The 231,194-nt window shown below is 43.5% G+C and overlaps 2 protein-coding genes across 2 annotated transcripts; both read left to right on the top strand.

Annotated features, from left to right (window-relative positions):
• Positions 1-54,879: 54,879 nt before the first annotated feature.
• Positions 54,880-176,158, top strand: LOC115131478 (collagen alpha-1(VII) chain-like). The gene is made up of 121 exons (XM_065021800.1): positions 54,880-55,083; positions 76,734-76,806; positions 78,697-78,877; positions 79,066-79,222; positions 79,312-79,405; positions 80,179-80,337; positions 80,478-80,635; positions 82,859-82,988; positions 89,530-89,649; positions 98,303-98,458; positions 102,333-102,452; positions 102,730-102,879; positions 108,545-108,661; positions 110,123-110,269; positions 110,378-110,503; positions 110,601-110,747; positions 111,146-111,268; positions 111,470-111,748; positions 111,953-112,096; positions 112,314-112,445; positions 113,154-113,300; positions 113,668-113,799; positions 114,007-114,153; positions 114,341-114,460; positions 114,614-114,763; positions 114,926-115,062; positions 115,259-115,385; positions 117,622-117,765; positions 117,963-118,138; positions 118,316-118,354; positions 118,506-118,532; positions 118,640-118,684; positions 118,784-118,897; positions 118,973-119,044; positions 122,182-122,217; positions 122,318-122,371; positions 123,087-123,161; positions 123,259-123,372; positions 124,448-124,474; positions 124,616-124,669; positions 126,909-126,980; positions 127,087-127,146; positions 127,230-127,265; positions 127,377-127,421; positions 127,517-127,552; positions 127,826-127,870; positions 128,066-128,101; positions 128,255-128,290; positions 128,475-128,507; positions 128,623-128,694; positions 128,896-128,955; positions 129,165-129,200; positions 129,376-129,456; positions 130,113-130,148; positions 130,561-130,605; positions 130,923-130,994; positions 131,277-131,321; positions 131,412-131,447; positions 131,676-131,717; positions 132,690-132,770; positions 132,940-132,975; positions 133,072-133,107; positions 133,552-133,632; positions 133,740-133,775; positions 136,098-136,169; positions 136,303-136,347; positions 136,874-136,909; positions 137,171-137,206; positions 137,791-137,895; positions 138,003-138,068; positions 138,196-138,231; positions 138,355-138,390; positions 138,541-138,588; positions 138,843-138,878; positions 139,146-139,271; positions 139,388-139,597; positions 139,730-139,765; positions 139,849-139,893; positions 140,021-140,137; positions 140,239-140,310; positions 140,463-140,507; positions 140,907-140,942; positions 144,902-144,937; positions 145,026-145,070; positions 145,302-145,334; positions 145,500-145,562; positions 145,766-145,801; positions 145,948-146,028; positions 146,176-146,244; positions 149,202-149,237; positions 149,601-149,660; positions 149,811-149,855; positions 149,971-150,006; positions 150,100-150,135; positions 150,222-150,281; positions 150,547-150,672; positions 150,771-150,842; positions 151,596-151,631; positions 151,720-151,779; positions 151,890-151,934; positions 153,206-153,241; positions 153,375-153,410; positions 153,584-153,640; positions 153,805-153,876; positions 153,981-154,052; positions 154,332-154,367; positions 154,595-154,675; positions 162,209-162,262; positions 162,617-162,670; positions 162,809-162,871; positions 162,999-163,061; positions 169,711-169,827; positions 169,910-169,987; positions 170,356-170,409; positions 170,575-170,623; positions 170,877-170,885; positions 171,288-171,455; positions 171,843-171,974; positions 172,680-172,742; positions 173,225-173,407; positions 175,436-176,158. The coding sequence occupies exons 2-121, from the start codon at positions 76,743-76,745 to the stop codon at positions 175,462-175,464; spliced, it is 9,519 nt and encodes a 3,172-aa protein (XP_064877872.1). The 5' UTR covers positions 54,880-55,083; positions 76,734-76,742; the 3' UTR covers positions 175,465-176,158.
• Positions 176,159-226,065: 49,907 nt separating this feature from the next.
• Positions 226,066-229,775, top strand: LOC115140079 (G-protein coupled receptor 22-like). The gene has a single exon (XM_065001707.1). It carries the CDS (start codon positions 226,186-226,188, stop codon positions 227,911-227,913), a length of 1,728 nt encoding a protein of 575 aa, XP_064857779.1. The 5' UTR covers positions 226,066-226,185; the 3' UTR covers positions 227,914-229,775.
• The last annotated feature ends 1,419 nt before the right edge of the window (positions 229,776-231,194 follow it).

The raw sequence follows: 231,194 nt of genomic DNA, 5'->3' as shown, positions 1-231,194 counted from the left end.
TGTCCTGGAGGGCAGGTAGTTTGCCCCCGGTGATGCGTTGTGCAGACCTCACTACATAACCAAATGTAGTAATGAATAAATTGGCTACATTTCTTTAAATGGACAATTCTGTGAACTGTCTTGTGCAAGTTCTAGACGAGGCTGCCGAATCGAAGCAAATGTAAGAATCTCTCATTCATGACTGAACGGCCAGACACGACTCCAACACCATCATTAAGTTTGCTGATGACAGTGGTAGGCCTGATCACCGACAATGATGAGACAGTCTATAGGGAGGAGGTCCGAGACCTGACCGTGTGGTGCCAGGACAACAACTTCTCCCTCAACGTGATCAAGACAATGGAGATGATTGTGGACTAGAGGAAAAGGAGGACCGAGCATGCCTTGGCGTCCACATCACCAACAAACAAACATGGTCCAAGCACACCAAGACAATCGTGAAGAGGGAACGACAAAACCTATTCCCTCTCAGGAGACTGAAAAGTTTTACAGCTGCACCATCGATGCATCCTTGATTTGTAGTTTTGTGTGATGTCTACTTTGATGCTAATTAGCATTTTCGAATCAGAGAGAAAATAGAGGCAAATATTTTCAGAAATATCCCCTTGTCCGAGACAGATTTACATGGTAATCAAAACGTCACACCAGGGTAAGCCTACACGAAACACAGCCATTTTATTTTAAGTGTTTCTAAAATCCTCTATGGGAAAAATGAATGGTGGAAAAACGATTGAAACCATTTCCCTGTTTGACAGCTAGGTTTAATGGGTATTATGACACTTCCACTTTGGGACTCTATAATCCATCCACCTGACAGGTGTGACATATCAAGAAGCTAATTAAACAGCATGATCTTTCCACAGGTCCACCTTGTGCTGGGGACAATGAAAGGACACTAAAATGTGCAGTTTTTTCTGTCTGTAATAAAGCCCTAATTCCGATTGGCTGGGCCTGGCTCCCCAATTGACTGATTTCCTTCTATGAACTGTAACTCAGTAAAATCGTTGAAATTGGTGCATGTTGCATTTCTATTTTTGTTCAGTAATAATAACCATTGAAGACGTAAACTTGGAGTCATGCATGATATGTTGTGTGGTCCTCCCACCACAACTCGGGAAACCATGCAGTTTATTAGGCTACAAATTAAATAAATTATGATGAACTTCACCTGGTGGTGAAAGTGGAAGGTGATCTTGATGCTCCTTTCCAATAAATTATTCTGGTGACATGATGATCGATGCTGCACTGCCGTTTGACTGACTTTAATTTACAGTTAGTCAGTTAGTTAATTTACAGTTAATTTACAATTAGTCTAAAAAATGTATAATTGATATGTTTGATTCACGTCTCAAACTAAAATCTAAGTTAAAGTATAGATGACTAAATCAAATCAAACTTTATTTAAAGTTTGATTAGAGACTATTCTTTAACTTAGATTTTGGTTGATTTGGAGACGTGAATCCAATTTATCAATTATTAAGTTGTATTTAAACTTGAATTAAAGCCAGATTAAGTCAGTGGCACGGATGGAACTATGCAAGCAGAAGTTACAGCTCCTTCAAATGTTGATACTTGGTTGCGTTGACAACCAAAACACAATTCACTATCACTTTTGTACAGTTAAGGCCATCTTACAAACTAATGTAACATTCAACCTTAAAATTAGTAACATCCATTGCCACATTGAGGTTAATGTAACTATACATTTACATGTAATCATGTAAAGCGTGTATTTGTCAACTAAGATATTTTTGAATCCCGAAACCACAAACACAGGCAGAAGGCAGTCAGTCACTTTACAGTTCTTTAATATCTTTCTCTTTCAATTGATTTTTTAAATTGATTTTTTACAATAATAAAATGATACAGAACAAAAACACAAGCACACACAGGCCCTGGCACACTCACACCCCATATACGCTAGAGTCCAGTCGTTTCGCATGGAGTGTTCGTCGCCTAGGAGTTGGCATCATGTTGTTCCTATGCGGTAGTTGTGGCATCTGCAGTCTTGTCATAGTAGGCCACATCTGGAGATGGTGGAGAAAGCTTCACCAGTAACGTCATCATACTGGAAACTATTGTTACACACTCACGTCATCCGGCTCTTCTTCCTGAGCAGGCTCGTTCTGTTCGGGTGTTCCCGAGCAGGGTCACACTCATCCGGTTTACCTCTCCCAGACACAGCGGTAGTGGTAGTGGTGTGGCTGAGCACGGCCTATGGTACCTGTCCTCTCCCTTTTTATATTTATTTATATATTTTTTCACCTTTACTTAACCAGGTAGGCTAGTTGAGAACAGGTTCTCGTTTACAAATGCGACCTGGCCAAGATAAAGCAAAGCAGTGCGACAAAAACAACAACACAGAGTTACACATGGGATAAACAAACGTACAGTCAATAACACAAAATAAAAATATATGTACAGTGTGTGCAAATGTAGTAAGATTAAGGAAGTAAGGCAATAATATGCTATAGTGGCGAAATAATTACAATTTGGCATTAACACTGGAGTGATAGATGTGCAGATGATGATGTGCAAGTAGAGATACTGGGGTGCAAAAGAGCAAAAAAATAAATAACAATATGGGGATGAGGTAGTTGGGTGTGCTATTTACAGATGGGCTGTGTACAGGTACAGTGATCGGTAAGCTGCTCTGACAGCTGATGCTTAAAGTTAGAGTGGGCAATATAAGTCTCCAGCTTCAGTGATTTTTGCAATTCGTTCCAGTCATTGGCAGCAGAGAACTGGAAGAAAAGGCGGCCAAATGAGATGTTGGCTTTGGGGATGACCAGTGAAATATACCGGCTGGAACGCGTGCGATCGGTGGTTGTTGCTATGGTGACCAGTGAGCTGAGATAAGGTGGGGCTTTACCTATCAAAGACTTATACATCACCTGGAGCCAGTGGGTTTGGCGGCGAATATGTAGCGAGGGCCAGCCAACGAGAGCATACAGGTCGCAGTGGTGGGTAGTATATGGGGCTTTGGTGACAAAACAGATGTCACTGTGATAGACTACATCCAATTTGCTGAGTAGAGTGTTGGAGGCTATTTTGTAAATGACATCACTGAAGTCAAGGATCGGTAGGATAGTCCGTTTTACGAGGGTATGTTTGGCAGCATGAGTGAATGAGGCTTTGTTGTCAAATAGGAAGCCGATTCTAGATTTAATTTTGGATTGGAGATGCTTAATGTGAGTCTAGAAGGAGAGTTTACAGTCTAACCAGACACCTAGGTATTTGTAGTTTTCCACACATTCTAAGTCAGAACCGTCCAGAATAGTGATGCTAGTCGAGCGGGCGGGTGTGGGCAGCAATCAATTGAATAGCATGCATTTAGTTTTACTTGCGTTTAAGAGCAGTTGGAGGCACGGGAGGAGAGTTGTATGGCATTGAATCTCGTTTGGAGGTTAGTTAACACAGTGTCCAAAGAAGGGCCAGATGTATACAGAATGGTGTCGTCTGCGTAGAGGCGTAGAGTCTTTGCTGGCTTGAATCTCCAGAACATTGTTTGGGAACTGCCTTTGAGCTGCCCAATGCTCCTCAGGTGTGGGGAGTGTGGATCAGGTTCCTAATTAATACTCATTCCCTCAATGAGGGGATTTGATTAACCTGGCCCGGGCACCCGGATAGGCATTTTGCATCGGATTAAAGTTGATTGCATTTGTTTTGGATTTGGAATGCCTCCCAGGCGTGAGCCAGGTGCCCTACTCAAAGCCCAAGGAGAAGTTGGCCCAAAACAAAAGTGATGTTATTAAGCACCTGGAGTAATAAGTAGGAAGTTGGCCCAAAACAAAAGTGATGTTATTAAGCACCTGGAGTAATAAGTAGGAGTCAGTGTTTTCACATGCAAAAGTTATTGCTTTTGATAAAAATGCTTCATCTGCCTTCATGGAAAATAGATGTATGTTTCTGGACGATGCACCATGCAGCCTTGTTCCATTTGAGAAGGGCACTCCTTCCTCATCACCAGGGGCAGATTGGCCATCTGGCAATTCTGGCAAATGCCAGATATTTTTTACGACTTTTGCGCAATTTCTCTATTATATGCTGTTCTCTCATCAACTGATCATATTTTCACCCATCAGACTATTCTAAATTTAATCTTGTCTTTACTTATATGTCAAATGAGTTTTGATTTAGAATGGCCCATTATCAAATGGGCAGGAACAGGGGCAGGGGAAAATGGACATGTCATATGTATGCACTCGAATAGTGAATGGAGGCCGCTTTCCTACAGTTTTGAAGAGCATGCAGCATCTCGCTTCATGGCAGGTGATATTCTGTCCAAGCTCTGTATGCCATGGGCTCTGCAATCCTGTTCTTGCAGCTACCCAGTGCTTTGGGAAACAAAGTGAAATCTGTTCGGGAACATCAGTAGTAACATGTTTTCACAACAAAACATACTGTATTTCATTAAATTGTTGACAACCTCTCTATGCACACTCCAGAAAGGAATGAAGGAGAGAGAGGAGGAGATTGAAACACGGTGGTGAGATATTCTGTAGTTAAAGGTAAAGTGTCAGCCTATTAATTCTGAAAATATAAGAAGTGCTATTCAAAATCAAATACAAATTCACTATAATTGTAGGCTAACTCTGTAAGCTGCCTTGCACAATCAATGAACCAACAGCATCTCATATGCCTATACTTTCTCTCCCATACTCATGTATAGAACGCTTGGAGTGTAGAATATGATAACAGTCCATCTAGTATGCATAATAATATAGGCCACACTCAAAGGTGATTACTAGAATGTATTTCCTTTGAGGGATAGTCTATAATTATATAACAAAGACATCTTAAATCCATGTTTTTTTCTGCCATGCGTAATATGCGGTAGGCTATGTATTGTAAACAGTACAATCATTTTAGTTGTTTTTTTTGGGGGGGGGGCTTGTTACACTTCATATATGGAAATCAGTCCATTTAAATAAATACATTAGGCCCAAATCTATGGATTCCACATGATTGGGAGTACATATATATCTCTTGGTCACAGATACCGTAAAAAAATGGTAGCGGTGTGGATCAGAAACCCAGTCAGTATCTGGTGTGACCACCATTTCCCTCAGGCAGCGCGACACATCTCCTTCACATAGAGTTGAACAGGCTGTTGATTGTGGCCTATGGAATGTTGTCCCACTCCTTTTCAATGTCTGTGCAAAATTGCTGGATATTGGTGGGACTGAAACATGCTGTCATACATGTCAGTTAAGAATAGGGCTGTACGGTGACCATATTACAGCCAAACCGGAGGTCGCGAGTCATGATGGCAGTCAAATTCCACATGACCGTTTAGTCATGGTAGTTAGGCTTCTCCAAGCTATGAAAATGGCGCCGATAGCCTATGAAAATGGTGCCGATAGAGAGGGAAGCCGTGCTTCTAGCCCCTAGGCAACTTTGCAGTATTTCGGTTTTTTAATGTATTATTTCTTACATTATTAGGCCAGATATTTTTGCTGTGTTATTACAATATCAGAGCGGCAGCAACTCACCAGCACTACCAGCATTACGACCAGGAATACGACATTCCCGAATCGAATCGTGTGTTCGTACTAGAGGTCGACCAATTAATCGGAATGGCCGATTAATTAGGGCCGATTTCAAGTTTTCATAACAATCGGAAATCGGTATTTTTGGACGCCGATTTGCCGATTTAAATATATATATATATATATATATAAAAATATATATATATTTTTATACCTTTATACCTACCTTTTATACCTTTAACTAGGCAATTCAGTTATTTTCAATGATGGCCTAGGAATGGAGGATTAACTGCTTTGTTCAGGGGCAGAACGACAGATTTTCACTTTGTCAGCTCGGGGGATCAATCTTGCAACCCAGTTAACTAGTCCAACGCAATAACGACCTGACTCTCTCTCGTTGCACTCCACAAGAAGACTGCCTGTTACGCGAATGCAGTAAGCCAAGGTAAGTTGCTAGCTACCATTAAACTTATCTTATAAAAAACAATCAATCATAATCACTAGTTAACTACACATGGTTGATGATATTACTAGAAATTGTCCTGCGTTGCATATAATCTGACTGAGCATACAAGCATACAAGTATCTAAGTATCTGACTGAGCGGTGGTAGGCAGAAGCAGGCGTGTAAACATTCATTCAAACAGCACTTTCGTGCATTTTGCCAGCAGCTCTTCATTGTGCATCAAGCATTGCGCTGTTTATGACTTCAAGCCTGTCAACTCCCGAGATGAGGCTGGTGTAACCGAAGTGAAATGGCTAGCTAGTTAGCGCTCACTAATAGCGTTTCAAACTTCACTCGCTCTGAGCCTTCTAGTAGTTGTTCCCCTTGCTCTGCATGGGCTGGTGCACTTCACAAAATAGATGGCATCATGAGGAAAAACAATTATGTTGATATATTGGAGCAACATCTCAAGACATCAGTCAGAAAGTTCAAGCTTGGTCGCAAATGGTTCTTCCAAAATGGACAATGACCCCAAGCATACTTCAAAAGTTGTGGCAAAATGGCTTAAGGACAACAAAGTCAAGGTATTGGAGTGGCCATCACAAAGCCCTGACCTCATTCCCATAGAAAATCTGTGGGCAGAACTGAAAAAGCGTGTTTGAGCAAGGAGGCCTACAAACTTGACTCTACAAAATTCAACCAACTTATTGTGGGAAACTTGTTGGAGGCTACCCGAAACGTTTGACCCAAAGTTGAGGACAATGAGCACGCAGATGAGCTTTTGTGCAGACATTCTTCGGTTGTGCAAACCCACAGTTTCATCAGCTGTCTGGGTGGCTGGTCTCAGACCATCTCGCTGGTGAAGAAGCTGGATGTTGTCACGTTCTGACCTTTATTTCCTTTGTTTTGTCATTATTTAGTATGGTCAGGGCGTGAATTGGGTGGGCAGTCTATGTTTGTTTTTCTATGTTTTGGGGTATTTCTATGTTTCGGCCTAGTATGGTTCTCAATCAGAGGCAGGTGTCATTAGTTGTCTCTGATTGAGAATCATACTTAGGTAGCCTGGGTTTCACTGTGTGTTTGTGGGTGATTGTTCCTGTCTCTGTCTTTGCACCAGATAGGACTGTTTAGGTTTTCCATGTTTATTGTTTTGTAGTGTTCATGTGTACATTTACATATTAAAAGAACCATGGACACTTACCACGCCGCATATTGGTCCTCTGATCCTTTTCGCCTCTCCTCTTCGGAAGAAGAGATGTAGAGATCCTGGGCTGGCGTGGTTTCACGTGGTTTGCATTTGAGGCCGATTGTACATACTGCCAAATTCTCTAAAATGATGTTGGAGGCGGAAGAGAAATTAACATTCAATTCTCTGGCAACAGCTCTGGTGGACATTCCTGCAGTCAGCATGCCAATTGCACACTCTTAAGACTTGAACCATCTGTGGCATTGTGTTGTGTGACAAAACTGCACATTTTACAGAGGCCTTTTATTGTCCCCAGCACAAGGTGCACCTGTATAATGATCATGCTGTTTAATCAGCTTCTTGATATGCCACACCTTTCAGGTGGATAGATTATATTGGCAAAGGAGAAATGCTCACTAACAGGGATGTATACAAATTTGTGCACCCAATTTCAGAGATTGTGCTTATGGAACATTTCTGGGATATTGTATATCAGCTCATGAAACATGGGACCAACACTTTACATGCTGCAGTCTTATGCCTATTTTGGAATAACAACTCTGAGAGGACAAAATGTGCTCCTGTATCAGTCACCTGATATTCCTTCAGACTTTACCTCACATATGGTCTCCGCAGTGCAGATGGACAGATCAAATACAGGAGTACACAGTGTCTATGACTCAAGCATACATCAGAGTGTATACCCATACCCATTTACATTCATATGTCACTTCTCCATCTGGAGCCTACTCTCTGAGCACATGTCAGGTACACACAAAGAAAGCCAGGGTAAGTAACTAAATACAGGCCCAGATTGGACTAACCTGACATCTACCTGACTCACACCAGGTCAGAGTAATGGGAAACGACACACAGCCCATCTATATGCATGACCTGGTCGCAGGATAGAGGGCTCAAAGAGCTGAATGTTACATTCTGGCCTTAGTTTACTTATAGATAATTATGACTATGAAGAAGTCATCAAATGTATTTATTTTAACCTATGTGGCACTTAGTACAAGTTAGCTACTGTGGACAAACTAACTAACAGCGCACACAGTTAAAACCAACCCTTCCTCCCCTCTGTGTATAAATAAGCGTGGGAGCCTCTGACTCTGTCTGCTTTATGATTGATCTGTAATGAGAACCAGGTGAGTGTTAGCCAGCATCCCTAGCCCCCTAGTGCGGGGTCATGTCAGGGGTCACAGAGACGGGTCAGTCTCCCCCAGGGGGTTAATAGAGGCCAGAGTGGGGCTGAAACACTAGGGGTCACATTTCAATTGGATCACAGCTCTACGTGTCACAGAACTCACTGACATCCCATGTGACCAGAAGTCCAATCAGTCTTTCAGTTTGGATCTTTAAGGCATCAAAGAGTCTCATATCTTTATCAGCCTCTGATATACCCGTAACCCTCTCTATCTCCCCCATCTATCACACTCTCTATCCCAGACACATGTTCACTCTTTATTTTTCCTTCCATCTTTTATCACAGCACTCAGTTTTTCACCAGTGTGATCAATGTGCACTCACGCCTTCTCTCATATGGTTCATGAAAGCTCCACGGATCTTTCAACTTTCATACTTGTCCCTTAAATCCCCAGTCTCTCATCTCTCACATCCTCACTTCTCAAGACTTAAATAATAAACGATGTTAGTGATGTACTGATTCTACTAAACTGAGGTAAACCTCTCAATCTCTCTGCTGTGTGCACCCGTGTGTGTGTGTGATGGTGCTGACTAGGAGCTGGAGCCCAGAAGCCCTCTAGACTGATGGATGAGCCCTGGGCCAGGTAACATGTGGGAACCAGATGCTGCATGGGGGCATCTTGTCCCATGAAGAGGACAGAGATGATGATGACATAATGAACATGGTGCCAAAGTGTTCCCCTTCATCACGATGCTGGTCATGGTGTCATCAAACTTCGGTCTGGCTTCATCCAGTCTTTCATTCCATTTCCAGTCTTTCATTCCACTTGGGATCCACGTGTGTAAATTTAGAATACGTCAGATGATTGTACTCGAATATCTAAAACACGGACACTAAACAGAGCTCTGTGTATTCTCACTGTCACAGTGCTTTACTGCTTCCTGTCCTGGCAAGTTTTTCATGGGAGTTTGAGCGCAATGCTATAATCAAGAAGAGGAAGCATTTAAGATAACAGTAGTTCAATCCTCACAGGTATGTGTTCACTGGGGCAATGCTCATTGTAGGCCCAGAGTGCTACAGCACAATTATATGAACCCACTATTAATAATATAGTCAAAGTTCTCACAACATGGATTCTGTTTCATGGAGAGTGAATACATGGGACTAAAATGTCATTTTCAGCACAAGGGTAAAAGTAATATCCCCTAGTGTCAGAGTCAGCTAAAAAACAGCACTGCTGCATAATGACAGTGATTAATCCAACAAACAGGCAAAGCCTTCATTATCTCGTCTCTGGGAGCTTAATCAGGGCTCTGGGATGAGCTGCATGAGAGAGAGCAAGAGAGAGAGAGCGAGAGACTAATGGGTGGGCCTCATATAGGGTACATGTTTTAAAGAGTGTGTACTATTGAGTGTATGCTATTTTTTTATGTGGCACAGTTTTCTGTAACTAAAGTATGCATGGTGCAAGCATGGTTGGTGCTGTGGAGAGTTTCCTGCTCAAGTCTGGGAATACTAAGCAGGGATTCTCAATATTTTTTCCCAAGGGCCCTCTTTCCACATTTGAAAAAAGTCCTTTAGTTATGTTCGTTATAGTCTCTTTTTACTCACCGGATTGCTATCCTGAAGGGCCACCGTATTTTGGCTAAACATTGTTGTTATGCTAGGTGGGGAACGTGAGCATTTTAGAGTGACAGCTAATAAACCGGAGCTGTTTATAAGGAACAAAATGTTGTTCTTCCAACACAACATTGGTGACGAGGATGGCTGATCCTGCACCCATCATCCCCACCATCTCTTTGCCTCCTCCAGACCCGTTTCAGCCTCACCCAGGCAATCCTGTCATTGTCTGACAGCAATGGAAAGTATTGTTATAAATTTACCTTTTAACTTTGAAAGTTTCTTCAAGCGCAGTCGCAAAAACCATCAAGCGCTATGATGACACTGGCTGAATGAATGATTACACAAAATTACACTAATAGGCGCAGTGGGGGAAATAGTTGAGTAAAAGTGAAAGTCACCCAGTAAAATACCCTTTGAGGAAAACTCTAAAAGCACTTGGTTTCAAATATATTTAAGTAAGCATGTAAATGTATTTGCTAAAATACGCTTAAGTATCAAAAACTAAAAGAAAAAGTATAAATAATTTTAATTCCTGATATTAAACAAACCAGACGGCATGATTGTATTTATTTAAAAAAAATATACGGATAGCCAGGGGCACACTCCAACGTTCAGACATAATTTGTAAACAAAGCATTTGCGTTTTGGTGAGACCGCCAGATCAGAGGCAGTAAGGGTGACCAGGGATGTATTTGGTATTTTATTAGGATCCCCATTAGTTGTTGCGAAAGCCGCAGCTACTCTTCCTGGGATCCACACAGAACATGAAACATGAAATAATACAGGACATTAATAGACAAGAACAGAACTGCAGAAATTTCAAAACGGAACGCATAACCTAAGTACATATCAATATATACATACTAAATATCTAGGTCAAATTGGGGAGAGGTGTTGTGCTGTGAGACGTTACTTTATCTGTTTTTTAAAACCAGGTTTGCAGTTCATTTGAGCAACATGAGATGGAAGGGAGTTCCATGCAATAATGGCTCTATAAAATGCTGTACGCTTTCTTGAATTTGTTCTGGTTTTGGGGACTATAAAAAGGACCCCTGGTGGCATGTCTGGTGGGGTAAGTGTGTCTGTCAGAGCTGTGCATAAGTTGACTATGCAAACTATTTCACATTTTCAACACATTGATTCTTATAAAAAGAAGAAGAGATGAAGTCAGTCTCTCCTCAACTCTTAGCCAAGAGAGACTGGCATGCATGGTATTCATATCAGCCCTCTGATTACAATGAAGATGTCACGCCCTGACCTGAGAGAGCCTTTTTAGGTCTCTATTTTGGTTTGGTCAGGGTTTGATTTGGGTGGGCATTCTATGTCCTTTATTTCTATGATTTGTGTATCTACACTGCTCAAAAAATAAAGGGAACACTTAAACAACACAATGTAACTCCAAGTCAATCACACTTCTGTGAAATCAAACTGTCCACTTACGAAGCAACACTGATTGACAATAAATTTCACATGCTGTTGTGCAAATAGAATAGACAACAGGTGGAAATTATAGGCAATTAGTAAGACACCCCCCAAAAAAGGAGTGGTTCTGCAGGTGGTAACCACAGACCACTTCTCAGTTCCTATGCTTCCTGGCTGATGTTTAGGTCACTTTTGAATGCTGGCGGTGCTTTCACTCTAGTGGTAGCATGAGACGTAGTCTACAACCCACACAAGTGGCTCAGGTAGTGCAGCTCAGGATGGCACATCAATGCGAGCTATGGCAAGAAGGTTTGCTGTGTCTGTCAGCGTAGTGTCCAGAGCATGGAGGCGCTACCAGGAGACAGGCCAGTACATCAGGAGATGTGGAGGAGGCCGTAGGAGGGCAACAACCCAGCAGCAGGACCGCTACCTCCGCCTTTGTGCAAGGAGGAGCAGGAGGAGCACTGCCAGAGCCCTGCAAAATGACCTCCAGCAGGCCACAAATGTGCATGTGTCTGCTCAAACGGTCAGAAACAGACTCCATGAGGGTGGTATGAGGGCCCGACGTCCACAGGTGGGGGTTGTGCTTACAGCCCAACACCGTGCAGGACGTTTGGCATTTGCCAGAGAACACCAAGATTGGCAAATTCGCCACTGGCGCCCTGTGCTCTTCACAGATGAAAGCAGGTTCACACTGAGCACGTGACAGACGTGACAGAGTCTGGAGACGCCGTGAAGAACGTTCTGCTGCCTGCAACATCCTCCAGCATGACCGGTTTGGCGGTGGGTCAGTCATGGTGTGGGGTGGCATTTCTTTGGGGGACCGTACAGCCCTCCATGTGCTCCCCAGAGGTAACCTGACTGCCATTAGGTACCGAGATGAGATCCTCAGACCCCTTGTGAGACCATATGCTGGTGCGGTTGGCCCTGGGTTCCTCCTAACGCCAGACAATTCTAGACCTCATGTGGCTGGAGTGTGTCAGCAGTTCCTGCAAGAGGAAGGCATTGATGCTAAGGACTGGCTTGCCCGTTCCCCAGACCTGAATCCAATTGAGCACATCTGGGACATCATGTCTCGCTCCATCCACCAACGCCACGTTGCACCACATACTGTCCAGGAGTTGGCGGATGCTTTAGTCCAGGTGTGGGAGGAGATCCCTCAGGAGACCATCTGCCACCTCATCAGGAGCATGCCCAGGAATTGTAGGGACGTCATACAGGCATGTGGAGGCCACACACACTACTGAGCCTCATTTTGACTTGTTTTAAGGACATTACATCAAAGTTGGATCAGCCTGTAGTGTGGTTTTCCACTTTAATTTTGAGTGTCACTCCAAATCCAGACCTCCATGGGTTGATAAATTTGATTTCCATTGATCATTTTTGTGTGATTTTGTTGTCAGCACATTCAACTATGTAAAGAAAAAAGTATTTAATAAGAATATTTCATTCATTCAGATCTAGGATGTGTTATTGTAGTGTTCCCTTTATTTTTTTGAGCAGTGTATGTTTTGGCCGGGTATGGTTCTCCATAGGGACAGCTGTCTATCATTGTCTCTGATTGGGAATCATACTTAGGTAGCCCTTTTTCCCTCCTTTCAGTGTGGTTAGTAACTTTGTTAGAGCACCTCCTCCCAGCTGCCCACTGCACTGAGGCTAGGTAACACGGTCTCCACCGATAAATCCACGATTATCGAAAGCTTCAATAAGCACTTCTCAACGGCTGGCCATGCCTTCCGCCTGGCTACTCCAACCTCGGCCAACAGCTCCGCCCCCCCCGCAGCTCCTCGCCCAAGCCTCTCCAGGTTCTCCTTTACCCAAATCCAGATAGCAGATGTTCTGAAAGAGCTGCAAAACCTAGACCCGTACAAATCAGCTGGGCTTGACAATCTGGACCCTCTATTTCTGAAACTATCTGCCGCCATTGTCGCAACCCCTATTACCAGCCTGTTCAACCTCTCTTTCATATCGTCTGAGATCCCCAAGGATTGAAAGCTGCCGCAGTCATCCCCCTTCAAAGGGGGAGACACCCTGGACCCAAACTGCTATAGACCTATATCCATCCTGCCCTGCCTATCTAAGGTCTTCGAAAGCCAAGTCAACAAACAGGTCACTGACCATCTCGAATCCCACCGTACCTTCTCCGCTGTGCAATCTGGTTTCCGAGCCGGTCACGGGTGCACCTCAGCCACGCTCAAGGTACTAAACGATATCATAACCGCCATCGATAAAAGACAGTACTGTGCAGCCGTCTTCATCGACCTCGCCAAGGCTTTCGACTCTGTCAATCACCATATTCTTATCGGCAGACTCAATAGCCTCGGTTTCTCGGATGACTGCCTTGCCTGGTTCACCAATTACTTTGCAGACAGAGTTCAGTGTGTCAAATCGGAGGGCATGCTGTCCGGTCCTCTGGCAGTCTCTATGGGGGTGCCACAGGGTTCAATTCTCGGGCCGACTCTTTTCTCTGTGTATATCAATGATGTTGCTCTTGCTGCGGGCGATTCCTGATCCACCTCTACGCAGACGACACCATTCTATATACTTTCGGCCCGTCATTGGACACTGTGCTATCTAACCTCCAAACGAGCTTCAATGCCATACAGCACTCCTTCCGTGGCCTCCAACTGCTCTTAAACGCGAGTAAAACCAAATGCATGCTTTTCAACCGATCGCTGCCTGCACCCGCATGCCCGACTAGCATCACCACCCTGGATGGTTCCGACCTTGAATATGTGGACATCTATAAGTACCTAGGTGTCTGGCTAGACTGCAAACTCTCCTTCCAGACTCACATCAAACATCTCCAATCGAAAATCAAATCAAGAGTCGGCTTTCTATTCCGCAACAAAGCCTCCTTCACTCACGCCGCCAAGCTTACCCTAGTAAAACTGACTATCCTACCGATCCTCGACTTCGGCGATGTCATCTACAAAATGGCTTCCAACACTCTACTCAGCAAACTGGATGCAGTCTATCACAGTGCCATCCGTTTTGTCACCAAAGCACCTTATACCACCCACCACTGCGACTTGTATGCTCTAGTCGGCTGGCCCTCGCTACATATTCGTCGCCAGACCCACTGGCTCCAGGTCATCTACAAGTCCATGCTAGGTAAAGCTCCGCCTTATCTCAGTTCACTGGTCACGATGGCAACACCCATCCGTAGCACGCGCTCCAGCAGGTGTATCTCACTGATCATCCCTAAAGCCAACACCTCATTTGGCCGCCTTTCGTTCCAGTACTCTGCTGCCTGTGACTGGAACGAACTGCAAAAATCGCTGAAGTTGGAGACTTTTATCTCCCTCACCAACTTCAAACATCAGCTATCCGAGCAGCTAACCGATCGCTGCAGCTGTACATAGTCTATTGGTAAATAGCCCACCCATTTTCACCTACCTCATTCCCATACTGTTTTTATACTGTTTTTTTTTATTTATTTACTTTTCTGCTCTTTTGCACACCAATATCTCTACCTGTACATGACCATCTGATCATTTATCACTCCAGTGTTAATCTGCAAAATTGTATTATTCGCCTACCTCCTCATGCCTTTTGCACACATTGTATATAGACTGCCCATTTTTTTTTCTACTGTGTTATTAACTCTGTGTTGTCTGTTCACACTGCTATGCTTTATCTTGGCCAGGTCGCAGTTGCAAATGAGAACTTGTTCTCAACTAGCCTACCTGGTTAAATAAAGGTGAAATAATAAAAAATAAAAAAATCATAGCCCTGTTTAGCGTCACAGTCGTTTTTGTATTGTTTATTGTTTTGTTGGCGACATTCTAATAAAAAGGAATATGTACGCTCACCATGCTGCACCTTGGTCTCATTCCGACGACGGCCGTGACAGAAGAGCAAGATGTGCTGCTTTGCTCTGCACCAGCTGCAGCTTAACAAGGTCTTTCTTCGCAGCACTTAACCACATGGATAGACAATAATCAAGATAAGACAAAACTAGAGCCTGCAGGACTTGCTTTGTGGAGTTTGGTGTCAAAAAAGCAGAACATCTCTTCATTACAGACTTTTCCCCATCTTTACAACAATTGAATCTACATTTTGACCATGACAGGTAACAATCTAAGGTAACATCAAGTAATTTAGTTTCTTCAACTTGTTCAACAGCCACAACATTCATTACAAGATTCATCTGAGGTCTAGAGCTTAGGGAATGATTTGTACCATATTCAATGCTCTTAGTTTTAAAGATGTTCAGGAACAGTTTATTACTGGCCACCCATTCCAAAACTGACTGCAACTTCTTGTTACGGGTTTCAGCGACTTCATTAGCTGTGGTTGCTGACATGTATATGGTTGAATCATCAGCATACATGGACACACAGTCTCTGTTTAATGCCAGTGGCATGTCATTGGTAAAAATATTTTAAAAAGAGGGCCTAGTTTTATCTTCTTTTTGTTAAGTTTAGTCACATCATTTCTCAATTTGCAGTAAGTCAGCCAGTCAGATGTGCAGCCAGACTTATTAGCCAGTCCATTTGCCCCATCTCTTTCAACCATACAGTTTTTGAATTCCTCATCAATCCATGGAGCTTTAACAGTTCTAAAAGTCTGTTTCTGTTCTCTTTATAAGTGTGGGAATTTGACAATTTTCCTGTCCCTCTAAGCATTCAAAATGTAACGAGTACTTTTGGGTGTCAGGGAAAATGTATGGAGTAGTACTTAAGGGTACTTTACACCACTGTTCGTGGGGGACGACATGTTTACTGTTGAAATGTTTTTTTATTTTATTGAGAGAGCCTAAATTAAATACACCACCAAAAGCTTGATTTTGTTTAATTTGAAGGACCTAGGACATTTCTGGGGGTTTGAAACTCATATCCTGCTATTCTACATAGTTTGACAAGACTGATGACATATTTTAGGCAGGCTATCTAATAAGAATATGAATAATAAATAAATAATAATGGATAAGGAAAATAAAGTCTAGACCCGATTTCCACAAATGTTATTCAGCTACCAAATATGGTTTATTATTATAATTTTTATAAACCCTCAATTGAATAATACATATTCTCTTTTACAGAAAGTGAATAGAACAATTGATAGCGACAGAGTCACACACTGTATAAGATTACTTCCCAAGCAAAGCCAAGTTTTTGGACTCCTCGACTTTAGAAGGTCGCAGCTTAGCTTCTGAATGTCACAGAGACAAACCAAAGATATCCCATGTGCATTGGCATTGCATCTTCCTCTGGAATTTTACCGGTTGTTTTGTTCATTAATGTATTTTTTACTAGAATCGTTTCTAGCCTAAAGCATTGCAGAGTTATGCGTTGTTATAAATCAGTTCATACAATCTGCCACAGCCAGAGTTGGCTCCCAGCCTCCCGAGTGTCTGGGTGTCTGTGGGAGGATGGGTGGGATCTTGCCTGAGAGAGCGTGCGGCTCTGCAGAGAGGTTAGATGGGCTGTCAGCTGTGTCAGCTTGGCCCTGGCTGTCTGGAGGAGGAGAGAAGTGGAGGATGGGGGAGTGAGGCGAGCGGGCAGTCGGTTCAGCCTCAGTTTCCTATGTGTGTTTCCTGTGTGTTTTAATGTGCAGCTCATCTCTAGGGCCCAGTGCCTGTTTCCTGTGTGTGATGGGTGCCAGGCCCAGGGCTCAGACACACAGTTGGCCCCCAGCACTGAAGCCCACCACCATACACACTGACTCAGCCAGCGCGAACACACACACACACACACACACACACACACACACACACACACACACACACACACACACACACACACACACACACACACACACACAGGTTTAAAGGTTTACAGCACTGGAGAGCCAGGAGTGCAGAGTCAGTGAGAGGGAAGTTATGATATTTCTCTCTTGATTTCTCCCTCACTAGCACTCACTCCCCTGACCCCACAGCTAACACTGGGCAGAGATCCAAGACTTACACAACCTTCAAACATCTGGCTGCAGGGCTCACCACCAGGTGCTCAGCCAGACATTACATAAAGACACTGAGCAAAATATATATGCTGCTATTATACACTGAGTGTACAACACATTAGAAACACCTTCCTAATATTAAGTTGCAACCCCCCTTTTTGCCCTCAGAACAGCCTCAATTTGTTGGGGCATCGACTCTACAAGGTGTCGAAAGCGTTCCACAGGGATGCTGGCCCAGGTTGCCTCCAATGCTACCCACAGTTATGTCAAGTTGGCTGGATGTCCTTTCGGAGGTGGACCATTCCTGATACACACAGGAAATTGTTAAGCATGAAAACTCCAGCTGCGTTGCAGTTCTTGACACAAACCGGTGCGCCTGGCACCTACTACCATACCCCGTTCAAAGGCACTTAAATATTTTGTCTTGCCCATTCACCCTCCATACATACACAATCCATGTCTCAATTGCTTAAAAATCCTTATTTTACCTGTGTCCTCCCTTTCATCTACAGGGATTAAAGTGGATTTAACAAGTGACATCCATAAGGGATCATAGCTTTCACCTGGATTCACCTGGTCAGTCTGTCATGGAAAAAGTAGGTGTCCTTAATGTTTTGTACATTCAGTGTGCAAAATATTATTTTAGTGATGGGACACTTTCTTTGCATCCAGATACAAATAATTTGTTTTGGTGGGATGTGAGGTGAAAAGATGAGCATTGCTTAAAACAGTGACTGGTTCAGTTGTTCTAAGATTGTGTTTGAGACTCCTGTGCAGCCATTGCCAACATGCCGTCTGACAAACAGTATGTTTGACTGTGATTTTTGGATGGGTGGGTGGGAGTGTTTGATTGTGTGTTTTGGGTGTGTGGGTGGGAGTGTTGGACTGTGTTTTGGGTTTGTGGGTGGGAGTGTTTCACTGTGTATATCAGGGTCAGGCCTGGGGTTCTGGTGAAAATACAAGCAAACAGAAGGAGTAGGAGTCTCAGAAGACATTTACATTACATTTAAGTCATTTAGCAGACGCTCTTATCCAGAGCGACTTACAAATTGGGACAAAATACGTGCAAAAAGTGGGTGGGAAGTGAGGCCATGCAGGTGACACACACATACACACTCACTTTCACACTCTTCACATACACTGCTGCTACTCTGTTGATTATCTATCCTGATTGCCTAGTCACATTTACCCCTACCTGCATGTACATACAGTGGGGCAAAAACGTATTAGTCAGCCACCAATTGTGCAAGTTCTCCCACTTAAAAAGATGAGAGAGGCCTGTAATTTTCATCATAGGTACACTTCAACTATGACAGACAATTTGAGAAAAAAAATCCAGAAAAACACATTGTAGGATTTTTAATGAATTTATTTGCAAATTATGGTGGAAAATAAGTATTTGGTCACCTACAAACAAGCAAGATTTCTGGCTCTCACAGACCTGTAATTTCTTCTTTAAGAGGCTCCTCTGTCCTCCACTCGTTACCTGTATTAATGGCACCTGTTTGAACTTGTTATCAGTATAAAAGACACCTGTCCACAACCTCAAACAGTCACACTCCAAACTCCACTATGGCAAAGACCAAAGAGCTGTCAAAGGACACCAGAAACAAAATTGTAGACCTGCACCAGGCTGGGAAGACTGAATCTGCAATAGGTAAGCAGCTTGGTTTGAAGAAATCAACTGTGGGAGCAATTATTAGGAAATGGAAGGCATAAAAGACCACTGATAATCTCCCTCGATCTGGGGCTCCACGCAAGATCTCACCCCGTGGGGTCAAAATGACCACAAGAACGGTGAGCAAAAATCCCAGAACCACACGGGGGAACTAGTGAATGACCTGCAGAGAGTTGGGACCAAAGTAACAAAGCCTACCATCAGTAACAAACTACGCCGCCAGGGACTCAAATCCTGCAGTGCCAGACGTGTTCCTCTGCTTAAGCCAGTACATGTCCACGCTCGTCTGAAGTTTGCTAGAGAGCATTTGGATGATCCAGAAGAAGATTGGGAGAATGTCATATGGTCAGATGAAACCAAAATATAACTTTTTTGGTAAAAACTCAACTCGTCGTGTTTGGAGGACAAAGAATGCTGAGTTGCATCCAAAGAACACCATACCTACTGTGAAGCATTGGGTGGAAACATCATGCTTTGGGGCTGTTTTTCTGCAAAGGGACCAGGACGACTGATCCGTGTAAAGGAAAGAATGAATGGGGCCATGTATTGTGAGATTTTGAGTGAAAACCTCCTTCCATCAGCAAAGGCGTTGAAGATGAAACGTGGCTGGGTCTTTCAGCATGACAATGATCCCAAACACACCGCCCGGGCAACGAAGGAGTGGCTTCATAAGAAGCATTTCAAGGTCCTGGAGTGGCCTAGCCAGAATACCAGCAACAGTGTGTGAAAACCTTGTGAAGACTTACAGAAAACGTTTGACCTCTGTCATTGCCAACAAAGGGTATATAACAAAGTATTGAGATAAACTTTTGTTATTGACCAAATGCTTATTTTCCACCATAATTTGCAAATTCATTCATTAAAAATCCTACAATGTGATTTTCTGGATTTTTTTTCTTCTAATTTTGTCTGTCATAGTTGAAGTGTAGCTATGATGAAAATTACAGGCCTCTCTCATATTTTTAAGTGGGAGAACTTGCACAATTGGTGGCTGACTAAATACTTTTTTGCCCCACTGTATTACCTAAATTACCTCAACTATCTCGTACCCCTGCACATTGACTCAGTACCAGTACTCCTTGTATATAGTCTCGTTATTGTTATTTTATTGTGTTATTATTTCCTTTTTATTATTTTGGCAATTTTTCCCACACAAATATATGCAAATACTGTATTGTATTGCAAACACACACCAGAGGAGGGCAGCCAGAGATAAGAGCCAAGGATGTCAGTAAGTCAGACACAGACAGGCAGACAGACAAGGCAGACAGAGGAGGAGGAGAGAAGGGAGATTTCCACAGAAAGAGCACCAGTACTATGTCATTACCTGCCAGTGGATTAGTATGTGAATAAAACACACAGTGAGGTAGGATAAGCCTGTTATACACTGGAAACCCAGAGGTGAGGGCTATGAAATTTGATCTCCTAGATTCCCTCCTTCCCAAATATATGTTGGATAGGACTCCACAGTCATATGGAAAGGTCTCCCAAAATGTTCAAATACGTTGGAGGATTTATACTCTAAGCAAAAGTAATGTATGACATTTGCAAAACTATGGACCATATTACATTCAGTGGGTTCGTGACAAACAGACTGATCTCTATTGTTGTTGTAAGGAGCTGGAAGTATGAGGTCACACTCCAGCCATGAGCAGTAACAAAGGACTGAAGCAGTAACAACTACTACCACACAACCAGAGAGTTGCTTCGCTGTCCCTGACACACAGGTAATACGACCCCTCTCCCTCTCTCCACATCCCAATCCATCACTCAGATGCGCCCAATATTTCAGTTTTTGATTTGTTAAAGTTTGAAATATCCAATAAATGTCGTTCCACTTCATGATTGTGTCCCACTTGTTGTTGATTCTTCACAAAAAAATACAGTTTTATATCTTTATGTTTGAAGCCTGAAATGTGGCAAAAGGTCGCAAAGTTCAAGGGGGCCGGATACTTTCGCAAGGCACTGTACCTGTGAGGGGAGTCTACATGGTATTTTCCACAGGAACAAAAAACTATTCTGTGATTTAATTTGACTACAGGAAAAAGGGTACGTTTGTCTACACTATAATGCAGGTTTGATTGAATTGAGCACTGTGGTCATTTTGATAAGCCCAGGATCATCATGGATGACAAACAAGGCCAATGTCAAACAGGGCTGAGGTTAGACAATGAGAGAAAAACACATTGACCTTTCAGTATGAAGGCAGATTAGAGGGGTTAGTAGGTAGAGTGTAGAGGACTTTAGCCCGGCCAGAGCTGCGCTGGAGGACAAAAACTTCTTACCGTATGACTCAGTAAGTCATTTTAAGTACTTTACTGTGAACTTTTACAACACATCATAACCCCAACCCTCACAAGCTACAACTTTGACCTTTCAAACAACAGATAGACATCGAGTCTGCTCTGAACTGAGTATCAGTAAAATACTGTAATGTGAGGCTCACCGTTTTATAGACTCTTCTTGTTTACATTTGTTTTCTCAGATTTATTAGGCATTTAGCCCAAAAATATTTATACAACCTGCTGAAAAAACTCCAAAACCAATCCCTGGTTAAAACTAAAGTAAGATACAGGATGTGGACAACTGACCACCTCCTTGCTACTGACCTCTCAGATAAGGTTTGACTAGAGGAGGAGAGATTTATATTTAAAAAAAAATACATCTACACTCCTTGCGGAGGGATAGGGTTCTACCAAGAACCATTTTGATTAGAAGAACCATTTTTGGAAGAAAGGGTTCTTTGTAAGGCAAAGGGTTCTACCTAGAACCTTTAACATCCTAAGAACCGTTTTTTTTTAAGAAAGGGTTATTTGATGATTATTTGGTAGACAAGAAGGATTCGTTGGAAGGCAAGAAAGGTTCTATATAAAACCATTCATAATATTTCCCAGCATGCTCTATTGCAGGACGATTTTCAGAATTGTTTGTTTTACTGTAATATCTGTGTTTTTGCAAGTACATTGATTGGTTGATTAATTGTATGCTACACAAAGATAAATAACATCTAAACTAATCCAATCTCTTAGTTTTTGGATTTATTACACATGTTACTGAGATGGTTGTTCCAGTTTAGATGATTGAGGTAGTCTCAGTATTCAATCTTCCCTACCCTGCAGTCATTCTGAATGCAGGTTGTGGGTGATTAACAATTCTACTTGTTGGATATCCTAACTCTGGCTGGATTCCAATAGGAATTACACATCACTTTGCAAGCCAAGCACAATTTGACTTGCATGCCTGACGTGGCCTGTAAACCAGGAGATTCCTAACACCAATGTGCTATGGTATAACTAGGCCTCAGAGAAAGGCCTTATGATACACGCAATGTATTGTCAAAAATAATTACATTTTTAAGGCTAATAAGGCAGTTTTAAAGATAAAAGGGTTCTGAGTAGAACCCTTCATAGACGGTTCTAGAAAGAACTTTTAGATTATAAAATGGTTCTTGGTCGAACCCTTCATAGAGTTACGCAGACCCACAAGCTACTGCGGCCCCCCATGATGAGTTAAACATTTTTGTGGCCCCCACCCCATCAAAGTTGCCCACCCCTGATCTACACCATCGGCTACACTTACATTGTACCAAAATCTTTCTTTGCCACTGGCAAAGTTAGTATAGTTTTCAATCAAGAAATGTTTCTGTTATTTTATCTACACTTTCAGGATAGTATGGAAAGATGCTTGTCTGAAAGTGACAAAGTAAGTTTATACTGCCACCTGGAGGCTATACTGCACATTTCAGGCAGAAAGTCACTTTAGTCGGGCTCATTGAAAAATAAAATGGAATGTTGTTGGAACCCAATCCCCACAAGGGGTGGATATACAGAGCCTTCAGAAAGTATTCACACACCTTGACTTTTTCCTCATTTTGTTGTGTTGCAGCCTGAATTTAAAACGGATTCAATTGAGATTTTGTGTCACTGGCTTACTAGTATTATACTCCATAATGTCAAAGCGGAATGATGTTTTTGAAATGTTTTACAAATAATAAAAAATGAAAAGTTGAAATGTCAATAAGTATTCAACCCCTTTGTTATGGTAAGTCTAAATAAGTTCAGGAGCAAAAATGTGCTTAATAAGTCACATAATAAGTTGAAAGTACTCACTCTGTGAGCAACAATAGTGATCAACATGATTTTTAAATGACTATCACATCTTTGTACCCAACGCATACAATTATCTGTAAGGTCGCTCAGTCAAGCAGTGAATTTAAAGCAAAGATTCAACCACAATGACCCGGGAGGTTTTCCAATGGTTCGCAAAGAAGGGCAACTATTGGTAGATAGGTTAAAAAAATGAATGTCCCTTTGAGCATGGTGCAGTTATTAATTACACTTTGAATGATGTATCAGTATCGAATCAAATGTATTTATATAGCCCTTCTTACATCAGCTGATATCTCAAAGTGCTGTACAGAAACCCAGCCTAAAACCCCAAACAGCAAGCAATGCAGGTGTAGAAGCACGGTGGCTAGGAAAAACTCCATAGAAAGGCCAAAACCTAGGAAGAAACCTAGAGAGGAACCAGGCTATGAGGGGCGGCCAGTCCTCTTCTGGCTGTGCCGGGTGGAGATTATAACAGAACATTGCCAAGATGTTCAAATGTTCATAAATGACCAGCATGGTCAAATAACAATAATCACAGTAGTTGTCAAGGGTGCAACAGGTCAGCACCTCAGGAGTAAATGTCAGTTGGCTTTTCGTAGCCGATCATTGAGAGTATTTCTACCGCTCCTGCTGTCTCTAGAGATTTGAAAACAGGTCAGGGTTCCATAGCCGCAGGCAGAACAGTTGAAACTGGAGCAGCAGCATGGCCAGGTGGACTGGAGACAGCAGTGAGTCATCATGCCAGGTAGTCCTGGGGCATGGTCCTAGGGCTCAGGTACTCCGAGAGAGAGAAAGAGAGAATTAGAGAGAGCATACTTCAATTCAAACAGGACACTGGATAAGACAGGAGAAATACTCCAGATATAACAGACTGACCCTAGCCCCATGATACATAAACTACTGCAGCATAAATACTGGAGGATGAGACAGGAGGGGTCAGGAGACACTGTGGCCCCATCCGATGATACCTCCGGACAGGGCCAAACAGGCAGGATATAACCCCACCCACTTTGACAAAGCATAGCCCCCACACCACTAGAGGGATATCTTCAACCACCAACTAACCATCCTGAGACAAGGCCTAGTATAGCCCACAAAGATATCTGCCACGGCACAACCCAAGGGGGGGTTCCAACCCAGACAGGAAGACTATGCCAGTGACTCAACACACTCAAGTGACGCACACCTCCTAGGGACGGCATGGAAGAGCACCAGTAAGCCAGTGACTCAGCCCCTGTAATAGGGTTAGAGGCAGAGAATCCCAGTGGAGAGAGGTGAACCGGCCAGGCAGAGACAGCAAGAGTGGTCCATTGCTCCAGTGCCTTTCCATTCACCTTCACACTCCTGGGCCAGACTAAACTCAATCATAGGACCTACTGAAGAGATTATTCTTCAATAAAGACTTAAAGGTTGAGAACGAGTCTGAGTCTCTCACATGGGTAGGCAGACCCTTCCATACAAATGGAGCTCTATAGGAGAAAGCCCTGCCTAAAATTGTTTGCTTAGAAATTCTAGGGACAATTAGAAGGCCTGCATCTTGTGACCGTAGCGTACGTGTAGGTATGTACGGCAGGACCAAATCGGAAAGATAGGTAGGAGCAAGCCCATGTAATGCTTTGTAGGTTAGCAGTAAAACATTGGAATCAGCCCTTGCTTTAACAGGAAGCCAGTGTAGGGAGGCTAGCACTGGAGTAATATGATCAAATGTTTTGGTTCTAGTCAGGATTCTAGCAGCCGTATTTAGCACTAACTGAAATGTATTTTGTGCTTTATCTGGGTAGCCGGAAAGTAGAGCATTGCAGTAGTCTAACCTAGAAGTGACAAAAGCATGGATACATTTTTCTGCATCATTTTTGGGCAGAACATTTCTGATTTTTGCAATGTTACTTAGATGGAAAAAAGTATTGATATGTTCATCAAAAGAGAGATCAGGGTCCAGAGTAACGCCGAGGTCCTTCACAGTTTTATTTGAGACGACTGTACAACCATCAAGATTAATTATCAGATTCAACAGAAGATCTCTTTGTTTCTTGGGACCTAGAACAAGCAGCTTTGTTTTGTCCGAGTTTAAAAGTAGAACATTTGCAGCCATCCACTTCCTTATGTCTGACACACAGGCTTCCAGCAAGGGCAATTTTGGGGTTTCAAAATGTTTCATCGAAATGTACAGCTGTGTGTCATCCGTATAGCAGTGAAAGGTAACATTGTGTTTTCGAATGACATCCCCCCCAAGAGGTAAAATATATAGTGAAAACAATAGTGGTCCTAACGCGGAACCTTGATGAACACCAAAATGTACAGTTGATTTGTCAGAGGACAAACAGAGACAAACTGATATCTTTCCGACAGATAAGATCTAAACCAGGCCAGAACTTGTCCGTGTAGATCAATTTGGGTTTCCAATCTCTCCAAAGGAATGTGGTGATCGATGGTATCAAAAGCAGCACTAAGGTCTAGGAGCACGAGGACAGATGCAGAGCCTCGGTCTGACACCATTAAAAGGTAATTTACCACCTTCCCAAGTGCAGTCTCAGTGCTATGATGGGGTCTAAAAAAAGACTTAAGCATTTCGTATACATTGTTTGTCTTCAGGAAGGCAGTGAGTAGCTGCGCAACAGTTTTTTCTAACATTTTTGAGAGGAATGTGAGATTCTATAGACGGATAGTTTTTAAAATAATTTCTGGGTCAAGGTTTGTCTTTTTCAAATGAGAGGCTTTATTACTGCCAATTTTTGTGAGTTTGGTACTCATCCGGTGGATAGAGAGACATTTATTATGTTCAACATAGGAGGGCCAAGCACAGGAAGCAGCTCTTTCAGTAGTTTAGTTGGAATAGGGTCCAGTTTAGGTTTAGAGGCCATGATTATTTTCATCATTGTGTCAAGAGACATAGTACTAAAACACTTGAGTGTCTCCCTTGATCCTAGGTCATGGCAGAGTTGTGCAGACTCAGGACAACTGAGCTTTGGAGGAATACGCAAATTTAAAGAGGAGTCCGTAATTCACTTTCTAATGATCATGATCTTTACCTCAAATAAGTTCATGAATTTATTACTGCTGAAGTGAAAGCCATCCTCTCTTGGGGAATGCTGCTTTTTAGTTAGCATTGCGACAGTATCAAAAATACATTTCGGATTGTTCTTATTTTGCTCAATTAAGTTGGAAAAATAGGATGATCGAGCAGCAGTGAGGGCTCTTTGATACTGTATGGTACTGTCTTTCCAAGATAGTCGGAAGACTTCCTGTTTGGTGTGGCGCCATTTCCGTTCCAATTTTCTGGAAGCTTGCTTCCGAGCTCGGGTATTTTCTGTATACCAGGGAGCTAGTTTCTTATGACAAATGTTTTTACTTTTTAGGGGTGCAACTGCATCTAGGGTATTGCGCAAGGTTAAATTGAGTTCCTCAGTTAGGTGGTTAAAGATTTTTGTCCTCTGACGTCCTTGGGTAGGCAGAGGGAGTCTGGAAGGGCATCAAGGAATCTTTGGGTTGTCTGAGAATTTATAGCATGACTTTTGATGCTCCTTGGTTGGGGTCTGAGCAGATCATTTGTTGCGATTGCAAACGTAATAAAATGGTGGTCCGATAGTCCAGGATTATGAGGAAAATCATTAAGATCCACAACATTTATTCCATGGTACAAAACTAGGTCCAGAGTATGACTGTGGCAGTGAGTAGGTCCAGAGACATGTTTGGACAAAACCCACTGAGTCGATGATGGCTCCGAAAGCCTTTTGGAGTGGGTCTGTGGACTTTTCCATGTGAATATTAAAATCACCAAAAATGTGAATATTATCTGCTATGACTACAAGGTCCGATAGGAATTCAAGGAACTCAGTGAGGAACACTGTATGTGGCCCAGGAGGTCTGTAAACAGTAGCTATAAAAGTGATTGAGTAGGCTGCATAGATTTCATGACTAGAAGCTCAAAAGACAAAAACGTTTATTTGTTTTTTTGTAAATTGAAATTTGCTATCGTAAATGTTAGCAACACCTCCGCCTTTGCGGCATGCGCGGGGGATATGGTCACTAGTGTAACCATGAGGTGAGGCCTCATTTAACACAGTAAATTCATCAGGCTTAAGCCATGTTTCAGTCAGGTCAATCACATCAAGATTATGATCAGTGATTAGTTCATTGACTATAACTGCCTTGGAAGTGAGGGATTTAACATTAAGTCGCCCTATTTTGAGATGTGAGGCATCACGATCTCTTTCAATATTGGCAGGAATGGAGGAAGTCTTTATTCTATTGAGATTGCTAAGGCAAACACTGCCATGTTTAGTTTTGCCCAACCTAGGTCGAGGCACAGACACGGTCTCAATGGGGATAGCTGAGCTGACTACACTGACTGTGCTAGTGGCAGACTCCACTAAACTGGCAGGCTGGCTAACAGCCTGCTGCCTGGCCTGCACCCTATTTCATTGTGCAGCTAGGGGAGTTAGAGCCGTGTCTATGTTCGTAGATAAGATTAGAGCACCCCTCCAGCTAGGATGGAGTCCGTCACTCCTAAACAGGCCAGGCATGGTCCTGTTTGTGGGTGAGTCCCAGAAAGAGGGCAAATTATCTACAAATTCTATTTTTTGGGAGGGGCAGAAAACAGTTTTCAACCAGCGATTGAGTTGTGAGACTCTGCTGTAGAGTTCATCACTCCCCCTAACTGGGAGGGGGACAGAGACAATTACTCGATGCCGATACATCTTTCTAGCTGTTTTACATGCTGAAGCTATGTTGCGCTTGGTGACCTCTGACTGTTTCATCCTAACATTGTTGGTGCCGACGTGGATAACAATATCCCTATACTCTCTACACTCGCCAGTTTTAGCTTTAGCCAGAAACATCTTCAGATTAGCCTTAACGTCGTAGCCCTGCCCCCTGGTAAACAGTGTATGATCGCTGGATGATTTGTTGTAAGTCTAATACTGCAGGTAATGGAGTCGTCAATGACTAGGGTTTTCAATTTGTCAGAGCTTCGGCGTCTCATACCCCGTAACGGGAGGAGTAGAGACCAGAGAAGGCTTGGCCTCTGACTCTGACTCGCTGCTTAATGGGGAGAACCGGTTGAAAGTTTCTGTCTGCTGAATGAGCCACACCGTTTGAGCATTCTTACAGCATTTCCCTCCAGAAGCCATGAGAAAGTTGTCCGGCTGCGGGGACCGTGCGAGGGGATTTATACTACTATCTGTACTATCTGTTGGCACAGATGCTGTTTCATCCTTTCCTACACTTAAATTACCCTTGCCTAACGATTGCGTCTGAAACTGGGCTTGCAGCACAGCTATCCTCGCCGTAAGGCGATCGTTCTCCTGTATATTATGACTACAGCGACTGCAATTAGAAGGCATCATGTTAATGTTACTACTTAGCTTCGAACCACGTCCAGATAAAGCGTCCAGAGTGAAAAGGTTGAAAAAAAAAGTTGAGTGAGGGAAAAACTAAAAATATAAACGTAATTAAAATTTGCAATAAGGAACTAAATGAATAATGCAAAAAATGTGGTAAAGAAATACATTTTTCCCCCCTGAAATCAAAATGTTATGTTTGGGATGAATCCAACACAACACATCACTGAGTACCATTCTTCATACTTTCAAGCATGGTGGTGGCTGCATCATGTTATGGGTATGCTTGTCATCGGCAAGGACTAGGAAGTTTTTTTAGGATAAGAAGAAACGGAATAGAGCTAAGCACAGGTTCAGTCTGCTTTCCAACAGACACTGGGAGGCAAATTCACCTTTCAGCAGGACAATTACCTAAAACACAAGGCCAAATATAGACTGGAGTTGCTTAATAAGATGACATTGAATGTTCCTGAGTGGCCAAGTTACAGTTTTGACTTAAACATTGGCTTGAAAATCTATGGCTGTCTAGCAATGATCAACAACCAACAAATTGGTGAATATTGTACAATCCAGGTGTGCAAAGCTCTTAGAGAATTACCCAGAAAGGCTCACAGCTGTAATCGTTGCCAAAGGGGATTCTAACATGCATTGAATACTTCTCTAATCAAGATACTGTATATTAGTGTTTTATATTCCATACATCTAAAAAAGATTTTATAATTTGTTTTCCACTTTGACATAGTATTTTGTGTAGACCTTGGACAAACAATGACAAGTAATCAATTTGATCCCACTTTGTAACACAACAAAATGTGGAAAAGTCAAGGGGTGTGAATACTTTCTGAAGGCACTGTAGGAGAGCAGAACATTTGTAATTGATGGTATAGAGGGACATGGGTCCACTTGCATCTTTAGTAATGGTCCAGTTGCATCATGGGTTTCCCTGCCCCTGTACTTGGAAATCTGCTGTGAGGACTCTGGTACTAGCGGAGTGAGGGGATGGCCCTTGTTGTACTTTTACCCAATATGATGGTGTGTCTGCATGTCAGAGGGCCAATAAAAACAATCAGGGGCCAGAGATCAAACCAGGGCCCCACATTTTAGGGAAAGATGGTGTCAGGGAATGTCTCTGAGAGGGCTGTAGGGTGAGAAGGAATACAGGTGGAATGCTATAATGATTATATGAGGTGTTTTTAGGCTGTAAGGGTCACATATATTGTTGTGATGTGGGGCCAAGTTTCTGTTGTTCATATCTTGTTGTCTCTGTCCCTGATCAAATTCTGTATTTGGCCCTGCCCTGTACAAAATAGGGAAGAAAAACAAATATGAGATATAGGATCTCCCAACCTCTTGATGTTTTCTATCACACCCCAAGTGACAGCTCAAATATGGTACACTAATCTGTGGCAGACACAGGTAAGGACAAGGTTGTGAAAAATAGGGCACAAATGTCACGTGTGATGTGGGTGGGTATTCTATGTTGTAGGTCTAGGTTTTCTTTTTCTATGTGTTTGGCCTAGTATGGTTCTCAATCAGAGGCAGCTGTCTATCGTTGTCTCTGATTGAGAGCCATACTTAGGTAGCCTGTTTTCCCATTTTGAGTTGTGCGTGATTCATTTCTGGTTAGTGTTTGTTGCACCTGTCAGAACTGTTCATTTATTGTTTTGTTGTTTTTGTTTGTGTATTCATTTTGATTAAAAGTATTATGGATACGTACCACGCTGCACTTTGGTCCTCTTCACCTTCTTCCACCAACGACAACCGTTACAACAAAGGCAGCTCATCCGCAATGAGGTTGTATTGTGCATACCTCCTTGATAAAGATGACTAGAAAAGGCTGAAGTGGAAGATTAGGCGATACAAAAAGGACCAGGGGATAGAATAATCGCTGTTAAGCCTTCTGAATGTATTAACCAGGGCTTCTATAGGAAATCTTAGATGACTCACCACCTCATCAGAAACACATTTTCCTTTGTCTGTTTGTGATCCCGCATGTACAGTAGAGGGGCCTCACAGACCACTAAATGAGGCTTACCTGCTGTGTTCATAGCACAGCCTATAATGGACTTGACATCAGACAGAAACCTTCTTAACTGTTATTTGGGGGATTGGGGAGGTAGATAGACCCACTCTATCAATGTAATTGTCTGCATTATTTCCTTTTATTTTCCCCTAACTAACTCTACCACCCCTCCCCTACTTGGAGTAAACCAATGGACCACAATATTCAGTCTTCTACTTCCTGCTTATACAAACTATGTACATTTGACAGACACAGAATACTAGAGGCGGCAGGGTAGCCTAGTGGTTAGAGCATTGGACTAGTAACCGACAACGATAGACAGCTGCCTCTGATTGAGAACCATACTAGGCCAAACACATAGAAAAAGAAAACCTAGACCTACAACATAGAATACCCACCCACATCACATGTTCAAATCCCCAAGCTGACAAGGGCGTTCTGCTCCTGAACAGGCAGTTAACCCACTGTTCCTAGGACGTCATTGAAAATAAGAATTTGTTCTTAACGGACTTGCCTAGTAAAATAAAAATAAAGCATTTTATCTTTATTTTCCTTCTTGTTTTTAGTCCCACCCTTCATCTACCCTAAACCCCTCCCATCTACAGTATCTCTGTAAACCATTCCGTTTTGATTTCTAATTGCCATATATTTTTCAACTGTGCTGTAATACTTCACAAAAGTTCTGAAGTATTCTAAGCTATTCTACATTTCTACAGATTGTAAATTAAAGATTAAAATTTTTACTAAGAGTATTATTATATTATTGATCGATAGACTATGGCTTTTCAAGTCAGCTAGTAGTGCTATTAAGCTCCAAGAAAATGTTGCAATTTTTCAGCCATTTCTGAACCTGCGACCAAAAACAAGCTACTTATGGGCAGTACCAAAACAAGTGATCTAATGATTCTGTCTCTTCACAGCAAAATCTACAGAGCTGGGATTGTTGTATTCCCCATATACATAACAGTCTACTGGTTGCAATAATTATTTTGAATAATTTCAAATTGAAAAGCTTTTTGAATCCGGTGTTTTGTTTATCACTTCATAAACCACATGCCATGGAATTGGCACATTGAAAATCTCTTCCCAACTATTTTGCCATCTGTATGGCGCAGGTGTCCATGTTTTGGTCCTTAAATGAAACTACATAATTCACCAGGAAATGTGGCGACAACTGCACATTGTAAGGATATTTTTAGCAAACTGACAATGTTGTATTGTTTGACTGTTCACATTTTTACATGTTTCAGGTCACAGTTGCCTTCAATCTCTGACTCAGTTGTCTCACTTCTGAGTTGACAGTCAATCAGTGATTGATTAAAAGTAGTTGAACTATATACACACCACTGCATTAGTGGTTGTTCTATTATACCTGATGATAGATAGATATATATATATACTTGTGTTTGTGAATATGTAAGTGACCCTTCTCTAAAATGTACTATGAGTTCAATGAAAGACAAAACACATAGAAATGAATTACTAAAGGTTTACTGAAGATAAAATGAGTGGGGCCTGAGTGAGGGGAGGGATTGTTATCTGAAAGACTGGGGTATGTCCACAGGCCTCAGAGCATAAACTGCTCCAGAATCACCCTGTCATTGGTAAACTATTCTATGAGTGTGATTTTTTTGTTAAACATGAGAGATTTTTTAAACCCACATTATGCACAATATTTACCACTTGCAAGTAATGATTATGTGTAACGTCAATAGATATAGGCTGTGTAAGCATCATCACACAATTGCCTCTTGAGTGTGACATAGGATAAGCACACACAGATTCTATGCTCTCTGCTGGCTCAAATCAGAACATTTCATTCTCAACACAACAATGCCATACCAAGGGACAAGCTAATACTTTTAGAAGAATGGGAACAGTGTCCAAATATTTTATTCTATAGTCTCTGTTTTACATCATTAAAGCCAAGCATGTATTGACATGAGTTGCCCCAACTCAGGTAGCCTAGTGGATAAAGTGTTGGACTAGTAACCGGAAGGTTGCAAGACTGAATCGCCGAGCTGACAGGGTAAAAATCTGTTGTTCTGCCCCTGAAAAAGGCAGTTAACCCACTGTTCCTAGGCTGTCATTGAAAATAAGAATTTGTTCTTAATTGACTTGCCTAGTTAAATAAAGGGGGAAAAAAATTAGTTGAGAGTCCAGTCAAGTAGTATTGCCATCTCATAACCACAAGAGGGACTCAGAGTTATCTTCTTACAACCCCTTTTAAGTGAGGTTGGCAAGACAAGCACTTTGTTTACTCCAGCAGCCAGGTACTTTGAGTGGCCTGGCAAGAGCGGGGTATTTCAGCAGAGATGTCCAGTTGTGATTAAGCACCAATACTCCTCTCCCACAGAGAAGGACATCACTGCCTGAGTGTTGCTGGGTCTTGGCTATGCTGGGTCACCATGGAAGCAGACAGGGAGGAGATGGATGGCAGATGAAGAGCGTGCCAAGCTCCTCAATATGCTCCTAAAGTGATACTCATACATTACCAGAGAACAACCCTTACACGGACACATACATACTTTGCTCTTTCCTCCTGAAAAGTGAACATACAGTTGAAGTTGGAAGTTTACATACAGTTAGGTTGGAGCATTTAAAATTCGTTTTTTTACCACTCCGCAAATTTCTTGTTAACGAACTATAGTTTTGGCAAGTCGGTTAGGACATCTCCTACTCTTTGCTTGACCTCATGGGAAAATCAAAAGAAATCAGCCAAGACCTCAGAAAATAAATTGTAGACCTCCACACGTCTGGTTCATCATTGGGAGCAATTTCCAAACGCCTGAAGGTACCACGTTCATCTGTACAAACAATAGTACGCAACTATAAACACCATGTGACCACGCAGTCGTCATACCTTTCAGGAAGGAGACGCGTTCTGTCTCCTAGAGATGAACGTACTTTGGTGCCAGAACAACAGCAAAGGACCTTGTGAAGTACTGGAGGAAACGGGTACAAAAGTATCTATATCCACAGAAAAATGAGTCCTATAGTGACGTAACCTGAAAGGTCACTGCTCCAAACCCGCCATAAAAAAGCCAGACTACGGTTTGCAACTGCACATGGGGACAAAGATCGTACTTTTGGAGAAATGTCCTCTGGTCTGATGAAACAAAAATGGAACTGTTTGGCCATAATGACCTGGAGGAAAAGGGGGATGCTTGCAAGCCGAAGAACACCATTCCAACCGTGAAGCACGGGGGTGGCAGCATCATGTTGTGGGGTGCTTTGCTGCAGGAGAGAGTGGTGCACATCACAAAATAGATGGCATCATGAGGTTGGAAAATTATGTTGATATATTGAAGCAACATCTCAAGACATCAGTCAGGAAGTTAAAGCTTGGTCGCAAATGGGTCTTCCAAATGGACAACGACCCCAAGCATACTTCAAAAGTTGTGGCAAAATGGCTTAAGGACAACAAAGTCAATGTATTGGAGTGGCCATCACAAAGCCCTGACCTCAATCCTATTGAAAATGTGTGGGCAGAACTGAAAAAACGTGTGCGAGCAAGGAGGCCTACAAACCTGACTCAGTTACACCAGCTCTGTCAGGAGAAATGGGCCAAAATTCACCCAACTTATTGTGGGAAGCTTGTGGAAAGCTACCCAAAACGTTTGACCCAAGTTAAACAATTTAAAGGCAATGCTACCAAATACTAATTGAGTGTATGTAAACTTCTGACCCACTGGGAATGTGATGAATGAAATAAAATCTTTATTCTCTCTACTATTATTCTGACATTTCACTTTCTTAAAATAACTGACCCAAGACGGAATTTTTTACAAGGATTAAATGTCAGGAATTGTGAAAAACTGAGTTTAAATGTATTTGGCTAAGGTGTATGTAAACTTCTGATTCAACTGTCTGTGCTGGTCCTACCCTTAGATTTTCTCAATGTACCCTCAAAGACTGATTTCACACCCTATCAATGGCTTCTGATGTTTAGCTCAGCATACAAAATACCACGGAGTCAAACATGTCCACAGGAGCTCACCAACATACTCACCCTTATTCAGAGTTGATGGACAGTTGAATTATATGTAAATAAACACAGTGTCTATGTCTAAGACTGATGAGTGTGGATCTGTCTGTTTTTTTTTGTTGCCTTTTTTGCAACTCTAATGCAAGGAGTCTATAGAAGGCTGTTTGGATTAAACATCTGCGCACACACACGTACACCTACATATATTTACACTGAACAAAAATATAAATGCAACATGGAACAATTTCAAAGATTATACTGAGTTACAGTTCATATAAAGGAAATCAGCCAATTGAAATAAATTCATTAGGCCCTAATCTATGGATTTCACATGACTGGGAATACAGATATGCATCTGTTGGGCACAGATACTATAAAAAAAGGTAGGGGAGGGGATCAGAAAACCAGTCAGTATCTGGTGTGACCACCATTTGCCTCATGCAGCGCAACACATTTCCTTCGCATAGAGTTGATCAGGCTGTTGATTGTGGAATGTTTTCCCACTCCTCTTCAATGGCTGTGCAAAGTTGCTGGATATTAGTGGGAACTGGAACATGCTGGAACACGCTGTCGTACATGTTGTACAGTGTACATGCATTCACTGCATGCACATAAGGTACAGTACACAGAGGCTTTGTAAGCAGTGTTTACAATAAAATATCAAATCAAAATCAAATGTTATTGGTTGCATACACACATTTAGCAGATGTTATTGCTGTTGTAGCGAAATGCTTGTGATCCTAGCTCCAACAGTGCAGTAATATCTAACAATACACACATATCGAAAAGAATGTATAAATAATTCTAATGCAAACAGATAGAGACGTGGCTACCCACTGATACATACCGAACATTACACACACAGACGCACACGCACACCCCAATTACCAACACTCATTTGGGATGTCGCCATGCTTTGCCCAGGAGTTGGTGTATGTCCACAACCCCCTTTGCCGCCACCGTCTTCCCTAACTCAGCAAATTGAGAGGTTCTACTGATTACTAGTGAAAGTTGATTGTCAGCTAGGTTAGCTCAGTGATCGACAGCTAGATCAGAACAGTTGTTTAGCGTTAAAAGCTACTCCCTACATGTGTATGTCTGTCTCTTGCTCCATTGTTGCATTTTACGGATATAGACATCTTACAACGTATGATATCTGGATCACCAAATGTAACTATGCCTTGAATATGCATGTTTAAAAAATCAGAATGAACCTTTGTTTCTTGTTTAATCCGTTCTCCTTATCCAGTGCACGTCTGCCTGTCTAGTGGTTTAAACACCGTTATCATAGCTGGCATCATTCTCTCATCAGAACATTTTAAATGGACTTTGAAACCCTTAAGTGGATCACACACACACACACACAAAATCCAATCAAATTTATTTATATAGCCCTTTGTACATCAGCTGATATCTCAAAGTGCTGTACAGAAACCCAGCCTAAAACCCCAAACAGCAAGCAATGCAGGTGTAGAAGCACACACACACACACACACACACAATTTGCCCAAACATTTATGCAGATACTCATGTTAAATACTGGTACATGACATAATGTATATCCATTCAGGCATTATTTGTAAAGTAGTTCAAGGTCAAGAATTTGAATGCTCTCTGCAATATAAATTCAGCTATCTCAATTTCAGCAAATTCCAGTTTGTTAGACTCACTCAACATGCCAAGATACTGTACAATTATAGGGACGACATTTATAAGACAGCAATGGTATCTGATCCATTTGGTTTGGACAAAGTTATGTATCAGAGTCAATATGCAAATCCGGGGATATGCAACAAGGAAACTGACAGGATTGGAAAGACAGTGATACTTACCCACAGCATGTATCAGTGTGTGTGTGCGTGCGTGTTTCCTAAACACTTCAGATCTCAGTTGGATCTGGACAGGTCTATAATAGGGATTTTAATCTAAATGGGAACACATGTTTAAATAAAGGATAAATAACTAAATACATATTTGAGCTGAGATTGTGTAGTTAGGAGTGGGAGTTGGAAACAACAGAGCATGAGTAGCTTTGAAGAAAGTTTAGCTGGGCTAAGAATCATGCTGTCCACCACAGCTACAATATTACTGGGAAAATGAAAAGCACGAAAGTCAAGCAAAAAATTGTACCCATTGTCTGGGTCAGTATCTGCAGACATATGACCAAATCCAACTAATTCAACATCAGCTGGTACTGGATACTTTGTTTATAAATCAGTTGGTAACGGAATCAGATAGTCACTGTTTCCAGATCAGCTGGTAATGGATACTCACTGGGTGTTTCTCAATATGCATACTACCGTGCTCCACACTCTTATGCTCCAAGTGCATTCTCCGAGGACGCTATCTTGAGTACATTCTTGTGAGGACAAGAGTGTGGAGAGCGCATAAAACATTTAATTTGTATTACTTCACGCTGCAAGTTTTTCCTAGCCACCGTGCTTCTACACCTGCATTGCTTGCTGTTTGGGGTTTTAGGCTGGGTTTCTGTACAGCACTTTGAGATATCAGCTGATGTATGAAGGGATATATAAATACATTTGATTTGATTTGCATCTTCCCATTAACTGAACCTTCTTCCAGCCACGACAATGGCAACAATTGTGATGAAACAAGATATACACAAAGCAGAACATTTACTTCATAACTATCAGCTAGCTATATTTGAATCTTAATAATGTAGTTAACCAGATAGTGTAACAGGCAAAAATGACCTAAAACTAATGTTATCCAAGGTAGATGTAAATTCTACGTGACCATCTGGCTAGCTAAGAGTAGAAGCTAGCGAGTTAGCTCTATTTACATACTATGGGCTTACGACCTACAGTGGGTATTGTAGGCAAGTAACCATGCCAAAATGAACACAGCATGTATTTATTAACGCATCAAGATAAAATATTGTAGTCAGACAACATATGAATGTGAATAGGCAACATTTAAATCTGAAGTCGGTGTATTTTCTCTCGCTTCAGCTGAAATAATGGACGCCATTGATTTCAAGAAAATTTGCTGAATTTTTACAAGGTTGCGTCATATTTCTTTGTATACTTTCCATTGAAGCTTCCATCAATGTATGCTTCAAAATATTTGTGAAAGTATTCACCCCCCATTTTCCTATTTTGTTGCCTTACAACCTGTAATTAAAATAGATTTTTTTTGGAGGTTTGTATCATTTGATTTACACAACATGCTTACTACTTTGAAGATGCAAAATATTTTTTATCGTGAAACAAACAAGAAATAAGACAAAAAAATGAAAACTTGAGTGTGCATAACTATTCACCCCCCAAAGTCAATACTTTGCAGAGACACCTTTAGCAGCAATTACAGCTTACAGCTTGGGGTATGTCTCTATAAGCTTGGCACATCTAGCCACGGGGCTTTTTGCCCATTCTTCAAGGCATAACTGCTCCAGCTCCTTCAAGTTGGATGGGTTCCGCTGCTGTACAGCAATCTTGTAACGGCTCTCTTCTATCTCCTCCTCTGACGAAGAGGTAGAACAAGGATCGGACCAAAATGCAGCGTGATGATGATTCATGATATTTTAATGAAGGAAAAACTATACATACAGAAACTACAAAAATAACAAAATGAAATAACGAAAACCGAAACAGCCCTATCTGGTGCAAACACAAAGACAGGAACAATCACCCACGAAACACTCACAGAATATGGCTGCCTAAATATGGTTCCCAATCAGAGACAACGATAATCACCTGACTCTGATTGAGAACCGCCTCAGGCAGCCATAGACTACGTAGACACCCCATAAAACCCCAAGACAAAAACACACCACAATAACCCATGTCACACCCTGGCCTGACCAAATAAATAAAGAAAACACAAAATACTAAGACCAAGGCGTGACAAATCTTTAAGTCATACCACGGATTCTCAATTGTATTGAGGTCTGGGCTTTGACTAGGCCATTCCAAGACATTTAAATGTTTCCCCTTAAACCAGTATGCTTAGGGTAATTGTCCTGCTGGAAGGTGAACCTCCATCCCAGTCTCAAATCTCTGGAAGACAAACAGGTTTCCCTCAAGAAGAAAGACACTTCTATGGTGCGTCTCCACCACAGTAATAATTTATTTTCAGTTCATGCAATTTTTACATACCAAAAGACCAGTAAGCCTATGCTAGTAATTGTTGCATGGTGCCCCATTGCTGGTGAGCTTGCAAAGTAAACCGTTAATAATCACCAACCAATTTTTGGAGCAGCATATTTATTTATTATGGCAATTATTTATCCTTACAGTTTGACATTTGCCCTGCCCACAATCCTAAAGCTGTACAGAATATCAGCAATCTGTTCGCTAGCTCACTCGACCTCTGTTGATTGACAGTTTGCTGGTCCAATCAGAGGGCAGAGTGTGTGTATCAATAGCCAATCTGTTGCATGTTTTTTCTTTGCAAGGGCAATGTTTCTGTCTCTGTCTCTGGCTGTCTGTAGAGTAATCCACAGACTCTGTGCCACAAAATGAGAGACAAAAGATGGACAGTCTCAAGTCAAAGTCCAGAGTCTTGAGGCTCCAAATCAACTCTTAACTTATTTTATAAGTTGAGTCTCCAGTCTTCAAATTCTGCCGTATGCAGTGCACACACTTCAATAAAGGTGCTAAACCATGCCTGAAGTTACACATCTAAATATTTCCCAATTAGCCTATCCTACCCTGGAGAATCAAACACTTTTGGCATGAACCACAATATGGTTTAAATGTGGAGCCTCGAACTCACCTCTGTTGCCTCTCACAATCTTTGACCAGGAAACACGTCCAACCCGTCTGCAATTATGAAGACAAATAAAGTAAGTCTATGCATTTACATTTCTTTAGCTGAACTTTAGCATTAGGCTAATTCTTAAACATGATCACTTTGTACTTTTATCAAACAAAAGCATGATTGAAACTGGAAGAGTAGTTACCCTAGTGTAGAGCTGCAAACAGCATTTTGGCGCCACAAATGACTCTGCGTGTGCCATCCCAAACTGACTGTAAGTCGCTTTGGATAAAAGCATCTGCTAAATGGCATATATTTTCACAGGTGATTAACAGTTACAATAATCACAATAAGGCGGAGAACCAACATCTTTTCAATCCAAACATTTAATCAGAGAATTGTTTTCCTTTGTTAGAATTATAAAGCATGATCAGCTCAATGACACATGTTGTTGTAGGCCTAGCATCTGTATGGTTGTAGCCTACCATATGCATCTTATATGTAGGCCTACAATATGTGAGGTAAAGAGTAGAGATCACAGGCAGAAAGATAAAAGCTTAGTTAATTGCTTCATTTATACAATCCATGCTAGCACCTGAACACCACATCAACACTTTCACCTTGTGCCCCTCCTTTGACAGAGCCTAGGCTGTATGCCCTGACTACACTCTCATTGATGCAATGGGAAGAGGAACACCGCAGAGAGAAGAAAGTGCCTTAGAGAAACCTAAGAGCTAATACTGGTTGATACAGTACAGTAGGTTTTGTCAGTATGGTTTTCCACGTATACTCTCCCATGTTGATACAGCTATCTTCAGGAATTCCTATAAATTCTGCCTGTGATGTCCACTATGTCAGCAATGCTGTATGTAAAGAACATGGATCAAACCCACAGCTTTTCTCTTTTAAAACCAGAGAGACATCTGGGTACAGGGATCCATTGCAACATGTGACTGTGCCCACGCATTCCCTTTCCTTCCCATCTTCTGTTTTCCCCATCTCTCTCGCTATCTCTCAAATTTAAATTACATTTATTGGCATGGGAAGTGTTAAACACAGGGGCAAGATCTCAATTCGCTTCCTCTCTCCTCTCCTGATCTCCTTCTCAAAACCCGTTGGATGAGAAAGCCAAAGGTCCCTCTCCTGTGACCTTCTCCAGTTTTGAGAAGAAGTTGAGGAGACAGGAGAGAGGACGCTAGGAGTATGCAATTGAGATCTTCCCAATCCCATATATTGACAAAGCAAACATATAGAAACACAAACAATGAATGATGATGCAGATATTAATAAGAAAAACAATACTCAATGACATATCGATTGACAGGACAATACAGTAATAATGAATGAGGACAATAATCAAATAATGATAAAGACACAGGTAGCAATGTTATTGCTCTGGTTAGTTGTTCTACTGGTTGTCCCTATGGTTGTGGCAGGAAGCTGCCAATAGGTTTCCATCCAATTGGCAACAGATTTTCATGCAAATATTCTACAATCCGCATAAAGAAAATACACACATTTCCCACCAGTGGTGTGTTTCCACCAAACTGACTTGTTGTGGATAAAAATCGGGGCAAAAATATACTTTTTCAATCAATGTGTTTCCATTACATGTTCAACTTTACTGATAGTTTTTTCCAAAAAACTGTTGTGTTAAAGAGCAAATGTGCCTACTTTGGTCTTGGCAGATGCATCCTAGCCAACAGCTCACAGATATAGTGGGGGTAGGCCAGGGCCGGCTCTAGCCTTTTGGGGACCTAAAGCCAATTTTGGTTGGGGGCCCCACCTCGCGGCAAAAACATTTAGTTGCCCCCCTCCTGACAGTGGAGAGTTAATTTCCTGCAAGTCTACATATTTTGCCATTGGGAATAGAGAACATTTTGCAGTTTTAAGGGCCCAGTGCAGTCAAAAAACTTGATTCTTCTGTGTTTTATATATACACTGAGTTTACCAAACATTAGAATCACCTTCCTAATATTTTCTGGCCAAAAATGATGCAGAAAAATGTATCCATGCTTTTGTCACTTCTAGGTTATACTACTGCAATGCTCTACTTTCCGGCTACCCAGATAAAGCACGAAATACAATTTAGTTAGTGCTAAACAAGGCTGCTAGAATCTAGACTTGAACCAAAAAAAAATGATCATACACCAGTGCTAGCCTCTCTACACTGGCTTCCTTTTAAGGCTAGGGCTGATTTCAAGGTTTTACTACTAACCTACAAAGAATTACATGGGCTTGCTCCTACCTATCTTTCCGATTTCCGATTTTGTCTTTATTGAAGACTCATCTCTTCAGTAGGTCCTATGATTGGGTGTAGTCTGGCCAAGGTGTGTGAAGGTGAATGGAAAGGCACTGGAGCGACAAACTGCCCTTGCTGTCTCTGCCTGGCCAGTTCCCCTCTCTCCACTGGGATTCTCTGGCTCTAACCCTATTACAGGGGCTGAGTCACTGGCTTACTGGTGCTCTTCCATGCCGTCCCTAGGAGGGGTGCATCACTTGAGTGGGTTGAGTCATTGGACCTGTTCGGGTTTTCACCCTCTCGGGTTCGTGCTGTGGGGGAGATATCCGTGGGCTATACTCAGCCTTGTCTCAGGGTAGTAAGTTGGTAGTTTGAAGATATCTCTCTAGTGGTGTTGGGGCTGTGCTTTGGCAAAGTGGGTGGGGTTATATCCTGCCTGGTTGGCCCTGTCCAGGGGTATCTTCAGACAGGGCCACAGTGTCTCCAGACCCTTCCTGTCTCAACCTCCAGTATTTATGCTGCAATAGTTTGTGTCGGGGGTCTAGGATCAGTCTGTTATATCTGGAGTATTTTTCCTGTCTTATCCAGTGTCCTGAGAATTGAAGTATGCTTCCTCTTAACTCTCTCTCTCTCTCTCTTTTCTGCCTTAGGACCTGAGCCCTAAGAGATAATATTACTAAGGTAATATTATTCATATCTCAATCTAGAGCGCCAGAGAGCGTTGTCAGATTGTCTGGGGTTGTCAATCTGGCAACGCTCTGGATTTACAAATGCCCAGAGTGCACTCTGGCAATACAGATTGAATTTACGAACACACCCGAAATCTTTAAATATCTAGCTGGTCATTTGTTACGCTAACAAGCTAGCAAGAGGTTGCATAGCAACAGCATCAACTTCTGTTAGACAGGCGAAGCGCTAGTACGCTCAACTGAAATGATACCGTTCGTTTACAGTATACTAAATTTAACTATGTAGTATATACTCATTAAGTATGTAGTATACAGTATGTTAGTATGGGTATTTGAACTAGAGGTCGACCGATTATGGCTTTTCAACGCCGATTATTGGACGACCAAAAAAACCTGATACCGATTAATCGGACAATTTAAAAAAATGTATTTGTAATAATGACAATTACAACAATACTGAATGAACACTTATTTTAACTTAATATAATACATCAATAAAATCAATTTAGCCTCAAATAAATCCTCAAATAAATTATTGCTTTAAATAATGCAAAGTGTTGTAAAAGTAAAAGTGCAATATGTGCCATATAAAAAAGCGAACGTTTAAGTTCCTTGCTCAGAACATGAGAACATATGAAAGCTGTTGGTTCCTTTTAACATGAGTCTTCAATATTCCCAGGTAAGAAGTTTTAGGTTGTAGTTATTATAGGAATTATAGGGCTATTTCTCTCTATACCATTTGTATTACATATACCTTTGACTATTGGATGTTCTTATAGGCACTTTAGTATTGCCAATGTAACAGTATAGCTTCCGTCCCTCTCCTCGCCCCTACCTGGGCTCGAACCAGGAACACATCGACAACAGCCACCCTCGAGGGCAGCATTACCCATGCAGAGCAAGGGGAACAACTACTCCAAGTCTCAGAGCGAGTGACGTTTGAAACGCTATTAGCGCGCACCCCGCTAACTAACTAGCCATTTCACATCGGTTACACCAGCCTAATCTCGAGAGTTGATAGGCTTGAAGTCATAAACAGCTCAATGCTTGAAGCATTGCGAAGAGCTGCTGGCAAACGCACGAAAGTGCTGTTTGAATGAATGCTTACGAGCCTGCTGGTGCCTACCATCACTCAGTCAGACTGCTCTATCAAATCATAGACTTAATTATAACATAATAACACAGATAAATACGAGCCTTTGGTCATTAAAATGGTTGAATACGGAAACTATCATTTCGAAAACAAAACGTTTATTCTTTCAGTGAAATACGGAATCGTTCCGTATTTTATCTAACGGATGGCATCCTTAAGTCTAAATATTGCTGTTACATTTTACAACCTTCAAAGTTATGTCATAATTATGTACAATTCTGGCAAATTCATTACAGCCTTTGTTAGGAATAAATGGACTTCACACAGTTCGCAATGAGCCAGTCGGCTCAAACTGCTGCATATACCCTGACTGTTTGCACGGAATGCAAGAGAAATGACACAATTTCCATAGTTATAAGAAATTAATGTTACAGGCAATATTAACTAAATATGCAGGTTTAAAAATATATACTTGTGTATTGATTTTAAAGAAAGGCATTGATGTTTATGGTTAGGTACATTGGTGCAATGACAGTGCTTTTTCCACAAATGAGCTTGTTAAATCATCACCCGTTTGTCGAAGTAGGCTGTGATTCAATGAGAAATTAACAGGCACTGCATCGATTATATGCAACGCAGGACACGCTAGATAAACTAGTAATATCATCAAACATGTGTAGTTAACTAGTGATTATGTTAAGATTGATAGTTTTTTTATAAGATAAGTTTAATGCTAGCTAGAAACTTACCTTGGCTTCTTGCTGCCCTTGCGTAACAGGTAGTCAGCCTGCCACGCAGGCTTCTCGTGGAGTGCAATGTAAGGCAGGTGGTTAGAGCGATGGCCTAGTAAGGTAAAAATCTGTCGTTCTACCCCTGAACAAGGCAGTTAACCCACCGTTCCTAGGCCATCATTGAAAATAAGAATGTGTTCTTAACTGACTTGCCTAGTTAAATAAAGGTGTTAAAAAAATAATAATAATAAAAAATAAAAAATAAATTGGCAAATCGGTGTCCAAAACTACAGATTACCAATTGTTAGGAAAACTTGAAATCGGCCCTAATTAATCGGCCATTCCGATTAATCGGTCGACCTCTAGTTTGAACACAGCTTGTGTCAGTAGTATTTTCTCCCTGTCAACAGTATGCACTCTGACATGTTGACATTGACACACAACACACACGATCGCGAACAGAGGAAAGTCAAAATGGTCTGTAATAAAGTTTTCATAGGAAAAAGGTCTACCTGTTTTGTCAATCTTTCTTCACTCTCCCCCCATGCGTACATACACATTCTTACATCTAATATCCACCTTAGGTGGGTATGTAGCATAACACATGTGTAACCTGTAAAAGAGAACGAGGGAGAAGAGAGGTTCTGACTAGAGGGAGTACAGCTACGACCAGAAGGGACTTTTTTGTAGCAGGTTAGGAAAATTTACGCAGCAGGTTAGGATTATTAACGTGGCAGGTTAGGAGACTTAGGTTAAGATTAGGAAAAGGGTTAAGGTTAGCTCAAATGCTCTCCTAACCTGCTACGAAAGCAACTTCCTTTCGCGGCTGTACTCACAACCGAGAAGAGAGACATCCATCAAGGAGAGGGAGGACATGAAAGGTGAAAGTACAAAGACAGCACAAATTAAAGAGACATCATCTCTGCATTCCTCTCTCCATCTGGAATAGCACAGTGGGATCATCCAGAATGTCCTTGTTCTACTTGTTTGTGACATGGAGAGAGAGAAAGGTTGCTATTTTATTAAGCAGTAAAATGTACCAATACTAGCTGTTTATGGTTTTTGTAGGTACCTGATTCAAATGCTGCCTCTACAGTATAGAGAATGAAAATCATTAATTGCAGGTAGGCATGTAGACTATATGTGACAAAACCACTAGAATACTTTTTCTGGGAACATCAAACTCTTCTTCAAACTCCACATCACATCATTTCTTCCTTTCTTGGGCCTTTGATCAAGGTGTAAAGGCCAATGACTGTTTCCCATTGTACTCTGTTCTGGGAAGTGCTTCAGATCCATATTACCTGGGAGTTGGCATCCTCCTCTATGTGATCCTTTTTTGTATGTTAATGCTAAAGGCACATTTCCATTCTGGATGGACAATACATTTGTATTCTATATATTATATTCTCTCTAAGCACCCTCTCCCAGCCCTGTCCTAAGCACCCTCTTCCAGCCCTGCCCTACTCCCTCCCCAATGCCCTCCGGATGGAGAACAGGTATCAGGCCCTTAAACCTCCTGGATCCATAAGTAATAACAGAGGAGGATGACATCATGCCTCCAGATTATGGCTTTGGTGAAGGATGATTTACAGCAAGACACACCTTGCTCAGAACATCTGCAATGCAACTGGGATCACCACACGCCCTCTCTTCCCCCTATCCACCATGGAGTAAGGAGTCTTTCTAAAATTATCTGCCGAAATTGTTGCAACCCGTATTACTAGCCTGTTCAACCTCTCTTTCGTATCGTCTGAGTTTCCCAAAGATTGGAAATCTGCCGCGGTCATCCCCCTCTTCAAAGGGGGTGACACTCTAGACCCAAACTGTTACAGACCTATATCTATCCAACCCTGTCTTTCTAAGGTCTTCGAAAGCCAAGTTAACAAACAGATCACTGACCATTTCGAATCCCACCATACCTTCTCCGCTATGCAATCTGGTTTCAGAGCTGGTCATAGGTGTACCTCAGCCACGCTCAAGGTTCTAAACAACATCATAACCGCCATTGATAAGAGACATTACTGTGCAGCCGTATTCATCGACCTGGCCAAGGCTTTCGACTCTGTCAATCACAACATTCTCGACAGCCTTAGTTTCTCAAATGATTGCCTCGCCTGGTTTACCAACTACTTCTCTGATAGAGTTCAGTGTGTCAAATCGGAGGGCCTGTTGTCCGGACCTCTGACAGTCTCTATGGGTGTGCCACAGGGTTCAATTCTCGGGCCGACTCTCTTTTCTGTATACATCAATGATGTTGCTCTTGCTGCTTGTGATTCTCTGATCCACCTCTACGCAGACGACACCATTCTGTATACTTCTGGCCCCTCCTTGGACACTGTGTTAACTAACCTCCAGACGAGCTTCAATGCCATACAACTCTCCTTCCGTGGCCTCCAACTGCTCTTAAATGCAAGTAATACTAAATGCATGCTATTCAATCGATCACTGCCCGCACCTGCTCGCCCGTCCAGCATCACTACTCTGGACGGCACTGACTTAGAATACGTGGACAACTACAAATACCTGAGTGTCTGGTTAGACTGTAAACTCTCCTTCCAGACTCACATTAAGCATCTCCAATCCAAAATTAAATCTAGAATCGGCTTCTTATATCGCAACAAAGCATCCTTCACTCACACTGCCAAACATACCCTCGTAAAACTGACCATCCTACCGATCCTCGACTTCGGTGATGTCATCTACAAAATAGCCTCCAACACTCTACTCAACAAACTGGATGCAGTCTATCACAGTGCCCTCCGTTTTGTCACCAAAGCCCCATACACTACCCACCATTGCGACCTGTATGATCTCATTGGTTGGCCCTCGCTTCATACTCGTCGCCAAACCCACTGGCTAAAGGTTATCTACAAGTCTCTGCTAGGTAAAGCCCCGCCTTATCTCAGCTCACTGGTCACCATAGCAGCACCCACTCGTAGCACGCGCTCCAGCAGGTATATCTCACTGGTCACCCCCAAAGCCAATTCCTCCTTTGGTCATCTTTCCTTCCAGTTCTCTGCTGCCCATGACTGGAACGAATTGCAACAATCTCTGAAGCTGGAGACTCACATCTCCCTCACTAGCTTTAAGCACCAGCTGTCAGAGCAGCTCACAGATCACTGCACCTGTACATAGCCCTCTGTAAACAGCCCATCTATCTACCTACCTCATCCCCATACTGGTATTTATGTATTTATTTATTTTGCTCATATGCACCCCAGTATCTCACCCTGCACATTCATCTTCTGCCGATCTACCATTCCAGTGTTTAATTGCTATATTGTAATTACTTCGCCACCATGGCCTATTTATTTCCTTAACTTACCTAATTTTCACTCACTGTATATAGACTTTTTGTTTTCTTTTGTTCTACTGTATTATTGACTGTATGTTTTGTTTATTCCATGTGTAACTCTATGTTGTTGTATGTGTCGAATTGCTACGCTTTATCTTGACCAGGTCGCAGTTGCAAATGAGAACTTGTTCTCAACTAGCCTACCTGGTTAAATAAAGGTGAAATAAAAAATAAAATAAAAAGTTGGCCGCAGGTTGTAAAACGAATCAAAATGCACAAATACACACGCACACACACACACACAAATAACTAGCTTTTGGCATGGCACCGACTGGTAAGCCGCTTCAGGAGGGCGGTCTTGTGTGCTAGCAACGCAGAGATCCCGAGTTTGCGTCAGATATTGGCCAAATCGGGAGGAAATGGTACTCATTAAGCAAGCAGCGTGATGTGGCCTTTATACACAGTTTCTGTATTCTGTTGCCTCTCTTTCATTCCTTCTAACATTCTCTTTCTTGTCCTGCCTGATCTATCCTCCTGTCTTCATACATCCTAGGTGAGAGGATGTTGGTAAAAATATGTCCCCTTGCATTGCTCTATTCTTGTCCTAGTAGTACACAATGTACCGGCACATCAAGTTGACCATCGGATAAGAACATTTAATTGACTAAATGGTCAGGAATGCTAAACCACTAAGCCAGGCCATGTATTATACACAGGTCTATGACACATTTTCCCCATCTTCCATAACATTTTTTACACTCGGGTTCTCTCTTCAATCCCCCCCAGTCTGGCCCTTTTCCTGTGGCATTTAAGAAGAAAGAGGAAGAGGAACATGCAGACAATAACAACAACAGTTATGCTAATCAGGCAGTGGGAGACAGCCTGGCTCTTGGGTAATTACTTAATAATTGTCTGATCAAAGTAAAAGAATAGAATGTTTATGCATCCCATCCTGTCCTGGTTGTGTAAATGCAGCATGGTTGAAATGGTTCCTCTTTGTTTATCACACGTGTAATAATAATACAGTGTAGTGTGTGTGTGTTGGTCATTCTTTGTAATCCTAGCTTTTTACTATGGATTCATCTTTTTTATTGATTGTAAGTCACTGGAGGGAGTAACTATGCAATTAAAAGCCTGACTTGGGTCATGAGAAAGTGACTGTATGACTGGTATAGGGAGTAGTAGCATTTGGGAAGGCAGAGGGGCATAACAACCACAGCATACCCAGTCAGTCCCCTTGTTTCTGTCTCCTCCAACCAGACTAACTTCCTGCAATTTTACACATTTTGCCAAGGGGCAAAGAGAACACTGTGCAGTTTTATAGATAATCTCATGCTATTCTACACATTTTTCCATGAGGCTAAGAGATTATGTTGCTGTTTTATAGCTAATTTCCTGCAATTCTACCAGTGGAGGCTCCTCAGAGGAGGAAGGGGAGGACCATCCTCCTCAGCGAATTTCTTATACATTTAAATAGTCAAACATTAAAAAAGACATCCTTGTTAGATAAAACTAAACTAAATATATTCACGTCACCAAATTATTGATTAAAACACACTGTTTTGCAATGAAGATCTACAGTAACCTCAGCAGCACTCTGTAGGGTAGCACAATAGTGTAGCTGGAGGACAGCTAGCATCCTGTCCTCATCTGAGTCAACAGAAAACCTAGGAGGCTCATGGCTCCCACCCCCTTCCATAGACTTACACAGTAATTATGACAACTTTGGGAGGTTGTCCTCCAACCTATCGTTGCTCTTGTGGCATGAATTGACATGTTGTCCACCCAATCAAAGGATCATAGAATGAATCTAGAACTGAAAACATTAGCTACAGCTAGCACTGCAGTGCATAAAAAGTGGTGAGTAGTTGACATAGAGAGAGAAAAACAATAGTTGAAACCATTTTGAACAAATCAATTTAATCCAAAATTAAAGATAAGCAAGAGAGAGAGAGAGAGAGAGAGATTTGTTTACGTTCATTTAGGTAGCGAATGCAGCTAGCTAGTATAGCTTACAGGCTCAAACAGAGAGGGATGTTATGAGCCTAACGAGTGGCACAGCGGTCTAAGGCACTGCATCGTGCTAGCTGCGTCACTACAGATCCTGGTTCGATCCCAAGCTGTGTTGCAGCCGGCCGCGACCTGGAGACCAATGAGGCGACGCACAATTGGCCCAGGGTCGTCTGGGTTAGGGGATGGTTTGTCTGGCCGGGTTATACTTGTCACATTGCGCTCTAGCAACTCCTGTGGCGGTTGCCAGGTGTACGGTGTTTCCTCTGACACATTGGTGCAACTGGCTACCGGGTTAAGTGAGCATTGTGTCAAGAAGCAGTGCAGAGAGGGATGTTACGTTAGCTAGCTAGCTATGGCTATCCAATACTGGAACTCTTCCAAGTTAAGCTTTTGGTTTTATTAATTTATTGCCATCAGGGCAAGCCGGTGTATCTGCTAAACTGCTTTCTGACTGCACACTTTACAGCATGATTGTAGCGGGTTTACTAACGTGTTAGTTCTAGTAGCTATGCTGACTATGATGTGACAAAGATGTAGGCTGTGTGTGGCGGTTAGCAGCCATGATTTGAAGCTAAAGCTTGGAAAGGTTTATTCGCTTGGTCACACACAGCTGACGTGTTGTCCACAAGAGTGAGAGAAGGAGATTGCGTAGATATTTGCGAGAAGGAATTATATATACAATGAGCAAAGTGATCATGCTGTTTTTATGTGGCTGCTATGAAAGTGAACTGTGTTTGCGTATGATTCATTCCGCTGATTCTGTTGAAAAACGTTTCTAAAACGGAAGCAAACTGAACAAACGGGGATAATTATACCTGCATTTTACCAATAGAAACTCTAATTTGCAACTGTTGAACTAATGATTACATCCTAGATAAGCAAGATGCAGGCAAGAATGTGTATTGAATGTGTCACTGTCTGTCACCTTGATTACTCAAAATTCTCTCGACCTGTGCGCCAACGTTATAAACTTTCATAGCAACCTCAAGATGGGTACAGGGAAAATGTGACTATCATGTAGTAGCCTAAACCTATTGATGTTACATTGAGTTATATGAACTGAATATGAATGACAGTCATCCAATATGCTGTAATAGAAATAAGGCCATGCTCATAAAAAAATTAAATAATCCTCACTCATCTTAAATGGCACCGACCACCACTGTATTCTACACATTTTGCCATGGAGCAGAGAGAAACATGTGCAGTGTCATAGCTCATCTCATACTTTTCTACACATTTTGTCATGAGGCTGAGAGAAAAGTTAGCATTTTTAAGGTTAATTAAAGCTCAAATATACACTGAGTATACAAAACATTAAGAACACCTGTTTTTCCATGACATTGAATCCAGGTGCATGCTATGATCCCTTATTGATGACACTTAAATCCACTTCAATCAGTGTAGAACAGATGAAGGGGAGGAGACAGGCTAATGAAGGATTTTTAAGCCTTGAGACTATTGAGACATGGATTGTGTATGTGTGCCATTCAGAGGGTGAATAGGCAAGACAAAAGATTTAACCTCTTAAGGATTTGCGGCATTTTTTCAAATTTTCGCGTAAAATGTCATAACCAACTCTAACTGCCTGTAATTCAGGCCCTGAAGCAAGGATATTCATATTCTTGGTACCATTTGAAAGGAAACACTTTGAAGTTTGTGGAAATGTGGAAGGAATGTAGGAGAATATAACACAATAGATCTGGTAAAAGATAATACAAAAAAAATGCAACTCAAATTCAGAATGTGTTCCTAATGTTTGGTATACTCAGTGTATAAAGATTAGCTGGCTACTCACTAGCATGTAGGCTTGTGCTTGAGAGAGTGTTCATTTTCTACAATGCCCACTACCAGAAGTTGAACAATATTAGTGGATGTGCATATCACGTTCTGACCTTTATTTCCTTTGTTTTGTCATTCTTTAGTATGGTCAGGGCGTGAGTTGGGGTGGGCAGTCTATGTTTGTTTTTCTATGATTTGGGTATTTCTATGTTTCGGCCTAGTATGATTCTCAATCAGAGGCAGGTGTCATTAGTTGTCTCTGATTGAGAATCATACTTAGGTAACCTGGGTTTCACTGTGTGTTTGTGGGTGATTGTTCCTGTCTCTGTGTTTGCACCAGATAGGGCTGTTTTGGTTTTTCACATTTCTTGTTTTGTTAGTTTATTCATGTATAGTGTCTTTATTAAAGAACCATGAATAACCGCCACGCTGCGTTTTGGTCCGCCTCTCCTTCACCGCAAGAAAACCGTTACAGAATCACCCACCACAACAGGACCAAGCGGAGTGGTAACGAGCAACAGCAACAGCGGCGCAAAGAGGAATGGACATGGGACGATGTATTGGACGGCAAGGGTTGCTACACATGGGAGGAGATCCTTCCATGGGAACAGGTGGAGGCAGCTAGGAGAGCAGAGGCAGCCGGAGAGAGGAGCCGGCGATATGAGGGAACACGGCTGGCAAGGAAGCCCGAGAGGCAGCACCAAAAATGTATTGGGGGGGACACACAGGAAGTATGGCGAAGCCAGGTAGGAGACCTGAGCCAACTTCCTGTGCTTACCGGGGGGCGAGAGAGACCGGGCAGGCACCGTGTTATGCTGTGGAGCGCACGGTGTCCCCAGTGCGGGTGCATAGCCCGGTGCGGTACATACCAGCTCCGCGTATCGGCCGGGCTAGAGTGGGCATCGAGCCAAGTGCCATGAAGCCGGCTCTACGCATCTGGTCTCCAGTGCGTCTCCTTGGGCCAGCTTACATGGCACCAGCCTTGCGCATGGTGTCCCCGGTTCACCTGCATAGCCCAGTGCGGGCTAGTCCACCTCGCCGCACTGGCAGGGCGACCGGGAGCATTCAACCAGGTAAGGTTGGGCAGGCTCGGTGCTCAAGAGCTCCAGTGCGCCTGCACGGTCCGGTCTATCCGGTACCACCTCCACGCACCAGCCCTCCGGTGGCAGCCCCCCGCACCAGGCTGTCTCTCCGTCTCATTCTTACAGGTGCACCCGCCTGTCCAGCGCTGCTAGAGCCTTCCTCCTCTCCAGCGCAGCCGGAGTCTCCCACCCGTTCAGCGCTGCCGGAGTCTCCCGCCTGTCCAGCGCTGCTAGAGCCTTCCTCCTCTCCAGCGCTGCCGGAGTCTCCAGCCTGGTCGGCGCTGCCAGAGCTCCCGCCCCTCAGTCCAGAGGCACTAGAGGCCCTCATTCCAGAGGCGCCATAGCTCCTCAGTCCAGCGCTGCCAGAGCCTTCCTCTCCAGGGTTGCCGGAGCTTCCCGTCTGCCCAGCGCCATCTGAGCCACCCGTCTGCCCAGCGCCGCCTGAGCCACCCGTCTGCCCAGCGCCGCCAGTGCCGCCAGTCTGCAAGGAGCCGCCAGTGCCGCAGTCTGCCAGGAGCCGCCAGTGCCGCCAGTCAGCCAGGAGCCGCCAGTGCCGCCAGTCAGCCAGGAGCCGCCAGTCAGCCAGGATCTGCCAGAGCCCCTCAGCCCAGAGGTGCCAGAGCCCCTCAGCCCAGGTCCCGAGCTGCCCCTCTGTCCCGAGCTTCCGCCCCTCTGTCCAGAGCTTCCGCCCCTCTGTCCAGAGCTTCCGCCCCTCTGTCCAGAGCTTCTGCCCCTCTGTCCCGAGCTGCCCCTCTGTCCAGTGGGGTCATTTAGAAGGGTCGCCATGGTTAGGAAGCCACGGGGGCGGACAATAAGGCGGACTAAGACGATGGTGAAGTGGGGTCCACGTCCCGCGCCAGAGCCGCCACCGCGGACAGACGCCCACCCAGACCCTCCCCTATAGGTTAAGGTTTTGCGGCCGGAGTACGCACCTTGGGGGGGGGGGGGGGGGGTACTGTCACGTTCTGACCTTTATTTCCTTTGTTTTGTCATTATTTAGTATGGTCAGGGCGTGAGTTGGGGTGGGCAGTCTGTTTGTTTTTCTATGATCTGGGTATTTCTATGTTTCGGCCTAGTATGGTTCTCAATCAGAGGCAGGTGTCATTAGTTGTCTCTGATTGAGAATCATACTTAGGTAGCCTGGGTTTAACTGTGTGTTTGTGGGTGATTGTTCCTGTCTCTGTGTTTGCACCAGATAGGGCTGTTTTGGTTTTTCACATTTCTTGTTTTGATAGTTTATTCATGTATAGTGTCTTTATTAAAGAACCATGAATAACCACCACGTTGCGTTTTGGTCCGCCTCTCCTTCACCGCAAGAAAACCGTTACAGTGCATGGTTCTGATCATTTTTTTTTTTTTTACAAAAAGGGAATTTCATAGACAGAATTGAAAGCCAGATCAATGATTATTGCAACAACAAAAAAACAGGTTAAACTATTTTGATAAAATAACTAAAATATGAATGCGTTTTATGGTTGTGGAAAGCTTATATTTTGCCAGGATAAAATTTCACAAGCCCTGAATTAATTATATTTATTCCTGACTGTTTTAAATGCAGTGTATTGAACTTTAATTGTGCACCAAAGCTTATTTAGAGAAAACTTATAGATATATATCGTGAATTGCCCATAAATTTGAAACAAATCTATATATGATTTTTAGTACATATCGCCCAGCCCTAGTTGACTGTGATAAAGGCACTGGATTATGAGCTGTCTTGTTTGCTAAATGATCAAAGGAAGTAGGCAGTGGCATGGTGCATATACCCATAGAAGCACAGTGACATATGCCTCAATTCAATCATATTCGTGGCTTAATGCAGGTGTGGCTTTCAGTTATTTTTGGCAACCCATCCCATGAGAGAAAATGTCATTCTATTTCATCTGTTCTGTTATATTTAATCAAATCTGACTAACCCAGTGCCCTGCTCGCTATGCATTCTATCTGATAGTGTTTGCATATTTATATAAAAAGACAAATAATGTCTAGTTTGGAACACTGCCTGGCTCCCCAGTGGGTGCGGTGGGGCCACCCACCCGCACCACCCACCTGTGCCTATGCTCCTGCCTCCAACCACAACCTAAAGCAGCAGCCTTAGTAGAACATGCAGAGTCCAGTCCTGAATTGGAATGTGTTTTTATGACTGTGGTATGGTTATGGTTTTAATTCGTTTGACTGCTTCAAGAAAGTCAGACATGTACATCTGCACAGCACAGTTTCCCCCTTCTTGCTGGCACACATGCACCCACACACATGCATGCCCACAAACACCCCTCCCCTGACTGATGTGCATAAATATGCACATGTCTGTCAAGCACTACTCTGACCCATGTCAACCCATCTCAAACATACTTAGCACTTGTAAGAGTACACCTTCCACATCCTTACTGCATGGTCATAAAAACAATCCAAATCAAAACAATTAGCTGTGTGTCTGACAGATAAGACAGGCAGGCAGTGATCTCATGTTGTATCATCTTCTTCCTCCCATCCTCCAATCTATATGAACTTTTTTCTTCCCTTCCAAACAAACTATGCTGTGCCTTATCTCTTCTTTTCTGGTTTAAATGTATCTTCACTTCCTTCAGCATAGTGTCATCCCATATGCCTAGTGCAAAACTCTGACTCTGAGACATAAATATCAATAGGAAAACTATCTCTGGGTTAACCTATACCGTTGAGCTATAATAAGAGTCTTATACTTCGGGTTCTTACCTGATAAAGGTATAGCTGCAAATATTTCATGAACGCACGAGGTCTTCGCGCCATTGGCTGCTGCTGACATGGGCGGGTAGAGCTTGCAATCCCAGGTCGGAACTGGGAGGGAGAGAGAGAAAATGAGACTGAAAAAAATAAAAGGAAAACGAGGGAACTCTCCTTCAGGCACCCGAACAAGTCTGGACTTACAGTACTGCAGCTTCTGCCCAACCTGAGCCAACGAGTCTGCCTGTGTTACAGTTAAATTAAACACAACTTTGATTATCGCTTCGCGGGACCTGGGATGCGCCACGATACTCTTCATAAACGTTATGCAGCAGAGGCGGCTATCTGACAAGGGACTGGAGTGACAAGAGTAAATATACAGTTTGCTTATTAATTGAATAACTCTCAGTAGTTTGGAGACAGAACAGGGAGCCACGGGTGGATTATTATGCTACAAGTGGAAAGGTGAGTTAGGACTTGAACCGTTGTCAGGTGAGGTCGTTGCGGTCCGTTGTGAGCTGGGATGCTCTGCAGAGTGCAGGCGGTTAGGTCTACGCGTCCAACTTCACAGGGGATTTGCTCCATGTCACTGATAAAGGAAACGATGATTTATTGATCCAATTAAGGAGGAATTGCCGAAATGTTAGTGTAGTTGCCAAAAGGTGCCTCTCAGGCGCAAAGTTGTGGAAAGTCTTGACCATCCATTTTTGTTTTAAAAGTTGCTCAAATAGTTTGTATTAATCAATTTGATTATAAAGTGTGATTTCTGACGATTTAATTTAATCGTAACTGGGCTAAATGGGTTGTCAGTGTGGAGTCCAGACAGCTAGCGGCCTAGGACCACATTAAAGCTGGTCACACATGACCATCAGCGCATCCTTAATAGCCTCTAAAATGTTGTCGTCACTAGTTTACCCATAGATATTACAACTAATAGATAGTGATAGCGTTGATGTCATCCACATATTCCTATAGAAAACTTCCAATCAATGACCGTACAGTATGAAGATAGGCAGAAACTGATTATCCAATAGAAATCCCATGCTTGTAGGCGATGTGATGGCGATGTTGGCTAACTAAGCTCATGCGCAGAAACACCTCTAATAGTCTTCTCGCACCGAACTGCGCATGTTTAGGCCGTCAAATCAAATGCAAATCTTCAATATAACGTTGATTTTGACTAAAATTATAACTTGTCAGTTTGTCAGTAGTAATAACATATTCAACTACTATCTAGGTCGTGCCTTTTAGATTTTGAGAAAATTAACATCCAAGGAAGAATGTTTCACTTCTCTAACCCCAAACCATGGCCAGGTCTGCTTGGTCTGTTTCTCAATCGATTGTACATCAAGCGAGCCATATTGCTGAATGTGTCTGAAATCAAGGGGCCAAGGTTCCGATCTAGAAACACGGTTCTGACTGCTCCTACAGTTTTGTTTCGGTACTGCAGTTTAACTGATGCCCGGCCCAGAAAGACAATTTCCATAAATGGCCACATAGATAAAAATTTGAAAATTGCTAATAAGACACTTTAGTCATCACCTTTATGCACAAAACATCCATTAAATTGTTCAAATATTTGTCGCTGAGGCCGATTTTGTTTTGCAGCACTCACAGCCGAATATATTAACATTTTACAGTCATCCAATGTATGTCATTATTTTTGGATGACATGCTGACGACGTCACTGCTCGCACTGTACCCTGTGTGCACAGAGTGCTAGCGCAAATACTCAAGAGGCTTTTCTAATTATTTCAGGGGATTTTAATGAAACACCTGATGCATCTGCTGATCGTTTTCCTCCTAGAACGAATCAAAGCCCTCAAAATAGCAATATTATCACTACATTATGCAAGGATCTCTGTGTTGAGGATGCCTGGCTTATTTCAATCCAGATGCAAAGGGTTATACCTGGACCAACAAAACTTTGTCACGTAAATCTAGAATAGATTTATTCCCAATTTCCCCTTTTTTGTTACAATTTGTTATAGATGTAGAACATCAGTTGGCTCCCTTTTCTGATGAACACTTGATTTCCCTGAATGTACAAGCTACTAAAAAATCAAAAGGTTCTCGAGGATATTGGAAATTAAACAACACACTTCTTAAAGATACTACTCTCATTGAAAACATCAAATTGTTAGCTAAAGATATTTTTGCAAGAAAAGACTTGGATCATGGAAGTAGATGGGAATTTTTCAAATATAAAGTCAGAGTGGTAGCCATTAAACGCGCCAAAGAGCTGATGCGATTAAAGAGCCTTAGAGAAAAAGGGATGATGAGCAAGCTTGACAGTTTTCTAAAGAATGATAATCTGTCTGAAGAAGAGGAGTCTGTATTCAAGTCTTTACAACTAGAATTGGAACAGCTTTACACAGATCTGGCAAGGGTGCCTTTGTAAGGTCAAGAGCTAAATGGATTTAAGAGGGGGAAAGAAACACTAGTTACTTTTTTGCACTTGAAAAGAGAAACTATAAAAGAAAATCTATAACTGACTCAAATTTAATGATGTTTTATGCAAAGATCCCATTACAATATCATAATTTGTCAATTCCTTTTATGAAAACCTTTACAGCTCAATTTCAGGAAGATGGTTGTGAAAGCTACATTTGCCACATTCAGAATTATGTCCCTGTAATTGAGGATGATTTCCACTCATTTTGCGATTCACCTGTGTCAATTGAAGAAATTAGAGAGGCTCTGAATTCAATGAAAAAATATAAATATCCTGGCCCTGATGGCCTCTCAGTTGAATTCTATAGACAGTTTTGGGAGTTAATAGAAGACCCGATTTGTTTCAAGATTGCATTAAAAGTGGGGAAATGGTCTCTACTATGAAACAGGGCCTTATTTAATTGATTCCGAAGCTCGATAAAGACCCTTGTCTCATTGACAATTGCAGACCAATTACTTTATTAAATATTGATTACAGATTGATTGCTCTGGTTTACACCAAAAGATTAAAGAAAGGGATAGATACCATAATAAATGAGAATCAAACAGGATTTATGAAGGGCCGTCACATAAGCTCTAACATTCGTTTAGTCTTGGACCTTATAGATTATTCAGATGCAATTGACTCAGATGCGGTTGTATTATTTTTGGACTACTGTAAAGCCTTTGACACAATTGAACATTAATTTCTCTTTAGGTCTCTTAAACTTTTTGGATTTGGTTGAAAATTTTGTCAAAGTAATTCGGATGTTTTACAAAGATATAAATAGTTCTGTGTTACTAAACCTTAATACTTCCAAAAGATTCAGTATCAACAGAAGTGTACGACAGGGATGCCCAATTTTGCCATTTTTATTCATTTTGGTTGTGGAACTTCTATCTTTAGATATTCTGAATAATGCAAATTTGTATGGCTTAACTATTTTTAACAAATAAATCAAAATTTCCCAACTGGCTGATGATACTACTCTTTTCTTAAGAGACAAAGACCAGGTCGCCCATGCCCTTAATGCTATAACTTTATTTTCTATTGCATCAGGATTAAAACGGAATGTTTCTAAATGTGAAATCTTATGTTTATTTGACTCTGATGATAAATAAATAGAAAATATTCATGTGAAGTACTGTGTTAAATATTTAAACATACATCTGTCAAAATAATTCAATAATGTGTTTAATAAGTCGGGAGGTCTTCAAATTTGACTGAAAAGTAATTATATTCCTGAAAGATTACCTGCTAAATTGGCTAGGTTTCACCAACAAGCTTTAATGGCCTGGAAAATATGTTTCATGCACAATTTTTCTCCACATAAAGCTATTTTGTGGAATAATTAAGACATAACTGTAAGGAATAAGTCATTGTTCTACCCCAGCTGGCATGAGAGGAATATGGACTTTGTTTTTGATGTTTTCAACAACAAGGGTAATATTCTCACATATGAACCATTTATAACATTGAAATAGTTTCCAATACCTTTCAGAGAGTTTATTTCTGTGATCAAAGCCGTTGCCAGTGGTCTAACTACACTAATGAAAACTCATCTTAGCTTTGATAATGATCACAAAGTTTATCCAGAACTCAGATTGGAAGGTGTGGGCTTACTTGAGAAATCTTGTCGTAATAAATATATAAGACAAATTCTTCATTCACAAAACCAACTTACACCGAGAGGAAAGTTTTTCTGGAACACGCTTATTCCTGACATTGTCAGGAAAAATGCATGGTTAAGGCCTGACAAATATTGTATACCAAACAAAGTTAAGGAAGTGCACTTCAAAATTTTATACAAGATATATCCATGTAATTCTATGATATCCAAATGTGTGGCTATTGATGATATCTGTGTTTTCTGTGAAAAAGAAGGTGGGAATCTGTCTCACTTGTTCTTTGAATGTAAATTTGTGTCAGAATTATACTATTATACTTATAATACCTCAGTGGGCTGAATGGCACAAAAAAAGAAGCTGTTTAGAAGCCTCTTGGACCTAAATGTGGCGCACCGGTACCGCTTGCCGTGCGGTAACAGAGAGAACAGTCTATGACTAGGATGGCTGGAGTCTTTGACAATGTTTAGGGCCTATCTCTGACACCGCCTGGTATAGAGGTCCTGGATGGCAGGAAGCTTGAAGCTCTCAACCTGCTCCACTGTAGTCCACAATCATCTCCTTAGTCTCGATCACATTGAGGGAAAGGTTGTTGTCCTTGCACCACACTGTCAGGTCTCTGACCTCCCCCCTATAGGCTCATTGTTGTCGGTGATCAGGACTACCACTGTTGTGTCATCAGCAAATTTAATGATGATGTTGGAGTCATGAGTGAACAGGGAGTACAGGAGGGGACTGAGCACACACCCCTGTGGGGCCCCCGTGTTGAGGATCAGCATAGCGTATGTGTTGTTATCTACCCTTACCACCTGGGTGCGGCCCATCAGGAAGTCCAGGATCCAGTTGCAGAGGGAGGTGTTTAGTCCCATGGTCCTTAGCTTAGTGATGAGCTTTGAGGGAACTAATGGAGTTGAACGCTGAGCCTGTAGTCAATGAAGAGCATTCTCACATAGGTGTTCCTTTTTTCCAGGTGGGAAAGGGCAGTGTGGAGTGCAATAGAGATTGCATCATCTGTGGATCTGTATTCAAATTGGAGTGGGTCTAGGGTTCCTGGGATAATGGTGTTGATGTGAGCCATGACCAGCCTTTCAAAGTATTTCATGGCTACAGACGTGAGTGCTACGGGTCGGTAGTCATTTAAGCAGGTTACCTTAGTGTTCTTGGGTACAGGGTCTATGGTGGTCTGCTTGCAACATTACATATTTCACACTCTGTAAAAGTCTTCAAAATAAGAGATTTCACACTGATTGACGGCCTTCACGTTGGGAACTGGTGTCAATGGCGTTTATTTCAAGACGTTTATTTACAAAGGTAAATCAATTGTAGCCGATATATATCAGGCTGGGGGTAATGGAGCTAGGCAGCAGGCTCAATCCACCCTGTCTAGGTAATAGTAGGGGGAACTACAGCCAGACCTAGGGCTATATGTTGGCAGAGTTTTGTTCTCAGGTGGGCCAGTGTGACTCAGCCCAGCCAGCTAGGCAGGTGTGGGATGGATGGGATGTGGGTGGCTGAAGCTTCCTCTGACATAATAAAACTCTTGCTAAGGGCAGGGTGGTGCTTTCTGACTCATACCATTTATACTGTGCTAGTCTCTTTGTTGTGCTGGACTATTATTTGTTAAGCTGCTGAATGGACTTTCCAATTCCAGCACATCAAAGAGACTAGCACTACATCCTGTAGTTATATGTCTGCCAGATCCAATGAGAACTTTAATTGGCAGTGCAAAGCCCTTCCTCTCCCTCTGTTTGTTCCCTCATCTTTCAATTTTTTCTCCCACTCTCTCCATCTCACTTTCTATATATTCCTCTCTCCCATGGGCTTTCTTTCTTTCTCTCGCTCTCTCTTTCCCTCATTCCATCCCTCTGTGAGCTGTTGTGAATTTACTCTGGATTTTGCTTTTTGCAGTTTTTTCTACCTCCCCCATCGCCACAGTGATTGACACCCAGTTCTCCTCCTTCTCTGAAGTGTCTGGTTTTCCTCCTTACCTTCTCTCAATAGTTGCTTTCCTCTCTCTCTCATCCTCTCAGCCTTCACCTTCACCCCTCTTTCCTCTATCCTTCTTTTTTTGTTCTCCTCCTCATTCATGGTTTATTTGCTGCTTCTGGCATGGTGCTCTTCTGGGCTGCATTGTGTTGAGATCTGGACTGTTACCAAGTGTTCCATCTGTGGAAGGGATGGCTGCTGTTGGTTACTGTCTTTCATGTGTGAGTCCATCTTGGTTTTGTCAGGGAGCTGAATCTCTATTGTCTTCAGGGAGCTTCAGAAGAAAAATGAGGTAAAGCAGAGGTTATTAAAAGGTCTGTATGGAGGTTGGGGAGGTCTAGACAGTGGTATGGAACTGATGTGACTCATGTTTTTATGTGGGTTTAGGGTTTGATATTGAAAGGCTGGATCTTAAGTGGTTGTTAATGTCTCATGGAATATGAACAAGACAAAGGCCATAATCTGTAGAGGAAAGAATCTCTTTGTATGTTTGTCTCGGTCCTTTCTCTGTGTCTATGTGGGGAAAGTGACTCATTAGAGCAGATGTTCTTGCAGTGAGACAGGTAAATATGCACTAGAGACAGGGAAACTTAAAAGAGTTTAAAGAAATGCAGAAACTTAAAAATGTCTTACAAGTACAAAGTCTTCAAGCTTGAGGTTCATAAAGTCACTGACACTATTCATTTGCTACATCTTCCTCCCCAGGGGCATGTTGGGAGCTTGTGCAAGCAGGGTTATGAACTTCTCTAAGACAATTGATCAAAATGGAGTCTCTTTGTTTTGCTTGGCTAATAAGAGAGTGTGGACATGATCAAGCTTGAGGCTAGTGCCTTCCAGACCAAGGTGATAGGTGCAACACTTGCCCTGGGGGTTAGAGGTTAAAGATCATTGACTGGGTCGTCCTGACAGATAGGCCGACAGTAGAGCTGCTCTTTATAACATTGCTCCCGTCACAGATGGGGGCAAATGCTGTGTCACCCACTGTACACTGTACAGAACACTTAGGCCTACACAAAAACTCACCAGTGAGAGAAATAGTTGTATAATTGACTATGACATCCCCCCCTCCTCTCTGTCCTCCTCTGTCCCTGTGCTTATGTCACGCCAAGGGAACCTTGCAGTTACACAACAGTCCTCTCTGTCACTATGAGACGGCTTGCGGCCCCCCCAGGAGAATGGCATCTCTCACTGTCTGTACTACCTCCATGCCTCAGCTGCTCTCTTATGAGAAAGTACAGTGTGTGTTCACTGCCTCCTTACTCTGTCTCACTCTCTTCTTTTCTCCACGATCTCTTTCCCTTTCTCGTTCATTTCTTTCCATCTTTTACTCAGACACTCTCACTTTATTCTAGGACCGGGACGATAACGGTATCACAATATTTTTTTCGAAGGGCATAAATGAAAATACGAAACAGACCGAACTTTTGTCCTTTAAAAACCTGCTTTATGTAAAATATGTGCGCTATAGCTTGGAAAATAAATAAATGTGACTCTGGATGACAACATAATGATGTTTGTTTCCAACATTAGGGCTGTTTTCTTAAGAAGTTAAATCTTCTTTTTTGTTTTATTTCCTTGCCACTCTACTAACGAGTATCGTGATATTGGTATAGTCCCAGCACTACTCTAATACCCCCCTGCCTCTGTCTCTCTCTGTTGCTCTCATTCTCTCTCACCCAGCCTCGGTCTCTCTCACCCCCTGCCTCGGGCTCTCTCACCCCCTGCCTCGGGCTCTCTCACCCCCTGCCTCGGACTCTCTCACCCCTGCCTTGGCCTCTCTCATCCCCTGCCTCCAAGCAGCACAGTTCAGTCAGTCAGTGGTCTATTAAGTCAGCCCATAGCAGACTACAGTATGTGAGCGGAGTTGAGCGGTCAGAAATCCTGCTCCATGAGCGGTGCTCCGAAGCTCCACATACTTTCCAACCGCTCCGCTAAAAAACGCTCTTCCTCGCTCACAGGAATAAGACTTCCACTCTGAATTTGTTCCATTCATTAAAATCACAATTGATCTATTTTTGTGACTACCTGGACCTACCATTTTGTTTTGAAGTATAGAAACCAAACTATATGATTTAAATACAAGTATTTTAATAAACATGAAAAGGTGAATTTAAGAACCGCACATTTCAAATAGGCTACATTTCATATCAAATCAAATCAAATTGTATTGGTCACATACATATGGTTAGCAGACGTTAATGCGAGTGTAGCAGAATGCTTGTGCTTCTAGTTCCGACCGTGCAGTAATATCTAACAGGTAATTTAACAATTTCACAACAACTACAAGTGTGAAGGAATGAATAACAATATGTACATATTAATATATGGATGAGCGATGGCCGTGCGGCATAGGCAAGATGCAGTAGATGGTAAAGAGTAGAATATATACATATGAGATGAGTAATGTAAGGTATGTTAACATTCAATAAAGTGGCATTGTTTAAAGTGACTAGTGATACATTTATTTCATCCAATTTTTTATTATTAAAGTAGCTAGAGATTGTGACCGTATGTTGGCAGCAGCCACTCAATGTTAGTGGTGGCTGTTTAACAGTCTGATGGCCTTGAGATAGAAGCTGTTTTTCAGTCTCTCGATCCCAGCTTTGATGCACCTGTACTGACCTCGCCTTCTGGATGATAACGGGGTGAACAGGCAGTGGCTTGGGTGGTTGTTGTCCTTGAGGATCTTTTTGGCCTTCCTGTGACATCGGGTGGTGTAGGTGTCCTGGAGGGCAGGTAGTTTTCCCCCGATGATGCGTTGTGCAGACCTCACTACCCTCTGGAGAGCCTTGCGGTTGTGGGCGGAGCAGTTGCCGTACCAGGCGGTGATACAGCCCGACAGGATGCACTCGACTGTGCATCTGTAGAAGTTTGAGTGTTTTCGGTGACAAGCCAAATTTCTTCAGCCTCTTGAGGTTAAAACTTTCCACCTTGTCCACTACTGTCCCGTCGATGTGGATAGGGGTCTGCTCCCTCTGCTGTTTCCTGAAGTCCACGATCATCTCCTTTGTTTTGATAACGTTGAGTGTGCGGTTATTTTCCTGACACCACACTCCGAGGGCCCTCACCTCCTCCCTGTAGGCTGTCTCGTTGTTGTTGGTAATCAAGCCTACCACTGCAAACTTGATGATTGAGTTGGAGGCGTGCATGGCCACGCAGCCAAGGGTGAACAGGGAGTACAGTAGAGGGCTGAGAACGTACCCTTGTAGGGGCCCTGTGTTGAGGATCAGCGGGGTGGAGATGTTGTTTCCTACCCTCACCACCTGGGGGCGGCCCGTCAGAATGTCCAGGACCCCAGTTGCACAGGGCGGGGTCGAGACCGAGGGTCTCAAGCTTAATAACTAGTTTGGAGGGTACTATGGTGTTAAAATGCTGAGCTGTAATCGATGAACAGCATTCTTATGCCTCTTGTCCTAATGGGTTAGGGCAGTGTGATTGGGATTGCATCGTCTGTGGACCTATTGGGGTGGTAAGCAAATTGGAGTGGGTATAGGGTGTCAGGTAGGGTGGAGGTGGAATGATCCTTGACTAGTCTCTCAAAGCACTTCATGATGACGGAAGTGAGTGCTACGGGGCGATAGTCGTTTAGCTCAGTTACCTTCACTTTCTTAGGTACAGGAACAATGGTGTCCCTCTTGAAGCATGTGGGAACAGCAGACTGGGATAGGGATTGATTGAATATGTCCATAAACACTCCAGACAAATGGTCTGCGCATGTTCTGAGGACACGGCTAGGGATGCCGTCTGGGCCGGCAGCCTTGCGAGGGTTAACATGTTTAAACGTTTTACTCACGTTGGCCGCGGTGAAGGAGAGGGCCGTGTCAGTGGCACTATTGTCCTCAAAGCAAGCAAAGAAGTTGTTTAATTTGTCTAGAAGTTGTTTCATTTGTCTATTAAACAGCATACAGTGCAATCGTAATGTATTCGAAATGTATTCAAACCACTTGACTTTTTCCACATTTTACAGCCTTATTCTGAAATTGATTAAATAAATAAAACATCCTCATCAATCTAGAAACAATACCCCATAATGACAAAGTGAAAACAGGTTTTTAGTCATTTTGCAAATGTTTACATAAGTATCCAGACCCTTTGCTATGAGACTAGAAAAGACTAGAAATTTGAGCTCAGGTTCTTTTTCCATTGATCAATCTTGAAATTCAATTGATTGGACATGATTTGAAATGGCACACACCTGTCTATATAAGATCCCACACTTGACAGTGCATGGCAGAGCAAAAACCAAGCCATGAGGTCGAAGGAATTGTTCTTAGAGCGACGAGACAGGATTGTGTCGAGGCACAGATCTGGGGAAGAGTACCAAAAAATGTCTACAGCATTGAAGGTCCCCAAACCACAGTGGCCTCCATCATTCTTAAATGGAACAAGTTTGTAACCACCAATATTCTTCCTAGAGCTGGCCGCACTGCAAAACTGAGCAATCGGGGGAGAAGGGCCTTGGTCAGGGAGGTGACCAAGCACGCGATGGTCACTCCGACAGAGCTCCAGAGTTAATCTTTGGAGATGGGAGAACCTTCCAGAAGGAAAACCATCTCTGCAGCACTCCACCAATCAGGCTTGTATCGTACAGTGGCTAGACAGAAGCCACTCCTCAGTAAAAGGCACATGACAGCCCGCTTGGAGTTAGCCAAAAGTGGCATAAAGGACGCTCAGACCATGAGAAACAAGATTCTCTGGTCTGATGAAGCTAAGATTGAACTCTTTGGCCTGAATGCCAAGCGTCACGTCTGGAGGAAACTAGGCACCATCCCTACGGTGAAGAGTGGTGGTGGCTGCATCATAGTGTGGGGATGTTTTTCAGCAGCATGGACTGGGAGACTACTTAGGATCGAGGGAAAGATGAACTGCGCAAAGTACCGAGAGATCCTTGCTAAACCTGCTCCAGAGGGCTCAGGACTTCAGATTGGGGCAAAGGTTTACCTTCCAACAGGACATTGACCCTAAGCACACAGCCAAGAGAACACAAGAGTGGCTTCGGGACAAGTCTTTGAATGTCCTTGTGGCCCAGTCCGCGCTCGGTTTGTACCCGATCGAACACCTCTGGAGAGACCTGAAAATAGCTGTGCAGCGATGTTACCTATCCAACCTGATAGAGCTTGAGAAGATTTGTGGAGAAGAATTGGAGAAACTCCCCAAATACAGGGTGTGCCAAGCTTGTAACATCATACCCAAGAAGACTCAAGAATGTAATCGCTGCCAAAGTGCTTCAACAAAGTACTGAGTAAAGGGTCTGAATACTTATGTAACTGTGATATTTCATTTTTTTCCGCTATATTTGCTAAAATTTCTAAACCTGTTTTCGCTTTGTCATTATGGGGTATTGTGTGTAGATTGATGAGGTGAAAAAAAGTATTTAATTTTAGAATAAGGCTGTAACGTAACAAAATGTGGAAAAAATACTGAATACTTTCCAAATGCACTGTATGTCCCAAATTAGAGGTTTGACTCATTTTGGTTGTAGGTAATGATAATAATGTGATGTACATTAGAAGGACAGATGCTATCACAGAAGGACAGGTGCTGTCACAGAAGATGAAACCATGAGAGAATGAGAGGCAGACAGAGAGAGAGAGAAAGGGTGGCGAGCCATATAAGGAGAGAAGCTGGAATATCAACTGAGAGGGGAGAGAAAGCACGAGACAGACCACTTAAAGGCACTTTATAGGATATTTACCACACTGCAACATTTGAATGTGGAAATGTGGATTATACAGTACCAGTCAAAAGTTTGGACACACTTACTCATTCCAGGGTTTTTCTTTATTTGTACTATTTTCTACATTGTAGAATAATAGTGAAGACATCAAAACTACGAACTAACATATATGTATTCATGCAGTAACCAAAAACAAATCAAAATATATTTTATATTTGACATTCTTCAAAGTAGCCACCCTTTGCCTTGATGAGAGCTTTGCACACTCCTGGCATTCTCTCAACCAGCTTCATGAGGTAGTCACCTGGAATGCATTTCAATTAACAGGTGTGCCTTGTTCAAAGTTAATTTGTGGAATTTATTTCCTTAATGTGTTTGAGCCAATCAGTTGTGTTGTGACAAGGTAGGGGTGGTATTCAGTAGATAGCCTTATTTGGTAAAAGACCCAAGTCCATATTATGTCAAGAACAGCTCAAATATTCTTTGCCACACTTTTTGTAGTTTTACTTTAGTGGCTTATCCTAAACAGGATGCATGTTTTGGAATGTTTGCTATTGTGTACAGGCTTTCTTCTTTTCACTCTGCCATTTAGGTTAGTATTGTGGAGTAATTACAATGTTGTTGATCCATCCTCAGTTTTCTCTTATCACAGCCATTAAACTCTATACCTGTTTTAAAAGTTGCCATTGGCCTCATGGTGAAATCTCTGAGCAGTTTCCTTCCTCTCCGGTAACTGAGTTAAGAATCTCTGTATTTTTGTAGTGACTGGGTGTATTGATACACCATCCAAAGTGTAATTAACAACTTCACCATGCTGAAAGTGAAAGGGATATTCAATGTCGACTTTTTTCCCAAGTTTTACACATCTACTAATATGTGCCCTTCTTTGCGAGGCATTAGAAAGCCTCCCTGGTCTTTGTGGTTGAATCTGTGTTTGAAATTCACTGCTCGACCGAAGGACCTTACAGATAATTGTATGTGTGAGGTAATAGATGAGGTAGTCATTAAAAAATAATTTTAAACACTTATTGCAAACAGAGTGAGTCCATGCCACTTATTTTGTGACTTCCTAAGCACATTTTTACTCCTGAACTTATTTAGGCATGCCATAATCAATCAAATTCAATCAAATATATTTATGAAGCCCTTTTTACATCAGCCGAAGTCACAAAGTGCTACATAGAAACCCAGCCTAAAACCCCAAACAGCAAGCAATGCAGATGTTGAAGCATGGTGGCTAGGAAAAACTCGCTAGAAAGGCAGGAACCTAGGAAGAAACCTAGGAAGGAACCAGGCTCTGAGGGGTGGCCAGTCCTCTTCTGGCTGTGCCGGGTGGAGATTATAACAGTACATGGCCAAGATATTCAAACGTTCATAGATGACCAGCAGGGTCAAATAATAATCACAGTGGTTATAGAGGGTGCAACAGGTCAGCACCTCAGGAGTAATTTAGTTATTAACTGATCTCTCAATAATCATTCTCATGGTAACACAATGGTAGTAGTCAGTGACAAATATCAAAGCAAAGCCGGGCTTGGTTAAAACCCACATTGGGAGACCAAATTAGTAGCTGTAGATCAATCAACTCCAGTAGGAGGTGCTGCCCATCCTATAGAGTTTTTCTGATAGTGGATATAACATTGAAGATCTGACATTGTTTCAAAGGTACAAATTCAACTATTTTATACAAGGTTTATCTAAGCTGAAAATTTGTTACAAGGATGACATAATCCTGTGGTTGAAATTTCACCCTCAAAAAATAGTTGATGACATTTTAATATGAAACAACATTGATTCAACCAGTTTGTGCACAACTGTGTACTTTCCAGCTGGTGTTTTATTTTACTTAACTGCCATTGACGTATAGTGTTTCAGTTGTAAATTAAGATCTAAAAGACATGTCTTATCTTTATCGTTAATGGTAATGGTCTTATCATAACGGTTTCTGTAAATAGGCTGTGGTCAGACAGTTCCATTACTTTGAACATAAAAGGAATAGCATGAATAGTATGAGGGTGGATTTGGTTTGTATTTGAGCAATTGTGAGCAATTAAATTTTATGGGTGAGGAACCTATATAGATGAACTCAATCTGTCTGGGGTTTCAGATGGAAAATGGGCCCTGCATTTGGAATTCATTAAATATGTTGGATGCTGTTTTTTTAGGCAAAAAGTTAAAGGAATGTTGTTTCTGTCATCTTTAAATCATACAAGGGGAACTAACATTTAAGACGCATTATGCGTTTCTGCCCTCAGACAATTCTCTAAAGTGGTTGTTTTTTCGCTGCTCCCCTATCTGAAAAATAAAAACACAATCAGACTAATTGATGTATTCACATTTTAGTATTATTCCATATGCTATGGACTTTTTAATGAACTGAACAGTGATAAGTAGCAATTTGGGTTTAGCTCTAAAGCTATAGTGCATTCGGAAAGTATTCAGGCCCCTTGACTTTTTCAACATTTTGTTACGTTACAGCCTTATTCCACAATTGATTCAATTTATACTTCCTCATCAATATACACACAATAGCCCATAATGACAAAGCAAAAACAGGTTTTCCACATTTTGTTATGTTACAGCCTTATTCTACAGTGAATTGAATAGTTTTTCCCCCTCATCAATATACACACAATAGCCCATAATGACAAAGCAAAAAGAGGTATAAATAAACAAATTAAAACGGATATCACATTTACATAAGTATTTAGACCATTTATACTCAGTACTTTGTTCAAGAACCTTTGGCAGCTATTACAGCCTTGAGTCTTCTTGGTTATGACGCTACAAGCTTTACACCCCTGTATTTGGGGAGTTTCTCCCATTCTTTTCTGCAGATCCTGTCATGCTCTGTCAGGTTGGATGGGGAGCGTCGCTGCACAGCTATTTTCAGGTCTCCAGAGATGTTTGATCGGGTTCAAGTCCGGGCTCTGGCTGGGCCACTTAAGGACATTCAGAGACTTGCCCCGAAGCCACTCCTGTGTTGTCTTGGCTGTGTGCTTAGTGTCGTTGTCCTATTGGAAGGTGAACCTTTGCCCCAGTCTGAGGTCCTGAGCCCTCGGAAGCAAGTTTTCATCAAGGATCTCTCTGTACTTTGCTCCGTTCATCGTCCTCTCAATCCTGACTAGTCTCCCAGTCCCTGCCACTGAAAAACATCCCCACAGCATGATGCTGCTACACACATGCTTCACCGTGGGGATGGTGCCAGATTTCCTCCAGACGCTTGGCATTCAGGCCAAAGAGTTCAGTCTTGGTTTAATTGACCAGAGAGTCCTGTAGGTGACTTTTGGCAAACTCCAAGCGGGCTGTCATGTGCCTTTTACTGAGGAGTGGCTTCTGTCTGACCACTCTACCATAAAGGCCTGATTGGTGGATTGCTGCAGAGATGGTTTTCCTTCTGGAATGTTTTCCCTAACAGGAACTCTGGAGCTCCCTGCCCAAGGCCCTTCTCCCCCCATTGCTCAGTTTGGCCGGGCGTTGCCTTCTGTGCCTCGACACAATCCTGTGTCTGAGCTCTACGGACAATTCCTTCGACCTCATGGCTTGGTTTTTGCTCTGACACGCACTGTCAAGTGTGGGACCTTATAGACAGGTGTGTGGCTTTCCAAATCATGTCCAATCAATTGAATATACCACAGGTGGATTCCAATGAAGTTTTAGAAGCATCTCAATGATGATCAATGGGAACAGGATGCACCTGAGCTCAGTTTCGAGTCTCCTAGCAAAGTTTCTGAATGCTTATGTAAATAAGGTATTTATGTTTTTTTATTTTTAATACATTTGTAAAAACTTGTTTTTGATGATGAAAACAATTTAATTAATACATTTTAGAATAAGGCTGTAACGTTACAAAATGTGGAAAAAGTCAAGTGGTCTGAATGCGCTGTAATATCTTGTATGTTTAGAAATTTGTCCAGCTGTCGATTGTTGAGATACAAGAAGAGCAGCCCGAGTTCTTCAGTGTATATACATACCAGAACAAACATTTTCACTTTCACAAACAGAAACAGGGTGACTTTGTGTTAGATACTGAGAGATTCCTTCTCCTCTTTCCTAGTTTTCTATGTAGAAAACTGAACTTACTCTAAACTTATTCAAATATGTAAATTCCACCCTTGCCGGGGGCAGGTGTGCTTGTCTATTTTTAGTGAACGATAGGATGAGTAAGACATTGACTCATTCTTCCCGACCACAAGCCACAGGCTGTATATCTTGATACTGTGTGTGTGTATGTGTGTGTGCGCGCAGGGTTGGATAGGTTACTTTCTATTGTAAATGTAATCCGTTACTAGTTACAGTCCAAAATTGTAATCAGTAACGCAACTTTTGCATTACCCATTATCAGTAACATAATCAGATTATTTTCTGTTACTTTTGAATTACTCTCCCATTAAGGGTCATTAGAAGAAGACAAAAATTATCCATCAAATGCATTTGGTGTGTCATCATAGTGGTCTCTGACTTATGGTCAGACTCACTCAGGTAGAACAAATGTAAAGGTATTGCCTATTCAACGCCTATTCAACTGGTCTGACCAATCGGAATCAATGCTTCAAGATTGTTTAGATCATTCGGACTGGGATATGCTCCGGGTAGCCTCTGAGAATAACATTGACATATACACAGACATGGTGACTGAGTTCATCAGGAAGTGTATAGTGGATGTTGTTTCCACTGTGACTATTAAAACCTACCCAAACCAAAAAGTGATGGCAGCTTTCACGCAAAACTGAAAGCACCAACCACCACATTTAACCATGGAAAGGTGACTTTGAATATGGTTTAATACAAAACAGTGTAGTTATTCAGAGTGGAGTCGCAATTCAACAGCTCAGACACGAGACATATGTTGCAGGGCCTACAGACAATCTTGGATTACAAAGGGAAAACCAGCCACGCCGTAGACACCGACATCTTGCTCCCAGACAAAGTAAACACCTTCTTAGCCCGCTTTGAGGATAACATTGCCACCGACTTGCTGCCCGCTCCCAAGGACTGTGGGCTCTCGCTCTCTGTGGCCAACGTGAGTAAGACATTTAAGCGCGTTAACCCTCGCAAGGCTGCCGGCCCAAACCGCATTCCTAGCCGCGTCCTCAGAGCATGCGCAGACCAGTTGGCTGGAGTGTTTACTGACATTTAATCTCCCTCTATCACAGTCTGCTGTCCCCACTTGATTCAAAATGTCCCCCATTGTTCCTGTACCCAGGAAAGCAAATGTAACTGAACTAAATTACAATTGCCCCGTAGCACTCACTTCTGTCATCATGAAGTGCTTTGAGAGGCTAGTTAAGGATCATATCACCTCTACCTTACCTGACTTCCTAGACCCACTTCAATTTGCATAACTTCCCAATAAATCTACAGACGATGCAATCGCCAACGCACTGCACACTGCCCTATCCCAACTGGACAAGAGGAATACCTATGTAAGAAGGCTGTTCATTGACTATAGCTCAGCATTCAACACCATAGTACACTCCAAGGTCATCATTAAGCTCAGGGCCCTGGGTCTGAACCCCACCCTGTGCAACTGGGTCCTGGACTTCCTGACAGGCCGCTCTCAGGTAGTGAAGGTAGGAAACAACACCTCCACTTCGCTGATACTCAACACAGGGGCACCACAAGTGTGCGTGCTTAGCCCCCTCCTGTACTCCCTGTTCACCCGTGACTGCGTGGACACGTAAGCCTCTAACTCAATCATCAAGTTTGCAGACGGCACGACAGTAGTAGGCCTGATTAACAACAATGACGAGACAGCCTACATGGAGGAGGTGAGGGCCCTGGTGAAGTGGTGCCAGGTAAATAACCTCTCCCTCAACGTAAACAAAAAGAAAGGGGCTGGTCGTGGGCTTCAAGGAAACAGTAGAGGGAGTGTGCCCCTATCCACATCGACGGGACCACAGTGGAGAAGGTGAAAAGCTTCAAGTTTCACAGTACACATCACTGACAATCTGAAATGGTCCACCCACACAGACAGTGTGGTGAAGAAGGCTGAAGAAATTTGGCCTGGCCCCTACGGCCCTCACAAACTGTTACAGATGCACAATAGTGAGCATCATGTCGGGCTGTATCACCGCCTTGTACGGCAACTGCACGGCCCACAACCGCAGAGCTCTCAAGGGGGTGGTGCGGTGTGCCCAATGCATCACCAGGGGCACACTGCCTGCTCTTCAGGACATCTACAGCACCCGATGTCACAGGAAGGCCAAAAAGACATCAACCACCCGAGCCACGGCCTGTTCACCCCGCTATCATCCAGAAGGCGAGGTCAGTACAGGCCTCAAGGCCATCAGACTGTCCATAAGTCTAAATATTCCTGTTACATTGCACAACCTTCAATGTTATGTCAGAATTACGTAAAATTCTGGCAAATTAGGCGGCCCAAACTGTTGCATATACACTGACTCTGCGTGCAATGAACGCAAGAGAAGTGACACAATTTCACCTGGTTAATATTGCCTGCTAACCTGGATTTCTTTTAGCTAAATATGCAGGTTTAAAAATATATACTTCTCTGTATTGATTTTAAGAAAGGCATTGATGTTTATGGTTAGGTACACATTGGAGCAACGACAGTCTTTTTTCACGAATACGCACCACATCGATTGTATGCAGCGCAGGACACGCTAGATAAACTAGTAATATCATCAACCATGTTTAGTTAACTAGTAATTATGATTGATTGATTTTTATATGATAAGTTTAATGCTAGCTAGCAACTTACCTTGGCTTACTGCATTCGCGTAACAGGCAAGCTCCTCGTGGAGTGCAATGTAATCAGGTGCTTAGAGTTTTGGACTAGTTAACTGTAAGGTTGCAAGATTGAATCCCCGAGCTGACAAGGTAAAAATCTGTCGTTCTGCCCCTGAACAAGGCAGTTAACCCACCGATCCTAGGCCGTCATTGAAAATAAGAATGTGTTCTTAACTGACTTGTCGGCCAAATCGGTGTCCAAAAATACCGATATCCGATTGTTATGAAAACTTGAAATCGCCCCTAATTAATCGGCCATTCCGATTTAATCGGTCGACCTTTAGTACAGAGGCCCATTATCAGCAACCATCACTCCTGTGTTCCAATGGAACGTTGTGTTAGCTAATTCAAGTTCATCATTTTAAGTCTTATTGATCATTAGAAAACCATTTTGGAATTGTGTTAGAACAGCTGAAAACTGTTGTGGTAATTAAAGTAGCAATAAAACTGACCTTCTTTAGACTAGTGGAGTATCTGGAGCATCAGCATTTGTGGGTTCGATTACAGGCTCAAAATGGCCAGAAACAAAGACCTTTCTTCTGAAACTCAGTCTATTCTTGTTCTGAGAAATGAAGGCTATTCCATGCAAGAAATTGCCAAGTACAAACTGTCTCTAACCAGAATAGAAAAAGGAGTGGGAGGCCCCGGTGTACAACTGAGCAAGAGGACAAGTACATTAGTGTCTAGTTTGGGAAACAGACGCCTCACAAGTCCTCAACTGGCAGCTTCATTAAAAAGTACCCGCAAAACACCAGTCTCAATGTCTCAACCACCAGTGAAGAGGCGACTCCGGGATGGTGACCTTCTAGGCAGAGTTCTTCTGTCCAGTGTCTGTGTTTTTTTGCATTTTAAGTTAATTACATAAACATGTTTTTTTAATGTTTACATTACTTATTTTATTTATTTTATTGATTCCCACCATTTTATAAGTCAGAAGACAGCCACCCAGACCTTCCTAGGACCATGCCAAAATCCTCTGGTGGTTGGCTACATCATTACATCCATTTATTTCACTTACATTTACATTTACATTTAAGTCATTTAGCAGACGCTCTTATCCAGAGCGACTTACAAATTGGTGCATTCACCTTATGACATCCAGTGGAACAGCTACTTTACAATAGTGCATCTAAATCTTTTAAGGGGGTGAGAAGGATTACTTTATCCTATCCTAGGTATTCCTTAAAGAGGTGGGGTTTCAGGTGTCTCCGGAAGGTGGTGATTGACTCCGCTGTCCTGGCGTCGTGAGGGAGTTTGTTCCACCATTGGGGGGCCAGAGCAGCGAACATTTTTGACTGGGCTGAGCGGGAACTGTACTTCCTCAGTGGTAGGGAGGCGAGCAGGCCAGAGGAGGATGAACGCAGTGCCCTTGTTTGGGTGTAGGGCCTGATCAGAGCCTGGAGGTACTGAGGTGCCGTTCCCCTCACAGCTCCGTAGGCAAGCACCATGGTCTTGTAGCGGATGCGAGCTTCAACTGGAAGCCAGTGGAGAGAGCGGAGGAGCGGGGTGACGTGAGAGAACTTGGGAAGGTTGAACACCAGACGGGCTGCGGCGTTCTGGATGAGTTGTAGGGGTTTAATGGCACAGGCAGGGAGCCCAGCCAACAGCGAGTTGCAGTAATCCAGACGGGAGATGACAAGTGCCTGGATTAGGACCTGCGCCGCTTCCTGTGTGAGGCAGGGTCGTACTCTGCGGATGTTGTAGAGCATGAACCTACAGGAACGGGCCACCGCCTTGATGTTAGTTGAATTAATTGACTAAACTTCCCTGCAACATTAGCTCAAAGGGGCGGCCCTTAAAAAAAATCCATCTCGATTGCTTCACAGCACAGACATTGCAAAGCAATCGCTGAATTTGTCTCAAGCAGGCAGGTCTAAATACATAACTTCCATAGCTCTACGATAAAGAATGCGACCTACACACATCCTTAAACCTAAAATAAGTAAAGAGGTGTGGAAGTCAAACATTTGTTATACGTCAGAGGCAGACACATTGCATATGCTCAGAACGACAAACTCGAGCCCTTTACATAGCCCATCTCTTCTTGTTTATAGGAGGGATGCACGCTGTTTAAATGCCCCAAATGTTGATTTAAACATTTAACAGATGATCATTAGTGACTATCACTAATGTCATGATTTATTTGGTAAAGATGCTGAAATATTGTGGGAAGATGTTCCTAAAACAGATTGTAACTATATATGGACATATTATAAAGTATGAATCATATTTGTATATGTCTTATTATACTTTTATTGTGTACTTTTTCACAGACATAAATTAACAATTCCAGGTGAAAGCTAAAGGTCATAGCTTTCTAGGGGGGATGCCACTACCTTAATAAAATATTGCCCTCTTGCTAGATTGTTGAATAAAACCATAGCGAAACAGTGCAAAACGGCTGTCAGCTCAACTGTTTTAAATGTCAACGCGAAAACAGAAAAGAGTCATAAATGTATTTTTTCGCAACATCGTTTCTGAATTTCAAAATAATCCAATAAGTAATCATCTAGTTTTTCACAAGTATCTGTAATCTGTAATATTTTTGCTTGTAACATAACTGATTACAGCTACAGTGTTTTTGCAATCAGATTACATGTGACTGATTACATGTAACAGTTACTCCTGACCCCGTGTGTGTGTGTTTGTAAGGACTTAGTTATTTGTTATACTACACAAAGTAATTAAGTGTGAGCTTCAAGTGGTTTCCAGTTTAATGTATTTAGGAGTGTGTTAAGTGGGATTCCCATCATGACCTATTTTGTGTAGCAGGACTCAGAAGAGCTTGATGTTCAGTCTGCTCTATGGGTTGAGCTAGTTCAGTAGTGTGACACACTATGCTACTGTACACACCTACAGATGCTGGATGGTGATTCACTATACAGACCAATACATATACTCTGCCCTCTCTTCCTCTGTTACTCTGTACTGCCTATATATAAATGTAAACACATGTCATTTAATGGTTTGGAATTTTGGTAGCCTACAGTAGTTATGAAAGAATGTCTATGTTTGTTAGCAAGTTTGAGTTGTTCCCTAGTGGTCAGCATCAGTTAGGTTTTTCGAAGTAGCTCTTCTGTTGTGCAGCACCTTCCCTCTTTTTGAGCAACCTTGTGGTGGAAAGAAGCAGCCCCTATATGAGATAGTCATGGTGGTCATGAAGGAGAGGAGAGAAGGAAAGAAGGCCATAAAGAACATTGGGCCATCTTGCTTTAGAGCAATGATGTTAACAAGAGTAGTTGAAAACGGCCTTTCTTCACTGAGCATGTTATTTAGTTAGCCCCATTGATCAGTGACATGATGAGGTCCTTGTAGTGAAGTGAGGGGAAATAAGGCAGGCAGTAGACTAATGTGTCCCTCCACACTCTGTGACCCTCAGCGGTCTCACTGACTAAAGGACCGACACACTGTGCGCCAGCTCAGTGTCTGACCACACTCAGTGTGTGTATATGTGTGTATTTCGCAACTCAGTGTGTGTGTATCTACAGTGTACATTTGTATGTGGATATGTATATAGTGTAACAGTTGTGTGTGTCTGTGTGCAGGTTGTGAAGATGTGGAGCTGGGTTTTCCCTGTGGCTGTCCTGCTGTCCTCGGTGCACCAGGCTGAAGCCCAAGGTAAACAATTAACCCTCTGCCTACAGTAGAACAACTACAGCGCCTTCAGAAAGTTTTCACACCCTTTGACCTTTTTCCACATTTTGTTGTTACAGCCTGAATTTAAAATGGATTCCATTTTGATTTTGTGTCACTGGCCTCTATACAATACCCCATGATGTCAAAGTGGAATTATATTTTTTAGAAATATTTGTAAATTAATACAATTGGAAAGATTAAATTAGTAAAATATTCAACCACTTGGTTAGGGCAAGCCTAAATACATTCAGGAGTAAAAATGTTCTTAACAAGTCACATAATAAGTTGCATGGACTCACTCTGTGCAATAATAGTGTTTAGAATGATTTTTGAATGGCTATCTAATTTCTGTAACCCACACATACAATTATCTATAAGTTCCCTCAGTCGAGCAGTGAATTTTAAACACAGATTCAACCACAAAGAGCAGGGAGGTTTTCCAATGTCTCACAAATGTAGATGGGTAAAAAAACAGACATTGAATATCCCTTTGAACATGGTGAATTTATTAATTATGCTTTGGATGGTGTATCAATACACCCAGTCACTACAAAGTGGCAGGTGTCATTCCTAACTCAGTTGCCAAAAAGAAGGAAGCCTGTGCAAATATTCCAAAACATACATCCTGTTTGCAATAATAAAGTAAATAATGTGCAAATATTGTACAATCCAGTTGTGCAAAGCTCTTAGAGACGTACTCAGAAAGATTCACATCTGTAATTGCTGCCAAAGGTGATTCTAACATGTATTACCTCAGGGGTGTGAATAACATTGCAAACATTTCTAACATGTTTCACTTTGTCATTATGGGGTGTTGTGTGATGTTTTTTATTGATTTAATCCATTTTGAATTCAGTCTGTAACACAACAAAATGTGAATAAGTCAAGGGGTATTAATTCTTTCTGAAGACACTTTATCTATTCTAAGCCACACTATACATTCAGTGGCCAGTTTATTAAGTACACCACCCCATTTACAAAAATCGTTCGCTCCTACAGACAGTGAGCCATGTGGCCGTGGCATTCTATATAAATCAGGCAGACATGCATCAAGGCATTACTTTTCAATTTAACATTAGAATGGGCAAGACAAGTGAACTAAGCGACTTTGAGCCTGGTATGATCGTCGGTACCGGTTCCAGTATCACAGAAACGTCTAGCCTCCTCGGCTTTTCATGCACGACAATGTCTAGAGTTTACCGACAATGGTGTGACAAACAAAAAACATCCAGATAGTGTCAGTCCGAAAACAGCTCATTGATGAGAGGTCGAAGGAGAATGTCAAGAATCGTGCAAGCTAACAGGCGAGCCACAAACAGGCAAATAACGGTACAATACAACAGTGGTGTGCAGAATGGCATCGCAGAACGCACAACTCGTTCGTCCTTATCACGGATGGGCTATTGCAGCAGACAACCACACCGGGTTCCACTTCTGTCAGCTAAAAACAAGAAGCGGCTCCAGTGGACACGTGCTCACCAAGACTGGACAATTGAGGAGTGGAAAAACATTGCCTTGTCTGACGAATCCCGGTTCCTGTTGCGCCATACTGATGGCAGTGTCAGGATTTGGTGTAAGCAGCATGAGTCCATGCCCTCATGTAATGGTGTAATGGTGTGGGGAATGTTTTCCTGGCACAGGTTAGGTCCCTTGGTACCAATTGAGCAATGTTTCCATGCCCTGAAGAATTCAGGCTGTTCTGAAGGCAAAGGAGGGTCTGACCCGGTACTAAATGGGTGTACCAAATAAATTGGCATGTATGTCTGCACTAACTCTCTACTTGCTTCATCATGGTAGCTTGCCCTAAATGTAGCCCACATTTTAAACTCTCAGAGCTAAGATACAGAGACTCACTAATGCACCTCTCTTTAGGCAGGTGTAATAATGTTGGAGCAGCAGACATAGTCTTCCTGATAGATGGCTCATCAAGTATCGGCAGGGCCAACTTCCTGCAGGTCAAGGGCTTCATGGCTGGCATCGTCAAGCCCTTTACCAGCTCTGTGGGCCAATCAGGGATCCGCTTCGGGGCCGTGCAGTACAGCGACACCTCTAGGTCAGACACTGAGAGTCTTGTCTGTAATGTTTGTTTCTTCTAAAAATGATGTTTGTACAATACTTTCGCATTAACACTTGACTCTTCTTTCTTGTCTGTTACCAATAGTTTTTTACCCCCTTAAAAATGGTGAATGTTTTTCCCCAGGCGATGCAGTAGTTTATTGTTGTGTGTTTTGTCCCATTCAGGGTGGAGTTCACCTTCACAACCTACCTGAATGGCACTGAGCTGGTCAGCGCTGTGGAGAACCTCAACTACAAGGGTGGCAACACTCGCACAGGTGCCGGCCTCAAATTTGTCGCTGACAACTTTTTCAACCCCACCTCCATCCGGAACGTCTCAAAGGTCTGACAGAGGGATAAAATGGAGTGAAAGACTGACTATATTTTGTCCTGTGACAGACCATGACATATTCCTCTCTCTCTCTGATGTAGGTCTGTATACTGATCACAGATGGAAAGTCTCAAGACAATGTAAGGGACCCAGCTCAGAAGCTGCGGAGTCTGGGAGTGGAGATGTTTGCAGTGGGTAGGTTTGGGAGGACAAATCAAATGAAAGTAAAAACATTAATTGAACCTTTATTTAACTAGGCAAGTCAGTTAATAACAAATTCTTATTTACAATGACGGCCTACCGGGGAACAGTGGGTTAACTGCTTTGTTCAGCGGCAGAACAACATATTTTTATCTTGTCAGCTCAGGGATTCAATCCAGCAGCCTTTCGGTTACTGGCCCAACGCTCTAGCCACTAGGCTACCTGCATCCCCACATGCACAGAATAAATGCTTACTTGCAAGCACTCCTCAACAGTGAGGTACAAATATCAATATTACAATAATCAAAGTCGAATATCAGTCAGATAACAAAATCTAAATATTAACAAGTAAGTCACAAAGTTGTACAAATATGGAATGTGCTATGTAAATTATGACAGTTATTTACAAGTAGTAAAGTGAATAGTGACTTGATTGAGCAGCTTAAATAAATATTAACAGCAATGATGACCATAAGTGTGCATGTGTGTTTGTGTGTGTGTGAGTGTATGGGTTGGGTGTGTTGAGAGTCAGTGCAAGTAGTCTCGTAAGGTGCAGGTGAATAGCAAGCAGGTCTGTGCAGGTAGCCAGCTAGGGTTAGCTATTCAGCAGTTTTATGGCTTGGAGGTAGAAGCTGTCTCAGAACCTGTTGGTTGAGACCGATACCGTCTGACTTGCCACATTGACTCATTAATCCCGACCACAAGCCTCAGGCGGTATATCTTGATAGTGTGTGTACAGTATTTGACTGGTTGTTTATGTCTGTCAGGTATAAAGAGTGCAGACCAGACGGAGTTGGCTCTGATAGCCACTCCTCCTCAGAGGGACTACACATTCTTTGTGGGGGACTTTAAGCTGCTCAACACACTGCTGTCCCTGGTGGGCCCACGTGTGTGTTCCAGCTCAGGGGGAGTCTATGCTAGCGATGGTAAAGACACACTGCCATACATTACACTGGAACATATTCAGCTTAGTACATTACTGTCTATTACACAATTAAAATCACCTCTCTATATTTATTTCCCTCATTGTCTTCACTCTCCATCTCTTTCTCTCTTTTTCTGGCAGAGGCTTTCTCCGGTCCCTCTAACCTCCAGTTCTCAAGCCAGACCTCTGATTCGCTCAGGTTCCGGTGGACTCCCGCAGGGGGGCCTGTGAGTGGCTATGTGGTGCAGTACACACCCCTTTCTGGCCTGGGCCAGCCAATTACAGCGGAGCTGCGTCAGGTGAGCACTGCTGGTTGGGTAGGGGGGTGTGGTGCTCATTCATGACTCAGGGGATGGGCAGCAGGCAGCAGCTCATACTATAAATGTGACCCAGATTCTAATAGCTCATTGTAGTTTTGGGAGCCTGCTACATGGCAGACAGACAGAGAGACAGAGAGGGATTAGGTTGAGTAGGAACATGTTTTAATGGGTGGATCTAGAGTTTGATTGTGTTTCTGTGTCTGTGCAGATTAAACGTTGGCTGGAAAACAGTGAAATTCCCCTTCTGTGACTGTGTGTGTGTGTGTGCGCGCTTGTGTGTAATCATGATTCATGACCATAATAATGAATGGCATACAGTGGGGCAAAAAAGTATTTAGTCAGCCACCAATTGTGCAAGTTTTCCCACATAAAAAGATGAGAGAGTCCTGTAATTTTCATCATAGGTACACTTCAACTATGACAGACAATGAGAAAAAAATCCAGAAAATCACATTGTAGGATTTTTTATGAATTTATTTGCAAATGATGGTGGAAAATAAGTATTTGGTCAATAACAAAAGTTAATCTCAATTCTTTGTTATATACTCTTTGTTGGCAATGACAGAGGTCAAATGTTTTCTGTAAGTCTTCACGAGGTTTTCACACACTGTTGCTGGTATTTTGGCCCATTCCTCCATGCAGATCTCCTCTAGAGCAGTGATGTTTTGGGGCTGTTGCTTGGCAACACGGACTTTCAACTCTCTCCAAAGATTTTCTATGGGGTTGAGATCTGGAGACTGGCTAGGCCACTCCAGGACCTTGAAATGCTTCTTACAAAGCCACTCCTTCGTTGCCCGGGCAGTGTGTTTGGGATCATTGTCATGCTGAAAGACCCAGCCACGTTTCGTCTTCAATGCCCTTGCTGATGGAAGGAGGTTTTCGCTCAAAATCTCACGATACATGGCCCCATTCATTCTTTCCTTTACACGGATCAGTCGTCCTGGTCCCTTTGCAGAAAAACAGCCCCAAAGCATGATGTTTCCACCCAATGCTTCACAGTACGTATGGTGTTCTTTGGATGCAACTCAGCATTCTTTGTCCTCCAAACACGACGAGTTGAGTTTTTACCAAAAAGTTATATTTTGGTTTCATCTGACCATATGACATTCTCCCAATCTTCTTCTGGATCATCCAAATGCTCTCTAGAAAACTTCAGACGGGCCTGGACATGTACTGGCTTAAGCAGGGGGACATGTCTGGCACTGCAGGATTTGAGTCCCTGGCGGCGTAGTGTGTTACTGATGGTAGGCTTTGTTACTTTGGTCCCAGCTCTCTGCAGGTCATTCACTAGGTCCCCCCGTGTGGTTCTGGGATTTTTGCTCACCGTTCTTGTGATCATTTTGACACCACGGGGTGAGATCTTGCGTGGAGCCCCAGATCGAGGGAGATTATCAGTGGTCTTGTATGCCTTCCATTTCCTAATAATTGCTCCCACAGTTGATTTCTTCAAACCAAGCTGCTTACCTATTGCAGATTCAGTCTTCCCAGCCTGGTGCAGCTCTACAATTTTGTTTCTGGTGTCCTTTGACAGCTCTTTGGTCTTGGCCATAGTGGAGTTTGGAGTGTGACTGTTTGAGGTTGTGGACAGGTGTCTTTTATACTGATAACAAGTTCAAACAATTGCCATTAATACAGGTAATGAGTGGAGGACAGAGGAGCCTCTTAAAGAAGAAGTTACAGGTCTGTGAGAGCCAGAAATCTTGCTTGTTTGTAGGTGACCAAATACTTATTTTCCACCATAATTTGCAAATAAATTCATAAAAAATCCTACAATGTGATTTTCTGGATTTTTTTTTCTCATTTTGTCTGTCATAGTTTAAGTGTACCTATGATGAAAACAGGCCTCTCTCGTATTTTTAAGTGTGAGAACTTGCACAATTGGTAGCTGACTAAATACTTTCACCTGAGTCAAAGGATTTGACAAAACTTGTTGCTATGTTTTGACATTGAATACCTATTTACAGCAGGAGCTTTGAATGTTGGCTTACATTTGTCAGAGGTGCACAAGTGCAATACTAGTCATGCTAGTTTTTATGTCTTTGTGATACGGTTTGTCTAGAGAGTGCACACACACCTAGTTTCTCAGGTATAAACCAGTATCTGGTCAAAAACCAGCTGACACTGCAGCCCTCTTGTGAACCAGAACTATGCACCCCTGTCTTCTGTACTTACCCCTCTCTCCCACCCTGTCTACCCCTGCAGGAGACAGTGTCTGCAGGTCAGAGGAGCTTTGTGGCCAGAGAGCTGAAGTCAGGGACAGACTACCTGGTGACGATCATCGCCCAATACCCCAACAGTGTGGGAGAGCCTGTCTCTGCCAAGGCACGAACCAGTGAGTACACAGAGAGGGTGGGACAGAGGGAAAAGGGGAGGGAGGGATAGGAGAGATGAGATGAGATAATTAGAAACCAAAGCACGAATAAGTGAGTACACAGAGAGAGATGGAGGAAGAGGGGTGATGAAAGTGGGGAAGAGAGGAGAGAGTGACAATAGCTGTTGCAAAAGCAGCAGCTACTCTTCTTGGGGTCCACACAAACCATGAAACATGATATAATACAGAACATTAATAGACAAGAACAGCTCAAGGACAGAACTACAAATGTTTTATTAAGTCACACGTATTCTACATATCAATACATACACACAAACTATCTACAGTTGAAGTCAGAAGTTTACATACACTTAGGTTTTTCAACCTATGTTTTTCAATCAGTCCACACATTTCTTGTTAACAAACTATAGTTTTGACAAGTAGATTAGGACATCTACTTTGTTCACATACACTAAAGTTGACTGTGCCTTTAAACAGCTTGGAAAATTCCAGAAAATGATGTCATGGCTTTAGAAGCTTCTGATTGACTCAAATGATGTCAATTAGCCTATTGGAGGTATGCCTGTGAATGTATTTCAAGACCTACCTTCAAATTCAGTGCCTCTTTGCTTGACATCATGGGAAAATCCAAATAAATCAGCCAAGACCTCAGACAAAATTGTAGACCTCCACAAGTCTGGTTCATCCTTGGGGCAATTTCCAAATGCCTGAAGGTACCAAGTTCATCTGTACTAACAATAGTACGCAAGTATAAACACCATGGGACCACGCAGCCGACAGACGCATTCTGTCTCCTAGAGATGAACGTATTTTGGTGTTCGAAAAATGCAAATCAATCCCAGAACAACAGCAAAGGACCATGTGAAGTACTGGAGGAAACGGGTACAAAAGCATCTATATCCACAGTAAAAACGAGTCCTATATTGACATAAGCTGGAAGGCCGCTCAGCAAGGAAGAAGCCACTGCTCCAAAACCGCCATAAAAAAGCCAGACTATGGTTTGCAACTGCACATGGGGACAAAGATCGTACTTTTTGGAGAAATGTCCTCTGGTCTGATGCAACAAAAATAGAACTGTTTGGCCATAATGACCATTGTTATGTTTGGAGGAAAAAGGGGGAGGCTTGCAACCCGAAGAACACCATCCCAACCGTGAAGCACAGGGGTGGCAGCATCGTGTTGTGTGGGTACTTTGCTGCAGGAGAGACTGGTGCACTTCACAAAATAAATGGCATCACAAGGAAAGAAAATGATGTGGATATATTAAAGTAACATCTCAAGAGGTCAGTCAGGAAGTTAAAGCTTGGTCACAAATGGGTCTTCCAAATGGACAATGACCGCAAGCATACTTCCGAAGAGGTTGCAAAATGGCTTAAGGACAACAAAGTCAAGGTATTGGAGTGGCCATCACAAAGCCCTGACCTCAATCCAATAGAACATTTGTGGGCAGAACTGAAAAAAGCGTGTGCGAGCAAGGAGGCCTACAAACCTGACTCAGTTACACCAGCTCTGTCAGGAGGAATGGGCCAAAATTCACCCAACTTATTGTGGGAAGCTTGTGGAAGGCCACCCGAAACGTTTGACCCAAGTTAAACAATTTTTAAAGTCAATGCTAACAAATACTAATTGAGTGTATGTAAACTTCTGACCCACTGGGAATGTGATGAAAGAAATTAAATCTGAAGTAAAACATTCTCTCTACTATTATTCTGACATTTCACATTCTTAAAATAAAGTGGTGATCCTAACTGAACTAAGACAGGGAATTTTTACTAGCATTAAATGTCAGGAATTGTGAAAAACTGATTAAATGTATTTGACTAAGGTGCATGTAAACTTCCAACTTCAACTGTATGTCAAGTAGGGGAGAGGCATTGCCATGACCTCTTCACAACTGTCTTGGTGTGTTTGAACCATCATAGTTTGTTAGGGATGTGGACGCCAAGGAATTTGAAGCTCTCAACCCGCTATGTGAATGGAGGCTTGCTCAGGCCCTCCTTTTCCTGTAGTCCACAATCAGCTTTTTTGTCTTGCTCATGTTGAGGGATAGGTTGATGTCCTGGCAGCACACTGTCAGGTCTCTGACCTCCTCCCTATAGGCTCTCTTCGCTGTCTGTAATCAGGCCTACCACCGTTGTGTCATCGGCAAACTTAATGATGGTGGAGTCGTGTGGGGCCACACAGTCGTGGGTGAAAAGGGAGTACAGGAGGGGACTAAGTGCGCACCCCTGAGGGGCCCCCGTGTTGAGGATCAGCGTTGCAGATGTGCTGTTGCCTACCCTTACCACCTGGGGGCATCCCATCAGAAAGTACAGGATCCAGTTGCAGAGGTAGGTGTTTAGTCCCATGGTCCTTAGCTTATTGATGAGCTTTGAGGGCACTATGGTGTTGAACACTGAGCTGTAGTCAACGAACAGCATTCTCACATAGGTGTCACTTTTGTCCAGATGGGAAAGGCCAGTATGGAGTGCAATAGAGATTGTGTCCTCTGTGGATCTGTTGGGGTGGTAAGCAAATTGTAGTGGGTCTAGAGTTTCCAGGATGATGGTGTTGATGTGAGCCATGACCAGCCTTTTAAAGCACTTCCTGGCTACAGACATGAGTGCTATGGGGCGGTAGTCATTTAGGCAGGTTACCTTGGCGTTCTTGGGCACAAGGACTAGGTTGGTCTGCTTGAAACATGTAGGTATTACAGACTCCTTCAAGGAGAGGTTGAAAATGTCAGTGAAGACACTTGGCAGTTGGTCAGCGCATGCTCTGAGTATGTGTCCTGGTAATCCGTTTGGCCGTGCGTCCTTGTGAATGTTCAGCGTGATCACACAATTTGGCATGGGTCCTCAGATCATCAAAAAGTTATACAGCTGCACCATCGAGAGCCTCCTGACTGGTTGCATCACCACTTGGTATGGCAACTGCTCAGCATCCAACCGCAAGGCGCTAGACTTGGGGTGTCAAACTCATTTCGCATCGTGGGCCACATACGGCCTAGGGAGATGTCAAGTGGGCCGGACCATTAAAATTATACCATACTCTGCTACACTGCTCCACGAAATTGAAAATGTATGGAGTTGTATGAACAGTAGAATTCCATCACACAACTTTTGTTTTGAAGCTGCTGACTAACATTAAAGTGCACATTTTTTAAATCACCACAGTAAGGATTCATCTTCACAGAGCTGTATTCTTTCAATGCAAACAGTATCTAAGGCAGCATTTTAAAGGTGTTAGTCTAGTCTGGACTTGTATTTGTTCCTGAAACTTGGCATCTTTTGGCCTGTACAAGTGCATCAACACCAGGTGTCATGTCCTGACTAGCTGTCACTTTTAGAATGTCATTTAAGTGCTTGTTTGTGAGCCTTGAACGCATTTTTGTTTTATTGATATTCATCACTGAGAAAATTTGTTCACAAAGGTAGGTTGTCCCAAACATGCACAAAATTTTAGCAGCCAGGGCTGTTAATTTGGGGTACCCTGGTAGTAGATACTGATAATATCTGTCCAGACCTACAGAGGCAAATTTGCCCTTCAAATCTGCATCACACTGCAAATCAATTATCTCTAGCTGAATTTCGACCGGCAGATCAGAAGCTTTAACTGTGAAAGGTGAGCGAAAAACTGAAAATTCTGTCTCAAGTTCACCAAATACCTGAAAACGTTTCTCAAACTCCCGCAGTAGTCCTGCAATTTTGTCTTTGTACCGTTTCATGTCCGCATCAGGTCTGGTCACACACATCTCTCAGACAGGGAAATGAGCAGGGTTGCCATTTGCCAGTTGCATCTCCCACAAAGTCAGCTTCAACTTAAATGCATGTATGTTGTCAGAAAACTGTGTGACAACTTTTTGCGGCCTTGCAACATTTTGTTCAGATTGTTCAAGTGTTCAGTAATATCAACCAAGAATGCAAGGTCCCGTAGCCATTCCTGAGATTGTAATTCCAACACCGGTTTTCCTTTTTCTCCATGAACTGTCCGATTTCCTCTCGTAGATCAAAGAAATGCCTCAGCACAGCGCCTCGGCTTAACCATCTCACTTCAGTGTGGTATGGCAGGCTGTGGGTAATGTTGCTGTCGCTGAGAAGTTTGTCAAACTGACGATGGTTCAGACCTCTGGACCGGATGAAATTTACAGTGCGAACAACCACCTCCATGACGTGGTCCATTTTCAGCGACTTGCAACACAATGCCTCCTGGTGCAAAATACAGTGAAATGTCCAGAAACGATCTCCTCCATTAAGGGCTTGTACTTTGTCTTTGAACTTTGTCGCGACACCTGCTTTCTTTCCGACCATGGATGGTGCGCCGTCTGTAGCCAGGCTGACAGCGCGGGACCAGTCCACTCCAACTCTGTCCAATGCAGCAACGACAGAGCCGAAAATGTCCTCGGCTGTTGTGGTGTCCATCATTGGCACCAACTCAAGAAACTCTTCAGTAACAGTCAATGTCTCATCAACTCCTCGAATAAATATGGCCAGTTGGGCCACGTCTGTGATGTCAGTGCTCTCGTCAATTGCCACGGAAAATGCAATAAATGACTTGACTCTCTGTTTCAATTGACTGTCTAAATCTGCCGATAGTTCGAAATCCTCTCTGCTATAGTATTCCTCGTCAGGCTAATATTGGCAAAAGCTTGTCGCTTCTCGGGACATACAAGTTCAGCCGCCTTCATCATGCATCGTTTAACAAAGTCACCGTCGGAATACGGCTTCGATGCTAATGCTATTTCGCTAGCAATTAGGTAGCTGGCTTTTACCGCTGCTTCACTGACTTCTCGGCTCTGGATGAAAGTTGACTGCTGTTTCCTCAGACCCGCCAGCAATTCGTTAATCTTATCTCTTCTCAGTTGTCCTTGCAAGCCGTCATATTTTTCGCTGTGATGAGTCTCGTAGTGGCGTCGAATATTATATTCCTTCAATACCGAAACTTGTTGCAAACACACCAAGCACAAAGGTTTTCCGTGCATCTCTGTAAATAAATAGGACGTGGTCCATTTTTCTTTGAAAATTCTACACTCCTTATCTACTTTTCTCCGTTTGGATAACGACATTTTGGCTAATGAGGGTGTAGCGGAGAGGTAGAGACCAAGGTATTAACAACGTCGTAACAAGCAGCAGATGGCGCATTGATACCGTCTGCTGTTTTCAGTCTGTCTCAGTGATGCGGCTTGTCTTCTACTCTGATGGAAAGAGTGCGCCCCTTAGCGGATAATCCATGAATTGCAGCGAATTAAAAATATTAATTCCATGTCTTTTATGCATTTTTTCCACTTTCAAATTATCCTGCGGGCCTGATCGAACCTCCTTGGGGGCCGGTTCCGGCCCGCGGGCCGTATGTTTGACACCCCTGCCGGCTAGAGGGTAGTGAGTACCATCCAGTACATCACTGGGGCCAAGCTTCCTGCCATCCAGGACCTCTATACTAGGCGGTGTCACCCTAGTCATGGACTGTTTTCTCTGCTACCACACGGCAAGCGGTACCAGAGCATCAAGTTCAAAAGGCTCCTTAACAGCTTCTACCCCCGAGCCATAAGACTGCCGAACAGTTAATCAAATGGCTAACCGGATGATTTGCATTGACCCAGCCTTTTTTAACGCTGCTGCTACTCACTGTTTATTATCTACGCATAGTCACTTTACCCCTATCTACATGTACATATACCTCAACTAACCTGTACCCCCGCACATTGACTTGGTACTGGTACCCCCTGTATATAGCCTCGTTATTGTTATTTTATTGTAACTTATTTTCTTGCTTTAGCTTATTTAAAACACTTTTTAAAATTTTATATTCAGCATGGTTGGTTAAGGGCTTGTAAGTAAGCATTTCACGGTAAGGTCTACACCTGTTGTATTGGATTTGATTTTGATATACACAATTTACAAAATACAAATATGCAAAATTACAAACAAACTTAAGAAAAACAATCACATTTCTCAGCAAAGAGGTCCTCCATCTGCCAATCAGCATGTGGAACTGCCTGAGAGGCACCAGTACATCCAGTTGTATGGAACTCTGTTCCATGGTGCAAAGAAACTAAAAGCAGATTTACCAAACTCTGAAGAGACGAAAGAGATTTCCAGAGTTAGCCAACCCTGAGACCGGGTATGGTTAGTTGTACATCAGAAGGTTGTTAATTATGTTAGGAATGGTTGGAGTTTTTGTAAGATAGCTTTATAGATAAAATAGAGCAATGAATTGACCTACAAGACTTCAGAGGGCCAGCATACTTTCTGGTAAAGAATGCACTGATGTTTACTGAACCTGTCGCCTGTAATAAAACGAGGTGCGCTATGGTAAACTACATCTAGCGGATGAATCTAATGAAGTGAAGAACCATATCAACAGTCTTTCTTTTCCATATCATCCTCTCTCTCCACATGTCTTTCCTAAGTCACTCACTTCAAATACTCCCCCGTTTATTCCCAATGTGTGATTCTTCCATGTGAAGCCATACCATCATCCTCATAGGATACGCCTCTCATCATCCTTATCCTCCATCTTCCCTTTATCTCTCTCCCTCCGTTCTCCATCCCTTGTTTCGCAGAGTCTCTACCAGGGGTGTCTGGTCTTCGTCTAGTCCAGGCTGGTTTCTTCTCCCTCTCTCTGGGCTGGGATGCCCCCACATCACAGATCCAGGGCTATAGACTCACCTACGGACCCCGAGGTCAGACACACGCACACACGCACGTACACACAAACGCATGCACACATACACAAACACTTTCTCACACACACACACACACACACACACACACACACACACACACACACACACACACACACACACACACACACACACACACACACACACAAGCTCATGAACATCCACAATATGACTACTGCTTACTCTGATCATACTCAAATTCTTTACGCATGAAGGACAAATACCACACAACATTCTGTGGGCCATGCCAAGCCATCTTGTTAACTGTCATTATAAAATACTTAACTCCTCACACATTCTTTTTGGCTGGTAAGAGTGTAACAGAGAGCGAGAGGGAGAGAAGGGATAAGGATAATAGATAATAGAGAACCTGCAGTTGGCAAATTGAGACAAGTAAATCTGTGTGAAGATTTATGGTCAGGGTAGTATGCAGTACTATGGTAGAGATGAGATGTTGTCTCACATTATACCGCCCCCCTGGCTCTCCCTGTCTATCAGAAGAGTTTTATTACCCAGTCATTACCACAAATAAATACCACATACACTTTTACAGAAAGCTTTACAGAGACTTTAAAAACTGGGCAGTAGAGACTAAGGGAGACTTCAGGTGTGTGAATTAATGATTGAATGTAGAGGCTCAATCTGAAGAGGAGATAATGTGGCTGCAATTTTTTTATTTTTTTATTTCACCTTTATTTAACCAGATAAGCTAGTTGAGAACAGGTTTATCTTGGCGACCTGGCCAAGACAAAGCAAAGCAGTGTGACACAGACAACAACACAGAGTTACACATGGAGTAAACAATAAACAAGCCAATAACACAATAAACAAGTCAATGAATGACACAGTAGAAAAAAGAAAGTCTATAAGTGTGTGCAAAAGGCATGAGGAGGTAGGCAATAAGTAGGCCATAGGAGCAAATAATTACAATTTTAGCAGATTAACACTGGAGTGATAAATGAGCAGATGATGATGATGTGCAAGTAGAGATGGTGTGCAAAAGAGCAGAAAAGTCAATAAAAGAAAAACAGTATGGGTGGGCTATTTACAGATGTTGATGTTTGAAGTTGGTGAGGGAAATAAAAGTCTCCAATTTGAGCGATTTTTGCAATTCGTTCCAGTCACTGGCAGCAGAGAACTGGAAGCAAAGGCGGCCAAATGAGGTGTTGGCTTTAGGGTTGATCAGTGAGATATACCTGCTGGAACGTGTGCTACAGGTGGGTGTTGTTATCGTGAACTGAGATAAGGCGGAGCTTTACCTAGCATAGACTTATAGATGACCTGGAGCCAGTGGGTCTGGCGACGAATATGTAGCGAGGGCCAGCCGACTAGAGCATGCAGTTCGCAGTGGTGGGTGGTGTAAGGTGATTTGATAACAACAAAACGGCTGGCACTGTGATAGACTGCATCCAGTTTGCTGAGTAGAGTGTTGGAAGCTATTTTGTAGATGACATCGCCAAAGTCGAGGATTGGTAGGATAGTCAGTTTTACTAGGGTAAGTTTGGCAGCGTGAGTGAAGGAGGCTTTGTTGCGAAATAGAAAGCCAATTCTGGATTTGATTTTGGATTGGAGATGTTTAATATGAGTCTGGAAGGAGAGTTTACAGTCTAGCCAGACAACTAGGTATTTATAGTTCTCCACATATTCTAGGTCGGAACCGTCCAGGGTGGTGATGCTAGTCGGGCGGGCAGGTGCGGGCAGCGAACTGTTGAAAAGCATGCATTTGGTTTTACTAGCGTTTAAGAGCAGTTGGAGGCACGGAAGGAGTGTTGTATGGCATTGAATCTCGTTTAGAGGTTAGTTAGCACAGTGTCCAAGGAAGGGCCAGAGGTATACAGAATGGTGTTGTCTACGTAGAGGTGGATCAGGGAATCGCCCGCAGCAAGAGCGACATCATTGATATATACAGAGAAAAGAGTCGGCCCGAGAATTGAACCCTGTGGTACCCCCATAGAGACTGCCAGAGGTCTGGACAACATGCCCTCCGATTTGACACACTGAACTCTGTCTGCAAAGTAGTTGGGGAACCAGGCGAGGTAGTCATTAGAAAAACCAAGGCTATTGAGTCTGCCGATACGAATACGGTGATTGACAGAGTCGAAAGCCTTGGCCAGGTCGATGAAGACGGCTGCACAGTACTGTCTTTTATCGATGGCGGTTATGATATCGTTTAGTACCTTGAGTGTGACTGAGGTGGACCCGTGACCGGCTCGGAAGCCGGATTGCACAGCAGAGAAGGTATGGTGGGATTCGAAATGGTCAGTGATCTGTTTATCTTTCAAAGACTTTAGATAGGCAGGGCAGGATGGATATAGGTCTGTAAATTTGAGATACGTTAAGAAGAACAAAAAAAGGGATGTGTTATGTTAAATAGTGTGAGGTGCGTGGCATGACATGTGAGAAAAAAGCCCAATACACACACACAGACACCATAACTAAGCGCGACAGCTCCATCCCTGAGTCAGGGCATGGCAGGAGTACCAGTCTCACATGGAGAGCCTAAAGTTCAGTGGGGGAGAAAAGTATTTAGTCAGCCCCCAATTGTGCAAGTTCTCCCACTTAGAAAGATGAGAGTGGCCTGTAATTTTCATCATAGGTACACTTCAACTATGACAGACAAAATGAGAAAAGAAAATCACATTGTAGGATTTTTTTATGAATTTATTTGCAAATTATGGTGGAAAATAAGTATTTGGTCAATAACAAAAGTTAATCTCAATACTTTGTTATATACCCTTTGTTGGCAATGACAGAGGTCAAACATTTTCTGTAAGTCTTCACAAGGTTTTCACACACTGTTGCTGGTATTTTGGCCCATTCCTCCATGCAGATCTCCTCTAGAGCAGTGATGTTTTGGGGCTGTTGCTGGGCAACGCGGACTTTCAACTCCCTCCAAAGATTTTCTATGGGGTTGAGATCTGGAGACTGGCTAGGCCACTCCAGGACCTTGAAATGCTTCTTACGAAGCCACTCCTTCGTTGTCCTGGCGGTGTGTTTGGGATCATTGTCATGCTGAAAGACTCAGCCACGTTTCATCTTCAATGCCCTTGCTGATGGAAGGAGGTTTTCACTCAAAATCTCACAATACATGGCCCCATTCATTCTTTCCTTTACACGGATCAGTCGTCCTGGTCCCTTTGCAGAAAAACAGCCCCAAAGCATGATGTTTCCACCCCCATGCTTCACAGTAGGTATGGTGTTCTTTGGATGCAACCCAGCATTCTTTGTCCTCCAAACACGACGAGGTGAGATTTTACCAAAAAGTTATATTTTGGTTTCATCTGACCATATGACATTCTCCCAATCTTCTTCTAGATCATCCAAATGCTCTCTAGCAAACTTCAGACGGGCCTGGACATGTACTGGCTTAAGCAGGGGGACACGTCTGGCACTGCAGGATTTGAGTCTCTGGCGGCGTAGTGTGTTACTGATGGTAGGCTTTGTTACTTTGGTCCCAGCTCTCTGCGGGTCATTCACTAGGTCCCCCTGTGTGGTTCTGGGATTTTTGCTCACCGTTCTTGTGATCATTTTGACTCCACGGGGTGAGATCTTGCGTGGAGCCCCAGATCGAGGGAGATTATCAGTGGTCTTGTATGTCTTCCATTTCCTAATAATTGCTCCCACAGTTGATTTCTTCAAACCAAGCTGCTTACCTATTGCAGATTCAGTCTTCCCAGCCTGGTGCAGCTCCACAATTTTGTTTCTGGTGTCCTTTGACAGCTCTTTGGTCTTGGCCATAGTGGAGTTTGGAGTGTGACCGTTTGAGGTTGTGGACAGGTGTCTTTTATACTGATAACAAGTTCAAACAGGTGCCATTAATACAGGTAACGAGTGGAGGACAGAGGAGCCTCTTAAAGAAGAAGTTACAGGTCTGTGAGAGCCAGAAATCTTGCTTGTTGGTTGGTGCCCAAATACTTATTTTCCACTATAATTTGCAAATAAATTCATAAAATATCCTACAATGTGATTTTCTGGATTTTGTTTTCTCATTTTGTCTGTCATAGTTGAAGGTTACCTATGATGAAAATTACAGGCCTCATCTTTTTAAGTGGGAGAACTTGCACAATTGGTGGCTGACTAAATACTTTTTGCCCCACTGTATAGGAGGAGAGACTGGCACGCTTGTTTGTGTTAGTTTTAAATGAGGTCAGTGTGTATTCTGTAAGGAGATGTGGGATGTTTCTACCTGTCTCTGTGCATCCCACTGCAAGCAACTGCAAGTCCTAATTCATGCAACCAGTACACCCACACTACCACACACCCTCTGTTTACCTTGTCTGTGGTAGGATGAAGATCTGTGCCTATGGCTCCAGGCAACACATTCCTTTAAGGCTGGCCCGTTGTCTTGGTGACAGCCTGACAGGCTGGGTGGGGCAAGTGTTGCTTCAGTCTGCAGGTCATGGTACTGACTTGGGCTGTTGCAGTGACCGTATTACCACCACACCGGCGGTGACAAGTCATGAAGGCAGTCAAATTCCACATGACCATTTAGTAACAGTAATTAGCTTATCCAAGCTATGATGCTGCTGCTGGTCAATAGCAGCCTACCAAACTTTCTAACTGCCTGGTACTCAGCACTGTATTGTCCCTCTAATCACGCTGACATCAATGCAAATTTTTTCGAAAATCTAATCAAACACTATGAGCCCATGAGCTCATGTTGCACAACATTTCTATAGGCTATGCCATTGCGGGAGTGATGGCCACTAATAAAAATAAGAAGATCCCATCAGCTTTCCGTAGGCTAGGCCAGCTATATTTATTTCTCAACTTTCCTAATATTAAGCACATTGCTTATATTTATAGCCTATAGTATAGCCTACCTGGCTGGCTTGAAAATAAACCATGTTGAAAAGCGTCCTCCATTTGCTATTTAAGTGCATAGAATAGTCTGATGGGTGACAATATTAGCCTATCACTTATATTATTATATATTATCACTTGTGAATGATGCCCAGCATAAGAAACAAAGCCTTTAAAAAAAAATAGAATCATAGTTGCACACCTCATGTAGCCTAGCCCATTGGCCTATATGTTTTGATAAGGTTTGTATTACAACTAAAGTGGCCAAATAACTTCTTAAAATGAAGCACATTAATCCGCTTTATAAGGGGTGTAGAGCCTAACTGGTATACATAAGCAGCGTGTGATTTTCAATTTTTGGGAAGATAATTTTCACCATAAAAATGCACCTTTATAATAAAAGCACTACATGCATAATCACATTTGCGGTCACTTTTGATAGTGGTGCTTTATGCTAATGAAACATGCGTGCTTATAGCCTACTGCCGTGTGCGCATTGCTGCACTTATAATGTGAAGAAATAGCCTAGTAGTTTATCAACATTTTAAGCTAATGTCAGCCACATTACATAAAACCGTTTTTTTTAATGCTAGTGGTTGTATTAATTTGGGATCTATTGCATCCCACAATTGTCCCAGACTATGTTTGGAATATTTATTTATCGCACAGACTAGAATAGGTTGACATTTGTACTATGGGGGATAGTAGAATTACATAAATACAATTAAAAATAAAATAAGTGCTTTTGCTGTTTGTTAGGCCTACTCATCTTGTTGGCTGACGAAAAGTAAATGTGGACAGTTCTTCCAATATCTTCAATATGCAAAAGACAAACCCTATCCCTCAGCCCTCAAATTAAGTGGACACTTCTGATGACGTTTCATGACGTCTGACGAGTATACACTTGCGGGGCGAGGGAGGAAGGAATGATTTTTTAATGGACCTCCCTTGCCCGGAAATTCATCACTCGTTCATCCCGCGATAATTGTGTTGTCAGCCACTGGTAGCTGGTGTTCAGCCACAATCAATTATGATTGCATGTCTACTAACATTAATATATCATTATTACTACACTGCTCAAAAAAATAAAGGGAACACTAAAATAACACATCCTAGATCTGAATGAATGAAATATTCTTTTACATACTTTTTTCTTTAGATAGTTGAATGTGCTGACAACAAAATCACATAAAAATTATCAATGGAAATCAAATGTATAAACCCATGGAGGGCTGGATTTGGAGTCACACTCCAAATTAAAGTGGAAAACCACACTACAGGCTGATCCAACTTTGATGTAATGTCCTTAAAACAAGTCAAAATGAGGCTCAGTAGTGTGTGTGGCCTCCACGTGCCTGTATGACCTCCCTACAATGCCTGGGCATGCTCCTGATGACAGTCTGTGGTACAATGTGGCGTTGGTGGATGGAGCGAGACACGATGTCCCAGATGTGCTCAATTGGATTCAGGTCTGGGGAACGGGCAAGCCAGTCCTTAGCATCAATGCCTTCCTCTTGCAGGAACTGCTGACACACTCCAGCCACATGAGGTCTAGCATTGTCTTGCATTAGGAGGAACCCAGGGCCAACCGCACCAGCATATGGTCTCACAAGGGGTCTGAGGATCTCATCTTGGTACCTAATGGCAGTCAGGCTACCTCTGGCGAGCACATGGAGGGCTGTGCGGCCCCCCAAAGAAATGCCACCCCACACCATGACTGACCCACCGCCAAACCGGTCATGCTGGAGGATGTTGCAGGCAGCAGAACGTTCTCCACGGTGTCTCCAGACCCTGTCACGTCTGTCACATGTGCTCAGTGTGAACCTGCTTTCATCTGTGAAGAGCATAGGGTGCCAGTGGCGAATTTGCCAATCTTGGTGTTCTCTGGCAAATGCCAAACATCCTGCACGGTGTTGGGCTGTAAGCACAACCCCACCTGTGGACGTCGGGCCCTCATACCTCCCTCATGGAGTCTGTTTCTGACCATTTGAGCAGACACATGCACATTTGTGGCCTTCTGGAGGTTATTTTGCAGGGCTCTGGCAGTGCTCCTCCTGCTCCTCCTTGCACAAAGGCGGAGGTAGCGGTCCTGCTGCTGGGTTGTTGCCCTCCTACGACCTCCTCCACGTCTCCTGATGTACTGGCCTGTCTCCTGTTCGCGCCTCCATGCTCTGGACACTACACTGACAGACACAGCAAACCTTCTTGCCACAGCTCGCATTGATGTGCCATCCTAGATGAGCTGCACTACCTGAGCCACTTGTGTGGGTTGTAGACTCCGTCTCATGCTACCACTAGAGTGAATGCACCGCCAGCATTCAAAAGTGACTTAAACATCAGCCAGGAAGCATAGGAACTGAGAAGTGGTCTGTGGTCACCACCTGCAGAACCACTCCTTTATTGGGGGTGTCTTGCTAATTTGCCTATAATTTCCACCTGTTGTCTATTCCATTTGCACAACTTCATGTGAAATTTATTGTCAATCGGTGTTGCTTCCTAAGTGGACAGTTTGATTTCACAGAAGTGTGATTGACCTGGAGTTACATTGTGTTGTTTAAGTGTTCCCTTTATTTTTTTTGAGCAGTGTATATGCCTGCTGTATGATAGCTAGCAAATTAATTAGCTAAATAACGTTAGCCTGCCTAGCTGGAACTTCTGAAGAAGGAACATTTTTTTATTTCTACAATTTCCAGAAGCTAACCAAACAACAACATAATTACTTTTACGAGACGTGTTTGTTCCGTCACGTGCATTAGTAGCACAATGTCTAACTTGTTTACATTCGTTTTTACTTGGGATTCCCCCAAGGGCATAAGGCGAGGGTGTGTCTTTTATGAGTTTGAACCGTAGCCTTTGTCTGTCTTCACTTGTATGTGAAGCCTGTGAGAAAGACCCGATCTGATGGAGAGCCGAGTGAGTGAGAAACGTTTCAGATTACGCAGCACTCCGGGCTGCAAAATGCATGGATTTTGTTGGGGTGCATAATGGCCACAAAGGGGATATCGCAGTGAAATTCGAGGCATTATCAAGTGCTTGTCAAATTGTGAATGAGAGACTATTGGAGTACAGCCTGCGCAAAAAACTAAGCAGAGCTCATGCCTTTCAAGCGACTTTTTTCAAATCATCAGAGTCTCATCAGTCCAACATTTGTAGAACAACCAAAGTTACATTAATAACTCTAAATGAAGCGTATAGGAGTACGTATTTCTTAGTTAACCGCTCAACACAGAATAGTCGCATGTGCGCACTCCCTGAAATCGTTTGTAGAAAATATCCTTTCTATTTAATTTAGCTTTGTTCAATTGTATTCGTCATACTTTAAAATAATATAAAATAATGCTACGGAATTATAAGTAAATCTTGTCTGCTAAATGAACTAGTGTAGCCCACAGCCATTTGGTATAGCCACATCAGGACCTAACATAAGGACAACTCAAAGTATGCTATTCTTTTCTTCTGAAATAGACTACATTTTCTTCATATCATGCTTCTCTAGACCTGTCTAAAATAAATAATGGATTTATTATGAAGGTGTAGGCTATATTACATGGATTTATTAGACTTTTTAAAATGGCTTGTAGGCTATGTGTGGAAGCCAGGAGATGCTAAATGTGTTTATGTTAATTACCAGTCAATTACCTCGAGACCAACAGTTATTTTGTGACCGCCACTGCCCAATACTGACACACACACACTCACACACAGACTGTTTTTGCTCTTTCTTATATCATACACATGTACTAAGAGTATAAGCAAGTGCATTTAAAGATGTGAATAGTGAGCTGTCTATTTACTTGTCTGTTGCCTCCTGTAACCCTTGTGTGATTGGCTGGCTATGATTGATTGACAGGTCAGCCTGCATCCCAGCTATTGGAGCAGTCTCTGGCTGCAGACTCCACCTCTGTCACCCTGGAGAGGCTACTGCCAGACACAGAGTACGTCCTCACCCTATACCCCCTGTTCCCCCGAAACTCTGTCTCCCCCGCCACCCTCACCTCACGCACATGTAAGTACATCTCACCCACTCTCTCCCATTACCCTCAGTCAGTACTGTATGATGCATCATTATATCATCTTCAGTTTTAAGTGCACTTAACATTATTGGTGTGAATCATTGCTTTTCAATGGAAATGCTCAGAAGTTCTACAGTTGGCATACAGCAAAAGAGATGTGTGCTGCAAAGCTCCTGTGCTTGAACTTTCCATGCTCCTGAGCCTGCTGTTACAGCAAGCACAGTGCCTTGTGCCAGTAATGTGAAAGCTGCATTAAAGTAACTATCTAGTGTTTCCAGATGTCTATGAAATATGAGCTATAATTAATTACAATAAAATGATGAGAGAGTTTTCATTCCAAAAAAAGTAGATTAAGTAAGTAAAACTTAAATGAAACGCAGTCTCGAATAGCCGCGCAATGGCACACATTTCAGCAAATAGAATTTCAAATTAACACTGGGTCTAAATGAATTGTTTATGAGGTTACCAGGAATTACCATTAATTGTTTACGAGGTTTAATGTTTGATTTGTTAAACAGTTTTACATTTACATTTTAGTCCTTTAGCAGACGCTCTTATTCAGAACACCTTACAGTTAGTGCATTCATCTTAAGATAGGTGGGACCACCACATATCACAGTTATAGTAAGTACATTTTTCCTCAATAACGTAGCTATCAGAGTCAGAGAGTCAAGTGCAAGTGGTGGTAATTTTTATTTATTATTTTTATGGGGGGGGGGGGGGGGGTTATTTAATATACTGTTTGAAAAGGTAGGGTTTCAGATGTTTTCAGAAGATGGGGCTCTCCCCCTGAAGCCAGGAGAGCTTAAACCATTGGGGTCCTAGGACAGAGAAGAGCTTGACTAGGCTGAGCGGTAGCTGCCCTCGCGTTGGGGTGGGAGGGCCAAGAGACCTGAGTTGGCAGAACGGAGTGTTCGGGCTGGGGTGTAGGGTTTGAGCATAGCCTGAAGGTAGGGAAGGGCAGTTCCTCTTGCTGTTCCGTAGGTAAGCACCATGGTCTTGTAGTGGATGCGAGTTTCAACTGGAAGCCAGTGGAGTGTGCAGACGAGGGGGGTGACATGAGAAAACTTGGGAAGGTATGTTACATTAAATAATTCAGAAATGACTCAAAAAAATTACTTTAAGAGGAAATCATGTGGAACTGTTTTTGTACGGATGAGGGAGATTTCATGCTGTGTGCTTAGGTTTGTTGTCCTGTTAGAAGGTGAACATTCGCCCCAGTCTGAGGACCTGAGCACTCTGGAGCAGGTTTTCATCTAGGATCTCTCTGTACTTTGCTCCATTCATCTTTCCCTCGATCCTGACTAGTCTCCCAGTCCCTGCCGCTGAAAAACATCCCCACAGCATGATGCTTTCACCACCATGCTTCATCGTAGGTATGGTGCCAGATTTCCTTCAAACGCAATGCTTGGCATTTAGGCCGAAGAGTTCAATCTTGGCTTCATCAGACCAGAGAATCTTGTTTCTCATGGTCTGAAAGTCATTAGGTGCCTTTTGGCAAACTCCAAGCGGGCTGTCATCTGCCTTTTACTGAGGAGTGGCTTCCGTCTGGCCACTCTACCATAAAGGCCTGATTGGTGGAGTGCTGCAGAGATGGTTGTCCTTCTGGAAGGTTCTCCCATCTCCACAGATGAAATTTAGAGCTCTGTCAGAGTGACCTTCGGGTTCTTGGTCACCTACCTGACCAAAGCCGTTTTCCTCTGATTACTCAGTTTGGTCGGGCGGCCAGTCTTGGTGGTTCCAAACTTCTTCCATTTAAAAATGATGGAGGCCACTGTGTACCCTTCCCCAGATCTGTGCCTCGACACAATCCTGTCTCGAACATCTACGGACAATTCCTTCAATGGCTTAGTTTTTGCTTTGACATGCACTGTCAACTGTGGGACCTTATATAGACAGGTTTGTGCCTTTCCAAATTATGTCCAACCAATAGAATTTAGCACAGATGGACTCCAATCAAGTTGTAGAAACATGTTAAGGATGATCAAGGGAAACAGGATGCACCTGAGCTCAATTTCTAGTCTCATAGCAAAGAGTCTGAATAATTATGTAAATAAGGTATTTCTGTTTTAAATGTTTTATAAATCTGTTACAATTTCAAAAACCTGTTTTCGCTTTCTCTTTATGGGGTATTGTGTGTAGATTGCTGAGGATTCTTTTTTTTATTGATCAATTTAACCTTTATTTAACTAGGCAAGTCAGTTCACTGAAAATATTCAACCCTAAACTATACAGATTGGCCTCATGCATTTGTGACTTTATGTGAACGATAGGTGGTAAGGTAACAGTAATCAGAAAGGTTTTCATCGCCAGATAAGTAGCTTCCCACTGGGCACAGATGTCAATTAAACATCTATTCCACGTTGGTTCCACATAATTTCAGACGTGGGACAACGTTGATTCAACAAGTGTGTTCCCAGTGGGTTTGCACGTTTATCTCAGACAACCTTTAAATGGTTAGATGATCATACTGCCGCCTGGTGGTGACTGTTGCCTGCATTAATCAATAAAAGTCTGAAGCTCTTCTCTGTTGTTCATATTTTCCCTATTTCAGGATGCATACTGTGTGTGTGTGTGTGTGTGTGTGTGTGTGTGTGTGTGTGTGTGTGTGTGTGTGTGTGTGTGCGTGTGTGTGTTTTATTGTCACGTGCACAAGTACAGTGAAATGCCTTTCTTGCTTCCTCTTTCTCAACAATGCAGTATAATCAATATCAGTTGAATTAAACAATTGTAATAATACCAGAGTTGGTGCCAATACCATATTTACAATGCAGGGATACTGGAGACTAGGCATCAGGATATCTGATAAACAAAGTAGCAGCTCCATATATGATGATTGTATATGAGTGTGTAGAGTCAGAATGAAATGTGGGTGTGTGTTAAGTGAGTGTGTGTGTGTGTAGAGTGTGCGTAGAGTCAGTGCAAAAGTACAAATAAAAAGTGTATATGCAGATAGTCCCTGCGGCCATTTTTTTGGGCTATTTAGAAGTCTTATGGCTTGGGGATAGAAGCTGTTCAGGAGCCTGTTGGTGTCAGACTCCGGTACTGCTTGTTATGAGGAAGCAGAGAGAACAGTTTATGCCTTTGATGGCTGGAACCTTTAACAATTTTACGGACCATCCTTTCACACCGCCTGATATAGAGGTCCTGGATGGCAGGGAGCTCAACCCCAGTGATGTACTGGGCTGTCCGCACCGCCCTCTGTAGCGCCATGTGACCGAGGGCGGTGCATAAACCATACCAAGCAAGGATGCAGCCAGTCAAAATGCTCTCAATTGTGCTGCTGTTTAGCTTTTTGAGGATTTGAGGGCCCATACCAAGTCTTTTCAACGTCCTGAGGGGGAAGAAGCCCTGTCGCGCCTTCTTCACATCTGTTTGTGAGTGTGGACCATTTTAAATCCTTAGTGGTTTGGACAATGAGGAACTTGAAGCTCTCGACCCGCTCCACTGTAGCCCTGACGATGTGGATGGGGGCGTCCTCGCCCCCTCGTTTCCTGTAGTCCACGATCAGCTCCTTGGTCTTACTGACATTGACGAAGAGGTTGTTGTCCTGGCAACACAGGTCACTGACTTCCTCCCTGTAGGCTGTCTCATCGTCGCCGGTGATCAGGCCTACCACCGTTGTGTTGTCGGCAAACTTGATGATGGTGTTGGAGTCGTGCGTGGCCACGTTGTCATGGGTGAACAAGAAGTACAGGAGGGCGCACTAAGCGCCCAGACGCACTAAGCACCCAACACAAGGACAGTTGTTGTGCACACATAATGTAACTGACTGCTCACTATATAAAGGATTAACAGCCTTGCGGATTCTTTGTGTGTGTGTGTGTGTGTGTGTGTGTGTGTGTGTGTGTGTGTGTTGCAGTGCAGTGCGTCTGGAGGCGGCCCAGCAGCTGTCAGTAGAGACCGTGTCAGAGCGTAGCGTCCGGGTGCTGTGGAGGGGAGTGGGTGGAGCCAGGGCCTACAGACTGGTCTGGGGACCATTCACAGGTAAGGAGCGGAGAGATGCACCAATCAGTATTGACTTTTGTATTTACACAAAAGGGTTGTTCTGCAGAAATGCAGAATGGAATTTATGAGAGATTCAGCAATGCTGTTAATACTTTATATAGTGAGCAGTCGGTGACACAATGTGTACACAACAACTGTCGTTGTCCATTTCACCCTTCCATTTTTCCTCTGTCTACTCTCTGCTCTCCTCTTTCCTGCCCTTCTCTTCTCTCCCTCACCCCTATCTCCTCTCCCCCTGTACCTGTGTCTCTCCCAGGACGTGACGTGAAGTCTGTCGAGGTGGCTGGCGACACTGAGACTCACACCCTGTTGAACCTGCAGCCAGACACCGAGTACATTGTCACTGTCATCGCCCTCTACGAAGCCAACACAGAGGGACCTACTGCTACCGCCAGGTTCAAGATAGGTACAGAGCTACACACAAATGCATGTATGCACTGCAGACATACATTTCCCTCTCCTTCTCTCCTTCTGTCCCTCTGTCTATTTTCCTCTGTCTCTGTCCCAGTAACTTCTACTTGTGGTTAATTTTAGCCAGTGAAAGAATGCATTTATAAAATACTTTCTGCTGCATTCAACAGACCTTAGTGTAAGGGACTATAGGGGGTGGAGAGGCAGAAAGAGAAGGAGAAATAGAATAATAGAGCCTTAGAGAGCCATAGATATAGAACACTGTATATATGGTATATGTCTATGGAGAGAACAACAACCGTTTAGTTTTATGAATTTCTTTATTCCTCGTATTATTGTTTTTCTATTATTTATATTTTTTCTATCAAATCAAATCAAATTTTATTTGTCACATACACATGGTTAGCAGATGTTAATGCGAGTGTAGCGAAATGTTTGTGCTTCTAGTTCCGACAATGCAGTGATAACCAACAAGTAATCTAACTAACAATTCCAAAACTACTGTCTTATACACAGTGTAAGGGGATAAGGAATATGTACATAAGGATATATGAATGAGTGATGGTACAGAGCAGCATACAGTAGATGGTATCGAGTACAGTATATACATATGAGATGAGTATGTAGACAAAGTAAACAAAGTGGCATAGTTAAAGTGGCTAGTGATACATGTATTACATAAGGATGCAGTCGATGATGTAGAGTACAGTATATACGTATGCATATGAGATGAATAATGTAGGGTAAGTAACATTATATAAGGTAGCATTGTTTAAAGTGGCTAGTGATATGTTTACATAATTTCCCATCAATTCCCATTATTAAAGTGGCTGGAGTTGGGTCAGTGTCAATGACAGTGTGTTGGCAGCAGCCACTCAATGTTAGTGGTGGCTGTTTAACAGTCTGATGGCCTTGAGATAGAAGCTGTTTTTCAGTCTCTCGGTCCCAGCTTTGATGCACCTGTACTGACCTCGCCTTCTGGATGATAGCGGGGTGAACAGGCAGTGGTTCGGGTGGTTGATGTCCTTGATGATCTTTATGGCCTTCCTGTAACATCGGGTGGTGTAGGTGTCCTGGAGGGCAGGTAGTTTGCCCCCGGTGATGCGTTGTGCAGACCTCACTACCCTCTGGAGAGCCTTGCGGTTGAGGGCGGAGCAGTTGCCGTACCAGGCGGTGATACAGCCCGCCAGGATGCTCTCGATTGTGCATCTGTAGAAGTTTGTGAGTGCTTTTGGTGACAAGCCGAATTTTTCAGCCTCCTGAGGTTGAAGAGGCGCTGCTGCGCCTTCTTCACGACGCTGTCAGTGTGAGTGGACCAATTATTTTTGTCTGTGATGTGTATGCCGAGGAACTTAAAACTTGCTACCCTCTCCACTACTGTTCCATCGATGTGGATAGGGGGGTGTTCCCTCTGCTGTTTCCTGAAGTCCACAATCATCTCCTTAGTTTTGTTGACGTTGAGTGTGAGGTTATTTTCCTGACACCACACTCCGAGGGCCCTCACCTCCTCCCTGTAGGCCGTCTCCTCGTTGTTGGTAATCAAGCCTACCACTGTTGTGTCGTCCGCAAACTTGATGATTGAGTTGGAGGCGTGCGTGGCCACGCAGTCGTGGGTGAACAGGGAGTACAGGAGAGGGCTCAGAACGCACCCTTGTGGGGCCCCCGTGTTGAGGATCAGCGGGGAGGAGATGTTGTTGCCTACCCTCACCACCTGGGGGCGGCCCGTCAGGAAGTCCAGTACCCAGTTGCACAGGGCGGGGTCGAGACCCAGGGTCTCGAGCTTGATGACGAGCTTGGAGGGTACTATGGTGTTGAATGCCGAGCTGTAGTCGATGAACAGCATTCTCACATAGGTATTCCTCTTGTCCAGGTGGGTTAGGGCAGTGTGCAGTGTGGTTGAGATTGCATCGTCTGTGGACCTATTTGGGCGGTAAGCAAATTGGAGTGGGTCTAGGGTGTCAGGTAGGGTGGAGGTGATATGGTCCTTGACTAGTCTCTCAAAGCACTTCATGATGACGGAAGTGAGTGCTACGGGCGGTAGTCGTTTAGCTCAGTTACCTTAGCTTTCTTGGGAACAGGAACAATGGTGGCCCTCTTGAAGCATGTGGGAACAGCAGACTGGTATAGGGATTGATTGAATATGTCCGTAAACACACCGGCCAGCTGGTCTGCGCATGCTCTGAGGGCGCGGCTGGGGATGCCATCTGGGCCTGCAGCCTTGCGAGGGTTAACACGTTTAAATGTCTTACTCACCTCGGCTGCAGTGAAGGAGAGACCGCATGTTTTCGTTGCAGGCCGTGTCAGTGGCACTGTATTGTCCTCAAAGCGGGCAAAAAAGTTATTTAGTCTGCCTGGGAGCAAGACATCCTGGTCCGTGACTGGACTGGGTTTCTTCTTGTAGTCCGTGATTGACTGTAGACCCTGCCACATGCCTCTTGTGTCTGAGCCATTGAATTGAGATTCCACTTTGTCTCTGTACTGACGCTTGGCTTGTTTAATAGCCTTGCGGAGGGAATAGCTGCATTGTTTATATTCGGACGTGTTACCAGACACCTTGCCCTGATTAAAAGCAGTGGTTCGCGCTTTCAGTTTCACGCGAATGCTGCCATCAATCCACGGTTTCTGGTTTGGGAATGTTTTTATCGTTGCTATGGGAACGACATCTTCGAAGCACGTTCTAATGAACTCGCACACCGAATCAGCGTATTCGTCAATATTTCCATCTGACGCAATACGAAACATGTCCCAGTCCACGTGATGGAAGCAGTCTTGGAGTGTGGAGTCCGCTTGGTCGGACCAGCGTTGGACAGACCTCAGCGTGGGAGCCTCTTGTTTTAGTTTCTGCCTGTAGGCAGGGATCAGCAAAATGGAGTCGTGGTCAGCTTTTCCGAAAGGGGGGCGGGGCAGGGCCTTATATGCGTCGCGGAAGTTAGAGTAACAATGATCCAAGGTTTTACCACCCCTGTTTGCGCAATCGATATGCTGATCAAATTTAGGGAGTCTTGTTTTCAGATTAGCTTTGTTAAAATCCCCAGCTACAATGAATGCGGCCTCCGGATAAATGGTTTCCAGTTTGCAAAGAGTTAAATAAAGTTCGTTCAGAGCCATCGATGTGTCTGCTTGGGGGGGGATATATACGGCTGTGATTATAATCGAAGAGAATTCTCTTGGAAGATAATGCGGTCTACATTTGATTGTGAGGAATTCTAAATCAGGTGAACAGAAGGATTTGAGTTCCTGTATGTTTCCTTCATCACACCATGTCTCGTTAGTCATGAGGCATACGCCCCCGCCACTCTTCTTACCAGAAAGATGTTTGTTTCTGTCGGCGCGATGCGTGGAGAAACCCGTTGGCTGCACCGCATCGGATAGCGTCTTCCCAGTAAGCCATGTTTCCGTGAAGCAGAGAACGTTGCAGTCTCTGATGTCCCTCTGGAATGCTACCCTTGCTCGGATTTCGTCAACCTTGTTGTCAAGAGACTGGACATTGGCAAGAAGAATGCTGGGGAGTGGTGCGTGATGTGCCCTTTTTCGGAGTCTGACCAGAACACCGCCTCGTTTCCCTCTTTTTCGGAGTCGTTTCCTTGGGTCGCTGCATCGCTGCATCCATTCCGTTGTCCTGTTTGTAAGGCAGAACACAGGATCCGCGTCGCGGAAAACATATTCTTGGTCGTACTGATGGTGAGTTGACGCTGATCTTATATTCAGTAGTTCTTCTCGACTGTATGTAATGAAACCTAAGATGACCTGGGGTACTAATGTAAGAAATAACACGTAAAAAAACAAAAAACTGCATAGTTTCGTAGGAACGCGAAGCGAGGCGGCCATCTCAGTCGGCGCCGGAAGTTATAGCTGCATTGTTGGGCTGGGCCCTTAAGTAAGCATTTCACTGTTAGTCTACACCTGTTGTTTACGAAGCATGTGACAAATAAAATGTGATTTGATTTGATTCCTATCCTCGTGGGGACCTAAAATGTATATCCATTCAAAATCCTATTTTCCCTAACTCTAAAACTAAACCAAATCCTAACCCTAACCTTAACCCTAACCTTCACCCCTAACCATAATCCTAAACCTTAACGTATAACCTTAACCCCTAACCCTAAACCGAACCCCTAAGCTTAAAATAGCCTTTGTCCTCATGGGGACGTGGGAAATGTCCCCACAAGGGGAAATTTGGCGATTTCAGGTCCCCCACGAGGATAGAAGAACAAGCACACACACACACACACACACACACACACACACGCACACGCAAATACAATCACCCCCTGTGTATGACTAATTTTAGAGGGATGTCTTTACTTAAAGGTGCACTGTGCAGAAATTGCTCTGCCATTTCCTGGTTGCTAAAATTCTAATAGATAGCCTAACTTCAGTTTATGTGACAAAACAAGCAAGTATAGTGTAGACAATCATTGTACATTCTAAACCGCTGTGAAATATATTTTCCATAATAAAAATATAGTATTTTCAGCAGTTTGAAGCTGGAGTGCAAACCGAAAGTAAAATACGCCAAAAAATGTACTTAAGAACGGGAACTATTAGAAATGGCGCACATAGAACAGATCTGACACTTTTTATATGACAGATCTAGAACACACATTTCTATAGAAATTTGGTCGGTTCGCCCAAAAAATATTGCAGGGGATTGTGTTTGAGTTAAAGCCGAGTCATCATTGGTCTCGATTGAGATAAGGGAGGTGGGTGCTGTAGCTATTTAGGACAGAATACCCCCTAATGTTCCTCTCTGGGATCTTAGATCTCAAATGGGAAGGGAAACACAACTATGTTTGTGTAGCTAGCTACACTCTAAAAAATGCTGGGTTGTTTGGTTGACCCAAGTGCTGAGTTGGATGCGTTGGGTCACTTAGTTGGGTTGTTTTCTTAAAAAAGAGAAATATTCAGTTGTTGATTTTACTTTATTTATTTTACCTTTATTTTACTAGGCAAGTCAGTTAAGAACAAATTCTTATTTTCAATGACGGAGGCCTGTTCAGGGGCAGAACGACAGATTTGTACCTTGTCAGCTCGGGGGTTTGAACTTGCAACCTTCCGGTTACTAGTCCAACGCTCTAACCACTAGGCTACCCTGCCGCCCCGTTGATGCTGGGTTATTGGTGCTGGATAATTGGTGCTGGGTTATTGGTGCTGGGTTATTGAGATGTGACGCAGCGGTCAGATCAGAAAACTGGAGGCGTAGTTTTAGTAGTGACATGACACGCAGGAAATGTATTTTTAGCCACCTGTGAGAGTAAATGTCATATTAAAAAAGACCCAGCTGTTGGGTCAATCCAGCATGAAAGTAAGAAATACCCAACTGATGATTAAATGAACTCATGTTTGGGTAATCCCAACAACCCAACATGTTAGGGTATTCAAGCAACCCAACTGGCTGGGTCAAAATAACCCAGCGTGTTTTCTGTGCAATATTTACCCAGCTCTGGGTTACCAAAGAACCCAAAATGGGTTGTTTTTAACCCAGCATTTTTGAGAGTGTAAGATTTGTTAAAAACAACTATACTGGCAGACCAATGAAAATGCATCATGAATTGAAATCCCCTAAAAGAGCTGAATATCACCTGAAGGATTTGTAAGAGGTTCTGACATAGCATGATGTATCAGTGGTTGTGTTGTGTCTGTGTGTTCCCCCCATGCAGAGCGTCTGGAGCAGCAGGTGCTGAAGGCAGCCACCACCGGGCCCTCCTCCATCCGCCTCACCTGGAACCTAATCCAGTCTGCCAGGGGATACCGCCTGGAGTGGAAGCAGGGGGAAGGTCAGACACAAACACTCATCCTCACAATACAGTACCAGTCAAAAGTTTGGACACACCGACTCGTTCCAGGGTTTTTCTTTATTTTTACTATTTTTCTACATTGTGAATTCTACATAGTGAAGCCTTCAAAACTATGAAATAACACATATGGAATCATGTGGAAAACAAAAAAGGGTTAAACAAATCCAAATATATTTTATATTTGAAATTCTTAGGGTAGCCACCCTTTGCATGATGACAGCTTTGCACATTCTTGGCATTCTCTCAATCAGCTTCATGAGGTAGTCATCTGGCATGCATTTCAAGTAACAGGTGTGCCTTGTTAAAAGTTCATTTGTAGAATTTCTTTCCTTCTTAATGCGTTTGAGCCAATCGGTTGTGTTGTGAACTTTAAAAGTTTCTTTAAGTGCAGTCGCAAACACCATCAAGCGCTATGATTAAACTGGCTCTCATGAGGACCGCCACAAGAAAGGAAGACCCAGAGTGACTTCTGCTGCAGAGGATAAGTTCATTAGAGCTAACTGCACCTCAGATTGCAGCCCAAATAAATGCTTCAGAGTTCAAGTAACAGACACATCTCAACATCACGCGGTGTCTTTGTGAGACGCAGAGTAGGTGCATGGATGATCTCCGCATGTGTAGTTTCCACCGTGAATCATGGAGGAGGAGGTGTGATGGTGTGGGGGTCTTTGCTTGTGACACTGTCAGTGATTTATTTAGAATTCAAGGCACACTTAACCAGCATGACTACCACAGCATTCTGCAGTGAAACGCCATCCCATCTGGTTTGCATTTAGTGGGACTATCATTTGTTTTTCAACAGGACAATGACCCAACACACCTCCAGGCTGTGTAAGGGCTAAGGAGTGATGGAGTACTGCACCAGATAACCTGGCCTCCACAGTCACCCGACCTCAACCCAATTGAGATGGTTTGGGATGAGTTAGACCGCAGAGTGAAGGAAAAGCAGCCAACAAGTGCTCAGCATATGTAGGAACTCCTTCAAGACTGTTGGAAAAGCATTCTAGGTGAAGCTGGTTGAGAGAATGCCAAGAGTGTGCAAAGCTGTCATGAAGGCAAAGGGTGGCTACCTTGAAGAATCTCAAATATAAAATATATTTTGATTTGTTTTCCACTTTTTTGGTTACTACATGATTCCGTATGTGTTATTTCATAGTTTTGATGTCTTCACTATTATTCTACAATGTAGAAAATGGTAAAAAAAAAAAAAAATTGAATGAGTCGGTGTCCAAACTTTTGACTGGGACTGTACATGCGTATGCACACACACACTTGTGCGCCACATAAGTGTGCACACAAGCACACACACATACAAAATATGAATGTACTTTCAAACCGCTCAGCATAAATTACATACAGTACACCGATCCACTGATACAAACATTGATGTACCCTCACTAACTGACTGTCAACATCTAACTGACTTACTGTATTCCTCAGGTGGCAGAGTGCAAAGTCAGTCGTTCTCCCGGAGCACCACTAGTTTTGATCTGACAGGGCTGCAGCCTAGCACTGAGTATGTCATCACCCTGTTCACCCTGTATGATGGACGAGAGGAGGCCACCCCCGTCTCCACCTCTCCAACAGGTCAGGGATAGTGGCAGGCGCACCCCTCCCCCCCAATAAATTATTTGTATATTTTACCAGTTTCACTACTATTTTACTGACCCCCTCCTGTCCCTCGTCCCTGTATAGTGGAACAGCAGGTGGGGAGTGTGTCCAACCTGCGAGTGGTAGAGTCCCTGGGCAGCACTGTGCGACTGGGATGGACAGGGGTTGCCGGGGCAACACAGTACCGTATCCTCATGGTCAATACTGAAGGTAAGGGCATGTCTCAAATGACACCCTTTTCCCTCCTTATATAGTGCACTATTTTTAGATCAGAGGCCACATAGGTGTTAACACTGTGTATTTATAGCGCAAACAGAGGAAATACGCAGTGTCCCTGGAAGCCAGACGACCCTTGACCTTAGGGATCTGACGGAGGGCGTGTCTTATGGGGTCAGCGTGACCGCTGTGGTGGGAGACAACGAGGGGGACCCGGTCACTGTTTACATCAAAGCAGGTGACACACACATTGTATGCTACTGCTTGCTCCAGCTTGTCTTGAGAGAGGATGTGAACAGATTGAATGGGTGCAGATCTTGGCTCAGGGCTGCAGTGTGTTTGCCAGTCTGGTAAACAATGGTCTGCTGTGTGATGAATGGCTGCCAGCTGAATATCCATGTCAATGGGTGGTGAATAGAGATACTGAGGAGAGGTGAGCTGAAGCAAGCCCAGGCAGAGATGACAGAAGAGGGCCTGTGGGCTAGTGTGGAGGTACAGGACAGGGCACCTGGGCCGTGTTTAGTTGGCATGAAACGGAAAAATGTTTTAAAATGGGAAATAAAAGTTTGATATTGAACATTGGAAATGTTTGGTTGTCCACTGAACTACAGTGTTCTTATTGATGTATGATTGCAGAACAAGCATTGGAGAAAGTGACCAACCTACGTGTGACAAATATCAATGGTCGGCGACTCCGAATCGCCTGGGCAGGTGTTTTGGGGGCGACAGGGTACAGGGTCACGTGGAGACAAGGCAACAGTAAGTGTCAGATGATTTCTAATTGGAATGATTTTGTGCTAAACTAGTCCTCCGAAATGCAATTATTTGACATGTTATGATAAACATAATTAAAGCAGCAGTCCCTATTTATGTATGTATGTGTTACTGTCTTTCTCACCCTCTATTTAGATGCTGAGCAGTCCCAGTGTTTGTGTCTATAACAGTGTGTTTCACTCCTAGATGCTGAGCAGTCCCATGATCTGGGACCAGAGGCCTCAACCTACACGTTGGAGGAGTTACAGCCAGACGAGGCTGTGGTCCTTGGTTTGGCGGCTGTGATTGGTCAACGCATCGGGGAAGTGGTCACTCTCTCAGCCAGGACCAATGGGAACACTGGCTCAAGCTCAAGCACGGTTAGCGGCCTGCGAATCGTTGATGTCACCTCTCAGAGGATACGCATCACATGGTCACCTGTTTCCAGGGCAACTGGCTACAAGATTACCTGGCGCAGTGAAGATGGTAGGCGCGGTTACAATAAATTATTTGGATATCATTTGATGAATAAATTACATTCTTATGGATCCTTATCTTAGGTCTCAAAGCACATTAAGGCTCAAATAACACATTTTACAGGGATTGTCTTGTGGTTTCTGTAGTCTAATAGTACAGTAGTAGCAATCCCCAGTAGCATTCTCCTCTCTGCCTGATCCTATCTCTCTACAGGAGTGGAGTCCTCCCGCACAGTGGCCGCTGATGTCACTTCCTTCACCATTGACAGCCTTCAGGAAGATTCCTCCTACCGGGTGTCAGTCTCCTCACTGATTGGCTCTCGAGAAGGACGCCCCGCCTCCCTGAACACCAGAACAGGTACTCAATAGCTCAATTTCCAAATTGACCACTAACCTCTATCCATTCTCTTCTTGATAGCCTTGGTTAGCTGGTTAGCTGTCAACAATATGATAACAGCTTTACTTTGCCCTCACTTAGTTAATTTAAGGATTGATTGAATTAAATGAGTGCTACACTATCATATAAACAGTGCTTGTAAATTGGTGACTGAACTCTTCCACCTCTCTGTCCTCAGCATCAGACCAGGGTGTTGTGGGAACAGTGACCTCACTCCAAGTCCAGGAGTCCCGCGGTGAGGTCGTCAGGGTAACATGGGTGGGCGTGCAGGGAGCAACAGCCTATCGTGTGTCTTGGAAGCGAATTGATGGTAAGAGATTTGATCAGTTTTTCTGCTTTGAAAATTGTTGAAATCTGAATGATATTCCCTGATAGTTCATGATTCAATAGCATAGTATCCATAGCTTATCTTTAACATATGAACCTCTATTTATACCTTTCACACTGAAAGGTCCAATGCAGATGTTTTTATCTCAATATCAAATAATTTCTGGCTAACAATTAAGTACCCTACTGTGATTGTTTTGAATTAAAATAGTTAAAAATGAACAGAAATAGCTTCTTAGCAATGGCCAAATTCTCAAGCAAGAATTTTGATAGGACTGCCTGGGAGTGGTCTGTGGGGAGGGGAAAACTGAACATTTGCTGTTATTGGCAGAGAGGTTTGGAACTCTCTTTCTTATTGGTCAGTTATAGGGTTGGGCAACTTTGATGGGGATGGGGGCCATAGGCCTACGGAATTGGTCCACGGGACTACAAAAGCCCGCCTGCAGCCCTCCAGTTGCCCACCTCTGGTCTATTTAAGCAATAAGGCATGAGAGGGTGTGGTATGGCCAATATACCACGGCTAAGGGCTGTTCTTATGCATGATGCAAAATGGAGTTCCTGGATACAGCCCTTAGCTGTGGTATATTGGAAATATACCACAAACCCCCAAGGGCTTTAACATAATATTAATGAAACATGGCAGCCATTTTGTGCCAGACCACTTACCACTGCCCCTTCTGTCTTGGTGTAGGTGGGGAGGAGAGGAGCCAGCTGGTGGGTGGTGACCTGACAGCGGTGGATCTGGAGCAGCTGGACCCAGGGGCTCAGTATGAGGTGCAGGTCATGGCCCTGGTCCAGAACAGACAGGGAACCCCGGTCTCTGTCAGAGTCACCACACGTGAGTCACCACTACATCACAGCCTTAAAGAATAGAGACTGTGCGGTAACATGTTCCTCTGTTTGATTAGAATGGATATGAAAACATTGGAAGGTGTAACTTTCCTGTAGTACTATGTCAATTCAGAAAGTAATCTAAATTCCAATTCCAAATTGTTGAATTTGAATTTCAGTGTACTTTAAATGGATTGAAACCAACCCTGCCATCTAGCATTATGTCCCATAATACTGTAACTTTCCTGTAGTATTATACTGTATGTGGTGTTTTGATGGCTCCTGCTTAGTACTGTATTTCCTCTCCCAGTATTCTCATTGTGTGTGTGTGTGTGTGTGTGTGTGTGTGTGTGTGTGTGTGTGTGTGTGTGTAGCAGGGGAACCTGCTGCTGTAGCCCGGGTGGAAGGGGTCAGGGTGCTGGAGGCTACCCCAGGGGTGCTGCGTCTGGTCTGGAGAGGGATGGCCGGGGTTACAGGGTACCGCATCTACTGGAGATCAGCCCTGGGTAAACGCACAGATACACACTCAGATGCACACAAAGAAACATACACAGATACACACAAAGATAAATATACAGATACACACACAGATTTATACACAGATATATATGCATACATAAAATGTGCATCCAAATGTATTTTTGTGAATGTTTTGTTGTTGCATGTAATATTTTTTTTACTGTTTCATTATATTCTCTATTGGTTCCATGTAGGTGAGGCTGAATCGAGCCGTCTGATAGGTAGAGATGCAACCTCGTTTGACCTGGATGGTCTGCGGCCTGGGGTGAGCTACACTGTGAGGCTGGCTGCCATCTTCAGGGACAGAGAGAGTCAAGCTGTCACTATCACTGCCTCCACAGGTATACTTCTCTGTCAACACCATCTCTTCTCCTTTCATTCACTATGGTTAGGGACAGGAGTTTCCTGACCATGTGACCTGACCAAGAAAAACTCTTGGCCCTAGTAATAGGCTATAACTAGTCACTCACTGTAGTCACAGTATCTCTCTCCATTACTGATCCCTTGCTTCTCTCCTCCTCCCCTCAGCTCCCTTACAGCCTATAAGGGGTCTGCGTGCTATGGAGGTTACCCAGAATTCTGTGTTGTTGGACTGGGTTCCATTAACGGGTGCTACAGGATACGTCCTACGCTGGAGAGAGGAAAGGGGTGAGACAGACACTGGATAATGTGGTTCAATTTAGTATTTTATTGACAAAGTTACACATTGAAAGGTTGATCTCTAATCTTTGTCTGTGTGTGCGTGTGGGTTTGTGTGTGTGTGTGTGCTTGCTTGCATCCGTGTGTGTGTTCTCTAAACAGACACTGGCCCGGGTCAGTCCATCCCTCTGCCTGGGACATCCAGCTCCTACAGGGTGACTGGGCTGCGTCTGGGACTGAGGTACCGCTTCACCCTGCAGCCTAGCTTCCAGAGGGAGGTTGGCCCTGAGACCTCACTGGACGAACGTACTGGTAAGACTGACAATTCTCATACCGGCCCCTGAATCCCTTAAACTACTACTTTCTAAACATTTCAGCACTGTGACATTTCTTCCCCAAATGTTTCTTTGCCAGTCTAAGAGGAACCAGCCCAACTCAATATTCCTCTCTCTGTCTCTGTGTCTCTGTCTTCAGTGTGTGTAGGTGGTCGTCTGGACGTGGTGTTCCTGGTTCCAGCTTCCAGGGATCGGACCAGCCTGGTTGAGCCCCTACTCTCTCTCCTGACCAGCGCTGCCGGCTCCCTCACCAGCATCGGAGCCCAGGACTCACAGGTACGGGAGTGGTCTAGGATCAGTTTAGCCTTTTAGATCATAATGAATGAGACGGTTAGGAACCTGATCCCAGATGAGGGCTCCTACTCTGAGACGCTTTGTGAAGGCCCAGACATCTTTATATTGGCTTCTGGTGCACTTTTGTGATGTGATTCTGTGGTGTGGTGTTATATTCTGTGGTTCCTGCCTCCTCCAGATGGGGATTGTAGTGTACAGCGCCCGGCCCAAGGTCTGGTTCCTGCTCAGTCGCCATAGCAACAGTGAGACGCTGCTTCAAGAGATCCTGTCCACGCCTTTTGAAGACGGCCCAGGGAATGCTATAGGTGTGTATGTGTGTTTTATACATACCTGTGTGTGTGTGTGTGTGTGTGTGTGTGTGTGGTGTGTGTGTGTGTGTCAGGGTTTTGCATTAGGAATTTTTTTAAAAAAAGATTTAATTTATCGGACATGGGTGCATAACCCATTAGGCCGTCCACCCATATTGGCTAAATGAGCCACATTTATGTGTCCTTAAAAACAACCTACAGGCCTTACTAATTACAAAAACACTATTCCCTGTGTTCTGATGAGTAGCGTATACACAACTTTATATCCTATTGTTTTATAGTTTTTTGTCTTTCCTAAAACAATAAATCATATAAAATGTAATTGGTCGCACACACATATTTAGTCAAATGCTTGTAAAGAATAACTATTCACCTCAAGATTCAAGCTGTCCCAGATTTGAGCACTAAATGCAGCAGGGAATTGCATGCATAGGCCTATAGGCTTAGGTGTCCACTGTATTATAGTAATATTAAAAATATATATATTAAGGAGAAGAAACCTAGGCAGAGCTCCACAGATATGGCGGCAGCATGCGATACCGACATGAGTTTCTTTATACTTGTCAGATAGGCTAAACTATAGGTGTACAGAAGGAGCCTAATTCGTTCATTTTCTATAAGACTATTTTTTTTATATAGATAAGCGTTATATTGTTTGATTATAGTAGTAACTTTGGTATGCCTAAAACGTTCTTCTTAACTGTCGGAGTCAGTTGGAGAAGCGGTGTGCTTATCATAGGCCTGCAGTATAATAGGCTAATAGCCACACCACAGCAAACCTTCACAAAAATGTATACATTTTATTAAGGTAATATCAAAAGTAAGTCAAGCCATTAGGGAAAGCACGAGCAGGATATTATATTGCCGCAAACACAACATTACAGTTGCAACTTCATTCGGAAAAAGAAAATGGCTCAACAGAATCAATCAAAACACTTGCGAACTGGTTTTAACCTTCACAAAAGTTTTGAACAGGCTATATTGCAGCAGTTACCCAACAAATGACAGCAATAGGCTGATTATATTTATTTTACAACAGGATTACTTATAACTGATTTTACAGCTAGTACGGAGCACACAATTAAAAATACTTAATTTAAATAAATTTAGCCAACGAAAATGTCTCAACAGAATGAAACAAAACATGTTTTGCATGTTTAAAGAACTGGTTTAGATGAATAAATAGGTCTACAATAATAATAATGATATACAATAATAATAATGATAAAACAAAAAGTATTATAAATAAAAACATTTTAATGTTCCAAAATTGCATCCTACTTAATAAGTTGCACAGTTGCCTGTATTTGGCTGCACCAACATTCTTCTTATCTTTGTCCACTGCAATATTAACATAATTTCCCCCAAAACGTTGCAGTTGTAACATACCGCCGAATGAGGCCAATGTGCATTTCGCACTTTGTATCTCAAAGCCATATCAAATATCTTGTTTGTAAAATAGTTGCTATTGAGCTCAAAATGGGGGTTGAACAATAAAATGTATACCACAGGAGGTTGGTGGTTGGGCAGGACAGGCTTGTGGTAATGGCTGGATCGGAATCAGTGGAATGGTACCAAACACATGGTTTCCATGTGTTTGATGCCATTCCATTTACTCCGTTCCGGACATTATTATAAGTCGTCCTCCCCTCAACAGCCTCCACTGAAGTATACCTACAGAAAGCTGAGAACATCCTCTCTCCGTCTGTGACAACAGGATAGCTGTGTTTTCCCAGCAATTGGATTTTAAAATGTGATCCAATCAGAACACTTTTCTTTCTCCTGGAGCATTTTTTCCCCTGGGAAAGAAGAGAGAGAGTGGATTGGTCGACACAACAGCAGGAAACGGGTACATGCAGGAAGACACTTTCAAATCATGTTTTTAGCCTCCTAAAAAATAGGATGTTTTGATTGAGGTGAATGAATATGCAGCCCGCACCGATACGACCAATAATGTTTTTTAATCGCACAGCCAAATCAACGGGTTGCAAAATGCAACTAAATGGAGCCCTGCCTTGTAGGCTTTTCACTATAGGCATACATTCTAACTTCGTTCCATCTTCGCAATCAACAGTAGCCTTTGCCAAGGCTCCTCTGTCGCTATAATTTTATTTATCTGCTTTTCATTTATTTTATTGTCCAAAATCCGCCAATTACCGGCTAATGGATAACCTGGTGTGCGTGTGTGCATACGTGTATGCGATGATATGTAACTGTGTATCTTTCCCTGCAGGCCAGGCGGTGACGTTCACTAGACAGTTCCTTCTCAGCCCGACAGCTGGTCGTAGAGCAAGAGTTCCTGGCGTAGTGGTGATCATTGCAGACAAAAAATCATCCGACAACATCACTGTCCCAGCCAGTGCTGTCAAAGCCTCAGGTAGCCTCACACAGACTGTATAGAAAGCACTAACACACAAGCAGATATACAGCACCTGCACATCTCTACTAATAGAATCTGCTACAATAGTTTTTATCCCCACAGTCCCTTGTCACTGACTGTTTTAAAACAAAAAGGTTGTACAGTAAATAAATACAATTCCAACATTTACATGACCATGTGTGTGTGTCTATCAGGTGTCACAGTGCTGGCGGTGGGTATAGGTCGGGCGGACTCTGAGGAACTGCGCCAGGCGGTGACAGATGGCAGCACCCAGAACCTCCTATATGCTCGTGATACCACCCAGCTTGGCACCCTGCACGCCGACCTGGCTGACCTACTGTGTGGCGTCGCCAGGATACCAGAGGGAGGGGTGAGTTAAGAGAGGAAAAGCTGTTGGGGAGGTGAGAGGGAGAGAGATCCTGTAGATCCCATGATATTGCTGTCAATGTATGCTCTCCCAGTCAGTCAGTGAATCATTGCCAGGGACTCAGTGACAACAATATGGTGGAGTGCTCTGGGTCTCAGTGTGTATGTTGTTTCCTATCAGGGCCCAGTGGTAGAGCCGTGTACCATACAGTGTCCTCGGGTGAGTTACTTTACTGTCCCTCATCCATCCAAATACAGTAGCCATCATTACACTATCACCATACCTTTCAATTTGTATGTGCTCTCTTTTTCATCCCTCTTTCCCTCTTTGCCCTGCTCTCGCTCTTATCTGTTCATTTTACTCTCTCTAGGGTGATCGAGGGGAGCGAGGAGAAAAGGTAACAATTTAATTGTTTTAATACCATGCTCTGTAATGTTGTCTTGGAAGCTCTATGGTCAGTAGTTGTATCAGTTGTCCTGAAAAGTTACTGATTCTCTGCTACAGGGAGAGATAGGACGAGACGGTACTGACGGACGCAAAGGAGAGCCTGTGAGTCATTCACCACTGAATATTGATCTGTTACTGGTAGCTCAAACATTCGCGTCTACTTATCATTCACTGAGATATTTAATTGTGTGTGTGTTCTAGGGTCGTGATGGTTTACCTGGCAGGGACGGCCCCAGGGGGCCTGAAGGGCGACAGGGCCTGCCTGGCGGGAGTGAGGCCCCCTCAGTTGGTGTTAGAGGGGAGAAGGGGGAGAGGGTAAGTACATACACGTATACTCAACACTAGTACTGTTGTACTGTTCTGCTGTATTTACTGTTGTTCCCTCTTCAGGGTTTTCCTGGTCTGGATGGGGGTCCAGGATTGCCAGGGCGACCAGGGACCCCGGGCCCTGGAGGAGTACCGGTGAGTAGTCAGGGACTGCAATCACAGTCAGGGCCAGTCCCAGTGTGTTAATCTAAAACCCAATAACACATGTTGTTATCCTGATGTTCTTATAAGTAGTAAATGGCCAACGGTTCATAGGAGCAGGATCCTTTCTCCTGTTTATGTAGGGTGAGGCAGCTTGAAGCACATCCCCTGGACAGGACACTAGTCTATCGCAGGGCCTAAGCCCCAATCCATCTCCTTAATGCTGAGCAGTGGCGATTTTAGCATGTAAATCTTGTTGGGGAAAAAATAAAATAAAGAGTGGGATGCATGCCAGCAAAGACACTAAACAACACTAAACAATACATGAATTGCACTATAACGGTGGCAAACAGTGCCTATCACCTGTTAGGGCCTATATAAAGCTGTCCCAACAGCAGAGTCCCAACACCTTACCACTGCTACACCTGGCTATCAGCGGAGCCTATCTGGCAGTGAAACAGTTAATTCAGCCTCATTTACTACCTTTAAAAAAAACATAGCTGATATGGCTGATTTGTTTAAACAAGTGTGGTTTCTACTGACAATTGAGATGTACAAACTATGGCATAAGGGGACGACAAGCAGATAAGAGGCAATCCATAAATTTGATTAAGACATTAATGAGCGAGCTAGGACAGACGTAGTCAATATAACTATTCAAATTTAAATAAAATCAAACACATACACATGGTTAGCAGATGTTGTGTAGCAAAATGCATGTGCTTCTAGTTCCAACAGTGCAGTATCTAACAAATAATCTAACAATTCCCCAACAACTACCTACCTACACAAATCTAAAGGGGTGAATGAGAATATGTACATATAAATATATGAATAAGCGATGGTCGAGCGGCATAAGCAAGGTGCAATAGATTGATGTAAGGTATATAAACATTATTAAAGTGGCATTATTTAAAGTGGCATTGTTTAAAGTGACTAGTGATCCATTTATTAAAGTGTCCAGGGATTGGGTCTCAATGTGGGAAGCAGCCTCTCTGAGTTAGTGATTGCTGTTTAGTAGTCTGATGGCCTTAGATAGGTAGAAGCTGTTTTTCAGTCTCTCGGTCCCAGCTTTGATGCACCTGTACTGACCTTGCCTTCTGGATGATAGCGATGTGAACAGGCAGTGGCTCAGTTGGTTGTTGTCCTTGATGATCTTTTTGGCCTTCCTGTGACATTGGGTGCTGTAGATGTCATGTACTTTCCATCTCCCCCTTCACCACCCTCTAGAGTGCCGTGTGGTTGATGGCGGTGCAGTTGCCGTACCAGGCTGTGATAAAGCATGACAGGATGCTCTCGATTGTGCATCTGTGAAAGTTTATCAGGGTTTGTGTGACAAGCCAAATTTCTTCAGCCTCCTGATGTTGAAGAGGCGCTGTTGCACCTTCTTCACCACGCTGTCTGTGTGGGTGGACCATTTCACCACTGCTTCTCCACATTTGGAGACCTCCACTGCTGACCCTTGTGGATAGGGGGCTGCTCCCTCTGCTGTTTCCTGAAGTCCACGATCATCTCCTTTGTTTTGTTGACGTTGAGTGAGAGGTTGTTTTCCTGACACCATACTCCTAGTGCCCTCTCCTCCTCCCTGTAGGCTGTCTCGTCATTGTTGGTGATCAAGCCCACTACTGTTGTGTTGTCTGCAAACTTGATGATTGAGTTGGAAGCATGCATGGCCACGCAGTCGTGGGTGAACAGGGAGTACAGGAGAGGACTGAGCACACACTCTTGTGGGGCTCCAGTGTTGAGGGTCAGTGAGGTGGAGATGTTGTTTCCTACCTTCACCACCTTGGGGTGGCCCATCAGAAAGTCCAGGACCCAGTTGCACAGGGAGCCTCCAGCTTGATGATGAGCTTGGAGGGTACAATTGTGTTGAATGCTGAGCTGTAGTCAATGAACAGCATTCTTACATAGGTATTATTTTTGTCCAGATGGGATAGGGCAGCAATTGTTCAGCACTTTTGAAATGTACTGCAACAGAATTCAGAACATGGGCCATTCTTGCAGTGTTTTCACTGTACACCCAAATAAAGGGTCGTATAAGCAGACAATGAAAGCTCTTACAATATTCGATGATTACATTTCTCAAAAACAGGTTGTAGGCTACATGTGCACCACCAAGTCAGAACAGTAGGCAAAATTAAATTCAGATTTTGCAGTTCCGAGTTACGTTGTTTTGAGTGTGGCACAAGTCATGCTTTATTGATAGCATGGCCAATGTTGAATGTTTATCATTTTAAACTAGGATAAGACACCCTTAATCTTAGACCACACAGCCACTCCACTGAATAACAGGCTAATGATTGCTTTGCAATGCTTGCAGTTAGCCACTGATTCCTTCCAAACCAAACATTGTTGAATTTGCGATTTCCAACTTGTTGTGTAATGTTTGTCCAATGGCCAACGAGCACCGATACGTATCTATAATTTCTCTTAATTATTTATCTTCATATGACAAGGATTAAAAATGATTTGCCAGTAGATTGTCGACTTGATTCATGATGATGACTGCTAGCTAAGATTTTGAAAGTATCAGTCCAATCAAAGCTACTGTAGATATGTGATTTGACATAATTTTATCTGTGGCCAATGACCTTGAGCCTTCTTGGATGGGCACTTCTAATGTAACTCTATGGCAGCACCCAAGGGGCTTGAATTTTCTAGCTCTTCCCTTAGACTTGACTGTGACTTAGTTTCCCCATGAGTGACAGAACATTGAGCCAATCATGGCGCAACGCTCCGTATTTTCTGTTGGCTTTCCCCACCACCACAGAAAGCACTTAGCTAGGCTGAATCACCTGCATTTTGGAGCTGGCTTATTCAAGAAAACAAAAATGAGACCATGTTTGTATGCAGCTTTATTATCTCAATGATATATATATTTTTTACATTGTTTGAAAACTTATTTTTGACACGTGTTAATGCCAAAATAACATGCAAATCAGGAAAGGCCAAATAATGTGGGTCTCAAAACAGGCTATGAGTGCCAAGCACTCAGCATTTTTGGTATGACTCGACCAGGGATCGAACCCCTTACCTTTCAGGGCAGACAATCTAACCACAATGACGCTGGAGTTGGTCCAACCTGCTTTAGACGTTGTTTAATAGATGTTTTGCTATTTTGTCTTTTTCAGGGTTCACAGGGGCTATCAGGTATCAGAGGAGATCCTGTGAGTATCCCTCAGCAATACCTATTTGATCTGTTTATATATCTAGCACTTATGTGTGTTGTATTATGAAGTCAGATTTTTGATGTTTTCTCTGCGGCAGGGTGATCCTGGGGTTAAAGGAGCATCAGGGACAAAGGGTGACCGGGGCGACAGGGTGAGTACAGCACACCTCTTTTCCCTCAGTAAACTATATGTTGTAAGTGATTGGAGACAGGTGCAGGAATTCGTAATAGGGGGGATTTAATACTCCACCCAAAATATACAACATGCCATGAAAAGGCACAGGGATGAAGCCCAAAACAAACACGTATACAAAGACACAGGGATGTAACCCAAAACAAACACGTATACAAAGACACAGGGATGTAACCCAAAACAAACACGTATACAAAGACACAGGGATGTAACCCAAAACAAACACGTATACAAAGACACAGGGATGTAACCCAAACAAAAGAGCAGGGTTAAACCTCTAATAAATACACGAGACGAGACCTGCAATACACTACGCGAGACCCGTAATAACAAGTGCACAACAATACACGGGACGAGACCCATAATAACAAGTGCACAATACACGCAGCACAAAAGCCGAAAGAACAGGTACTCACAGACCAACGGACATGGGAACAATAACTGACAAGACAATGGTGAACAGAGGGCACATATATACAATTACTAATCAGGGGAATTGGAATCAGGTGTGCGTAATGAGACAGTTCAGTGACGCCTAGAGGCCGGTGACGTAGACCTCCAGAACTGGTGCACAGAATTAGCAGCAGTACCGGGGGAATCTGGGACAGTATGTCATCCCATCTGGTATATGTATATTCGATGTTCACTAAGCTTGTTCTCTATTGGTGTTTCAGGGTGAACCAGGGTCGGCTGTTTCAGGAGGAGGTCTGCCTGGCAGGAAAGGAGAACCAGGGATTCCAGGATTACCAGTGAGACACACACACCCACACAGTCAGACACACACATGCACGTGTGATTGTAGGTCAAATTCTTTGTGATGATTAATGATATTTCTTTGTTACCTAGGGTACCACAGGGCGTCCAGGAACTGAAGGGGCCAAGGGCTTTGTGGGACCTGCAGGGATCCCAGGACAGGACGGTCGCCCCGGGATACCAGGCGCCCTTGGCCTCTCCATCAAGGTCAGTTACCCTGGTCTGGTCCTTGAACAGACCACATGGGAAGAAAGACACTAATTCAAGTAGCATGTAACCTGTATGTATACTGTGAACATCACGAGTGACCACATGTGGGAGAAAGACACTAATTCAAGTAGCCTGTAACCTGTGTGTCAAGCAATCAATCAAATGTCAGCACATGGGTAAACAAGGACATATGACAAACATCAATCCGAAGCAGGGAACAGAGCTAGGGAACAGACAGATATAGGGAAGGCAATAACACAAGTAATAGAATTCGGCGGAGTCTAATGAGTGCAGATGCGCGTGACGGGGAAAGGCAGGTGTGCGTACTGATGGTGGCTTGATTGCGTAATCCTGGGTAGGCTGGCGACCTCGAGCGCCAGGGGGAGGAAGAGCGGGAACAGGCGTGAGTGTATGTATACTGTGAACGTCAAGAGTGGACACACAGGGTTGGAAGAGAGTTGCTACTCATTTCGCAGGCACCTCATCAGTTCAGGTTCAATTGAAGTTGCTCCCAAAAACATGTCCCTTTTCAAAAGTGCTTAGATGGTTCAAACTTCAGGTGATGGAAGTGCTGGGAGGGATGTTCATACATATTTTACTTCTTCATGTAAAATGTATCCTAACCTTGAGAATAACCCCCAACAGTCTGGCTGTGATATGATAATATGGAAAACAAAAACATGATTAGATTTCTAGGTTCTTTTCATGTCATTTAAAAATGATTGGTTCTGTTGAGATGTATAAGAGTGACCTTAGGAACCTTTCTCTCTCTTTTAATATCTGTCATCCTCCTCTGTATCTTGTAATTTTCCACCTGATCGTGCCCTTCCATCAGTTTCCTTGACAACAAGATACTCTTCAGACTTAAAGGCCTTGATGTTTCGTCATAGTGCAGTAGACGGGCAGTGTGATTGTGTGCATGTCTGGGAGTCCAATGTATTCCTATACTGGGATGTATGATATAGCGTCTGCGGAACAACATAACTCTATCACTAATCATTCCATTCTTTCTCTCTCCTCTCTCTTTCTCTCTCTCTCTCTCACTCCACCCCCCACCCTCTCTCTCCTTTAGGGAGATACGGGCAGCACAGGAGAGAGGGTGAGTCATCCAGTGCTGTCCCCAGCTTGTCTTGTAGATTCATTGCACATATCTCTGTTGGAATGACAAGAGGATAATGATTGTCACATGTATTTTATTTCTCTCTGTCTGCGTTTGTCTGTGTGTTTGTCTTGCTTACAGGGACCTCCAGGAGTAGGCAGTGGCTCGGCTGTAAAGGGGGAGAAGGGATCACCGGTAAGATTTGTCAATCACTGGACATGTGTCTTTGTGTATGTGTCTGCATTTGCATTGTGCAGATCTCTGAGGTGATAATTATACTGTCTAGGGCTGCTACGGTGACCGTATTACCATAACACCGGCAGTCACGAGTCATGATCGTAGTCAAATTCCATGTGACATGACAGTTGTCATATTAACTAGGCTTCTCCAAAACTGTGCTCTGATGCCGCTGATGGTCGTTAGAAGCCTACCAAACTTGCTGACGGCCAGTCGCTAATGGCCTGGAACTCAGCGCTCTCTTGTCCCTCTAGTCTAACCACTCTGACATCAATGCAAATGCAATTGAAAATCACACCGAACACTTCACCTGTTGCACAGCGAGAGCCAACTCCTCATAGCTGGTTGATGCATGGAATGAAATAATTGTTCCTAGAAGCCCATGTTGTGCAAAATGTATATAGACAATGAAATTGCAAGAGAAAATAGTTTTCTTTAAAAAAGGAGGATCTCATCAGCTTTGTATAGGCTAGGCCTACTATATTTATTCTTCAACTTTTATAATATTAAGCACATTGCTTTACTTTGCAACACAACCCTAGTAGCCTACCTGGCTGGCTGGAAAGTGAACTGTGGGAAAAGTGTCCTCCATTTGCTATTCAAGTGCATACGGATGACATGTCTTTTTTCTCCCTGCCCCTGTTCCAAACAGGTGCATGATAATGGCCCATTCTAAACTCATTTCACACATACAGTACCAGTCAAAAGTTTGGACACACCAACTCATTCCAGGATTTTTCTTTATTTGTACTATTTTCTACATTGTAGAATAATAGTGAAGACATCAAATCTATGAAATAACACATGGAATCATGTAGTAACCAAAAAAGTGTTTAAACAAGTCAAAATATATTTTATATTTCAGATTCTTCAAAGTAGCCACCCTTTGCCTTGATGACAGCTTTTGCAATTTTTTGGCCTGCAGGTCGCCAGTTGGGGAACCCTGCTATAGGCCTAGGGCCCCTGGAACCAGGTTGGAGAGCCCATAGCCTACAGAGCCTAGTGAAACGTGTTCTTATAAGCCCAGTCATCACGTGTGAAAACAGTTTTGACTGGCCACTATTTCAAAGAGGATCCCAGCTTTTTCGTGCTGCTATATTTCTTGCTTAAATTTAAGCACATTATTCCACTTTAAAATCGGTGTAGCCCACCTGGCATATTGAAATGTGCTGCACTTCCTCCATTCGCTATTCGAGTGCAGGCTACAGATGACATGTTTGTTTTTTTGGTGGGCCATTCTAAATAAAAAATAATTCCACACACACTGAGTGTACCAAACATTAAGAACACCCGCTCTTTCTATGAGATTGACTGACCAGGTGAATCCAGGTGAAAGCTATAATCCCTTATAGATGTCACTTGTTAAATCCACTTCAATCAGTGTTTGAAGGCGAGGAGACAGGTTAAAGAAGGATTTTAAGCCTTAAGACAATTGAGACATGGATTGTGTATGTGTGCCATTCAGAGTGATTGGGCAAGACAAAAGATTTAAGTGCCTTTGAACTGGGTATGGTAGTAGGTGCCAGGCACTCCGGTTTGTGTATCAAGAACTGCAATGCTGCTGGGTTTTTCACGTTCAACAGTTTCCTGTGTGTATCAAGAATGGTCCACCACCCAAACGACATCCAGCCAACTTGACACAACTAAGCACTGTTTTCAACATGGGCCAGCATCCCTGTGGAATGCTTTCGACACCTTGTACAGTCCATGCCCCGACAAATTGAGGCTTTTCTATTTTATTCAGCTATGTTCAATTGTCTTCCTCTTACTATAAAATAATGCTACTGGACTTGTAAGCAAATCTTGTCCGGCTAAATGAACTAGTGTAGCTCACAGCCAAATGACATAGCCAGATCAGGACCTAACATAAGGACAACTCATACTAATCTGTTCTTCTGAAATAGGCAACATGTTTCTTAAGACCTGCCTAAAGTAAATAATGGATTTATTGTGATGGTGTAGGCTATATTAAATCCATGTATTAGACTTTTTCAAATTCCAAAGGTCCGCATCAGCAGCTTGTAGTCTCTGCATGGAGGCCCCGAGATGCTAAACGTTGATGTTAATTAACGGTCAATTACTGTGAGAACGGCAGTTATTTGCATTACCCGCTGACATTCCATGACCGCCACAGCCCTATTCATGTCTATGGTTTGATGTGTGTGTTACCATAATTGATGTATTTTGTTGGTTTCAGGGTTCTGATGGATACCCTGGAGCTCAAGGTCCCAGAGGACTTACAGGACAACAGGGAGCCAAAGGAGACAAGGTTGTGTGTGTGTGTGTGTGTGTGTGTGTGTGTGTGTGTGTGTGTGTGTGTGTGTGTGTGTGTGTGTAAGAGAGAAAGTGTGTACTGAGTGTTTTTGATGTTTCAGGGAGAGAGTGCAGAGGGGTTGCCAGGACCGTCTGGGAAGACAGGAGAGCCTGGTGATCGGGTAGGACACACATTCACATGCATACATATCTGTTACATATCATGTGCAGTATATTCCAACAGTGTAGTATTTGTGTGATTTAGGGTCTCCGTGGGCCTGCTGGAGGCCTTGGAGTCAAGGTAAGACAATACAAAACATAAGATACAATCTCCATATTTGGGTCTAGAATTGATGAAACAATTGATATTTGGGTGGATGGATGACCCTGCTCTCTCTCTCTGTCTTCTCAGGGGGACCGTGGCCAGCCAGGTGAGCCTGGATCACAAGGTGACAGGGTGAGTAAGGATAGAGACCCTTTAACTCATTTTGACTCCTGCTGTTAAACTGGTGTGTCTGCTGTGGGTTGTAACTGACTGTGTTGTCTTTCCAGGGGGAAAGAGGACTTGCTGGCTTGCTAGGGGAGAGGGTGAGTACAGTTCCATGCATTTGGTTATGCCTCTTTTCACTGTGACCTTGTTCATGACCATTAAGCTTGATATTGTACAGCTACATTGTAGGAATATCACGTGTTTTACATGTTCATGTGTTCACTAGTATTCATCCTCACTCACTCACTTCTACTCCTACACTGAACCAAATCCATTAGTATTAGCATGAAGGTCACAGGTATTGGAAAAGCCTGCTGAGAGCCGTGTCATGCAGTGTGTTGTCCTGACCACACTGGCGCTGTATGTTTCAGGGGGAAAGTGGACAGCCAGGCTCTACAGGGGCTCCAGGCCTGAGGGTGAGTAACTATATCTTACTGTACTTCTATTGGTCTCTCTCTTCATGACATATTTGGGTCATCTTCACACTATTGATTCATGTCATTTAGTTATAGGATTTGATTATACAAGCTACAGCTTTAGAGAATTGTGATATTTTATCAGCATGTGTGAGTCATGTGTGTACATGTGAGTCTGTGTTGATTTGCTTTCAGGGTTTGCCTGGCACCAGTGGATTACCAGGGGAGAAGGTGAGGCTAACGTAGTCTGACTGACTCTTTGATCAATCGAAGTGAATCTCCACAAAATTAACATGACTGAACAGTGTAATGTAATCACAACAACGACATCAACTTAACATAGATGAACATTAGATAAAAACATCCTAACTTCTCTGTTTCCAGGGCAGCGAGGGCGCTAAGGGAGAACCTGGCCGGAATGTGAGATACCTCATAGCTACATTATTTATTTTGATGTCTCGTGGTTCGATAGACCGATATGATTTATATTACATGGATTTGGATGGAAGCAATTCACTATACATTTTGGAAGGAAGAGATCAAGATTGGTCAGTATTGGTTAATGTAATGATATCTCATCCTCTGTATCATTCAACACATCCAGGGGCCAGGCTTAGGTGGGAAGAAAGGTGAACAGGCAAGTTGCCCACTTTGACTTCCTCATACTGCAATGATTGATATGTTGATGTACTGTACACAGTAACAATGCTTTCTCCATAGACTCATTCTCTCTTCCTCCTCTCCTCCCTCAGGGTGAGCCGGGTCTGCCAGGTCTGGAGGGGCCTAGGGGCCAGAAAGGCGAGCCAGCCCAGAAAGGTGAAAAAGTGAGTAGGTACCCACAGGGTACATGATAGAGAGCTGCATGAAACTGGCACTGCTTGCCCTTGGGTGGTGTGTGTGTGTGTACAGGTAATTTAATGATGCTCTCTATGCAAGTGGGTATAGATGTTTTCTGCTGTTCATCTCTCTTTATGCTCCTCACTGTTTCTCATTCTCTTATTTCTCTCTTTCTTGCATTCTTCCAGGGTCCCCCAGGTGCTGGCACTCCTGGCCAGGCTGGACCTAAAGGAGAGCAGGGGGATCGGGTGAGTTCAGATGAAGCTGTGATCATGTATCAATCTTTTTATCTAAGCTACAAACCAAATCTCTTTGATAGATGTGCAGAAAGCCTCAGAGGTACAGTATATATTGTAAAGTATATATGTTTTATTCAATGAGCTTCTCTGTGTAGCTGTTTACAGGTGCTCAGCATGTAGGCCATGTCCTACACACTGACATGTCATTTTCCCTCTAGGGAGTCCCTGGCTTAGCTGGAAGACTGGGGACCAAGGTGAGACACGTGCCTTGATTGGCTTTTGTTCCTTTATTTTTACTTCTATGTAGTGTTTATGTTGCAACAGTGTTGTTGTTTCATGAAGTATATTGTAAGTACTTTACTTGTAACAGTAAAGCTCTTGTGTCATGTGAGTCTAGCTGATCTCAATGTGTTCCTCTTGGTGTTGTAGGGAGACCCAGGTGACCCAGGAGAGAGAGGGGAGACAGGACGAGCTGGACCCGCAGGAAAGAATGGCCTCCCAGGGAAAGAGGTCTGTGACACTACCCCTCTGATCCTTGAGCTTTTCACCTCTGCCAAACCCCTGCATGTTATACAATCACTCACCCACTACAATAACTGCTGTGACCTGTTTCAATACTGGTCACTCACTGCGCAACGTCCTGTTATCACTATTACTGCTACTCTGTTATAACTCTGCAACTATTATCTTATAGCTCTTCACTACTGGGCCATTACCGTGTTATTTCTACAGTTCAGTCAACGCTCAGTATGTTATACAATACTGTACCACTGAATGGAATGGATGTAATATTGCCATTCCAGTGCAACTAATTACTGTACTAATACAGTTGGTCTATTCTGACCTCTTTGTTGTGTAAGTGTTGTTATGATGACCTAACCAGTCCTTTCTATCTCTCACCCCTGCCCCTCATACCCTGATGCCACTAGAGGTACATCACTAATGACTTACTGCAACTACTTTTTGCACTAATACTAAAACAATACTACTACTACTACCAACTAAGTCTACTTCAAGTCTGTATATATAGCACTACTTTTACCAGTGCCCTATGTGATGTTGTGGGGTTCTTGTTTAAAAGTTTGTGTTTTGACTGTGTCATTGTGGTCAGCGTTGTCTTCTCCCCCCTGTCATGGGCCTGAATTATGGATGACTGTGTTTTACAGGGAGCCAAAGGAGACAAAGGCGACGAAGGCACTCCCGTAAGTCACAATCTCTCCATCCATCTCTCTACATCTCTCTCTCTCTCTCTCTCTCTCTCTCTCTCTCTCTCTCTCTCTCTCTCTCTCTCTCTCTCTCTCTCTCTCTCTCTCACTCTTATCTAGTTCCATTCAAACTTTTTCATGTTTGAATGCCACTTCTCCCTCTCTGGCTCCCATTCTCTATTAGATGAAGCATGCATTAACTGAATTGGTGAATGAGAGATGTGTATCGTCATATGATTTAGTCACGCTTCAGCCCCTCTTTTCATCTGACAGGGGATTGATGGAGACTAGAGACAAGAGCAGGTGCATCGCATTTGTCTGTTTCTATGTTTTCCTCTCCTCCTCCTTCTACCTCTTCCTCTCCCCAATTGGTCTCTCTCATCTTCTCTGTTCTCTCTCCTTCCACCAGGGGGAGTCTGGTCTACCAGGGAAGGCAGGGGAGAGAGGAGTACGGGTGAGTAGTCACGAATGTGTCACATACAACTATGAAACGTAAAAATATTCCCTTTTATGCCCTCTTTTCAGAATGGTCTCGCTGTACTGTATATGGTGATTGGTCACTAATGTAGGTCATGATGAACCACAGGAAACCTTTCTTACGTGATCTGAAGTGAATGTTTTGAGGACAGATGAAACCCTGGCGAAGACAGCTTAGGGTTAAATCCATTTGCATGGATGTGCAGCTTTACATTTTTTATTTTCTAAGATGTTTTGAGGACTGCCATAGTAACTAAGCACATAATCTGTGTGTTTTTTTCCCCCCATCCTTAGGGTCTGTCGGGTCAGCCTGGGCGAGCAGGGGAGAAGGGAGACCTGGGAGACTCTGGAGCGCACGGACGCAACGTGAGACGCATGTTTATGTGACAACGTAACACCCCTCTGACAGTTTGATCTGATATACTGTCTGTGTCTCCTGTGTAATAGTTATCGAGAGAGAGAGGATGACATGTGGGATGCATGTTTGTGACACCTGTTTGTCAGTCATTCACATGACACTCTTCTGCCAGATTGATCTGATACTGTCTGTGTCAGTATTTGTGCTAGTTTCTGTGTGTAATACAGTAGTAGTGAGTCAGTTGGTGTCTGTGTGATCCTGTGTGTGTGTGTGGTGTGTGTCTCCCACAGGGCAGCCCAGGATCTATTGGACCAAGAGGAGAGAAAGGAGTTGAGGTCAGAGGTTAATCTGTTTGTTTCTTATCTCATCTGACATAATAGTTCCAATCTACACAGATTAACAACACTTGTTTGTTGACACAATAGGGAGCTCAAGGCCTCCCAGGACCTCCAGGGAACATGGTGAGTCCTGATAAGATTCTAACTTAAAAAAAAAAAAATATGGTAATTTATCAGAGGCTAAATGCGACACTCAGTCAACACATATAGCCTCTGTGGGAATCATACCAAACAAATGGTGTTACGAGCACCAAACTCCAACTGAATAAGCCATCAGAACCATATACCGTAGCTAGTTGGTTATCTAACACCCGCTCTATCTCTCTGTTTGTCTATCTCTAACTTCTACAGCGCGATATAGAGCAAAAGCTTAAAGGAGAAAGAGGAGAAAAGGTATGTAACACTGTAAAAACACATTTTTGTATACAGTGGGGCAAAAAAGTATTTAGTCAGCCACCAATTGTGCAAGTTCTCCCACTTAAAAAGATGAGAGAGGCCTGTAATTTTCATCATAGGTATACTTAAACTAAGATAGACAAAATGAGAAGAAAAAAAATCCAGAAAATCACATTGTAGGATTTTTAATGAATTTATTTGCAAATTATGGTGGAAAATAAGTATTTGGTCACCTACAAACAAGCAAGATTTCTGGCTCACAGACCTGTAACTTCGTCTTTAAGAGGCTCCTCTGTCCTCCACTCGTTACCTGTATTAATGGCACCTGTTTGAACTTGTTATCAGTATAAAAGATACCTGTCCACAATCTCAAACAGTCACACTCCAAACTCCACTATGGCCAAGACCAAAGAGCTGTCAAAGGACACCAGAAACAAAATTGTAGAGCTGCACCAGGCTGGGAAGACTGAATCTGCAATAGGTAAGCAGCTTGGTTTGAAGAAATCAACTGTGTGAGCAATTATTAGGAAATGGAAGACATACAAGACCACTGATAATCTCCCTCAATCTGGGGCTCCACGCAAGATCTCACCCCGTGGGGTCAAAATGATCACAAGAACGGTGAGCAAAAATCCCAGAACCACACGGGGGGACCTAGTGAATGACCTGCAGAGAGCTGGGACCAAAGTAACAAAGCCTACCATCAGTAACACACTACGCCGCCAGGGACTCAAATCCTGCAGTGCCAGACGTGTCCCCCTGCTTAAGCCAGTACATGTCCAGGCCTGTCTGAAGTTTGCTAGAGAGCATTTGGATGATCCAGAAGAAGATTGGGAGAATGTCATATGGTCAGATGAAACCAAAATAGAACTTTTTGGTAAAAACTCAACTCGTCGTGTTTGGAGGACATGTTTGGAGGACAGCCATGCTGCTAACTGCCCAGTGTCTGACGTCACTTTCTGTGTCTAGGGGGATGCTGGCGATCCGGGAGAGCACGGGGGCAAAGGTCAGAAGGGCGAGACAGGACCCTCAGGGGCCACTGGGCTGCGTGTGAGTAAGACCATGCTTCCAAATCTAGTATCGTTGAGAAGCTTGAGCTTCCTGGCTAGTATACTGACCCGTGATGTCTGTCTGTCTGTCTGTTTGTGTGCTGTGGTGTGTGTAATTCTTACCTTGTGTCTTCTCTCTATCTCACCTGATCTGTTGTTTGTGTGTGTAGGGTCTTGAGGGACAACGTGGACCTTCAGGGGCAAGAGTAAGTCACAGTCTGTCTGCCTGTTTCTGTCTAATCACTCTTTCCCTCTCTCTCTCCCTCTATCTCACTCATTGCACTTTCTTTCTATTTCTCCAGGGTGACACAGGAGAGAGAGGAGGCCCAGGAGAGAAGGTTTGAACAACACACTACAGTGACTTCTCACACAGGCTGATTTTCAATTGGACCCATCATGATAGGATATGGGACTCAAAACTGGCTGGTGATTGGCAGGTTACACTGTCCTTCATTCCACCGGATCCTGTTTCCCAGTCTGCAGATTCCCAGTGGGATGAAGCGCAGTGGGGCCAGCTCACAGCATCATCACAGCCTACAGAAGCACTGAATGAAAGACACAACATACTGCTGTATACACGCATACTGTACATCCTAAAGAATACCTTACCATCAGAATTTCCAAACAATGAACTAACTCTGAGTAATGATGCTGGAGCACTGAAAGTCAGACACAGTACAGTAGAGTAGTATCCTTTGTAAATAGTATTCAAGTCCAATACAAACCCAGTGCTGCTCTTATTCTGATCATACTGTATACATCATGTGTGTTCCTCTCTGTAGGGTGAGAGAGGTGCGTCTGGACTGGATGGACGCAACGGTTTGGATGGAAAACCAGGTGCACCAGGACCGGCCGGCCTGAGGGTCAGTACCTCTGTCTCTGTCATTACTTCAGCTGTAAAATACTCTGAGCATTACATAAGCATTACTGTGTCCAGATGTCTCTCAATAATTTCCCTTTGATGTTACAGGGAGACGCAGGGAAACTAGGGGATCCAGGAAGAGATGTGAGTACCATTCATCCCTCGGGGTGCACAACCCCAGTCCCAGAGGGCTGCACTCTTGATGGTTTGTGTGTTTCTCTGGCACTTTCATTAGTCTGTTAAAGTCAATGAGTGGAGCAAGTTGAGAATGTTACCATTTGCTGAATCTGATCCTTGGAGAGGTCCCATTAAGAAGTGAGAAAGGACTTCAGGCTAGTGGAGGATTCTCCATCTGTCTGGAGAATGGCGCTGGAATGTATAGCGGCTGTTTTACGGGCTCCTGACCAATTCTGCTATTTTTGCCCTGATCTTAACTTTTTTTGTACATAATGTTTCCGCCATCATTTCCTATGACCGAAAATAGCTTCTGGACATCAGAACAGCGATCACTTACCTCGATTTGGATGAAGATTTCTACTTCAACGAGTCGGCGACACAGGACATACTGCTCACCCCGGGCCAGGCCCTAATCCCCGACACTCAGAAGAGAAAGAGACGGTGATATAGAGGCCGACGTGCAGGCATCCTGATGAAACTATGGCTGCGAGTAAATAAACCGCCTCTGCCCTCCCTCTCTTCTATTGGCAAATGTACAATCACTGGAGAACAAACTGGACAGGCTCGGTTTGAGACTATCTTATCAACAAAACCTGAAGAGCTGTAGTATCCTATGTTTCTCGCAAACTTGACTGAACATGGATAAGGCAACACTGAACCATGCGTGAGAGCACCAGCTGTTCCGGACGACTGCGTGATCACACTTTCTGTAGCCGATGTGAGTAAGACCTTTAAACAGGTTAACATTCACCAGGTCACAGGGCCAGACAGATTAATTACCAGGATGCATACTCAGAGCATGCACTGACCAGCTGGACAGTGTCTTCACTGGCATTTTCAACCTCTCCCTGATCCAGTCTGTAATACCTACATGTTTCAAGCAGACCAACATAGTCCCTGTGCCCAAGAACGCCAAGGTAACCTGTCTAAATGACTATCGCCCTGTAGCACTCACATCTGTAGCCATGCTTTGAACGACTTGTCTTGGCTCACATCAGCACCATCATCCCAGACACCCTGGACCCACAGCCCCAACAGATCCACAGATGACACAATCTCTATAACTATCCACACTGCCATCTCCCACTTGGACAAAAGGAACCCCTACGTGAGAATGCTGTTCATTGACTACAGCTCAGCGTTCAACACCATAGTGCCCTCCAAGCTCATCAATAAGCTAAGGACCCTGGGACTGAACACTTTCCTCTGCAACTGGATCCTAAACATTCTGATTGGACGCCCCAGGTGGTGAGGGTAAGCAACAACATCCACCACGCTGACCCCTGACACAGGGCCCCTCATAGGTGCATGCTTAGTCCCCTCCTGTACTCCCTGTTCACTCACGACTGCGTGGCCTCACAAGACTCCAACACCATCATTAAGTTTGCAGACGACACAACAGTGGCCTGATCACCGACAACGATGAGGCATCCTATAAGGAGGAGGTCAGAGACCTGACATTGTGGTGCCAGGACATCAACCTCTCCCTTAACGTCAGCAAGACAAAGGAGCTGATTGTGGACTACAGGAAAAAGAGGGTCAAACATGCCCCCATTCACATGCTTTAGTGGAGCGGGTTGAGAGCTTCAATTTCCTCGGTGTCCACATTACTTAGGATCTATCATAGTCCAAACATACCAACACAGTCATGAAGAGGGCACAACAATGCCTTTTCCCCCTTAGGCTGAAAATATTTGGCATGGGCCCTCAGATCCTCAAAGTTCTACAGCTGCACCCTTGAGAGCATCTTGACTGGCTACATCACCGTTTGGTATGGCAACTGCTTGGCATCCGACCGCAAGGTGCTACAGAGGGTAGTGTGGACAGCCTAGTACATCACTGGAGCCTCAATTACCTTCACCCCTGCACATGGACTCGGTACTGGTACCCCTTGTATATAGCCAAGTTATTGTTACTCATTCTGTATCTATTATTACTTTTATTATTACGTGTTTTCTATTATTTATTTCCTTTTCTTTCTCTCTGCATTGTTGGGAAGGGCCGTAAGTAAGCATTCCACTGTTAGTCTACACCTGTTGTTTACTAAGCATGTGACAAATAACATTTGATTTGCTATGATTTAGATTTCATATCTATCTATCTCTATGCACTTAGTGTGTTTGAAGACTAGAGGATGCTGTGTGGTTTCAGCCCTCACCCCTCCACTCTGTCTGTCTGTCTGTCTGTCTGTCTGTCTGTCTGTCTGTCTGTCTGTCTGTCTGTCTGTCTGTCTGTCTGTCTGTCTGTCTGTCTGTCTGTCTGTCTGTCTGTCTGTCTGTCTGTCACCAGGGGCTGCCAGGACTGAGAGGGGCCCAGGGCCTCCCAGGCCCTATTGGGCCTGCAGGAAATCCAGGCACACCTGTGAGTTTGCAAACACTCTCAACCGCACACACACGCGCACGCACGCACACACACACACACACACACGCACGCACACACACACACACACAAACAGCTAAGCACTTGTCTCATCACCCTAATTGGTGTGTTTTAGGGCAAAGCAGGAGAAGATGGAAAACCAGGGACTGCTGGGAAAATGGTAAGGGATCAGTCAGACCTCTAACATAGCAGGGCATTTTTATACTACACACACACTACAGGCAATCATACCTCTGTTTGTTTAATTACAAACGGAATTGGATGCTATTCAGTGCTATTCATTATGAGCTTTATCACCAGTGAGTCCTATGTGTCTCTGTCTATCTGTGTGTAATTACCATTAGACGTGTTTATCACATCCTCTAGTGAAAGTGCACTGATCAGATGGGAATGTGAGGCTTTTATTCCACCTGAGTGGCTGTGCTGCATAATGATTATGATTGTGTCCCATAGGGCTCTGGTCAAAAGTAGTGCACTATGTAGGGAATAGGGAGCCATTTGGGATGTAGCCTGTCTGTTTTTTAGTGTTAAGCGAAGAGGTAATGGGATGACCAGACAAAGCACCGGCAATACATTATCTATCTGACTGAGAGGCTCTGCTTGATACAACAGCATGCTGAGCTTTGATAAATGCGCATTTCAGCGTTGTTAGTATAGTAAGTTTGTTATTGTGTTGTGTTTTGCAGGGCGAGGATGGCGAACCGGGGGAAGATGGCAGGAAGGTCAGTGTTGGTCACGGCACTCAGGACTTTTCTGTAAACTCTTTTTTTCCTACAGTATTATTGACTGTATCTTTTGTTCATTCCATGTGTAACTCTGTGTTGTTGTATGTGTCAAACTGCTATGCTTTATCTTGGCCAGGTCTCAGTTGCAAATGAGAACTTGTTCTCAACTAGCTTACCTGGTTAAATAAAGGTGAAATAAATAGTTAATAGTTGTAGTTAATGTGAGTGTGATATTAATGATGTTTCTCTACCTTACAGGGTGACAAAGGAGAGGCTGGGGCTGCTGGAAGAGACGTTAGTAACTTGTTACCTTGTATCTTAATCTCTCCACTCTCGTTCTCTCGCTCTCTCTGTCTGAAAAATGTCCTTAATTCCTCCCCTGCTGTCTCTCTCTTCCTCTCTCTCCTTATTTCCCTCCGTCTTCATCAATCCTGCTCTCCTTGGCTCCTTAGTGTCTCTCATTATCCCTATTCTATTCTTTTCTTGTCTTCAATTCCAGTCAGAGTTTGTGTCTATTTAGTGTACTTTACTCTGACATTGATATTACCATCACAACCTGCCTTCTCGGTGGAATCAATAGCACTCTAAGCGTCAGCCTTATAAATGCAACATTGTCTGATGATCAAGCCCTGCCTTTGAGCACCAGCCACTTCTGAGAGGGGATCCACAGGGGCACAAAAGTCCAAGGCTGTAGTTTCATGCGCAAATTGATATTAATCATCTCTAGGAAATCAGAGAAGATGATGAGGTGGATAGGGGGATATGGCTCACCTGCTTGATTTCCTCCTTTCTAGTTCAGGCCCCTTAGGAATGGAGTAATGTCCGTGCTGGTCTGAAGTGTGTGTGTATGCATTTGTGTGCTTGTGCATTTGTTCCAGGGCCGTGACGGGCTGAAGGGAGACCGGGGCCTTGCAGGGCCTACAGGGCCAACTGGTCTATCTGGGCCCCCAGGGGTTCCTGGCACCATCGGACCTCCAGGACAGGTACAGTACAGCCATATGGTTCTGCTTCTTCAAATATGTGTTTGTGTCACTTGTCTATGGTGCTCTGGTTATACAGTAATCTCTCTCCCCTCTCTTCTCCCTCTCAGATGGTCTATGTGAAGGGAGCGCCAGCACCATCTATTCCTGGCCCTCAGGGGCATACAGGAACCCCAGTGAGTTACTATGCTGAATATGAGCTGTGCATCATAGCATAGCCCGGTGTAGCAGTACTTGTCTCTAGTATGTTACTCTTGCACCCTGAATCACTGATAGTGATTCCCATATATCTGTGTCTCTCAGGGTGAGCCTGGAATCCCAGGGGCTGTAGGAGCCAGAGTAAGTTTGTCATCGTCTAAATCTTTATTCATATACATGGTCCAGGTCTCTCCATCCTTCCATCCATCTGTCCTTTAGTCTGATCTCTGACCTCACACTCACCCTCTCACTCTTGTATTTCAGGGGGAGAAAGGAGCAGTGGGTGGTAAAGGTGAAAGTGTAAGTTTTTGTGTGTGCGTGTGTATGATTACATCTTGCATATTAATGAGCATACATGCTCTTTTCTGATTATCTGTTTGTATGGGTTTGTGAATCTTCGATAAAAGTTTAGGTGGGATGTGGGCGATAATACTGAGATGTTATTGACAGGGTGACCCTGGAGAGGACGGGAAACCGGGCAGGCCTGGAACAGCAGTGGTAAGACAACCTGACCTGCACAACCCAGAGGCCTGTCTGACTGACATACTGTACAAGAAGAGCCACAGACACACCACGTGTGCTTTTACATTATGCTAAGGATGCTACGATTTACAGCTGTTTTGGCATGCAGATTAGCTTCCGTTACACAAGTGTTAGCCAAATCATGTTCAGTAATAGGTATAAGCCCAACAAGTATGACTGTGTGCTATAGTCTCTCCTCCTTGACGCTGTTTGTGCTTCTCTCCTATCAGGATGTGCAGAAGGCCCTCTCTAACCTTGGGATTGAGGTAAGTGAATACTAAATCTTTGTAATGTGATGTGACATTAAGTCATAGCTGTGTTGTGTAGATGAGTTCCCCTCATCTTGACCAAGCCTGGGTCGTATTCATTAGCCGTAGCAAAGTGTTTTAAAAATGGTTACAACTGGAAATGAAAACAATCAGTTCTCATTGGACACGTCCAGGTAGGCCCCCTCTGTTTCAATCCGTTTTCTTCAGTTTGATGCCTGTTGAATAAAACCTTGACATCTCTGTCCCTGTACTGCCTGTCTGTAGGTGCAGGACTTGAAGTTGGTTGTGGAGAGGAGGAATGTTCTGGTCAAGCCTGTGGTGGAGCAAGCTGAGAAGGGCCAGAGAGGAGACAAGGGAGAGGCCGGACAGAGAGGACCAGCAGGGATAGACGTGAGTGGGCGGGGGCTATTTGGGGCCGGTGTGTTGAATAGAGCTTATATCAAGACCCCCACACAAATGGTGTGGAGGGTATGTGTAATTAATGTCTTTACTTGTTTGCATCTCAGGGTGCTCGCGGGCTAGCTGGGGAGAGAGGTGTGAAGGGAGGGCAGGGGGAACAGGGGCCTGTAGGGGCCACAGGACCCATAGGGAGGGCCATCGGAGAGAAGGGCCCAATGGGGCCCCCGGGACAGGCTGGAGAGCCAGGAAAACCTGGAATACCTGGAGTACCAGGGAGAGCCGGAGAACTGGGAGAGGCTGGACGACCTGGAGATAAGGTGAGAAAGAGAAGGAAGGGAGGAAGGAGGGGTTCAAGGAGAGGGAGAAGAGAGGAGGAATATGAAAATAAAAATAGAAGAGGAAGAGCATGTGAATGAGAGATGTTTCATGTGATTCCACTTTGAATTCAGGGGGAGAGAGGAGAGAAAGGTGACAAAGGAGAGGATGTGAGTATATTCGTCACCGCGATAATCATCATTCAATGTACTGTATATATGAATGTTGACATGCGCTTGACTGTTCTCATCAGGGGAAAAATGGGCAAGCTGGATTAGTGGGCCCACCTGGACCAAAGGTATGTCCCTGACCTGAAGACACTACTAATTTCTAATGAGTCGTCATTACAGTAGACATATCATTGTTTATCCAGAGGCTACTGTTTGGAGTGTGTTTAGTGGGGGGTGTGCGTGTGTGTGTTTTAGGGTGCTTCTGCAGAAGAGGGTCAGGCTGGACTCCCCGGGGCAAGGGGGCCCCCTGGGGTCACAGGACCGAAAGGAGAGCCTGGTGCTTTAGGACCACAGGGATCCAAAGGAGACGGGGTGAGAACACCTAACTCAATATATTACAGTACTTCATCAGGCAGGCTTCATAGTGTTGCTGTGTTTAACCTGCTGTGTCTGTGGTTGTGTGTGTGTAACAGGGTATTGCAGGTCTCCGTGGAGATAAAGGCGACCGAGGTCCATCTGGAGAGCAGGGACGCAATGGCTTTCAGGTGAGTGTGTGCTGCCCTGACCAAAGTGTTGGCACTCCCTGATGCCAGGTTGTATTACCCTCTTCATTGTGTGATTATGGTTCTGCAGAGGTTGTCAAGACATTGTTGTAGTGGTAGCTAGTAGTAACCAGGTTGTTTTTTCGTCATTTCAGGGGACAGCAGGAGAACCTGGAAAACCGGGACAGGATGGGAAGCCGGTGAGAGAGGGGGGGGGGGGTGCATACTGTAGACTCATCTGTGTTTTAAGAGACAGCTTCCAGGAGACCGATCCCAGACATCAAAAGGAAACACAGTTTTTAGTTCTTCAATAGCTTGGTTGTACTGTAGTTAAGCCGATAATGTTGTGTTTCAGACATAGTGATCATAAAATGTCCAACCATACAGTAGGTGAGTATAACAATCAATGATGATGTGTAATCAGCCATGACTAACTAGGGCCTAGAGTGTCCCTGGTCTGGAAGAACTCAGGGCCCTAGTAGTCATAACATGTGCAGGAAGAGGAGAAAGATGGGTAGGAGAAAGAGAACTGAAGGTGTGGAGAGGGAGAGAGAAGATAACTCGCGCTTCTTATTTCATCCCACAATGTTTCGGAGCAGGGTCCACAAGGGCCAGCTGGTCCTCAAGGCCGCTCAGTGAGTAACAATAACCCAGCCAGGCATTCTCCTTTTGGGCTGGTCCTGCATATGAAAGGCTAGGCTGCCGATGGAGCTGATAGAGCTACTGTATCTGTTTTCTTTGGGCTGAGGCTACATATAACCTTTAGACAGTAACCTTTTGCAGCTCGGCTTCTAACTACCCCTCCCTCTTTCTTTTTACCTCCCCCTTTCAATATGTCTCCTTTTGATCTATGTTACTCCCTTTCTGTACCTCCCTCTCTTTTCAACACTTCAAACTACCTACTCTTTCCCTTCTTCCTCTCCCCATCCTTCTTCCTCTCCTCCCTCTCTGACTCTAGGGCCTGCCTGGGTTCCCTGGAGTGCTGGGCAGACCGGTAGGTTTTTTCTGTGCTGCTGGCTGGCATGCTTGTGACCCGTAGGAGGGGCTGGGGGGTGGGGTACATATTTCGGGAAGGAAGTGTACAGGGACAACACACTGAAGCAGATGCATTTGGAAGGGGGGGGGTAGCCCTGGGAAATGGCATTGCAACATCATGTCAAGGGACGCTAGTATCAACAGAATCACCATCAACATGCATACACGGTCACACAGTCCTCCACCTCACCATCATCTGCATTTATTTCTCCACTTTAATTCTCATTCATTGATTTTAGGGCCCATCTCCCAGGGGACTGAAACTAGAGTTGGGTCTTGATAGGAGACTTGTGACATATTAATCTGGACCACTTGTTCCCAGAGCACCCCTGTCATACCCAAGATATCTGGAATGTTTTATGTACAGTGGCGATTTCAACATGTAAATCTTTGATGGGGCAAAAAATGAACACTTGGGGGATGCATACCAGCAAAGCCACGACACAACACAACACTAAACAATACATTAATTGCACTATAACGGTGACAATTGAGATGTACAAACTATGGCATAAGGGGACGACATGCAGCAATCCATCATTTTGATTAAGACATTAATGAGCGAGCTAGGACGGACGTTGTCAATATAACTATTTGTTCAGCACTTTTGAAATGTACAGTGACAGAATTCAGAACATGGTCTGTTCTTACAGTGTTCTCCCTGTACACCAAGTCAGAACCGTAGGACAAATAAAGGGGGCATATAAGCAGACAATGAAAGCTCTTACAATATTCAATGATTACATTTCTCTAAAACAGGTTATAGGCTACATGTGCACCACCAAGTCAGAACAGTAGGCAAAATGAAGAGGTGGAAATAGACTAAATTATTCAGGTGAGCACATGGGCTACTAACAGCTTACGACACAACATATACTTAGTATTACTTTCTTAGCTACGGTATACATATCTCCCTGGCATATTCCATTGTTTTTTCAGTAGCATACAATACATTTTTGGACTCACCTTGTTGTGCTGTGCTCACATGAACAGGAAGGTGGTGCGGCGGTCCTTCGTGGTCAAATTTTGTCATCAAAGTCTGGCATTCTCTGGATTCATGGTGCTTTCAAGACAACTGGGAACTTGGGGAAAAAAACTAGGTCAAATCATGATGACGTCAATGATCTTCAGGTCGTAGCTCTACAAAGAGGCCCAAGTTCCTGACTTACAATTCCGAATTGGATGACCGTTCAAAACGTATTTTCCCAGTCAGAGCTGGTTTTTTCCAGAGTTCCCGGTTGTCTTGAACAGTTCCGAGTTAATAGATGTTTTGAGCGCGTCAGAAATCATGCTGGATCGACAGCATGGCCAATGCTGAATGTTTATAATTTTAAGCTTGGAAAAGAGACCCGTACACCTAGAACTGAGACCAATGCTTGCACAAATTGCCACAAATTGCTTCCAACCACTCATTGTTGAATTTGCGATTTCCAACTTGTTGTGTAATGTTTATGTCCAATGGCCAATGAGCACCGACACTTTTTTATCTATAATTTCGCTTCATTATTTATTTTCATATGACAAGGATTAAAAAGGATTATCCCAGTAGATTGTCAACTTAATTCATGATAATGACTGCTAGCTAAGATTTTAAAAGGATGATGTTGACATGATCAATTCTAATCAAAGCAACTGTAGATATAAAGTCCATTTGATATCATTTTATCTGTGGCCAATGACCTTGAGCCTTATTGGATAGGCACTTTTGACTCTATAGCAGCACTCAAGGGCCTGAATTTTCGAGCTCTACCCTTAGATTTGGCAGTGACGGAGTGTCCCCATGAGTGACAGAACACTGAGCCAATAACAGCGCAACTAGAGAACATTACCAACCCCTACACTCTCTATTTTCCACCACAGAAAACACTGTATCACGACTCAGGATATGACCCCCATGGAGACACAGGAGGCGGATAGTACAGTTCTCCGATTATTTATTGTAAACATGGGGCAGGCAAAGGGCAGGTCGAGGACAGGCCAGGGTTTATGATCAGGTCAGAGTCAGGCAGGTACAGGATGGCAGGCAGACTAAGGGCAGGTCGAGGACAGGCCAGGGTTTATGATCAGGTCAGAGTCAGGCAGGTACAGGATGGCAGGCAGACTAAGGGCAGGTCGAGGACAGGCCTGGGTTTATGATCAGGTCAGAGTCAGGCAGGTACAGGATAGCAGGCAGGCTAAGAGTCAGGACAGGCCGGGGTTTATGATCAGGTCAGAGTCAGGCAGGTACAGGATGGCAGGCAGGCAAAGGGCAGGTCGAGGACAGGCCGGGGTTTATGATCAGGTCAGAGTCAGGCAGGTACAGGATGGCAGGCAGGCTAAGAGTCAGGGAAGGCAGAGGTTTGTAATCAGGTCAGTCAGGCTCGGGGTCAGGGCATGCAGAATAGTCAGAACCGGGGAAACTAGGAAACAGAACTTGAGAAACAGGAAGACTGGAATGCACGCTGGTAAGACCTGACAAGACAAACTGGCAACAGACAAACGCATGTATAAATGCACCGGGGAAGATTGGTGGCACCTGGAGGGGGGTGGAGACAAGCACAAAGACAGGTGAAACAGATCAGGGTGTGACACTGAGCTAGGCTGAAACACCTGCGTTTTGGAGCTGCCTTAAGAAGGCAAAAAAGAAGCCATGTTTGTATGGAGGCTTTATTGACTCAATGATTTTTTAATATATTTTTTACATTGTTTGCAAACTGATATCACCCGGAAGAAGGCACAGTGATGCCAAAACGTTGATAAATACCCAATACATTTCTGGGAGTTTATATATGGAGTGTGCAACTTTATTTTGATAGTTAATAGTTTATTAGCCGTTAGTCAGCGCCAGCTCATATTTTTTATTCTGCAAACTGATATGTGACACGTATTAATGATGAATAGAAATTACAATTTAAACCCACTTTCTTCAAAAGTAAGAAAGGAGAAAACATTTACAGTTATGTAATTCTTTGTTATGAAACTATTATAATTTATTCAAGTGTATTAGAAATAAAATAATTATTTGTTGAAAACAGGCAAAATGTGTGGCTCAAAACAGGTGGGGCTCTGCGCATCGCCACTGTTTATGTATTAAACACCACACATCTTTACCTGAGATAAGAGAATAGATGACAAACACTAGTATACCATAGCAAAGATCAAATGGACATAATTGGGTATATAGTGAATACTGAAAAATAATAAATGCTCGTCAGATATTTAACAGATGTATTTTGCATTTGAGAGGCTTAAGTCTGCTGGCTTTTTGTGCATGTGGCTTCGCCTGCTCTGTTGTCTGCTTCTCAGCTCTCCCAAAGCACTGTTTGCACATTGTATAACATGTGTGTTTCTTTGTATTGTAAGTGTGTATGCGGTTGTGTATTGTGTCTATGTAGTTTGGAGTTGTGGAATGTGTCTATGCAGTTGTGAGTTGTGTGTGTGTGTATGCAGTTGTGTAATTGTTTGTTTGTAAACATTTTTGGGGGGTTGTTCATGTATGTACTGTGTATGCACTTGTTTATGTGTGTATGTGTGTGTGCTATGTCTTGGTCATGTGAATCCAGCATGCTCTTGTTTGCAGGGGAACCCTGGAGAACCTGGAATTAGAGGATCAACTGTAAGTATGATACTCTCCTCTCTGACACACACACACACACACACACAGCGCTCTTAAGTATACTGATACTATCGGTTTGTAATTATAGGGTCCGATCGGTACCAACGGGCCTCCAGGTCCACCAGGGGTCAAGGTGAGATCATCTTCCATGTCATTTCCATGTAAATGGACAATAAAGTATTTTGTATCCTGTCTTCCATAATGAATACCTACCTATTTATTCTCTGTGCCAGCTCTGATGCATTGATTAGTGTAGATATGACTTAGGCTATTGTAGCTTAGTATTACGCCTCTGGAATGATATGATCATTTTAAGTGTATACTGTACCTTTTTCTTCTGAGAGTGTGTTTTTATCTCTGACAGGGTAATCAAGGAGTGCCTGGGGTTGGCGTTCAGGTGACACTTGTTTTATGTGTTATATTTTGTCTTCTACTACGTTTTATGAGTTGTATATATTCCTGTTGTTTATTGCCTCAGTGTTTAGGCCACTACTCACCCATTCACAGTCAAAGACACAGAGCTTTATAATAATCTACTTGAATTGAATCTCCTGTTCCACAGGGACTGTCTGGTCCCCAAGGCAGCATGGGATTGCCGGGACCTGCAGGGCCTCCCGGAGCTGTGGTACGTCAAAACATCTATAAACCAACTCTCATACTGGAGATTTTTGCAGGCTAAACTGCTGCTCTAGTATATTCCCATTGGACTGGGGATCCCTTGTATGCTCACACTTGCCATTTAGGCCTACTGTAATTCAACAGGCCATTGACACAGTAATAAGTGTTTAATATTTTATGCTGTATTGTAATGATACTCTTTCTTCCCAGGGTCCATCAGGACCTCCAGGTCTGCCGGGGCAGACGGTGAGTACAGCAGCTCCATGGGATTCACAGCTCACATACTGTAGAGCAAACACACACACACCTCCATCACCACCATAGTTAACACACACCAATCAATTTACGCACATCAGTTCTGGTGGTGACATGCAGTGTGTGTCTCTCCATAGGGCGAGGGGGGCAAGCCAGGGGTCCCAGGAAGAGATGGAATACCTGGAAAAGAGGGAACACCAGGGTTGCCAGGCAAACAGGTATCTACTGTATGGTATCTGACTCTCTTCATGTTTATAGTATGTCTTATGATGGCATCAGTTTCAGTGTGGATTTGTCTTTGATAATGATTTTCAGGCTGCTGCTTTTGTTCTTTATCAAACGTCCTCCCCTCTTCCCGCCTTCAGGGTATCGCTGGACCAATGGGCTCCACAGGGTTGAAAGGGGAGCAGGGGGACAGTGGCCCCCCAGGAAAGGTGAGTGAGAGGATCAGGTAGGGGATGTGAGTTTGGATTGAGTTCTCCTTCAGGCTAATTCAGAGTCCACAGCCGCAGAGCCGCAATTGTCCATTGTGAGACCACCGTCCACTGGGACGCACAGCCCGACCGCGCACCTCCCCCAAAATTCCCAACCAACGCAGCTCCAGTTCCTATTTTCATTTTATTTTTGACCCTTTATTTAATTAGGCAAGTCAGTTCAAAACAAATTCTTATTTGCAATGACGGCCTAACCCGGACGACGTTGGGCCAATTGTGCGCCACCCTATGGGAATCCCAATCACGGCCGGTTGTGATACAGCCTGGACTCGCACCAGGGTCTGTAGTGATGCCTCTAGCACTGAGATGCAGTGCCTTAGACTAGAGGTCGACCTATTATGATTTTTCAACGCCGATACCGATTATTGGAGAACCAAAAAAAGAAAATACTGATTAATCGGACGATATTTATATATCTTTTTGTAATAATGACAATTACAATAATACTGAATGAATAATGAAAACCTTTATTTTAACTTAATATAATACATAAATAACATCTATTTAGTCTCAAATAAATAATGAAACATGTTCAATTTGGTTTAAATATTGCAAAAACACAGTGTTGGAGAAGAAAGTAAAAGTGCAATATGTGCCATGTAAAAAAGCTAACGTTTAAGTTCCTTGCTCAGAACATGAGAAAGCTGGTGGTTCAATATTCCCAGTTCTTCAATATTCCCAGTTAACTAGTTTTAGGTTGTAGATATTATTAAAGAAATTATGACCCGTCGACTATTTCTCTCTATACCATATACCTTTGACTATTGGATGTTCTTATAGGCACTTTAGTATTGCCAGCCTAATCTCGGGAGTTGATAGGCTTGAAGTCATAAACAGCTCAATGCTTGAAGCATTGCTAAGAGCTGCTGGCAAACGCAGTAAAGTGCTGTTTGAATGAATGCTTACAAGCCTGCTGCTGCCTACCCCTGCTCAGTCAGACTGCTCTATCAAATATCAAATCATGGACTTAATTATAATATAATCAACACAGAAATACGAGCCTTTGGTCATTAATATGGTCAAATCCGTAAACTATAATTTAGAAAACAAAATGTTTATTCTGTCAGTGAAATACAGAACCATTCCGTATTTTATCAAATGGGTGGCAACTCTATGTCTAAATATTGCTGTTACATTGCACAACCTTCAATGTTATGTCATAATTATGTACAAATCTGGCAAATGAATTATGGTCACACAGTTCGCAACGAGCCAGGCAGCCCAAACTGTTGTATATACTCTGCTTGCACAGAGCGCAAGAGAAGTGACACAATTTCCCTAGTTAATAATGCCTGCTAACATAGTTAAAATAAATCAAAATATGCAGGTTTTAAAAAAATGATGTTTATGGTTAGGTACATTTGTGCAGGGAATGCGCTTTTGTTAAATCATCATCCGTTTGGCGAAGTTGAATTAGGCTGTGATTTGATGATAAATTAGCAGGCACCGCATTGATTATATGCAACGCAGGACAAGCTAGTTAACCTAGTAATATCATCAACCATGTGTAGTTAACTAGTGATTGTGAAGATTGATTGTTTTTTACAAGATAAGTTTAATGCTAGCTAGCAACTTACCTTGGCTCCTTGCAGCTGCAAGGTCCTTTTGACACTGCACTCGCATAACAGGTGGTCAGCCTGCCACGCAGTTTCCTCACGGATTGCAATGTAATCGGCCATAATCGGCATCCAAAAAGGCCGATTACCGATTTGTTATGAAATCTTGAAATCGGCACTAATTAATCAACCATGGCGTTTAATTGGTCGACCTCTACCTTAGACCGCTGTGCCACTGGGCAGCCCTATTCATTTGAATATGGTGATGGTTGGAGAAATTGTTTTACCTGTCCTGAGAAATCTAAAAGTATGAAAACCAATGGTCCAATATTCTACAACACTGCCGTGTGGACTGTACATATTGTGGACTCTGATATGTAATTCATTCAGAAGCTACAGCTGCACATTTATCCCTCTTTTCTTTACTGTAAAAGGCCATGACTCATATCCTCTTTTTACAATGTCTCTCCAAATCAAAGAAGAGGTAATCACTGGCATGAATAGGAGGGCGGAGACACATGTAAACATACGCATACAATGACACACCAATGCTCAAGCATATACTGTATGTGCACTTGTAAAGGATGTCACGCTGCTCTTACCAAGGCTCAAATCCAGGACCTTTACCTTGCTAGCACAAGTGACCTCCCCCTCAAGTTTCTTATCAGTCAGTGCCATGCGAAAAGCTAGCAATTCTGCTGTGAAAGTGGCGACATTTCAGGCTGAGGGAATAAGTTTCACACATCCCCATGTGCTACACATGCATGCATGCACGCACACACACAGCATATGTTTAGTATCCTTGTTGAAACCAAACATTTATTTCCATTCAATATCCTGTTTACCTAACCCTAAATCTAACCCCAACTCCTAAACCTGACCCATAAACCCAAGCATAACCCCTAAGCCTAAAATAGCCTTTATCCTTATGGGGACCTGGGAAATGTCCTCACAAGGGGAATGTTCTTTGTTTTACAATCCTTGCAGGGACTTTTGGGGGTTTCCGGTACCCATGAGGATAGTAGTACAAACCCACACACACACATTCACATCATTCGCCGGAGGCTTTAGCAGGATGTAATACCGTTCAGGAGAAATATGAGCTTTTGAAAGGACTAGATGTACTGTACTAACCAAATGACACTCCCGTTCATGGGATGCTCTAATGAAGGTCAAAAGGCCAAAACAGTAGCATAATAAAAAATGATATTTTGAGAGCATAGTGGGTGGGAGTTCTCCATTTTTTACTATTGCTGTCCATCTTCAGTGAATTTTCAAACAACCTAATCCAGATGTTTTGAGTTTCACGTTAACTTCTCCCTCCATCCATCCCCTTTACAGGCTGTAGCAGGACCCCCTGGTGTGAAAGGAGCACAGGTGAGTGGTTGTCATGGTTACTATTCGGTCGTGGTAACATCCAGTTAGTGTTGACTACAACCTCGCCCTGTTGAACCAGTGTATGAAGGCACAATAGACACAACATACTGAATCATAGGCCAACAAACAGACGTATTGTAGACGGCTTTGACTAGAGCAGAATGGTATGGGGTGGTTTAACGGTTAGGGCCGCTGAGCACAATCACATATGCCATGTTGGCGTGGGTTCAAATCCGGCCCACTGTCTCTCATCTTTCCTGTCTCCCTCTAAGTAGGCTGTGATTCGTGAGGAACTAGGTGCAATGGAATAGGATGGAACAGAGTTTAATGTAATGGGCTGTCTGTTGGTTGTGATTGGTTCAGGGACCTGCTGGTGTGACCTTATCTGGGACAATGGGAGAGAGAGGGCTGCCAGGGCTACGGGTAGGTCTGCTTGGTTGAACCAGTTATTTACATCAGCTATTATTCAGGCATTTACTATACAGATTACCAAACATGAACAAGAATGTGTAGGGATTTCTGGGTTACCACGTGTTTCTAAAGTTGTATTTTTCTAAAATGTTTGTCCTTTAGGGTGAGAGGGGGGACAAGGGTCCTGCAGGCATCAAAGGGGACAGGGTGAGTAATGTCACATAATACAACATTAGTCGACATTCACAGACACTACATTATGACAGTGATAAGGGAAATTATTGTGTGTGTGTCTGTCTGTTTCTGTGTCTTGTTGAAATAGGGCCCTGCTGGTGAAAATGGCGAGCCTGGAGAAGATGTGAGTCACCTTTTGACATTTTGTAATATCAAATATTTAATGTCTAACTGATGTCAGTCTTACTTACTTCTCCATCCACTTTGTCTCTTTTAGGGGGGCAGAGGACATGCAGGGCCTAAAGGAGACAAGGTAATTCAAATCACCAGCTGATTCCTCGTGTCTGTGTTTCCCTGGCTGCTAACCATGTGACAGTACTAACAGGATTTGTGTTGCAGGGAGAGAGAGGCATCGGACTGGCAGGGCCTCCTGGTCAGCTGGGACCTCAAGGGTTAAAGGTTACTATCATACTGAATGTTCTCATAAACACATCACATATGTAGCTATGCTCATATTAACATCAAATCAAGTAAAGTTAAGTAAAAAATAGATAAGTAACAAATAATTAAAGAGCTGCAGTAAAATAACAGTAATGAGGCTATATACAGGGGGTACCGGTACAGAGTCGATGTGCGGGGGCACCGGTTAGTCGAGGACATATGCAAACTTATCCGTTTCTGCTCTTCTACAGTGAATGTGAACCCCTGTGTGTTTGTGTTTTAGGGAGACACAGGACTCCCGGGCCCAGCAGGTCCTCCAGGAGCCCGTGGCATAGCAGGGACCCCTGGTCTGGCTGGCCTGAGAGGAGAGAACGGAACCCCAGGACCCCCAGGACCTCTAGGACCCAGGGTGAGAGGGCCTATATCGCCACGGTAGTTGGGTGACTGGTGTGGTCTTGTCTTGTTAGCCCTACTCTGTGTTGTATGATTATGTTGTCTCATCTCCAGGGTCTCCAAGGCTTTCCTGGTCAGGCAGGGACCCCTGGAGGTCCTGGGCCCCCTGGACCCACCGGCCTAGTTGTAAGTATCCTTTACATTGCATCATGATGACTTAATTGAGTGTGTGTGAGCGAGAGAGACAAATAAATATATAATATATTTAAGCAATAAGGCCCGATGGGGTGTGGTATATGGCCAATATATCACGGTTAAGGGCTGTTCTTAAGCATGACACAACGCAGAGTTCCTGGATACAGCCCTTAGCTGTGGTATATTGGCCATATACCACAAACCCCCGAGGTTCCTTATTGCTATTATAAACTGGTTACCAATGTAATTAGAGCAGTAGAAATAAATGTTCTGTCATACCCGTGGTATACGGGCTGATAGTTTCTTATAGGTAGCCTAGCGGTTAGAGCATTGTGCCAGTAACCGCAAGGTTGCTAGTTTGAATCTCTGAGCCCGCTAGGTGAAATCTGTCGATCTGCCCCTTAGCAAGGCACTTAACCCTAATTGCTCCAGGGTCAAAAACACATTTCCTTTTCACACCAGTACAGGTTACACACTTGTACAGTACATGTTTGAAGCAGGACAAATGTAAGCCCCCTTGTTTGACATTTGATTTAGCAGATGCTGTTATCCAAAGTGACTTATAGTCATGCATGCATATACTTTTTATGTATAGGTGGCCCAGGGAATCGAACCCACTATCCTGGTGTTGCAAGAGCCATGCTCTTCCAACTGAGCTACAGAGGACCAAGGAGAGAGCAAGACTTTGTGTGTTTGTGTTATACTGAACATGAACACTAACAGATACCTGTTTTTCCTTACCAGGGTACACCGGGAACTGCTGGAGGCAAAGGGGACAAGGTGAGTTAACAAAGAGATAAACATGTCTTCCATACTGTATAATATCTTATCAAATAGGATGAGATTGCTCATTAATCTTCCTCTTTAGGGAGCGATTGGAGCAGGAGTACCCGGATTGAGAGGCGAGAGAGGAGACCCAGGGCCCCGGGTAAAACCACATCACCATTTGAGTTTGAATTGTATCTATATTTGACAGTGTTGTATTGTAGAGTTGTGTGTGTTGGGGGATGTACAGATTAATGTGCCTGATGTTTGCAGGGGGAGGAGGGTCGAGCTGGTTTGGACGGGGAGAGAGGACTAGTGGTACGTCTGTCTTCTCTTCTTTCATCACTGTCTGTCTCTCATGTATCTCTACCACAGGAGGCTGGTGGCACCTTAATTGGGGAGAACGGCTCGTGGTAATGGTTGGAGCAGAATTGCTGGACTGGTTTCAAATAAATTAAACACATGGTTTTCATGTATTTGATACCATTCCATTAACTCCGTTCCATACATTATTATGAGCCGTCCTCCCCTCAGCAGCCTCCTGTGATCTCTACACCTGTTCATCTTATCTACTCTCAACATCACTATCTAGCAATTTTGACTCTACCGCCTCTGTCTTGTGCTTGATAATTGCCTCAGCGTTCTATGGTGTTTGTTTCTGTCTTTTTTATTACTAGATGTCATTGATTGCCCCAACCCTCAATATTGATGCAACTTAATAGAGCGAGAGAGAAAATGACAGAAGGGGGAAGGCTGAAGTGAACATAGATAGAGCTCAAACGTTTGTGTGGCTTGAGCAGTGTACTTCAGTAAATAGAAAGGGCCCAAACGAAAGGAAAAGTTCTGAAAGCAAAAGACTTCATCATCTTCATCAGCATGATGCATAAACCTTTAAATCGTTTCCATCACGACTATACCTTTTATCCAATACTGTCAAGCTCATTATCCCACCATGCATAGAGTATACATATCCTGTTTCTCTGAGCACAGTAGTGCAGTAGATTGCTCCCTAAAGTGTGTTCTACCCTCCACTTTGATCTAATGATAGGCCTCTGTACTACCATAGCTCCTTTAAAAGCTGCCAGCAGGCCCCTGGTCCTCTGTCGCTACCTGTGCATTAGTGCTACTGAGAGTAGGGCTGTTCTCCAAGGCAAGGGCCACTAAACCTGTTCACCTTAGCTCTCATCAAGGCCATACTGACAGACTCACATTAGTTGCCTGGTAACTTCCAGAAGGGGGCCTGGTACTGTAGAGTGCCCATGGCATTGCACTTTAAACTCAGGTGAGACATACACACATACAGGAACTCACCTATTACAGTACACTCATTTCTCATACAAGAGGAGAGTGCTAGTTGTGGTGGGTATAGAGAGCTATTGGTTGTAGTTTTGGATGATTTACACCATAATGGTGACAATTGCTGGTGAGGATGTGCATGTGGGAGTATAATTGTTTTTCTTCCTTTGTGTGTTCTGTTTGATTAAATGTGTGTGTGTGTGTGTGTGTGTGTGTGTGTGTGTGTGTGTGTGTGTGTGTGTGTGTGTGTGTGTGTGTGTGTGTGTGTGTGTGTGTGTGTGTGTGTTCACCAGGGCTCTCTGGGTGGCAAAGGAGGCAGTGGAGAGAAGGTGAATATTGTGACTATTATTCCCCACAGCTTTATTTTCCAACATTCTCTGTCCCCTGAGCATTCTGCTTATGTAAAATAGTCAATCAAATTAACATGCCTACCTAGTGAGTCCTACTCTCAATATATTTCAGGGTGAATTGGGGCCTCAAGGTGACAAAGGAGAAAAGGTATGAATTGTAATGAATGAGTAGTAATATTGTGTGTGTATGTGGTATAATAATACAGAGAAGTGCAGAAAAAGAGCAAAGGGGAGACAACGAAAATAAAAATGTGAAAATAAAAAGTTCTAAAACAATTTTTTAAAACCTAGTTATCTGACCATGATGTTGTTCCCTTGCAGGGCGATACTCTCCTGGTGGGAGGACCTACGGGAGAGAAGGGTAACAAAGGAGAGACGGTGTGTGACCCTCTCAACCCTCAACCTCACAGCACCGATTTATTGATCTAATAAAACAATTGATCACAAAAATACTTCAGAGCACCAAGTATTGACTATGACACTGCTAATCTGTGTGTGTGTGGGTAGTGGTAATTTACAACTGTTGTTCTCTTCTTTATCAGGGTGACCGAGGGCCAAAAGGGGGGCAGGGGGAGAAAGGCTTGAAAGGCAGTGACGGCCCAGCTGGGGAGCAGGTGAGGTTGGGCTTGACAATGAACAATTCTTGGAGTTGGCAAAAACACAAACAGCTCTGGGAGCAGGCTATTAATAACAGGAGTATAACTGTGTGTCTCCACAGGGTCTGAGAGGTGAGCCAGGAGACAGGGGCTCTACAGGGTTCCAGGGGGCCAGAGGTCCAGGAGGACAGAAGGTGACGACATCACCTGATCTTTATCAAAGCTTTCATCATCACTGTGTCATATATGTCAGAACCAATATCATCGATAGTCAGTCAATATCAAAATCACTATCAGAATGTCCTTGTGTGTATAATGGTTGCATTGCACAATTCTCCCACCCGTCATGTGATAATGGATCATCACCCAACAATATGTTCTGTGAAAAGGAACACTGTATTGCTCAGACTGGATGCTGTAGGGGACTGTTGTACAGATGCAGTGTTCTAATGGGTTTGTCTTTGTGTCTGTAGGGAGAGGCGGGCCTGCCTGGTGTACCTGGAGAATCTGTGAGTCTCCCATGTCACCCTCAGTTATGAAAACAATATATACTTTCTCTTGACCACATGAACTGACATGTGAAAAACTCTGGGCCCTAATTATAGCCTATCACTAGGATCTAAAGTTCTTCCTGGTTAGGTCACATGGTCAGGAAAAACTCCAGGTCCTATGACTAACTCCCCATTCACCCTCCTATTGATCGATAAAAGACGGGTTGATTGTGTTTTTCTCCCAGGGTACACCAGGAAAAGATGGAATGCCAGGCTTTAGAGGAGAGAAGGGAGACATGGGAATAACTGGAATGCGTGGAATTAAGGTTTGTACGTCTGTGTGTGTGTGCAGCGTGATGCATCTGTTTGTGTACGTGTCTGGTGCTTGTGTCTGTCATTGTATTTGAACAGTCTTTGAGTTCATCCCCACTTGAAGAAGTTTGGTGCCAAACTTGATATGTCCTCTAAGCTCCAGTGCCAGCCTCCCAGATCATGCCGCCAGCCATAACTCTTCAATGGCTCCAAATTGACATTACGTAATGGAGGATTAGTATAAATTCGGCTGGATATAGCCCAGGATAGAGTATGCGTTCATTCTCATATGGTCTATAAATACCTTTAATGACGGTTAGAAGTATAATTTGTGTGTTTGTGGCATTCTGCCAGACTAATAGGCTATCAGTACCCCCTAACCTTCTTACTGTATACTGTGTGAATCGCTGTCCTCTTCTAAAGTAACGACAAAGTGTGTCTGAGGGACACTTTGAGATGTGTTCAGTGTTTCCTTCACATGACCTTGCCACTCTAACGGCAGTACAATCACAGCATGATAATCTGGGTTTAGAAATTACTAATCCAGACGGCACAATATCAGCCAGCTCATTCAGTCTCACAATACTATCAGAACCCCTTCAACTTCCCCTTATCTGTCACTAGCAATTATGCTCAACAAATCACCCAGTTACTCATCCTTTACAGTACATTCGTGAAAGTATTCAGACCCCTTGACTTTTTCCACATGTTGTTATGTTACAACCTTATTCTAAAATTGATTTGGGGAAATTTTGCACATTTATAAAAAAGTTAAATACTGAAGTATCACATTTACATAAATATTCAGACCCTTTACTCAGTACTTTGTTAAAGAACCTTTGGCAGCGATTACAGTCTCGAGTCTTCTTGGGTACGACGCTACAAGCTTGGCATACCTGTATTTGGGGAGTTTCTCCCATTCTTCTCTGCAGATCCTCTCAAGCTCTGTCAGGTTGGATGGGGAGCGTTTTAAATAAATAAAAACTTTATTTAACTAGGCAAGTCAGTTAAGAACAAATTCTTATTTACAATGACTGCCTACCCCAGCCAAACCCGGAATGGCGCTGGAGCAATTGTGCGGTGCCCTATGGGACTCCCAATCACGGCTGCATGTTGCTGCACAGCTACATTCAGGTCTCTCCAGAAATGTTCGATCGAGTTCAAGTCCGGGCTCTGGCTGGGCCAATCAAGGACAGTCAGAGACTTGTCTCAAAGCCACTCCTGCATTGTATTGGGTGTGTGCTTAGAGTCATTGTCCTGTTGGAAGGTGAACCTTCGCCCCCAGTCTGAGGTCCTGCGCAGGTCTTCATCAAGGATCTCTCTGTACTTTGCTCTGTTCATCTTTCCCTTGATACTGACTAGTCTCCCATTCCTTGCCGCTGAAAAACATCCCCACAGCATGATGCTGCCACCACCATGCTTCACTGTAAGGATGGTGCTAGGTTTCCTCCAGACGTGAGGCTTGACATTCAGGCCAAAGAGTTCAGTCTTGGTTTCATCAGACCAGAGAATCTTGTTTCTCACAGCCTGAATGTCCAGAGTTCTGCAGAGATGATTGTCCTTCTGGAAGGGTCTTCCATCTTCAGAGGAACTCTAGAGCTCTATCAGAATGACCATTGGGTTCTTGGTCACCTCCCTGATCAAGGCCTTTCTCTCCCGATTGCTCAGTTTGGCTGGGCGTGTCACGCCCTGACCATAGAGAGCCATTGTTTCTCTATGGTATAGTAGGTCAGGGCGTGAATAGGTGGTGATCTAGTATTTCTATGTTGTGTTCTAGTTTATTTTCTATATTTGTTTAGTTGCCCCTTTAGCACTTCATTGACTTCACGTTTCCTTCTTTCTTTATTGTTTTTGTGCGTTTCACTAAATAAATATGTGGAAACCTTATCACGCGGCATCTTGGTCCGATGATTCTAACGACGAGCGTGACAGAAGATCCCACCTAACCAGGACCAAGCAGCGTGTTCACCAGGTGAAGGAGTTTTGGGCATGGGAAGAAGTCATGGGAGGATGCGAAACCCTTCCTTGGCGGCAGACAGAAGTTAAGGATGGAGGACAGTGACAATGCCAGCGTTCGCGGCCACAGAAAGCCGAAGGACAACTCCAAGATTTTTGGGGGAGGCACAAGGGGTGGCCGGTCGTGCCGAGGAGAATGCCAGAGCCCGAATGGCAAACTCTGGGGGAGCGAATTGTCAGACCACGGCCGCAGAAACCAAGATTTATTTTTTTTTTTGGGGGGGGGCAAGATGGAGCTGGCGGGAAGAGCCAGAGACTGTTAAGGAGGCAATGGAGAAGTTGGGAGAGAAAGAGATGAGAGAGATGTTGTGCAAGTGTGTTCTGCTCAACATCCGACCAGAGGATCCGGTTAGCAGGCTGGTGCAACCTATACCGGCTCTACGCTTCTGGCTTTCAGTGTGCCTCCCCAGTCCGGTACGTCCTGTGTCTCCTCCTCACACTCGCCCTGAAGTGCGTGTCCCCAGTCAGGTACGTCACACTCGCCCTGCATGTCCCCAGTTCGGTACGTGTCCCCAGCACTCAGAAGTACATCCTGTGCCTCCCTCCAGTGCGCCTCCCAGCAACATCCTGAGACGGTCCATGGTCCGGAACCTTCAGCATGTCCCCAGTTCCAGTCCCGCTACATGACAGGAGCCTCCTCTGCACTCCTCCCAGCACTCGCCCGAGGTGGCACAGTACATGCCACCTGTACCGCCCCACACATCAGGGTGTGGGGGAAACTGTTCGCCAGGGTCCATGTGTTCAGCCAGGGTCCATGGCTGGATCTTCGGGATGAGCGGGTTTTGTCCCTGGCGGGGGTTACGCCCTGACCATAGAGAGCCATTGTTTCTCTATGGTATAGTAGGTCAGGGCGTGAATAGGGGCTGATCTAGTATTTCTATGTTTATGTTTAGTTGCCTGTTAGCACTTCATTGACTTCACGTTTCCTTCTTTCTTTATTGTTTTTGTGCATTTCACTAAATAAACATGTGGAAACCTTATCACGCGGCACCTTGGTCCGATGATTCTAACGACGAGCGTGACAGGGCGGCCAGCTCAAGGAAGAGTCTTGGTGGTTACAAACTTCCTACATTTAAGAATGATGGAGGCCACTGTGTTCTTGGGGACTTTCAATGTTGCATACATTATTTGGTACTCTTCCCCAGATCTGTGCCTCAACACAACCCTGTCTCTGAGCTCTACGGACAATTCCTTCGGCCTCATGGCTTGGTCTTTGCTTTGATATGCACTGTAAACTGTGGAACCTTATGTGACTTTCCAGGTGTGTGACCAGGTGTGTGACTTTCCAAATCATATCCAATCAATTGAATTTACCACAGGTAGACTCCAATCAAGTTATAGAAACATCTCAAGGATGATCAATGGAAACAGGATGCACCTGAGCTCAATTTCGATTCTCATAGCAAAGGGTCTGAATACTTATTTACATAAGGTTTTTCAGTTTTTATTTTTCATAAATTTGCAGACATTCTAAAAACCTGTTTTCGCTTTGTTGTTATGGGGTATTGTGTATATTGATGAGGATAAACATGTATTTAATCCATTTTAGAACAAGACTGAAATGTAACAAAATGTGGAAAAAGTCAAGGAGTCTGAATACATTCCGAATGCACTGTAAGTCTAAGACTGGAACCGTAGTCTGTTCATGGCCAAACATGGTCCAAATCAGTTCTGCTGGTCACTGTGACTGTAGGAGTCATTTTTTGTTCAAGCCCATGCTGACCTCGCCTGTCAGCCATGCATTAAATACCAACATTGTTTTTAAGAAAATTGTGATAAATATATACCAGTTTCATTTAAGGACCAAAAAGTTGTGCCATAGATTGCAAAATAGTTGGGTAGAGATTTTCGATGTACCGATCACAGCACAACTGTAAAATATATGGAAAATAAAAAGATCGATGGCAGGGGTTGAATGGAGCTAAAGGGTGGGACCAATAACAAGAAGATAACAAATGTAAAATATAGTGTCTCCAAAATGTATATAGGTTCAAACATTTTGTGAAATAGCACAGTTAAAAGTGTATGGCGAATAGAAATTAAACTGGAATGACATCAGAAATAGATGGGAGATGTTATAGGAAGGCCAGGACTAAAAACAAACCAAATATAACTATTGTAAAATAGATTGTGTCTGTAAAATGTATGTGGAAGCCTAAGTGTTGTTGTTAATTTGTTTACTCCAATTAGGGGAGGGGTGGTAGAATTTGCGGGAAATAATAAAGGAAAAAATATTTTTTTAAGATATGTATGATGTGTGTATTTGTATGTACAGTACCAGTCAAAAGTTTGGACACACCTACTCATTCAAGGGTTTTTCTTTACTTTTTACTAGTTTCTACATTGTAGAATAATAGTGAATACATCAACACTATGCAATAACACATATTGAATCATGTAGTAACCAAAACAGTGTTCAACAAATCAAAATATATTTCATATTTGTGATTCTTCAAAGTAGCCACCCTTTGCCTTGATGATAGCTTTGCACACTCTTGGCATTTTCTCAACCAGCTTCATGATGTAGTCACCTGGAATGCGTTTCAAGTAACAGATGTGCATTGTTAAAAGTTAATTTGTGGAATTTCTTTCCTTCAAAATACATTTGAGCCAATCAGTTGTGTTGTGGCAAGGTAGGGAAGGTATACAGAAGACAGGCCTATTTGGTAAAAGACCAAGTCCATATTCTGTCAAGAACAGCTCAAATAAGCAAAGAGAAATGACAGTCCAGCATTACCTTAAAACATGAAGGTCAGTCAATCCGGAACATTTGAACGTTTCTTCAAGTGTAGTCATATAAACCATCAAGCGCTATGATGAAATAGGCTCTCATGAGGACCGCCACATGAAAGGAAGACCCAGAGTTACTTCTGCTGCAGAGGATAAGTTCATTAGAGTTACCAGCCTCAGAAATTGCAGCCCAAATAAATGCTTCACAGAGTTCAAGTAACAGACACATCTCAACATCAACTGTTCAGAGGAGACTGCGTGAATCAGGCCTTCATGGTCAAATTGCTGCAAAGAAACCACTACTAAAGGACACCAATAAGAAGAGACTTGCTTGGGCCAAGAAACACCAGCAATGGACATTAGACCGGTGGAAATCTGTCCATTGGTCTGATGAGTTCAAATTTGATATTTTTGGTTCCAACCGCCGTGTCTTTGAGAGACACAGAGTAGGTGAATGGATTACCTCCAATAATAATTTGTAAAAATGCAAATTACTTCACAGATCTTAATTGTAAAGAGTTTAAACACTGTTTCCCATGCTTGTTCAATGAACCATAAACAATTAATGAACATGCACCTGTGGAACTGTCGTTAAGACACTAACAGCTTACAGACGGTAGGTCACAGTTATGAAAACCTAGGACACTAAAGAGGCCTTTCTACTGACTCTGAAAAACACCAAAAGAAAGATGCCCATGGTCCCTGCTCATCTGCGCGAACATGCCTTAGGCATGCTGCAAGGAGGCATGAGGACTGCAGATGTGGCCAGGGCAATAAATTGCAATGTCCATATTGTGAGACACCTAAGACAGCGCTACAGGGAGACGAGACGGACAGCTGATCATCCTCGCAGTGGCAGACCACGTGTAACAACACCTGCACAGGATCGGTACATCCGAACATCACACCTGCGGGACAGGTATAGGATGGCAACAACAACTGTTCGAGTTACACCAGGAGCGCACCAATCCCTCCATCAGAGCTCAGACTGTCTGCAATAGGCTGAGAGAGGCTGGACTGAGGGCTTGTAGGCCTGTTGTAAGGCAGGTCCTCACCAGACATCACCGGCAACAATGTTGGCTATGGGCACAAACCACCGTCGCTGGACCAGACGGGACTGGCAAATTGTGCTCTTCACTGACGAGTCGCGGTTTTGTCTCACCAGGGGTGATGGTCGGCTTTGCGTTTATCGTCGAAGGAATGAGCATCACACCGAGGCTTGTACTCTGGAGCGGGATTCGGAGGTGGAGGGTCCGTCATGGTCTGGGGCGGTGTGTCACAGCATCATCGGACTGAGCTTGTTGTCATTGCAGGCAATCTCAACGCTGTGCGTTACAGGGAAGACATCCTCCTCCCTCATGTGGTACCCTTCCTGCAGGCTCATCCTGACATGACCCTCCAGCATGACAATGCCACCAGACATACTGCTCGTTCTGTGAGTGATTTCCTGCAAGACAGCAATGTCAGTGTTCTGTCATGGCCAGCGAAGAGTCCAGATCTCAATAACATTGAGCACATCTGGGACCTGTTGGATCATTGAGCACATCTGGGACTTGTTGGATCGGAGGGTGAGGGCTAGGGCCATTCGCCCCAGAAATGTCTGGGAACTTGCAGGTGCCTTGGTGGAAGAGTGGTAACATCTCACAGCTCTAACCAGAATAGAAAGAGGAGTGGGAGGCCCCAGTTTGAGAAACAGCTCGTTCTGTGTGTGATTTATCTTTCTTTGTGCTTTTCTTTCAAAAACAAAGACATTTCTAAGTGACCCCATGAGGCGACTCCAGGATGCTGGCCTTCTAGGCCTCCCGCTTCTCTTTCTATTCTGGTTAGAGCCAGTTTGCGCTGCTCTGGGAAGGGAGTAGTACACCGCGTTGTACGAGATCTTCAGTTTCTTGGCAATTTCTCGCATGGAATAGGCTTCATTTCTCAGAACAAGAATAGAATGACGAGTTTCAGAAGAAAGTTCTTTGTTTCTGGCCATTTTGAGCCTGTAATCGAACCCACAAATGTTGATGCTCCAGATACTCAACTAGTCTAAAGAAAGCCAGTTTTATTTCTTCTTTTATCAGAACAACAGTTTTCAGCTGTGCTAATATAATTGCAAAGGGGTTTTCTAATGATCAATTAGCCTTTTAAAACGATAAACTTGGATTAGCTAACACAACGTGCCATAGGAACACAGGAGTGATGGTTGCTGATAACGGGCCTCTGTATGCCTATGTAGATATTCCATAAAACAAATCAGCCGTTCCCATTACAATAGTCATTTACAACATTGATCAGAAATACAGTGTAGACATTGTTAATCTGATGTTATTTTAATGGACAAAAAAATTGTATTTTCTTTCAAAAACAAGGACATTTCTAAATGACCCCAAACTTTGGAACGTGTGTGTGTGTGTGTGTGTGTGTGTATATTTCATTTAAAAAATAAAATAAAAATTAATCTCCAAAATGTCTGGGGGATTGGAAATTATGCATACAATTACCTTGATGGAAGCTACAATCTATACTCAATATTAAAGCTGATCTACCCCCTAAAAAAAAATTCTGACCTTCACACAACACACACCGGTTTTGACTAGCTGGTTGGTATTGGCAACCGTTGAAGTAAGTGACAGTTGTTGATGAGTCACCTTGTAAATGAGGGGTTGTTTTCGTTAGGCTTGGTTTGAAAGGACTGTCAATGTCTGTACAGTATAAGCTCTCTGTCTGAATTGGCAGTTTGGAGTAGTTTGTCCCACTGTGACTGACAGGGCCCCTCATCTGCCTCTCTAACTGACTAACTAACTGATCATTTCCAGGGCGACCGAGGATCAAAGGGGGCGTGTGGATCGGACGGACCAAAAGGAGACAAGGTACAATGGGAGGGAGAGAGAGAGAGGAAGATGGATGAGGGGAAGAAATGTATGACAGGAAGTTCAATTTAATTCACTTTATTTATCCCTGAGGGGTCTTTATGGGAGTTGCATGATGAGTTTTGTGATGAAAGTGTTTCATAGCCACTGTAACTATGACCTCTTTCCCTTTACGTGAGTTAATAAGGAAATTGTATAAGATTAACAGTCGGGGGAAAACGGTGTGGATGCACCATGGTGTGTCTTTCTAATGACCTGGCGATAGTGGACGTGGACTACATACAGAACAGAATACTATTGGACTTTTTGATGGTGTTGAATGTTTTTACCCTTTCTTTCTCTTTCTGTAATCAGGGAGATTCAGGGATCCATGGGCGGTCAGGGTTGCCTGGAAGGAAAGGTGAGCAGGTAAGAAACATCCCATGAAGTACAAGTTTAGAGGGCTCTGAACAGTGCACCATTGAGACTAATATCTGGAATTTAGTATTAAAACTGTATCAGCCAAGTGTGGACATGTTACCAGGTGTTGTTGTATCTGTGTTTCAGGGAGAATTGGGTTCTCCAGGGGCCACTGGAACCGCAGGCAAGGAGGGATTGATCGGACCCAAGGTATTAGTCTATGTATGGTTTGTGTGTGTGCGCCTATGCGCACTTCATTATGTGTGATATAGATCTTTCAAAATGTATCAGGGGTACTGTGTGTCGGTGTGTAACTACATGCCTGTGTGTTTTGTAGGGTGACCGAGGCTTGGATGGAGTCTTGGGGCCCAAAGGAACTCAGGGAGAGAAGGGTGAAAGGGTGAGTCTTTAACCACAACTGAATCCACTCATAAAGTGCACCACTAATACTATGAATGTGACCACAGCAAAACCGCTAGCTGACCACTGACTGTAGCTGTACTGTATATAAGGTCTGATGAAAACTGATTTTGTTTTATTTAACCTTCATTTTGACAGGGAGTCATGCTGAGACACAGGAGGATGGTGGTACCTTAATTGGGGAGGACAGGCTCGTGGTAATGGCTGGAGTGGAATCAGTGGAATGGTATCAAATACATCAAACGCATGGGTTCCATGTGTTTGATGCCATTCCATTAGCTCCTTTTCAGCTATTATGAGCTGTCCCCTTAGCAGCCTCCGCTGTGCTCAGATGAGCCCTGTATACACATCTATACACATCAATATTCACATACATTTACCAAAAGTACCCGCTGATGTTACACCCATTGCTGTTGATCTACCCGCTGATGTTACACCCATTGCTGTTGATCCACCAGCTGATGTTAAGCCCATTGCTGTTGATCCACCAGCTGATGTTACACCCATTGCTGTTGATCCACCAGCTGATGTTAAGCCCATTGCTGTTGATCCACCAGCTGATGTTACACCCATTGCTGTTGATCCACCAGCTGATGTTAAGCCCATTGCTGTTGATCCACCAGCTGATGTTACACCCATTGCTGTTGATCCACCAGCTGATGTTACACCCATTGCTGTTGATCCACCAGCTGATGTTACACCCATTGCTGTTGATCCACCAGCTGATGTTACACCCATTGCTGTTGATCCACCAGCTGATGTTACACCCATCGCTGTTGAGCTACCCACTGATGTTACACCAATCGCTGTTGATCCATGCGCTGATGTTACACCCATCACTGTTGAGCTACCCACTGATGTTACACCAATCGCTGTTGATCCACCAGCTGATGTTACACCCATCACTGTTGAGCTACCCACTGATGTTACACCCATTGCTGTTGATCCACCAGCTGATGTTACACCCATCACTGTTGAGCTACCCACTGATGTTACACCAATCGCTGTTGATCCACGCGCTGATGTTACACCCATCACTGTTGAGCTACCCACTGATGTTACACCAATCGCTGTTGATCCATGCGCTGATGTTACACCCATCACTGTTGAGCTACCCACTGATGTTACACCAATCGCTGTTGATCCACGCGCTGATGTTACACCCATCACTGTTGAGCTACCCACTGATGTTACACCCATTGCTGTTGATCCACCAGCTGATGTTACACCCATCGCTGTTGAGCTACCCACTGATGTTACACCAATCGCTGTTGATCCACGCGCTGATGTTACACCCATCACTGTTGAGCTACCCACTGATGTTACACCAATCGCTGTTGATCCACGTGCTGATGTTACACCCATCACTGTTGAGCTACCCACTGATGTTACACCCATTGCTGTTGATCCACCAGCTGATGTTACACCCATCGCTGTTGATCTACCCGCTGATGTTACACCCATTGCTGTTGATCCACCAGCTGATGTTAAGCCCATTGCTGTTGATCCACCAGCTGATGTTACACCCATTGCTGTTGATCCACCAGCTGATGTTAAGCCCATTGCTGTTGATCCACCAGCTGATGTTACACCCATTGCTGTTGATCCACCAGCTGATGTTACACCCATTGCTGTTGATCCACCAGCTGATGTTACACCCATTGCTGTTGATCCACCAGCTGATGTTACACCCATTGCTGTTGATCCACCAGCTGATGTTACACCCATTGCTGTTGATCCACCAGCTGATGTTACACCCATCGCTGTTGAGCTACCCACTGATGTTACACCAATCGCTGTTGATCCATGCGCTGATGTTACACCCATCACTGTTGAGCTACCCACTGATGTTACACCAATCGCTGTTGATCCACCAGCTGATGTTACACCCATCACTGTTGAGCTACCCACTGATGTTACACCCATTGCTGTTGATCCACCAGCTGATGTTACACCCATCACTGTTGAGCTACCCACTGATGTTACACCAATCGCTGTTGATCCACGCGCTGATGTTACACCCATCACTGTTGAGCTACCCACTGATGTTACACCAATCGCTGTTGATCCACGATGTTACACCCATCACTGTTGAGCTACCCACTGATGTTACACCAATCGCTGTTGATCCATGCGCTGATGTTACACCCATCACTGTTGAGCTACCCACTGATGTTACACCAATCGCTGTTGATCCACGCGCTGATGTTACACCCATCACTGTTGAGCTACCCACTGATGTTACACCCATTGCTGTTGATCCACCAGCTGATGTTACACCCATCGCTGTTGAGCTACCCACTGATGTTACACCAATCGCTGTTGATCCACGCGCTGATGTTACACCCATCACTGTTGAGCTACCCACTGATGTTACACCAATCGCTGTTGATCCACGCGCTGATGTTACACCCATCACTGTTGAGCTACCCACTGATGTTACACCAATCGCTGTTGATCCACGTGCTGATGTTACACCCATCACTGTTGAGCTACCCACTGATGTTACACCCATTGCTGTTGATCCACCAGCTGATGTTAAGCCCATTGCTCTTGATCCACCAGCTGATGTTACACCCATCGCTGTTGATCCACGCGCTGATGTTGCACTCATCACTGTTGATTCACTAACTTATTTTGCAATGCCCATTTCCAAGTATGCAGTTACCCATAGTTGGAGCCTCCCATTGAGAAACCAAATTGAATCTAACAGGAGCTCAAACAGATACAGTGCATTCTAAAAGTATTCAAAACAATTTAACCCATTTTGATTGAGCGCCTTGTTAGACAGATTCAATTTGGTTTTAATGTAATCAAATGTGGAAACAGTCAAGGGGTCTGAATACTTTCCAAGTGCATTGTACATTAGCACTTTGCCTCTCCCAGGACCATACAATTACCCAATTGGCTATTACAGGTATTCCCAAACTGGGGTACGGCAATGCTGTCGGGGGTACACCAAATAAAAATGTGATTCACATTTTCAAAAAGTGCATTTATATTTTCCAACTGGGCTATACATTTGGGTGAGGTTTTTCTCTCGCCTAAGTAGCTCGTTTCACTGCCCAAAATCAAATTAAACCATCTAGTGTTCAGCGTAATAATAACAAAATGTCAAATAAAGGTAGCCTAGTCAAATAATTAACATCTAATCACATTAACCTTCACTCTTGAGCAGACATTTAGAAACGAAACATGACAATTTGAAAAATAAGCCATGGGAGATTTTTGAGTGAGAATAAAGATGACGTTTGAGTAGTAAGACATGTATTAAAGCAACAGATACCATTAATAAGAAGGGGCTAGAAGCATCTTATATGGTGAGCTACCGAGTGGCTAGGACAGGCAAGCCCCATACTATTGTGGAGGACTTAATTCTTCCTGCTGCCGCTTATATGGCAGGGACAATGCTGGGAGAAAAGCACAGAACAACTATACCAACAATGCCTTAATCAAACAATACTGTTGCACTACGCATCATTGACATGGCCGGAGATTGGAACAATTACTGCTTTGCATACAAGCCAGTGAATTATATGCGTTACAGCTGGATGAGTCAACAGACATGGCGATCCTGGCACAGCTCCTGGTATATGTCCGTTACGTTTATGGGTGTCAATTAAGGAAGACATCCTCCTCTGCAAACCACTGGAAACCTGGACAACATGAGAGGATATTTGTTAAGTACTGGACAGCTTTGTCACATCAAATGGACTTGTGGTCAAGATGTGTTCGTATCTGTACTGATGGCGCAAAAGCCATGACAGGGAGACATAGCGGAATGGTAACGCGCGTGCAAGCAGTTGCTCCCAACACCATGTGGGTACACTGCAGCATCTACCAAGAGGCTCTTGCTGCCAAGGGAATGCCTGACAGCTTGAAATACGTTTTGGACACTGCAGTGAAAATGGTTAACTTTGTTAAAGCAAGGCCCCTGAACGTGTATTTTCTGCATTATGCAATGATATGGGCAGCGACCATGTAATGCTTTTACAACATACAGAAGTGCGCTGGTTATCAAGGGGCAAGTATTGACAACATTTTTTTTATTGAGAGACAAGCTTAAAGTTTTCTTTACTGACCATAATATTCACTTGTCTGACCGCTTGCATGATGACGAGTTTCTCACACGACTGGCCTATCTGGGTGATGTTTTTTCTCGCCTGAATGGTCTGAATCTAGGATTACAGGGACTCTCCGCAACTATATTCAATGTGTGGGACAAAATTGAGGCTATGATTAAGAATTTGGAGCTCTTTTCTGTCTGTATTAACAAGGACAACACATAGGTCTTTACATCATTGTATGAGTTTTTGTGTGCTAATGAACTCAAGCTTACAGACAAAATCAAATGAGATATATCGAAGCACCTGAGTGAGCTGGGTGCGCAATTACGCAGGTACTTTACCAAATTGGATGACACAAACAACTGGATTCGTTATCCCGTTCATGCCCTGCCTCCAGTCCACTTACCAATATCTGAACAAGAGAGCCTCATTGAAATTGCAACAAGCGGTTCTGTGAAAATTGAATTTAATCAGAAGCCACTGCTAGATTTCTGGACAGGGCTGCGCTCAGAGTTTGCCTTTGAAAATCGCGCTGTTAAGACACTGATGCTCTTTTGCAACCACGTACCTATGTGAGAATGGATTCTCGGCCCTCACTAGCATGACAACTAAATACAGGCACAGACTGTGTGTGAAATGATGTAAGACAGACTCTCCAATACAACCCAACATTGCAGAGTAATGTGCATCCTTTCAAGCACACCCTTCTCATTAACCTGTGGTGAATTATTCACAATTTACAAATAAGGATTTATATGTAAGATGACTAAATAAAGAGCAAAATGATTGAAAATTATTTGTGCCCTGGTCCTATAAGAGCTCTTTGTCACTTCCCACAAGCCGGGTTGTGACACAAACTCACACTCATTCTTATGTTTAATAAATGTATCGTATAGTGTGTGTGGCAGGCTTACAATGATGGAAGAAAAAAAACATTTGAGAGTGTGCTGACCCTGGTGCTAGTGTCACGATCGTCGTAAGAAGCAGACCAAAGCGCAGTGTGGTGTGAATGCATCATTTAATAGATGACACCCAAGTAAACTGTACCAAAAACAATAAACAAATAACGTCCGTGAAGCTATCATAAGAACTGAGCTTACACAAGCAACTAACATGGATAATCACCCACAAACAAACAGTGAAACCCAAGCTACCTAAGTATGATTCTCAATCAGAGACAACTAATGACACCTGCCTCTGATTGAGAACCATACTAGGTCGAAACATAGAAATCCCACCCCAACTCACGCCCTGACCATACTAAATAATGACAAAATAGAAATAAAGGTCAGAACGTGACAGTACCCCCCAAAGGTGCGGACTCCGGCCGCAAAACCTTAACCTATAGGGGAGGGTCTGGGTGGGCATCTGTCCGCGGTGGCGGCTCTGGCGCGGGACGTGGACCCCACATCACCACAGTCTTTCTTCTCCTCATTGTCCGCCTCCGTGGCCTCCTAAACACGGCGACCCTGCTAAATGGCCCCACTGGACTGAGGGCCAGCTCGGGACTGAGGGGCAGCTCAGGCGGCGCTGGGCAGACGGTCAGCTCAGGCGGCGATGGCCAGACGGCCAGCTCAGGCGGCGCTGGGCAGACGGCCAGCTCAGGCGGCGCTGGGCAGACTGGAGACTCTGGCAGCGCTGGAGAGGAGGAAGGCTCCGGCAGCGCTGGACAGAGGGGCTCTGGCGCCTCTGGACTGAGGGGCGGAAGCTCTGGCAGCGCTGGACAGGCGGGAGACTCCGGCTGCGCTGGAGTGTCCTGAACCAATTATTGTGTCCTGAACCAATTACATGACTCCTGATCCATATCGATTTCAGACAATCTTTGAATCAATAAAGAGTGGTCCACACTATCGAAAGCTGTCAATAATTCAATAAAGAGAGCAGCACAGTGCTTCCTCCGATCCATACACTTTACAACATCATTTAACACCAAGGTTGCAGCAGAGATGGTGCTATAACCTGGCCTGAAACCAGACCAGTGAACACTTGTAGCTAGGAAGGATCTAAGATGACTGTTTATTATTGGTTCTATTTATTTTTAATCTAGGCAAGACAATTTCGAGATTGCGATAATTATTTAGGTTGGAGGGGTCACCACCTTTGTGGAGAGGGAGCACATAGGCCACCTTCCAAACCCTGGGGATAGCACCCAAGATAATTGTCTGATAAAACATATTGGTAGCAGAAAGCTGCAGCAAGAAAGGATCATGTAAATCAGCCCCAGTTGATTTTTACATTCATCTTAATCACGGTGTCTAGCACATCACAAGTAGAAAGTTGTTGAAATGAAAAAGATATTCACTAGAAGTCGACTGATCTTCCATCGAGCCAACTGGAGGCTGGGAGAGGGAAGAGCAGTCGAATGACAGACCAGGATCAATTCATCTACCATTTATTTAAAATAAAAAGCCTGCCGAGATAAAATGCTGATTAAAATCATCACTTATCTAATTTTTCTCAATGATGCCAGTGCCTGACACAACTTTAATAGGCAGGGAAGGAGAGGAAGAAGTGTTTTGTAAATGGTATCTGTCTGTGGCATCTCCCTCTTCCTCTCTACAGGGCCCCTCAGGTATCCCCGGCCCCCCAGGCCCCAGAGGAGTAGACGGCTCCTCTGGACTGACAGGGTCTCAGGGACCAACTGGAGCTAAGGGCCCCGAAGGCCTCCAAGGACAGAAGGTATTCACTTGCTTTGGTTGTTTATGCCATCTAGTTGTAGGGTAAATTAAACATGGTTCAACATGGTTGTTGTCATTGTCAGGGGGAGCGGGGGCCTCTTGGTCCTGCCATGATAGGTCCACGCGGTATCCCAGGTAAACCAGGAGACAGGGGCAAGGAGGTGAGTGTCTCCTCTCTACTGTGCAGTATGTCTGCTCATAAAGTATCTAACTGCAACTGTCCCCCAATAACTCCCTCAAACTGGCCACAGCACAGACACAGCAGTGAAGCTGGGGACCGTTTTCTAAACCGTATGCACTGTGGAAAGTTTGGAGAAAATGGTCAAATAAAAGGGTTTTGAACAGACATAATACATTTAATTACTGAAAACACAGGTGTTGTTCCTTTCCAGTTTATATTTCTGATTCTTCGTGGTGGATATGTACTTAGTACATCTGACCTTGGGATCATAGAGCTATTAGTTTGTTCAACTACTCTGAGAACAGTTTATTTGTCAGCTGTGTGTTCTAATACCTGTCTCTGCTGCAGGGGGAGTTGGGTCCAGATGGAGCCAAGGGAGACAGAGGAGAACCAGGCTTGACGGTCAGTGCTTCACCTGGGCCTCAGGGCCCAAATCTGCTGACTCTACCACCAACCTGCCTACACATACACACACATGCAACCACACACACACACATATTATAATGCTGTCACGTCTCTCTGCCTGTCTCTTACACTCCTCCTCTTCCCCTCTGGCTCTCTGTGAAGGAGGATGAGATTCGGACATACGTCCGCACAGAAATGAGCCAACACTGTGGTAAGTCTTAGTCACCTGCCAAAACCCCAATGTCCCAATCCAACATGCTGGTGTCCTCAGTTAAACTTCACTTCCTCATCGTCAAGTGAAACAAGTAATGGTGCTAACACATCTGTATTGAACGTAATGCTCCACAGAGTCTGATTCAGACCCTCTGTCCATGTAGAACTTCTCACTGCTATTGACTTTCCCTGTAATGAAAGAGAAAGTAACATTCTCTTTTCCTCTCCTCCCTTTTCTCTTTGTCTTTCAGCTTGTGGAGGTGAGTGGGTATCAGTCTGACACGTGGACCCGATGGGATGAGGGCAGTAGCTAGCTTTGGCATGAACTTTTTAGCTTTATTATTAGTTTATGTAGTCACTGTGTTTTTGGTTCTGACGTGTGTCTGTACTATGTAGTTTTGGTTCTGTTATGTGGTGGTCCATGTAGGTGGTTATCTGTTCTACTCAGTGCTTAAAGAGGGCCAGTGCTGACCTGCTTAGAATATTGGATCTAAAATATGATGAGTACTGGCAACTAAATATAAATACTACCGGCACCCAAAATGAGTACTGGTATCTATTTCAGTCCACTTCAACCACTGGTTCTACTGTATGTTCTCATGAGTGTATATGTTGGGTTTCGGTGGTGTCTGGTGGCTATGTCTATGTGTGTTACTGACCAGTGTGGATGTCCTGTTGTTGTTTTTATGTTCCTGGCCCCTCTTCCTTCTCCCCTGTCCCCCATCCTGGCCTGCTCTCAGGTGTTGTTGTGACAGAAACCATGTCCCGCCCCAGGGCGCGTCCTGTTCCAGAGCAACAGCTGGCCCGGCAGGGCAAGGATGGTAAGGATGGTGAGTGTGTCTGTCCAACTGTCCTTCATCCCTACCTGTCTGTCTGTCCATCAGTCTTAACAAACAGCCCAGAGTGATGCTGTGTCTGGTTCTAAACAATGGGCCCTGTTTTCTCATCAGTATTCTCTGAACATTATAAAGGATATCTCTGTCTGTCCATCAGTTTTACTCACTCTCTAACTCTGTGTTTTGTCTGCTTTTTAAAGTTAGAGGGTTTGTAAGTGGGTATTCCAGCTGAATAAAGGCCCATTCGCGGGTGGACTGAGCCCTTGGTGAAAGTCCAGTGTTGTGCTGTAGGAGTTGGGGGGTGTCTCCCCTCTGGCCGTGGGGTGGTCGGGGTTAGGGTTGTGACCGCTGTGGCGCCCCCTGCCCTGTGCTGTGTTGCAGGGCGTGAGCTGCGTGTGGTGGTGAACACCAATGACCCTGACTACGAAGATATCTACTCTATAGAGAGTTACGATGATTCCATGGCTATGGAGCAGAGCATCCACCTAACCCCCGCTGCGAATCATAACGACGGTACTTCTCACACACAAACGCACACCCTTAAAGGGATAGCAATACACTTCCCCAGAGTCAGATAAACTAGTGGATACCATTTTTATGTCTCTGCATCCAGTATGTAGGAGGTTAGTGGTAGTTTTCGAGCCAACGCAAATCAGCATTAGCCCAATGAATGGAAGTCTACAGGAACGGCTCCCATAGACTTCCAGTCATTGTGCTTACGCTAGTTAGCAATTGCTCTAACACTAGTTAGAAACTTAAAAATGGCATCCACGAGTTCATCTGACTCTGAGGAAGTAGATAAAGTGTTTCATTACCAAAATCCTGACGTATCCATTTAACCCTTAATCCATCCTCACACACTGAACCCAGTCTAACACACAAACCAACCCTGGATCCCCTTCACACACTGCCATCAACATCAACAGCTTCCTGTGTGTCTTTATTGTGTTCATAGTGTTTTTGTATGTGTTGTTTTACAGTGGTCTGTTCTTAACCTAAGATATATGGGTGTATATATAGCAGTCTTGCAAATCTCTAATTTCCAACAATATGGGATTTACGTGAAACGTTAAATTATGTGCATGTTTATCAAGTTAGGACTGTATTTGTGTGTTTTATTGTGTTGTCGATTCAGTGTGTCTGTTTCGTGTTAGTTTGCTTATTACAGGCTGTCTGTTGATAGATGTTGATGTTTGTTGAATGATTGCATGTCGACAGGTGAGACAGTCACTGTTGACCCTCTGAAAGCAAAAAGGTCCAGGAGAGAGGTCAAAGGGGAAGGTAAACCCCGCCCACTTTCTCCTCCACTGCTGGGGTGTTAACGGTTAACTCCGCCTCCATCTCTGCATGCCTCTGGCCTCTCTAGCATGATGGTTTTATTTTCTTTGATTGCTGTTGATAACTAATCAAAACACCCAAGCATATCTGAATTTGGGCACTGAATTGTTTTTGTGTGGCAAATTGACAAAAGTTACTATAGATGATATACGAAGAATTATACTGAAACGTTTTTTTTTTTATAAAACCTGAATGGATTTGACCTTACAAGCCATCTTCAGCTTTTATCCCAGACATAATTTAGATTTTCTATCCCTTAAAGACTGTGTTAATTGTATGGTCACATATTTAATGTTCATCACAGAATTTTAAGTTACTGTTCATTAACATTAATACTAACATCACATTCATCTAGCTTACTGTTGGAGCTCTCTGTCTCTCTCACTGTGATTTTCCTCACTGTGTGTATGTGTGATGTATTCAAGCTCCAGTGGACCTTTGTGTGTTGCCCCTGGAGGAGGGCAGCTGTGGGAGGTTTACTCTGCGCTGGTACTTTAACAGCCAGGTGCAGGCCTGTAGACCCTTCATCTACAGCGGCTGTGAGGGCAACGCCAACCGCTTCCTCCATCAGGAGACCTGTGAGGAGCGCTGCCTCCCGGAGGACACAGGTACACACACACACACACAAGCAAGCACACATAGTAGCTTACTGTGCACACATACATATCAATCAATCAAATATATTTATAAAAAACTCAGCCTAAAACCCCAAAGAGCAAGCAATGCAGATGTAGAAGCATGGTGGCTAGGAAAAGAAAGGCAGGAACCAATTAATAAACTTAGAGAAGAACCAAGCTCCGAGGGGGCACAAAACCGGACAGGAAGATCATGCCAGTGACTCAACCCACTCAAGTCAAGTATAGCGAAACAAGCCTGTCAAGATGTGATACACCCCTCTCAGGGACGGCATGGGAGAGTGCGAGCAAGCCGGTGACTCAGCCCCCGTAATAAGGTCAGCGTCAGAGAATCCCAGTGGAGAGAGGATAGCTGGCCAGACAAAGACCGCAAGGGTGGTTTGTCACTCCAGTGCCTTGCCGTTCACCTTCACACCCCTGGGCCAGACTACACTCAATCATAGGACCTACTGAAGAGATGAGTCTTCAGTAAGGACTTAAAGGTTGAGACCGAGTCTGTGTGTTTCACATGGATCGCCAGATCATTCCATAAAAAGGAAGCTCTATAGAGGAAGCCTCCAGCTGTTTGCTTAGAAATTCTAGGAACAATAAGGAGGCCTGTGTCTAGTGACCGTAGCATACGTGTAGGTATGTACGGCAGGATCAAATCAGCGAGATAGGTTTTGTAGGTTGGCAGTAAAACCTTGACATCCACCTTAGCCTTAACAGGACGCCGGTATAGCACTGGCTAGCACTGGTGTAATATGATCACATTATTTGGATCTAGTCAAGATTCTAGCGGCTGTATTTAACACTAGTTGAAATGTACTTAGTGCTTTATCCGGGTAGCCCAAGAGCATAGTATTGCAGTAGTCTAATCTTGATTTCCCCTGGGGAGACACCTTGTGTCTCATTACATGGTTATTACAGGTTTAATCATGTTTATTAAAGTTCTCTGTGTGTGGGTGTTGGCTGAGACCCACAATAGGAGGCTTAAAACATGGACATACACTACCGTTCAAAGGTTTGGGGTCACTTAGAAATGTCCTTGTTTTTGAAATAAAAGCATATTTTTTGTCCAATAAAAATACCATCAAATTGATCAGAAATACAGTGTAGACATTGTTCATGTTGTAAATGACTATTGTAGCTGGAAACGGCAGATTTTTAATGGAATATCTAATATCTGCCTAGAAGGTCAGCATCCCGGAGTCACCTCTTCACTGTTTGCTGCTGAGACTGGTGGTTTGCGGGTACAATTGAATGAAGCTGCCAGTTGAGGACTTGTCTGTTTTTCAAACTAGACAGTCTAATGTACTTGTCTTCTTGCTCAGTTGTGCACCGGGGCCTCCCACTCCTCTTTCTATTCTGGTTAGAGCCAGATTGCGCTGCTATGTGAAGGGAGTTGTACACAGCGTTGTACGAGATCTTCAGTTTCTTGGCAATTTCTCGCATGGAATAGCCTTCATTTCTCAGAGCAAGAATAGACTGACGAGTTTCAGAAGAAAGTTCTTTGTTTCTGGATATTTTGAGCCTGTAATCAAGCCCACAAATGCTGATGTTCCAGATACTCAACCAGTCATAAAGATGGTCAGTTTTATTGCTTTAATCAGAACAACAGTTATTCAGCTGTGCTATCATAATTGCAAAATGGTTTTCTAATGATCAATTAGCCTTTTAAAATGATACATTTGGATTAGCTAACACAACGTGCCATTGGAACACAGGAGTGATAGTTGATAATGGGCCTCTGTACGCCTATGTAGATATTCCATTAAAATCAGCCATTTCCAGCTACAATAGTAATTTACAACATTAACCATGTCTACACTGTATTTCTGATCAATTTGATGTTTTAATGGACAAAAAATGTGTTCCTTTAAAAAAATGACATTTCTAAGTGACCCCAAACTTTGGAACGGTAGTGTATATCATGCTGAATACACACACATTCATGCTGCACATTCACACATGTACACACAAGAAAATGTATCCCCAAAACGGATTCTTGTTTTGTTGCAGATGCTGTTCCTTTGAAAAAGGGGCGATGATGAAGGGCATGTCATGACTACCTCCTCTCCACCCTAAAGAATGGCAACAAGTGGTTGTTTAATTCATATTTAAAGCTATAAACATTGGCAAGGTTTTGAGTATACAGTACATACACCATTGATGGATCTTTTCTCATGGTTGATGATTTTATTATTTATTTCAAGTACATTTATATTACGTTAACTCTGCAGCCAAACTTTTAAATCCCCCTCAGAATTACGTCTAGCGATTACAGCAGCACCGTATTACAGGAAGACAATGTTGTCCAAACATTGATGCAACCATACCACAGAATGCAGAATCTGTCTTTGGTGGATGTACAGGTAATGAGTTCCAAATCTGTCCACTAAATAGCTGTTCTATATGTATAAAGAGGCACTCACAATACATGTTATCATATTTTGCCAATGTAATGTACATATAAATGTATATTTGTATTACCTGGGAAATAATGTTTTGTGTGTCCTAATGATTCATGTTAAACTCTGCATGTTTTAACCTGACAGAGAAAAGGTGCTATTTTAAAATATATTTTTATATTGCACATTTCATTTGTTGTTTTCAAAGAAAAATTTGTTTGTATTTTCGCCATGTTTGATGTTCAAATTGCAAAAAGCACACTCATTCATGATGGCTCGGAAACATTACTCATTGTTTTATGAAATATGTGAATAAACCAGAGAATGAATAATAGTATTTCTACAATGTTTGTTTTTTTATATATAAAACCATTTTAGAGGTGTATACAGTGCCGTGCAAAAGTATTCAACCACCTTGTCGTTTTTCGTATTTTGTTGCATTACAACCTGTAATTTAAATGGATTTTTATCTGGATTTCATGTAATGGACATACACAAAATAGTCCAAATTGCTGAAGTGAAATGAAAAAAATAACTTGTTTCAAAAAATTATAAAAAAAATAGAAACGGAAAAGTGTTGAAGCCCATAAATAAGATCTGGTGCAACCAATTACCTTCAGAAGTCACATAATAAGTCAAATAAAGTCCACCTGTGTATAATCTAAGTGTCACATGATTTGTGTATATATATATATACACATTTTCTGCAAGGCCAGAGTCTGCAACACCACTAAGCAAGCAGCACTATGAAGACCAAGGAGCTCTCCAAACAGGTCAGGGACACAGTTGTGGAGAAGTACAGATCAGGGTTGGGCTATAAAAAAATATCAGAAACTTTGAACATCCCATGGAGCACCATTAAATCTATTATTAAGAAAGAATAGGGCACCACAACAAACCTGACAAGAGAGGGCCGCCCACCAAAACTCATGGACCAGGCAAAGAGGGCATTAATCAGAGAGGCAACAAAGAGACCAAAGATAACTCTGAAGGAGCTGCAAAGCTCCATAGCGGAGATTGAAGTATCTGTCCACAGGACCACTTTAAGCCGTGCACTCCACAGAGTTGGGCTTTACAGAAGAGTGGCCAGACAAAAATAAGCAAACATGTTTGGTGTTCCCCAAACGACATGTGGGAGACTCCCCAAACATATGCAAGAAGGTACTCTGGTCAGATGAGATTGAAATTGAAATGTTTGGTCATCAAGGAAAACGCCATGTCTGGCACAAACACAACACCTCTCATCACCCTGAGAACACCATCCAACTTGAAGGAGCTGGAGCAGTTTTTCCTTGAAGAATGGGCAAAAATCCCAGTGGCTAGATGTGCCAAGCTTATAGAGACATACCCCAAGAGACTTGCGGCTGTAGTTGCTGAAAAAGGTGGCTCAACAAAGTATTGACTTTGGGGGGGGGGGGGGGGGGGAATAGTTATGCACGCTTAAGTTCCGTTTTTTTTGTCTTGTTTGTTTCACAATAAAATATTTTGCAACTTCAAAGTGGTAGGCATGTTGTGTAAATCAAATGATACAACCCCCCCAAAAAAATCAATTTTAATTCCAGGTTGTAAGGCAAAAATTTTTGAAAATTGCCAAGGATGTGAATACTTTCGCAAGCTACTGTAGTAGGGCCATGGGTGTTTACTGGTCAAGTCACATGGTTGAGGGTGATACTTTGATCAGTTTACACTCCCTTGCTTCACGACTCCTGCGTGTGTGTTCATATTGGTGAATGTTTTAATTCAGCTGTACAATGTTTTATTAATGAGAGGATGCTCTGCCTGTTGGGTATGACTCATCCTCCCCTGGTCCCCCCCCCTTTCATATATATATACTGAACAAAAATATAAATGCAACATGTCAACTGCTGGTTTCATGAGCTGAAATAAATGATCCCAGAAATGCTCTATAGGCACAAAAAGCTTAACATCCCTGTTAGTGAGCACGTCAAGAAAATCCATCCACCTGACAGGTGTGGCATATCAAGAAGCTTATTAAACAGCATGATCATTACAAAGGTGCACCTTGTGCTGGAGACAATAAAAGGCCACTCTAAAATGTGCACTTTTGTCACTCAACACAATGCCACAGATGTCTCACGTTTTGAGAGAGCGTGCAATTGACATGCTGACTGCAGGGAATGTCCACCAGAGCTGTTGCCAGATAATTTAATTTTAATTTCTCTACCATAAGCCGCCTCTAACATCGTTTTTGACAATTTAGCAGTATGTCCAACCAGCCTCACAACTGAAGGCCACGTGTATTGCGTTGTGTGGGAGAGCGGTTTGCTGATGTCAACGTTGTGAACAGAGTGTCCCATGGTAGCGGTGGGGTTATGGTGTATAGGCAGGCATAAGCTACAGACAACGAACACAATTGCATTTTATCGATGGCAATATGAATGCACAGAGATACCATGACAAGATCCTGTGGCCAATTGTCGTGCCATTCATCCGCCGCCATCACCTCATGTTTCAGCATGTTAATGAACGGCTCCATGTCACAAGTATTTGTACAAATTCCTGGAAACTGAAAATGTCACAGTTCTTCCATGGCCAGCATACTCACCAGACATGTCAACAATTGAGCATGTTTGAGAAGCTCTGGATCGACATGTACGACAGCGTGTTTCAGTTCCCGTTCATATCCAGCAACCTCACACAGCTATTGAATAGGAGTGGGACAACATTCCACAGGCCACTATTAACAGCCTGATCAACTCTATGCGAAGGAGGTGTGTCATAGCAGCATGAGGAAAATGGTGGTCACATCAGATACTGACTGGTTTTCTGATCCACATCCCTACTTTGTGAAATTCATAGATTCGGGCCTAATTTATTCATTTAAATTGATGGATTTCCTTTTATGAACTGTATATCAGTAAAAAAGAAAAAATGTTTTTTTTTATATTTTTGTTACGTATGTATGTATGTATGTATGTACTGTAGTACCAGTCAAATGTTTGGACACCTACTCATTCCAGGGTTTTTATTTATTTTTACTATTTTCAACATTGTAGAATAATAGTGAAGACATCAAAACTATGAAGAAAACACATGGAATTATGTAGTAACCAAAAAAGTGCTAAACAAATAAAAATGCAAGTTATATTTGAGATTCTTCAAAGTAGCCACCCTTTGCCTTGACAGCTTTGCACACTCTTGGCATTCTCTCAACCAGCTTCATGAGGTAGTCATCTGGAATGCATTTCAATTAACGGGTGTGCCTTGTTAGAAGTTAATTTGTGGAATTTCTTTCCTTAATGCGTTTGAGACAATCATGTGTGTTTTGACAAATTAGGGGTGGTATACAGAAGATGGTCTTTTACAAAATAGGGCTAAGTCCATATTATGGCAAGAATAGCTCAAATAGGCAAAAATAAATGACAGTCCATCATTACGTTAAAACATGAAGGTCAGTCAATCTGGTAAATTGCCACAAAGTGTAGTCGCAAAAACCATCAAGCTCTATGATGAAACTGGCTCTCATGAGGACCGCCTCAGGAAAGGAAAACCCAGAATTACCTCTGCTGCAGAGGATAAGTTCATTAGAGTTACCAGCCTCAGAAGTTGCAGCCCAAATAAATGCTTCACAGAGTTCAAATAACAGACGTGAATTCAGAGAAGACTGTGTGTTCCAGGCCTTCATGGTCGAATGCTGCAAAGAAACCACTACTAAAGGACACCAATAAGAAGAAGAGACTTGCTTGGGCCAAGAAACACAAGCAATGGACATTAGACCGGTGGAAATCTGTCCTTTGGTCTGATGAGTCCAAATTTGAGATTTTTGGTTCCAACCACTGTGTGTTTGTGAGATGCCAAGTAGGTGAATGGATGATCTCTGCATGTGTGGTTCCCACCATGAAGCATGGAGGAGATTGTGTGTTGGGGTGCTTTGCTGGTGACACTGTCTGTGATTTATTTAGAATTCAAGGCACACTTAACCAGCATGGCTACCACAGCATTCTGCAGCCATACGCCATCCCATCTGGTTTGCGCTTAGTCCCACTATAATTTGTTTTTCAACAGGAAAATGACCCAACACACCTCCAGCTTGTGTAAGGGCTCTTCGACCAAGAAGGAGAGTGATGGAGTGCTGCATCAGATGACCTGGCCTCCACAATCACCCAACCTCCCGATTTGAGATGGTTTGGGTTGAGTTGGACCGCAGAGTGAAGAACAAGTGAAGGACAAGTAGCCAACAAGTGCTCAGCATATGGGAACTCCTTCAAGAGTGTAGCATTCCATGTGAAGCTGGTTGAGAGAATGCCAAGAGTGTGCAAAGCTGTCAACAAGGCAAAGGGTGGCTACTTCGAACAATCTAAAATATTTAGATTTGTTTAACACTTTTTTGGTTACTACATGATTCCATGTGTGTAATTTCATAGTGTTGACTTCTTCACTATTATTCTACAATGTAGAAAATAGTTTTAAAAAATAAAGAAATACCCTTGAATGAGTGTGTCCAAACCTTTGACTAGTACTGTATATATATATATTTGTAGGTATGTGTATGTACGTATATATATATATATATATCCCCTGGGAATACACACCTTGGGCATACACACCATTACATGGTTATTACAGGTGTGATCATGTTCATGAAAGTTGTGCTTGTGTGGGTGAGGGGGGTTGGTTGAGCCCCAGAATAGGAGGCTTAAGACCTGGATGTGTTTTAGCATTCGTCACACTTCTTTCTCTACACCAGCCTGGCTCTCAATCTACTCAGTCCCTCTGTCTATTACTGTCAGTCAGGATCTCTGTGTGTGTGTGTGTATGGTAGAGTAATATATTTTCCCCTCCTTATATCAAGAACATCTGTCATTGATTCATACAGCTTTTACCAGTCAGTGGTACATAAAGCAACATGTCACCGATCAAAACCGTAGCTCTAGAGAGGGACACGAGAGGAGGGGGGGGGTTATCCTTCCCATGAGCCTCTGCCTGGGAGACTTCTTTCCTGCTTTCCTCTTTGGTACTGTACCTACTGACAGAGGAGTGGGGGGCTGGGGGCTGTGGTACCTCGGAGAGGGGAGCTGTGACACCTCAGAGGGAGAGGGGGGGCTGTGGTACCACAGAGGAGAGGGGGCTGTGGTACCTCTGGGGGGGGCTGGGGGCTGTGGTACCTCGGAGAGGGGGCTGTGGTACCACAGAGGAGAGGGGGCTGTGGTACCTCTGGGGGGGGGGGGGGGGGGGTTGGTACCTCTGAGTTTGATCACATTTCTGATTTAATCCACTAACTTAATTGAGATTCAGACACCCCAGGTGGTTCATGCCAGACCCTGTGTGTGTGTGTGTGTGTGTGTGTGTGTGTGTGTGTGTATTGGAGCACATTTGTACTCTGTGTTTTTCCCATTTTCCATGAATGTTAGTAATTATGTTGCATGTGGTTTGCCCTTCATGGGCCAAGGATTGTTTGTGCACATGTACAATGTTTGCATTGTAATTACATTATTTAAATTGAGTGCCACTCTAACCTGTTTACCACTCTAACCTGCTGATCCTTGTTTATGGCATACACATATAAGATGATATACCTGGAGCTTTTCATGGGTCCCTTCAAGGTCACTTCAATACCCCAGTGAATCTTGAATCACAGTCCTGTGTATCAGTGCAGAGGGGGCTCCGTCTGTCTCTGTGTGAGTACTGCACCCTAACTTTTTTATTTTAGGTTTGTCATTTAGCAGACGTTCTTATCCAGAGCGACTCACAGTTTGTGCATTCACCTTAAGATACCCAAGGTGGAAAAAAAACATCACAGTCATAGCAAGTACATTTTACCTCAATAAAGTAGTTATCATCCATCTAACACCTTTCAGTTAGAAGGATGCAGAGGCACGTTCTGAAGTCGTCGAGTGACCTTGTCTGCAGGGTCTGTGGTTGGCAGTGCTAGAGTAGTAGGAATAAGCTAAGAGGATGGATGGCGCATGCCAAGAAGTCACCCTTTCTCCCTCTCTCATTCTCTCCTACCCTCACTCCCCCTCCCTATCACACTGTCTCCTGACATATTCCCTATCCAAGTACTCCGAGGGCTGTTGTCACAGAAATAAAAATCTACTGCCATGTATGTTTTGCTTCCATTGCCGTTTACCTTATAACCTTGACACTATTGTGCAATCCTCAGGTAACAATAGTATATCTTAAGCACATACAGTACATCTGTGTGGTGATGACCAACCATGCGCTGTGTGTGTGTGTTTGCGTCTGTGTGTGTGTGTGTGTGTGTGTCCCCTTTACCCATCAGCTTCATTCAGGCTTTGACCTCAGGTCTTATCTATCATCCAAGGAGCGTGTTAGTGAGGGCATTCAAAGTTCCCTGTTCTGTAAGACTTTAAATCAGAGTAGTGTCACTGTAAGCATTTATTTGGCCTATTGATCCGGACCTGGGTTGCGCCCTGCAGGACTTTTGGCTGCTCTCTCTTTTGCCAGTAAGCAGTTTTACTGGAAACGAATTAGAATTACAAATTGATATTATACATATTATCTGCAGATATACATATATTATCTGCAGATATACAGTACCAGTCAAATGTTTGGACACACCTACTCATTCCAGGGTTTCTTTATTTTTACTATTTTCTACATTGTAGAATAATAGTGAAGACATCAACAGTATGAAATAACACACATGGAATCATGTAGTAACCAAAAAGAAGTGTTAAACAAATCAAAATATATTTGACATTCTTCAAAGTAGCCACCCTTTGCCTTGATGACAGCTTTGCACACTCTTGGCATTCTCTCAACCAGCTTCATGAGGTAGTCACCTGGAAAGCATTTCAGTAAACAAGTCTGCCTTAAAGTGAATTTGTTTGAGACAATCAGTTGTGTTGTGACAAGGTAGGGGTGGTATACAGAAGATAGCCCTTTTTGGTAAAAGACCAAGTCCATATTATGGCAAGAACAGCTCAAATAGGCAAAGAGAAATGACAGTCCATTACTTTAAAACATGAAGGTCAGTCAATCTGGAACATTAAGTACTTTAAAAGTTTCTTAAAGTGCAATCGTAAAAACCATCAAGCGCTATGATGAAACTGGCTCTGAGGACCGCCACAGGAAAGGAAGACCCAGAGTCACCTCTGCTTCAGAGGATAAGTTCATTAGAGTTACCAGCCTCAGAAATTGCAGCCCAAATAAATGCTTCACAGAGTTCAAGTAACAGGCACATCTAAACATCAGCTGTTCAGAGGAGACTGCGTGAATCAGACCTTCATAGTCTAATTGCTGCAAAGAAACCACTACTAAAGGACACCAATAAGAAGAGACTTGCTTGGGTCAAGAAACACGAGCAATGGACATTAGACCGGTGGAAATCTGTCCTTCGATCTGATGAGTCCAAATTTGAGATTTTTGGTTCCAACCAACGTGTCTTTATGATACGCAGATTTGGTGAATGAATGGATGATCTCCGCATGTGTGGTTCCCACCGTGAAGCAAGAAGGAGGAGATGCTTTGCTGCTGATACGGTCTGTGATTTATATAGAATTCAAGGCACACTTAACCAGCATGGCTACCACAGCATCTGCAGTGATACGCTATCCCATCTGGTTTGCGCTTAGTGGGACTATCATCTGTTTTTCAACAGGACAATGACCCAAAACACACTTCCAGGCTATGTAAGGGCTATTTGACATAGGAGAGTGATTGGGTGCTGCATCAGATGACCTGGCCTCCACAATCACCCAACCTCAACCATATTGAGATGGTTTGGGATGAGTTGGACCGCAGAGTGAAGGACAAGCAACCAACAAGTGCTCAGCATATGTGAGAACTCCTTCAAGACTGTTGGAAATGCATTCCAGGTGAAGCTGGTTGAGAGATTGTGCAAAGGGTGGTTACTTTGAAGAATCTAAAATATAACATTTGTTTTGGTTACTACATGATTCCATACGTGTTATTTCATAGTTTTGATGTCTTACCTATTATTCTACCATGTAGAAAATAGTACAAATAAAGAAAAACCCTTGAATTAGTAGGTGTGTCAAAACTGACTGGTACCTTATTCAGGGATATGATTAAATGCTTATGAAGGTATTTAAGAAGCACAAATTGAAGAGAAAAGTGCATAATTGAGAACATCATACTTGCAATATTCATGACATAGTTGATAAGTTCTGGAGTGACAGTGTGTGCAGAGTCACAGTATGAAAAGCAATAACCTTTCTCCTTTTCTATTCCCTTTTCCCTCTCTCTCTCTCTCTCTCTCACATGAACACGCACAAACAAGTTGTTTCGTTTGATGGGTTTCACATTAGCATATTTTCTTCATTATGACAGTGCAGATTATGGGCCACCTGAATGGCTGTGCCAGAGTAGCTGAGCGTTATTAAAAGTCTCTGGGGCAGTCTCAGGCTCATAAACCCACATTAACATACGCCATTCCTCATTCCCGCCAGCTGTCATTCACTATTTCATTCCCCATTCCAATTTATGCTAAAACTATTGATGCCCCCAGTCTTTATTAGGTTGTTTTTGTTGCATTGCTCTCCCCCACTCCTCACACACACACACATGCACATACAACAATGCACATACACACTCACTCTCTCTCTCTCTCTCTCTCTCTCTCTACGTCTGGCTCCCTCTCAACTCTATCAGGACAGAGAACTGCCATTGACTTTGATAGGTGGCTCAACTTACCTTCTGCCCTGGCCAGTGCAGTGCTGGACTGTTCTCAAGTATACTTTGGCTTTACCAACATGAGAGAATCTGTAAGAGCATCTCTTCCTCCTCCCTCTCTCCTATCTTTATCTCTCGGCTGAAATTAGGATAATTGTGCAGCTGAGCAGGAAGTGGAAAGTGGTGGAAATGAGCCATCATTGAGAGAGAGAACAAACTATCTGGCCACTTGAGGCCAGATGAGTTCCCCCTGCCCTGCTTTTACCTCCACCCCCACCCCTGGACAATGTCACCCTGCCTTTTCTATCAAGTTAATTGACCCTCTTGATCTTTTGGGGATTTAATCCAGGGGGGGGTTCTATTCCAGTCCTGGGGCCTCCTCAGCTGACACATTTTGTTTCTTCTTCCATTCTTCTTCCATGCCTACACTAACACACTTGATTCATCAAATCATCAAGCCCTTGAGTAGTTGAATCAGGTGATGCTCATTTTAATCACCTAAACCAGTTGTGTCAAACTCATTCCATGGATGGCCTATTATCTACTGGTTTTAGTTTTTTCCTTTCAAGTAAGACCTAGACAATCAGGTGAGGGGCGTTCCTTACTAATCAGTTACCTTAATTAATCAATCAAGTACAAGGGAGGCTGTCAGAGTCGTGTGTGTAGGTGGCAGGGAAGTCAGGCGCAGGAGAATCAAACTTAATGAAATGGAGTTGTTTAATGATTGTAAATAAAACATAACTCCAAAACTATGAATAATAACACAACAAAATGGGTACGAGGACCTGATCGCGCACCAATACAAACAAAACAATAAACAGTCTCTGACAAAGACATGAAGGGAAACAGAGGGTTAAATACACAACAGGTAATGAATGGGATTGAAACAAGGTGTGTAGGAAGACGAGACAAAACCAATGGAAAATGAAAAATGGATCAATGATGGCGAGAAGACCGGTGACGTCGACCGCCGAGCACCGCCCGAACAAGGAGAGGCTTTGACTTCGGTAGAAGTCGTGACAGAGGCGCTAACAACCCGCAGACACTCGGCCCTCTGTGGAATGAGTTTGACCAATGATTATGGGTATACTGACACGATATATGTCTCTCTCCGCACTAACAATGGGAGTCCTTGTCCACAAAGCTGCACAGCGGGTTGTCTAACTGAAGACTATCCTTTCTTTGGATTGGTGGATACATCTCATTATTCTAATCCTTTTTTGAATATTCAATGAGGGTTGTTGATGTCAACCGCCTGTATTTAATGGAGAGAGATGCTATGCTACTAGCCTCATTCCATGAATATATACAGCCATCTCGAGAGAACTCCGATTTAAAGTGTTTTTTTTTCTCAAAATTGCCGGGATATCACATGTCCTACTTATATCAGTAAACTTCTAACAACTTAAGCATTACAAAACTTTTATTAGATCAAATAAATCTCACGTAGCAAATAAAACATGTTTTTACATAATTCGACACTCTGATTGACCTCCATACAAAGAATCCTTGCTTGGTAGGGAAACGACAAAAAAAACACCACCTGCTGGATGGAGACAGATTTTTAGCAGAGTTGGGCCTATCTCTTCCATTTCCTCTCTGGTTTGACAAATGTGTCTTAAATTATTCTTAATTTCTCAGTGATAACTGATAGTCTAGCTAGAGTTAAGAGTGTTTTGGCACAAAATGGTCAGCGTGGACCACCCAGTTGCACCAGTCAACCAACAGTCAATTACACAATGATCTCCATGAACCACTCTGTCTAGACTCCAGAACCATGGGATCATTACTGGGATTAGCTCCTCTGTTTTCCTGTGCAATTGTTAACTACATCTGGGCCAGTCAAATGACTCCTTTAGGTAATTAATTATTGATTCAGTGCGTTCAAAGTTTTCTTTTGAAAACATTTAACAAGGTTTACCTTGAGTACACACACACACACACACACACACAGCTGTCAGCTCTCCAGAGGAAGAGATGGATATATTAGCAGGTTAGGTATTAGATCTGCCATTGACTGGGGTCATTCAATGCAGACAGATTTGTGTGTATTGTTATTGGCGTTCTGCATCACGAGTGGAGCTGCACTCTATAATGATGTGTCATCTTAGATTACTGGACTCCAGACTTGCTTCTCTTTCATTGGACGCAGCTCTCCTCTGCTCTCGTCTCAGGCAGCTTTAGCTGGGGTCCCAATTGGAGCCAGTCTTCACTGGTCATCTTGTGAAGGTGAAGGATGCTCTCTAGAGTGGAGGCTTATGCCATTGTGAACCGTTGTGACGCCATCAGCCATACAGGTGGAATATGGTGAAGATTTATTAAAGATGGGATGCTGAGGTTATTGAGAGAACAGATGGCAGGGAATGAGGGAGAGGAGAGGGTAGGAGGGGTTGACAGAAGGTGGTGAGGGGGAGAGGGGGTGAGCTGACGGATAGGTACATGGGTCACTGGCATCCTGGGAGAACAGACTGGAGAGAGTGGAGGTGGAGGAAAAGGGGGATGAGGAGAAAGGGTGTTCGGGGTTGCAGTGACAGGTCAATGCGCTTCTCATCCTCTATCTGTCACTGGATGCTGTGGATTGAAAGATTTCTAGACTGGACAGGAAGCCTCCCTTATACACACACACACAGACACGTACACACACACAGGCACATGTACACAATGTGTACATTTAGGCACCATTGTATAGATGCTTATATACACTGACACATACATTTGAACCGATTCTGTAGTTAGGCCAACAATAATGGAATATATTATCATACCTCTGTGAAATGGTTTGGCCAGTGGTTATATCTTTCAGTTGATGCTTCCATCATTTGGTCTGGGTTGCCTTAGACCCAGAGTTGGTTTCTAAGCATCACTGTCTTCACAGATGAGACTAATTTCAAATGTCTCATCTGTGAAATGTGAAAATGTAACGCTATGCCTATTAACTACTGTTCCCTGAAGGAGCGATACAAGATACAAGGTACTTTGGGGAGTTGCACTCTCGCAACTTTGGTTGAAGGATCTACAATCACACCTGACAAGACCAATGAAATCCGCGCCGCGCTGGAAGCCCCACCTTCCACTGGTGATAAGCGTGAGGCTCAGATTAATTCCTTTAATTTAATTACGCTCTTCACCCAGCCCCGTAACAGGCTGTACCTCATGTTGGACCTCTTTTCCCTCCTTCGGGGAATATTAGTTATAGTCATAATGTTACGTTACATTTCAGTCAGTCAACTTTGGTACAACATAATATGGGGAAATATAATCACGCCCCAAGCCGACTCCAACGGATACTAAATGAAAACGGCCCATGGCAAACCACCCAGACCTGACCCTGCCAGATGTGTCAGTCTAGGTATTGTGCACACGGCATGCTGCCTAGTGATTTCCCCTGTCCCAGCCATAAGCACCCTGTGGGCTACACTGGGAGCAATGACATCCAAGTGATAAAACCTCACAAAAGTGTGTGGTGATGGCCAAATCGCTGCAGCACAAATATCTCCTACAGTTTAAACATCGCCTAAAACGCTGCCAGACCCCTGATTGATCCTTAAGATCCTTAAGTATATTTTTGCAATTACATTTACTTTTTATACCTACTTATATTTTTACTTGAGCCATTTTCTATTAAGGTATCTTTACTTTTACTCAAGTATGACAATTGGGTCCTTTTTCCACCACTGGAGAAGGGACGCTTTTCATCTAACTAACATGCGGGACACAACACTTTTGGCACCTGTGAACACTGTGGCATTTGAGGTTGAAAAAATATTTTATGTCCCAAGTTTTGCATAAAAGTCTCCTGCAATCCGTGACGTACCACGATTGGCAGTGCCATCTGGCGACAGGTGTCCTTGAACAAGGCACTTAACCCTAATTTTCTCCCATGGCTGACCCTGTAAAACAACACATTTTACTGCACCAATCTGGTGTATGTGACAATAAAACATATATCTGCACCGCACACATAAAACACTTTATCATGGAGGTTAACCTACCAACCAGCTATAGTTACTGGCGACAAAGCGCCTTGTAACCCAGCTGGGACAGACAGCTCTGAAAAACTGGCGCCTTCTGTGGTAACAGACAGGGGCGATTGGTAATCAAATCTAATTCCCAGGAATGAAAAGTGCTGAGCTGGAGTAAGACAGTTCATTTCGGCATACATATGAACCACAGAGACTGTGTGAGATAATAGCATGGTCGTGTCCAACCTTGCTTGTTCCCTCGACTCCGCTACCAACCACCAATCACCTACAGGGCCCATAACCTGTATCACATGACACCTCATAGGGACTAGTGAGCTACAGGCAGAAATTTGCGGACAGAGAGTGAATCGCCCAATTTATTACTCCCTGCCCTGGGGAGATTAATATACCCCTTGAACCCTGTTAACACCATGTAACGCAAGGTACCAGAGGGGATTCAACTTGGACAAGCTTTCAACACACGTTGTGCTTCCGTGAGATTGTATAGCCTGCATAAAGCCCGGCCCCCTTATGGTCACAGAGGGCTCCAGCAATGGCTGACGTAGGTCCCCGTTTGCCGTAACAAAATGTAGGAGCACTGGCATCATAGCAATTTTTTTGAGGAGTGGCGCAGCTGCTCAGGACTACTTCCTCATTGGAGGAGAGTGCAAGGCCCACTCTCCTTACTCCAGCCAATCTCCAGGAATTTAAAATAGGAATGGGGTTGCCATAGTGCCGGGGGAATGCTAGTAAGCTTCATTCACCGGAAGATATGCATGCTAGCCGACCTTAGCCAGGAGGCTCTTTAGCCTAAACTATGCTAGCTAGCCTCTGACCGCATGCGGCACGGTAAGACATGTTCTCGTGTTCCAATGATTTGTTTTAGTAGTATGAATCGTTCCTGTTCACACCAAGTTGAAGAGCGGAATAATTGAAGGAATGACTCCGAGCCTCACACTTATCACCTGTGGAAATTGGGATTCCAGTGAGGCTACAATTTCATTTGCCTGTCAGGCTTGATTGTAGATCCTTCAACCGAAGTCTTCAGAGTGTGACTCCCCATCAGTGGTGTAAAGTACTAAAGTAAAAATACTTAAGTCGTTTTTTGGGAGTATCTGTACTTGACTATTTATATTTTTGGCAACTTTTAAATTTACTTAACTACATTCTTTAATAAAATGATGTACCTTTTACTCCATACATTTTCCCAGACACCCAAAAGTACTCGTTATATTTTGAATGCTTAGCAGGACAGAAAATGGTCCAATTCACACACTTATTAAGAAAACATCCCTGGTCATTCCTACTGCCTCTGATCTGGCAGTCTCACTAAAGACAAACGCTTTGTTTTTCAATTAAATCTGAGTGCTGGAGTGTGACCATGACTATCCGTAAATACAAATCTAAAAAAAAATTGCACCATAGGAACGTTCTACAAATTGTTTGACATTGGGAATGTTCTCAATAGTTCTGAGAACATTAAGAAACATTGTTCTTCTGTCAGAAATTCAGTACTTCATCAAAGTGTTTCGTGGTTCTATTTAAATTCATGTTCTCAAATTGTTCAGAGTGTGCAGAGCTGTCGTCAAGACAAAGGGTGGCTACTTTGAAGAATCTCAAATATAAAACATATTTAGATTTGTTTAACACTTTTTTGGTTACTACATGATTCCATGTGTGTTATTTCATAGCTTTGATGTCTTCCACTATTATTCTACAATATAGAAAATTTTAAAATTAAGAAAAACTAATGAATGAGTAGGTGTGCATAATGAACAAAAATATAAACGCAACATGTAACAATTTAAAAGATTTTACTGAGTTCATATATACATTAATTAGGCCCTAATCTATGGATTTCACATGACTGGGAATACAAATATGCATCTGTTGGTCACAGACACCTTAAAAAAAAGTAGGGGAGGGGATCAGAAAACCAGTCCGTATCTGGTGTGACCACCATTTGCCTCATGAAGCTCGATTCATCTCATTTGCATAGAGTTGATCAGGCTATTGATTGTAGCATGTGGAATGTTGTCCCACTCCCCCTGTCACACCCTGATCTGTTTCACCTGTCTGATGCTTGTCTCCACCCCCCACCAGATGTCTAACGGTGGTGGATAGGTTTTCCAAAGCCGCACATTTTATCCCCCTTCCCAAGTTGCCCTCAGCCGAGGAGACAGCCCAGCTCATGATGCAGCACGTCTTCCTGATCCATGGACTTCCAGTCGACATGGTCTCCGATTGCGGTCCTCAGTTTTCATCCCGGTTCTGGAAGGCATTCTGCACCCTAATTGGGCCGTCGGCCAGTCTGTCCTCTGGGTTTCATCCCCAGTCTAATGGACAGTCGGAGCGAGCCAATCAGGACCTGGAGACGGCTCTTCGTTTCCTCGTCTCTGCCAATCCCACCACCTAGAGCCAGCAACTCGTGTGGGTGGAATACGCCTGCAACACCCTTCCCTGCTCGGCCACTGGTCTCTCGCCCTTTGAGTGTTCCTTGGCATATCAGCTATCGCTCTTCCCTGAGCAAGAAGTCAGCATACCCTCTGCCCAGATGTTCGTCCGCTGCTGTTGTCGTGACTGGAAGAGAGCCCGGTCCGCTCTTCTCAAGACCACCTCCAGATATCGGCGACAGGTGAACCGCCACCGGACCCCTGGTCCACTCTACGTCTTGGACAAAGTGTATGGCTTTCCACTCGGGATCTGCCCCTCTGGGTGGAGTCCCATAAGCTTCCCCCCCATTTTATCAGCCCTTTCCCCATCTCTAAAATCTTTAGCCCCTCTGCTGTTCGTCTTCTGTTTCCCCACACCCTCCGTATACATCCCACTTTTCATGTGTCTAGGATTAAACCTCTGTCTCATAGCCCTTTGTCTTCTGTTTCAAGGTCCACTCCTCTCTTCCATCTTACCGACGGCCATCTGGCGTACACGGTGAGACATCTCCTGAATGTTCAACCTCAGGGCAGAGGATTCTAGTACCTGGTTGACTGGGAGGGTTATGGCCCGGAAGAGAGGTGCTGGGTCCCTGCTAGAAACATCCTGGACCCAGCCCTCAGCGCTAAGTTCTGCCGCCGGGTATGTGCCGTGTAGGACGCCAGGTGGTGCCCCTAGGGGGGGAAGGGGGGGGGGCTTGTCACACCCTGATATGATTCACCTGTCTTGTGCGTGTCTCCAACCCCCACCAGGTGTCTCCAATTTGTCACCATTATCTCCTCTATATTTATACCTGCGTTTTCTGTTTGTCTGTGCCAGTTCGTCTTGTCTTGTCAGGTTGTTCCAGCGTTTCCTGTTTCTCAAGTTTTGCTTCTTGATATGCCACACATGTCAGGTGGATAGATTATCTTGGTAAAGGAGAAATTCTCACTAACAAGGATGTAAACAAATTTGTGCACAATAATTGAGAGAATTAAGCTTTTTGTGTGTATGTAACATTTATGGGATCTTTTATTTCAGCTCAGAAAACATGGGACCAACACATTCTGTTCTCAGTATCAACGAAACTCCCTCTCTATCCTCTACCTGTTCATGTGTGTTGGCCGTGCTCGCTAATTGGTCACACCTCATCTTAATGAATGCTTGTTTCCTTTGAAATTAGGTCTGTTTCAATCAACTAAAATGAACAGCTTTGTATGTGTAAAAAACATGGCATTCTACCTCAGTCATGGTGGCACAATGGACTAATTCCATGGATAGAGAACACAAAATAATAGGTTTGAATTGCCCTGATGCCGTGTCACAAGAAAAAAGACATGAGTATGCATGATTAATGGCTAAGGAAATGAATTGTCATTTGTCCTATCTGTGCTTGGAGTAAAAAAAAAAAGTTTACCCAAAGTTATAAAAAAAACTATAAATAATCTAGAATTTACTTCCTCAGAGCGTTAATAAAACCTACCAAGAAAAGTTTAAATGAACCAGAGTAAAATGTTCTCAGAACCTCCCTGCAACCTAAAATTCCCAGAACAGGTGAAATTTGCATTTCTGTTTTATTGGTCAGGAAACTTAGGAAGCTTCATTCCCACAATCAATGTGAAACCAAAAACATTAGTTCCCACAACTTCTAAGGAACCAAATGTGCTAGCTGGGTTTGGTAATAAGATGATGAAAAAGTATGTTATAAACACACTTCAAGGGTGGTATTTAAAGAGCTTCCTCTCTGTCCCTAATTTTCTATCCTTTTAATGTTCGTAAGGTAAATGTAGGTCTCATCAATGATTCAATGTCCTAATTAGCTCTGATCAAACAGCTGCTTCACTTCTTCCCTTCCATCACACATCCCTCTCTCTCTCTCTCTTGCTCTCTAACTCTCCCTCTCTTTTATTGTCCGTCTTATCCACTCCACCAATCTACCTGTTGCATAATCCTCGCTGTCTGTCGTGGTCCTTTTGTTGACTAACGCCAGACAGTAACTCAAGGTCAGAGCCACAATGGCTCAAAGGGCTCATAGGCTCAATGACACACGTTTCATACTCCTCTTCTGTTCACTCAAATGTCTCTCTCTTTTATCTTAATCTCTATCTCTCTTCAGGGTCACAAATGTTGATGTGGCGATTCCTGTGTTTTTTCACTCATGTTCTTTTTTAATTGGGCCAATTGAGCGCCGCCCTATAGGACTCCCAATCACAGCCAGATGTGATGCAGCCTGGATTCAAACCAGGGACTGCAGTGACGTCTCTTGCACTGAGATGCATTGCCTTAGACCACTGCGCCACTCGGGAGCCTTAATACAGCATTGTAATATTATTGATGCCTTTCTCTCTCCTTGCAGGGGTCATCAGATGCCCAAGCCTCAAAACCAGAAACATGTGGAGACATCAACAGTTGTCGTTTTGAATAAATGTTAACATTTATTGATTTTCTTGTGTCTGTGCATGGGTCCTTAAAACACAGCCCATTGTACAAAAAAAGTCACTCCGAAGTGAGGCACATCAAGGAGATTAACCTCCAACATTCATAAGCTTATTCAGTACATGAGGGCAAATTTAGTCATGACAGCCATAGTTTTTTTTATAGACCTGTTTTAAGGTTTTTGTTCCAGCCATTCACTAAACGTGCTTAACAAGTCACATAATAAGTTGCATGGATTCACTCTGTGTGCAATAATAGAGTTTAACATGATTTTTGAATGAATCTGAATCTCTAAAAAATAATACTGCAATTAAATGTGGCAAGCAATGAACTTTTTCCCATGAATAAAAACTGTTATGTTTTGGGCAAATCCAATACAACACATTACTGAGTACCACTTTTTATATTTTCAAGCATAGTGGTTATGCTTGTCATCATTAGGGACTGGAGAGTTTTTTAGGATAAAAAACAACTTTAGCAACATGTAGTAGCCTAAACCTAATGCTGTTACATTGTCCTGGGTTAATGGAATATGAATGAGTGTCATCCAATATGCTGTAATAGAAATAAGGCCATGCTCATAAAAAAATTAATCGTCCTCCCTCATCTTAAACAGCACTGACCACCACTGATGCTGTCGTACAATTCGATCCCATACATGCTCAATGGGTGACATGTCTGCTGAGTATTCAGGCCATGGAAGAACTGGGACATTTTCATCTTCCAGGAATTGTGTACAGATCCTTGCGACATGGGGCTGTGCATTATCATGCTGAAACATGAGGTGATGGCGTTGGATGAATGTCACGACAATGTGCCTCAATATCTCGTCACGGTATGTCTGTGCATTCAAATTGCCATCGATAAAAATGCAATTGTGTTCGATGTCTGTAGCTTATGCCTTCCCATACCATAACCCAACCCCACCATGGGGCACTCTGTTCACAACGCTGACATCAGCAAACCACTCGCCATACACGCTCATGAAATATGTGACCAACACTTTACATTTATATTTTTGATCAGTGTATATAAAACGGCGGTTGTTGATGTGTATGCCTGCATTTCAGATACATTTTCGTACATTTGAATGTTGCAGTAATAGGACCTTGGCCTAGCATTATGAGCGAGCAAGAGATAATATTATTTTGATAGCAGGCCTGATCTCAATGACTCAACTGCACCTGCATGGAGAGAAAGAGAACTGCTCATTTTCTAAGAATCTCGAGGATCATTTCAGTTTCCTAATACAGCAGGAAAATGATTTGTGAAAAAATAATCATCAAGTTAAGATCTGACACCTGTAGCAGCGTTGTGACATTTTAAACTGCACAGTCTCAGTTTCGTTATCCACTCCAGCTGGTCTTCACTCAGAGGCTCTAATAAGGTCAGCCGTGAGGTTCCTGTCACTGCGTCTCGGCCTTCAAAGGCGATGCAAGCTGTGGCTGAATGTAAATCAGCTTAAAGCACATCCTAATTTAATTCTCAATTCCGTTATTGACCAGGTGCCTGGGATTCATCTTAAGTTCTTTGTGAAAAAGTCAATAAAGTAAAGAAAGATCAGTTGTCTTCAAAAACACTACTACTCCTCCTGAATGTCATTTATTTGAGTAGATTGTTTTAAAAGTATCATGACAATAATGATTTGCTATTGTCTTTGTGGGATAACTCATTTAGCTCCTTTTATTTGTCAAGTGTGTGTGTGTGCATTCCAGCACGTCCCTAACAGATGCTCAGCTTCTGAGGTCTTTGGTCACAGCTGTTTCATAGATCAAGAGCCTGTCTAGAACGTGCATGGGGGTGTTACACAAGTGTGTTTTTCTGCATGCTTGCGTATGTTTGTGTGTTTGAGTGAGTAAGTGTGTGCGTGGATATGTACGTGCTTGTCTGTACATCCCTGTTTATATAGGCCTATGTGTTTCTGTGTGTGTGTGTGTGTGTGTGTGTGTGTGTGTGTGTGTGTGTGTGTGTGTGTGTGTGTGTGTGTGTGTGTGTGTGTGTGTGTGTGTGTGTGTGTGTGTGTGTGTGTGTGTGTGTGTGTGCGCCCACTAGTGACTGTGGTGCTGGATAGGCTTGTCCTCTTGACTGAGGTGTTGCCAGAGCTCGAGCCATGTGAGGGTTCCTGTGTTGATACTGTGCCAGGTTCACAAGTGGGGGTGCTGGGGCTCTTTGATGCTCCGCTGCTTGGGCAGGTGGAGGCCCACATCTCCTAAAGCCTTTTGCATGCTTCCCAGTTGAAAAGGTTGCCACACATATTATGATGACATTTGTTTACGCTTTCGTTCGTCTTGGTGTTCGGCAGGTTTTTTTCTGACTGTTCGTGCAAACACATTTTTTTCTTGAGGCAAGTCGAAGTTCAGTAGCCAAAGTCTACGCCCCTTCATCTGTGATTGGTCAACAGTACTACTCCTAGTAGGACTGGGAACTATGGACGGGGTTCTTCAATGAAGTGTTGTCATTCAATTAGAGAACCTCGCTACTGTATATCGCCAGTCTTTTTACTGTTGTTTTATTTCTTTACCTACCTATTGTTCACCTAATACATTTCTTGCACTATTGGTTAGAGCCTGTAAGTAAGCATTTCACTGTAAGGTCTACACCTGTTGTATTCTGCGCACGTGACAAATAAACTTTGATTTGATTTGAGAAAGCTGTGTTCCAAAATGCGCACTTGCGTTCTCCCGTTCTTCAAGGGCGATCTTCCAAGAACTCCTGAGAGAGAAAACCGTCTAGTATGGGAGACCGCAGAGCACCTAATACTTTGACATGACCTCTAACATGAACAGGAAACTGCATCATCACGTAGCCAGCATCAAAAAAGCTATGTGCTTCAGCACTCGGCAGTCCCATTCTGTGAGCTTGTGTGAGCTCTTCAGTGGAGATTGCTGTGTGCTCGATTTTACACACCAGTCAGCAACGGGAATCCACTAATTTGAAGGGGTGTCCACATACTTTTGTATATATAGTGTATTACATCCATGCATATTATTAAATGGCACTGATGTTCAAGATAGTTTGGTTTTATATTCACGTTACGCATTGATAGCTAATTGATAAGTGATATGATGCAATACAATTAGATTAGAAGGCCTAGACTACTTCATCCTAACGTAAGCTAAATGCACTGGATACAAAACAAACACTGGCACATTATAGGAGAACATGGAGGAGAACATGTCCAATTTAATGATATGCATGCATTTCAAACAGGAATATATATTACATTAAATGAATACACCATTGTAATATTATTAATGCCTTTCTCTCCTTACAGGGGATTAGACAGATGAACTGCAGCCCCCAGATGCCCAAGCCTCAAAACCAGAACAGTGCCGAGACATCAACACTTGTCATTTTTTACAAGTATTAACCCTTTTATTTGCTTTCCTGTATCTATGGATGAATCCTTAGAACACAGCCCCTTGTACAAAACAAGTCAAGTTTCAAGTTTTATTGGTTGTATGTACCGGATACACATGGTCCAACGAAATGCTTACTTGCAGGTTCCTTCTCGACAATGCAACAAAAATAAGAAATAATAAAAGATAAGAATACGAACATAAAGTAAATGGCTCTGTAGAATACACCTTTTAGCATCCCCAAGTGAGCAACATCGAGGAGATTAACATTCAATATCTTGTTCAGTACATGAGGGCAAATTTTGTCACGACAGGCATGGGTTGTTTCTACACAGGAGTTTGCAGGTTTTTTTTCCAGTCTTTCACTAAACGCCTCATTCAACTAATTGTGGTCTTTGCTGAGCAGGAATAAAAACATGCAGAGTGCAGTTCCCTGGGGCAGAAAATGCCCACGTCTGTATTTTAGAATGAGCTTCATATGTTACAATGAGCTGACAATTCTGCATGATAGAGAATAATGTGTGGATCTACTTCTAACATAATGATGTTGCACACTGCTGAATAAACTCCTGGGATAGGGTGATTTACCTTGTGGGCGGGAGGATCCAAAATTCTGTCTAGGTGATGGGGTAGGATGTGCTTAAACCTGAGGAGAACAGAGAAGAAACCTAACGCCATGGGAGGAGACATTTACTTCACTGCAAAAAAATATGTTTTTGTTCATGTGGTTTTGTAAACAGCTTTGCATATTCATAGGCTTGATCAAGTTGTCACCGATTTACATTTAATTGATCATTTCATTATTCAAAATGTTTTCTTTATATGTAATGGTGAAACACGAGGGGAGGGGAAGTGACAGTAAATAGACAATGCATGCATTTATTGACTGATCATGTAAGAATACACAAGTAACTTGGTTTACTAGCGCACCTAGATTAAACAGAACACAGCTAGCTGCCTTTTCTACATTTTTAATCAGATGTTGTTAAAATGACAGGAATGAATGACTACTTTGTCCTGCCAAGCCAATGCCATAGAGTGAAATGAAGGCATCAGTTGCCAACTGCCCCTGAAAACAAATAGAAAAAAAAGATTTGCTACAATCATCATTAGCTGGCGAGCAAGTTTACCAATTCAGGATTAAGGAACTGTCCGGGTAAAGAGCAATGACTCAACATTTGAATTCATATGAAAGAAATTAGTTGAACATTTTAACATAATTTGGTGAATAAATAAACATAATACTTACATTTTACAAAGTTATTCCTTAATCCTCTGGAACATTTTCTCTGAAGTGGCAATTTGTTATGGGATAGCCTCCCCGGTGAAGAGAATGAAAAAGTATGCACCCATGTGCGCTTTGTTTTCCAGACCTCCCCAAGTATGCTTATAGAACTTCCGGTACATACTCGCTATAATATGCTCTAGATAGAACACAAATATGCATTTTGGAACATTACGTAGTTTTCATGCAAGTTTTTGTTAGATGCCAAATTTTTTGCAAACATCTAAGTTAGATTTTTTCACATTTTGCAACTAAGACCTCATCTGCAAAAACGTAAAAATGTATTACAAAATATCTTGGTTTATCTTCGATTAATTGCGACTATTTTGAGGAAGTGTATATCATGTCTATGTTGTTGCTATGGTGTCTCAAAAGGGACTAACAGTAATATTGATGCTTTTTTCTCGTTTTTCAACTAAATATATTTTAAGGGGGTATGCAAGGCACAGATGTTTGCTTCGCTTAGCCGAGTTCTGCTACAAGCAAACTGAACCTAGTATGTGGGCGCAGTCAGGCCTGCTGTCAGACAGGACACTAGTAGGTCTTAATGATGTGACACTATATACAGGATCAAGAGTTTTCCTGACAGTGTAATCTGACCAGGAAAAACTCTGTGCTCTAAAAGATGCCCCTAGCCCAGAGCAAGGGCTCAGAGTTTTACCTGGTCAGGTAAGTGGTTGATACAATTATACAAGTGTGTGTGTGTGTGTGTGTGTGTATGCATGTAAACATGTGTGTCTTTGCATCCTGGCTCAAGGACACAAGTGTAGCGTCTGGTATATGGGCGTTTGGCTGGCCCTCATGATCGTTGGCTCATTCTGCATTTTAATACAACTGAGGTCATCAGCAATACTGATGGGTAACCAGGCCAGATTGTGTGTTTTAGAAAGAGGCAGAAAGAGAGAGAGAGAGAGATGTCAGTCAAATCACTGTGTTCTAATCTAACATGAGCCTCCGAACTCACTCCATAATTTTCCCCAGCAGCACCCTCCGGCCTCTGTTTATCTGCCCTCATTTCCCGGTCTGTATTTCCCGCTGTTCCCTGAATACACTGCTGTATTTTCCCTTGCTGTGTGAAGTTTAGTGCACGTTTGGCGATGGCATGGGTTTGATCGTTAGACAGGTAGAGAACGTCTTTGAATACTAAAACGTAAACACGTGTGTGTGTGTGCGTGCGGGTGTGTGTCCATGAGAGAGAGAGAGAGAGAGAGAGAGAGAGAGAGAGAATGTAAAAGTACACCATAGGACACAGACTATCTCTGGTAGACATGGCCCCCTATCCACATTGATATTTAATTTCTCCCTGTGATATTATCAGTTTTAGCATGTAAATCTTGGTGGGGCAAAAAATGTAAATGTGGGATGCATGCCAGCAAAGACACTACACAACACTAAACAACACATTATTTGCACTATACTACAAATGGCTATCAGCGGAGCCTTGTCTGGCAGCGAAACAGATCATTCAGCCTCATTTATTGCCTTTTAAAAAAACATAGCTGATATTGCTGACTTGCTTAAACAAATATGGTTTCTACTGACAATTGAGATGTACAAACTATGGCATATGGGGACGACAAGCGGATAAGAGGCAATCCGTAATTTTGATTAAGACATTAATGAGCGAGCTAGGACAGACGTACACAATATAACTATTTGATCAGTTCTTTTGAAATGTACAGCAAGAGAATTCAGAACATGGGCCATTTTTACAGTGTTCAAGTCAGAACCGTAGGGAAAAATAAAGGGGGAAATGATAGTGACAGGTAACACGTAATGATGGTGATAGGTGTGCGTAATGAAGGGCAGCCTAGCACCTTCGAGCGCCAGAGAGGGGGAGTGGGACTGCTGAGGCATGGGCACTGGACAAGCTGGCTGAGGCGTAGACACCTGACGAGCCGGCTGAGACGTGGGAGCCTGGCGATCCAGCTGAGGCGTGAGAGCCTGACGATCCCACTCAGTCATGGGAGAAACATGACGTGGGGTGGGCGCCTGCCGAGCCACCCGAGGCAATAAGACCTCTTGAGCCAGCTAAAGCATGGAAGACCGATGAGCTACCTCAGGCACCCCCGTTTCCATCGGCGATGGCACCCGGACCCAACGTCACCAACCAAAACAAAACTAAAAAAACTCTCTGATGCTTCCTTTCGTGGTGTCAGCCTTCTGTGAGGATCGACGTTGGAGACGAGAAGCAAGTACATGGAAAGAACATTTAATAAACAACGGACATGAAATAGAATAGGAACAGCGTCGGGAAAAATAACCACATCAATGCTGACACAGGGAGCAGACAGATATAGGGGGGTAATCAACAAAATAATGGAGTCCAGGTGAGTCCAATATTGCGCAGCTGCGCCCAATGATGGTGACAGGTGTGTGTAATGATGAGCAGCCTGGCTCCCTCGAGCGCCAGAGAGAGAGAGAGAGAGAGCAGGAGGATGCGTGACACATTTAAGCAGACAATGAAATCTCTTACAATATTCAATGATTACATTTCTCAAAAACAGGTTATAGGCTACATGTGCACCACCAAGTCAGAACAGTAGGCAAAATTAAGAGGTGAAAATAGACCAAATTATTAGGGTGAGGCACATGAGCTACTAACAGCCTACTACACAACATACACTTACTATTACTTTCTAGCTACAGTATACATATCTCCCTGGCATATTACATAATTTATGCAGCAGCATACAATACATTTTTTGTCTCACCTTGTTGTGCTGTGCTGACTTGAACAGGAAGGTGGCACGGCGGTCCTTTCATGGGCAAATTTTGTCATCAGACTTTGTCATCAAAGTCTGTCATTCTCTGGATTTATGGTGCTTTCAAGACAACTGGGAACTCTGGAAAAAAAGGGTTGAATCATGATGACGTCAGTGATCTTCAGGTCGTAGCTTTAGAAAGATGCCCGAGTTCCAAATGTACAATTACGAGTTGGATGAAAGTTTAAAACGTATTTTCTCAGTCGTAGCTCGTTTCCCCAGAGTTGCCAGTTGTCTTGAACTCACTAAAGTCATATTTTGCACTTCTGAATTAACAGTTGTTTTGAGCGCGGCACAAATCACGCTTCATTGACAACATGGACAATGTTGAATGTTTATCATTTTAAACTAGGAAAAGAGACCCTTAATCTTAGACTTGGGACCACACAGCCACTCCACTGAATAACAGGCTAATGATTGCTTTGTAATGTTTGCAGTTAGCCACTGATTCCTTCCAAACCACTCATTGTTGAATTTGCGATTTCCAACTTGCTGTGTAATGTTTATGTTCAATGGCCGATGTGCACCGATACGTTTGATCTATAATTTCTCTTCATTAATTCTCTTCATATGACAAGGATTAAAAAGGATTTGCCAGTAGATTGTCAGCTTGATTCATGATGATGACTGCTAGCTAAGAAAGTATGAAAGTATGATGTTGTCCAATCAAAGCTACTGTAGATATAATGTGATTAGACGTCATTTTATCTGTGGCCAATCACCTTGAGCCTTCTTGGATGGGCACTACTAATGTAACTCTATAGCAGCACACAAGGGGCAGGAATTTTAGAGCTCTATCCTTAGACTTGGTGGTGAAGTAGTATCCCCATGAATGACAGAACACCGCTCAATGCTCCGTATTTTCTACTGGCTTGCCCTTACCACCAAGGAAAGTACTGAGCTAGGCTGAAACACCTGCATTTTGGAGCTGCCTTACCCAAGAAAACAAAGACGAGACCATGTTTGTATGCAACTTTTTTAACTCAATGATATATCTATATATTTTTTTACATTGTTTGCAAAACTGATATGTGACACATATTAATGCCAAAATAACATGCAAAACAGGCAAGCCCCCCAAAAAAAAAAAAAAAAAATCTAAAAATGTGGGCTCTGCCCCATCTGCCCTGAATGATGGGTCGCCACTGGATATAATCCACTAAACACTACCTTGTTTTACAGGGAAGAAGTGTTTGAATTATAAACATTGAGCTTCACTTATATGGCATCTCATCATGAAGTCAGTGTGACAATTTACTGGACATAAATTCATATTTTTGACAGGTTCACATAAAAACCTCCAGCTTTCTCCCTTTTATATGCCACCTATTTTATTCTTCATCCTATTCATCCCTCTGACATGTTGACAGAGTCATCTTATCATTTATTTGGTTTGACTTCTCACCCTCTCACAGATTGAGATTGAAACGTCTGATATGGATGGACAATGACTGACATTTTTGTGCCAGGGTCTGACATCAGACAATGTGTAAAGTAATTCAGTTTTGCACTCGTCACTGACACCCGTTCATATTCAAGGCAGTGTGATTGCTTGTGGGGAGCTCTCACCTCTAGAAAATACAGGGGGAAATAGAGGAAAATAACCAAATGAAACGGAACATTGTCTGAATACAATATCTGTTGAATAGAGAGGAAAACAGTGACCATTTTTTCTCAAGCGGACCTGCCATTCTTTCATCTTGTCTTCACATACCCACCCTGAGAGATAGAGAAGGTGGAGGTGGTGTAATATAGTGTTGTACTGTGTGTGAGAGGGAGCAGAAATGTTTCAGGAATCACTATTAGGGAGCATTCACCCTTGAGGAATCTCAGGTTGTCCTTGTAACAATACCCATCACACCCCCTCCCTCATATTCTATTCCCCCTCCAACTATAGCGCTCAATCCCCCCTTCCCCGCCCGCCTCCCCTTCCTACATGCCTTCCTTTATGCCTGCAGATAGTGACCATATTGGAGAAGGGTTGGATTGGCTGCGCTTCTATGAGCGGCAACCAGCTGCAGTGCATGTGTAATCTATGCGTTTCGTTTGATTGATCCATGTGTGGGATGCTTCATTCTGTGTAGAGACAATGAGCTGATTTCGTCTAGAGAGGGAAAACGCTAAAAGGTTGAGAAATTAATTGATTTATGAACAGAAAAAGGTCGGTACTAACCTCTCTTTCTTGTCCCGTGGAGGATTTCGTACCAATCCCGCGCTAAAGGCGCGAAATTATTCCGGTCACGTCGCGCGCTGAAAGCGGGCTGTCCTGGAGCTTTGGTGCTCTGTGCACGCGAGAGATAGCGCAGCGCGCGGACACCTGCAGTAGAATGTAGCGGGAATTCCCCTCCTAAACCGGCGTAAGGAGGTAAGTAAAAAAAAGTACTAAACCATTTACATGATGTTTATAATTCTATATAGGTTATAGGCTGCCGTTAGCCTTCCGCCATGTTGTCCTCTACATATATATATACTGCATCTTGAGAGTTCATTTATCTATTGAAGGATAATTTGTTTGTTTTAGACATTGATACAAGAGAAGTTGGAAGAAATTGTTGAATTGAAAATTTTTGAATTATGCAACATTAACACACATGTTGCAGTTCAGGCCACATGGCAAGGACGCAGAGTCGGTAGAAGTGTGCGATCAGCCCAGAGGGTCGGGAAGAGACGTCCATAGAGCGTCATTACCAGCTCAGTAACCTAACGTAGCCATGGCAGTAATGGGATGCTTACCAAAGCCTGTCCTGCCGAGGAGTGTCTCTGTCGAATGGTTGTTTTTATGGATGCTTTGGAACGACAAAATAAACATAAGTCGCCAAGTGCATAGTTGTTACTGTGTATGCTGTAATAGTACATGGTCTAGTTTTTTTTGTATGCTTCATTGTGGCAAGTAGGCTAAATGTTAGACTACTATAGAGGCATATTGTCATTGCAAACACCACTGACTATCACATAGCAGGGGTATTTAAAAAACAAAATCGTAATTCATTCCATGAATGCATTTAGTTTAAGTTTGTCCCAGAAAGGCAAAATTAAGGAAGATGAGAGAAGAGCCATGTTACAGCATAGACTAGATGGACTAGTAGCACTCAGTCTAAAGAGTCCTTTAGGTAGTCAGTTGCACTACTGTTGTAAAACAGCTTTGTTTTCATGCAGTCTGCATCCATTTATCACCTAAATGTATAGAGTACTATCAGACAATCACACGTCCATATCATATCCCTGCCCTATAGGCTGCCTACTATACAGCCCTAATCAAACGTTTAGACACACCTACACATTCCAGGGTTCGTTTTTTTTTTTTGGGGGGGGGGGTATTTTTCTTTTTTCTAAATTCTTGAATAATAGTGAATACATAACACATAACACATGGAATCATGTGGAAAACAGAAAGTGTTAAACAAATCTAAATATATTTTATATATATTTTATATTTGAACGTTTTCAAAGTAGCCACCCTTTGCATGATGACAGCTTTGCACACTCTTGGCATTCTCTCAACCAGCTTCATGAGATAGTCACCTGGAATGCATTTCAATTAACCTGTTGAGTGTAGGGGCCGGTATTTTGATGTTTGGATGAAAAACGTACCCAGATGAAACTGCCTATTTCTCAGGCCCAGAATCTAGAATATGCCTAAAATTGTCAGATTAGGATAGACAACACACTAAACTTTCCAAAACTGTCAAAATATTGTCTGTGAGTATAACAGAACTGATATTGCAGGTGATAACCTGAGGGAAATCCAACAAGGAAATGCCTAAGAGAAACGAATCTCCCTGTTCCATTGCATGCCTTCCCTCCATTTAAAGGGATATCAACTAGATTCCTTTCTCTATGGCTTCCATATGGTGTGAACTTTCTTTAGACATAGTTTCAGGCTTTTATTCTGAAAAATGAGCGAGAACAGTCACATCACGTCAGTGGATTGCTGGGTGCCAGCAGAGTTTTGCATGTGCAACAGCTTGGAGCAGACAATTTCTCTCTCTCTCCTAATGAAAAAGCTATGGTCCGGTTGAAATATTATTTATTATTTATTGTAAAAACAACCTGAGGATTGATTATAAAAAACGTTTGACATGTTTCTACGAACTTTACGGATACTATTTGGAATTTTCGTCTGCCACGTCGTGACCGCTTGAGCCTGTGGATTTCTGAACAAAATGCGCCAACCAAATGGAGGTATTTTCGATATAAAAATAATCTTTATGTAACAAAAGGAACATTTATTGTGTAACTGGGAGTCTCGTGAGTGCAAACATCCGAAGATCATCAAAGGTAAGCGATTAATTTTATTGCCTTTCTGACTTTCGTGACCAATCTACTTTGGCTAGCTGTTTGTGATGTTTTGTCTGCTGAGAGCGATGTCCTAACATAAACGCTTGGATAGCTTTTGCTGTAAAGCTTTTTTGAAATCTGACACACCAGGTGGATTAACAACAAGCTAAGCTGTGTTTTGCTATATTGCACTTCTGATTTCATGAAAATTAAATATTTTTAGTAGTTTAATTTGAATTTGGCGCTCTGCAATTCAGAGGATGTTGACGAAAATGATCCCGCTAACGGGATGGGTGCGCCAAGAAGTTAACAGGTGTGCCTTGTTCAAAGTTAATTTGTGGAATTTCTTTCCTTCTTAATGCGTTTGAGCCAATCAGTTGTGTTGTGACAAGTTAAGGGTGTTATACAGAAGATAGCCCTATTTGGTAAAATACCAAGTCCATATTATGGCAAGAACAGCTCAAATAAGCAAAGAGAAATGACAGTCCATCATTACTTTAAGACATGAAGGTCAGTCAATCTGGAAAATGTAAAGAACTTTGAAAGTTTCTTCAAGTGCAGTCGCAAAAGCCATCAAGCGCTATGATGAAACTGGCTCTCATGAGGACCTCCACAGGAAAGGAAGACCCAGAGTTACCTCTGTTGCAGAGGATAAGTTCATTAACTGCACCTCAGAATGCAGCCCAAATAAATGCTTCACAGAGTTCAAGTAACAGACATATCTCAACATCAACTGTTCAGAGGGGACTGCGTGAATCAGTCCTTCATGGTCTAATTGCTGCAAAGAAACCGCAATTAAATACACCAATAAGAAGAAGAGACTTGCTTGGGCCAAAAAACACGAGCAATGGACTGGACCGTGGAAATATGTACTTTGATCTGGTGAGTCCAAATATGAGATTTTTGGTTCCAACTGCCATGTCTTTGTGAGACGCAGAGTAGGTGAACGGATGATCTCAGCATGTGTGGTTCCCACTGTGAAGCATGGAGGAGGAGGAGGTGTGATGGTGTGGGGGTGCTTTGCTGGTGACACTGTCTGTGATTTATTTAGAATTCAAGGCACAATTAACCAGCATGGCTAGCCATCCCATTTGGTTTGCGCTTAGTGGGACTATCATTTGTTTTTCAACAGAAAAATTACACAACAAACCTCCAGGCTGTGTAAGGGCTATTTGACCAAGGAGGGTGATGGACTGCTGCATCAGATGACTGGGCTTCCACAATCACCCAACCTCAATCCAATTGAGATTGTTTGGGATAAATTGGCCGGCAGAGTGAAGGACAAGCAGCCAACAAGTGCTCAGCATATGTGGGAACTATTTCAACTGTTGGAAAAGCATTCCAGGCGAAGCTGGTTGAGAGAATGCTGGGAGTGTGCAAAGCTGTCCTCAAAGCAAAGGGTGCATACTTTTAAAATCTAAAATATATTTGGATTTGTTTAATACTTTTTTGGTTACTACATGATTCCATATGTGTTATTTCATAGTTTTGATGTCATCACTATTAAGCTGCAATGTAGAAAATAGTCAAAATAAAGAACCTCTTGAAGGAGTAGGTGTGTCCAAACTTTGGACTAGCACTGTATGTATGTGTTTATATAGGCCTAAACTACTATATAAACTTCTATAGCATCTGAGTGTTTTGTTTTAGAACTAGCCTATGGATTACTAGATTAAAGTATCTCTATAACCGATAGGCCTACTGTTATCAAAGAGGCTGTGTAGTCACACAGTATTTTACATTGCCTGTGTATTTGTATGCAATCAGTTGTGTGTTATAGGAGCTGCTTTTCTCCTCATTCGTATTGTTGCTTGGGGAGTCCCTGTTGTGAAACCCAAAGGGATTGTCTCAAAAAAACAATTCCCATTCCACTCACATTTTTTTTGTGGCTCCCCCTTCTTGACGCCAGAGAGAATAACGTGAGTTTGAATGTTAATTTTCTGCAATTCTACACATTTAGCCATGGGGCAGGCATAGAGAATATGTTGCAGGTTTTCTGCAGTTCTACACATTTCTTCATGGGGCAGAGATAATGTTTTAAAGCTAATTTCCCGCTATTCTACACATTTTGTCATGACTTATGTCATGGAATGATATCTGAGGTGGAGTGACTAGCAAAATCAATGGGGGCCCCCTGGAGGTCAGGGCCCCTGGGCACGTGCCCAGTGTGCCTGGTTGGTATTCAGCCATGATTACTAAAAGTTTAGATAACTATCTAGACTAACTTACCAATGTAAAAATTGTTAGCTGACATGGCTAATTGAGTGACTGTCAGTTACTGACAAAACAAGAGAACTACTGATGCACACCCAAATTTCGAACTTGCACCTTGAGTCTTCTACTATTCTAACTCTCAAAAGTAAGTTGAGACCCCCGCTGACTTTATAAAAATACATTTAAAAAACACTTATGACTCTTATGCCTGGCGCCGGCCCTGTGTGTGTGTGTGTGTGTGTGTGTGTGAGAGAGAGTGCGAGCGAGAGAAAGAACGTGTGTGTGCATACAATTTACAATTTTGCACACTAGAGTGTTTGTTTGGTGTTTGTCTTTCTGTGCATGATGTGGTGCACGTGTGTGTATTCATGGAGGATTTGATGGTGGATGTGGTGGGGGAATATATTTTTACAAATGTGTCACTCTACAGCTAGCTGCTGCAGTAATTGAGCGACGCTGTCATATTTGATTCCTGTACAATGAGTAAAATATTTGCTCTCTCCTACAGTTGTTCTGTAATGCACTGAATGTTCTGATGTAGAGGTTAATACACTCACTATCCTAAGATTTCATAACATCATGAGAGTCACAATTTGCCTGGAAGTCTAGGGACATCAGAAATAAGAAAGGCTAAGAAAGGTTGTTGTTTAAGGCAGTTGTCTACGGTTAAGTCATTTGTGGTTTTGAATGTGTTCATACAGTATGTTTTCATCTGTGTTGATATATCTGATGGGCTTTTGTGTTGTGAATCTGAGGGCCTACAGTACACAGACTCACTGGTTCCAGCTATTTCCTAAGACTGCTGGAGACTATTATTCTTAACAGAGTGGTTGCAGATCCAACTTTTCCTGGACCTTTCTTCCTGCCAACTAAAGGTCAGAGAGGTGTCTACAGTACATATATATATATTTGTTGCATAGCTGCTGCTCACTCTGCTGCCACTTCAATGATCGGACGTCTTGTCCTGTTGTAGTCTACCAACTTCCACATGTTGCACATGATGCACAAACTTCTTTGTCTGTTGGAACAGTAGGCTAGGCTATTGCAAACATAAGCATGACACAAACAGGCAGTCTAATTAGCAATGTCATGTTCTTTTTTCAGAAGGGAGTACATGCAGCTATTTAGGCAGCATATCAAACACAAGCAAGACACAGACATGCAGTCTAAATAATGATTTAATTAAAAAAATTTCATCATCATTGCAACATTGGCATGGTAGGGAGCAGAAAAGCAGTCAAAGTAGTAGTGTTCCTTTTCAGGATACAATACGGCAGCATAACTATAAAGATTACATCATCGCAAATGTATGTGTGTGTTTAAAAAGCAGATTGTTTTTCCCCAATGCAATGTGTAGACTGCGCCCTGCTTATGCTGCTGCAATATCCTTAGTTACAACAGACGGAGAAAGTGGCAGCCTTCGTCCTAAATTACCCTTAGTAATACAAGGCCGAGACATAGGCTACATCATCATGTCGATCAAATTGGTTGAGGGTTCAGAAGAAGGTGAATAAAGAGAGAAACGTGAAGGGGAGGTAGAGCAGCAGATACGTAAAATAACACGTGCAGAACTTGAATCGGACCTTCAGCTCTGGGGAAAAAGATCCAGGGGGGCAGGACGGTTACGTACGGATCCGCAGCCTCGGCTTATTCTTCATGGCTGGATATTTAAAGTCATCCAAAACCATCTCTAATCTTTTCTCTCTCTCTGACTCAGAAGGTTTGAACAGGGTTGGATGAATACAAAATGAATATGAAGAGGGTTCAGTTTTACACAGTTCTACTGTGCAGACTTTCCCCCTGTGTAAAGCAGTGAGGTGGCTATGTGAAATTAGAAGCACATTGCAATTAATTCACTGATCCAAGATAATGAGTGACGAGAAGAGATTTCTCCACCGCACAATAAATACATCGAGAAAGTGAGAGAGATGTGTGTGATCCAAAGCTAGATAGGATAAAAGTAAGGAGAGGGGGTGGGAGGGAGGGACACATGAAAAGCAGACAAAATGGATAGATGGAAAGATAAATCGCCAGTGAGGTTGAGGGAGACACTAAGGAGAGATATGCCATCAAGGAGGGGGAGATCGCTGTGAAAGTGGGGAGATAAAACACAAATGTGTGTGCTTTTTTTATCCATTCATGTGTCTGTGTGAGTGCATTCGTGTGTGAGCTTGCTGTGTGTGTCCACGTGTGTGTGAACGTGTGCACGTGGGTGTGTCCGTGTTATGTGTGCCCGTGTGCATCCGTTCATGGGTGTGAGAGTGTGTGTGCCTGTATGCGTGTGTACATGTGTAGTATGACAAGGCCACGTGCAGGACGGTATGGTGCTGGTTTCCCTTTCCTTCTGTTGTTGAGGTCTGTCACTGCAGTGTGATAGCCTAGCGGAGGGAGTGAGGGAGATGACAGTAGTGGCCCTCCCCTCCTGCCCAAATGACGCCCTGTCTGCAGGAGATAGATGGGATTCATTGAAATCTAATTGCCTTCTGGAGAGATTTAACTTCATCACTTTAACCCTACTTAGGCCTCTCATATCTGTCATGTCTGTCTGTCTGTCTTGCCTTTCTGCTACTGTGTCTATCCTCTGTCCTTTTCTCTTTCTTTCCCTTTGCTCTAAAAATGTAACCTCTCTTGATCTACCCATCTCTCTGTTCCTGTTTTTCTCTCCTTCTCCCTCTCCCCCCTCTCTCTCTCCCTTGGCTTGTTCAGGCAGATGTTGAACTGTAATGTTACAATGGGACTCTGGCGTATGGTGAAACAAAAACAAAACTACACCTCTGTCCCAACACCAGCAGCCTGCTTATCTGGGACGAATTCATACATAAACACTTCCTAAAAGTGGCATACTGTCTGCGAAAACTTTAGTTTTCATGTCGGGGGGGGGGGGGGGGGGGGACATGGAATGACAATGGGGAAAATACCACACCTGAGTTTCAAATACTTGTGAATTTGATTCAAATACTTGTTTGAGCGTGTCTGGTTTAATAAACCAACAGAAAAGTAGCCTACTAAAATTGCAAACCTGCCCCATCTGGCACGCCAGGTAGACTCAAGCAAAGCTCAAAGTATTTGAATACATTTTTAAGTATTTGAAACCCAGGCCAGGTCAGAAAAATACACAGGATTTGAATGCTTTTCTTGGAAAACAGTGCAATTTCTGTGAAGCTGGTCCTCACAATTTATGAGATTGTCATGTTCTTTTCACCTAAAATGGCCATTTGTGCCCCAGACGGAACTCATTCACGCCTCATGACAGAAAGGTTTGTGACGCCACCGTTGCTTAGCACCGCTTAGCACTTAAAACCCCTCAAGTAATGTGGGAGTAATTATGGGAGAAAAAAATGTATCCTAATGAATGTAATTATAATCCACTAAGTTATTGTTCAACAGCACTACATATCACATTGTGCTAGAATACACAACCTACCAGCATCATAATTTCTCTCCATGCGGCCTGCTATGCTTAAACCCTCTCCGTCATAGCTTGATTATACAGTGACTCAGTGGCGCCTGATTTGGATTCATTCTCTTTTTTAAAGAGGCTTGATTGCATTGCGGTCTTGATTGGCCTTATTGATGGGCTGGTACTTGTAATGGCTAAATGACAGACTTGGTCTCTCGGGCTGGGGATAGTTATGTGATGTGAGAAGGTTTTATAACGGATGCTAAAGCAACTTCCATTGACAACAATCTGATAAGCCGACACATGATAATGATGACACTTCCCCAGGACCCAAGGGTTACCTAGAGATCAAGGTCCTCTTCATCTATAGCTATCCTTAGGGGTTCCTCTGCCTTACTGTACCAGGGCCATTTTGGACAGGATTTGGGTTCACCTCAGGCATGTGAATGTGTTGCTGGGTGGGTGAGTTGTGGGCTGTTTTGTGTAGGTGTTAGGCCATCTGTGTCCTTTTGTGTGAGTAAGGCAGAGAGAGATAGTGGGAATCAAAGGCTCTTTTAAAGAGCAAGTATTAGTGTTTATAAGGAAATACAAAATGTTGGTGATAGAAATTAGTAGAATTGTGATTACAGAGATTTCCATTGGAAATCTGTTTTTAATTGATATTATAGCTGATACAGAAAGAGCTTTAAAGATCTCAATACATTGAGGAGATACTGAAAATATGGAGAGAGAAAACGAGCAAGAGAAGGTGGAGGCATGATGGATGGGAAAGAGGAGAGAAGAGGAGGAGGGTTTGGGAGTGGTCAAATGAGAGCTGGATAGAGGGAGTGAATAGGGCTCAAACATTCCCCTCAAGCGATTACACGACTCAACATCCATCTGCAACTCTATACCTCCCTCCCATTCATCACTCCTTCCCTACATCCCCCCTTTATTTTTCTCTCTTTCTGTCTCACTCTCACTCTCAAACAGGTGGATGGGATCCAGCAGTCTTTTAAACACACAAGATGTAAGTTACCACAGATGGTTATCAATCTTCAAAGGGGAGTAGGTTTGTGTGGTTTGTTGGTGGTGATGTGGGATAGAGGATACGTTCCTGTGTGGGGGTTTGAAGCAGTGGATGGTGGGATAGGCTGTGTGTATTGGTGGCACAATATGGCGTGTGTGTGCTCGTGTGTGACGTAGCCATCTCTGAGGCGGGATGCAGTAGGCAGTGTGTGTACATGTGAGTGTGTATATCAGTGTATGGTTGGGTGGTGGGGGTGTGCATTAAGCAAACTGAGCAGAAGTGAAAATGACAGGTGGAGCGTATTCTATTATTTTACTGTCAGATTTAAATAGCATATCCCAGTAGCGCTAGCCGTAGTATGAATATTTCTATTTACTATTGATGACTGTCCAGAGAAAATAGAGTGAACTAGGCAGCTACATTTCTTTTCTCATTTGGCTTCTTTGCATTGAGCTGGCAGTAGCATGCTTTGTGTTGGGCTTGGACAGGCTGCTTTTTCTGCTAGGTGTTGGTTGGCTTCCAGGGAGGCTGCTGGCCCAGCTGGTGGCTGCTAGCGGTTAGCACTGCGGGATGAATTGAGTGGGAAAATTAAGCCTTTGATCGATTGTCTCACTGCGGACATTAGAAACACCTAAGACAGCCATGAGTCAGCAGTCTCTTCACTCTCTTCCCATCTCTCTCTCTCTAGCCCTCTTATTCTCTTTCTCTCTCTCTCGCTATCACTCTCTCTCTTTCCAACCCCCCTCTCTCTTTCTCTGTCCCTCCCCCTTGCTCCCTCTGTCTGTCAGTACCCATCTATCAATACACTTTATCACTATATTTTCACTCTCGATTTAGTGGTGATCTCTGTCCTTTTGCAGATGTCACACCATTTTGTCTCCCAAGGCCATTGCTGTGTGTGTGTGTGTGTGTGTGTCTTAATGAGAACCTGTCACATTGACAGCCGGATCTGTTTATAGATTTGCCTCCTGTGACAGTGGAACTATAGGAGCTTGACTAGCTGTCAGTCAACTCTCACCTATACCATAGCAACAGAGCCCCATAATTGTAGTAGATGGAGCAGAGTTCTCGCTCTGGTTAGAGTGACACACCTCTACTTAGGACCAATAAATACTGTGTTTTGTGTTTATTTGTTAAATCTGTCAACAAGACAGTGTGCACTTAATTATATTATAAGTTCTAAAACAATGTTTCTATCTGCTGGTTGAGGCTAGTAGTTAGATCAAATTGAACGTCATGAGCTCGATAGCCATAAGCAAGGTCTATTGGTTGCCTGCTAGGTGAGGTGGTAGAACTTGCTGTCTTTCTGAGAACAATGCTGTGTGACTGGTGCAAAGTTTGTTCCAGTCACAAATCAATCTGAACAGAGTAAAACTAATGAAGAGGGCACAGAGGAACACACAAGGCTCTCATGTCACCCCCTGAGTCCAAATGAAGCTTCTGAATGGGTAATGAGAGGCCTGGGATCTTATTGGTTCCTTTGACTTTGGCCAAATCAGTTGATTGATTGCTTGTTTTTTGTTAGGAGTTTTTGCTCCTGGTTGGGGAGATGTGCTGGATCTGCCATTACACTTTAATGACCTCAGGGACTAGCATTTTCCCCTCGTTTCTCCTCTATTTGGGTTGTTGTTAAATAGAACATGAGGCTGGTTGTCTTCATCTCTTCCCCCATCCCCTCCATCTCTGTCTGGCCTGTCAATCACATGCCTGCTAGGCTTTGTGTCTGTGGTGTGTCACCTTGCTTCCAGCTATACTGTTCACTGTTTACTGCATACTTGGCTGGCCAAATAACACACACAGGCGAGTGTATTAGTATTTTATTAGGATCCCCAATCAGCTGCTGCCAAGGCAGCGGCTACTCTTCCTGTGGTCCAAAAAGGAAACAAAACACAACAAATATAATACATCTCTCTGGTGATATCACATACATTATCGAGCATTTAACACATACTGTATAGTCCAAATTATGACTTTTATAACGGCACAGGGTGAGACCCAGATGCAGACACAGGATGCAGATGGTTCGAGTCTCTGAAATATATTAAACAACAAGGGGCAGGCAAGAGGCAGGTCGAGGACAGGCAAAAGTTCATCAACCAGAGTTCAAACGGTACAAGGCGGCAGGCAGGCTCGAGATCAGGGCAGGCTGAGTGGTCAGGCAGGCGGGCTTAGTGTTAGGGCAGGCAAGAGGTCAGAAACGGGAGGACTAGAAAAACGGAGACTAGGAAAAACCAGGAGCTCGGAAAAACACACTGGTACGCTTGACAAGACAAGACGAACTGGCAACAGACAAACAGAGAACACAGGAATAAATACACGGGGAATAATGGGCAAGATTGGTGACACCTGGACGGGGGTGGAGACAATCACAAATACATGTGAAACAGATCAGGGTGTGACACTTTTAGCACTTGGTGGTCTATACTAACTTCCTATGAGAATAGGCTTTAGGTAAGGCAGATGAACCTGTAGCTATATTACTTCCACATCATCTGACATGAGATCGTCTCTCAGCCTAACAGGAATATTACTCTGGACATGTATAGCATATACACCTCCTCCATTTGCATTCCTAACTTTTCTGTATATGCTATAACCATGTATAGCTGCTACTGCATCATCAAAGGAATTATTTATGTGTGTTTCAGAGATGGTCAGAATATGAATGTTTTCTGATGTTAGTAAGATGTCAATTTCATGAACCTTGTTTCTCAGGCTACATACACTCAAAGGTTTGGGGTCACTTAGAAATGTCCTTGTTTTTGAAAGAAAAGCCCATTTTTTTTGTTCATTAAAATAACATCAAGTTGATCAGAAATACAGTGTAGATGTTGTTAATGTTGTAAATGACAATGGTAGCTGGAAATGGCTGATTTTCATGGAATATCTACATAGGTGTACAGAGAGGCCCATTATCATCAACCATCAGTCCTGTGTTCCAATTCCAATAATCCAAGTTGATCATATAAAAGGCTAATTGATCATTAGAAAACCCTTTTGCAATTATGTTAGCACAGCTGAAAACTGGTGTTCTGATTAAAGAGGCAATAAAACTGGCCTTTAGACTAGTTGAGTATCTGGAGCATCAACATTTGTGGATTCGATTACAGGCTCAAAATGGCCGGAAACAAAGAACTTTCTTCTCAAACTCGTCAGTCTATTCTTGTTCTGAGAAATTAAGGCTATTCCATGTGAGAAATTGCCAAGAAACTGAAGATCTCGTACAAAGCTGTGTACAACTCCGTTGACAGAACAGCGCAAACTGGCCCTAACCAGAATAGAAAGAGGAGTGGGAGGCCCCGGTGCGCAACTGAGCAAGAGGACAAGTACATTAGTGTCTAGTTTGAGAAACGCTTCATTAGTCCTCAACTGGTAGCTTCATTAAATCGTACCCGCAAAACACCAGTCTCAACGTCAACAGTGAAGAGAAGACTCCGGGATGCTGGCCTTCTAGTTCTTCTGTCCAGTGTCTGTGTTCTTTTGCCCATCTTAATCTTTTATTTTTATTGGCCGGTCTGAGATATGGCTTTTTCTTTGCAACTAGTGAAAAGGTTAATCCAGTGTTCTCTGTCAACCTCTTTTACTTCCATTTTCTCCCTGCCATTTCTCAACACCATCTCTCTCTCTCTCTCTGGCTCTGCCTCTTGCTACTCTCTTCACCCTCTCGCCTCTTGTCAAAAGGAATAACTTGAGTTTACCTCTCCTTACATTTTTACATTGTTACATTTTTTTGTCATTTAGCAGACACTCTTACAGTTAGTGCATTAATCTTAAGGTGGAACAACCACATATCACAGTCATAGTAAGTACATTTTTCCTCAATTAAGTAGCTATCAGCAAAGTCAGAGCTAGTAAGCGGGAAAAGAGTCAAGTACGAGTGTTCGTTTACGAAAGTGTTTTTTTGGGGGGGGAGGGAGTGCTTTGAGTGCTCGGTTGGGGTGTAGGGTTCGAGCATAGGTAGGGAGGGGCAGTTCCTCTTGCTGCTCCGTAGGCAAGTACCATGATCTTGTAGTGGATTCGAGCTTCAACTGGAAGCCAGTGGAGTGTGCGTATGAGCGGGGGTACTTGGTAGAACTTGGGAAGGTTCTGGATTACTGCAACTCGCTGTTGGCTGGGCTCCCTGCCTGTGCCATTAAACCCCTACAACTCATCCAGAACGCCGCAGCCCGTCTGGTGTTCAACCTTCCCAAGTTCTCTCACGTCACCCCGCTCCTCCGCTCTCTCCACTGGCTTCCAGTTGAAGCTCGCATCCGCTACAAGACCATGGTGCTTGCCTACGGAGCTGTGAGGGGAACGGCACCTCAGTACCTCCAGGCTCTGATCAGGCCCTACACCCAAACAAGGGCACTGCGTTCATCCACCTCTGGCCTGCTCGCCTCCCTACCACTGAGGAAGTACAGTTCCCGCTCAGCCCAGTCAAAACTGTTCGCTGCTCTGGCCCCCCAATGGTGGAACAAACTCCCTCACGACGCCAGGACAGCGGAGTCAATCACCACCTTCCGGAGACACCTGAAACCCCACCTCTTTAAGGAATACCTAGGATAGGATAAAGTAATCCCTCTCACCCCCCTTAAAAGATTTAGATGCACTACTGTTCCACTGGATGTCATAAGGTGAATGCACCAATTTGTAAGTCGCTCTGGATAAGAGCGTCTGCTAAATGACTTAAATGTAAATGTAAATGGTGAGAACTGCATCCCATCAAACACTTTTGTATCAAACAGCAGCGACAAGCCATGGTTCACTGGTGAGCTCAGGGCTCTCCAGTGCCAAAGTGGAAGCCCGCAGGGCTCTCTGCTCTGCCAGAGAGGAAGACCACAGGAGAAAGACCGGGGACCTCTACAGAGAGGCCAAGAAAAAGCTACTCTCAGGAATTAAGGCAGCCAAACAGCAGTACAAAGTCAGGCTACAGCAATAGTTCTCCAGCAATGACTGCTTTTTTGTCTGGAAAGGACTAAAACAAATGACCAACTACAAGCCAAAAGCTCTGACGGCAGATGACCCCTCACTGCTGAATAAACTAAACCAGTTTTACTGCAGATTTGACTCACAACTCACATAACTTTGTCTCCTCAATCACCAGGACAATACCCCCCCCCTCACCTCCCCCTCCTTGCCACTTCCGCCTCTCACCCATCTACCCATCTACTCAATCCCACCCCTCCCTTCCCCATACCTCTTCAGGCTCCTCTCTACTCTACCCCTCTGCCATCCCAGGTCCCCGCCATCCTGTCCCAGGCTGCCCTCCCCTTCCCCCACCCCTGGTCATCACACAGCATGAGATCAACAGACTCTTTAGGAAACAGAACAGCAGGAACACTGCCAGCCACACTTAAAGGTGCAATATGCAGAAATCGCTCTGCCATTTCCTGTTGCTAAAATGCTAATAGTTTGCCCAATTTCAGTTTATCTAAACCGCTGTGAAAAACCGCTTTATCTAAACCGCTATATTTTCAATGACCAAAAATATTGTATTTTCAGCTGTTTGAAGCTGGTGTACAAAACCAACTTTAAATTATTAATATTTTTTTTAACTAGGCAAGTTCGTTAAGAACAAATTCTTATTTACAATGACGGCCTACAACGGCCAAACCTGGACAACACTGGGCCAATTGTGCGCCACCCTATGGGACTCCCAATCTGGAGTGACGCCTCAAGCACTGAGAAGCAGTGCCTTAGACCGCTGCGCCACTCAGGAGCCCAATTACAAAACTTAAGAACGGCAAGCATAGAAATAGTTCACATAGAACAGATCTTCCACTTCTTAGACGTGCTTTCGATGAAGATTGACAGATCTATAACTCACATTTCTATGTGAATTTGGTCAGGTTGCCCAAAAAGTTACATATTGCAGCTTTAAGCACTGCGCTGACCAGCTCTCCCGTTTTCAATTATATATTCACGACTACAGACCTGTAGTGCTCACCTCAGTCAGTCATCATGAAAACCTTTCGTGCCTGGTACTGCCCAATCTAAAATCCATCACTGACGCCTCCCTCGACCCACTGCAGTTTGCCTACAGAGCTAACAGGTCTGTGGACGACGCTGTCAACATGGGCCTACAAGACATCCTCAAACACCTCGATAACCCAAAGACATATGCAAGGATAATGTGTGTGGACTTTAGTTCTGCATTCAATACCATCATCCCAGAATTTCTACAAGACAAACTCTCCCAGCTGAATGTGTCCAGCTCCACCTGTCAGTGGATCACTGACTTCCTGACCAACAGGATTCAACACCTGAAGCTGGGAAATCACCTTTCGAACTCTTTATCCCTCAGCACAGAGCGCCGCATGGGTGCTTGCTCTCACCTCTACTCTAGACTACACTAATGATTGCACCTCCAATAATGCATCAGTCAAACTACCCAAGTTTGCAGATGACACCACCAGAGGTGGGACCAAATAACACTTTTTTCGAGTCTCAAACAAGTCTCAAGTCACATGGTCCAAGTCTCAAGTCACAAGGACCAAGTCTCAAGTCGAGTCACAAGCAGAACAGGTCGAGTCTCCAGTCACGTCCATGTCATGCATTCTAAGAACAAGTCAAGTCAGGTTTTTGTCAAGTCAAGTACAAAATACATATACAGTGGGGAGAACAAGTATTTGATACACTTTGCAGGTTTTCCTACTTACAAAGCATGTAGACGTCTGTATTTTTTAAAATCATAGGTACACTTCAACTGTGAGATATGGAATCTAAAACAAAAATCCAGAAAATCACATTGTATGATTTTTAAGTAATTAATTTGCATTTTATTGCATGACATAAGTATTTGATACATCAGAAAAGCAGAACTTAATATTTGGTACAGAAATCTTTGTTTGCAATTACAGAGATCATACGTTTCCTGTAGTTCTTGAACAGGTTTACACACACTGCGGCAGGGATTTTGGCCCACTCCTCCATACAGACCTTCTCCAGATCCTTCAGGTTTCGGGGCTGTCGCTGGGCATTACGGACTTTCAGCTCCCTCCAAAGATTTTCTATTGGGTTCAGGTCTGGAGAATGGCTAGGCCACTCCAGGACTTTGAGATGCTTCTTATGGAGCCACTCCTTAGTTGCCCTGGCTGTGTGTTCCGGGTCGTTGTCGTGCTGGAAGACCCAGCCACGACCCATCTTCAATGCTCTTACTGCGGGAAGGAGGTTGTTGGCCAAGATCTCGCGATACATGACCTCACCCATCCTCCCCTCAATACTGTGCAGTCGTCCTGTCCCCTTTGCAGAAAAGCATCCCCAAAGAATGATGTTTCCACCTCCATGCTTCACGGTTGGGATGGTGTTCTTGTGGTTGTACTCATCCTTCTTCTTCCTCCAAACACGGCAAGTGGAGTTTAGAGCATAAAGCTCTATTTTTGTCTCATCTTCTCCCATTCCTCCTCTGGATCATCCAGATGGTCATTGGCAAACTTCAGACGGGCCTGGACATTCGCTGGCTTGAGCAGGGGGACCTTGCGTGCGCTGCAGGATTTTAATCCATGACGGCTTGGTGTTTTACTAATGGTTTTCTTTGAGACTGTGGTCCCAGCTCTCATTGACCAGATCCTGCCATGTAGTTCTGGGCTGATCCCTCACCTTCCTCATGATCATTGATGCTCCACGAGGAGAGATCTTGCATGGAGCCCCAGACAGAGGGTGATTGACCGTCATCTTGAACTTCTTCCATTTTCTAATAATTGCACCAACAGTTGTTGCCTTCTCACCAAGCTACTTGCCTATTGTCCCAGACCTGGACCTGAGCCCATCCCAGCCTTGTGCAGGTCTACAATTTTATCCCTGATGTCCTTACACAGCTCTCTGGTCTTGGCCATTGCGGAGAGATTGGAGTCTGTTTGATTGAGTGTGTGGACAGGTGTCTTTTTATACAGGCAACGAGTTCAAACGGGTGCAGTTAATACAGGTAATGAGTGGAGAACAGGGGGCTTCTTAAAGAAAAACTAACAGGTCTGTGAGAGCCGTAATTCTTACTGGTTGGTAGGTGATCAAATACTTACTGTATGTCATGCAATAAAATTAAAATTAATTACTTAAAAATCATACAGGATTTTTTTTTTTGATTTCGTCTCTCAATAATTATGCTGTGGCCCTCATCAACCAGCCATCTGGCCCATAGAGATTAAAGAATTATGCTGTGGTCCTCATCAACCTGCCATCTGGCCCATAGAGACTAAAGGACTATGCTGTGGTCCTCATCAACCAGCCATCTGGCCCATAGAGATTAAAGAATTATGCTGTGGTCCTCATCAACCTGCCATCTGGCCCATAGAGACTAAAGGACTATGCTGTGGTCCTCATCAACCAGCCATCTGGCCCATAGAGACTAAAGAATTATGCTGTGGTCCTCATCAACCAGCCATCTGGCCCATAGAGACTAAAGGACTATGCTGTGGTCCTCATCAACCAGCCATCTGGCCCATAGAGACTAAAGGACTATGCTGTGGCCCTCATCAACCAGCCATCTGGCCCATAGAGACTAAATGACTATGCTGTGGCCCTCATCAACCTGCCATCTGGCCCATAGAGACTAAATAATTATGCTGTGGCCATCATCAACCAGCCATCTGGCCCATAGAGACTAAAGAATTATGCACTCTATGCTGCACACTGTATCAAGCCATCTCTGAACTACACACAAAATAACTGCACTATACAGCATTTACACTCTGTTTGTCTCTCTGCATTTAGATATATTCATACTGATACTGTAAATGTGGAAATCCACTGTATATAAACCGTAAACCCACTGTATATTTGTATATCTGCTCATTCCCTTATAACTTTATGCTAACTCTACCTAGCTGTAAATAATGTATGTAAACTTTGTTTAAACTTTGTCTGTATTCTGTCTCTAAATGTTGTCTGTCACAAGCAGCACCATATCACCAAGTAAAATTCTGACTATGCGTAAATGTACTCGGTGAATAAAGGTGATTCTGATCAACAATCATTGACTCATCACTTTGTCTGAACATTAGCCTGTCGATGCACTCAATTGTTTCAATTAGAATGTTTGACCTTGCTGTCAGTTCACTCGTGTATGCTCCCCTCAGGCTATTAGCTTTGTTGTAGTGTAGTAACTGCAGTTAATACATGTCAGCATGACACACTCATTCTATTCCTAAACATTCAGTGTCTTTCTGCCTTCATTGTTTACATTAGATAGTCAAAAATAGCATTGTTCATTCCTGGTCCTGGGGACATTTTGTTCTAGCCCAGTACTACTACTACTGCTAACACATGATTCAACGAATTTACTAATCATCAAGCCCTTGAATAGTTGAATCAGGTGTATTAGTACATGGCTGGAACAAAAGCCTGCACACACTGTGGTTCCCAAGGACCAGGATTGAAGAACATTGGTAAAAACTCTAATACTTAGTGTGTCTCTCACTACAGAGCTTTCGCAAGAAGCCTGTTCAATAAATGGCATAGTAAAAAGTGTGCTTCTTGTATGTATAATCCATTTCTGTGTGATCAATCTTTCAATTATTGATCAACATGCTTATGTCCATCCCCAGCCTAATTTAACATGATTTGTTGATTGCCTTCAATGCATCTATATCGTATCTAAGTTTCCAATGGAGGCCGTTTTATATATCTACAACCTTTATGATATTTCACACATGACCCTTGACCCTTTATACCTCCCCTTGGATCATGAAACATTCCGTTCTTGACCTTTGTCCGTAACGTTATGCGTCAGACAGATTTGTGTATTGATTAGCTTAATGTGAGGATTGTTAAAAGTAATTTAAATGTCACTTGAAAGGATAAGGATTAAAATATATTTTAGGCTATTTCTTTAGTATCACAACTGACATCTATTTTTGTCATTGGATTTTGTTTATCAACAAAAATGTATTTTTCCATATCACCTTAACTATCTCTGAAGAAAATAGTTTCTGAGATAATTGACCAATGTAGTTTTCGGTTATTCTTCGAGGTGAGACAGAGTATTGATATTGAAGTTTGAAGGACTTCATGGTAAATGTTGTTGTGTTTAACCACCGTTGAGATATCTTTGTCTCTGTGATAGGGTGTGAAAACAATTGTTCTTGTCATGTTTTTATTGTCCCTCTGCGACCAAATCAATATCTCATCCGCTCACATAGTGGTCTAACCCAGTGTTTCCCAACTCTAGTCCTCGAGTGCCCCAACAAGCACACCTGATTCAAATGGTCAACTAATCATCAAGCCCTCAATGACTTGAATCAGGTGAGTTTGTCAGGGCTCCAACAGAAATGTGTACTGTTGGGGATAATCAAGAACTGGAGTTGGGAAACACTGGCCATCCATTCAGCACTGTACTATAGGCCAACCTTTAAAAACGTTAAAGCAATATGTGTCATCATCGTTAGCATACTATACTGTTACAGCCTTTGTGTGCGTCCCAAATGGCACCATATTACCTACATACACTCTTAGGCATTCTTTTGCTATCTAGAACAAAAAAATATTTTGAAAAATATTTTTAGGTTCCAGGGAGATGGAACCCAAAAGGGTTCTACCTGAAACCAAAAAGAGTTCAACTTGGAACCAAAAAGGGGACAAACGAAGAACCCTTTTAGAACCCTTTTTTCTAAGAGTGTAGTGCACTACTTTCGACCAGACCCCATATTGGGAATAGGGTGCCATTTAGGACTCAGAATATACAGTATGTGTCTATTATGAATGTCAAAGTCCTTTTCAAACATCATACATTTTCATCATCTTACCATCCATACAAAACTTATCTTCTTTTTCATTACATCTCCCTTCCCTTGTTCCATGGTCACAACTTTTCAAAGAGAATGTGTCTACATAAATACTAAGCCCAAGTTGAAGGCAACTTTTAAAGGTTACAACAACTTACACAGTGACAGGATGTATCACAACAGAGCGACTTCATTCCAGGTGTTCTGGGGAGTGAGTGTGTGTGTTCTCTCTTGTCTCAGGCCCGTTAAATTGGCAGATCGATGATGCCTTACATTGATGTTCCAGCCACACCTCAAACACCACGGATCCCATTACTGGATTACGAGGAACAAGGTTCAGCATAATGACTTTTTGTACTTTGTCTGGCTGCGGCTTTAAACTGGAGACATGATGGGAGAAGAGAGCAGATGAGAGGCAAGTAGAGGATAGCAGAAGAGAGCGGAGAGGAGAGCGGAGAGAAGAGGAGAGCAGAGAGAGGAGAGGAGAAGAGAGCAGAGAGAGGAGAGGAGAGCAGAGAGAGGAGAGGAGAGGAGAGCAGAGAGAGGAGAGGAGAAGAGAGCAGAGGAGAGGCAAGTAGAGGATAGCAGAAGAGAGCGGAGAGGAGAGGAGAGCGGAGAGGAGAGGAGAGCAGAGAGGAGAGGAGAGCAGAGAGGAGAGGAGAGGAGAGCAGAGAGAGGGAGAAGAGAGCAGAGGAGAGGCAAGTAGAGGATAGCAGAAGAGAGCGGAGAGGAGAGGAGAGCAGAGAGAGGAGAGGAGAAGAGGGCACAGGTTTGGTTACGAATGCAGCACTAGTCCGTTATAGCCTAGTTTGTTAAATAGCCTACAGAAACAAAATAACAAATTGTAGCTAGGCCTATCCCATATTTTCTAAATATGTTGAACATGTTTGCAGTCCACATTGTTCTAAGTACACTAAACAAAAATGTAAACGCAACATGTAAAAGTGTTGGTCCCATGTTTCATGAGCTGAAATAAAAGATCCCACAAATGTTCCATACTGTACGCACAAAAAAAACGTATTTCTCTCAAATGTTTTTAATAAATTTGTTTACATCCCTGTTAGTGAGCATTTCTCCTTTGCCAAGATAATCCATCAACCTAACTGGTGTGGCATATCAAGAAGCTGATTAAACAGCATTATCATTACACAGGTGCACCTTGGACCTCCACATCTGGTTCTTCACCTGCGAGATCGTCTGAGACCAGCCATCCGGACAGCTGATTGAAATTGGCATATGGGTGCATGTTTTTAAGGACACACCTCAAATACACTAGACGTCGAACGTCTCATTCCAAAATCATGGGCATTAATATAGAGTTGGTCCTATAACAGCCTCCACTGCTGCTATAACAGCCTCCACTCTTCTAGGAACATTGCTGCGGAAACTTGCTTCCATTTATCCACAAGAGCATTAGAGAGGGCAGGTGCTGATGTTGGGCGATTAGGCCTGGCTTGCAGTCGCCGTTCCAATTCATCCCAAAGCTGTTCAATGGGGTTGAGGTCAGCGCACTGTGCAGGCAAGTTCTTCCACACCAATCTCGACAAACCATTTCTGTATTGACCTCGCTTCGTGCACGGGGGCATTGTCAGGCTGAAACAGAAAAAGGCCTTCCCCAAACTGTTGCCACAATGTTGGAAACACAGAATCGTCTAGAATGTCATTGTACGCTGTAGCATTAAGATTTCCCTTCATTGGAAATGATGCAAACAATTACATTGATGGAAGCAACAATCTATCCATAATATTAAAGCTGATCCACCCACTAAGTATATTTTCCCTTCACTGGAACTAAGGGGCCTAGCCCAAACCATGAAAAACATTATTCCTCCTCCACCAAACTTTACAATTGTCACTCTGCATTGGGGCAGGTAGCGTTCTGCTGGCATCCACCAAACCCAGATTCATCAACTGGTGAAGCGTGATTCATCACTCCAGAGAACGCGTTTCCAATGGCGGTGAGCTTTACACCATTCCAGCCGACACTTGGCATTGAGCATGGTGTTCTTAGGCTAGCTTAGCTGCTCGGCCATGTAAACCCATTTCATGAAGCTCCCGACGAACAGTTGTTGTGCTGACGTTGCTTCCAGAGGCAGTTTGGAGGTCGGTAGTGAGTGTTGCAATCGAGGACAGACGAGATTGTGTGGCCTTCCATTTCGCAGTTGATCCGTTGTTGCTCCTAGACGTTTCCACTTCACAATAACAGCACTTACAGTTGACCGGGGCAGCTCTAGTAGGGCAGACATTTTACGAACTGACTTGTTGGAAAGACGGTATCCTATGATGGTGCCGCGTTGAAAGTCACTGAGCTCTTCAGTAAGGCCATTCTACTGCCAATATTGCATGGCTGTCAGCAACGGGTGTGGCTGAAATAGCCGAATCCACTCATTTGAAGGGGTGTCCACAAACGTTTGTATATATAGTGTATTTCAACCCCTCCCACCTCAGCTCAAGCGAGCTGATGTTAGACAGATAAATTGCAGAACCTGGCGTAAGGGGTGGGAAATCCCAGTGTGCCTGTTTTTACATGCCGAAATTGCAAACTAACCTGCTTTGATTCTTGCGACTCCTTAGCGCCAGACAAAAATAGAGCCCTAGATCTCTGATCCTTTGTCTCGTAAACATGTGACAGCCTTTTTGAAACACCTTTAGCAAGCTACAGCAGCCACTTAAAAGCTAGCAATTGGATGGTGTGTGTGGGTGGGGATATTTCAAGCTAAGGAGTTAGTTTAACCAATTCAACTGGGTTGCATAAGGTTCTGAGCATAATGCAGAACCGTATGTCTGTGAGTGAATCTAACTTGAAAGTCAATATGTGCCAACTAGGACAACATAAGATGGAGGGAGGCTGGGCAAGGCTCCCGAAGAAACAGACAGAAGAGCGAAAGGAGATGGAGGGAAGAGATGGGCGAGTGCTGCTGTTGGGTCCTCCATCCCTGTTAGCCTTGTTTATGTGCCACTGTCTGTGGATCATTCGTCTTCATTACGTGTCTCTCTGAAAACTATTGACTGCCACACTCGGTTGGGCCTGGGCTAGGTCGACAAGCCCCGCGAGCTATCCCACGCGACGAGGAACACTGAAACCTGCTCATTGTCATGGCAAACCTCTCCTCTCGTTAGCTATCCACAGTTTTAAATTGTGTTTCACCTTCTCATGGGTGTGCATCACAATCATCTGTGGGCAGAGAAAGACTGTACTCATATGTAGATTAATCATCACCGATATCATTGGAAAAGTGCTTGTCTTGTTTCTGGACATATATTTGTGAGTATTTCTTTGCTAAAAGCAGGCTTTTTCATAATGTATGTATGTTATCTGACCTAGTTAATGGAGGATGTACATTGTGTAAGGATGAAGCGCCCACCCACTCACTCGGAGTGTGAGCAGTGAGATATGCCTCCTTACTGGTGCAGGGATACAGCCAGGCAGAACAATACAGAAGGTAGGGAGTTCTTTAGGCCAATATCTCCCTGATGGCTTGTTTAAAAGCTGTGGGCTGTTTGTGTTACCTCCATCTGTTCACCTCTCATTGCACAGCACACACTCACACACACTGCCTTCATGACACATGTTGTTGTCTCAGCTCTCAACATACATCATACCTCTAGCCTAGTCTATACAGTCAGCTGCCAAGAAAACTGATCACACTGTTACTGTTGTTTCTTCTCATAGCTGCACCCTATTTCATGAAAAATAACATGTTTGTCACACATTTGTTGTTGGAGACTTAGGATGTGCTATATTTGAATGTGGTGATACTAGCTAAACTGAGCTATTCCCCTCTCTCTCTCGCCACAGAATTTCCGTGAACTGCACACCACCCAATCACCCTCACCGGGGTCCCGTCACAGCCAAGAGAAAGGGAGAGGGCGGGAAATGGGCTGGCGTGGCCATTGCTATACGTGAGCGAGTGCCGCGGTGTCCATGGAGACCAAGGGCTACAGCAACCTTCTGGAGACTAGCGATGGGCAGGGGACGGGGCTTCTGGAGGGTGGAGACTCGCCGGGGGCTGAGGAGGGTTGGAGCCCCCCCTTACCCCTGGGCTTTCAGGTGTCCCTCACCAGTGTGCTGATGCTGGAGTTGGTGCTGGGATTCAGCAGCAACCTGACCGTGCTGGTGCTCTACTGCGCCCAGTCCAACCTGGTCGACTCGGTCAGCAACATGGTCACGGTCAGCCTGCACGTCCTGGACATCCTGGTGTGTTTGCTGTGTCTGCCGCTGACTGTGGCGGTCATCCTGCTCCCAGCAGACGGTAGTGGCGGGGGCAGCCTGGCTACACTGTGCTGCTTCCATGAGGCCTGCGTCACCTTCACCAGTGTGGCCACAGCCATTAATGTGCTGGTCATCAGCCTGGACCGCTACGACATCTCCGTCCGGCCAGCCACACGGCTGTTGACCCCGCGGCGAGCTGCACTCCTCCTGGCCGCTGTCTGGGCCATGTCATTGGCCGTCTTCTTCCTGCCCTTCCTGGAGGGGGATTTCTTCTTCTCGGGGGTGGAGGTGGAAGACAGCGAGGGAGGAAGAGGAGGGGGAGAGATGGACATGGGGGATCTAACCTCTGGCCCAGAATCTGACCCTGAGACCCCTACTGGGCTGACCCCCACTCGGCTAAACCCTACTGGGCTGACCCTCACCCCCTCCTCCCCCTCTACTCCCTACTATTCTCACCACCTGCCGCCAGTGTGGCAGAACCGGACACTGCTGTGTGTAGGGGGGCAGGGCTACCACACGGGGCTGGCCATGTACTACCACCTTCTGCTGCAAGTGCCCTGCTTCTTCATCGCAGTCATTGTCATGCTGTTCACATACTACCGCATCCTGCAGGCCCTCAACATCCGCATCGGCACCCACATCAAGAGGGGCCCACGGGCCTCCAATAAGGACTCAGGCTGTAGGATCCGCAGGCGGAGACGAAGGAGGAAGGGGCTGAGTCTGGCCACAGAGGGGGGAGGTTCCTCCAGCCAGAACCAGCACCTCACCCACCCGCCCCTCATTCCATCTCCCACCCCCACCCCCACCTCCCCCCCACCCTTCTCCTCTATGCCCCTGGTCATCTCTGACAGCGGGGCCACGGGGGTCACCAACACCGCCGCCACCACCCCCATTGCCACCACACCAGCGACCCCTGCCCCCCAGGCCCCAACCTCCGCTGACGCCACCTCCCCCCCGGTGGCAGCAGACCGCCCAGGTGTCCAGGCCTCTGTGTCAGCCATCATCGCCTTGAGGCGGGCCGTGAGGCGTCACCGAGACCGGCGGGAACGCCAGCGGAGAGTCTTCAAGATGTCCCTTATCATAATCTCCACCTTCCTGGGCTGCTGGGCTCCTCTGTCCATGGTCAACGTGTTGATCCTGTGCATGGGCCCCAGTGACAGCCTGGTACGTGTGAGGCTCTGCTTCCTGGCCATGGCATATGGCACCACCATCTTCCACCCGCTGCTCTATGCCTTCACCAGACAGAAGCTGCGTAAAGCGCTGAAGACCCGTGTCAAGAAGAGGGTGGTGTCCCTGCTGCAGGTGGACCCAGCACCCAGCGGGGGAACTGTTATTCACAACTCCTGGGTGGAGGGGGGAGGACAGAGGAAGGGACGCAAGCCTCGACTGGAGGGCAGTGATGCCACCAGTAACTGTCTGACAGTGGCTGTGAGAGAATGATAGGGTGTGTGTCTGTGTGTATGTGTGTGTTTGTCTGTGTTTGTGTGTTTGTGTGTGTGTGTGTGTCTGTGTGTGTGTATGCGTACATGTGATAGTTGACAAAGGTCAGAAGACAACATTTGCTCCTCCCTCCATCCAGGTGTGATGATGGCAGGTGAGCCCAGAGCTCTAATTAATGTCAGAACTGCTCTGTGATATACACAGCTCCTCATTAGTCCCCCAGGCAAGATGCCTGCTCCGTCTCCATGGCAACACCAAGCTACCAAGCAATATGTGACATCACCTGCTCCGCCACAACCTTATTACTTTAGATACATTCCAGTACAGGTAAACAGCAACAATCCACACAATCCATACATGCAGGCACATTGATCAACCTGTAGTCGTTCATGGAGCAAGTAAGCACACAATATCTGCCTATACACAGAACTCAGTGAGAGTCAATATCTAGTGACATTTTATAATTTGATTAGTCATGCCTTAATTCAGTTCCTAATTGATTCCCATGGTTCTGAATGTTTTACTGTATGTGTATTGTGTTTACAAGAATGGTGTGTGTGTGTGTGATCGTGTGATCATGTGCAATAAAGCTTCAACAGTGGCTGAGCCTCCCCAGAGAGGAAAAGGCAAAGCGAGAAAAATCTGTTCACGAAAATAAGACTACGAAGTGAGGAATTTTTGTATTGAGGGCAATGAGTGTCAAATTTGGTCAACAAAAAATGTTATTGCTAATTTGCTACATGAGGCTTATTTGATCGTATTAAAGTTTCGTAGTGGTTAGGTTGTTAAGAATTCACTGATATAAGTGGACGCACGTGGCATCTTGGCACGTGAGAGCAGTTACTCGACTATCTTATCAATATAATAGATCATCTTCGACCTCCCTGAGGATGTGAACAAAGCATTGTGGGATTGTTCTCATGCTTGTTCTCATGGGCTAGACTACAGAAGAGGGAAGGACTTCATCTGTTGATTGACTGCAATACCCTGTTGCCATGGCGATATGGGTGGAGCACCTGACATGATACCTGCGAAGATAACCTCCAAACCATGTAGAACTGTAACCATGTGATTAGAACATGGTGTTCATTTACTAGTGAAACATCAATTTTATAGAGGACTTTTAGGAATCAAATGGCAATATTTGGTAACCCTCATAACTGTTTATCAATGGGACAAGTCAACAGAGTGGAACACCGCTGTGAACCACCCCAGGCCCCAAAGATAAACAGGTCCTGGAGCAGCTCTTGAGGGTTGTTTTCTCTCTGTGTCTCCCTCCTCCTCAGGGATTTATATCAATCTCCCTCTGAAGCATGTTGAACATCAGTTACACCCTTGCACCAGCCCTCATTCACTTATTCTGATAGGTATTAGCTTAGTTCTTGCCATGCGGGTAGGCTACATATGATCAACAGTTTGGGTAGACTATGTATGGCTCTCAAATGTGAAGGAGTTTTTTCAGGCTTGTTTGTTGGGTACTATAATATAGGTCATTTTTCTCTCCCGTTGTTCCCTCTTTCTTCACTTTGGAGCCAGACGGAAGGAATAGATTCCTGTGTATTTATATATATGTACATGATCAGGGATGTAAATACTCTAATATCTAGCTCTTAGGGGTTTGAGTGGTTGGAGTGTTTTGGGTTGCAGCAGTCATCTGTTGGCCATAATATCAGCCGTGGTAAGTGAGAGGGCGAGAAGACACGTGGAAGAGATCAAACATCTAAATGTATTGTGTTTCTGTATATGTGTACTGTACATGGTCATGTATATAGAGATATGATAGTATTGTATATAATTTATATTGTGTTATTGTATTGTATTTCTTATTAGAAAATAACAAAGTCTGTATTAAAGAAATTGACTATTTACTGTATACTTTTGTGCCAATCATTTGTTTGAAGGGACCATGTAAGTGTTTAAGAGTCAATTTTTCTAACTTAAATTCCCTGAATATATTCCTTACAAATATACACATTGGACTATGTTCACACACTCTCAACAACTGTCTCCTATCCGATAGAACAGTTGATATTTTTAACCGCACACTATTAGAAAAAAGGGTTGATAAAGAGTTATTAGGTTGTCCCTGTAGCACACACTCTCACTCATCACTGCTCCTGAGCTGCCACGTGCACATGCCAACATGCACGCATGCTTTCTCATTGACATAGTGAGTAGCTTACAGAGAGATAGAGGGAGGAGCTTGAGTGTGTGTGTGAGAGAGAGCACATCCAGTCCAATCATGCACCTGTCTTCCTGTCAATCAACTCTGCACAGCTATTGTAATCTCCTGTCTAGACTACCATCAAACCCCTGCAACCTATCCAGAATGCCACAGCCCACCTGGTGTTCAACCTTCCCAAGTCCTCCCATGTCACCACACTCATACGCACACCACTGGCTTCCAGTCGAGGCTCGCACCCACTGGTGGTTATCTACGGAACAGCAAGAGGAACTGCCCCTCCCTACCTTCAAGCTATGCTCAAACCCTACATTTCAACCCGAGACCACTTCTGGTCTCTTGGCCATCTCACCCCTACGGGGTGTCAACCCGCTCAGCCCAGTCAAAGCTCTTCTGTGTCCTGGCACCCCAATTGTGGAACCAGCTTCCCCTGAAGCTAGGACAGCAGAGTCCCTGCCCATCTTCTGAAAATGTCTGAAATCCTACCTCTTCAAAGAGTATCTTAAATGAATCCCAGTTAGTGTCGACTGGGGCTCTGAGCGTTCAGGATTGGTGTTGTTTGATGGTTAGTGTGAAGAGCTCTTATAGGACCTAAAGGCAGTCAGTTTGAAAATATTTAATTGACTGTTGATGTTATTTCCTTTAAGACCAATCTCAGTTACAATTTTCATCTAGTTGATTAAAATTTATGACAGCACTCTGTGAAAAGTGGTTCTTCCAATTTGACGACATGGGGCAAAAAAATAGTAATCATGAACTTTTTGACATGCAATTTCTATTAATATTGCAATGAGTTTGACACACAAAGAAAAACGTAATTGATTACCAATGTAACGCCACTCTACATGCACAAACAAACAAATCCATTCTAAAAGCTTTAACAAGAGCAAGGTATTTTGTTTCATTTGAGAACAAACAGCATAACATTTAGTCAAATCAGATTGTGCTGTGAAAGTATAAATGATGTGTCAGATTAAGGCCCCAAGTTTTGCTAGGTTTTTCACCAATGTTTTGTGCAGGCTAACGTAGCAGACGTGAGTCAGGTTCACAGTCTCGTGATGAGGGAGTGCTGCTGTCTAGCTTCAAAATCAACCTTGTA

Source organism: Oncorhynchus nerka, linkage group LG2 (genome assembly GCF_034236695.1).
Source record: "Oncorhynchus nerka isolate Pitt River linkage group LG2, Oner_Uvic_2.0, whole genome shotgun sequence".
Taxonomy (NCBI): domain Eukaryota; kingdom Metazoa; phylum Chordata; class Actinopteri; order Salmoniformes; family Salmonidae; genus Oncorhynchus; species Oncorhynchus nerka.
This window is presented reverse-complemented; position numbering and strand designations above follow the sequence as displayed.

Excerpts from the sequence above, each read along its gene's own strand:
- LOC115131478 (XM_065021800.1), top strand. The coding sequence starts at position 76,743 with ATGTGGAGCTGGGTTTTCCCTGTGGCTGTCCTGCTGTCCTCGGTGCAC. Across the intron at positions 80,636-82,858 it reads TTACAGCGGAGCTGCGTCAG|GAGACAGTGTCTGCAGGTCA; the intron begins GTGAGCACTGCT and ends CTACCCCTGCAG. Across the intron at positions 131,322-131,411 it reads GAGGAGAGAAAGGAGTTGAG|GGAGCTCAAGGCCTCCCAGG; the intron begins GTCAGAGGTTAA and ends TTGACACAATAG.
- LOC115140079 (XM_065001707.1), top strand. The coding sequence starts at position 226,186 with ATGGAGACCAAGGGCTACAGCAACCTTCTGGAGACTAGCGATGGGCAG.